This window comes from Ailuropoda melanoleuca, chromosome 13 (assembly GCF_002007445.2).
Source record: "Ailuropoda melanoleuca isolate Jingjing chromosome 13, ASM200744v2, whole genome shotgun sequence".
In the NCBI taxonomy this organism is placed as follows: domain Eukaryota; kingdom Metazoa; phylum Chordata; class Mammalia; order Carnivora; family Ursidae; genus Ailuropoda; species Ailuropoda melanoleuca.
Genome location: NC_048230.1, coordinates 56,101,560 through 56,379,324, shown reverse-complemented (window position 1 = coordinate 56,379,324; position 277,765 = coordinate 56,101,560). Strand labels below are relative to the sequence as shown.

Sequence of the window (277,765 nt, the reverse complement as noted above, 5' to 3'; positions counted from 1 at the left end):
CACTGGGGCACTTGGCAGCGCGGGGAGCTCGTCGGTAATTTTAATATTTTATTATATATATATATCTATATTTTTGTCCAAACCAACCGCACATGCAGATGGGGCGCCCGCCCGTGGTGTTATTTAAAGAAGAAATGTCTATGTGTACAGATGAATGATAAACTCTCTGCCTCTCCCTCTGCCTTCTCTCCAGGCGCCGGCGGGCGGGCCAGTTTCGAAGTTGATGCAATCGGTTTAAACATGGCTGAACGCGTGTGTACACGGGACTGACGCAACCCACGTGTAACTGTCAGCCGGGCCCTGAGTAATCGCTTAAAGATGTTCCTACGGGCTTGTTGCTGTTGATGTTGTGTTGTTGTTGTTGTTTTTTGGTCTTTTTTTTGTATTATAAAAAATAATCTATTTCTATGAGAAAAGAGGCGTCTGTATATTTGGGAATCTTTTCCGTTTCAAGCATTAAGAACACTTTTAATAAACTTTTTTTTTTTTTGAGAATGGTTAAAAGCCTTTTGGGGGCAGTAGTTGGCTTTTGATTTTTTTTAATTTTTGGTTTATATGATTTTATATTTGCTTTCCTGATGTGGGGGGGTTGTTGTGTGTTGGGGAGGTTCTATTATTTTTGGCTTTTTTGGTGGTTGGGTGGGGGTGTTATAGCTGTTTCTTTTCTTTTTTCTCGCTCTCTCTCTTTTTTTTTTTTTTCCTCCTCTGCTACTCCCTCCAGGATCTGTGCTTGGAGATGGGGGCGCCAGGCTTGTGGGGGGGAGGCAGAGGAGTGCTGGGTCAGGCTCTCAGAGTGACTCAGCGCCCCTGGGTGCTGGGGAGGAGTGACTGGGAGCCCTGCTTGGGGAGAGGTCTAGGGCCGCTGACTGGTCCTGACTGCCAGGCTTGGATTTAGAGGGGCCTGCACGTTTTTGACCTCTGTACAGTGTTTCGGGATGGGGCCAGCAGGCCAGATTATGTAGGAGGAGAGGGTACAGGTCTTGGTCCTGTGGAGCCCAAGTTGGGGCAGATTCTTTTTGGTAAGTGTAGTTGGGCGGGCTGTTTAAAAAGTACTTTGTGTGTGTATATATTTATTTTAAGAGGAGCCTGGGTGTGTGGGCGAGCTTGTGTTTGTGTGTCCCTGGCTTGCCAGAGGGGAGAAGCTGGGCCAGGTGGAGGGAGGTGGGGGAAGGGTTCCTACATTTCCATTCCCTTTCCTTGGGGTGGGAAGTTTACCACTTGCCTTCTTTGCCCAGGTGTGGACACCAAGGTCCAGCCTCACCTGTTTGCTCATGGTGGCCGAGCCCGGTTTGGTCCTGGGACCGCTGTCTCTGATTCCCTGGGACAGAAGGGACCCCTGGCAAGGCTTCTGCTTCCCTGCCCCTGATACCTCCCCGCCCCTCTGCTCTGCACCCCCATAGCCATTCCAGCCCTGGACAGCATTCCTGAGAGCTGAGGATGGACATGGAGGGGTTAGTGTGGATACACATTCGGCGTCCCGCGGTGCCTGGCACACAGGAGGTATTATATAAGCGTTTGCTCTTGTTATTATTTTTTGCTGGGAGGTTCCTGGCATTTGGCAACTGGTCTTCAGTGCAGCAAGAGTGTCGCGAGTGCCTGCCAGGGGTCGGGTGTCCAGTAAGTCCTGGACCTAACCCATCTCATGTAAGCCTCCCAAAAACCTTCGCACAGGTGGGTACTGTTATGGTGCCTGTTTTTAGAGCCGTGGGGGCATGTCCCGAAGAGTACGAAGGTGGTTTGGGGTCCCCGTGTCCTAGGAATTCAGGGGTGGAGTTGAATGGGAGCTTCATAGATTGGTTTGCCAAGGGCCTGGGGCAGCCTGAGATCTTGGGAGCAGCTGCTGGTATGGTGGTTTTAGAAGAGGAAATGCTTTTTCCCCTGCTTTTCCCTCTGGAGGCCTGGGTGTGCTTTCTCTGTGGGAGCCCAGGGTATGGGGGGCAGAGACAAGCAGCTCCCACCATCATGGAGCTGAGGGTCAAGGCAAACTCCATCCCTCAACCCTAGTGTCTTTTGTTTGTGGCACTGGGTCTATATGGGATGCTGGGCACAGAAAATCTCACTTTGGTCCTGGGCCTCCATTGTCCCTCCCACCCTCCAGCACGTCTCCTCCCTGTCCTGGGTGGGTGGGTGACTGGTTGGATCCCTGGAGTTGCCAAGTCAGTCACGTACCAGTGACAGCACTTTGGTTCAACTGACTTTAGGATTCACCTGCTAAAGGGCAAAGGCTGGGAGCCTGGCTCCAGGGAAGGAGGGGCTTAGTCTGTCTGGGGGTGGGGAGGTCACAATTTAGGACTGAATCTTCCCAATCCCCCGTCTCCTCTTTGTCACTGAGGGTTGGCTGGTGGCTGCCGCTATACCCAGAGGAGGCGAGAGGGGAGCAGCCTAGCCACACGGTGACCCCTAAACTTCCTTTTCCTGAGTACTATCTTGGAGCTGGCCTTGAGTACAGCCATTTACACACACACATCTGGATTTCATCTACAGAAGCACTCCAGGGAAGATGTTACACCCATTTCATAAAAGTAAACTGTGGCCCACAAAAGTGGGGTTAGTGCTCAAGGAATGGGGTGAAGACAGTTCCAAAGTTAGGTCTGACCCCCAGGTCTCTGGGGAAAGCTTGGGGTCAAGAGCCTGTTTTGTGATCCTAGGCCCTACCTGGATGACTCCTTGCTTGGCCCCAAGTTCGAGTACCCCAAATGCCAGAGTTAAGTGACTTGCATACAGTTTCACAATTTGGAAGCAAAAGAAAGGGGATTTGACCCTGAGCCCATCTGAAGAAGGTTGGGAAAAAATTAACAGGTTGAGGGCTCTCCTGGTGGTCTGGGTGGCCTGGTGTGGGAGTGCTGTGGACAGCGCTGTGCCTAAAGGACTCTGGGAGATGTCATAGGTGGGGGGACAGCCACCGCATGGATCACAAGGCTAGGAGGGCTGAAGGCTTGCAGGGAGGAGGGAGGAAGCCATTCACAAGTCAGGAAACAAGAGAGTAGGCTGGAGGAAGGAGCACTGATGGGGTGGGGGGGGGTGCCCAGGAGGCCAGAGCCGAGCCTCGAGGAATAGTAACAACAGTGTGTGTGAGTTCAGTGCTTAGGATGGGCAAAGTGCCACTCCAAGGCCTTGGCTCAGATGGGCGCGCTGGATCCTTCTGTCTGCCCAAGAAGACTAGTCATGTTAACCACAGACCCATTTAGTGGGGTTGACCACTGAGGCTAGCTGGGAACCCCAACCAGTATTTGCTTAGGACAGGAGAGTTGACAAAACACATTCATACCTCCTAATCTTAGGCAGTTGTCCCATGGCCTGGTGATTTCACCAAGGAGAAAAGTGGGTGTCCATAGTGAAAGCTGGAGACACTGCCGGGTGCTTGCCGGTTGAATCAGCCCAGCCGCCTCTTGGAGGCTGTGGCTTTGGTTATGGGCATTTTCCTGCCAAGCAGACAGGCTCAGAGAGGGGAAGGGACCTGTCCAAGGTTGCACAACTGAGAAGGGGGGAGTTGGGGTAGGAAAGAGAAGGGAGACTCCCCTGTGGAAACACTTAAAGGTGTCCTCCTCCCCCAGAGTCCCTGGAACCATTTTGTCCTTGTTTCTGAGACATTTATTTGTCCAGTTAGTTTTTCCATTTATTTGGCAAGCATTTGCTGAGCACCTGCTGGGTGCCAGACCTGATGCTTGGTGCTGGGGACGTGGTGACCAAGACAGAAGTGACAATTTATGGGGGGAGGCAGACACTAAGTGTCCAGTAACTAGAATGAGTTAATGACAGGTGGGGACAAGGGCTCCAAAGGAAGGAAAGTGGGGCAGGGAGGGGCTGGTTGGTCGAGGAAGGCCTCTCCTAGGAGGCGGAATTCAAGCAGACACCTGAGCCAGGTGAGGTGTGAGGGGGATGGGCCTTGGTTTATTGGGCACGCGCACGCTGTGCTGGGTGTTATCGTGTTTTATGTCGCATTTATTCTTTCAGTAACCCAATGACTTGAGTGCTGCTTATCATTCCACTTCCCCAGTTGGGGAAACCGAGGCACAGAGCGATGAAGTCACTGGCCCAACAGCTGATGAGTAACTTGGTGTGAGATATGAATTCATGTCTTACCTTTGAAACCTGAAAAGCCTTCTCTTCCTGTCTGTGCCCATGGCCCCAAATTTCTCATTTGCTCTGTTTTCCTGTCCTGCTCCCTTCCCCCATCCTTTCCTGGCCTGGCTGACCTGCTGGGTGACCCCTGAGGGAGTCAAGCTGTCCATTTGGCTGCCCCTCCTTGGGGGTTTTCAACCTTGTATTGGCTGTGGCCATGTGCAGGGGAGTTAGGGAGGCTGGGGGGTGCTGGGGAGATTGGAGTTTCTGGGGCCCCCACCTGTCAAGAATTTGAGCCCCTTCTGGGTGTCCATTGAGGCCAAGTATGAAGAGTCCCATTTTACAGAGTGGGGATCTGAGGCTCTGAGAGGGGACACGACTTGCCCAGAAAACAGAATAGATATTAGAATCCATGCCTGTGTGAGCCCCAAGCTTAGCTATCTTCTCTGCTTGTCATGCACTCTGGGGGCCCAGATGGACAAACCTCGATTTTATAGCCTTTGGAGGGTAAGATGCTCAGGCCAAAAGAAAAAAATAAAATGCTCTGAGCTTTGTCCCTTATTTGCTGGATGACTTTGGGCAAGATGCTTGACCTCTTTGGGCCTGGGTGTATAGTCATGTATTTAGTCACTGTTAAGCAAGCACCTTCTGTGGGCCGGGCTGGTCTCTGGGCTCCCAGAGATGACATTCTGGCGTGGGAGAAAGAAGAAAATGAAGGGGAGGGAGTGGTAGAGCGTGACAAAGGGAGGGTGTTCAGAGAGCATTCCAGGCAGAAGGAGCAGCGGGTGCGCAGACCCTGAGACAGGACAGAGCTCTGTGTCTTAGGGAAAGAGCAAGGAGCTGGTGTGGCTAAAGTCAAGGCAGCGATTGGTGACATGGACAGAGGAGAACAGGGGGATGGCAGGTCCTTTCATCCAGAGCTGGGGAGGCCAGCATGAGGCTGATGGAGGTTGTTTTGAGGAGGAATGAGTGGATGTCCCTGGCAGGGGCTGGCACCTGGGAAGCCCTTGACAAGTTTGTTGATGGGACCGAACAGGCCCCTCGGCCTCAGGAAGAGGCAAAGTGCAGTGGGTGAAGGGCACAGGGAGGCCGCCTGCCCGGGCCCAGGAGATCTCGTGGGTGAGCAGCCTCTGACCCAGGGCCTGGAGCCACAGCGAGCTGTTCACCAGGCAGGAATGAGGGGAAGGGCATGCCAGGAAGGGTACCGGAGGAGCAAAGGCAGGGAGCCAAGAGGGGGAGAGTTCCTTGGGAAGCTGTGACTGCAGAGGAGAGGGCACCAGGGGGAGGATGGCCAGGGGGGAGAGCAAAGTGGGGCCTGGCCTCCCTGAGGCTTCCGGGGTGGGAGTGTTGGGGGGTAAGCAGGAGGCTGCACCCCAGGAGAGGTGTTTTCTTTTTATTTGACTTCCCAAGCAGTGCACGATCCTGGTGGGAGGGTTGGAGAATGCAGAGCATCAAAAAAAGGAGGAGACAGGAAGCACCTATAGTTCTACTACCTGGAAATAAACCCCATTAGCACTTGCTGTGTGGCCTTGGACAAGTCACTTTACTTCTCTGTGCCTCATTTTCTGTGTTCGTAAAATGGAATGATAGTACCTGTCTCATAAGGTTGTTGTGAGGATTACATGCGTGAATCCATGCAGCATATTTAGATCAGTGCCAGCAACAGTGAGTATTGGCCATCATCATTATTATTAACAATGTCATTACCATTTTGATGAGCTCCTGCGCTGGAATTTAGCTGCCTGCATTCTAGTTCTGAATTGCAGAGCTGAATTTACATTCTAGTTCGGAATCCCTCATTTCCTGGCTGTGTGATTTGGGGCAAGTGGCATCTTGGTGTTCCTCAGTTCCCCCCTCTATGCTAAGAAGATAAAAAAAATTCCTCATGGTGTTTTGTGAAGATTTGATAGGTAAATTCATGCAGGGCAATGGTAGAGTGAGTTCTGTATGCCATTCTTTCTTTCCAGAATTTTCACTTCATGTGTATTTTTTCTTCATTGTAGCTAACATTGCCTATTTGATAGTCTCTCCCCTCCTTCTTCTTTAGCAATGGGACACTCTATTGTTGGGGGCAAGTGCCCTACTAAGAGACTACATTTCCCAGATTCTCTTGCAGCTAGGGATGACTAATGACTATAAATAGAAGTTGTAGGTGAGGTTTCCAGGAAAGCTCTTTGTGTGTGGGGGGGTGCGATTCAGCTATGAAGTACGTTTCCTTTTGCCTCCTTCCTCTGCACCGTCTCCACCGGCCCCCCCAACTCCTTCCTACTTTCTGCCTGGAACTCAGATACAATGGCTGGAGCTTCAGTGGTTGTCTTAAACCATGTGGCAAACATTGAAGCATGGAAGCCACCTACTGAGGGTGATGAAACTGGAAGATAAAAGGCACTTGGGTTCTCGATGGTAGTGCAACAGCCATACCAGTCTTTGCCTGCCTTGGTCTGGACTTATTTATATGATATAAAAAATAAAAATAAAAAAATCTTACGGTGGTCTCTGTCATCTTGGCTCCCTGTTACTGGCAGCCGAAGCTACTTCTGACTGATACACTTGCCCACATGGAATCAACCTATATGGAATGGACAGAATCTCTTCTGCTAACCCCAGCAAGGTCAAATCGTGGCCCTGCATGCTCCATAGGCAAACCACCAAGGAGGTCCTTGGTTTGGAAATGGAGAGGGTCAGTCTCTGCCGCAGAGCTCACAGAGCCATGTGGCAGCTGTGCTGGGACCCGACACCCCACACCACCCTGAATAACCCCTCTGCTACCACCTGCTCCATGGAGCCCTTAGCCTGCCAGGCCTGGGAGGCACCTTTGCTAGCCCGCCTGGGGCCAGCGCAGCTGGGATCTCTATGGGGTGAGTCTGTAGGCCAGGGAGCCAGGCTGGGGGATCTTTTATTTTTATAGCTGTCACCAGATCCCTGCCTCACAGGCCCTAGCCCTGGAGCTCTGGCGAGGACGGAGGAGGTCAGGGAGGAGGAAGGCTCCTCAGGGAAACTGGTGGGTGGGGATCAGTAGGCCCTGGAAGAGAGAACACTGGGGCAGGAGTCGGGACTGCCTGATTCAAGCCAGGCCTCAGTCCTCATGCTAAACAGGGCTGGTCATCGAGCACGCCTTGCTCACTCCTGGGGGCTGGCGAGGGAAATACAGATAATGGGACTCTTTCCTACCTTTAGTCTTGAAACTCAAGTGCAGGGCATTAGCTAATCCTGCCTTTCAGTTCTGAAGATGCTACCAGTCCTTGCAAAGCCTGCATTGCATTTTTGTTTTATTTCCCCTCTTCATCTCAGCTCCCCGTGTCCGTTCCACCCACTTCTCATAGCCCCTACCCCACTGTGGTTGATATCTGTCCTTATATATGTACATCTTACTGTTTTATATCTTTTCACTGAAATATGCACACACAGGAAAGTGCATACTACATAGGCAGATGGGTCAGTGGTTTTTCCCTGCCCAGACCCATGGTGGAACCAACACCCAGATCAAGAAAAAGACCATCCCAGCACCCCAGAAACCCCTTGTGCCCCTTCTAGTTACAGACACCCCCATCACCACCTAAGTGGAGAAAGAAGAAATCATTATCTTGATTTCTAACAGCAAACATTCTTTTTGCCTGTTTCTTTTTTATAGAGGGAGAGAGAGGGGCAGAGGAAGGGGCAGAGAGAGAATCCCAAGCAGGCTCCACACCCAGCACAGAGCCGGATGCAAGGCTCAATCCCACAACCTTGAGATCATGACCTGAGCCGAAATCCAAAGTCAGAAACTTAACTGACTGAGCCACCCAGGCTCCCCTGCAGTTGCCTGTTTCTACACTTTATAGAGATGGAATCACAGGATATGCACTCATTTGTGTCTGATTTCTTTTCCTCGGTATTGTAACTAACATTCATCCAAATTGCACGTATTAAGATTTGCTCCTCTTTGCTACTGACTAGAATCCTACTGCATGGATATCCCACAATATGTTTACCCATTTTATTACTGAGAGACACTTAGGTTGTTTCTAACTTTTGGCTCTTGAGAATTGGGCTGTGATGAACATTCTAGAATACATGTCTTTTGGTGAACATAGGTACACATTTCAGTTGGGCATATACCTAGGAGTGTGTGCTGAGTCATAGGAAATGCTGTGAGAATGTGTTTTAATTCCAGTTAATGGTATTTAACCCTTATTCTATTTCTTACTTTTTTTTTCAATTTAAAAGTTTTTTCTTAGTCAGCTTGGCTGCTGTAACAGAGTGCATAAGCTGGGTGGCTGATAAACAACAGAATTTTATCTCTCACAGTTCTGAGTGCTGAGAAGTCCAAGATCAATTGGTGGCAGATTTGGTGTTGGTGAGGACCTGCTTTCTGATTCACAGATGCTGCATCCTCACATGGTGGAAGGGGTGAGGGAGCTCTCTGGGGTCCCTTTTATAAGGGCACTAATGCATGCATGAAATAACCCTCACATTGGGTTATTTCAACATACGAATTTGGAGAATACATTCAGTCTCTAGCACTTTTTGTTTTGAAAAAGATGGCACCTATATAGAAATATTACAAAAACAGAACTAAGAACACCCTTTCCCCTGAATTATTTAAGAATAGGGGCGCCTGGGTGGCTCAGTCGGATAAGCATACGACTCTTGATTTCAGCTCAGATCATGATTTGGGCTCAGGTCATAATCTCAGTGTTGCGAGATCATGCCCTGCTTTGGCCTCCGTGCTCAGCTGGGAGTCTGCTTGGGATTCTCTCTCTCCCTCTGCCTCTGCCCCTCCCCCCACCTCTCCCTCTCTAAAATAGAATAAAATAAAATAAAATAAATAAATCGCTGACCTGTTGCCTTATCACCCCCTAATACTTTGATATGTGTTTCCTACAAACAGGGCCATTTGCTATATAACCACAATATAAACATCAAAATCAGGAAATTAACATGGCACATTACTGCCGTTTCCTTGGACCCATTTAGATTTCACCAGCTGCCCAACCATGTTCGGTAAAAGGGTCCAGTTCAGAATCACCTATTACATTTAGTTCCCACGTCTCTCTAGTCTCCTTTGATCTAGAACAGCTCCTCAGTCTCTCCTTGATGTTTATGACCTTGACATTTTTGAGAATGACAGGCCCGCTATCTTGTGGCATGTCTCTCAATTTGGGTTTGTCTGTTGTTTCCTCGTGATTAGACTCAGGTTATGCATCCTTGGCAGGTAAATCACAGACTTGATGCCGTGTTCTTCTCTTTGTCCCATCATCAATGGTGTTCACTCCTGCCACCAGTTTTATCGAAATAAATTGACATATAACATCATATACGTTCAAGGCGTACAACATCATGACTTGATGGATATATATATCATGAAATGATCACCGTAATCGTGAGTTAACATCCGTCACCTCTCGTGGGTACAGTTTCTCCCCTTGCGATGACAGTGATGGTGTTCACCTTGATTACTTGACTGAAGAGAAATCTGCCAGTCTTCCCATCTGTAAAGTTCCTTCCCCTCTTTGGAATAATAAGCGTTTGAGGGGAGGTTGGGAGCCACTTCTAGCTGGCTTCTGTGCCCTTCTGACATGTCAACCTCATTCTCTGTGTGCTCCCTTACTTTCTGGCATGAGGTGCTCTAGGCGCCCCAGCTCCTCCTGTCCCTTTCCTGCCCCAGCCCTGGGATCAGCCATTTCTCCAAGGAGCCCTGGTCCCTTCCAGGGAGGGAATGGTCTCAGACAAAATGTGCTCATTGCTGCTGCAGTGTCCCTGCTCCCAGACCCTAAGACTGTGTGTCTGTATGTACATGGACATATATTTATACCTGTATCATTTCTGTAACTGATTATCTGTCTTCTACCTTCTATGTAGTATCTATTTAGAAAACTATGCATTGACATGGATAATTCTGCTTCTAATCCAGCACCACAGAATTTATTCTAATTTTCTTTTTCCATGTTTGGAACTATCTTTCCCAACAGTCAGAAGAATATTACCTTTCATTATTCTTAATTTTAATTTATTAGCTTACTTATTTATGAGAGAAAGGGAGAGAGAGCACGTGCAAGCACAAGTAGGGGGGGAGGGGGCAGAGGGAGAAGCAGACTACCGGCTGAGTGGGGAGGCTGATGTGGGACTTGATCCCAGGACTCTGGGATCATAACCTGAGATGAAGGCAGATGCTTAACCGACTGAGCCACCCAGACACCTCCGCTTTCATTGTTCTTAATGTATATCCTTATCTCATCAATCTCCTGTATGTAACCAATTTCCTGTTTCTACACTGTGCCATGTTTCTTGTGGGTGATCTCAGTTCCACTACCCCACGGAATTTACACATTTTTATTTTAATTTTTTATGTTGAATATATACTACCTACTCATTGTCCAAAACTCAAAAGGTATGAAAGGGTTCACAGTGAGAAGCCGATCTTCCTCCTCTGTGGTCCTCACATTCCCTTACTCTTCCCAAGGGTTTTTCCTGTTTCAGGTGGTCTGTGCTAGTATGCTGTTGGGGGCCCACACAGGATAGTCACACACATCACACGTTGTAGCACTGTCCGTGCTGGTCTTGACTTTGCTTTTTTCATTCAACAATGTATCTCAGAGGTTGCTCATGTTGGTACTGTAGAGCTGCCTCATTCTTTTTTGTTTTTATTTTATTTTTAATTTTTTTTGCCTCATTTTTATTTTGTTCAAAGATCTATTTATTTCAGAGGGGGGGGATAAGGGGCAGAGGGAGAGAAAAACTCAAGCAGACTCCCCTCTGAGCTCAGAGCCTGACATGGGGCTCAGTGTCACAGCCCTGAGATCATGACCTGAGCTGAAAGCAAGAGTCAGACCCTTAACGGAATGCACCACCCAGGCACCCCTCAACTCATTCTTTTTAATGATCACACAATATTCCATTGCATGGAGGTACCATAATGATTTACCAGTCTCCTTTTGATGAGCATTGAGGTTGTTTCCAGCCCTTTTCCAGATCACACAATGCTACCTCAGTCTTAGGTTTAGGGACATAGTTGCACTAAGTGAGAGGGAGGGAGCTGACCCGGAGAGGACCAGGGGGTCAGGGGCTTGGGCTAGGGTTCTTAGGTCCCAAGAAAAGTTGTAACCAGGCTTTTGATTCAGTAATATTTGAAGGAAAAATGCTAATGTAGATGGGAACTGGTATTCATTCCTTCATCATTCATTCATTCATTCATTCATTCATGTTCTTCACAGCTCATGACTTTAGGCCAGTAACTTCACTTTTCTGTGCCTGTGCTCCCTCTTCTGCAACATGCTGATGGTGACAACAGAACCTGTCTCCCAGGGGTGGTGAGATTAAATGAGATGATGCATACACAGTGCTTGAATACTGCCTGGCACATAGTAAGTGCTCAATAATATCAATTACCCTCACAATTCATTTATTCCCCCAACAAATCATCTACTGGGAATCTGCTACATCCTAGGCTTTGTTGTCTCTCTCTCTACCTGGACCTGGAAGCATGTGGAACCTCAGATTCTATAAAACTAGAACCCAGAGAACATGACAGGACCTCAGGGTGTAACCACTCCCACCCCCTACGGGGGGTGGTTTAAGATCCCCACTCCCTGCATTTTCAGGCCAGGGGTCCTGACACCCCTGTAAGTCCTGCCCCTCAGCAACCCCGAGGATGGACAGCCTCAGACCTTCTCCAGCAGTGCTGATTGGAACCCTCGTGACTCAGAACAAAAAGAGACTCACGTAGCAAAACCCTTTTGTACAAGAAGGACTGTCCTTCTTAAGGTCTAGATGCTGCTGAAGGTCCAAACAGACTTTTCTTTGCAGCCAGTTGGGCTCCGGGAGAAAGTTGGCATTGGGACACCTGGGTGGCTTTGTCGGTGAAGCGTCTGCCTTTGGCTCAGGTCATGGTCTAGGGGTCCTGGGATCAAGTCTTTCAGGCTCCTTGCTCATCGGGGAGCCTGCTTCTCCTTCTGCCTCTGCATCACCCCCCCTGCTCATGCTCTCTCTAGCTGTGTCTCCAATAAATAAATAAATAAAATCTATAAAAGTTGGCAATGTAAGTTGGCCAGGGGCTCACCACATTAGTTTAGTGGGAACCAGGGCTTCTCAACCTCGGCACCATTGGCATTTAGGATAGGATCATTCTTTTTTTTTTTTTTTAAGGATATATTTATTCTGGTGGGGGGCAGGGAGAGGCAGAAGAAGAAGAAGGAGAGATAATCTCAAGCAGACTCTGCACTCAGCAGGGATCCATCTCATGACCCCAAGATCATGACCTGAGCTGAAATCAAGAGTCGGATGCCTGACTGACTGCACCACCCTGGCACCGCAGGACAGGATCCGTCTTTGTTGGGGGGACACTGTCTTGTGCATTTGCAGGTTCCCTGCCTTTATGCACCAGATGTCAGCAGCAGCCACCCCCCCACAACCCAACCTCTAGTTGTGACAATGAAATATGTCTCCAGACATTGTCAAGTGTCCCCTGGGGGTGCAAAATCACCCTCAGTTGAAAATCCCTGGTGTGCAGGATCGAACAGCTGGGCAGAGCTGAGTGGCTTGTCCTGGGACATTGGGGAAGCCCTCTGCACTCTCAGGGCCTCAGGTCCCCATCACTTAATTAGGGGATTAGGCTGAGCCAGCATCAGTCGGCCTCCAGCCCAGTCTGCCTAGATTTCTAGCTCCTATGCATCCCTGTCTCCCTTTGCATCCTGGTTGCAAGTTCTAGGAGGCAGGGCGAGGATTGGGGCCCCGGAGTCGGGTCTGGATGGGGCCAGCCCCGTGTTCGTTCTTTACTCCGTGCCTGGCTCTCCTTCCAAATGCAGGAGAGGTAATAAGTACAAATCCATGCCTTGGGCTCTGTCTCATCTAATCTTTGTAACAGCTCTGTTGAGGTGGGAGCTTTTATTTTCTCCATTTTCCAGCAGTGGGACAGATCACAACTGCATGCCACCTGACTCGGCACTCCAGAATACAGCATCACTTCTATGAGGTCTGTGCAAAAATGCACGACCTGAAGCTAGCGGTGAGGGAAACGTCAGGCAAGTCCAAAGTGAAGGGCAAACTACAAAGAGGCTGGCCTGTTATCCTCAAAAGTGCCAAGGACAAGAAATTCCACGAAAGTCTGAGGAGCTGTTGAAAGAGCCTAATGCAACCAAAGAAAGTGAGGTGTGGTCCTGGACCGGAAAGAAATCGTAAAGACCTTTTTGGGAACCATTATGGAATGTTGAACGTGGCATGTGGGTTTGGCGGTGACGTATCGAAGATAAGTGTCATGAGCTTGTGTACTGTGTGTGCGTCGTGGGGGAGGGGGGCCGGGAGATCCATTGCCGGAGGGTTCGGGGATCAAAGGACATCACGTCTACAACGGACTCTCCATCATTCAGGACAAGAGAGAAACATAAATAGAGTGGGAAATGATGAAGTGGGACAGAATGTAAATAATCTGGGCGAAGGATATCCCGGAGTTCCTTATAACTCCTGTAATTTTTCTGTAAGTTCAGAAGTTGTGCGACATCAGAAGTTGAAAAGTGAATCAAAACATCTGACCTCCAATAAACCCAAGAGAAACAAAAATATATGTCCACAAAAAAGACCTACAAGCATGTTCACGGCAGTTTTATTTATAATAGCTCCAAGCTGGAAACAGCCCCAATGTCTTTCAGCACGTGAGAAGATCAAGAAATTGTAGGGCATCTATAAATGGAGTACTCTTCAGCAGTGCTCGGAGTCCCGCACACGACGGGCGAATCGAGAGCCTTATGCCGAGGGACAGAAGCCAGACACAAAAGACCACGTCCTGTGTGATTGCTCTGATAGGAAGTTCCAGGCCAGGTCAGATGAATCTAGAAGTCACAACAGTGGTTCCTTCTGTGGGTGGAGGAGTTTCACTGCTCGGGAAGGGGTGTGCGGGAGCCTTCTGGGCAAGGGTTCTATCTCGACCTAGGTGGTGGTGAGACGGATTTATACACATGTAACTAAATACTCCTTGAGATAAAAACTCACTGAGACAGATCCCCTTTCTGCACTTTACATACCTTTAACTCCAAATCAGAGTAAAAAAAGAAAAAAAAATGGAAGATACATATTAAACACAGGGGAATGAGGTGGACAGGGAGAGGGAGTGGAGTTGAAGGGAATAAATGAAACCAGGGAGGGGGCTTGCAGGGCAATGCGGACAGCATGGCAGGAATTGAGCAGTTGGAGGGGCACCTACGTGGCTCAGTCAGTTAAGCATCTGCCTTTGGCTCAGGTCATGGTCCTGGGGTCCCGAGATGGAGCCCCGCCTTGTGCTCCCTGCTCAGCGGGGAGTCTCCTTCTCCCTCTCTGTCTGCACCCCTCTCTTTCTTTCTCTCTCTCTCTCTCTCCACTCTCTCAAATAAATAAGTAAAATCTTAAAAAAAGAAAAAGGAATTGAGGAGTTGGATAACTTGGCCCTTCATACCTGAGGTTCAAAAGGAAAAACGGGAGGGGCGCCTGGGTAGCGCAGTCGTTAAGTGTCTGCCTTCGGCTCAAGGCATGATCCCGGCGTTCTGGGATGGAGCCCTGCATCAGGCTCCTCTGCTGGGAGCCTGCTTCTTGTCTCCCACTCCCCCTCCTTGTGTTCCTTCTCTCGCTGGCTGTCTCTCTCTCTGTCAAATAAATAAATAAAATCTTAAAAATAAATAAATAAATAAATAAATAAATAAATAAATAAAAAAGGAAAAAACGGGAAAGGACAACAGGGCTCAGAGAATGGGATTGCCCTGCCTGAGGTCACACAGCTGGTAGGTTGCAGAGGCAGGATTTGAACTTGGGGCTGGGTGACCCTGGGGTGTGCTCCTTACCCAGTGCTCTGACCTGGACTCACTGGACTGGACAGCCCTGTTTGGCTCCCAGAGGCTTCCCCGGGGCCTGGTGGGGATGGCGAAACCACTGCCTGGCGAAGGCCATTCCAGCCCAGAGCTCGAGACTCCAAGTGGGGCGAGCAGGCAGTGGGACAGAGGTCGGCCTGGGCAGCAGCTCTCATCCCCTGAGCCTCGCTCCCCGGTCCAGGGCAGCCCTGCCAACCTTGCCCACCTCCTATTGTCCTTTGCCTTCCTTCCTGGGTCAGTGTGGGCTCTGGAGCTCTACACCCTTGGGTGTGAAACTCAGCTCTCCCTCTATCCGGCTATGTTACCTGGGGTGAATGGCTCCTCACTATGTGCCTCAGTTTCCACTTCCAGAGCTGCCCACAAGAGCTTGTACCTAATAGCACTGGTGGACTGTGTGCTCAAAACTTGACATGACGCCCTCACATACTAAGTACTCAAAAAGGGTGCCTGCTGTTGTTGTTTATTATCGCTGCATGTGGGAAGGGGGGGGCCTCTGTTGCCCTCAGGCCTCGCAAACACCTACATGTTAAGACAGCTGGGATGGGATGGAAAGTTCTGGAGAAAGGAGCTTTCAGACTGCCTGGAGGTTACTTAGAAAACACTCTTAATTTCCATTCTGGGTTTTGAAAAAGTTCTTGGTGAGCTAAGGCAGGGCTGGGGTGAGCTTCCTGGATGGTCACACACACAGCGCTCCGTGCTCAGAAGGGGCCTGCACGGGGTTTAATGCTCTGCGGCTGCGTCTTGAAATTCTTCATGATTTCAGAACGAGGGCCTTGGCATTTCATGTGGCTAGTCCTGGGCAGGACTGTAGCATCTGGCAAGGTCACTTAGCATGTGCACCTCGGTTGTGTCCTTGGACGTTCAGGAACATTCTTTAACTTTGCGGACCTCAGTTCTTTCATCTGGGAAGTGGGAAAAAGTGCTTTGTGCCAGGCCATAGGGAGATGAGAAGAACCCGGGCATCCTGGTACCCAGCTACCATTGGTGACTGAGCAAAGATGAAACTTGGGGAAATAGGGACTTGGCAGGCCTTAGCGTGTGCCGCTGGAACACATAGTAGGTGCTTAGTAGGTACAAGTTGCTCTTTGATCCCCAGGCTGGCCTGTCTTTTTGCCTTTCCATGGTTAAATTTTGATTTAAAACAATGCTACTGGGGCACCTGGGTGGCTCAGTTGGTTAAGTGTCTTCCTTCGGATCAGGTCATGATCCCAGGGTCCTGGGATCAAGCCCCATGTTGGGCTCCCTGCTCAGTAGAGAGGCTGGTTCTCCCTCTTCCTCTCTCCCCCCCCTGCCCCCCCCCCCCGCTTGTGCTCTCTCTATCTCAAATAAGTAAATAAAATCTTAAAAAAACCCAAAAACAACGCTAGTAATACACACATCCATTTTCTTAAAACATGAAAACATTTCCGATCAGGCTGGGGTCAGTCTTGGACCACCCACCCTGGGGCCAGCCCCTTCCTCATGGTTTTATGATTTGAAAGGGCAAACTTGGAGTAGTCGCCTATGCCTTAATGCTGTCCTTCCTTTTTTTTTCTATTATACTTTTTATTTTTTGTTATTTTATCATTTTTAAAGATTACATTTTATTTTTAAAGTCTCTATGCCCGACATGGGGCTCGAACTCACAACCATGAGATCAGGCGCCCTCTGTTATACTTTTTAAAATGTAAGCTTTCCATGGAAGCATAACCTGGGTCCAGAGGAGCTGCTACATTTTCAGCAACCCAGCCCACCCCGTGCCCACTCATGGAGCATATCTTCTTGTGGCCTCACACTGCTCCCTGTTTTCTGGCCCATCTCTGGCTCCTCGTTTCTGAGTCTCTGCACATCAGGTCCATCTGCAAGCAGGCGTCCATGATAGCCCAGGCGGGCCACATGCTTGGTGCCCAGGAAGGAAATGGTTGATAAATAAACTGATGGAAATAAGAGGAAAACATGGCAAACGACAACAACCGCATAATTGAGGGGTCTGTCAAGGTGGGTTTGGGTTGATGGGAGTTTCTTGTGAAACTTATAAAAGGATGGACTATTTGGTATTGCCAGGAACTGAGCCCCACGTTTTCCGGAAAAGAACAGTGACACTGTGGATGTCCCAGGGTCCTTGAGAGGGGCTGGTGGGATGGCACTGGGGGAGTGCCCACTGAGAGAAGGTGATCCTGAAGCACAGAACTGAAAGAGGGAAGGGAGAGAGCCATGGGCATATCTGGGGAAAGAGCCACTGGCAAGTCTAAGGCCTTGAGGTGGGACCACGGGTCTCTGTTCAGGGAGCGGCAGGGAGGCCCGTGTAAATGAGGGCGAGGGCAGAGGAGGGGGCTGGAGGGCGGTGTGTGGATGTGGGTAGTGGGCAGGTGGGGCTCTGAGCACAGGAGTGCTATGATTTGACTTCCTTTCAGGTTTAGGAGGTGGTGGCAGATGGGGAGAGGAGGGAGCACAGGGCTAGAATTGGTGGAAAGTGCTGAGCCCAGGGTCTGGTGCACAGTAGATACTCAGTAAACATCCTGTTACTGTGGAGAGTGTGTGGAGGCTGTGAATGGAGTGACCTGCTAAGCTTTAGTGGGTGATGCTTGAGGGGTCCCATCTACCACCCCCTCCCACCATGGAGGGCTGGATGCCCTTGGATGGGCTGGGGGCGGGGAAGGAGGACCCCCCCCCCAACCCGGCAGTGGGACAGGATCAGCAGGTGAGTGGGAGGAGGAGGCCAGGCCAGGGCTGGCAGGGAGCTGGAAGCTGGCAGGGAGCCAGGGAGACAGTGTTCAGACTGGGAGGACAGGCTGGGGCTGGTCCTCCTGGAGAGAGAGGCAGGAGGCGGGACCCGGCCCTGAGTGGAGCTTCCTTGCTTCCCAGACCCTCTCCAGGATGGACTTCCCCTGGACTTCCCGGAAACCCAGTTCCTGCCTTGGTGGTTTCTGCTCTGGGGTTTCTGTCCTGGCCTCTCTGAGCCGCTCACTCTCTCACTACCCCCACAGCTGGGGCTGCTCTCGGACATCTTCACCATGTTCGGTGTGCCCCTGCTCACACCTACAACCCAGCCGCTTCTTACCTCCCACTTGTACCTTTTCTCGGTCTCCCCCATCTCTCCAACTTGCCAGTGCTCCTTCTGCTCTATTCTTTCCCTTCTTACCGGGTTCAGGCCTTCCCATTACTTAATTCTCAGAGGAGAGGGTCCTCAGGGAGACCTTCGTCTCCCCTCCATTCCTGTGTACCGCCAGGACCCCCGTTTGGGATCTATAAGTGTGTGATTATCTGTCTCTGGTCAGTCTCTCCCAGGGGCACCGGGCTTCTGGGACAGGAATAGGTCTGTTGTGTTGCTGCTGTGTTCTCAGCACTGGGAACAGCACCTGCACATAGTAGGATGGAGGATGGAGGCTAGGTGGTTGGTGAGAGATGGATGGACAGAGAGATGGATGGACAAGTTGGGGGATGGACTTGACAGGGAGGTGTGGGCTGGGTGATGGTGTGAGCAGGGAATGGGTGGAGGAGGGACAAGTGGGTGGGTGCATGGGTAAGCAATGGCCAGGTGACAGGAGACTGGACCAAGGTGGGTGGAATGCAACAGAAAACTCCTGGCCTGAGAGTCAAGAGACCTGGGTTCAAGTTCAGCCTTGCTGCCTATTAACACCAAGGCCTGTGGAGTCGTGGGCGTGGCTTGTTGCCTCTCTTTGCCTCTGTTTCCTTATCTTTCGGTTTTTCTGCTTCATTGTTGCTTTTATTTCACTGCATAGAACCCTTTCTGCCCCCCACCCCAATTTTTCTATAGCCGTACCCCATGAACAGAACATCAGGGAGGGGAGGGCATCCTCCCAGGAGCCCAGTGAGCCAGGAACAGAGCATGAAAACCCAGCCAGACAGTCGACAGTCCATGACTCTGTGAGTCCCTCTGCTCCGGGGGTGTTTGCTAAAAATGCAGATTCCAGGGTCCCTGCACCTAAGCTTCCACTTCCAGTGCTTTGGAGCAGGCCCAAAACTCTGCAGGTTTAAAAGCTCTTCTCTAGGATTTTGAGCTCATTTCTAGGTAAGACTCACTGCCACCTTCCGGGATGACTAGATCCTACAGGTCAGCAGCCCGGTGTGTACATGCGCGTGCCTGTGTGTGTGCTGTGGGGGATGGGCGTTGCTGTGACATTTTCTTTAAAAAAACAGCCTGGAAACTGAGATGTCCATTGGTGGAGCTGGTTAAGTACGTTGCTGCTGGTCCACTCCCTGGAGGACCCAGCAGGCATTAGAAATAAGGAAGAAGGTCCTGATAAGGCAAGATCTCCAAGATACGGTTCAGTGAAAAAGCAGGTGCAGAACTGTGCTTGTTGTTTCAGCACTTGTGTTAAAACATTCATACAAGAAGAGAAATATGGATATGCTTGGACAGTTCTGGAAGGACACGTGAGAAATAGGCCAGGGTAGCCTCTGGGGAAGGACTTGGGGGACCAAAAGCAGGAAGAATACCCTTGGTTATGTCTGAATCCCTTCCTAAGTCCAGGGTTGAAATTCAAACCCTAACTAGCTGTTTGACCCGAAGCCCCTCTCTGAGCCTCAGTTTCCCCTTGTATAAATGGGCGGTAAATCTTCTAGCCTGGGCCTAGCCAGCATGGAGGGCCCAGGCAACTTGATCCTGCTTCAGCTTCCATTTCCTGGGACACTCCTGGTTGGGCCTCACCTTCTAGCAGCCCCACTGGGCCCAGGGAGGGTGAGTCCCCGGGGAGGGGGGCGGCCCAGTCCAGGGTGGGGCTGAGCTGGAAAAACCGGCAGGGTTGGAGCAGTTTGTGCAGGCACCATCTTCACTCCTCTGCCTGGAGGCTGCCCAGGGACACTCACCCCCTGCGGGGCTGGGACCATAAGAGCAGCCCCCCCACCCCCTCCACCAAGCTTCAGGCTGGAGACCAGGGGAAAGGGGAGAATGACTGGCATTGGGCCAGGGTTGGGGGACAAGGAGACAGAGAAACTGGGAGACACACAGAGAGGGAGGGAGATAGAGAGAGAGACAGCTAGGAAGTGAAAAAGACAGAGAGACAGGAAAGAGAGAAAGAAACGAAGGAAAGACAGGGAGACAGGGAGAGAGAGAAAGAGGGCAGGAGAGAGACAATGAAAGAGAAAGACGTGCGCGTGCACACACACACACACACACACACACACGCGCGGAGCCAAATTCAGGCTGAGAGAAGCAAAGAAATCAGTGGGGAGGAAGGAGATGGTCGAGCCCTCCGGGTCTGGATCTGGGTGGGAGTGGGGGCTGGGCGCGCTGGCCAGGTGCCTGGGGCTGGCCAAGGTGCGGAGTGCCAGGGAGGGAGGGTGTAGGACAGGGGCCCAGGGTGCTGAAGCCACATCCCCAGCAGGGCATTTTCCACACCTCTGGGTTGTAGCTGCAGGCCTGACTAGTCCTAGGAAGCAGCTCAGGGCCCCTTACTTCTTGGCCCTCCAGTCCTCCTCTGGGACCTTGTACCTGGAGGCTGCCTCCCCAGGGGGCCCTCTCAGAGCAGCCCTGGGAAGGCCTGAGGTGAAACTGGGCTAATTAGTGCTCAGAACTGAGATAATCGCTGTCTGGAATGTTCCCTAGGAGGTCCAGGTGGGGGCAGAGGGCCAGGGGCCACAGGGTGCTTGGGATTGGTCAGCCGGGCCTCTGCCTGCTGGCTGTTAGAGCCCTGTATATTGGAAGTGGGGAGACGCAGGAGGCCTGGATCCTCAGGTGCTATCCTGCTATGCTGTACAGCAAATCCACTGGACTCCAGTCTGATCACGTCTGCCACAACTCCTGCCTAAAGCCTTCTATGGCTCCCATGGCCTAAGCTATAATCCGAGCTCCTCACCTTGGCCTCACCTTCTCACCACCCACCTGCCCATCTGTTCATGCTCCTGCCTAATCACCGTGGCCCTCCCTTCCTGCCCTCTTACCCTCAACATTCCATACTTGGCCCACCTCAGGACCTTTACATATGCTGTATCCCCTTGTAGCCTCCTCTTCCTCCACCTCTTCTCAGAGCTCTCCCTACACATCCTTCAGGCCTTAGCTCAAAGTCACTTCACTGGGGAGGCCTCCCTGGTACATTCCTGAGCAGTCCCCCACATCTCTCCTTCCAACGCTCAGCACTACCCATTCTCGTAATGGTATTCCTTATTTGATGCCTGCTTCCTCCATGCAAGTGAGACTCCCTGAGGATAGGTGCCAGGTCTGCTTGGTCACCACTGTGTCCCACAGGCCCTGACACACAACAGGTATTCCACAAGCAAGCCACTGACCGCCAAGAAGCAGCCTGGACTTTTTTTTTTTCCGTGTGGATTCCTCCTAGAAAGGGAGCCTGCTGACCCCTAGGTCTCCCTTCCCCATCCCCATCCCTCCTCTAGCCACAGTCCCAGCTTCAGCCCCAGGAAATCCTGCCTCTGAGTCTTGAGACTCCATGGCGCGGCCCTGGCCATGGTGTTGTAATGAATCACTGGCCAGAATCTGGTCTTGATTATCTCTAGGCTGCGCATGGCCTGCCTGTCCTCATGGGGGCTGGGACCACAAGCCACTGTATCAGGGGCCCCAGGTATCCCTGGGCCTCTTGCCTCTGGCCACAGATAACAGCACAGGGCCTGGTGGCCTCACCTCAGCTGCAGGCAGCTCTCCCAGGGACATGCTGAGTGGCTCAGGGAAGTCCCTGCCTCTCTCTGGGTTGCGGGGTCACACAGGGTGGTGTCTTGCCCTGTAGGAAAGAGTGAGGAACTCTGTAGAAATGGGGTCCGTGGCTGGGAGTCCATGGATGTAATAATTACACTGACTTCTCAAGGAGGCTGAAATGAGAAGGTGATTGGTGACATATGGCTGGATTCCCATGGGTTCCCAACTGGGGGTTGTGTGTATATGGGGGGAGTTCTGCCCAAGGTCCCCTGGATGCCTGAGATTTACAAGTGTCCTGGGCCCATCGAGGTGGGACAGAAAGTACTGGCACATGAGGTGTGAGCCATTTCTAGGGCATTGATCATGCTTCAGTTTCCTCATTGTGAAGCAGGGGCAATGAGTTTCTACCTCACAGGGATGTGCTTAAGTGAGAGCCTCTCTGCGAAGTGCTTGGAACCGTGCCTGACTCGTAGGAAGTGATCAATAACTATCATTACTATCACCTCCTAGAGTCTTGCCTCACCCTGTCCCCACCTCTCTGTGCTTTCTACCCCCACCACCATTCAAGCTTGGGTGATTCACCTGAGTGATTACAATAGCGTCCAAATGATCTCTGCTCCCAGTCTCAGCCCTAGGTCTATTCTTCGCGTGCTGCCAAACGGAGCCTTGAAAAACGTAAGCTGGATCACCATCGTCCCTTGCTCAACAGTCTCCCATGACTCCTGCCGCCCTCAGAATAAGGATTAGCCTGCTAATCACCACCTGCAGTTGCTGCATGTTGGCTGACCCGTGTCTCCTAATCTCCTGTTACTCTCACTCTCATTCATTCTGCGAGAGAGCTACCTCGGTTTCCTTTTAGCAAATCTGGCTCCTGCCTGCCTCAGGGCCTTTGCAAATGCTGCATCCACTACTGAAATGCTTTCCTCACTGCTCCTTGTCTAGGTAAGGCCCAGATCTCAGATCAGGGGGACCTCCTGAAGTGGGCACTGTGATGACCCACCCAGATACCCTTACACTGGACCCTGCAATCATCTCTCAGCTGCATGCAATGTTGGCGGCTTTGGGCACCTAGCTAGAGCTGCTTTCTGGAGCTCTTCCCGAACAGGAGCTGCCCCACCTATGTGGTCCTCTCACTTCCAGACAAAGAGGTGGACGGACACAACCAGTGACTGATTAAGTCAGAGAAACAAAGCTCAGCTGCCTTAGTTCAAGGTGGGATCCTCTCAGTAGCACTGTTCATGCTCCAGAACTCCAGATTAGGCTAAAGCTAGACTGCAGTTGAGACCATATCCTAGCTTTGCTCTACCCACATGTCCTGTTTCACTATCTCCTTTTCTCCCCAAAGCATTCTTAGTGAATCACATACATTCCAGTCTCTGTTTCAGGCTTTGCTTCTGGGCAGCCTGACCTAAGACACCTCCTCAGGGAAGCCTTCCTTGATCCCCCTTTCTGGTCTCATCTCCATGGATCTCTCTAGGCAGCCCTCATTATGGCCATACCTTTACACTTTCTCAGATGTTTATTTGATTGAGGTCTGTCCCCTCTCCCAGAAAGCAAGGCAGAAAACATGTTAACTCTGTTCTCTGCTGCATCCCCAGTGCCTTTTACAGGGCTTGCCACACAGTAGGTGCTCAATAAATATTTGCTGACTGACGGAATGAGTAATGGCTGGGTGAGCTGGAGGTTAGGGGGGCTGGGCGTCATCGAGGCCCCAGGTTCTTCCCATCTCCTCCCAGCCCAGTTCCTTACAGCTCCATGATGGAGCCAAAGCTCCTGCCATCTCTTTGTCACACAGCCATGGCCCGGGCAGGAAAAGGCCCTCACGTGTCCTCTTAAGAATGAAGAAACTATTCCCAGAAGTCCCTTGGCAGACTTCCCCATCTCACTGGCCACAGATGCATTCCAGATCTTGCCTCAGCCAATCACTGCAAGGGGGAGAGAGAGGGCCATGTTCGACTTAAGCCAATCAGCATTCAGCCCCAGGGTGGTTTGCCCTTCCCCGGGGAAGCGGGACTCCATCTGGGGCCAGGTTCCGCCATGAGCTGTGGACCCCTGAGCTGGGGGTCTTTTTCATGTGGATCCCCCACCTGCCCTCCCTTGCCGGGGAGCCCTTGGGTGGTGGTGTGAGAAGGGAGGTGGGGTTGGGTGAGTGTTTCAAGCAAATTAGGTGACCAGACACCTTCCCTCAGTAAATGTTTGTGGGCAGTAATGGAGAGACGGTGGGCAGGCCCAGAGGGTGAGTGTGTAAGGGAGAGACAGAGAGACATGATGGAGAGATGGAGAGACACTGAGGGAGAGACAGAGACACAGCGGAGAGACAAAGGGGGCCACACTTTGAGGGTTGGTCAGAGAGACACAGGAAGAAGAGAGACAGGAAGGTAAAGAGGGGAGAAACAGAGAGAGAGAGAACTTTGCCAGGAAGGCTTTTGCCATCAGCACCTTGAGTGGTTGGAGGGCCTGTCATGGTGGAAGCAACATCCCTGTTCCCTACTCTTTGGCTTGATGTCCGGGGCGAGTCGTGTGTCCAGCCTGAAACTTGGCGTGCTCCTTTGCTGGACGGGATAAATGGCCCTCTTTCACAGGACTGTCCTGAGGTGCCCAACACACTGGGATTACCATTGGCCAGTGGCCTTCTTTGGCCTGTAAATGGCCTGGAGTGGTGGGAATTGTCACCCCAGTGATGGCCCCACGGTCACAGCAGGAAGGCAGGAGGGATTCGGGCCGTGGGTGTGATTCTTAAACCCCTGTCCTGTCTGTGCTCCACAGAGCCAGGTTGGGCAGTGAGGGGAGGGAGGGGCTATCCTAGCTGCCAGGCACCCCTAGGGGTAGTGCTAGACAGTAACAACAATTTTGGGAATAACGATAATAATCGTAATAGCTGCCGTGTTCTAAGGGCTTCCCAGGTGGCAGACAACAACCCCATGAGGGAAGCAGTGCTTAATTCCATTTAGTTTGTAATTCCCATTTTACAGGTGAGGAAACAGCCTCAGAGAGCCGTAATGACTTCCTAACAACAGAACTGGGCTTTGAAGTCAGGCACGCCAGGGTCCGAGTCCCTGCTCCACACCTGACAGGCCGGATGATGTGGGGAAGTCACTCCCCCTCTCTGAGTCTCACTTTTCACATTGTAAAATAGGAAAAATAACAGTTTAAAGGTTGATAAAAGAATTTTTTAAAGAGATTTATTCGTTTATTATCTCATTTATTTGAGAGGGAAAGGGAGAGAGAGAGCACAAGCAGGAGGAGGGACAGAGGGAGAGGGAGAGAAAATCCTTCAGGCAGACTCCCCATGGAGCACAGAACCCAACATGGGGCTCGATCTCACAACCCCGAAATCATTACCTGAGCCAAAACCAAGAGTTGGATGCTCAACTGACTGAGCCACCCAGGCGCCCCAGTTGATATAAGCATTAAATGAGGTGATGTACGGAAAGTGCGTAGAACAGGGCCAGGTACAGAGTAAGTGCTCAGTATGTTGGATAATAGTATTAGAGTGATTTAAAAGGAATTCCTTTAATTGCTCCCCTTTTTTCAGAGGAAGAGCTGAGGTTCAGAGAAGGAAGTGACTTGCCCAACGTCACTAGCCGAGTGGAGGGGCTAGATTTTAACCCGTGGGTCTGAGGCCAGTGCTCACTCCCAGCCCTCCGCGCCACAATGATGGCTCAGGCCTGGATGGCCTGTTTGGGACTCAATCCTTGTGGGTCAAGAAGAAGATGCCTGTGGCCTGGCCTGATATCCCTCTGGTCTGGCACCAGCCATGATCACCCACTGGGGTGATTACAAAACCCCACTCCCTTCACTAGCCGATAAAGGGTGCCCATTGCAAAACTCAGCGGAGAAATTATTAAGTGTTGTGTCATCCTGCGGCCAGGCCCTGGGTGCCCCTTTCCTGCCCAGGGGCCTGGGTGGGGCCGACTCCTCACTCTCTCCCTTCACAACTCTGACCCCGGGAGAGGCTGGGGTGGGGGTCAGCATGGGGCTTTCAGGGAGTGGGCAGAGGACAGACCCAGCCACTGGGTCCACCCATAGCCCCCCACTCTCAGGAAATGGCAGCTCCATCCTTTCAGATGCTCAGGCCCAAGCCTTGGGGTAACTTGTTCATGTCTTGCCCCACATCCAATAAGTGGTCAGGAAATCTTGTCAGCTCTACCTTTAAAATACATCCAGAATCCAACCAGGTTCCCCCCCTTCCACTTGAACATGGGATTCAAAGCACTTCCCCTCTGGTCTCGCTGCTCCTACCTTAACTCCGTCCACTCTCCACATGTAGCCAAAGGGATTCTGTTGGAGCCACGTGGATCCTAAGTCAGATTTTGTCTCTGCTTAGAACTCTTCATGGCTCCCATCTCTGAGCACATGCTGAAGTCCTTACAAGGGCCACACGACCCTGCTTCATCTGGCCCCATTGCCTTTCCGACCTCATCACCACCATTCTCTCTCCCTTGCTCACTTTACTCCAGCTACAGTGGCCTCCTTGCTATTCTTCTAACACACCAGGGATGATCTCACCCCAGGGCCTTTGTACTTGCTGCTTCCTTTGCCTGGAATGCTCTTCCCCATTTCTTTCACACAGCTGGATCTCTTACTTTATTCAGATCTCATCTCAATGTCACCACCTAGGGGAGGCCTTCCATGGCTACCCTGTTAAAGTGTCACTCTCCACGGTCACCTTCATCCCCGTAATCCTTCTTCCTGACTTGCCATCATTCTACATTTGTTTATTTGTTTAATGTCTGTCTTCTTCCTTCAATTGTCCTCTTCCTCAGGGCAGGGACGGTTGTCTGTTTTGGTCACCATGCTCCCTTGGCACTCAGCCTGGGCCTGGCTCCTAGTAGGTCCACAGAGAGTGGCTGAATCCATGAATGGATAGGCAGGAGGGGCCACAGCAGCCCAGACCATGCCTCAGCAAACCTCACCAGCCCCCTTCCTCTGGCCGGTGGCTTGAGGGTGGTACCCAGGCCTGCAGGTTGAGTGCTGTTTGCTTCCATAATTATCAGCCTTCCCTTGCCCAGACTCTGAGCTCTCTGAGGACAGGACCTGTCTGCCTCAGTGGCACTGCTTTCCCCCAGGCCCAGCACTGGGCCTGGCACCCTGTGGGATGGGTCAGTGGATGGCTGATCCGGGCTCGCCTCATATGTCCCATTTATAGGGCCAGTCACGGCCAGGAGGGAGTTAAGAGGAGCCTCAGTGCCTGGACCTGCAAAGTCAGGGAGAGAAGGGGGCCCACTCAGGCCTTAATTATAACACATCCCATAATGACACGGTGTTATAATAGGCACACAAAGTGTACTAATCTGATATTATATCTGGGCTTTTTACAATAGATACAATCAACCGGCCGCAGTTTGCTAACTCATTCTCGACCTATCTCCACGCTCCACCTAGATGATTATCAGCTTCCTTAATTAAGTGGAAGGCAAAACTCTGCAGGCGATGCCCACAGCCCCAGCACCAACGAGTCCGGCCTGGCCCTCCCATAAGCCAGGATAATAGCTACTCCCACATGGGGTGAGGCTTGTGCTGCCTTCTCCATCCCAACCCCCTGTCCCAGGCTGGGGTGTGACAGGCCTGTTCAAGGCCTAGTGAGCCACAAACACAAACCACCAAGGACTCAAACTGGGGGTCCGTGGGCTGGGTCAGCCTTGAGGTACGTTGGGTTTGGCCTGTGGAGTGCTTTTGCTGAAAGTCAAATGAGTGGCCAACACTGAAAAATTAGGACACTGTATAAAAACATCCAGATTTCTGGCTTCTCTTGAGAGAAGGGAAGATCCAGGAACTCTGGGCTCACAAGAACTGTGCACTGGAGAGGAGAGGCTGTCTCCACAGGTGGGAGATGGCCACAGTTGCACCCAATCTGCTTCACGTTTATGTCCCTGCTTGGCTCCTGTAGGCAGCTGAGTTTGCAACCCCTGTTCTAGGTAGGGTTAGAGGTCAGTTACCTATTTGCAAGATGGGAAACTGAGGCTTGGAAAAGGCAAGTGACTTAACCGATATTGCACAGCGAGGCTGGAACTCAGGTCGCCACTTGTTAAAAGACCTTTAACAAGTCTTTACTGAGCACCCACTGCATACCAGGCAGAGGGGACAGAGGGACCACAATTGGCAAAGTCCTGCCCTCTGGGGGTGACAGTCTTCCATGTCACAGCCATATTGTCACCTTTATTGCTGGGCAACAGTGTCTGTTGGAGGCGGGTCCTTTCTTAGCCCCTTGGGGTAGCTGCTGGCCCCCATCCCTGGAGAGGGACTGGAGGCAGCCATCTTGGAAGGAAGCCCTTGGCAAGGGCTCCCACAACAGGCTGCCACTACTCCCCATGCAGGAGGGGTGGGCAGGGATAGGGGGAGGGAGTGAGGAGGGTGGGAGTAGGAAGGCTGGGAGTGGAGATGGGGGCGGGAGTGAGCAGAGAAAGCACAGTATCAGCTAGACAAAGCATGAGCACTTTTCTGTCCTGCTTGAACCAAAGGTGAATCAACTGGGTTTCTCCCACTGCCCTCGTAAAGGCAAGAAGTAGAGGGACAAGTCGCTGGAATACCCAAGTTCCCCACTTGCTAGTCCAGAGAAAAGGCATTTGCTCAGCCAGTGTAGGACAGTTTGCTCCCCACCCCCACAGCACCACCTCTGGTCAGGAGGAGAAACTGCAGCCTGGAACCTCTATCTCCAGTCCCTGGGCATTGGACCCAGGTAGGGTCCCACTGACCCCAGGGCTACAAGGGCTGTTACAGACCTGCTGGCCTCCCAGGATCCACATCTGAAGAGCATTAAGCAGCCAGCGTGCTCTGTGGCCAGCTCCTCACTGACATGGGGGGCGGGTGGGGATGAATAAGAGTCCCAGCCATCATGTGCGTTTGCTAAAAATAAACTTGACATACTTTTGCGTTGGGAAACAATGTAGATTCCAAACATTCTCAAAGGGCAGAGAGGGGAAAAAAAGGAAGAATGGAAATCAGGTTTTCAAGCTTAGTAATTAATTAGCCTGTAAACAAATGACTCACACTCCTTGGCTATTTTTCTTTCCGTTTTGCGTGGATTTTCGCAGGAGGCAGGGGAAGGAGGCCAAGTGAGCCAAGCTGATAGGCAAGACAGGGCCCCCATGTGCCTACCTGGGGTGGAGGGTGTTGAGGAGTTGGCCAGTTGGAGAGTGAGGGGAAGAGCTTCAGGTGAAGGGAACGGCATGTGCAGTGGCCCTGAGAACCAATAGAGCTTGTCATGTTGGAGCAACAGTGAGGAGACCTGTGTGGCTCAAGTGGAGTGGACAGAGGGCTGAGGCCAGAGAGGTCTGCAGAGGCCAGACCACATAGAGCCCGGTAGGCTGTTTTAGGGCATCTAGACTTGATCCCGAAGACGGTGGGAGCTGTGGAGGGTTTTGAGCTAAGAAGGAACATTATCTGATTTATACAATGATGTCATTTTCAAAATGGATGAACAGAAAAATAAACTCTAAACTCTAAATTTTCTCTGTTGTTTGGATGCTTCTGGTATTTAGATTTTCCAAGTATTTAGCGGTTATATTTCTTAGGGGTTTATATGTTTAATGTCTGTCTCCTCTCTGTAGAGCATCAGCCCCATGATATCAGAGACTTGTTGGTTTTATTTACTTCTGCGTCCCCAGTGCTGGGACCACTGCTTGGCACACAGTGGGAGCACAATAACTGTCAAGTGACTGTACCCTCTATGCAAGGTCAGTGGCCTCATTCCATTTTATAGAGGAGGAGTGGAGGGCAGGGAGTTCTCCATGGCCACCTTGGGATAGTCCCAGGAAAAGGCAGGTTTTATTTAGTTCAAAATACGGAGAAGTTTTATGGCTGAAAAATCTGTTTTGTGAGAGACTGAGCTCCCCAGCAATGGGGGCATTCAACTAGAGACCACACTAGCAGCCTTACAGTACCCTCTCTGATTTGAGACAAACTCTGTGCTGGCTCATAGATGCCACCTGACAATTCATGAGGTTGTTGGCATGTTGTTATATCCATCGTGCATGTGGAGAAACAGAGGCCCAGAGAGGAGTTGTAACATGCCCAAGGGCACATGGTTACAAGTGGGGAAACCCAGATTGGAATCCAGTTCTGACTATAAAGACTGTACTTTTAACTCCTTTTCTGAGCCATAGACTTTGATTTAAATCCCTGTTCCACCACTTAGATGCTGTGTGACCCTGGGCAAGTCACTTTACTTTTCTGATCTTCAGTGTTTTGCTACACTGAATGGGGATGTGGATACCTACACTAAATGGGTCTGAGTGGATAACGGTTGGCACATGTGTGCTCAAAACATGTGCACCTCAGGGCATCTGGGTGGCTCAGTCGTTAAGTGTCTGCCTTCGGGTCAGGGCGTGATCCCAGAGTCCTGGGATCGAGCCCCACATTGGACTCCTCCACTGGGAACCTGCTTCTCCCTCTCCCACTCCTCCTGCTTGTGTTCCCTCTCTCGCTGGCTGTCTCTCTCTGTCAAATAAATAAATAAAATCTTAACAACAAAACAAAACAAAAACATGTGCACGCCCTCCTCTCTGAGGTCCTTCTGCCTTTGGTCCCCCTCCTGGGCCATTGACCTCCTTTAGGCCAGCAACTCTGTGGAGCCCACTCTCCAGCCTCTACCCGCCCACTGGGTGTTGATTCACCCATGAGCTCCTTGCCCTCTGCCTGTGTTTTCTTCCTCCTTTTCTTGGTAAACCCACTGCCTTCTGTGATTGCCAAAGCTTCTCTCAGGGAGCAGGCAGGCGGTGGGGGACCCCATCATCCCACAGACTGTCTCTGCTGCTTCCGCATCTCTCCCACCCTCACCACACCCAGCTGAGGTCACCAGGCACGAGGCCTGGACCAGGGACACAGGTCACAGTTGGGGGCTTCATTAATCATCATGGGGCAGGTGGGGCTCTGGCTGGTCCAGGGTCCCCCGTGGGAAGGCTGTGTTCGTGGGGAGATGGGGGAGGGGGTGTCACAGCCCATGGTGGACAAATATGTAGAAGAACCCACCTGAGTGCCAAGGGGGCATGCACGTATGGGGGCAGGGGTGGCAGAGGTGGGCAGGGGTCTTGCAGAAGGCCTCATGGAGGAAGTGTGTCTGGAGCCAGGTATGTGGAGGGGAGATGGAGGGCATGGGCTCTGGGGCCAGCTCCCCCAGGCTTGAATCTCAGCTTTGCCCCTTTGCGGTTATGTGAATTGGTCAATTTCACCTCTCTCTCTGCGTCTTGGTTTCCTCGTTTGAAAAATGAGCTAGTCATAGCCCCCCTCCCCCCAAAGTGTGCTTAGGACTGAGTGAGGTGATGCAGATCAAATGTCCAGAGCAGGGCCAGGAAAACAGCTAATGCTCGATACATGACAGATAGTATTTTTATTCTTCCTATCAGCATGGTGGAAAGTACTAGAATTTCAGCCTCAGATGGGCCTGGGTGCAAATCTCACTTTTCCACATCTCCATATTTTGGAGGAGGCCTCCTCGCCACAGCCTTGGTGTCCTCACACAGAGATGGAGATGTTTTGACTCCACGGGGTTCATCATGAGGACGAAGCATGTGAATCCACACAAGTGCTTAGCACAGTGGCTGGCACAGAGTAGGTGCTCAGAAAACAGTGATCAGCCTTCCCTGGCCTCATGAACTCGGGGTTAAACGCAGGGTTGGAGTGTTGGCTGGGTCCGAGTCCTGGCTCTGCTGCCTGGCTTGCTGTGGGGATCAGGACCATAGGTATCACGTACCCATTGTAGGTGTGGTTCTGCCACCTTCACAGTAAGGACACTGAGGCTCAGAGAGGTGAAGTCACTGGCCCATGGTGGGACCAAGTCTGCTTGGCTCTAGAGCCTGTCTTTTTTTAAGGGTGGCAGAGGGAGTTCTTTCGGCGTGTGCATTGCTGGGGAGATGTCCCCTGCGGGACCCTTAGGTCCACCATGGACGGTGAGGTAACAGCTTTTTAATGACTAAAGCAAGCAGTGAAGGCAGTGACTCTAGGTACGAGCTCCCAGGATCCAGCAGTGTGTTCCCAGGGCCCCTGTCCTAGCTGGGGACTAGGTAGCTTTGCTCTTGGGGCAGGGGGCAGTCTCTACCTTCCTTCCTTCCTTCCTTCCTTCCTTCCTTCCTCCCTCCCTCCCTCCCTCCCTTCCCCCTTTCTCCCTTCCTTCCTCCCTCCCTCCTTTCTTTCTTTCTTGCATTACTATTGGGTATTTCGGACCGTTCCTTTCTGTCCCAAATCTGAATTTCCTTCAGAAGCTTGGAGAATTCCGTGCTCTATTAGCAGGTTCCACCTTCCACAAAGGATGCTGAGACGAGGTGTCTCGTTGTCCCACCTCTCTTGACACGTGACTCGGCTCAGCCAATCAGAGGCGCTGTCCTGTGGGGCGTCCACTCGGGTTCCATCCAGAGGCTTTGGTTCCGATCCCGTCTTGTTGCTTCCTGCTGAGAATCCTCCGTGTCTCCCCATTGCCCTTACGATAAAACCCAAACTCCCCCTTATGCCCCATAAGGACCTCACCTCCTTCTGTCCGTCTCCTCCTCACTCCTCCAGCCACATGGGCCTCCCTCAGCTAAACTCAACATGCTGAGCTCATACCTGCTGCAGGGCCTATGTGTTTGCTGTTCCTTCTGTTGTTCTATCTCCGTTGCACAGATGAGGAAATGGGGCTGAAGGGAATTGTGCAGGGTGCAAGGGGAATTGGAACTCAGGCTGGCCTGGCCTCTGCCTCAGCCTCAGCCTCGCAGCTGCCTCCGGCCCAGGTAGAGACCCCTTCCTCCAGGAAGACCCCTTGGAAGAGGCGTAGCTCTGCTCGCCTCAGCTCAGCCTAACCGATGTGTCCTCAGGGGCACTGGAGTGGGGGTGGGGGGCCATATTGCCCCCAAGAGGGTGGAAATTGATTCTTGTGGAGGGAAAAACACTTGTTTATGTATAAAGCACACGCACACACAAGCCATAAACAGATACGCAGTGTATCTGTGTCATTAAAATTTCTTAGGGGGGCAGTTAGGAAACAAGTGTCTAAGAATTCTCCTTAGGGGCGGCAATAGCAGCAGCAACAGCAAGTTGAGAAACATTAGTTTAACTCAACTCAGCTTAAACCCACCTGAACTTGATTTGACTCAGCTCCTCAAGTCAACTCAACTCAACCAAACTCAACTCACTCAGTTTGGCGTACCTCAGCTCGGTGTAGCTCACTCAGTTACAACAGCTCCGTGCCCCTCAATTCAGTATAGCGCAATCCAGTAAAGAATGCAAACGGGTTGAACTCAAGTCAACCTAACTCAACTTAACTCACCTTATCTCAACTAGTTGTTCACCTCAATTCAGCTCAGCTTAATTCACCTCAGTTCACCTCAATTCCACCCACGTCAATTCAGCTCAAGTCAGTCCCACTCAGTTTCATGCTCAACCTGGCCTAGCTCACCTCCTGTCCTCAACCCACCCCACCTAAACTTGATTTAACTCCACTCAGCTCGACTTGACTCCACTTTGCCACCTCAGCCCACCTTAAACATTCATTCTGTTTGTCACCTCCCCTCCGCAGACATCCCCAGGTCTTGCAGGAGAGGGATGCCTCAGACCTTGTTCCTGCCCCCAACGTGCTCCCAGTCTAGCTGGGACTCTGACACATCCATCTCTTCAACAAACACAGTCATAGGGGAAGCACAGAGCGCTAAGTGAGCAGCATGTGGCAATGCTAGGGAGCCCCAGATGACTTCCCACGGGAGGAGGATCTAGCTCAGGCAGAAGAGTTGGAGGAGGAACATTCTGGGCAGAAGAACAGCATGTGCAAAGGTCCTGAGGCAAGATGGACAGAACATGCAGAGGATTGGAAGTGGCTCCAGCTAGAGGGCAGAGTGGGAGGATGAAGGTGGCACAAGAGGTGGCTTGGGACAGGTGCAGTCCCCTCGTGGGGATGCTGGCCTGGGGACCATGGGCAGCCACCGCAGCATTGAGCAGAGGAGAAACATTGGCCGAAAGGATCCCTCTCGTTGCTGGGAAGAAACAGAGCCAAGAGGTGGGACTGGATGTATTGGGAGGCCCGAGCTGAGAAATCCAGCGTTGGGTCTTTGTGGGGGACAAGCAGGTGGGGAGCTTAAAGAAAGAACTTAGGAAATGAAGCATAAAAAAATGACCAAGAATCAAGCTTACTCTGGAGCAGGCCTTGTCTACTTGCCTTTAATATCTGGCTAATGTGGTGCCTGGGTGGCTCAGTCAGTTAAGCATCTGCCTTCGGCTCAGGTCATGATCTCAGGGTCCTGGGATCGAGCCCTGAATGNGGGGGGGGGGGGGGGGGGAGGAAGGGTTTCCATGCTCAGCAGGGAGTCTGCTTCTCCCTCCGCCCCTACCCCCACTCAGGCTTTCTCTCTCTCAAGTAAATAAATAAAATCTTTTAAAAAATATATGAACTAATTTAATCCTCACAATAATTCATGAGGTAGGTTGTTACTAATCACCCTATTTTATAGATGAGGAAACAGGCTCAAAGAGGCCAAGACATTCGCCCACACATTGTAGCTCTGAAGGGGCAGAGCTGGGATCTGAACTAAGGCATTAATGCTCTAGAGCCCTCAGGAGCAGCTGTGTGTTCCCTTCAAAATTCCCATAGCAGGTGCTGCCTGCAGGTCTCTGCTCCATATAACAGGTGCTCAGGAAACCCTTGTTCCAGGAGTTTATGGGGCTTATATCATTGCTGTCATTTGGTTTGGGAATGCCCCACCCCCTTTCAAAGGAAGACTCTGTGGTCTTTGTCATTTCACAGAAGAGGAAATTGAGGCCCAAGTCGTAGAAGCAGGAAGTGGTGAGGCCGGGATTTGAACCTCAAGTAGGAAAAGTGTTCTACAAACAGGCAGGGTGGTCCTCATTAGGATCCTTAGCCATTTTAATTTTAATTCAACCTTCATGTATGCACTGCGCGGGCCCTGCCTAGTGCACGGGGCGGGGGCAGGGATCGTACCCTTGTCCCCTCCCTGCTCAGAATTCCCCCAAGGCTGTCCATAGTCCTGAGGATGCAGTCCACGCTCCTTGCTCCCCCAGAGCCGTGCCTGATCTGCTCCCCACCCTGGCCGCCTCTTTGACCTCCCCTCTTGCTCTCTTCTCCGGTCTCCTCCAACACATGTTTCCCACCCTGGGGCCTTTGCACATGCAGCTACCCTGCCTGGAACTCTCTTTCCATGCAACTCCATCTTCCCCTTCGGTTTTCAACTCTAATGTCACCTCCTTAGAGAAGCCTTTCTTGATTATTTGAGCCCCAGTCCTCCTCCCACGCCCACAGTGTTACCCATCACATCACCTTTTTTCTTTTCTTTTCTTTTTTCTTTTCTCTCTTTTCTTTTCTTTTCTTTTCTTTTCTTTTCTTTTCTTTTCTTTTCTTTTCTTTTCTTTTCTTTTCCTATCTTGCTCCCTCGCTGGAATTTTATTTATCGTCTACCTCCTCTAGTGGGCTGAATGCTTGTGGGCAGGGACCATGTTTGTTTTGTTCACTGTTGTACTGCCTGGCATATAGTATGTGCTCCATAAACATGTGTGGAATGAATGAATGAGTGAAGGATGGATGGAAACAGTTGAACAATCTGGGTGCTGAGAGGAGGAGTAAAAGGCTCAGGGCCCAAGCTGGGGTCTGAGACCTCTTTTCCCTGGGTCTCCCTGCCCTGGAGAGGGACCCCTGCCAGGGTGGGAAGGTGGGTGTGGGGGCAGCGGGCAGGGCCAGGCGAGGCCTCCTCACTCCTTACTGTTTTCATCCTCTCGGTAATTATGGGCTCAGACACTCCTCGATGCCTTCTCGGAATAATAGCCGGGCCTGTTATCAGCAGCATCTCCTGGACCTTTTCACAAACAGTCATTAATCAAGTCTCGCTGCCACCCTACCCTCCCTCCTGGTGGAACCCGAGGCACAGAGAGGTGAGGCCACTTTCCCAGCAACACACAGCCAATATGAGGAGGATAGGCTGTTTTGCCCACAACCTCTGGTGTGGGATAGGGTCTCCTTCCCCATTCCACTTGGGGGGAGCCTCTGAGCCTGCCATGGCTGGGGGGCCCTGCCCCCATTTCCCGGCCCCCAGCCTTCCTTGAAGCCCCCGGGGCCTTCCAAGGTGGCCTCTTAATCACTGCCGGTTAATTAAGGAGGTTAAACAACTCTGTGGGGCCCATGTGGGCCTGCCCAGGGAGAAGGTGGCAGGGCTGTCTTGCAGCGAGGCCCCCACTCCCCAGGCCTGGCAGGGCACTGTGCCGCCTCTGCCCTCCCTGGGGCCTGGGGGTCTCTGGGGAAGGTTCCATAGGACTCCATTGTTGGCGTGTGCCCCCTCCCCTTCTTTGGGTGGTGTGTGGGAGGCGCTGGCATCACTTAATGAGGCCTCCACGGCTGCCAAGGAGAGCTGGAGGAGTTGAAACAGGTTCTGGGTGAGGTGAGTTTCGTGGGCTGGGCAGAATCTGTGGCTCTTTGCCATGTGGGCGCTCCCTGGGGCAGTGGGGGGCAGGCGTGGGACCCCTTCCTCCTCCTTGCCCTCCCTCTGCCCCTATGGAGTGGGAGCAGAGAAAGCTTGGGAGGGGACAGTGAAGATGACAGAGGACAGCGGTCGGGACTCCCCCGCTCCCCACCACAAGCCTGTGGGAACCACACCAAATAGGACCACAGCAACAGGGGTGGGGGGTTCTGAGACATTGCTAATCTACACCCTGATACAGACTTGGGCCCCGGTCTTCCTGTCTGAGAAATGGCGGGGGGGGGTTGGATGTGACAATCTCAGGCTCAAAGATTTAGTTTAGGAATGATCCTTCCCAGACAGAGCTGTCTAAACTGCTGTGTGATTTTGGGCAAGTTGCTTTCCCCCTCTGGGTCCCTGTAGCTCTGACTGTACCGGTGGTGATGGGGTGGACAGAGTGATGACAAATGGTTATTCCTGTTGACCCTCTGTCTCTGGTGAGCTGAGAACACCTCCTGAGGGACACCCAGACCCGCTTTCTCAAGGCCACACAAAGAGGTTATTCAGTATGTCTCTGTTGGCCCTGGGGAACCCGAGACCCTGGACTCAGGCCGAGGAGGTTTGGGAGGAAGCTCCCATGTGGTGTCTGGACACTCCCCGAGGCTGGTCTTGGGGGTCCCAGGACCTGGAGAGCCAGCCCCTCTGCATTGCTAACCCCCCCCCACCCCCGCCCCACCACAGGTTCCATCCTGGGACAGGCTCAGGCAAGGCTGGCTCAAGGCAGGACCCACTGTGCTCCCAGAACCCATGGGGGTATGTGGCCCTATGGGCTCCTTGTCTCCCACAACTATTATTATTATTTTTTTGAAACACCTTTTTGGAAGTATAATTTACATACAGTAAAATTCACCCTTTTTTGGTGCACAGTTTTGTGAAGTTTTACAAACTTAGACAGTTACATAACCACTACCACGAACAAGATAGAGAGTACTTCCCTCACTCCAGAAAGTTCCGTGTGCCCATTTGTAGTCAATCCCTTACCCCACCACCAGCTGCTGACAGCCACTGATCTCCCCCAACTTTTTATTTTAGAGATTTTTGAACTTACAGAAAAGTGCAAAAACCTCACCATGAACTTTGGTAATCCTTTCACCCACATTCTCCAACTGTCAGCACTTGGCCCCATGTGCATTCTCGGCCTCTCTCTCTGTCTACATGATTTCTGCTGAACTGTTTGTAAGTTGCAGACGTCCTGATGCTTTACCCTAAACACTTCAGGGAGCATCTCTGAAGAACAGGGCATTCTCCGGCACAGCCCCAATGCCATTATCATACCTGAGAGATTTAGCTTTGACCCATTCCTATCACCCAATATCCAGCCCGTGTCCAAATTCTGAGGTTGCTCCAAAGTGTCCCTAAATGGTTGAGGTTTTTTGGTTTTTGTTTTTTTTCCTGGTCCAGATTCCAATCAAGGATCAGGCTCTGCATTTGGTGGCAAGTCTCTTTGGTATCCTCTTATTTGGAACATTCTCCCTGTCCTTGCTTGATATGTAACGCATGCTTTCTTAAAGCTGCCCTCATGATTCTACATACCTAGAGCACAAGGGCAAGTACCACGGGGACAGAGTGCTAGTGAAGAGGGCTGCTGACTTGGGGACGTGAGGTATCTAAACTTTGTTTAGAAGGAGGAGGTAGGAGGGAGGGAGAGAGAAGGAGACAGAGATGGACAGACATGGGTTCATTGTTTCAACTTACAACGATGCTGAAGAATTTAAAGAAAAAGTATAAATCGCCCCATTTGAATTGAGAGGGCTCTGTAGTCCCATGGTTGTGGCTCACATCCCTAGCCTCTGCCCAGCTCTCCTCCCTGGACTGTGAGAACTTGGGCAGAAGACTTCCCCTCTTGGGTCTCAGTTTCCCTGTCTGTGAAATGAGGATAGTACCAGTCTGTCCACTTGCCTCCCACTGTCGTGAGAATTCAATGAATGAACTCATGTAGCATATAAATAACAGCAACTCTGGTTGTTAACAATTTGGTGACAGTCTTCCCAGACATTTCTCTCTATACCTATCTACCTGCATGGAAATACAGGAGTATTAAAATTGGGTTACCTCCTTTTTCCCTCAATAGTTCATCATAAGCATTTTCCCACATTCAAAAATGTAGTGCTCTTCCATCATTTAACAAGTTTTAACTTTTGTTCATTTTTGTCCACAGATAATACCTTCCTAGGGCACCAAATACACACATACCAGAAGGCTACAGTTAAAAGTCTCTTCCTCCTGCCCCCATCCCCTCGGTTCCTCCTGGGACGTTTTGTTTGGCTTTCCAGAAGGGTTCTATGCATATATAAACAAAAACATAGATTTTCTTTCTTTTTCTATTCCTACAGATATTAGACAACAGTACAGTGTTTCTGGGCCTTGTTTTTTCACTTAACAGTAGATCTGGGAGGTGGTCCACATCAGTGCATAAGGAATGCCCTTCCTTTTTTTAAAGAGTAGTCCCTTGTGGAAACAGACCAGAATTTAATGACCCAGTTCTTACTGACGGCCACTGAGGTGCTTACAGGCTTTCGCCACTAGAAATTGCAACAGATAGCCTTGTGCAAACGTCTTTGTGTCCATGTGCAAGTCTGTAGCATATATTCCTAGAAGTGGAACTGCTGGGTAAGGTGTCATGTGTATTTTGAGCTTTGCTCTGCCATCCTCGGTAATGGCTACATGGATCCCGGTGTACGTAGTTGTCCCCTCTTGGTGCACATTTAGGTGGTTCCAAGTTGTCTTTCCTATAAACAACACCACAGTGAACATCTTTGTGCAGCTGTCTTTGTGTAGGGAGCAGCCGGCTTACGGGGAATTCCCGGGAATCTGAGGACAGGTCAAGAGGCAGTGCTGAGAAGAGACAATTAAACCAAAGGGACCTGTGGGTATGGCTGCTGCTTGGAGGGGCTGCCAGTGGGATCCTCGTAGTAACAGACTCCTCTAAACCCTGTTAGTGAAGTGTGGGCTAGGACCCTCCTCAGGGGGCCAGTCTGGGAGGCGGTTAGAAATGCAGAGTCTCCAGCCCCACCGGAACCCTGTGGAGTCAGGACCTCCATCTGGCTGGCACAGACCATTTGGAGAATTGTCCTAAAACAAACCCAGAGACCCCAAGACCTGTTCCTGGAGGAAATGGTTTAGCCTTGGCTCTGGGGCAGATCTGAGGCCAAACGTGTCTTCCCCACCCACTGGCTGTGTGACTGGGGCTGAGCTGGGTGACCTCTCTGCCTCAATTTCCTCATCTTTAAATAGGAATAAAAGTAGCTCTCACCTCCTGGGGTGCCTGTGAGAATCCTAGGGGCTCGCTCACAGAGAAGTGTTTAGCATAGTATGTGCTCACTAAACGCTCTCATTGTTCAGGAGGTGCACAGTAGGTAAGATGTGGGAGTCGGATCTCGCCATCACCGCCATCACTACTCCCTATCTCTCTCTGTCCCCATCTGTCTCTCCTTCTGTTCTGGACTCTGTCTCCCTGTCTCTTGCTGTCTCTGACTCTCTATTTCTCTCTCTCTCTCTCTCTCTCTCTCATGCAGCCGTATGAGCTTTATAAGCATCTGTGAAAATGCTAAAAGCCTGGAAAAATGAAGCTAGGCTACAAAGAGGAAAATGCAAGCTAAAAAGGAATAGTACCATGAGGGCAAAACCATACCATTACACAAGCTCAGAAATATTAATGGCAAAAAATGCACTTTTCCAGCGGGATGTGGGGCCCTTTCAGCCTGTGCGGTGGGCTGTGGTGGGGGCCTGCCAGGACGGACAGCCTGGCCTGTGGTTGCCTCTATTTCCTGTTTCTTTGGACCCAGTGCAGCCTTGGACCTGGGGAGAGCTGAATGATGAAGAGCAAAGATTCTGGCCCCAGATGGCCACGGAGTGCCTTCTTCCCTGTCATATCCTTGCTGTGGGACCCTGGCTAGGCAGAGTCCTGCTCATTTACAGAGCACCTGCTACGTCAGGCCCTGGGATGCCACAGTGTACAAGACAGACAAAAACCCTGCTTCGTGGCACTGAGATCACAGGGGTATGCATATGGCAGATAACATAGACGTGAATGAACAAATATGCAGGACAATTTTAGAGAGTGCTAAGTTACCTGACTAAAATAAAATATGGTTATATAGTAGAGAAAGATAGGGGTGGAGTTACTTTGCTCTGGGGGTAAGGGTCTGGGGAGGCTGCTCTGACCTTAAGTCAGGGACCAGAATGATGAGAAGGATCTGGGCATAGAAAGTTCTGGGAGAAGGGCATTCCAGAAGAGGGAACAGCAAGGGCAAAGGCCCTGAGGCAGGAACAAGCGTGGGGGCCAGTCACGATTGGAAGCTTTCAGAGGAGGAAAGATGACAGGAGCAAGACAGTCTTTGCTGAGTGTTTCAAAGAAGTCACAAGTCACTTGCCCTCTCTGAGCCTCTCTTCCCCCTACGTAAAATGATTAATTCCAGTAGTGGGCCAGAATCTCTCTATATCAGGGAATGATTGGGGTTTGGGAGGATTTGTCTTAAAACTGGGCACAGCAAGACCACTCTTTGTACTTAGATTAATTAGGGTGTCTTTTGGGGGTGACGGTGGAGATTATTTGGAGCTGAAAGCAATGCCCCAGTCTCTCCATGGCTCAGTCCCTGATGTCAGGAGTTAACAGCCTGAAGCACTCGGCATAATGCCTGGCACAGAGCAAGTAGACAGGAATGGGGAGGGCATTCCAGGTGGGAGGAGAGGCGTGGAGATGGGAATGTTTAAGGCGTGTTAGGGAAGAGTGAGGAGACCAGCTTGGCTGGTGGGGAGGGGTGAGAGAGGAGGCTGGAAAGACAGGTTGAGGCCCAGGATGAGACCTTGAATGGCATGCAGAAGGAGGGTGGGCCTTAGCTTGTAGGCAGTGGGGAAACATTGTATGTTCTAGAGCAGAAGAAGCCATGGAAATCATTTTTTTTTTTTTAAGATTTTATTATTTATTCGACAGAGATAGAGACAGCCAGCAAGAGAGGGAACACAAGCAGGGGGAGAGGGAGAGGAAGAAGCAGGCTCACAGAAGAGGAGCCTGACGTGGGGCTCGATCCCATAACTCCGGGATCACGCCCCGAGCCGAAGGCAGATGCTCAACCTCTGTGCCACCCAGGTGCCCCTCGTTTTTGTTTTTGGTTTGGTTTTCAATGAAATATTTCAGACATTCAAAAAAGTTCGAAGGATAATAAAAAATAAGGTTCTGCGCAGCCATCATTCAGCTTAAGAAGAAAACACCCCAGTATTGTTGACAACCCCAGAAGCCCCTGCCCAGTTGTCTCTCCTAAAAGTTGCTGCAACCCCAGATTTGGTGTTCAGGATCCCATGCATGTCTGTGTCCTGTTGTTCATTCGCTGGAGTTATAAAGTACACACAGTCAAATGCAAAAAATCTTACTTCTGCAATTTGACAGCTCATGGGATCACCACCTGCATCCAGTTATAGACAAATGCTAGCATTTGGTTTTGCTTTTCTTAAACTTCAGTTGCATGGAATCATTCCATATGTACTGTTTGGTATCTGGCACTTTCACTGGATATTATGCCCATGAGCTCTGTTTTGCGTCCATGGTTCATTTCCTTTTCCCTGCTATGTCGTAGTCCACTGTTTAAACAGACCACAGTTCGCTTCATCACCCTATCTGTGGAGATGGACGTTCCTTCCAGTTTCCAGTATTTTGAGTACTACTGCCATGAACATTCTCGTGTATGTCTTTTGGTAGGCATAAGAACACACTTCTTTTAGTCCCTGCTCAAGAAGGGAATTGCAAGATGTAGGGGTATGTGCGTATTTAGTTTTTATAGCTGTGGCCAGTTTCCCAGAGTGGTTGTGCCACATCTTTATACTTTTACACACACATGCGTGCATGTGCACACACACACACGCACACGCACGCACGCACACACATCCCTGAGGGCTCGGGGGCCCTGCTTTGGCTGTGGGTGTGATGGTACAGACGATGGCTCTTGTACATTCGCTTCTACAACTTGCTTTTTCCCACTCCAAGCTCTCTTCCAGAGCTCCGTGCCTGGTGGTGTAGCTGCTCAGATATGTCTGCTTGTCCTCAGCGTAGGATCTGTCATGTCCACAAAGTGCAGTGGTCTCCTCCCAGCTCCTGTGCGTGCCCGTGTAGCTTATTCCCCTGGGGTTCTCTCTCGGGATTTTCATGACCATCTCTTGTGTGTTGGGTCAGGCCAGTGAAGATGGGCCTGGGGAAGCTGTCACATCCATCCTGGTGGGAGACGAGGTCGAGGGGCTGCCGGTACAGATGGATTTGGGAGATACTTAGGGAACCTGCTTGTGAGGGGAGGAGGAAGGATACAAGACCCAAGACCGGGACACTGGGGCCCAGAAGTCGGGTGGAATCCGTCGTCCCACTTTCTGGCTGGGTGTCCTTGGGCACATGACTTTGTTGTCACAGTCTCGGTTTTCTTTTTTTTTCTTTTTTTTTTTTTTAAAGATTTTATTATTTATTCGACAGAGATAGAGACAGCCAGCGAGAGAGAGAACACAAGCAGGGGGAGTGGGAGAGGAAGAAGCAGGCTCACAGCAGAGGAGCCTGACGTGGGGGCTCGATCCCATAATGCCGGGATCACGCCCTGAGCCGAAGGCAGACGCTTAACCGCTGTGCCACCCAGGCACCCCACAGTCTCGGTTTTCTGATCTGTACTTTGGGATCATTCACCTGACCTGGCAGGGTGGTTGTGAGGGTTGAGCAAGTAGGGACATTCAGTGGACTTGGCAGGGTTTAAATCCGTTTATTAGTGGGCTACCTTTAGGCAAGTTGCCTCCTCTAAGCCTCATCTGTAAAATGGGGATAACCATACTCCCTGCCTCCTGGGGAATTTGTGACAATGAAGTGAGATCCTGTACATACAGCATGTATTACACACTCAATAACAGCGAGCTATGCGTTATCATTGCTGCTGTCACTGCCTTCTCTTTCCTTCCCTCAGAAGATGGGTGCCGGGAGGGCACAGCCTGGCCTTTAGCCTCCCTCTTCCTCCCCGGGGGTCATCAGAAATCTCTGGAGTCTCACTACACACCACAGCTGCGTCCCAGGTCGGTGACCTGTGTGAGCCCAGCCCCTGCCAGAGCCTCGGTCTTCTCCTGCATTATGGGGCTTGTGGCAGGGCTGGCCGGCCTCACCAGGAGGTTCCAGCTGGGCCCATGATCTAGAAAAGGGAAAGAGCTCTAGAGTGGGTAGATGGGGTCTTGTGAGGGAGCGACATTTTCCTAGCAATGCTGTAGATGCAATCTTGGGGGACCTCCTAGAGATGGGGCTGGTGGGGGAGCTTCTGACTGAACCCCTTTGGAAAGGTGACCTGGGGGTGGTGATAAGAGACAGGAAGGGCACCGTGGCTCTGCTGACCCTCCAAGGGAAGGTTTTAGCAGCAGGGATGGCCAAGCCCCTGCTGCAGGGTGGGGACACTCAGGCCACAGTGAGAGGACCTGTCTCTGATGTCCATGTGCAGTGTGGCCCTGGGTGCTTGGTGTACTTTCTCCGTGCCTCAGTTTCCTTTGCCGTGAGTGTCCCAGGTAGGCCTCACTCCCTCATCTGCTGGATTTCCCAGCCCCCGCGGACCCCCTGGCCCGGCCCCCTTGCCCGCATGGAGGCTGAGGCCAGGGCTCAGGGCCAGGGCCGCGCACCTTGACAACCCGCCCACGTCAGGCACAAAGGCCCATTGTTTGGGCCCACGTTGGCGGGGAAGCGGGCGGGGAGCAGCCGCCTTTCACCCAACCCGCTTGTGGTCGGCGGGGACTGAGGAGCGATTCACAGAGGCCCCCGCCCCCTGACCGGGCACCCGGCCAGGCCGCCTCCTGGGCAGGCACCCTTGCCAAGCTGGCAGCTCCTACTCTGAGCTGGGCCTCAGTTTCCCCAGCTGAGAAGAGGGCCGCAGAATGGCTCTGGAGGGGTGGGCAGAGCTTGCTCTTTGACCTTGCTGCCCTGAGATCCGTCTTCATGAGGCTGTGGCTTCCCCTGGCACAGAGAGGCTGCTCCAGCTGCACCTGAGGAGGCCAGAGGCACTAGAACTTCAGGGCCTGACAGACCTGGGTTCAAATTCTGGGTGATTTTGGGTGAGTTTGTTCACCTCCATGAACCTTAGTTTCTTCATCTATAAAAGGAGACTTGGGGTCCATGACCCTCAGGGTAAAATGAGAAAAAGGTGCCACAGGTGACATTATTTGGTCGTTTGTTCAAAAATACATCCTGGGTGTCAACCATGTACAGGATTTTTGATAGAATTTGGGTGCAAAATGAAATACAGAGCCTCTTGTTCAAAATAAGAGCTCCAAGATGGCAGCAGCATTAAACCAAACATGGCAGCTTCTAAGCGTGGGACTCTGTGTGATGGTGCAGATCACACACCCATGGAGCCCACCCTGACTGTGCTGAGCACTCTCCCGGGCCTGGGGACGCAGCTCATAAGCTGAGGAAAGCTTATGTCCTCATGAAGCTGACAGTCTGTCAGGGGATCCAGGGCTTCCTTTGGGACTGCCTGTTAGATCTTTTTTGAAGCCAGGTGTCCCTGGAGGCCTGCTCCTCCAGGGCCTGCTGGCCAGGTGATGCAGGGTGAGCTGGGGCACCCAAGCTTCCCATCGGGGCTTTGTGTGAATGACCGCACATCAAGCTGGGCCCCCCAAATGAGTAATGGCTGACATTGACTGAGTGGAGACTCCATGCTAGGGCTGATCCAGACGCTTCTCCCAGTTAACGCAGGTCATCTTTGTAATGGCCCTGTGAGGAGGCAGGGCAGCATGGTTCCCCCTCTATACAGATGGGGAAACTGAGGCTCAAGTCAGTGAGCAGAAGAGACAGGATTTAAACCCAGGCTGTCTGGTGCCAGAGCCTTAATCTCCTCATCCTACTGTCTGCCAAGGGGGCAGTGATGAGCCAGGTGGTGTGTGCCTGGGACAGAGGCCCTGCTGGGGTTCGAGGCTGGGAAGGGCGCGGGTGTGCTGGTGGCCCGCCAGCTGCCACCTGGGTTGGCCCTGCTGTGGCCCTGAGTCACAGCCCTGTGTCCTGGGAAGCTGGCTGTGCCTCGGGCACCCATGGGGCCTGAGTCACAGCAGAGCACACCCTGCCACCCTGCCTACCTCCCGCCTGGGCCTGGGGACAGGTAGGCCCTAGAAGCAGATCTCTAAGCAGGAGCTCACATTTGTGCCCACTGTCAGGGGCAAGAGAGAGGTACCTGCTTGCAGCCCCAGAAGCACATTTCTGCCTTGTCTCATGGAGCCCAAACTCACCCTTCCAAGTTATCCCAAGATGGGTTAGCAGGCTGGTGAGTTACTGAGCTCCCCGTCCCTGGGAGCATTCAAGGAAGGATAGCCTGTCAGGATGCTGAAGAGGGTTGCTGTATCAGATTGGGCCTGGCATTGGAGTATGTGACTTCCAAAACCCTATCTTTGTTCATGTACTTATTTTTGAGTAGCTACTGTGAGAAAATGGCCTAAAATCCAAAAAGTACAAAAGGATAGGGAGTGAAAAGTAAGTGTCCACCCTCCCTGACTCCCAGCCTCCAACTTTTCCTCCCCAGAAGCAGCCACCATTAACTGATGTTTTCCCCCAGAGCTAGTTTATGTACCTACAAACAAATATATACATTGTCCTTTCCTCCCTCCTTCCTTCACACACAAATGATAGCCTACTGGCTTATATTCCATTCTGCCCCTCATTTAATTTCTGTTTTACTTGACAACTTATCTTGAAGGCTGTTCCAGATAGCACACATAGTGTGCTGCCTCACAGTTCTTACCCAGCCACATGGCATTCCTCCTCCCCACCCCCTGCCTTCCACATAATCTATATAGCACATTTAATGAAAGGCCTTTCAATCCTGAATTCTGCATTTTGGGGTTGGTGCCATCCTTCACTCTGATGGCCTGAGGAAATTTTCAAAGTTTGACTGGAAACTGTAAGCTCTTTCCACATATGCAGGGATGTTTGGGGGCAGGGGGGCGGCGGGCGTCTGTTTTTGGTTGAAGTTATACAAGACATAAAAGAGCAAGAGCGAGAGAGAACCTTTCACCCACACACCTCCGTGCCAGGCACTGATGATCTAATGGTGAACCCCACAGACACCAGCTCATCTACCTGTAGTGTGGCCAGGCTGTGGGACGAGGTGCCCATGTGTGGTGCCTGGGAGCCCTGTGTGTGTGTGTGTGTGTGTGTACGCACGTGTACACACATATGTGTGAGGGGTCAGCAATGAGACGAGTTAGGTGGGGCTTTAAGGGATGCATAGGAGTTCATATGAGAAGCATGGAGATGGGCCTACCAGGCAGAGGGGACAGCACGAAGAGTGAAACTACTTGGTGGATGCAGAACTGACTACCAGCTTCAATTTATTGAGTACCTACTATGTGCCAGGTACTGTGCTCAGTGCTTTAACGTCATTGCTGTATTTAAACTCCCCAGAATTCTAGGCTATTATCATCCCCATTTTACAGACAAAAACCAAGGTACAAAAAAGCATAGTTACTTGCTCGTGGCCACACGGCTGCAGGTATTGGAGCCTAGATTTGAACCAGGCAGATTGAGCTCCTGGCCGTTCTAGTATTTCACAAAGGCAAAGGGATAGCTGGTAAGGCTCTGAATGTTAGACTTCAATGTCTAACCTTCCCAGCTCAGGTCCTGTGCCTGCTCAGAGGCCTTCAGTGTTTCCCCATGGCCCCAGGATCCCCTGGTCTGAGCTACCCTCTGCTCCCACAGCCAGCACGGGTGCCTCGGGCAGCACGAGACCTTTCTGGTGAGCTGGGTGCTACAGGCACTCCCTAACTGCCAGGGAGTACTCCGGGCATACAGACCCTGGCCTGTCCCCACTGGTAGGTTTCAGATGTGGCTGGAGATTGGACTGGATTCCAAGGTCTTGGTGCTTTGAGGCCTCTGAGCTGTCTCAGGTACAGCTCTGGTTAGCACTCAGTCTGTTTCCCATGTGCTTTGGTGGGTATTGGGCCCGAAGCTTTTGAAATCCCACTGACCCTGCAGTGTGGGAATTCATCACCCGGTTTTGCAGATGAGAAAATGGAGGTTCAGAGAGGTGAAGTGACTTCTCTCAGGCCACACATTGAGCAAAGAGCAGAGCCAGGACATGAATCCAGACCCCAAGTTTGACTCTTAACCACCCCACACTCCTGCCTCCATTCAGGAGGGTTTCCTAGTCTGCCCCTGGGCAGGGGCTTCATCTCTCCCTCTCACCTGGGTTCTAGAAAGGAGCAATGAGCCTATTGTCCTGGGGAGCTTGACTGTTATGCCTAGGAACTCAGGATCAAGGGGGGGGCCTGGAGATGGCCCATGCTGCTCCCCCCACCCCTCTGCCAGCATTAAGATGCAGGCCTCCTTGCTTCTCCCAGCAGTGAGAGAATAATAGTTGGTTCAAATGTCAGGCCTGCTCTGCTGCCTGTGGGGAGACTGGTTGAGCAGGTCTGGGGGAGGGACGGAGGGAGGAAATTATTAATAATTGCAAAGCAGCCAGCCTTGCTGCAGGCCTTGAGATGAGGTGTGGGTTTGGGGGTGCTAATCCTAGGGACTCTGCCCTGGAGTGAGAGGCAGCCTGCAGCTTCCCGGGAGCCTGTGTGTGTGGAGGAGGTGATTGGGGGCACAGAGTCAGCCTTTCTGATTTGAGACACGTTGGCCTCCCTGCCTCTCATCAACCCCTATCATGAGGGCTCTGCCAGTGTCAAGAGGAGGCAGGAAAGAGCCTACTGTGTGCCCTCGGAAAGTGTCTCACTATAGCCAGATGAGGCTGGCATTGTTACTGTCTTCAATTGACAGTTGGGGAAACTGAGGCACAGGGGGGTTCAGTTGGGACTTGAATTAAGGATGTTTGATTGCAGCTAGGCTGCCCTTGCTCGTGTCTCAACACTCTACTTAGGGTGGAGGGGAAGACCCCCCCCACAGCATCAGCATAATCGCCAGTGTCATACCCCAGAGGATGGGAGTTTGTCCCAGGCTTTTCTGAACCTCAGTCTCTTCATCTGTACAATGGGGAGCCAGAGCTCCTTCCTCTAGGTCAGGGGTGGCTGACAACGGGAGGAAGTACGGAGATAAAGGGCAGGTTTACCACCTGCCTACCATCTCCTCCCCTCCAGCGCCAGTCCCTGACGACCATCACCCTACGAACGTCCTTTCTTTCCTCCTTTCTCCAGCACACTCGGCAAGCTCTGCCCGTTAGCCACGACCACAGGCAGCTCTCCACTGGGTCTTCCTTGGCCCTTCGGGGACCTACAGAGAGGGCTCCCTAGCCAGGCTTGGAAAAACTCACCCTGAAATGTCTTGTGAGTTATCAGTGCACACTCTAGCAGCAAAATGGCTTGAATGGTGCAAGTTGAGGCCATTCAGGGAAGAATGGTGGGGATTCTGGGAGCTGAAAGCCAACCCCTGGGCTTGTGGCTAGCTGCCACCGATGGCAGAGACATGCCCAGATCGCGTGCCACCGAGCTCCAGGACCGCTGCATCTGTGGGGGACCTCCGGGCGTCCCCCTCCTTGGCCTGCCCCGATGGACCGATAAGGCCCAGCTCGGAGGAGGCGGCGGCCATAATTACAGGCCTCAGTGGTGGCGGGAGGCGAGTCATGAGGTGGGGGTGACTCAGAGGATTGCTCCACGAGTTGAGCGGGGGTGGGGCCGCCCTCCTGTCTGCTCCTCACCCCACTGGCCTGAGGAGGACCTGGGCACCCAAAAGGCCCTTCGGGGCCCCTGGGCGCGGCCAGGCCAGGGGCTCACCCCGAGCCTATGACTAGGGGCCTGTGCCTCTTGGCATCCTTGGGGCTTGGCTTTGTGTCGGGATCTGGGCGGCTGGGTTTTCCCCTTGCTCCCTCTCGGGCATCATTTCTGGGAAGTGGGAATCAGGGCTCCGAGGCGCCAGACAGTGAGGTCCAACTGAGAGTAGCAGGCTGGTGGCCGTGCAGATTTACCGGACCACGGGGGCGGGGCGCCGGGAATCCCAGATTAGGGACACGTGTGGGCTCCCAAGAACTGGCAGGTGCTGCTTTCTAGAACCAATATTTCCAGGTTCAAGGATTCATGGATTAGCAGATTTGTAGAATTATAAGTTTATAAAATCAGGGAATCAGTTACAATTGGTTCCAGAGAATTTATACATCCATTGAGGGAGAGATTTAAAAAAAAAAATCACAACAGCTGAAGAATTTAGGAATAAATTATCTTGGTGTCTTCAGCTTGCTCCCACACTGGTCACCAAGAAGAAAAAAGAAAAGGGAATAAAAGTATAAATATCCATCCTGTTCTACCTAGCGAGAGGAAAAGTGCATGAAGCTAAAAGTCCGCAACTGGTGAAGTGAGGCGTTCGTTGTGCTGGGTTTTTCTTTTGAACTTTCTCTGGTTTTGAAATTTGCCAAAAGGAAAAATTGGGGAAGAGTAAAATAGGAAATGAAATGTAAACATGAGGTGTAGTGTAATGGATGATACGTCCGGGTGATCTGTAACAGGGTGACTTCGTGATTTCTGTGTCTGTGACTCTCTTGATTTGTTCATTATGGTTTCTAGCTATATGATGTTTGGGTTACGTACTGTAGGTCAGGAGCTATTCTAGAGGCTCTGCAAATATTAACTTATTTAATTCTTAACAACAACCCTATGAGGTGGGTGTTATTGTGGTGCTCGTTTCACAGATGGAGAAACTGAGGCATGGGGGGGTTAACTTATTCAAATCTTGCTCAGTGCCTTGTTGGGTGCCTGCTACCTGCCAGATACTGTGCTAGATGCTGGAATAGAGCAGAGTTCAGGACAGACACTGTCCCTGCCCTTGGGGAATTTGGCAGGGAAGACAAATAATAAACAAATGAGTAAGATTATTGGAAGTTTAAGGCGGAAAATGAGGCTGCTGCTTTGAGGGTGCAGGGGCTCCCTCAGATCAAGTGAGCAGGAGGGCCCATCTGAGGAGGTGGTTTTGAGTGGGGGCCAAGGGAGTGAAGGAGGCTCACTGGGCAGAATGCCCTCCCTTTGCCCCAGCTGTGCCTTCTGCCAGGAGCGCCCTTCCCTCTGCATCTCTGTGCCAAACTCCCACTCACTGTTCCAGACCCTGCTGGGCAGGCACTTCCTCCGGTGGTGGGAGGTGGACTGGGGGGCTTCCCCAGCCGGAGGGGGAAACTGTCCTCCCCTGTCTTCTCTCTCCTCTCTGTTCCTGGGACAGGCCCTGAATGTGGGGGGCCTCCCTCAAATCAGCAGCAACACCCACCTGCCAGGACTGCCAGCCACTATGCTGGGGTCTCTCCCGGAGTGGGAGACAGGATTATCTCCTAGGAAGGAGATGAAGGTCCAGATAGGTGAAGAGACTTGCCTAAGGACACCCAGCTAATTAGCAAGTATTTAATGAGGGGAAGGGTCTGCACTCAAGACTGACAGGCTGCCTTTTGGTTATTGTTTACCTGCCACCTCCCTGCCCCCTGGCTGGGGGCCTCTTGAGGGCAGGTGCTGGGAGCCTGACTTAGCTTGGTGCCCGGCATCCCCTAGCTCTGGGCCTGGGCTGCTTGGAGAAGGCGTGTGGAATGATCTGACCTTTGCCAGGCTGAGAGCGTGAAATTGAGCAACATCTAGCTAGGCCAGAACCCTGGGGGTGGCCCTTCCTCCAGGGGAAGGCAGGTGGGGATCCAAGCCCCCGGGCATCCAGAGGGACCCGGTGCCTGCTGGCCCCCTCTATGCCCCAGTGAGCATTGAGAACCTACTTGGGACAAGTGGCCCACGTCACCCCCACAACGGATTGGTTCAGACCCTTTGCTCTCCAAGCCTGTTCCTGGAACCCCCTGGCGCACATGGGCAGACTACCCGCACGCCCATTTCCCATCCCAGCCCCAGGGGCTCCACCAGCTGGTGGGGACACAGAGGTGCTCAGAAGGTTCTGTCTGAGATGAGGGGTGCAGGTGTGTGGGAGAGGGGCTCCCTCCCTGCATCTCTGTCACTGAGGAACCTGGCAGGGTGGAAGGAGCCCAGACATGGAGTTCTCACACTGGGTTCAAAGCTGCTCTGTCCTTTGAGGCTCTAAAGTCTGAAAACTTGGTCTTATCTGCAAAATGGAGACCGTCAAACTACCCGCCCTGGGGGATGAAACAGTAGCACCCGGCCGGCACATAGTAGGTACTCGATAAACACCAGCTGTGGTAGCTACAGATTAGGACCACTGCTGAGGATTTCTGAGTCTTCGTTCACTCATTCATTGCCCCAGTATTTCCTGAGACCCTACTGTGTGTCAGGCCCTGAGTAGAGTGTTAGGGGCCCATCACAGAACAAAACAGACAAAATCTTGCCTTTGGACAGAGGGACAGTGAACGAGGGAACAAGGAAGCAAACAGCATCATTTCCGACCGCAGTAAATGCTTTGAAGGAAATGAAGCAGGGAGGCATAATAGAGAGTGACTGGGGACCCCTTCGGGAGAGGGCCTCCCTGAGAAGCAGCTGTGGCCTAAAAGAAGGGTGTTGAAGGTGCAGGGAACAGCAGAAGCAAAGGCCCTGAGGTCAGAACTAGTGAGGTGGGTTCATGGAACACTAGGGCCGTCACTGTGGGGGGCGCAGAGCGAGGGAGAGGATTGGAAAGAGAGGGAGGCAGGGGTGAGGACTTGGAATTTCATTCCAACAGTGATGATTATAAACAAAGACCAAAGTTGTGAATGACTACAATATACAAAGCGCAAACTCATAGTGATTCACTTCCAGCCCAGAGCTTGGGCACTTTGGGTCAGGCTCCTCAAAGAAAAGCACCTGCTCACCCCTCCCCTGCCAACTTTCTTGTGTAAAGAAATACTAAGGGAACAGGTCACTGCCATCTGTGAGGTGCAAACACAGTGTGTAAGATGCAAATGTGTGTGTTAGTTGCGAATGTAGCCACAACATCTGGCCTTGGTGCTTGTGGGGAGGGGGAAGGGGCCGGGGAGGGGGCCGCGTAACATCACCAGCCCTGATTTCAACAGCACCGTCTCAACTGGGGAAAGCTTGGGAGATCAGCTGGTCTAACCCCCTGACTCCCAGATGAGGAACCTGAGGTCCAGACAAAGGGAAGTAAGTGGCCAAAGGTGACACTATGAGTCAGAGGCAGATGTAGGACTTGAACCCAGGCCCCCAACTTCCAACCCAGACTTTCTGAGAAATGGGTGTCTTGCCATGTGCTTCCCCTTTGTTCTTTCCTCCCAGACAGAGTCAGCTGCCCTCAGGGCCAGGGAGGAGGCCTGGGACAGGGGTCTGGAGATTTGGGGCCCACCCCCTCACTCTCCTGAAGAATTTCTTGGTGGCACCACTGGCGTTTTGACCCAGATAATCTACCCTCTGCTTTGGAGGCTGTCCTGGTGGAGTATCTCTCAGATGGACCCCTGCCTAGAAGCGGGGGCAAAGGAATGCCTCTGGAGATTGTAAAGTTGCAGGGAAGGAGGCATTTCACTTAGAGGTAGTAATGATCCCCGAGGGTTAACCCCCCAATGGCATTGCTGGATATTGACGTAAACGACAGGCAATTACAGGATGAATAACTCAGGAGCTACTCCCATGTTAGGAGAATAGATCCTTTGGCTCAAGACACAATTTGCACGCAGAACGATTTTCACAGAGCGCCACTTCCCTTCAGCCCGCAGATGAGCACGCCGTGACCTGGAAACCTGAGGCCGGGAACTCACAGAATGGACGGCCACATGATGAAGGTGCTGCTGTCGAAGGGCCAGGTGTGGAGAAAGCCATTCCAGCGACTCTAAGAGTATGGGGGGGAAGAACGCAGACTGGAAAAAGAAATGAGTTTTGAAGAGTAGACTTTATTTTTTAGAACGGTTTTAGACTTGCAGAAAAATGAAAACGGTAGCACCCTACACCGTTTCTCCCATGGTTAATGCCGTAGCATTAGCGTGATCCACTTGTTAAAATTAATGCACCAGTGTTAAGGCATGATTGTGAACAAAGTGCCTAGTTTATTCAGATCCTTTTTTCATAGTTTACTTGCATCCTTTTTCTGGTACAGGATCCCACTCAAGATTCCACATCACGTTTAGTTATCACGTTCCTTTAGGCTCCTCTTGGCTGTGCCAGTTTCTCAGACTTGCTTTGTCTTCTGTGACCTTGACAAGTTTCAAGGACTGCCGGTCAGGTTTTTGGTAGGCTCCTCCTCTGTTGGAATACTTTGACTGATGTTTTGCTTATGATCAGAGGAGGAAGTTCTCAGGAGGAAAGCGCCATTTTTATCATATATCAAGGGCACATCCTATCAACATGATTTATCACTGTGGGTATTGACCTTGATCACCTGGCTCAGGTAGTGTTTGTCGGTTTCCTCCACCGGAAAGTTACTCCGTTTTTCCCTTTTCAAAGTATCCTCTTTGGAAGGAAGTCACTCTGTGGTTCAGTTCTGCTTGTATCAGTAGGGACTCAAGGATATTTATTTTATTTATATGTTGGGTTATAATTCAAGACCACTGGGAGCTCTTTCACCCATCAACGTTGGTGCTTTTGTTTAGTGTTTTGTTTGGCTTTTGTTTTGAGCATTTTCTTATCTCTGACACCACATCTCGTATGTTTCCTGCACCAGTCTTAAAATCAGCCATTTCTCCATGTGGAGCCATGGCTCCTTCTATGGGAGAATGGTGTTAGAAACCAAGCTCTGGGGCTGAGTGTGCCCATGGCTCGTAGGGTGGCATTTCTTCTAGGCCTTCTCAGCTGACAGAGAGAAGAAACATATGTGTGTATATTAACCCACATGTATGTACACATCTGTAAATGTTTTTATATGTATCCATCTATATCTATATTTAGCCAAACGTGAGTTCGTCCTGATGTCTCCAGGATCCGTTATGTTTTATAATGTGATTTGAAATAGTAGTCTGTCACCATATTGATAAGTATAATTATAGCTAGCACTTACTGACTGCTCATGATGGTTGAGTTCTAAGTGTTTAATGGGCATCATCTTTATGCTTCATGACAACCCCAGGTCCTGGTTACTCCCCTCAACCCCATTTTACTGATGAGGACATAAAGGCACAGAGAAGGTAAGCATATTGCCCAAAGTCTCCCAGCTAGTAAGTGATGAAATAGGTTTCAAACCCAGCCTCAATCATATCAAATATTAAATTGCAGCTACATCCTCCATTAATAGAACTTAGACACAACTGAAAAAAGAAGAAAGAAAGAAAAAAAGCCCCAAATGTTACCTTGTAGCTGACTGGTTGACACAGTATTACATTTCAAAGATACCTAACTTAAATGTCCTGATTTCTTTGGAAGCCAGTACATTTTGTGATTTGGATCTCAGACATTTTCTCCTGGAGGTTCTGTTGTCTCCAGTGACCAACAGATGAAAGAGCTTGGGCATTTGCCCTTACCCGTTTTCCCGGCCACCGTGCCGGGCCATTCTCAGTACCTCCCTCCAGCTGGCCCCATGGGAAATTCGCAGGGACAGAGTCTTCTGGGAAACATGCCCTAGGCAGCTCAGATCCCAGAGGGGCAAAGGAGGGTGGAAAGGAAACATGGGTGCAGGGAGGGGGCAGGCAGCCTTGGTGCTCTGACTCCTGGGTGTTCCTGGTGTCAGTCTGGTTTTATCTGCTGGGCCTCTTCAGGGAGTCCTGGACAGGAGCCTGCCCTGACCCCCAGTGTGGCCAGAGGCAACCCAACGCTGGCCCCTCCTCTCAGGCCGGCCCCACTCTCCTCAGGCCCAAAGCAGCCTGGTTCCACTTCCTCCAGGAAGCTTTCTTTGCCTGCCCCACTCTCAATGATGTCCATGTTCCCTGAAACCCCAAGCCTCGACCAAGGGTCTCAAACTAGGAGCCCTCAGATGTGCTTTCTTTAGTTTGCACAGTGTCTTCTAGAATTTTGATTTGGTTCTAGCATTGAAGAGCAAGAGGTTTCCTATAAACATGTGGACACTCAGCCTATTTTACCAGGGTTGAAAGCCTGGCAGCCCCGAGCTCACATTCCCACCGGCTGGTTCAGCCCCAGGCCTGGCTCGCAGTAGGTGCTCAGATGCTGTGGACAGCGTGAATGCGGCAGGTGCCCTCAGCTTGGAGGCCAGCCTTTGGAGGCAGACAGGACTGATTTTCAGTGCCAGCCCTGCCCCTTCCTGGCTGTGGGACCTGGGAAAAACATTTCTGTCCACTCAGCCTCCGTGTCCTCCTTTGGAAAATGGGCTTAAATCCTACCTCAAGGTGTTGTTATGAGAATGAAGTGAGCTCATGTATGGTGTGGGCTGAGGACAGGAGAGGCACTCAGAGCTCCTGGATAGAGTTCCCCCTCTTTCTTCCTTGGCTTCGGTACCCCTCGGTTCCTGATGCCCCCGCTCTCCCTCCGTTCATCTGCGCATACCTGCTCTGTGTTGGACACATGGAAGACCTCAGCTGAGGCCTCCCTGGTCTCGCCGAGGAGACATTTTATTCACGCTGGTGCTTATTCACTTATTCATTCGCTATTGAATACCTACTGTGTGCCAGGAGCTGTTCGGAACACTAAGGATACAGCGGTGAACAAAGCAGACAAAAGTTCCTGCTGTCATGGAGCTGACAGTCTAGTGGTGCCTGATGGACAGTAAACCAATATAGTGTCGGGGAGCGCGAAGTTCTGTGAAGAACAATCACAGGCATGACAGAGGGGCTGCTGTTTGGTCAGGGAGGGAGGGAGGGAGCCGTGTGGCTGACTCTCTGAGGTAAGAGCATTCTGGGCAGAAGGAACAGCAAGTGCAAAGGCCCTGAGGCAGGCGTGGGCGTGGAGTGTTCCAGGAGCAAAGAGAAGGCCAGCATGACTGAAAAAGTCTGAGTTACATGTTTCTGTAATGTTAGAATTCCTCTCCTTCCCTTTTCCACATCCTTCTCCCCTCCTCTCTCACTTTCTCTCTCTCTCTCTTTTTTTTTTTTTTTACAGCAAGTCTCTTAATTTTGTAATCCAAATACACAATGACAATTTATAAAAATAGAAATAATATCTGGGAAGCCTTTGGCATGTTGCTGGTATGCAGGAGCAGTGACTGATACTATCATTTCTGGTCAGAATGAATCACTTACTCCTAATGTTTCCTAAAGAGGCAATGGATCCTGGGGCCCTTGTCCACTGTGGAGTGGCTTTCTTTGTCTTTTCCAGCTTTCCTGAGATATGATGGACACAGAACATTGTGATATTTAAGGTGTACAGCCTGTTGAGTTGATACCTTCTCTACTGCAAAGTGATCACCACCCTCGTGTTCGCAAACACCTCCTGTGGAATGTCTTTCTTTTACGCATCATGCTGTGGTTTTGGGAAGGTGAGTGTGGGGTGGGCACCTCGTCTGTGGCTAGGGGAAGGCGCCTCTTCCTCCCCCCCTTCTTTTCCCTCTCCTCCCCTCCCTTCCTCTCTTCTTTTCCCCCTGCAGACTCTTCAGGACAAGGAAGCATCTAAATTTGGGAAGTCTCGTTTCAGGGTCATTGAGAAGGTGTGCGGCCTTGGAGTCTGTGCTACAGAGTGACCGGGGGCACAGCTCATCGTGTTAGAAAGATGGGGGCGGGGTTCGTGGAGTGCTTGAGAATGAAGGTCTTAAAAGCTGGGGCTGGTCCCACCTGAAGGCCCCTCACTGTCTCCAGAGCAGAGCTTCCGGGCTCCTTCCCATCTCCCACCTCCTTTGGGCCAGCCCCATTGTCTCCTGCCCTGACCACTGGGTCACCTCCTCCTTGGGGTCCCTGTTCCCGCCCAGGGCCCCTCTGCTGGTTCTCCACACACAGCCAGAGGAGCCCTTAGAATGAAGTCAGACTATGCCCCCTTACTCAGAGGCCCTACAAGGCCTGGAAGGCCTGGCATGACAGACCCCGTCACCTCTCTGAGCTCACCTGCCTTGGTTCCAGGGCACTGGCCTCCTTGCTGCCCCAGGAAGAGCTCCTGCTCTTTGACTGCTGGGCCTCTCCCTATCCAGGCAGTTTCTCCCCTCCTCTCATGTGGTCATTCCGGCCCCCAGCAATCTGCCTGCCCACCCTGCAAGAGTAGGGCCTCCTGCCACACCTGCTTGCAGCTCCCTGTCTCCAGCCGCCAAGCCCTCTATCGCCATTTGAAGAAACACGTTCATGGGTCTGCTCACTGGGCAACTGCCCCTGTCCGCTCAGGGTGTCAGCCCCAGGAGGGCCAGCTGGGTCCGGGGGCTGTGCCCCAGGGCCTGGAACAGTGTTGGCGTCCGCCGTGCAGTAGGTGCTTAATGCGTGCTTGGTGAATGAGTGAGCCCTAGTGCTTTAAAGTCAGACATTGGAGTCTGCACAGTTCTTAAAATTCCAGCCATGGGTAACTCAAGACTCAGGGGCTCTGGGAGCTGCCTGCCTCAGCCAGGCCCTGCTGTGTGTCCCTACCGCTGTGTCCTTCTGTCTCTCTCTCTCTCCCTCTCATCTCTCTCTTTGTCTCTCTCTCCTCTGTTTCTGTCACTTTTTCTTCTTTGTCCCTCTCTGTATCTCCATCCCTGTCTGTCTTTCTGTCTTTCCTCTGTCTGTCTGTCCTCCTCTCTGTCATCCCCTGCCCTCACCTCCACGGGCCCTGGGCCGGCTCCTGCTGCAGGACACTTTTCTGCCCCTGTGGCTGCCATCTGCCCCATGAGGGCCCCACCAAATGCGACAAAGTTGGTCCCATGAAGAGCTGGAAGCAAGCCAGGGAGGCTGTAAGCTCTCAACAACCTTCTCGAGGCGTGACTCCTTAACGTTGTAACCTCTCTGCTCTCTGTGCCCCGATTTCCTTGTCTCTACGATGAGTGTTAACAATTTCTGGGACTTCCTTTATTTCTCTTCCAAATATGCTTATTATTTTATTGGCTTGTGGTGAAGTTCAGAGAAGTTTCTGGGTGGGGGACTTCACCGCTGCCACCTCCCTGGCAGCAGAAACGCTTCTTGCCAGGAGCTGACCATGTGTGGGCCTGGAGTGGGTGTGTTCCTGGCTTAGGCCACTGTCTGCCCTGGGCTTGGCACACAGGCCCCTTCTGCCTGGCCAGCCTTTCTTTGAGAGACTCGAACTCACTAGGCTGCCTCTAGTCTCAGGGCTTTGGCAGGTGCTATTCCATCTGTTGGAGATGTTCTTCCTTCTGTCCTTGGTCTCGTTAAATTCCTATTTCTGATTCTGATTCTGGCTCAAACACCACCTCTTTCAGGAAGCCTTCCCTGATGACACCCCACAAGTCAGGTCACTCTGTTAACCAAGTTTTTATCATTTATCACCATTGTATTACTTTATTTATTAGCTCTCAGCCCCCATGAGGCTCCCTACCCCATTATCTGAGCTTAGGTTTCCCCTGGAGGGAAGTTGGGAGGCCCAGGCCCGTGAATCAGCAAAGTTCTCCTTCCCCTCTTGGTACTTTGTCTGTGGAGGTTGAGAGTTGGCTTCCTCCAAGGGGTACTAAATTCAGGGGTGCATAGTGGAGGGGAGGTGGAGAGGGCCTCTCTCCATCCCCCAGACCAGCCATCCACCATCAGATAGCATCTCTCCATCTCCATGACAACGGCTCCCTGCCTTAGCCACCACTGACTACTTTTCTCTTCCCCCACCCTTCCTGGAAAGCCAGAGGGAGCTTTTCCCCAAAACCTAAGTCTAGTCCCCAGTCTGATGCTCCAAACCCTTCCCTGGGCCCGTGTTACTCAGAGGTGGCTGGGCTACAAGCTCTTTGTGGTCTGATCTTGCCTTTTTCCCTTCCTGCCCCAGCAACACGCAGCTCTTTGTTGCTCCCTACCTCTGGGTCTTTGACTTTGCTCTTCCCTCTGCCCTGAACACTGTTCCCCCAAATGGATGAAAACCACAGGACTCCCTTCCTCACCTCCTTTGGGTCTTTGCCCAAATGTCCATCTCTGACTGCCCTATTAAAAAATCTAATCTCCCTGCTGCCCTTCACCCCCTTCTCTCCTTTATTTCTCGCTATAATTTTGACACCCCGGAATAGGCCATGTAGGTTCCTGATTCATCTTATTTCCTGTCCATGTCTCCCACTAAAATGTCATCTTCCCCAGGGCAGGTGCCTGGGTCACCGTGGCTCCCTGCTGTGTCCCCAGCAAGGAGTGGGCCCAGGACTATGTGGTTCTGGGGTCAGACAGGCTTGGCTTGGAGGTCTGGCTCGGTCACTTACTGGCCTTTTCCTCTCCGGCCTCGGTTTTCCCATCTGAAAAATGGGAGAAAATATGGGATTGGAGTTAGGGCAAAATAAAACCCCGTTTATAAAGTGCCTGGTGCCTACATGTGTAAAGAGACTCCCCCCTCCCCGCCCAAGAAAAAAAAAAGCCAAAATGAAAACTCATCATGCATCATTTTAGGGAAACCGGTGACACCATTCTGGTCTGTCCACACCATGGACTATGATGCAGCTATTAAAAAGAATGGCTCACACTTTTCCCAGGTGACTCGTGTGGCTTAGCTTGTTCGTTTGTTTTTAATCATTCTTTATTACACAGGCGTCTTTTTCTCTAGGATTTATTTTTAGTTGAGAGTGTTCAAAGTAGAATACAGTCTGTGTAGCCTTCTACCTTTGTTTTAAAAAGGAGGAGGATATATACATTTATATTTCTCACCGTTTTAAAAATTGAAGTGAAATTCACCTAATGAAAAAGTAACCATTTCAGTTAGTCATGAAGTAGTTAATTAACCATTTTAAAGTGTGCAATTTGGCAACATGAGTACATTTGCAGTGTAACTACCACCTCTATTCAGTTCTGAAACATTTTCGTCAACCTCTAAACAGACTCTGTACCCACTAAACACGCCACTCCTCACGTGGCTGCCCCTGGCCCCCTGCGACCACTGGTCTGCTTTCCGTTGTCTATAGGGTTTATCTATTTTGCATATTTCCTATAAATGGAATCATACAATATATAACTTTTCCGGTCTGGCCTCTCTCAATTAGCATGTACCAGTCAGTACTTCATTCCTTTTTATGGCCAAATAATGTTCTATTGTGTGGATAGACCACATTATGTTTATCCATTCATCTGTTGATGGGCATTTAGGTTGTTTTCACCTTTTGGCAATTGTGAATACTACTGCTGTGAACAATCGAGGAGAATTCTTGTTTGTGCGGAGATTCTTAAATGAGAAAAGCAAGATGCTGGAAAGGGTATACAGTGTGATCCTGATTTGTAAAAGAAATGAGAGATAAAGAGATCCCTTGTCCAGCCGTAGTCTGTATGGGATTTTCATGCTTACAGAAAAATATGTAAAAACCCATCCTCAACTGTCAACACGGGGAGAGAGAAGGCTTTTGCAGAAAGGAAAAGAGAAAAAAGAAGGCCAGATGCCAAGTGAAAACAGTGCACACAAAATGATTCCATTTAGGCATGTGTGACAAGTTACAGATTGAATAATTGTGTATGTAGATGTAAAAAAAAACCCCATGAAACCCAAAAAACAACAACAGAACCCTCCACCCCCAAACTCTTCTCTGCAAGAAGGGCTGGGCTGGAGCCTGATCAGATGGGGAAAATGAGGTTGGAATAGAAGGGAACTCAGGGGAGTGGGTGTTCTCCAGAGTGTCCCCACCCTCCCAGCCCCCGCCAACCGTGAGGTCCTATTGGAGCCAGATTTCCTCAGTGTTGCCCATTCTCTGGCTGGGACCTGAGTAGGAGCCAGAACCTTCCTTGTGGCGGTGCAGTGGTCCTGCTTGGGGGCCTCTCTGCAATGATCCCCTGCATGTGGTTCCCATTTCCTGTAGGGACATGCTGAGCCAAGGGGAAAGGTAGGGAGGGACCCAGGAGGAGGGAGAAGTGGGCCAGTGTGGCCAGACTGGGGGATGGACCCCTTGACCGCCACTGACCTCAGGGCCCTCTCCCGGGATCCTGGTTGAGCCTCCTGGCTGCCAAACCTGCTTTGTCTCCTCTGCTCATTCTTCCTTTAGGAAGTTCTGCAACCACCTGGAATGTCACAGCAGATGGTTATAAGGAGCCTTAGGTCCCCATTACCTGCTTCGTCAGATCCTAACATTTTACCCTATTGATTTCGTATCTGTAGTCATCAGGGTGTGGCAGGAAACTGACCTCTCAAACCGGATACCTCAGGGAAAATTGAATAAAGTGACTCTCTTCAAAGGTGTGGGCAGGTTAAGGGAACCAACAAAGGAAAGGTGCAGAGTGGGGCTGGCATCAGTGGGGAGCAGATATTTGCAGGGATGGGGTGCAGGGAGGAGCCCCCCTGGCAGGAGCTGAGAACTTTGGGAAGGACAGCTTCTCCTGGGAGATGGGGACACATCCCCCCGCACGGAGCGGGCTGTCAGGCTCCTCCAGCCCTCCATCTCCTCCACTCAGGGAACCCCACAGGAAGCCCAGAGCAGGATTGGTGGCATCCCTCCAGGTCAACCTCCAAGGCACAGATTAGGCTGGGGAATGTGGTGATCTGGAGAGAGCAAAAGAAGTAGTGTCACCAGTTCCCCCCCTCCCCCGGAGTGGTGGGTGGGCATCCCTCGTAGCCCCTGGTGCTGCTCAGTCTTTAGCTCTGGCCCCAGATGTGGGTGACACAGGGTGGGGTGGGGGGCTCTCCTGCTGTCTGGGTTCTCCTTTCCCAGATGCTGGGTGTCTGCCAGTAACCTTTGCCATTTTCAAGCTCTGGTGTTTAAGCTCCTGTTAATGGAGCGCTTAGCACCTGCTAAGTGTTTCACCCAGCTTATGGCCTGAATCCCCTCCCCACTAGTTTTATAGCTTCGGAAAGCGGGGCTCAGAGAGGAGCAAGGCTTTGTGCAAGGCAGGGCCCTGAGCTGAACTTGAACCCAGGGCAGCTGCTGTGGAAATCTGAGCCTGTAGCCGTGATGCCTTCTGCCTCATGATTCAGCTTTCTTCCATCTCTACACTGTGAAGTTCCCAGGAAGACCTCCTGTTGCAGGGACGTAACTGCCCCAGAAATCCCCTGATGTGTGGTTCCAGCTACAGGTTCGGGGTACCCAGGCTCACTCCTGGAAAAGCATCAGGGTTCAGCCTCACCTGGGCTCTGCCAATTCTACCTTTATCAACCAGGGTGGGCATCTGACTTCCCGGGCCTCAGCCTCTCCCTCTGGAAAATGGGCACACAGTGAGCCCCTCCCTGCAATGGAGTGGTAAAGATTTGATGAGGTGACAGGCAGGGAGCCTGGGACTCCGCGCACGGGAGGCTGCCCGCCCTAGCTGGCCCTGCTGGGTTTCTGATTTCCCGAGACGCCTCCTGGGGGCCGGATCCCCAGCTGGAGGAAGGATGAGGCCTGGCCCCCCGGGGGCCCTGGGAGGGCCTGGTCCCAGGACAATGCCGAGCATTGAGTTCATGCCAGCCCTGGTTTGGGGTTGGAAAAATAGAGTAATCTGGGCAGGACCGAGACAAAGACCTGGGGGCCGGGTTGGCCGAGGGGCGTCAGGTTACCCCCCACAGGCTGCAGCCACACCAGTGGCTTCTCCCGCAGCTCGAGGGGGGTGTTCTCCTTTCCCCAAAGATTATAATTAAGTGAGCGATCAGGGCCCCTCACTGAGGTCTCGCAGGCAGGAGGGTTTCATTACAGGAAGAGCTGCAGGTACGGGGGTTCACAAGCCTGCCGGGGCGTGGCACTACCAGAGCAATCATAGTGGTTGTAAGAGCAGCCAGCCAGGCCCCGGGGGAACAGGTCCGTTTGCACCTCGCTCCTCCCCGAAGTCCCGAGAGGCAGGTCCTGGGTCATCCCCATTTCACAAAGGGGCAAACTGAGGCTCCGAGTCCCTTTGGTGGCTGCTCCCTTCATTTCTTCAGCAGGGTCTGGGACCCCACGGGGCTCTGAGCCTCCTTGCCTCGAGCTTCTCCTCTGGGAAATGAGGATTGCCCCAGTAATGACCTCACTGGGAATTATGAGAATCAAGGGAGTGGGGGTGCAGGGAGGCCTCAGAAAATGTCCGTCCCCTCCTTCCATTTACCAGGATGACAAGGCCCAAGCTCTGCCTCTGAGAAGTTTGTGCTGGCAACACCTGTCATCTACTCCCACCCCTTCCTCTCTGTGTCAAGGGCTCCGGGCTTCAGGGCCCCTGAAGGGTGGGAGGGGGAGGCTTCAGGGATTTCTGCCAGGGAGGATAGGCAGGGGTACAACCAGGTCAGAGGCCTGGAGACTGGAGAGCACTGTCTGGGCAGCAGTGCAGGGATTCAGTTAGACTATGGGGTTTGAATTTCAGTTGCATCCTATCTTTGCTGTGTGACCTCAGGCAGGCTATTTGACCTCTCTGGTCTCAGACTCTTACCCACAGAATGAGTATGTGAGAAGAAAACCTCCTGCAAAGGGCTGTTGTGAAGAGAACAGTGCCTGGAACATAATAATACTCAATACATGTTTTTATTCATAACCACTTCCTACAGGAAGCCCACCCGGACCTCCTCTGGCTCTTGAAGCTGCCTGGGGCATCTTCCATCACGGGCTGTTGCCTCTTCCACATGCCAGTCTCCCATCCTCACCCAGACGCTCTGATGGGGACCCCCATGAAGGCTCCCCCTCCAGAGCCCAGCAAAAACCCAGTGTGGAGCAGCCATGGGAGGCCTGGTGTTGGGTGGATGGTATCGCCGAGCACCTATGTAACGTGTCAAGCACTTCACACGCAAGTCCTAAGTTTAACATCTTTCTTCTCCCAGAATGTTGGCTTCACCAAGACTGGCCCATAGTAGGTGCCCAGGAAATACATGATGGAATTATTGAGATGAATGAGTACTCAGAAAAAAGACGGCTTTCTAAGACGGGGGGTGGGGGGCACTCAACAGGTAGAGCTCATGTGACGTGAAGAAGAAAAACAACAGTAATAACTGTTATTATTTGCCATGCTCCACGCTCCATGCTTAGTCATTTTGGTTCATCTGCCCGGCAGGCTAGTACTGTTAGTGTTTCCATCACCCAGTTGGGGAAACTGAGGCATAGAGAGGTTAAAGTGGCTTACCCCAAGTCACACAACAAGTGAGTGGCAGAGCCAGTATCAGACCCAAGACTGTCTGACAGAGGAGCCTGCCCTGAGACTGTAACAACATACTTGCTCCTATCTAGAGGAAAAGTACTGTTACTGTACCCATTTTGCAGATGGGGAAACAGAGGCAAGATGGCCTACCCATGTCTGCACATAGAAACTGTGGCTGAGCAGGAGATGCCTGAGGGAGGGCCCTGGACGCTCAGGCTAGCACCCTGACGGAGGGGTAGGAGACCCCCAGCCAAGCTGCCCCCTGCCTGTCTCTAGCTGATACCCTGGCTTCTGTTTACCTAGCCCAACACCCAGAATGCTGCCGCTTCCGCTTGCCCAGGAATCTCAGGTGCCTTCACAATAGGATTCTCTGTCCCTGCAGCTGGTTTTCATTCAAGCCCTTTGTGCTGAAAAGAAAAAAATGAAAAGAAAACTTGGCTCCAAGCCCCCTGCCCCTTCCTCCACTTCCTACAGAGAGAGGAAGATCCCAGCCTCTTCTTTCCCTCATTCTGGGGCTCAGAGATGTCTGCAGCCAGCCAGAGGTCACACAGCAGGGTCGGAGCCAGGACCCTGGCCTTGGACTCCTCATCCAGTGTTCTCTGCTCATGGCACCCCAGCTTCAAGGCCAGTCGCACCCTCCCCACCCCTACATTTGCTCTTCCTGACTCTGTCCTCTAGGCCTGGGGGAGCAGAGGCAGTGGGACTAATGTTCCCTGAGGCTTCCTACGTGCCAGGCACTCTGCCATCCCCAAACTCATAGAATCCTCAGTCAGCTTTATGAGGTCCTGTCGCCCCATTTCACAAATGAGGAAACAGAGGCACAAGGAGGTGAAGTGCCTAAGGTCACACAGGTGGGATGTGGCAGAGCAGGGATTTGAACTTGTGTTCCCATAGCTCGGTTGCTGCCACACCTGGCACCCTCTTGCAGGGAGGCCTGAGCCCTGGGGTTGGTGGGGGGGGGGGTACGAGAAGGAAGTGGGAGCCTGGGCAGGGCTAGGACCCTGGAGTGGAGCCAGACAGGAACAATGGGTCCTCAGAGACGGTGGTGGCCCCGGGTGGGGTATGAGTCGGAGCCAGGGGCTGCAGGGCTAGGCTGTGGGCTGGGAGACTCAGCACTCCTTCCCTCTCCTCCAGCTCCTGGGTTGGGACCTAGGGATACTCCTGACACCTCAGCTCCCAAACCTGACAGACCCAGGGCTCCGGCGGGAGACGGGAGGCAGGAGGCAGGAGGCAGGAGGCAGGGGGCAGGGTCAGCCTTGGGCAACAATAATGGCTAATCACCAGACTTCGTGCTGCTCCAGGACTGTAGGCCACACGCTGCAGCAAGGGCCTCCCCGGACCCTCACCGCCAGCCTGGGAGGCGGGACTGTTGTGAATGCCCTTTTACACACATGGAAAGGGAGGCCTGGAGAGGCCCTCGGCACTTGCCTAGGGCCACACAGGGACAAAGAATTTTGTCAGGGGAGGGCCCTCCACTCTCTGAGGAATAGTCACAAGAGGCATGCAAGCAAAGGTGGAGGGAACTCAGTGGGGTCGCAGCGGGGAGTTAGTGTTCCCTAATGGTGGCTCACTGAACATGGGGCCTGGGGAGCCAGGAGCTGCAGAGTGGATGAGGCCTCTTGGGGATTACAGGAGTCAATGTTATGCCCAGGATTGGCTATGTGCCTGCCATAGGATAGGCACACCCTTCGTGTCGCGTCCACTGTTTGCAAACACAGGAACTCACACCTGTGGAGCCTGCCATGCACCCAGGCCCTGGGCCTCGATGGTTCCGAGTGCTCACCACTTCTCAGCCAGTTTGTCTAGAGCCTTAGTGATGCTTGGGACTCACGACACCTCGGACGGCCACAGGCTGCTCACATCCCTATTGGCAGATGAGCAAGCCAAGGCTCAGAGAGGCCCAAGGACCTGCACAGGAGGTAATCAGCACGGCTAGATGCACGAGCCACACTGCCGTGTGGCCTTGGCCCACTACTGACTTCCCCGGGCCTCAGTTTCCCCATCCATACATTAGGTGTGACTATCCACGGCATCCTAGACTTCTAGGTGAAGATTTGAGAGTCTGTAAGGCTACACAGTTCTCCCCCCAGGAGTTTGCTGCCCCAGATGAAATCCTTTCTAAAAGACTCCTTTTCAGCCTCCTCATTCCTACCCCTCTGTACTTTCTCCCCTGTCTCAGGGTTCATTCCCAGTTTCCTCTTGTCCCAATTAGTCTATCTTCCATGCCTGAAACAGTGAAGACATTGAATTAAATCTTAGAACAAGAAGTCTGGCTATGGAGCTGTTCTGGGACCCATTATCTGGGTTCCAGGTTGTATCTCTTCACTTCTCTTTTCTTCATGGGCCCCTATGGCTGCTGTGGCACCAGACATCACATCCCATATAACCACATCTTAATTAGAAAGGGAAGGGGGGTGGGCAGAAAAGGGACTTTTCTCATCCAAAATCTCACTCTTCTATCAAGCAGGAAAATATTTCCGAAATGTCCCAGTAGACTTCCCCTGTGACAGTGTGACAATGCAGTCACACGTCCACCTTTAAACCAAAAAGGAGTTCCCATGGCTGACTTAGGTCAATCAGGACTCAGTCTCTCTGGTTGCCCCCAAAGAAATATGGCTCTGAGGGTGACAGGGCCACAGCCAGGCCAGCCACCAGTTCCAGCCTCATTGACATTCCTTTCCCCTTGAGACTGCACTGGTGGGCCTGGGTGTGCCGGACCTTCTCTGGCTTGTTCTCTTGGTGGTGAGCACCATCTTCCCAGGCCTCCAGATGTCAGCTCTCTGGTTCTCCTCTTCCTCCCTGCCTGGTCCTCCTTGGGCCTCACAAATTGCCCTTGAGGTGAGGTGGAGCCCTCTCCTGTCTTCACCTGCCCATGCTTGGTGAGCTCAGCCGCATGGGGTCCCTTGTCTCTGGACTGCCTGAGCCCAGCCTCTTCCTCCCACATCTCTGTCTCTGTCTTGCTCAGTTTTCTAATCAGAGACGTGGGGATCACTCAACTGGCCATGTCCCCTTCCACTCCCTGCTCAGAGAATGGCGCTGCCGCCCACCCAGCGATCGGGTCTCAGACCCTGGAGTTATTTTCCACTCCACTCTCTCCAACCCCATCGGCCTTACCTTCCAACTGTTTCCAGAATCTGACCTGCCTCCCCTCCTCTGCTGCCAACCTCACCCCTCTGTGCATCCTCACCACCTCCTGAGGGGTCCTGCTGGACATTCACACCTCTGCCCTGCTCAGAGCCCTCCCGTGGCTCCCACCTGCCTCCAGGAAAGCCAAGTCCTACCCATCTCAAGGGACCCTGCAGGATGGGCCGCTCTCCTCCCCGCCCTTCCACCCTGCCTTCTGGCCATGCTGACTTTCACTGTGTCTTAACACCCCAAGCTTTCCCCCTGCATTTTTCCCACCTTTGCCCTTGTTGTTCTCTCTGCTTGGAACACTGTTCTTCTGGATATTTCCGTGATCTGCTCCCTCTCCTCACTTGGGCCTGTGCTCCTCAGAGAGGCCTCCCAGACCAGCCCCTGGTACAGCCCTTCCCTCATTCTCCATCCTGGCCCTCATTCATTGTCCTGCTGTTCAGTGGTCATCTTCTATTTATGTGTTCACTTGTTCAGTGTCATGGGCCCACCCTGAAGGTGAGCTCTAGCAAGTGGGAGCTGTGTCTTGTTCAGCACGGGGCCTGGCACACAGATGGTGCACAAAACACTGTGCTTGGCGGCAGTCTTGGCAAGATAACTGCCCAGAGATGGCTGTGGAGACTATGTCTGGGTCTGGAGGTAACTCCTGGCTGAGGGTTGATGCCCTCCCCCCGCCGCCCACTCCTGGGGTGCTGCCTGGACCTTGGGGCAGGGGAGAGTCCCAGGCAGTGGGGAAAGGATCTCTGAGCCTCCACCTCGTCCAGAGCAGAGGGCAACAGAGCCAGGGCCTTTACGGGATCACAGAGCCCTCAGGAGCCCAGAGGTGTTACTGGGCGGGAATGGACTGTAGGAATTTTCAGCCCACCTTCAGTGCTCCCTGTGGAGACATCTTGTCCGATGGTTTAATTTTTTTTTTTTTTTTCTGAGTGATGGTACCCATTGTTCAACAGAAGATCGCAGTGCAGTGGCCCACATCTCCCAAGTGCAGGCTCTAAGGCTGGCTTGTAAGGTGGAAATCAACCACAGCCAAGTTCCCCTTGGGGATTCCACAGGAAGGACACAGCCCTCCCCAACCGAGGCGGATGTACGGTTTCCATAAATTCAGCCCGCCATTCCCCCCTGCATTGGGTCCCGCCCAGAGGAGGCCTGGCTTGTGTTCTGGGGGCCATGGTGTGGAAACAGGGTTGCATCTGAGTGCCCGGACTGTGGGGGAAATGTTAACCCATACCTCCCCCTCCTGGCATATCCACCATCAATCAGCTCTTTTCTCTTGGAGATTGTCTTTATTTTTATTTATTTATTTATTTTTTGCTGAGCATGTGTAATCGAATTCCTGTCAATGTCCCTAATTTGTGACTGCCCTTAACATAGTTAAGTGGGGGGGGGTGTGCTAGTCTGGTTGATATTGGGGATGGGGCTTCCTGGCCTTGACCTCTTCTCCAAGGTGACCCCAAGGCCCATCCTTAGAATACCAGGCTCAGGGGAGCCCAGTCCATGATTGAGGTCCATGTCTCTAATTTCCATCCGGGAAAATAAGGCTGTGAGAGGTGAGGGAGGTCATGCTTTGAGGACAAGGGGCAGGATGGCTAAAGCAGCCATCCTGCAGGAGGGTGTCTGGGCAGGCAGGGGTGACAGAGGGCCCAAGGCCAGAGCAGGACGTGAGGCAGCATCTGGAGAAATGACTTGTCCATTGTTCTATTCATGCTGTGTTTATCATTCATTCATTCAGCAAATATTAGTGAAGCACCTACTCCGTGCCAGGTGCTGGAAAGGCGATGATCCCTGCCCACAAGGAGCTCATAGTCCACTGTGGGAGATGGACATTAGCCAAATCAGGCTCAGAAATATCAATTTGTGACTGAGAGGTACAAAGTGATGAGGGCCAAAATGGGCAGGAGGGTTGATGTGATTGGGGAGGTCAGAAAGACTTCCTAGAAGCTGCCAAACTGAGAACTGAAGGGTGATAGATAGAGGCCAAGTAGATGAGAAAGGGAGGAACAAATGTTCCCGTAAGTGGGCACAGCAAGTGCAAAGGCCCTGTGGTGGGACAGAACAGAGGAGTAGGTGAATCTAAAAGACCCTGTAGCTGGAGGTGTGAGGTGAGGGGTGAGTGGGGAGTAGGGAAGGCTGAGGGCTGGGCTGGACAGGCTCCAGAGGGAGAGAGCAGCATGGTCTTATGCTGAGAGCAACGGAGAGCCTTGGGAAAGTCTGAGCAGGGAGATGGGGTCACAAGGCACCTCTGCCTGCCTCTGCCTCCTCACCTGACTACGTGGCAGGCCCTGGCTCTGCATCTTTCATGAGTGCGCTCTTTGAATCACCACCACTTCTGAAGACCGTCTTCTAAAGTTGCCAGGGGTTGAGCCCACTTGTCAGATGAGGAAACTGAGTCTCTGGATCTTCCCATGGCCCCACCCATTTCCTCCTGCCCAGAGAAAAGAGGAACGGGGAACCGATGCCCCATAGTCAGCTGGGAAGAGTCTGGGTTGGGAATGGGTAGGGTGAGGCCCTCAGAGGCCCGCGCCTGGGATGGGCAGGGGCCCTGCTTCCGTTGAACCACAGCCCTGTGGCATGCCCCAAAAGGGAAGCAGAGGCTGCCTGGCCTCATCCCCTGTACCCCAGGGAGGGGGCTAGGGATGCCCTGGAGGAGGCATGACAGACTGGGATCTTGAAGAACTTTCTGGTCAGCTGAACCCAGCTGGGTGACCTTGTGATCGAGCCTCCTTCGCTGGGCTTCCTCCTCCTCTTCCTTCCAACCAGAGGATCAGATCCTCTCCCTTGCCTGTTCTCAGGATTAGCACACGGTGGGCCTCACTGAATGGCTGACCGATGGTGGTTGGTTGAATGAGCTAAAGGTGTTTTTCTTCCTGAAAGGAGTAGCCAAGTAGATAAAGAACCCATGTATTTAGCATTCGACAAATATTCATCGAGCTCCCACTGGGCTCAACACGGTGGTGTTGTGGGGATAGCAGTGAACAAACCAGACACGCACGCCCGCAGACACCCCACCACTCTGCCTGCCCTGGGGCAGACATCACGAATCGAGCATCCTTCCCCCTGAAATGAGAATTCGCGCCAGCAGTGTGCGCCAGCTGGGCCTGGCACCCGAGGGGACTGACCTGTCATTCCCGGGGAGGAGCTGCGAGTATGGACTCAGAAGATTCCAGTGAGAACCCCCTACACGATTGAAGCTGTTTCCTCTCAGTCTCTTTCAACAAACATCTACTGAGCACCTTCTATGTGCCAGGTGCTAGGGACACAGCAGTAACCAGGGTGGATATGATGCTTGCCCATGTGGAGCTGGCATTCCGGTGAGAGAGAGAGAGACAAACGTACAAATAAGGAGGTCCTTCCAGACACAGATACATGCTACAGAGACATAAGCAGAGGGGTGCCATGGGGTGGGGGGACAGGCGAAACCCCCTAGCAGGGGCAGAGGAGGGGCTCTGAGAGGAGGTGGCATTTATTGAGACCTGACTAATTGAGACGCAGCCACCGAGGGGAAATGCGGGGAACAACAGGTGGAGGGAACAGCAAGAACAAAAGTCTGGAGGTGGGAATCAGGGTTGACTCATTTTAGGAACAGGATAACATTTGTATTTCTGGGGAGTTGAGTGACAGGAAAAGAAGGAGGTAGTGTTGGTGGGGGCAGGGGCCAGATATCCAGGGCTAGAGGCGAGGGACAGTCATGTGGAGTTTATCCTAAATGTGATGGGCGGTCATTGGGGGGTTGAATCAGGGGAGTGATTTGGTCACGGTTACACTTTCGATCCCTCCGGCTGCCACGGGGGTAGGCTGTGTAGGGGACAAGGGTGAAGCAGGGAGAGTGGGCTGGAAACAATGGCGGGTTTCCAGGTGAGCGGTGATGGTGGCTTGGACCAGGGTGGGGGCAGGGAACCAGAGCTGGATGGCCGGGGCTGCCGGGAGGCCCAGAGCTCTGCATTCGGTTTCATTTTTCCTTTCATATGATTCCCCCCCGCCGCCCCTATGGGGCTCCAGGTCACTGGATTTTCCCTGGCACTGATGGCAGAGCCCCCAGCATGCTAGCGATCTGGACTTTCCCCCTCCCCGCACCTCCCTGTCCCAGGCTGGATCCAGCCTCTTGTCAGTTACTTAGCTTCTCTGTCATTGTGGTCCCTCCAGTATGCCGCTCCAGCCCTATAGGCTGTTTATAAACCACTGGGCAACCCTGCTGGGGAGATGCTTATTCTGGAGATCACCTTCTTCAGATCAGGTTTGTCCCCAAGGTGGGGGCCCTGATAGTCTGGGCTGGTGGGAGTAGATTTGTTTCGGGGTCCCTGATTCTAGAGAATTATCTGAAGGTAGCTTGCCAGAAGGCAGCCTGTATCTTGGGAGTGTTCCTCTGATCCAGCCTGGTGCTGGGATGGAGGAGGCAGGCATACTCTCCTTCCTTACTCTGGTCTCAGGTGCTTGATTTGACCATGGCCGGAGAGCTATCTTGAGCAGGGTTCAGGGCTCCTCGGAGGGAGAATCATAATTGATTAGCAATGCCTGCTGTGGGCCCAGGATGGACGACAGGGGATCACATGGGCTTCATCATTGTGTCTCCAGCAGGCACTGGGTCCTCAGGGCTGTCCTCCTCCCATCGTGCCCCTAAATCTTCAAGTATAATAGATGTTGCTTGAAAACAGCCTATGACTTTGGGTTCTTCATCAGTCAAATGGGCATGGTGATGACATACCCCCAAGGGGCTGGGAGGCTTAGAGGAAAGGCTCCCTTGTTCTCCAGCAGCGCCTGGACACAGAGGCCCTGAGCTACGTTGCCCAAAGTCATGCAGCTGGGAGATGGCAGAGGTGGGATTTGAACTCCCGGGTCCCTGAATCCGGGACAGCAGGCGGAACAGTGGGGCCGGAGCAGAAGGCGCTGCCTGGATCTCCCTGTGACCCTGGACTCCACTTCTCCTTTCTGCCCAGTGCACTCAGCACACAGGAAGCCTGGCTGGGGCCTCCCTTGCCCATCCTGTCTGCAGCGGGTGGACATGGGGTCCTGGCGTCACCCGCCACCACCCCGGGCCTCCCTCTTCCTGTCTTGTGCAAGACAAGGCGTCCCCTGCGTGGAATGGGCAGGCGGCTCTGGCGGATGGGTGGACGGGTGAATAGGGGCCTCTCAGGCAGGGTCACTGCCCGCAGTTACCGCTAACAGGCCTGGCCTAGGCCCCGGCCCCTTCCTCCTCCTCCTGTGTTTCTCCGAAGTCCAGGCAGCCTTAAGCAAGAGGCTGGGACCCAGGAAACTGGGGAGGTCACTCAGCCAGCATCTTGTCCTGATGGGGGACAGCCTGGGCTCAGGCCGTTATGGAGAGGTCCCTAAGCAACAATGACAACTGTAATGATAATGGCTCCCATTTGTTGCGTGGCTTCTGTGTGCCTGGCATGACCTCCTTTAAACACAAATATTTATGTAAGCACCTACGATTTGCCATGTGCTGTTCTAAGCCTTTTAGATCCAGTGTCCCACTGAATCCCTACAAAAATCTTGGGAGGTAGTTTTTTGTTGTTTTATTTGAGTGATCCCTTTCTTCAGATGAGGACACTGAGGCTCTGAGAAGTGGAGGGGCTGGCCCGTAGTCACACAGCTGCATCCTGCGGGTCATCATTTGTGACCCAAGGCCAGTACTGTTCCAGAAGTCAGAAGGTCCAGAAAGGAGGTGCATTCAGCCACTCTCCCACCGAGCAACCTGTGGCATGTGGGTGGCCCCTCTGGTCCTCAGTTTTCCCGTCTGTACCAGCTCTGGTTTCTCAGGCTCCTGTTTTTGGGTCAGAAGCAGTGTGGGAAGAGAGAGGGATGGAAGACACCTCTGGGGTGGCCACAGTACCAGGTCCTCTCCGTGTCCACCTGGGAGGGCACACTTGTGGCTGCAGTCCTGAGTCACTCTGCCTGCAGAGCTCGGGGCAGACATGAGAGGCATTTGCTGGTGGAGGTGGGAATGGGCACCTAGATCCGCGGGCTTCCTCACCCTGGGTTGTGACAATGCAAACGCATGTTCTATTCCTTCTCCCAGAGGTTCCTGGATGCTGAGCCCACAGAGGCGACCTATTCACCTCCCTTCCTGTCTCACTTCCTCATTCCCTACTAGTGTTTCTGGGATCACCTCCCAAATAAAATGCTTGCGCCCCAAGCCTTGTCTTCGCCCACCTAAGCTAGCCGCTGTACTGTGTGGGTGTTAAGAGCTTTAGAATTAGACAGACCTGAGTTTAAATCCTGGTGCTGCCACTGCCTTGTCTCTGACCTTGGGAACCTGCCCCCTCTCTTAGAACCTCAGTTCCTCCATCTATGAAATGGGAACTTAGAATCGGAGAACCAAGTGATGATGACATGGACGGCGAGTTTGGCGTCACTGGAGCCGAGTTCCCAGCTGTGGGTCCCATGAGGGATGCTGGGTGCCATCTCTGAAGGCTTTGGGGGTGGGGGGTGAGCAGCAGGAGTCCAGTGGTAGGGTAGACAGGGGAAGAGGGCAAGAGGGAACAGGCTGGATGAAGATGTGGAGGAAGAATTGGCCATGAGTCCTCTTCAGCCCTGTTTGGCTGGCAGGGGAGGCAGGTGAGTGGGAAGGACATACAACCTTGTTCTGTTCCCAATCCCCCACCCCTAGGATTCTAGGGAGCCTGGCGGGATGCTCAGGGCAGAGCAAAGAACAGTGAGTTTGCTCACTCTGGGGTGAGGTTGGGCTGCTCAAGGGAGCTATGTCTGCAGGGCTCTCACAGGTAGATAGCACCTCATTTCTGGGGTCACAGATTCTGGGGCCATCTGACCATGGGACCCCCTTCACTGAAACTGTGCTTGAGGCGGGAGTGTGGGGTACTAGGTGCCCTTCTTTTACCCCTAGTGGGGCTTCATGCCCAGGAGGGCCCCCCTGCCCCCACCACAAACCTGGGATCTTCCCCACTACAGTGATGGCAGCCCCAGCCACTTGGCTGCCCAGGCGCCAAACCTGGTTTCCCTCTGCTGCCCGATGGCCGGTCTGTCAGTGAGCTCATCCAAGTGTTCAAGCCTCCACCTCCACTGCCCCACCCTGGGCCAGCACTGCCTTCTCCCACTGGACCTTTGCAATCCTCACTTTATTTCCCTGCCTCCATTCTTGCCCTCTTAAACCAGAAGGATTCCCTTAGAATCCAAGACAGATCCTGTCCCTCCCCTGCTCAGAACCTCCCATGGTTTCCACTGCACTCAGAGTGGAAGCCAGAGTCCTTACAGCAGCCCACAAAGCTCTGGGGGATCGCCTCCCCTGTCCTGAAGCCCTTTCTAACTTTACTCCTTCTTCCGACCCCAGCCCACCCGTTCTCTCCCCTTTTCTGCTCAGCTGCAGCCACACTGGCCTCCTTCCTATGGCTGAACATGCCAATTATGCTGCTGCCTCAGGGACTTTGCACTTGCTTTCCCCTCTGGACTGGAGAATACTCTCCCCTCAGCTCTCCCCATGAGGTGAGTCGGGCCTCGGCTCCAAAGTCACCTCTCAGAGAGGCCCTCCCTGGCTAGCCCTCCCTTCCATCAGCTCATGCTGTTTCATTTTCTTCCTGGGACTTCTAGCTTACTCTCGAAAATTACTCTGCTTATTTATCTGACTTCTTGATTGTTTTCTTCTACTGGAATGTCACCATCACTCGGGTGGGGAATTTTGTCTGTGTTGCTCATTGCTGTGTACCCAGCTCCCAGCACCATGCCTGTACAGAGCAGGTCCCAGTAAACACTTGTGAATGAATGAATGAATGAATGAATGAATGAATGAATGACAGATGAAGGGGCCAAGGGCCAGAGAAGGCCCCAGGGCACTCACATTCCAGAGCTTTCTTCTGCCTCACCCTGGTCCCTGGAGCAGTTTGATGGCAGTACAGCCACAAAGAAGGCATGCCCGGTTTGGGGTCCTGGGTACTAATCTCGACTCCTCAATGCCTTGGCTTGTACTGTGGGACTGTCAGCAAGTCCGCTTCCTCATCTGCAAGGTGGGTCACGTGGAGGTCCCAGTGGCACAGGGTTGGGGTGCCAAGGGGATGGGATGGTGTGTGGTGAGGGCTCAGCACAAAATAGGTGCTCAGTAAATGGGAGTGGCTGTGGGGGAGGCTCTGGCTTGCAGTCCCCTCCCCCTCTGCTCCAGGGCCTGTAATTACCACTTACCCTGGTCAGTGGGCCCGAGAGATTCCATGTGTGGGCAGGGCTGTGGCTCGGGTGCTCGCCTGGCCACTGGCGGGTCCCACGGGCACTGTCCGACCCTGGGCCTCATGGCTGACATTCCAGGCACGTTTCCCAGCCCCGGGGCTGCCACAAGCCCACACAGGATGGGGGTGGGGGTCGTAGGCTTCAGGCTGGACAAACCAGTCAGCCTTCCAGGCTGGGCTGCCTGACCACCAACTTCCTGCTGGGCCTCCTGAGGCCCAAGGGGCCTCCAAAGTCTTTCCTTCTGCTTCCACTGCCACCATCACCACCTGTCCACCGTGGCACAAAAGCTTGCATTAAGACCCCCCCAGATATCCCCTCCTCACACTTAGCCAGAGGGGTCCTTTAAAACTATGGCTCAGCCCGTGTTATTCTCCCGCTGAGTTGTACCCCCAGTGCTTTGAGAATCAGTCCTCGAGATATTCCCTTGACTCACAAGGCCCCCCATCAGCTGACCTCCTCTTCTTCTTCCTCCTCCTCGCTCACCCTTCCAGCTATACTGACCTCCTCTGTGTCTCTGAAACAGTCCAAGCTCATGCTGCCTCATGGCCTTTGCTCTGGCTGTTCCTCTGTCTGGAACACTCTTCACCCAAGTGTCTGCAGGGCCCCCTCCACCCCTTTCTTCAGGTTTCTGCTCAAGGGTCATCTTCATATGAAGCCTCCTCTGACCCCCCACTTCCATGCCCCACCCAGTATTCCACCTCCCCTTTCCTGCTTTATGTTCCCCTGGGGTGCTCATCACCATCTGACAATCTGGCAGATTTTATCCACAAGGACACGAGACTTTTGTCTGGTTTGGGCGCCTGGGTGGCTCAGTTGGTTAAGCGTCCGACTCTTGATCTCGGCTCAGGTCATGATCTTGTGGTGGTTGAGATGGAGCCGTGGTCAGGCTCCGTGCTCAGCAGGAGGCTACTGGAGATCCTCTCTCTCCCTCTGCTTCTGCCCCTCCCCCTGCTCACGCCTTCTCTCTCTCTCTCTCTCTCTCTCAAATAAAGAAACAAATCTTGAAAGTAAAAAAGAAGAAGAGTGTTGTCTGCTCTGTTCCCTGTTGTAGCTCCAGCACCCAGCACAGTACCCAGAACATAATCTGTGCTCAACAAACATTGGCTGAATGACCGAACAAACAACTCTATGAGTTCTTGGCAGATAAGGACACTGAGGTCCCTCGGGGTAGGTGACCAGCCCAAGGCCACACAGCTAGTCTGAGATTGAGCCAGGAGAGGCGATGAGCTTAAGTTCATGAGATCCTGGAGCCCGCCTCTCGGAAGCTGTTTCAGGAGCATAGCAGAAGGGACCGAGGCCCTAGCAGCAGATCCTAATGATTCTGTCACCCTGCCAGCCCAAGGGCCGGGCAGTACGCGGGCTGATCCAGGAGGCCCGGTCTGCCTGCCCAGGCATTCCAGGCTCTGACCCAGGTTCCGAGCTTTCTATTTTGAGCCTCCCAGTCCTGAGGACTGTGTGTTCCCAGCAGGCGGCGCGGGCCAGAGGCTGAGCCTGGGCGTGGCTGTCACCCTAACTGGGGCCTTGTGGGTGGGTGCTGGAGCTGGGGCCCTGCCAGGGAGCCCAAGGACCCAGATCCCCTGGTCCTTAGCCTGTTGTCTGCTGAGGCCTCTGGCACAAGCCTTGTTGTCTGCCTGAGGGTCCGGCATTCAAGCCCCCGCCCTGGTATCTCACAGGAGCGCTACTGACTCATCCCACCTTGGATTATACACTTCTGTTTGTCCCCAGGACTTTGGGGCCCATTCAGATTCTGGCTCTGCCCCTTCAAGAAGTGACCTTGGGCAAGTCACTTCACCTCTCTGAGTCTATTTCCTCCCCTGGGAAATGGGGACAAGAAGAGGACCTATCTCCTGGATTGCTGGGGACATTCTGTGCGATAAATCTGGTGAAAGTGCCCTGTACTCAGCAAGTACGTGATAACGAGTCCCCTTCTGGGGGGCATTTCTTCCTCCTGTGCCCTGATTTCTTTCCACCACTGCCCTTCTCAGCCCCTGGTGCATGTGCATTCACTGTCGCTTGCTTGTCTATCTCCCCCTCTAGAATGTCAGCTCCACCAGGGGAGGGATTTCTGTTTGCCTTTTTCACTGCTGTGTCCCCTGTGCCCATCACAGCACCTGGCACACAGTAGGTGCTTAATAAATATTTGGTGAAAGAACAAAGACACGAATATTGACCCCTTGGGGAACACAGGCCCTGACCTCAGAAAGTGTGTCCTCACTCCCCTCCTCAGCCCAGGGCGGGGGGCACCTAGCTTTCTTGGGTGCTTGTTGCTACCAGATACCAGCCTCCCACTCCATCTCATCTGGCTGCCAAGGGCTCTGTGCGAGTAGCAGCCGCCTTGCTTCACAGATGGGGAGAGGGAATCACCTGTCTGATGTCACCCAGTGGGCAGCTCCTGAGCCAGGATTTCAGCCTAGGACTGTCTGCAGGATGGCTCAGTCTTTCCCGGGAGAGAGTTGGTGGTGATGGAGAGGATGGTGGGGCCAGTGATGAGGTCCTGGGGAAGGAGGGATGGAAAATGAGTCAGCCCCTCCTAAGTTCCAACTCTCTTTGTGTCTCCCTGGATCTCTTTGTCCCTGTCTTTGTCCCATCTCTCCTTGACTCTGTGTCTCTCTCCCTGTCTTGTGTATTTGACCCAGTGCGTCAGCCCCCTGGCTTAGGGGTTGAGATGTTGGTGACTCAGGAACCTCTGACCTCCCCTAGCCCCAGGCCCAGCATGAGGATCAAGGGCTGCTAAGCAGGGAGGGGGCTTTCCCCTAACAGCCCTGCCCATTGCCTGCTGTACCTCTTTGAGGGCAGCCTTCCCAAATTAATTAATTCAATAGTTTATTTCCTCAGTGCTGGTGACAACTTGGGTGAAGTGCTTCACTCTCAGCTCTGTAAACGGGGCTTCGGGGATATCTACTTCTTTAGGGTGTTGCAAGAAATAAATGAGTCCGTGAAAGGAAGAGCTTGGCTTGGCCCCAAGCATGGCGGGCACTCAATACATGTGCTCGTGGATTCATTCAAGGGTCCCCCTAGATGCTCCCTGAGGCCTCCCCAAGGCCAGCCTGGTGCTGGGGTGAGGGAAGGTGGGGGGGCACAGGTGCCAAAGACATAGTCCTTGTCCTCACCTAAATGCTTCAGACTTTCTAATGCATCTCTCCAACCTGGATATCTCCCCTGACTCTGGACCTGAGTCTCACCCACCTCTCCCCATTGCTTTTGGGGTGATTAATAGCCAAAAATTCAGCACAGCCATCACCCAATGCCTGATCCTCTCCCGAAACTATCCCTGTCTCAGTTACTGGCTCCTCCATCTTCCAGGTGCACCCCCAAACCTGGGAGTCATCCTTGACCCTTTGTTCTCACTTGCCCCCACATCTGATTGCTCACCACATGCTATTGGCCCCTCATCTCTACTGCCCTGCACTGGCCCAGGCCTCCAGCATCACCCACCTGGGGGCCTCATGCCTACAGTTTGTTCTTCACACACAGCCAGAGGGATCCCCTTAGACCTAAGTCAGATCCTGTCCCTCCCCTGCTCAGAGACCTCCCAGGGCTCCCACCTTGCTCAGGGTAAAAGCCAAAGTCGTCCCCATGGCCCTCGAGGCCCTGTGTAATGCCCTCCCCCAACAAACCCTATACCTCTCTGATGACTCTATTTCTTCCCACCCTCCCCCTTGCTACTCCTTCCCAACTCAATGACCTCCTTGCTGTTCCTCTAATAAGCCTCAAACCCTTCTTCCTCGGGGCCTTTGCATATGCTGTTCCCTTTGCTTGGAAACCTCACCCACATGTATTCACATGACTCACCCCCTCACCCTCTTCAGGTCTCCGCTTGGATGCTACCCCTCAGAGCAGCCTTCTCTGAGCCCCCTTCACTTGCCAGCATCAATATCTTCCACCTCCTTTATGCTGTCTCTCTCTGTACCCTGATCCTGCTCTATTTGTCCTTTTTAAGTGGAGGAGATTGCCCAGGGGAAAGGTACTCCCAAGAAGGGGATAGCATGCGCAAAGGCCTGGGACTGTGAACAGTGAGGGGGTTCAGGGTGGTGGCAGAGGAGAGGTTGGTGAAGACAGTAGGGCAGGCTGAGCTCCAGGATAAAGCATTGTCCAGCAGTCAATAGGCTGGGGTCACCCTGTTCTGTTACTCCCTGGCTGTGTGACTTCAGGAAGCCCTGTCCCTCTGTGCACCCAAGAATCTTTAACTCCTCGTGGAGGCCACCTAAGTGGACCCATTATTTGACAGATGGGGAAACCAAGGCTGCAAAACTACTTCTATGACCTGGTTAAAGGTCAACCCAGGTATAGGGATAAACCAGGGATTGTTAGCAGTCACTCACAACTTAGCATGAATGAGTTCCCTGGGTTCTTGGCTACCCAGTGCCCTCTAGACCTCAGAGGGCCTGGGAGGCAGGGTAAGCACAGGGCTGAGACTCCCAGGGCTGGACAGAGAAAGCAGGAGAGCCAGGCTGATGAGGATAGGATGTAAATTTGCTGGGATACACAATCACCACATCTGTGGTTATGACACGGGCAGGTGACACATGCTGTCTGGGAGTCACTCCTGGGCCACGCAGTGTTGTCACATAAACTTCCCCCTCCACACATAGTCTGACTTGTACTCTGCTCCCTGAACTGCCATTTCCTGACTGTGTGACTCTGGGCAAGTCACTTCCCCTCTCTGAGCCTCAATTTCCTCTTCTGTAAGGGGAGATAATGGAAGTACCCACCCCGCTGGCTGTTGGGAGGATTCACCCCATCCCTGCCACACTGACCCATTTGCTATCCCTCAAAGGTGCTTGGCATGCTCCTACCCCAGGGCCTTTGTGCTTCCTGTTCTCAGTGCCTGCTATACCTTTCCCAAAGGTGGCTTGCTCTCACTCCTCCTTCAGGTCTCTGCTCAAATGTCACAGCTCAGTGAGGCTTCTTTCAACCCCAGACACTCCCTTCCTCTCTTAGTTTGTCTCTTAGCTCTTACCACTATGTGATGCATCATGGTTTTGCTTATTTGTCTGTCTACCTCCCCAAGGACAGCAGCTCCAGTTTCGTCCCTCATGATCGTTGTTATGTTCCTATCCCCCAGCATGGCACCTGGCCGAAGAAGGTGCTCACCAAAGACTTGCAGAGTGGCTGAATGAATGAACGAACAAATGTCAAGCGCTCAGCACCACACCTGGCCCATGCTAAGCATTCCAGCCCCAATGTGGTGAATGGTGTTACTCTCGGCAGTGGCTTCCCAGTGCCCCTTCACTCCCAGCTGCCTTAAATCCTGCTCTCACCAGCCCTGCACTCCTGCTCTGTGCACCCGGCCCAGCTCCCTGCTGCCGGCAGTCTTGTCCCTGGGTCAGGGCGACCTCTGGGGAGTCATAGGGCTGTGGGGCGGGCTCCCCCAGGCTCTGCCTCTGGCTCCTCTTACATCCCTGGGGGGCAGAGGCTTCTGGGAAATGGGCAGAGCAATGCTTTGAAGCTCCCCTGGGTCAGACCCACCGAGCTCCTGGGCCTTCCTTCGACGTTGCCTGACGTGACCCTGCTATTGCACAAATGGGACAGTGAGACTAGAGAGGGGCAGCCGTGCTGGGTGGCTTGCCTTCGGGGCTCCCGAAGCGTTCAGGGTAGCTTTCAGAACAGGCCGCCTGTTTTCCAGATGGCAAGACTGACTCTCGTAGAGGCTTTTAGACCAGGTTTGAATCTCATCCTCCCATTTCCTGGCCGTGTGATCTGAGGCTTGTCCCTTGGTCCCTCTGAGTGACAGTTTCCTTGTGTGTAGAATGGCGTGCTAATGGTTTCCAGCTCACCGAGGGCGGAGGGGTTTGGGAGGACAAGACCAGCCATCTGGCCCACATCTCGGGTCTTTGGCCCCTCCCCTGGGCCTCAGGTGTCCCGGCCCCGGAGCCCCTTGGGCCCTGGCCACTCTGGGGCCTGGCGCTGTGCCTCGTGGTTGGGGTGATCCACAGTCCCAGGAGGCAGCTGCCGCCGCTGCTTGCTGCTTTCGTTTTTCCCTCCCCGATTTCTCCCCTCCTCATCCTGGCCTCCCTTCTCCAGAGCCAGCTTGTTTTTGTTTTCTGTTTTTACGGCTCCATAAATGAGTCACGAGCCTGATTTGATTTAATTTCGTTGTAACTGTTATCTTTTCAAGCTTGTTTTTTTCCACTCAGTTACTCACGAGACCACAAAACCTAAACAGGACGGGGCCTTCCCCAGCTTGCTGCCCAGCACCCACGGCATGGCCTCCTGGGCCTCTGGGGCTCAGGGCCAGGGTCAGCAGCTCCTGGAGGACTGAAGTGGGGTCCGGGGGGCTGCTCGGGGGAGGGGCTCCATGTGCTGTGCAGGGCTGCTGGTCTTGAGTCCCGGGGCAGTAGCCCTGATCCGCATGCTGTGTGACCCTGAAGTGTTGTTTAAGCTCTCTGGGCCCAAGTCCTCCTTGGCTAGCTTTAGAACAGGGAGTCAGAAACTCTGACATCTCAGGGTTGGGAGGTGACATGATAAGGGAGGTGGGCTGGGTGGCGACTGCCATGAACTGGAGAGAATAGGCCCTTCTCAGGGGACAGCTGCCTCTTGGCCGGCACTCAGCCCAGATCTTTCAATTTATCAAGTGAAGCCAGAAATCTGAGGTCGTATGTGAAAAGTCCTGATTTTTAAATGTTGGCCAATGAATCAAATTAAAAACAACAAACAACCCAACTCTGTGGACACGTCTGGTTTAGAAGGTTCTAGAAGAGTCAGCCCTGCCCACACTCCAGCTGTGGCTGGAGTTCATTCTCCCTCCACACCTTTGCCAAGCAGCTCCCTCTGCCTGGAACACTCTCCCCTCTTCCTCACCTCATCGTTCTGGATGGTGAGTGTGTCCCTGCTCTCCCGCAGCCCCCTGGGTGCCCCTGGTCACCAGGGGGTAGGGGATCACCCTTCCAGTCATTTCTCCCACTGTCAATGAGCTCAGGAGGATGACATTAGGAGACAGCAAGGGGCTAAGGAATGGGGGCTCAGGGGGAAGGGAGGACCCTGGCCAGGGGGAAGGAGGGGTTGAGGGCTGCTCCTCCAAGCTTGAGTAAGGCCATATGACCCGTGTGCACAAATCAGGCGCATCCATGCCACTTTTATGAATCAGAAGTTGGAAATGTTGGGGGTAGGGTGCAGGAGTCCATTCTGGGGTGGGTGGGGCCACAGCTTCCTCTACTTTTCCACTGGCCTCAGTGGGCGGGCCAGTTCTAGGGGCAGCGACCAGGGCTCAGTGGTAGCCACAGTGCAGACTGAATAATTTTGCAGAAATGCCTCTCTCCATGTTATTTAGGTTTGGTCAAATGCAATGAAAAGGACATTGCACTCTGCCGTCATGCAATTTTGTTTAAATATATTTAAATATCACTCGATTGACTTTGTCCATCGAAGAATTTGCATAATTAATTGTGAAGAGAAGAGAAAAACAATATATTTTCACTTTTTTTTTAAACATTGAAAAATAGGGTCCCCGTCAAATTTCTTTAAGGTGGATCTTTATTTTGAAATTTTGGCCCTGATTCTCAATTAATTCACATTATGTGGCTTTTTCCTGGGCCAAATTGTTTACCTTTGATTTCTGAGCTTCTGTGTGAGTTCTTCAGATATTCCCTCCCCTACACCACCAGGCGCAGCTCATGTTCTGTGAGGGGTACCAGGATCTCCAATGCTGGGAAGCCCTGGGTTGTGTCCCAAGCTGGGCCCCATCATCCATCACACCCACCAGTGGCCTCAGCCTTCCAACCTTCTGGCCCAGCCCCTGCCTCCCCTTCTGTCTTGCCCCCTGGCCTTTCTCTCTCTAAGCCAGGACCTGGGTGACCTTCAGCAGTCCTCCAGCCTGGAATAGAACCTCAGAGGATGCTCAAGGTCATGGAGTCCTGGAAACAGAGAATTCTTCCCTCCAGGACAAAGGAATCCTGGCTTTCAGTCAACTAAGCCCCTGCAATTCTAACATTCTAATGCTTGGGAGGCCTGTTAGACCCAGATCCCTCAGTAGATATTTATTGAGCATCTATTATGTGTCAGGCACATCAGTGAACAGAACTAGCAAACTCCCAGCCTTTGTGGCACTTACATTTTAACAGGGGAGACAACCAAGAAACAAATGAGTAAAAGAGCGTATCAGATGGTAAAATCAGCGGTGAAGGGGGATGAGGAGTACAGGGGCTACAGTGTCACATGGCCCGTCACAGAAGGAACAGGAGGCTGGAGAAAAGTGAGGGGACCAGCCCTGCAGACATCTGGGGCAGAGTGTTCCAGATGGTGGAATAGCAGATGCAAATGCCCTGAGGTGGGAAAAATTTTGCATTGTTGGGAAATGATAAGGAGAGCAATCTGGCCGAGTGAGCAGGGGGGGAGGCCAGCGGGTCCCAGATCATTCAGGGCTGTTGGGGCCCCGGGGAGGAGTTTAGATTTTATTGCAAGTGAAGTGGGAGCCCCTGGAGGATTGTGACACAGGAAGGGCAGGGTCTGACTTAGGTTCCGACACAGGCTTTTCCACCCTGGGCGCTCTGGGCATTCGGCCAGCTTGTTCTCTGTTGTGGGGGTCTGTCCTGTACTCTGCGGGAGGCCGAAGCAGCATCCCTGGCCTCTCCCTACTGGAGGCCAGTAGTGCTTCTCCCCGCACCCACTTGTGACAACTAAAAATAGCTCCAGATATTGTCAAATGTGCCCTGGGGTGCAAAATTGCCCCCAGTTGGAAACTACTGGTCTAACAGGATCCCTCTGGCTTAGAATGAGGAGAGCAGGCTGTAGGCATTCCAGGAAGGGCAAGGGAGTGGAGGGAGGGGAGAGGGGAGAAGCCCTTGGATTCTGAGCCTATTTTCAAGGTGAGGTGAGCAGGATTTGTTGGCTTGCACCTGGAGAGCAAGAGGGAGAGGAGTCTACCTAGGGTGTTTCAAGAAAGGATTCTGAGACTGAAGGAAGCCTTGGGATCCCCGCTCCAGTACAAGGATTGCAAACCCCAGGGCCAGGCAAGCCGCGCAGTGGTGATGTGGCTGGCCAGAGGGGCTGGCCTGTCTCAAGGGTGGGCACTGCTCAGTTGCAGCCCAACGGCACCGTGCGGGAAGGCCAGGATTTCCAGTTTTCCATGAGAAACTGTAAATCTGGATTGACGTTTCTGGAGTTTTCAATGTTGGGGAAATCTACAAATATACAGGCCAGATTTGTCCTGAGGGCCATGCATTTGACACTCCTGGCCCCCTCCAGCCCTCTCATTTTGTAGCTGGGGGGTGCCCCAGAGGAGAATCAGAGGGGTCGCTGCTGCCAGAAGGCGGCTTCCCCTGGGTGGTGAGGCTGGGAGCCATCAGGGAGGGAGGTGGGGCTTGCACTCCACTCTGAAGAAGGGTAAGCTGCTGGCTCAAAAAGAGGAGAGGGCATTCCAGGAGGTGGGGGAGTGTGCGCAAGGGTGTGGAAGGTGGGAATATGGAATACTGGTTTCTAGGAGGAGGGAGATAAGAAGAGATGGAACCAGGAGGGAAGAGAAGGAGATAATGCGGGGTGGGGGTGGGGGCTGTTACCGGGAAATAAACGAGGAGGCCAGACCAAAAGTGGGACTGGAAAAATCACAAAAGGACTTTAATAATATTAATAATTTCACTTCCGAATTTGTTTGGCAACAAGCAGCTCATTTATTTTACCACTGACTTTGGTTTCTTGGCAATCCCCATGTACACCAGGGAGTGTTTGCCCAACAAGAAACATTCTCGTTTTCAGATTGTTTTCAAATGGCACGAAAATTTTCGTAAATACTAAATTAGGAATTTAATACTGAATTGTGAAGTTTGAGTGGATTAATGAAAGATTTGTTAATTTCGATTTAGCGGGTTTCTTTAAGTATTTTAGAGACAAAAACATTTCTTTTCCAAATCTCCCTTGCAAATTTTCCACCTCACAGCAGCCAAAATTTGAGGTGACATGTGCAAAAATAGCTGATGTGTAATGATAGAAAGGGGTAAGTGAGGTTTAGAGAGAATCTGAGAGAATGTGCTTTCAGAGGGGAGGATCAGGGCAGGCTCCCTGGAGGAGGTGGTTTTGAACCCAACTGGCAAAGGATGAGTGAAATATGGACCAGGCTGATGGGTTAGGGTAAGTGAGGGCATGCCAGGTGGAGGGCCCTGTGTGTGCAGGGGTGAAGGTGGGAATCGTGGGGTGAGGGTCTGGACCAAGGGAGCCGGGGCTGGAGCTAGCAATGGCAAGAGGCAGTACAAGAACCAAAGGGCGAAGCTGAGGCCTGTCAGGAGCACAGCCAGGCCCAAGAGCGAGAGTGTGAAGAAGAATGAGGAGCTGACCTCCTCTGTTTAAATTACTTGTGGTCCAGGAGGGTGGCAGAGAGCGTGGGTGCCTTGGCCTTCTGTCCGAGGCCTGGGGCCTCTTCCCCTCACCCCAGCGGAGTCATCTTAGGTGAAACATAAGAACAAGTCACCTGTGTCGAGTGCCTGTNGAGTGTGAAGAAGAATGAGGAGCTGACCTCCTCTGTTTAAATTACTTGTGGTCCAGGAGGGTGGCAGAGAGCCGTGGGTGCCTTGGCCTTCTGTCCGAGGCCTGGGGCCTCTTCCCCTCACCCCAGCAGAGTCATCTTAGGTGAAACATAAGAACAAGTCACCTGTGTCGAGTGCCTGCGGAATGCCCAGCTCTTCCTCCCATCAGCAGCATGAGAGAGGTGTTATGATGCCCGTTTCACAGAAGACATGGAGGCCCAGAGAGGTTATGCTGCTTACCTGAGGTCACACAGTAAGATTGGAACACAGACCTGCCGGAGCCCCAAGTCCGTGTTCTAACCTCTGCTCTGTAATGGCCCTCATGTGCTCCCACCAGGTCTAGCTCCCTGTGATCTGAGTGCCAGAGTCATCTCTATTTATCAAAGGGGTAAACCGAGGCTCTGAGTGGTGGAGTCACTTTTGCGACATCACACAAGTGGAATGGGTGGAGCCAGGGTCTGCATCCCCAGGACCAGTTGAATCTGGAGCCCACTCTTGCCACCAGATGACGTAGCTGCTTGCCTTCCCAGGCCTTTGTGTCCTTGCCTGATAAATGGGGGTGAGGATGATGTGTACCTGATGGGGTCCATGCGAAGATCAGTGGTGCATAGCAATCACTCAGCTCAGTGTGTGGCACTTAGTAGGTGCTTTAAAAACGATGGCTGGGATTATTTGTGTGAAGGTGGCTGGATATTAAAGGAGTGACTTAATGTCAGACACTTAGAGCAGTGCTCTCAGTGGCACTGACATGCCTGAGGACACATAGTAGGTGCTCAAGAGATGGCAGGCGTTCTTACTCTAGGGCCTCCCCCAGGGACAGCCTGTCATCCTTCCAAACCTGCTTCCTTTCCAAATGGCCTTCCCTGTGTTTCTGCCTTCATCCAACAAACTGGCCTCAGGGTCTAGGTTAGGATTTGGGGTTAGGAGGCTCCAGGGCCTGCTGCCCTTCAGTCAGAAGATGCCGAGAACACTGGATGACGAGTCCAGAAATCTGGGTTTGAACCCTGGACTCACTGTGTGGCCTCTGGCAAGGGCCTTGCCCTCTCTGAGCCTCAGTTTCCCCTTTCATCTACAGAGCCTGGGCCAGGCTGCCCTGGGAGGTGCCCGCCCTGTATAGGGATGGGGACAGTTCCTGTGTCCCCTGTGGCTACCAGTCCCCACCTCCTGCCTCCGGAGCTGCAGGCCCGCCCGGCTCAGCTGTGACGACCAACCAGCCAATCTGTTTACTGAACTGACTGACCCCTTCCGGGAACTCGGCCCAAGCTTCCCAGAACTCGGGTATTAATGACCCGGAGCCACATGACAGAGCATGACACAGCACTTTTGGGCGCGGGGCAGGGCCCAGAGGGGCGCGTGGGGGGCCGCGGCCCAGCCCCCAAACCCGGCTGGCCGATGAGTCAACCCGGCCTCCTGCAGCTTCCTGATCCCAGCCACCCTGCCGCCCTCTGCCACCCCCAGGACCTCCTCTCCGGGGCAGGGCCACCCCAAGACCCCCGGACTTCTGCCCCAGTGACCTAGAAGAGGTCGTGGGTGATCAGGGCTGCCCTCTGGGGTTGCAGATAGGGAAAGCAAGGCCCAGAGAACTGGAGTAAATAGCTGTAAGCACTTATTAAGCACTTATGGCGTTTGAGGCGCTGGGCAAATATCTCATCCTAGTCTTACGACAACCCTATGAAACGATGAATGCCAGATGGGGAAATGGAGGCTTAGAGGGGAGCAAGGGCACGCAGCCATGCAGGGCCACACTGAATCCCAGCAGCTCTTTTTGACCTCAGGTGATCTCCTTTCAACCCCCCAACAACTCGACGGGGAGGGGCCGCGGGGTCTGTTCCACAGCTGGGGAACCTGAGGCCCAGAGGGGCTGAGTACCCTGCCTGTGGTCTCAATACTAGCTGGCGTCAGTACTAGGACCAGTGCTCAGTACTAGGACCAGTGCTCAGAACCAGTGCCTGGCACATAGCGCTCACACGGTATCTGTGGGCTGACAAGGGTGGGTGAGCGCACATGCGAAGCTGGGTTCGAATCCTGACTGTGCCTTTCTCTGGCTGCTTGGCTGCGAGCATGCTGCCGCACCCCGCTCTGCCTCCGTTTCTTCACTGGCAAAGGGTCACTGTGGTGACCCTGACCTTGTAGCATGGCCGCGAGCGCTGCGAGTGGTGTTCAAACAGCTCCTGGGCCCGCAGAAAGTGCTATGAACACTGACGGTCACGGTCTGCATCTTCTCCGGGCCCAGGTCTCTGAAGCCATGTTGGGGTCAGTCTCTGGGCCCCATGCTTGCCTCCTGTGCCCTTTGCTGCCCAAGGGCAAAGTGAGAGTGGTGGTTTTTATGGGGCTGGGAACCAGACAGGCTCTGGGGCTCAGAGGGAGCCACCTGGTTCCCAGTCCCTGAACTTTGGGCTGTGGGTGGGGGTAGACAGGGAAAGGGCAGCACTTTGATGATCTTCTCTTCATGTTACAACCATTGCTTGAGCACCTACTGTATACCATACTCCAGGGAACAAAGCAGCGAACAAGGTCCCTGCCTGTGTTCTGGTAGAGGAAGCAGAATATCAGTAAGCAAACCCTTGAGCAGATAAGACGGTTTCAGGCAAGGAGAAGGCCATGACGAGTGAAGTAGGGTGTTTCGGAGCTGTGTGAATCAGAGGGGGCTTCTCTGANGAATATCAGTAAGCAAACCCTTGAGCAGATAAGACGGTTTCAGGCAAGGAGAAGGCCATGACGAGTGAAGTAAGGGTGTTTCGGAGCTGTGTGAATCAGAGGGGGCTTCTCCGAGGGGGTATGTGGAAAGACAGCTAAAGGAGGAGAAGGAATGGATCCCCGTGGAAGGGAGTTTCAACAGGGGGAACAGCAAGGGCAAAGGCCCTGGGGTGGGTTAGGGCTTGGAATATTCCAGGAGATGTAGGAGGCCAGGTGGGTGGACGGAACTGAGGGGGAGCAAGTGATAGGAGATGATGCTGGAGAGGTCAGCAGGGCTAAGATCATGTAGGGATTTGTGGGCCGAGTGCCACTGGCAGGGTCTGAGTAGGGAGGGCATTGATGTGACCCAATTTGATGGACAGCAAGCCTTCACTTACTCTGACATTCAAATTTTCTACCCATTTGACAGATGAACTAATTATGGCCCAGGCCAAGTTCACCCAGAAGGTCAGCGGCAGGGTGGGGATGAAACCTAGGGTGTTTGGACAGCCAGTGCAGGGCAACCGCCCTGAAGGAGAGGGAAGTAAGACCACGGGCTGAGGAGTAGAGGGCCCATGGGTCAGCAGAATGGGGCCCTCAGCCTGAAGTGCTGTAAGCTTCCTGGCAGAGGAGTGCCCTCTAAGCCAAGGGGGGGGCCGAGGTGCTGGGAGAGTGGTCTGAGTAGAGGGAACAGCATGTAGAGGGGAGAGGTGATGGGGGATGTGGTGAGGATCCCAATCCTGCAAGGTCTCGGAGCCAAGCGGGAGGAGCTGGAACTTCATTCCGAAGGCCTACTGTGTGCCAGGCCTGGGCTGGACCCTACAGACACCAAGACGGGCACCTATTCACCCTCCAGAGGTTGGGGCAGCCTAGAGAGGGGTGAGGGCTGTGAGGGGGCAGGAGGGCAGAGGGGAGTGAGCTCCCTCCCGAGCTCCAAATGTCAGTTCTGTGACATCTTCACTGTGACCCGGGCCAAGTCACTGTACCTCTCTGAGCCTTGGTTTCCTCCTCTATAAATACCACCTGGAAAGATATTGTCAGAACTCAGTGAGATCATTCATTCATTCACTATTTTTTGAGCACATACCACGTGCCAGGCCCTAGACTCAGTGCTGGGGACACAACAGTGCGGAGAACACTTGCTCCAAGGGAAGAGGTGGTGTGNAACACTTGCTCCAAGGGAAGAAGTGGTGGTAAGTAGCAAGCAGTTAAGAACACGACTCCAGAGCCAGATGGCCTAGGGTAGCTCCTGGCGCACCACGTACCGACTGTGTGACCTTGTGAGTTACTTTACCTTTCTGAGCCTTATCTGTAAAATGGAATAATTATAGTACCCACCTCGTAGGGCTGCTGTAAGGACATATGAGCTGATACCTGCGATGTGTTTAGCAGAGTCTGGAGCACAGTAGGTACTCAAGAAGTGTTCTGCATGCTTGGGCTCAAATGGGGGAGAGAGACAATAAGCAGTCAGATGGCAGGTGAGTGGACAAGATGGTGTCTGATGTGGGAAGTGACAATACCAGCTCTTAGCACCAAGCAGGTGTATCATAGGTACTGAAGGGTTTCTCCTTCCTTGTCTCCTCCTGAGCCCAGCTTGGCCTATGATAGGGATCTGAGGCTTGGGAGGCTGTATGGAAACTGGGAAGCTCTGTACTGATCCAGAAATGCAGGGCCGAGCTTTGGGGCCAGGGAGGGCAGAGACATCCCCACCACCCCTTTGCCCCCCACACTCCCTGCACCCCGTCCCCAGCAATGATCGCAGCCTGGGTGGCTGGGGCGAGCCAGGGCCTGCCTGGCGGGTCCCCAGTAATGACACTCATTACACAGGTGTCTGGCAGCACAGGGGGAGGCGAGGGCCCCAGGGGCTGCATTCACATGGCACCCAGCCAGCCCACCGCAGGCCCTTCCTCATCCTTTATGAGTCTGGTGCCCGGGGCGGGCAGGCAGGTCAGGGGAGAGGAGGTGGCATAGGGCCAGCTGGCGCCTGGTGAAAGGAGGGAAAGTTGAGAAGTTTGGGTGCCAAGGGCTGATGTGGAGGACGGGGTAAAGGGTGCTGGGTGGTGGTGGTGGCGGTGTGTGTGCGTGTGTGTGTGCATGTGTGTATGTGTGCGCATGCTCCCAAGTGTGGGTGTGTACAGGAGCACAGTGAATCAGTCTAGGCGTCCCTCTGGCCTGTCCATGTGGAGGTGAGAGGGTCCACGTAGATGAAGCACTGACGGCCCCTAGAGTGGGTCGAAATCTCCAACACCCATTTCACTTGTTCATTTAACTGACACCAACAGGTGGGCGCCAAGCTCACCTGGGTGCTGGGTGACGTCAGACTCAGTGCTGGGCCAGTCCTAGGCTATGCCATCTAGGGCTCCAAATCCATGGAGAGACAGATGCCAAACCAGGGGGACAAGAAATCCCAATGAAGCCTTTTGTGGAGGGAATAAGGCAGGATGAGGACAGAGAGAGCAATAGGATGGGGGCAGGAAGGGCCCCTCCGAGAAGATAACCTTAGAACTGAGACCTAAAGGATGAGCAGCCATGGCAAGATCTGGAGGAAGAGAGTTCTGAGTGGGAGGAACAGCAAGTGCAAAGGCCCTGAGGCAGCATCAGCCTGGCAAGTTTGCAGAGCATTAGGGGAGCCCTAGGTAGAGGAGTGACTGAAGACAGGGGGTAGGAGGCAGGGTCAAGTATGGACAGAGCCAGAACTCATGGACCAGGGTCAGGAGTGTGAATCTTATTCTGAATATGAGAAGTTTGGCACATGGCAGACATACAGATGGGGCACCCCTGGGGTGAATGGGTTGAAGAGAGTAGGGGCCAGGCCCGCTGGGTGTGGGAACTATCAGCTTTTAGACCCACAGACAGGAACGTGGGCTGCTCAATTTGTGTTTGAACCTCTTCTCCTGGGTTCAAACCCCCTGGCTCCTACAGCCTGTTATTAAGCTGGCTGCACCCTGGGGCGCCTGCCTTTATCCCCAGACAGAGCCTGGCCCGCCTGCCCTGAGGTCGACCCTGGCCCCCAGATGGGAGTGGATGGGCAGGACTGCTGAATCCCTGTGCCTGCCCTGGCCCCCACCAGGCACCTTGGCAGGGCCAGATCTACTTCTGAGAGCTGTAAGGCGACTGTGGAGCAGGAAAATCTCCAGGCTCCACATAGGGAAATTGAAGCACAGGGAAGGAGAGGGTATGTCCCAGAGCCTTGTGGTGGGGAGCTGGTGGCAGCCCCCAGGACGTCTCTGTCATTGCTCGTACCTTTCTCCACTTCCTCCCCTGTCCACTGGATTCCTCTCAGTGTGACTCTGGCCAGGGGAGCAGTTGGTGTCTGGGCAGGACCAGAGGGAAGAGCTGGGGCCAATTTGAGAGGCCTCTTAATTGGGCCCTACAGATAGAACTGCCCAACAGTTGAGATAGTGAGTTTCCCATCACTGGAGGCATGCAAGCAGCCCAGATAGCAGTCCTTCATCTGCTTACAGGGTTACAGAGAGGTTTAGATGAAAGAGAGACCACTTCCCTTCAAGCTCCGTGATTTCGCAGGATCTTGGCCTAATCCTCTGTTGGAGCCTCCGTTTCCCCACTATAAATTTACTTAATTAATTAATCAATCAATTAATGTGACCTTGATAGAAAAACAGCTTTGATGACGAAACCCCCCTGCTTTCAGTTCTTTCTTGACATCCCAGGCCTCTGGAGACAGCTCCAGCCCTCACCATGGCCCAGACATCCTACAGCCCTGGCCCCTGAAGCCTTTCCCTCCCTCTCTGATAAAGCCACTCTGACTCCCTCACTGTTGTTCAGATCACTGCCTCTTCTCACAGTGTTGATGCTGTGACCATTGGATACCAGGCCAAGTGCTTTCCATAATTTAAATCCCCCATCAGCCCTATGGATAAATACTATTGTGGGGTCCGTGGGGTCCATTTTACAGCTGAGGAAGCTGAGTGTCAGAGAGGTACAGTTTCTTGCCCAGAGCTGCACAGCCTGCAAGCAGAAGAGTCAGGATTTGAACTCAGGCCATCAGGAACTTAACACCACTCTCTTTTCTTCTTTCCTTCTGTAACTCATTTTCATCTTCAGAATTTTGCTCAATAATCTCCTTCTCCAGGAAGCCTTCCCTGATTGCCTTCCCAGTCCTTCTCCCATACCCTTCCTGAGTTTCCCCATTGCTGCACACTGATCACACCACCTCATAATTATCTTTCTTTTTTCTTAACAGCTTTATTGAGGTATAACAGAGACAGACATACAATAACTGGCACATATCTTAGTGTGCACTTTGATGTGTTTTGACACACGTATGTACTCATGAAGCCACCAGCACAGCCAAGGTGGTGAACAGATCCGTCACCTCCACAGGCTTCCTTGTGTCCTTTTGTCATTCATTCCTCCTGCCCCCCACCTCCCTACTCCCATCGCCAGGCAACCGCAGTAGGCTTTCAGTTACCACAGATCAGTCTGTGTTCTCTAGAACTTTCTGTAAGTGGAATCTTATAGCATATTTAACCTTTGTTGTGCTTCTTTCCCTCAGCATAATGATTATGAGGTTCACCTGTGTTGTTGCAATTTTTTTGTTTGTTTGTTTGTTATCTGCCCCCCTCCCCATCAGACTGTGAGATCCATAGAGCAAGAGACTTGCTTTTCTCTACATCCCTAGCTCCCAGCCCAGGGCTGGGCACAGAGGAAATGCTAATAAATGTTGACTGGCTAGCTGGCAGGAAGATGGGGATGTGTCCAAGTGGGGAAAGGGCAGTCACAGTTGCATGGCAGCAAGGAGCCCAAGGACTGACTAACAAATCAGTCCCTGGAATGATCTGGAAGCTTCATGGCCCCATCAGATAAGCACATCCGCTCATCCCTGTGGCTGTCTCTGTGGAACAAAGATGTGGATTGCACAAGGGTTGGGCTTGGGCTGAGGAGGCACTTACTGGCCCCTTTATCTGGCGTAGGCATCCGACTCGGTGTTCTAGAACTGCACAGCCCACACCTCCCAGCAGGCCACACGTCCTGGGCTCCGGCAGCAGCAGTGGGCGGGCAGGTAGGTGGCGGGAAGGGGAAGTGGCCAGCCAGTCCTCCCCAAACCAGTCGGACTCCTTCGCAGAGGTTTCTGGAGGTGCTCTGGGAGCTGAGTAAGGGAGAGCAGGAGGCCGAGGTAAAAGAAGGAGGAGGAGGGAGGAATCATTTAATTAGTGAATATTATAGGGAATTTCCAGTTCATGCCCCATCAGGCTGGGCAGGGACGCTGTGGGATTACTCAGGCGGTTTCCAGGTACCAGCCTCCGCCACAAAGGCTCAGCGAGGCCAAGGGGCCTCTAGGTCTCATCTCCACCGTTGGCTGGAAACTGAGCTAGCCGGGGTGAGAAAGTGGCAGGCTGGACAGAGCTACACCATGGGGCAGAGGCTGCAGCAGACGCCAAGGGTGTGCATGCGTTTCCTTCATCGGTCCTGCCCAAGATGATCTCATTGCCCATTCCGAGACTGAAAAGCTGAGGCTGGGGGCTGTGGAGTTGGCTGAGGTCACACAGGGGTCACTGGGGAACAGGGAAAGCTTAAGAACTAGAGGTCATTTTGGAATGACTCCTTCAACAACATTCTTTTGACGAATGCTTACTGAACACCTACTGTGTGCCAGGAACTGTGCTCAGCTCTGGGAATTAAAAAAAGAGGCCTGGGCACATATACTGTGTGTTGCATCTTACCTCCAGATGGGACAATTTTTGAGGGCAGAGACTGTTTTGAGGAATTTTGTTTTCTTGTTTGTGAAAACAAGGAGTTTTGACCAGGCTAGTATTTCTCAAATGGGGTTCTGAAGGACACAGATTCTCTGAGACATTAATAGGAGTGATGTGGGGACAGGATTCCATGGTCCAGTGAGTCTGGGAATTACTGAGTATAACAATGTTAATGTTAGCTGCAGGACTTATCAGAGTCTTTAATGTCTTAAGCTCAGTGAACATCTAGGTAGATAGGTGTTCTGAGTCACCCTTTGAGATATCTAAGAGAACTTGTTCTCTGTGTTTCTGCCTTTTCTGTCCACTGTTTTCCTGTCTCTATGAATCCTGGTTTGGATGCCACCTCCCCCAAGGAGACTTCTGAATCCCAAATGCACCTTAGTCGGTTCCTGTGGGGGCACCTGCCTAGAGCTCCCTTTGACCTCTTAAGATTTTCTACCTTGAGTTGTAACTATCTGTTCCCATGGCTAGACTGTGAACTTCTCTTGGGAAGGACCAGCTGTGATTCATCTCTTGGTTCTGGTATAGGAAACAGAATGAGTGGATGAGGGATTTAATGGGTGGAAGGATGGGTGATGATTTGATGGATGGGTAGATGGTCAAATGGACGATTTGATGGCTGGGTCAATGGTGGATAGATGAGGGAAATGTTTATGGGTGGACAAAATGGACAAAGAGACAGATAAATGGAAGGTAGATGAATCCATGAATGATATGATAAACAATTGAAGTAATGGATGGGTAGATGGATGGAGGGATGGAGGGAGAGATGGATGAATGAAGAAATCAGTGGATAAATGGATAGATGGATGATGGATGGATGGATGGTTGAATAAATAAATGGATGATGGATGATGAGTTATGACATGGCTGGTGTGGATGATTTCATGGTTGAATACTGTGAATTATTGATGTGATTATTAGATTGTATGGCTGCATGTGTAGATGAGTGAGTGGGTGGGTGGATGGATGTGTGGATGGATGAGTGAGTGGATGGAAGAAGGGATGAATGGATGAATGGGAGAGTGGATGCATGCATGAGTGAATGCGTGCAATGTCATAAGGTCTGAACTGAGGTCAGAATGGCAGAAAGATCCTGTATCTCTCCCTGATGCTGCAGTTTATCAAGGTTTTGGAGTTTGAAAGTTTAATGAAAGCAATAAACTCTATATCCAGAAAATTGTACATAGACCCAAAATGTTGTCAGAAATTTGAAGAGGACAGTGGTCATCAAGCCTTGTAGCCACCTCTAGACCTTAGGTGAGGAGTCTCAGTGCAGTCCAATTTGTTTCTTTCTATTCCATGAACCCCGTCCTGGGGGAGGAACCCGGACCCAGAGGGATGAAGACAGCTGGGATGGGGACAACAGGTGTCCCAGCGGAGGGGCCACTTGTGCATTCATTTGCTCATTGCACAGCACTTCTGGGACTTTCCTGGGAAAAGTTCTGCAAGTCTGCCTTTCATAGTGGCAAGTGCTTGGAACTTGAAGTCAGACAGATTCCGTTTGTAATTTCATCTCGAAGAGTTACTGACTTCACATCTCTGGGCCTCCTCTTCATGTATAAAACAGGGACAGCAATAATCCCCACCCTATTGGGTTGTAAAATGTGAGTAAGTATATAAAGCACACAGCTCAGTGTTCAGCGCGTAGGAACTGTTCACAAAGTGCCGGTGAGCCCGCGGTATCTGAGGCACCATCCTGTCCCTTCAAGTGCTGGCAGTCTGGTAGGAAAGGCAGACACGTGAACAGGGCATACGCTCCACACAGTGCCTGGGCTTCAGGGGGGAGTCCTGAGACATCACGTTGAGGGTCCATTGGCTCTCAGCATCCATTTGTGTGGGCATGGCCTTCTGGCTGGAGGCTGCAGAGGCTGGAAAGCTGTGGGCCTCATTTTGCAGCCTCCTTTGCAGCTTGATTCTGTGTGCTCCTTGGATCCCACCCGCCAGATGCTCTCCCGTGAGATTCAGGAATCTGGTGAAATTCAGGCCATCTTGGTTTCACCTTGGCTCTCTCTCTGCTGGCGAACGTGGTCATGGGCAGCATTTTCTTGCAGCAACATACCCTGCTGGTTACCAGTTTGGGGGAGTCTAGAAGTGTTGTTGGTGGCTTCCTGGTCTCTGGATCGCTGTTCAGTGGTGTATTCTCAAACCAGCAGTTCGCATGGCTGCCTCCTGATTCCCCGCCATCCTGATGGTCTGAGGTGACGGCTCCCTGCAGGGCCAGCTCTGCTGTATCATTCTGGAGCCCCTCCAGCCCTTCTGGTGGCTTTGTGAGCACCCAACTCCCTGGGTGCCATCCTTTTTTTTTAAGAATTAGTTACCTATTTTATATCAAGAGAGAACTAGTGTGAGTAGGGGGAGGGGCAGAGGAAGAGAGAATCTTAAGCTGACTCCCTGCTGAGCACAGAGCCTGATGCAGTATTCGATCTCCCACCCGAGATTGTGACCTGAGCTGAAACCAAGAGTTGAATGCTTAACCAACTGAGCCACGTAGGCGTCCCTGGATTCCATACCTAGAGGAGTTTCTGGTTCCTGCAGCTGGAGTCTGGTTCATACACGGGGAGGAGGGGATTGTCAGACCCCAGGGGAAACCTAAACCAGACTAAGGAGATCAGGGAAAGTTTATGAAGCCCATGACACCTAAGCCAAATCCTGAAGTGCATTTGTGGAATGGGCAGACAAGAGATGGGGGGTAGGGGAGGGAGAACACTCCAGGCAGAAGGACAGCCCGTGCAAAGTCTGAAAGAGTATACAGCATGTTGGAGATAGTTCAGGCTGGTTGGAATGGTAGCACACAGGAGAGGTTGCTAGACAAGCTGGAATTTGAAGGCTGTCCACGGTGTTTGGGCCTCCTTCTTTTTTGGGGGGGAGCTTCCTTCTGAAGGTGATGGGAGCTACATCTGATAGCTGCAGGAAACAGTAAATATGCCACTGTGGGAAGCTGAGTTGGGGAATGAGAGAGTGACAACATAGAGTGACCAGAGAGGAGGCAGGTGTCGTCTCCCGGGAGGAGGTGAGAGGCAGACAGATTTGAAGGATGTTGAGGCTGAGACTCCCTGGTCTTGGGGACCATTTGGGTTGAGAGAGTGTGGTGGGGGAGGCATTTTGGATGATGCTTGGGCTTCTGGCTTTGGCCATTGGGCAGATGAGGGGGCCTCCTATGAGAAGGTTGACAGAAGCAGGAGAGCAGTTGGGGGATGCTGCTGAGTTCACGTTGGGTGCATTGATTGGGAAGTGTCCTGGGGGCCTTCCAGGAACAGGCGTCTGGGAAGCATGTGGACCTGTGGTCAGAGAAGTGAGATGCCAAGCCTGAGACAAACAGATTGGATGTGGACAGGGGCTCGTGACTTTCGGGAAAACGAGATTCCCAGGGAATGAATGAAATATTCATTCAACAAACACTGGGGGATCCTGAGACAAACCCTTTTTGTTCATTCCTGAATATCCAGCACCTGGCCTGGGGACTGGATCCTGGTCAGATAAACCAGGAGGAAGCACGAGGGCCGAGCCATGAGCACGGGCTGAGTTCTAGCAGGAAGAGATGGGGTGAGGCTCCTATGGTCAAATGTGCAAGGCCTGGGTTTGAGTGCAACTCCTCTGCATGCTTGTTGGAGGGCCCTGGGCCAGACATTTTTCCCTCCCTGAGCCTCAGTTTCCTTGTCTGGAAATTGGTCACTGAGGGATGTGGTGAAGATTGCGGGATGTGGTAAAGATTCAGGAATGACTGTGGAAGCATGTAGCTTGGAGCCCAAGGGGTGGAGCAGGGCCATGAGCAGGCTGCTGAAGGCAGGGCTTTGGGGGCTGATCCAGAGCACAGAAGGAGTCACCTCCTTCCTGGTGTTGCAGGGACATGGGGGACGGGAGAGAGGAATTAGGATCCGCTTGGCAAGCACATCCACAGCTGTGTCCCATGTGGGAAAGGAGACCTCAGTCCCGCCCAGCTCCCCTCCCCCCCACAGCCAGCTGGAGTGGGAGGGCGGGAGAGGGAGGCTCATCCCCGTGGCGTGGAGGAGGGGGCCAGATGACAGGAACCTTCTCCGAAGTCCCCCTGAGCAGCTGGCGCCAGGTCCTGGCCGCAGTCCGACCCTCAGACCCTGACTCAGGATTAGGCTGTGATCGGGTGCTTCTCTGGCCACTCTCTGAGGCTGGGCCCAGGGGACTGAACCTGGCCCTCGGGTGGGCTTCGTCTGGCCCACCCAGAATTTTTTAATGAATGGAGCCAACATTAAAAACTCTGTAGATGTTTTGTAAGAACCTGTTTCTAGGTCCGCTTGGAAAATCAGAGGATCTGAAGATCTAATTGCATGGGGTACTCATTACTGGGGGGCCAAACTCAGCGTAAGCAGGGCATGTGCCCCAGTCCCCACCACTCCCTCTTGTCTCTCCAACACTAAGGTCAAGGAATAGTAATTATTTATTGTCGGACCCTGGCCTGCTTTATTTATTTAAAATCCCTGCCTGGCCCCCAGTGGCATTATGTTTTCAACCCCAGAGCCAGTCTCTTGTTCCTCCACACCACCAGGGCCTTGGCCCTTGTTCCAGCCCTGAGTCCCCTAATCTGTGCCTCACGTGATGCCTCGGGGCCACTGTTCTCTTCTCCCCTTTGCCCCACAAGGCCCAGCACCACACCCTGGGGGTGGGGGATGGGCTGAGACTTGGCTGGGGCCAGCTGGACCCGTGGGAGGCAGACCCACATCTGCTCTGAGATGTGTCAGCTGGGCCTGGTCACACTCTCTGTAGCTCATCCCTGAGGCATGTGGGACCAGGCGCTGTGCTTTCGACCCAGCCAGGGTGGTGGCGGGGCCAAGCCTGGGGATGTGGTGTATGTCAAGGCTGTACACAGCAGGCCTCATACTTCAGCTGCAAATGCATTGGCCGAAAAGAGGAAAGGAGGAGGAGAGAGAGACAGAGCTGCTTTAGCAGAAAGTACCCAAAACACAGAGGTGGAAAGACCTGATTTCACACCTTTAGCTGCTGTGTGACTTTGGGCAAGTTACTTTACCTCTCTGAGCCTCCAGATTAAGTGAGAGCCAAGGAGAGGCCCAGTAGTGATAATGTGGCTGACGGGGGGCCTAAATGCCAAAGAGGCAGCCTAAAATGGAGGGGAAAAAATCATAGACTTTGGGACCATATTGACCTGCCACTTGTGAATTGGTTGACCTTGGGCAAGTCACTTTTCCATCTGGATCCTGAAGCAAACATCATAAGCTCGGATCCAGCTAAACCCTCACCAATCTATTCTGAGGGAAAAAAGAACTCATTCATTCAACCAATGTTTCTTGAGCACTTCCTAATGTCAGGCACTGGGACATAGCAAGACATGAGACAGTCAAAGGTCTCTGTCCCCATGGAGTTCTCACTTCTTTGGGGTTAGCAAACAATAAACAAGATAAATAAGTTGTATATTATAGTTGAAATAATCAGTGCTACAAAAAAAATAAAAAAATAAAATAAAGCCAGGAAAGGAGATGGGGCATGCTGGGGATTTAAATAAGTGGGTCAGGGACAGCCTCACTAAGCAGGTGACATCTGGGCAACAATCCGTAGGAGGTGAGGGAGGGTGCCATCAGGGGAAGAGTTTTCCAGGCAGTGGGAAATGCCAGTGCAAAGGCCCTGAGTTGCGGTATAGCAGGGAGGAGGCAGGTATGTTTGGGGCACAGGGAGGGAGGGAGAGTGGGAGCAGGTGAGGGCAGGGAAGGGATGGGGGGCAGAACACTTGGGCCTTGTGGGTCGTTGGAAGGACTTTGGATTATTCTCCGCATGAGGTGGGAGCCGTGGAGGGTTCTGAGCAGAGGAGGGACATGCTTGACTTGGTTTTCACAGGCTCCTCCTGGCTGCCAGTGGAGAATGGACGGTAGAGGCCACGGCAGAAGCAGGAAAAGTAGAGGGAAGTGACTGTAGTAGTCAGCCCTCTGTTTAGTGATCATATTCCTTCCCTGCTCTAAAGCCTTCATGGTTCCCCATTGCCCCTGCACAAAGCCCAAGCTCCTTAGCTTGACATTCAAGGCCCCTATCACTTGACCCTGGCCTCATTGCTCCCTACCCCCAGTCCCTCAATCTTTCCACCCCAGCCTAACTGTATATTCTGCCTCCACTGCTCCAGGAGCGAGCTCTCCTTTCCCATGATGTTCGCACTGCCAGGAATGCCCTTCTTGTTCCTAGGTCATGTACAGCTCAGTCTCATTAGGAAAATGGGAGGGAGAGAGGAAGTTCTATTCCCAAGGACGGGAAGGGAGGGCCAGGTCTCACCTCCCTCCTCCTCAAACACACTCCAGGCCCTCCGCCAGCTAAGGGCAGGTGCAGGAGGTGAGAACAGGGCTGTAGCCCACACATCTGCTGTGTGACTTTGAGCAAGTCTCTGGGCCTTGGTGTTTCTGCCCTGTAAAATGGGGAGGGTAATGAGCCTTCTCACAGGTGGTTCAAACGATGGTGTCTATGTGTTCGGGGGCTGTTGTGACGGGAGTCATGGCATACTGGAGAAGATGTGACCTCACATCTTTAACCAGCCACGCAGGCTCACACAGGATGTCCCTGAGCTGATGCCAGGGTTATCTTGGGGGAGGGATGCCCTTGGCAGCCCCAGGGAATCTCCAGCCTGGTTGCTCATGAGTTACTTACACACTCACTGTATGTCCAGCTCTGTGCCTGGGTGGGGACAGAGGCTGGAAGGCTTGGGTTCAAATCCCCACTCTACCCCTTAGTAGCTGTGCTATCTGGGCAAGTCGACCCCTCGGTTTGCTCTTCCGCAAAAAGGGGAGAATAAAGTATTTACCTCCTAAGGTGATAAGAGAAGTCAGGGAGGTGACATAAACAGCACACGGAGTTAGCGCACCATCAGTGCCAGCCGGAACTATTACAGTTATTATTACTGCTTTTTACCAGCTGTGTGGCCTCAGGCCTGTCGCTTACCTCAGTGTGCCTCAGTTTCCCCCTCTGTGAGGTGGAGTAATAACAGCGCTGCCCTTGTGGTGTTTTCTTGGGGATTGAGTCTCATATGTGTCAACGGGGCAGGGAATGCCCTCGGTGACTTTTTAAAAAATTTCAAATGTAGAATTTATTTAATTCAACACCCTAAGTCACCACGGCTCTGTGAATAGTCCCTCTGAAATCCTTCTGTTGTCCCTCTAGTTAAACAAATGCCCATTTGATTTCATCAAACTTAACAAAATAAACGAAATGAGCAAGAAAGTTCCAGCCCCCAGACATTCACTACAACCCAGCAGGGTGAGGAGGGGTGCACGTGCTTTCAATGAAAAGCTGAGAGAGTGACTGTGACCCTGTGGGGTGAACGTGGGTAAGCCCCCTGTCCCTTGCGAGCCCTCCACCTCTTCTCTGCGATGGCTATGACACCTTCCTGCCTGCTCTGTCCAGCTCATAGGATTAGGGTTGGGCTCAAACCCATCCCACCCATGTTCATTAAGTGCCTCCCTATGCAAAGTAATGTTTGACACCTCCCTCTCCCTGTCTGGCCCTCCCTCCCAGGAGGGAAAGTTGGGTGCTGTCCATTTTTTCCAGAGAGGACAGTGAGGCTGGGGTGGGGGAGGCTGGGGATGTGGGCTGAGGGAGGGAAGGAAGTGGGGGGGCTGGGGCAGGCTGTGCTGACGCAGCTGTGATGTCAGGGACTGGCCGCAGGAGGTGGCCAGCCCAGTGCTAATGGCATGCTCTCTGCCGTCCTGGCCCCGTGCCTCCCCGGGGAAGGACCCGCCGCCCCCCTTAACCCCTTCCCGGCCTCTTTTTCCCAGACAGCCGTCCCCCGGGCCTGGCCTTGCCCACAAGATTCCCAGATTTCACAACTGGGGCTGGCGCTGAATCATGTACAGTAAGTCCACACAGAGAAACTCCTGGCTGCCTGGCGTCCCTGGGACAGGACAACCGCCAAGGCTGCCCTCCCTCCCTGCGGGCAGGGTGAGCGGCTGCCAGGGAGCCGGGGTTATCTCTCCAGGCCCCTGCCCAGCTGGGGGGCGTCGGACAGGACACACTACCTCTCTGGGCTATGCCAGGAATCGTGGGGTGGGGAGGGCTAAGGGGGTGTGGTGGTCGTGGTGGCCCAGAGGGAGTCCCTCTACCTTTCGAAGCTACATTCTGGAGAATGGGGGTGGTCCTAAGACTGGCCTCGTGGGGTCACCGCAAGGGCTGGGTGAAGTCTGTGTACGGTGCTTGCACAGTTAACGCCTGATCAATATCAGGACCATTGTGATGGTGCCCCTGGTGACACTCTAAGACCCCGGAGGCATCAGTCAGCCCTTCGGGTGACATCTCGCCCGGAACTTCCACCACTCCTCTCATGATACGAATTATTCTTATCCTTTATTTTTATTTCTTACTTTTTAAAAAAATGATTGTATTTATTTATTGGAGAGAGAGATAATGAGAGAGTGCAGGATCAGGGAGAAGTGGGAGAAGCAGGCTCCCCACTGAGCAGGGAGCCGGACGCAGGGCTCCATCCCAGGACCCTTGGATCATAACCTGAGCTGAAGACAGACGCTGACTGGACTGAGCCACCCAAGCACCCCATTCTTATCTTTTAAAAACTTCTTCATAACCTCAACAAACGTTTATTGAACACCCCTGTGCTCCAGGTACTCGACCAGGTCCTGGAGATCCAGCAGTGAACAAAACAGAGAAAAACCCCTCTGTTCTCCCAGAGTCTGTATTTGTAGTTGAGGGAATCAGGGGAGTCTTTCAGAATGGTCAGGGCTCTGGAGGAAATAAAGCAGAGAGTGTGAAGGACAGAGGCTGGGAAGGCCCCTCTGAGGAGGTGACGTTTGACCAGAGACCTGAACAAAGAGAAGAAGCTGGGGTGCAAATGTCTAGAGGGACTGTAATCCAGATGCAAAGGCTAGGTGATGGGAATCAGGACGTGTTTGGGGATCGGCTAGGCCAGTGTGGTTGGAGGATGGGGAGTGGGGGGGGAAGGGTACAAGGGGAGCCTGGTAGGGTGGGCACAGGCCCTTAGCCCTGGACTAGCTCTCTGAACCCGAGGCTCTTCGTAAACGTGATGCTTCTGGGGGCCTGACTTGTCCTTGCAGGGGCAGCTGCCGTGCCAGCTTCTAGCAAGGACCTGGCCTCTTCCCATCTGGGGGCCCCAGGCCCAGGATCACCATGGAGGGGCAGGCCCCTATGCTGAGGCCACAGCTGGGACTCTGATTCCTTCCCTTATGTGGGGGTGAAGCCCAGAGGGCCTTGGGTCAGGTGGCCACAGGGAAGCCATGAACTTGGGTCAGTCCTGAGTGTGAGCCTCCCTGCCTCTTGTTAGCTCAGGGCTTTGGCGTCTGCATCTCAGGGCCTCAGGGTTCCCACCTGTGACATGGGCATGATGCTGCCTCTTGGAGGGATTAAAAAAAGGGAGAGGGGGCTCCAGCCTCAATATCTGTCCTCACTCCTCCTCCCCAGCCCAGGGCTGACCCCTGTAAGAGAAGAAACATCCAGGGGTCACGGTGGAATAGGCTCTGTGTTTACAGCTGGACCGAGAGCTAGGACGCGCATGCATGTGTGCGTGTTTGCATGCGTGCATGCGTATATGTGTATGTGGTGGGGAGATAGATCAAGACCCAGGAGCCACCAAAGAGGGAAGAGAGAAGGGTGGGCTTCCCGGGCTGGGGGCACTTAGACCCTGATTCGGGGACCCAAGTGTGGGGAGGGCAACATGAGGCCTAATCAGTATCTCCAAGGGTGTTTAAAAAAATCATTTATTTATTTCTAGAAAAGTTCCTCACCATTTCCCACCAGTTCATGGGGTCCAGGATGGCTGACAGCATGGGTGGCTGTGGCCTGACAAGTCACTTTTTCTCTCCAAACGAGGCAGCCAGGGGACATGAAATGGGAGGATTGCACAGCATCTGTGCACGTGTGAGAGCTAACACAGTCCCCGTGGGATAGGCCAGGTTCTTACCCCCATTGTACAGATGAAGAAGCTGAGGCCCCGAGAGGGGGTAGCATTGTCCCCGTCTCCCCTCCAGGGGATCGGGGATTGGCAGAGATGTGATTGAACCCCAGCCTGTGTGGCTTGTGGCCTCTCACAGCCCCAACCCCCACCCCCTGCCCGGCCCCGCTGGTGCAGGAGGGGGTCAAAGGCAGATGCCTGTGGCATGTCGGGCCCCTACACATCTGGAAGGGAGCCTGGGGTTGAATCAGAACCAGGTGCGACCCCTCTCGTCCTCCCCCAGGCTGGCAGTAATTACCTGCCCAGGTTAATAGCGCCCACTTCCCCTCACCTTTCATCAAGGCTCCGGAATTGCCAGGCAGTAATTAACCCTCAGAGCACCTCTCTGAAGTTGGCACTGGAGGCAGACATGTTATTAAACCCATTTTTTTTTACAGGTGGGTAAACTGAGGCAGAGCTCATTGAGGCCTGGGAGCCTGTTGTACCCTCATTACTCAGCAGCCCAAATCAGTCTCCACTTTCTTCCCACAGTTAAGCAGAGGGCCTGCCCCCAGGTCCCCCTCCTCCTGAGGGCTGAGCTGCAGCTGAGAAGCCTGTAGGTCCTGCACACTCCTTATTCCTGCCCTCTCACCTCTCAGAAGCACAGGAGCACAGGCACGGGGCCAGATGGAAGGAGCTGGGACCTGGCTCTGTTGTGTGACCCTGGGCAAGACGCTGCCTTTCTCTGGGCCCGTGTCCTCCTCAGTAAAAAGGGAGTGATCCTACCCACTCTGTGGTTTTTCCTGAAGCAAAAATATGGAGTCTCCCTCTGATCCACCTCCTCTTCCTCCCCTTGCTCTGGCCATACTGGCCTCACTGTTCCTTGAACATTCAAGCCATTTCCAACCGCAGGGCCTTTGCATGTGCAATGCCACCTGCCTGGAACATCCTTCCTTCAGTCTCCCCACAGCTGGCTCCTGCTCATCTTCCTCAGCTCAAATGTCACCTCCTCCACCTGTTCATAAACAGGTGCCCTCCCCCCAACCCTAACCCCTCACCCTGTTTTATTTTGTTTTTTAATACTGAATGATTATTTATTTTTGGATTTTTAAAAAAATTTTAATTTTTTTAAACTCTGTTCTATTTTCTTAAAGCATCTATGAAGACAACTCATTATTTACAATTTTTTGTTTGCTCTTCAGCTCTACCAGGGCAGGGACTTTTGTCTGCTTCATTCACCATGTATTCCCAGGGCTCAGCTTACTGTCAGGCACACAGTAGGTGCTTAAGAAGTGAACGCTTTCTCCTTGCTAACTCCAAGGTCAGCCCTAACTGGCTGTGTGACCCTGTGAGCTTCATTCCCCCACTCCCCCTTGTTTTGTTTTTTGTTTTAGTTTTTTTTTTATTAAAAAAAACTTTTTAAAATATTTTATTTTTAAGTCATCACTACATCCAACGTGGGGCTCGAACTCATAACGCTGAGATCAAGAGTCACATGCTCTACCGACTGAGCCAGCCAGGTACCCCCTCCCCACTCCCCACCCCTCCGTTAACTAAGGATGGACCTGGCATCATTCTGTAGAAGGACTCAGGTAGTTTTGACACTCCCAGGACCTCAGCTTCATGTCTCCCCAGGTCACAGGGCTTAAGAGCAAGAAGAAGGGAGAGGGAGAGCAAGGCCTCTCTGCTGCCACTCTGCCCCCTCCCCTGTTTCCTTGGGTTGCTGGGCTCTCTCTGGGCAGATCCCCACGACCAGCCACCCCCCCTTGGCATGTCTGTCAGCACCCTTGGGGGAAAGAATTTGAAAAGGGGAGGAAGAGAGAGGAAAGAAACCAGGGTGCAAGGGATGGTTCCCACACCTGTGTAAATAATTTGTCATCTTAAAACTCATCAAATATGCTCACCTTTCTGCCTGGTTCTTGGGCTTGTTTTCCTTGGCAAGGCCGCCACAGGAGTGGAATTTCGGCCGAAGCGAGTCCAATTGTCATCCTCTAAGCATGTTCCCAGGCCAGGGGGCCGGGATTGTTCAGGCTGACACTCCACTTCCGTCCCCAGAAGTACCGGAAGTTTCCTGGGATTTTGGGAACAGCCGCCAGTTCTGGAAGCTGTCCCAGAATTCTGGAATGTTGGAATTTATACGGCCTCCTGCCCATTTTCTGGAGGAGGAACATGAGGCCCAGAGAGGGGACGGGGTTGGCCAGAGGTCACACAGCAAGCTGGGATGAGCTAGGGTTTGCCGGGAGAAGGTGGGAAGTTTATGAACAGGTCATTTTCAGGTAATAACATCCCAGTGTCCTGCTTCCAGCAGTCCCTGAGGTTTGAGTGGGGTGCCCCAGGACCCTGTTTCCAGGAGAGGGCCCATGACCAGGTCTGGCTCCAGCAATTAGCCCAGAGGTGGAGTTGTACCTGAGCTTGCCCTGTGAAACTGGATCCTGGGACTTGGGTTGCTGGGAACCCTTTGCGAAGGAGACTAGTTTTCCCATTGGATTGAGAGTGAGGGGAGTGAAAGCCTGGGGCATCAGAGCACATTACAGGGAAGAGGCTGCCAGAGAGAAATCAACACAGAGCCAGCTAGGGTTTGAACCCCCGGAGCCAGCCATACCTGAAATTGGACACCCTTGGGCTTTTTAGTTTTATGAGCCACTGCATTTCCATTTTCCCCTGAAAACAGTTGGGTTGGTTTTCTGTCACTTGCACACAAAAGGTTCTGACTGACCCAGAGGACGGATGGGGGTGGTGTGGGGGAGGGAGAAGGGAAGTGATTCCAGGCAGAAAAAATATAGCATGCATGGTGATCGCAGAGCGGGGGTCCATCAGGAGACAGGGAGGAGACGGAGGAGACACCCCTGAGGTGAGTGTAGGAGTTAGTCAGTGGTCAAGGTGGGGGAAGGGGCTATCCCCCGCAGAGGGAACAACTGGTGCGGAGGCCCACAGGGGTGACTCGGCAGTGAGGGCTAACCGTATGCCAGCTCTGTGCTGGGTGCCAAGGGACACAGAGACAAAAGAGACAAAAGTGAATCCAGCTACTCCCTCCCTGGCCCCGCTAAATGTGGGCCTGTGCTTTTGGAGCTGAGCCTTCACTCGTCCCTGCTTTCGTGTCTGCAGTGCTCTGCTGACACGCTGCCTCCGACACTCAGGCGTTCTCCTCACTGGCCAGGGCACGTCAGTCCCCTTGTCACTGTTGTAGAGGGCGCCTGGATAGAGCGACGGACCCATTCCCGCCAGCAGTGTAGGAAAAGTTCAGTTGCTTCCTATCTTCACCAGCACTTGGTATTGTCAGGGTTTTTTTTTATTTTAATTTTAGCCATTTCAGTAAGTGTATACTAGTATGTCATTGTAGTAGTAACTTGAATTTCCCTAATCATGAATGAGGTTGAGTATCTTTTTTTTTTTTTTCTAAGATTTTATCTGACAGAGAGAGAGAGCGATCAAGAGAGCACAAGCAGCGGGGAGGGCAGAGGGCGAGGGAGAAGCAGGCTCCCTGCTGAGACTCCCTGGGACTAAATTCAGGACCCCGGGATCATGACCTGAGCTGAAGGTGGACGCTTAACCGACTGAGCCACCCAGGCGCCCTGACGTTGAGCATCTTTCATGTGCTTATTATTTGTCATCTGTTTATTTTCTTTGGTGTCATGTCTGTTCAAACTTTTTGTCTATTTAAAAAATCGGATGGTTTTCTTATTCATGGATTTGGAGAGTTCTTTATAAAGTCTAGATGCAAGTATGTCACAGATGTGATTTGCAAATATTTCCTCTCAGTCTGTGGGCTTGTCTTTTTGTTCTCTTAACAGATAGGGAATAACATTGTCTTGTTTTCATTGTGATTATTTTTTTGGTTATCTTAGATTTGTGGCAAGTGTTCTTTTTGTTTTCAGATCTAAGGATAATAGAAAGTGTTTCCCTTTAAAATAAAAGTAAGTCAGTGTGAAGAAAAGTATTAAGTAATGGAAGAATTGGAAGGCAGACTGCACAAAAATCATGACGGCAGGGGCACCTGGGTGGCGCAGTTGGTCGAGCTTCAACTCTTGGTTTTGGCTTAGGTCATGATCACAGGGTCGTGAGATCAAGCCCTGTGTCTGGCTCCACGATCAGCATGGAGTCTGCTTGAGATCCTATTTCCCTCTCCCTCTGCCCCTCCCACTTGTGCTCACTCTCTCTCTCCCTAAAATAGATAAATGAATCTTTTAAAAAAAAATCATGAGGGCAGTTACTTGAATAAGCAAAGTGTGAGCGGCTCTAATTCATTCCACCAGCAAATACTGACTGAGCACCCAATGCGTGCCAGGCCGTGTCTTACTTAGATGCTGGGATACAGTGACAGACAAGACGAATCTTCGCTGCCCTTCGGTGAGGATTTCTGTCCAGTGGGTTCCTCTTTATCCTTCAAAAGCCAACCTGAATAACCCTTCCTTTATCTGGCCCTTGCCTTACCATGTTGCATTGAAATTTTCTATTTTTTGTGGGCGTCTTCCTGGCAAGGAATGTATCTGGTAGCTTCTCACTGGGTTGCACAGACCCTGGTGCATAGATCCTTGATAAATAGTGCCTCGTCAAGTAGACCTTAGTATGAGATGCCAAAGGTGAGTTTGCTGATTGGATTGGTTGAAGTCAGCCAGGTCTGCACTGGTGAAGTAGCCCAAAGCCTCTCCCTGCTGCATTCTGCGCTGGCCCCATGCACTCCAAGCAGAGTTGAGCCCATCAGCTCATGTGTCAGGCTAATAGCCCTCTGGGCTCTTTCACAGTGGGACCACAGGTCCTTCCTCTGGCCCCCATCTGGCCCCTGTGCACAGCCCAGTGCTGGGTGCTGCCCACTGGGTTCCCCAGGCTTCTGTTCTGCCAGCTGCCCAGCCTGGGGGGCTGGTCCACCATCCTCGGAGCTGGCCTGTTGTTCCCAGGACCTCCTGAGCTGTGGACCATGGAAGGGCCTGGAGATAGCAATGTGGGGTGCAGGGACCCTGCATGGAATCCCATCATCTTAGCATGAGGGTCATTTCAGCTCCCTTTCTGTCCTCCTGGTTCTGCCATGGGAAGGAAAGGGTCCACATGTGGCCTGTGTGTCTTTCCCACCTTTCTTCCACCTGTTCTTTCTTTTTAAGAAACAGCAGAACCATCGCCAAGCCTCAGTAGCAATGGTGGCTGCCTTTGTGTCACTTCTTTGTATAATCAGCTAAATGTCTTTGATTTCCAAGCAAGTGCCTTGGGTTGGGTTCCCCTAGAAGCAGATCCCCAAGAGAATACATTGAAGGCAAATAGTTTATTTGGGAAGTGACCCCTGGAAACACCGGTGGGGAAGTAGGGGTGTGAGGGAGGAGGGCGGCCAGTGCCGAGTGTAATCAAGCAAGCAACCACCATGGGCACCCGGGGCTTACTCCGCTATGGACCTCTGGTGGAGACCGTGCACCTCTGAGCTATCCCACCTGGGGGTGGGGGAAAGGGTGGTGATGGAGCCAGGGAATGTAGACATCCTCTCCTGCCAGTCCATGGTTGAGGGCGCCTCCCTGGAGTGCTCATTCCCAGCACCTCCAGCCTGTCGCAGGTGGGCAGAGCCTGCAGGTGAAGGGCAGGGGCTGGCTGCTGGAATTCGGTCTGTGGGCGGGGAGATGGGCGGAGTCCCGGCAGCAAATACCTCACCCTTAAGACCGGTTGAGAGGCAAAAATGTTTCCTTTAAAACTAGGTTTAAATAAAAATTGTAAAAGCAAATTGACTTAAAGAAAAGAAGTCTGTAAGTGGTGTACAGGGGAAACGCTGAATTTGACAGACACTGTTTTTGAGGGCATTTAAAAAGCGGACCCGTCTCTTCTCCTTTGGGACACCAACATGGGTGTGTCCGGGGTGGTGAAGAGACCCCGGCAACTCCTCCCAGCTTGCCTGCCTCGCACCCACCCTGACGTTGCCCTGTGCCCCCTGGGAGTGTTGGAAATGGGCCAGGAAGCGCAAAGCCCTTTGTGGGTCAGGGTCTGTCATCTGTAGGCCTGTTTGTTCAAAGGGTATGTTCTAAAGTCCCAGGAAGGAGTAAATTTGCTAAAATGGGCAAGAGAGTTCTGGAAAAGAAAACCGAAGAGGAGGACTTGTTGGTGCAGACGTTAGACTATACGACAAAGGCATACGATGTCATGGGCATAGCCATGAGTAAATACATCGAGAGTCCAAAAATCGACCCAGGTGTCACCTGTGATGCCTAATGGATGGGAAAGGCTTTGGAAAGAGGAAGACATTAATTAGCATGGATCTTTGGATTACGTCTGGGCTGGAGCATTGGCTTTCCAATAGGGTGCCGATCATTGGCCCTCCCCTCTGATCCACCTGCAGGGGCACTGGGGAGACTCACTGTCGGGACCCCACACACCCCGTGTCTACCCTGGAAATGTCAGAAGCCCCAATTCAAGATGAGTTAGGTAACAGGTGGATGTCCTTCCCTTTGCAGTTCTCTTTGATTCTTCTGAGTAGCTGCGGAGAGAGCCTCATGTGGGTGCTGGTGGGCCTTCACATCTCCTCAGAGCTTGCTCCCCTGCCTTTGCAAAGCAGAGCAGACCTCAACTCAGAGCCTTCAGCAGGCCACAGGATCCAGCTAGAATTTAATCATGCTGTTTTGTGATCATTGTTTTTAAGGTTACTTTCTGTCTGTAGAAATGAATACTTGTTTTCCCTTTCTGGTTGTAATACAGATCATTTAAAAATCATTTTACTGGGGCGCCTGGGTGGCTGAGTTGGTTAAGCGTCTGCCTTTGGCTCAGGTCATGATCCTGGAGTCCCAGGATCGGCCCTGCATCGGGCTCCCTGCTCAGCAGGGAGTCTGCTTCTCCCTCTGCCCCTCACCTGCTCTTGCTCTCTCTCTCAAATAAATAAATAAAGTCTGTAAAAAAATAAATAAATACAAATAAAAATCATTTTACTGACACACGCTATAAGGAGGTTGAAGCAGTCAGAGTAGATGAATCCATGGAGACAGAAAGCAGACTGGGGTGGGGGGGCAGAGAGCTGGGCAGCTGCATCATGGGTGCGGGGTCTCCTTTTGGGGTGACGAAAATGTTTTGCAACTAGTTAGAGGTGGTGGTTGCACCACATCGTGAACGTACCAAATGCCTCTGAATTGTTCACTTTGAAATGGTTGATTTGATGTTACGTGGATTTTACCTCAGTAAATTGTTTTTAAAAAGCCAACCAAGCCAAAAAAAAAAAAAAATCAAGTTTACTTAATAAAAAGTACTCATGTCTTTAAAGATGCCTTTTCAGTGAGGTGTGGGAGTCCCGNTGCCTTTTCAATGAGGTGTGGGAGTCCCCGGCTAAGAGGATCGGTCTCACCTCCTGGCCTGGGTTTGTGCCATGCCCAGGCCTGGAATGCCCTCTCTGCTCACTGACAGAATCCTGCCCATCCCTGGGAACTCAGGCCAAACCTCACCTTTGCAGGAAGCCGTCCTGATTCCATAGGCCCAGCGGGTGACCAGAGCAGTCAGGTGGGCCCAGCCCTGCAGCCCTTCGGACCCAGGTGCGATACCCAAACCAGCTGCTTCCTGGCAGGGCAGAGTCTCCTAACTTTGGGCACATTGTGTAACTTCTCCAAGAGGGTCTCAGCTTCCTTGTCTTTAAAATGGGTGTTCATGACTGTTTTTATTTCATGAGATTGAGTAACTACATAGAAAGTCCGTGGACAGGGCCTGGTGCCGAGTCGGTCAAGCGCTGATTACCATAATTGTATTTATTCGCCTCCTGTTTCCTGAACCTTAAGCAAGGGCTCAACCTTCAGGATCTCTTAATCCATAGTTCACACATGGGGCTCACAAACAGTAGGTTCCCCAGAATGGCTTGTTAACTGATGCCCAAAGGAATCACTAAAATCCCACCTGTTCTCTCCACCTGCACTGCCCTTCCCCTGGTCCAGCCCCCTTCACTGCTTGGCTGGACTACTGCAGTCACTCCTCCCTGGTCTCCTGGCTTCTGTCCTGTACCCCCCACCCCCACTCCATTCTCCATACACAGCCAGATGGATCTCATTAGAACCTAAGTCAGATCCTGTCCTTCCCCAGCTCAGAGCATTGCCAGGGCCCCTGCCTCATTCAGAGTAAAAACCAAAGTTCTCCCCATGGCCCAGAAGGCCCTGCTTTGTCTGCCCATTCCCTGTAACTCCCCCACCCCTCATCAATCCCTAGTCTCCCTCGTCTTGGCTCCAACCATGATAGTCTCCTTGCTGTTGCTCTAAAACTCCAGGCCTCCACCTCCAGGCCTTTGTACCTGCTCTTCCCTTTGCTGAGGACACTATTCCCCAAATGTCACCTGCTGCTCACTTCCTCACCTCCTTCAGGCCTTGGTTCAAATGCCCCCTGTTCAGGGAGTCTTTCCCTGGCTGCCCAGATCTTGCTGGACTCCAGAGCTCTCTTCCTCCCTGAGGAAAAGACCACAGCTGGGTTTCTGGACCCCACCCCCAGTCTCAGGCAGAGGAGAGGCTCCCAGGCCTCTTTCTGGACTTGGGGCCTGGGGTCAGCTGTGGAGGCAGGCAGCAGCCAGGTTATATCTTGTGCCGAGGCCTCTGCTTACTTGCCATGGAAGGTGGCCCCGACCTGCTCACATGGGCTTCCAGGGTGCCGATGGGAAAGCCCCACGTCCTCCTCCACTTACCTGACTTGGGCTGACTCAGACCCTCACCCCTGGCCAGAGGGAGCCGCAGCCGCCCCGCCCGGCCCCTTGATGGGAAACAGCGCTGCTAGGGCCTGGCTGGGCCAAACACTGACTCACCTCACCCCGCCCAGCCTCTGCCTCTGGAAGTCACACCTCCCTCTGGCCAGAGACACTCCAGCCCTTGGCTCCCAGGGAGCTTTCCCACTCTGCACCTTTGCCCAAGCTGTGCCTTGGCCAGCAGTGGCCTTCTGCTGGGAGCCCTTCTGTTCCTTTCCAGCCCAGCCTGAGGGCTGTCTCCTGCCGGGAAACGTTAGAGATTGCTCTGGCCAGAAGGGTAAAGGGGGTAGTGGGAGAGCTAATACTAATATACTAATAATACTGTTACCCTACTAATAATAGCTATTATGCACCAATAATAGTAGAGTCGCTATGTGTACTGTAGGCCAGGCACTGTTCTACACACTTTGTCGTATTAACTCATTCAACCATCACAGTCATCTTACAAGGTAGAGACTTTCATTTCCCCAAGGCATGGAGTGGTTAGTAACTAGCCCAAGGTTTCCAGGTGGTAAGCCGAAGAAGTATTTGGATCTAGGCAGTCTGGATGGCAAACTCGCCACCAGATCTGGAGAACAGAGTGGGGACCCCGAGGCTGGAATCCGGGGAACAGGGGAGGGAGGCGATGCCAGCCCTGGGCTCTGGGTCAGTGCCCCTTCCTGCCACCAGCGCAGGCTGGTCTTCAGTTCTTCCATCCAGGTGAATCCTCAGAACACAGGTTCTGGGCCATCCACCAACAGCCTGTGAAAGGGGATTGACACATATGAATCAGGGACCACGGCCTGGGTACTTAAGCCATTAACTGTGGAGCATCCCCATGAAGCAACAATTACCAACATCCATTTTGCAGAGGAGGAGACTATGGCCCAGAGAGTAGCAGGATTTGCTCAGGTTCACAGAGCCAGGATGTGGCAGAGGCGGAATTCAAACCCAGGATTATTCTGACACCACAAGGCCAGAGTCCCTTCTACTGGGTGGTGACATAGCATCTCAGTGAAGAACAGTGCAGGACCCAGAGGTCAGAAAGAGCCTAGAACTTCAGTTCTCATCACCCTCTCTCTCCAACATCCCACTAACTGCCACCCACCCATCCATCCATCCATCCATCCATCCATCCATCTACCTACTCATCCATCCATCCATCCATCCATCCACTCACCCACCCACCCATACATTCACCCACACATCCATCCATCACTCCACACATCATTCATCTATACATCCCACAAATGTTTATTTAACTGATGGCTGCTATGCCCAAGCCTTCAGATCACTGTCTCTTGAGCCAGGAGAAACATGCCTAATTAGGTTTCTGTTTATTTGTTATTCCAGGAAGGCTAATTGTGGGGTTTGTAAACAGCTCTTTGATGGCCAGGGAGTTACTTAAGAGGACAGTTAAATAAACAACCGTTGGGTGGAACAGTCAGTATTGGTACACAGCGGGTCCAGAGTCATGACCTGCCTTTGACAGTGGGAGGAGGGCTGAGTTCCAGACAGTGCAGAGGCTTTGGGGTCAGAAAGGAAGTCAGAATAATGGGGACAGTGGCAATAATAGCAAACATACATTGAATGCCTACTGTGTGCCAGATGCTATGCTAAGCACAGCCCTTATAGCAATTCCAGGTGATGGGAACCATTAGGATCCCATTCATGAATGGGGAGACTGAGGCCCAGGGAAAGGAAGCCATGTGCTCTTGGTCACACACCTGGGAGTTACCACTGTCACAATACCGATCTAGACTTGTCTGTGTGCAGCAATGAGGATAATAATAGCAAATAATTATATAGCACTCACTACATGACAGGCACTGTTGTAAGAATCTTCTTTACTCACTTAATACTCATACAACTTTGTGAGGGCAGTACTGTCATCGCCCCCATTTTACAGATGAGAAAATTGAGGTTGATAGGCATAAGGTAAATTGCTAAGATTACTGAGCTAGGCAGTAACATTTAACTCAGGAAGACTCAGCCATACATGGTTGGTCAAATATTATTTTAATCGTTTTTTGAATCTCTCTATGTATCTAAAAATACTATAAAATTTTAACTTGATTATGGCTTTTTTGTTACTTAGTTCAGGGGTTGGTAAATTTTTTCTGTAAAGGTCCAGATAATACATGTTTTAGGCTTTGTGGGCCATGTGGTCTCTGTTGCAACGGCTCAGCTTGGCTGTGGTAGCTGGAAAGCAGCCACAGATAATATGAAACTAATGGTGTGGCGGTATGCCAATAAAACTTTATATACAAAAACAGGTGGAGGGCAAGATTTGGCCCAAGGGCTATAGTTTGTCGACCCCTGACTTCATGCATTATACATGTATTTCTATTCACCAAACCATGTTCCCTTGCCCTTTTATGAGAAACATAAAGGATTTTCAAGGACAATTTCAATCATCACCAAGATTCACCTCCAGGCCATTTGCTCACCACAGGCCCTAGACACCATTTACCCATTTGTCCACTATTGACAGCTTCTGAAGCAGTTTGCAAATTCCTGAGATTAATCTGATTCCTTTATTCATAAGGTCAATAAATGAATGACACCTGTGAGTGATGCTCAGCCTGGCTGCCTCCCCACCAGGGACACTGAGAATGCTAAGGGCCCTGGGAATGACTCTTCTCGACACCAAGTTCTATAAACTCCTTGCTAGGGAAAAAAATCATAAAGTGACAGTTAGGAAGTCCTATGGCTAGGGCTCTAATACTATTTCCTATTGGTGACAAGAACAAGGAAATGAAAGGATGACTGGTGGAGATATTACAAAATGTACTCAGGGCTAGTGGGAACAAAATGGGGTAAGGGCAGAAAGATCCCCTTTCCTCTTTATCCCCACCTCCTTCCCCTTAACGTCTATTTCCCAGACTCAGAAAAGTTGTCAGCCTTGGGGAGCAGCATGTGGTCATTCCAAAGTTAAAAGACAAATGACAACCTGGGTAAAAATATTTGCAACATAAATGTAGACAAATGATTTATTTCCATAATATATAAAGAGTCTCTGCAGAACAATAAGGAAAAAACCCCAATCCACTAGAATAATGAGGTGGTGGAGGGGAACAGGCAATTTACAGAAAATGAAATATACATGGCAAATAAACATGCAAGACGTTCAGCCTTGATGGTAATTAGGCAAATGCAAATTTAAAAAATTATTAGATAACATTTTCAGTTCCTCAGCCTAACAAAAATAAAAGATTTGATCATGTAAAGTGTTCAGGGGACTGTGGGGGAAATGGCCACATTCATATACTGCTGATGGGAGGAGTACAAAGTGTCTCTCAAGAAGGCAATTTTACAACGTCCAGTAAAACCATAAAGTCATATATTCTAGAACTCAGCAATTCCATCATTTGGCATCTCCCTTAGAGAAACATCAGGCACAAGGAGTATGTGCCAAGATGGTTGTTGGAAACAACCTAAATATCCATTGATTAGAGAAGGGTGAAACACCTTGCATTGGTCTGAAGACTCCCCGTCTTTTGAGGCAGAGCCCACCCACTTCTACCGCTGATGCTAAACCTGCTAGATACTCATTCTTCCCAGCCTCCCTTGTATCTAGGGAATGGTCTCATGACCCAGGTTCCCCTAATCAGGCATGCCCACCCAGACTTGGAAGCAGGGACAGTCCAGTAGGACCAGAGATGTCTTCTTCTAGTCATGACTTCCCCGAGGGTAAGCAAGGGTGGTGGGTCTACTTCTAGGACTTAACGTAAGTGGAATCAAAGCAGTATGGGTTTGTGTCTGGCCCCTAGCTCTTCATATTAATGTCTTTGAGATCCATTTATGTTGTTGCATACAGTTGCAGATCATTCAGTCTCATTGCTGGGCAATATTCTGTTGTCTGGATGTGACTCAGTTCATCCATTCACTCTCCTACTGAGGGGTATGTAATTATTTTCTAGTTAGGGGCTATTTATGAATAGGGCTGCTATAAACATTCTTGTGCATGTCTTTTGGTGAACATCTGTCTGCATTACTATTGAGTATAGGCCTGTTGCTGGGTTGCAGGGTAAATGCATGTCTCACTTTATTGCAAACTGCCTGTTCTCTGAAGTGTCTGTACCATTTTGCATTCCTCCCGGTCATGCATAAGTGTTCCTTCTGGATGCTCCAAGTCATCATCAGCTCTTGGTATTTTTCCATCTTTTTCATTTTAACCATCCTAGTGAGTGTATAGTGGTATCCCACTGTGGCTTTAATTGGCATTTCTTTGATGGTTAGTGATGTTAACACCTTTGCCTCTTTATTGGTCATTTGTTAAGTCTTTTTGTGAAATGTTCAAGTCTTTGCCCTTTTGGTCTGTTGTATTGATTGTCCTTTCCCCCCAAAACTCCTTTTCATAGATTATTTCTCTGTGTAAATGACTCTATCAGCCAGGATTCTCCAGGGAAACAAAATCAAAGAAGGAATTAAGTAACTGGCTCATGCGGTTGTGGAATCTGGCAAGTCTGAAATTTGTAGGGCGGGCCAGCAGGCTGCAAACGCAGGCAGGATTTCTAGGTTAGATTCTAGAGACAGAATTCCTTCTCCAGGAAACCTCAGTTTTTGCTCTCGAGGCTGTCAAATGTTTGAATGAGGCTCACCCACATTACTGTTGGTAATTTCCTTTATTTAAAGTCAGTTGAGTATAAACGTTAATTACCTCTACAGAACACCTTACCAGCAACATTTAGACTAGTGTTTTGACTGAACACTAGCCTAAACTATGACCGAGCAACCAGAGCCTAACTAGGTTGACACATAAAACTGAACCATCCCGGGGCGCCTGGGTGGCACAGCGGTTAAACGTCTGNAGCGGTTAAGCGTCTGCCTTCAGCTCAGGGCGTGATCCCGGCGTTATGGGATCGAGCCCCACATCAGGCTCTTCCGCTATGAGCCTGCTTCTTCCTCTCCCACTCCCCCTGCTTGTGTTCCCTCTCTCGCTGGCTGTCTCTATCTCTGTTGAATAAATAAATTTTAAAAAAATCTTAAAAAAAAAAAAAACCTGAACCATCCCAATTACTCAGAGTTGTTTATTTTGACTCCTACTCTGAGGCCGGTCTGATCCATCATTTATCCACGTGTATGCACACACACATATGCATGCACACACATGCATACCTACACACAGACACCCCCAATGTCAATAACAGTGTTAGGCATTTCTAGGTGTGTAAATGCACAGAAATAAGTCTGCAAGGATACAAACCAAGCCTGTTAAATGGCCACCCTGGGGAGTATCCCAGATGGAGGTCAAAGGGAATTTTAACCGTAAGTTATAATAGTAAAGAAAATTTTAGAGAGTGTAATTAACGTGTTAATCGTGTAATTTTTTTTAAATTAATTTTTAAGTGGGAAAACTTTTTTTTTAAAGATTTTATTTATTTGCTTGACACAGAGGGAGAGCACAAGCAGGGGGAATAGCAGACAGAGGGTGAGGGAGAAGCAGGCTCCCTGCTGAGCAGGGAGCCCAACGCAGGACTCAATCCCAGGACCCCGAGATCATGACCCGAGCCAAAGGCAGACGCCTAACCGACTGAGCCACCTAGGCATCCCTAAGTGGGAAAACTTTTAAAGAAAAACAAAGGAATCATCAAATCCCCATTATTCATTCACCAAATATTTCCTGGGCACCTGCTGAGTGCTAGTTGCTGGAGATACAGTGGATAAAATGGGCAGTCTCTATCCTTGTGGAGCTGACACTATAGTGGGAGGAGTCAGGCAAAAAAGAAGTAAACAAAGAAATGAGCAGATAATTTCAGAGAGTTTTAAGGAGTATTCTGAAGATAGGTAAACCAGGTATAGAGACAAAGAATGAATGTGGACATGGGTTATGTTGGATTGGGTGGTCAGAGAAACCCTCTCTGAGGTGACATTTGAGCTGAGTCCTGAAGGAGGAGAAGGAGCTGGATTTGGAAAGAGGTGGCCACCTCAGCAAGTGCAAAGGCCCTGAGGTTGAAACAGATCAAATGGGATAGTGATGCTACTGACTTGGAAACTGAGGCCTAGAGAGGGAAAAGGACAGCCCAAGGCCATAGCATAGACATGCTATATAGCATAGCCAGATGGGAACCTCTGCTGCCCGCCCCAAGTAGGGCTTTGTGCTGGTGCTAAGCTGCTTGTGCAGGATGGAGGCCTCTGAGCTGCATGTAGGGCTTTATCCACACTCCTCTCCAGCAATGTCCCTTTGATTTGAACTTAGCAGTGGAGACCCAGCCCCTAGGCTTGTGCAGCCTTGCCCTGCAAGCCAAGGCCAGCAGCACTGCAGAGGGCCATCTGAGGGCCTCACACTCTTTGTCTCTGAGTTGGAGGGTCAGCAAAATTCACCACCACTATCTTACCAAATTATAACAGCATCTAGGGAAAATGCCCAGAATAGACACTTTCCCTGGACCATCCCATCAGCTTCTGGTAAGAGCCTATGAGAAGCTATTATTCCCATTTTATGACTGGGAGCACTGAGTCTCAAAGAGATTCAACACCTGACTCTAGAGCCTGGGTTCTTTACCCTTGGTGAAGAGTCTAGATCCTGCTTCTCTAGCTTGCAAGGCAAGAAGAAGGATATCTTTTTAAAATGACAGATGAGAAAAGTTGATCCTACCTAGACCTTCATTATATAGATGGGAACTCCGAAGTCTGGAGAGGGAAAGGAGCCATTCCCTGACTACACAGAGCTGGAGCTGGAGCTAGGTCTCCCTGTTCCCAGTACCCATCCAGATTTATCCCTCTATTCCCCTCCACCCACATCCCTCCCTTCGTAAAGGCTTGACTGGGCTCTAGGCTGTTGCTCCAACATGCCAATCCCAATTCCTGCCCAGGGCCTTTGCACTTGCTGTTTCCCCACCAGATGTGGTCCATCACCTCTCTCTTGCTTTTCTTGACAACTCCATTGACAGTAGCTCTGCATTAACTTTTCCTATCTTGATTTATTCTCTGCCTAGTGCTTCTCGCCTTCTCTGTCATTATAGTATGTGTATAATGTTTATTGTCCATCTCCCTGCCCAGAATATGAGTCCCTTGACAGCAGGGACTTTATTTGCAGCTCTTTCTCCAGTGCCCAACCCAGGGCCTGGCCTCTCATAATGCTCAATATGTGCTTGTGGAATGGATGGATGGATAGATGGATGGATGGGTGATGGGTGGATGGATTGGTGATGGTTGGATGAATGGATGGATAGATGGCTAATGGATGATGGGTGTTGGATGGATAAATAGATGGATAGATAGATAATAGATGGATGGATGAATGGATGGGTGGATGGGTGGACATTTCTTCCAGCATTACTTCTCACCCCTGGGTCTCCCACTTGGCTGTTCTGACTTGCCTCCACTGGCTCTAATCCTGAGCAGGCAGCTCTGGGGGCTTCCACAGGATTGGGCAGGAGTCGCTCTTTCTTGCCTTCCTCTGAGGCTGGATAAACAAAAGTCTTTGTTCTCCCTCCCCTGCCTAGTTCCTCTACAGCCCAGGGCAGGAAGTTGCTGGCAAGTCAGCTGGCAAGTGAGTTGCTGCAACCTAATTTTGAGGCTTAACCTGTCAAGTTGGGCCCTGGGGCTCTCGGGGTCCACAGTGGAGCTGGGCATGATGGGGGGTGTGGTGGGGCCACTGTGGCCAAGACACAGAGATGATTCCTACCTGGGCAAACCCCAGAGTCTTCTGGAAAGACTGCGGTTTTGGAGGTGGTGGGTAGCTATAATATGAAGTTGGCTCTGGGTTCTCTGCAGACCACCTGGGACAGTGTTTCTTCTTGTCCCCCAGATTGTCCCCACAGGGCAGGGGACGAGAGAAGGGGCCCTCGCTTGGTGTTGCAGCAGTCCTGTGAGGGTGCTGCTGTCACAATCTCCCTTGCACAGTGGAGGAAACTAAGACTAGTTAGCACTCCTCGTTGGAAACCAAACTGGATGGGCAGCTATTACCCAGCCTGCCTGTCTCTGCCAATCAAAGACAGTGGCCTTTTGTCAGTTTCCCTGTTGCCTTTGTCCGGGGCAGAATTGGATCTTAGTCAAATAAAATCAAAAGCTAGTGGCTCACTGCAGCAATGATTGGAGAATTTGGTACCCTCAAGCCTGCCAACCTCACCAGGACATCCTTGAGGAACCTCCGCCATCAGCGTGTGGCCCTGCCTGCCCTGGAGCCCAGTTCCCGCAGCCCGAGCAGAGAATATGGAAGAAGTGTGGGACCTGGGTGTGGTGGCTGAAGCCCACGCGGCTGCTTCCTGCCTATGTCTCTGGCTTCTTCAGCCTCTTCTCCTAATTTCACCCCATGCCCTGAGTTATTAGTAATTTTCTGCCCATATCATGTGGTTTCCTGCCTCTGTCTGCCTTTGCATAAGCTGTCTTTTCCACCAAGGAGGATGTCTTGGTCTGAGTTCTCCCCCAAATAGACCCTGAGACAGGATTCAAGAGCAAGGAGTGTATTTGGGAAGTAATCCCAGGAAGCACCCATAATAGCAAGGTGGGTTAGGGAGATAGGGAAGACACAGATAAAACATGTGTTTTCCAACCAGTCATGCCTGTGGGCAACTGGACCCCAAACCCACTGGGGGGCTCTAGGAGCCAGTGTAGAACAAACACCCCCAGAGTTATTCCGAACAGGAGGTGAGGAAAGTGGCTATGTGTCTTCCGGCTCCCCATTAATCATCAACTAAAGGCTAGGTCCAGGGGTATCAACTTTCTGGGACATAGCCACAGCCAGACCAGAGCTCTCAAGCAGAGTCATAGCTATTTGCAGCAAGTAGGAGTGAGCATCTAGGGAATGCGGGTGGGCACCAACAGCCTCTGCTACAGGTGTTTACTAGTCCCTGATCTTTTTCTAGCAGACTCCTATTGATCCTTCAAAACCCATCTTTCACCCTGCCTCTCCCCCCAAAACAGCCAACCACTTCACTCCATTGCTCCCATGCATTTTAATATTTGCCTTTATCATAGTGGATTGTAATTACTGTCTTATACCCCTGCCTGCCCCACTGAGGAGGGAGCAACTTGAAGGCAGGGGGTACATTTCGGGGGCTGAGCACATGCAGGTTGGTGTCACAAAGTCCTGAGTTCTACTCTCTTGGCCTCTCTGAAACTAGCTCTGGTCATCACATCTGTGTCTCCAAGGGCCAGGCTGTTATCAGAAGTGTACAGTCAGAGGGATTCAAGTGACGTTTTCAGCTCCCTGGCACTTCTTCTTTCCCTTGAAGCTTCTTGCTATCTCCGCCACAGAGATTTTGGTTAAGCCAGTCAGTCTCAATCCTTATGACATCTCCTCAAAATCACTTGGAGAGCGTTTGACAACCTTCGGAGGCTGGGGCACACCCCTGAGATTCAGAGTCAGTTGTTGGAGCCGGGTTAAACCTTACTGATAGTATGAAGTCTCAGGGAAACTCCCTCGGGTCGGGGCGTTCAAGGAGAGGGTTTGTCGTGAGGGCCTACGTGGGAGGTGGGGGAGGGGGCAAGCCAGGGTCTGCGCTGGGGGAGGGCTGAGGGAACAGTGGAGGAGGCAAAAATTAGCAACTGGAAGCAATGAACTAAGACATCTCACACCCCCAAGGTTAGAGCTTAAAAACAAACCACACTGAGTGAAAAATGGAAAAAAGCAGACCAATGTTTTGTCACCTTATGATGTAAATGCACTGAGCCCCACCGCAAGACGCAAGACGGTACTGTGCCTGAGGAGGGGGTTCTCACACCGGCCAGAAAGTGTCACCCGGTGAGCCCTCACCGGTGCCCACCCCCATCCCCAGGCCGCTGCAGCCCGGTTGCTGGGGTGGGTCCTAGGAACCAGTATGTTTACAAATATGAAGCCGGGCCTGCGGACCCCAGAACGCAGGGTATGAATGTCTCAATTCTTTATCTCCAAAACGTAATTTCTCCAGTAATGATATTACAAGGACAAGCCTATGTTGAGAGCCTACTGTGTACCAGGCCCTGTGCGAAAAGCTTTACTTACATTACCTCACTTTAGTTTCAAATAGCCCCTAGATGGTAGGTACTTTTATAATCCCCATTTCATAGATGGGGAAACCGAGGCACAGAGTGGCAAAGTCCACTGCTGAGGACTCACAGCTGTTCAACAGAACAGGTTTGTACTGGGGTCTGCGAGTCTGTCACCAGAGCCCCATCCTGCCTCCTCCACAGTTACTCTCTCTGATGCCTTTTGACCCAGTTAGTACAACAACTGCAAATAACTGACCCATTCAGTTCCACAAGGAATTCTTGTTGCTGATGTTGTTTCTCCCCATAAATCCCTCGTGGTCTTTTTTCTTCCTATAACCTCAGCACACAGACAAACCACACATCATAAAGGCTGAGCGGCTTCTGGATGTGAGAGCTTCACTCCAGGGATCATAGCTGCATAAGCCATGTTTATTAGGCTTATTTTAAATTGTTCCCCGACCCCCTCTGAAAAGCAGGAAGCCTTAAAATTACTTCTGCCCAAAAACAGTGCTTGGAGGCGCCACCCTGCCCCGGAAGCTCTCTGACCTGCCTCACAAGGAATTATTAATTATGATTTGTTTTTATAACCGTCCACTTGGAGTCTGGGTTGACACATGCTCAGACTTGTCTGTCCTTTAAAAGAAGGAATCAAAGTTTCATGGAAATCAGTTATACTTAACTAGTGGAATTATTTGGGCTCAGTCCTGCATTTGCTATGTGACCTTGGGTACATCCCTTCCCTGCCTGGGCCTCTGTTTTTCCAGTTGTACAAGGACTATGAACTAACATCTAGCACAGGGTTTAGAATATTTATTTTCCTTGGAGCGCCTGGTTGGCTCAGTTGGTTGAGTGTCCCACTCTTGATTTTGACTCAGGTCATGATCTCAGGGTCATGAGATTGAGCCCAGCACGGGGCTTTGCACTCAGCAGACAGTCTGCTTGAGATTCTCTCTCTCCCTCTGCCCCCTCTTTACCCCCACCATGCTTGTGTGCACATTCTCTAAGAATAAGTATATAAATCTTTAATAATATATATATGTTTCCCAAACTGTGTATGCACCAGGGGTGTATGAAATGGTTTTAAGTTGTACATGGATGGACATTTTATAAGTTGTGTAGTTTACTTTAACTTTAAAATTTAGGAGTGTGATGACATTTCATTCATAAATGCAGAGATTTTTGGTCATCAGGATGGCCACAGGAAGGAGGAGCTCTGTTTCACCTAGTTACTCAGGTATCCTGACTGATGGGGGCTGATCTGGTAGCTCCTAAGTTTACCCTGGGGCTTAACATCCAGTCAGAGAGAGGAGACAGGATGGAGAAGGCACCCATCAGCTCAGAGTGACACACATGCGTAACATTTCCCCTCACATTCCATTGGCCAGAACTAGTCACGTGGTTCCACCCAGGTGCAAAGCCAACTGGGAAATGTAGTTCCCTGGCTGGGCAGCTACTTTCCTACACCTCTGCACTTTAGAGGTAGAACATGAATCCTGGGTGGACCTTTGGCCCTCTCTGCTTCAGTATTCTCTTTTTAAATGAATAAGTTGCAGAACAGAGCTTTGCCACAGCACTTATCAATAAATTAAAATAGGATTTACACTTTTCTACAAAGTGGGAGGACCCATTCTACCCAATGTTAAGACTTACTGCACACCTATGGCAATCAAGACAGTGTGGTATTGGCAGAGGGATAAACATGCAGTCAGTGGGATAGGATAGAGAGAGGGCACAGAAAGAGACCCACACAAATGTGTGCAAAAACAATTCATTGGAAAAAGGATAACCTTTTCCTTAAACAGCACTGGAGCAACTGAACATCCGTCATCAAGGAAACAAAGGCCCCTCATGCCTTATACAAAAATTAACTCAAAGTGGATCATGGATTTAAATGTAAAACACAGAACTATAAAAAAAACCCCATAAAACTATAAAACACTTATTTTTTTTAAAAGTAGGAGAAAATCAATCTCGGGATCTAAGTCTAGGCAAGGAATTATTAGATTTGAATGCCAAACGCACGATTCATAAAAGGAAAAATTGGTAAATGGTACCTCATCAAAATCAAACCTTTGCTCTGTGAAAGACCCTGTTAAAGATGAAAAGACAGACTGCAGACTGGGGGAAAATATTTTCGAACCACCTGACTGAGGACTGGTATCTAGAAGGTATCTAGAACTCTCAAAACTCAGCAAGTAAAAAAATCCAGTTAGAACACGAGCAAAAGGCAGGCCAGACATTTCATTGCACAGGGTACACAGGTGCGCACGAGTGCGTGCAAAAGGCTGAGTTCAGCGTCAGTAGCCATTAGGGAAATGCCGCTGAAGACCGCAGTGAGATATTGCTACACACCTATTCCGATGACAACACCAAAAAATGAGAATGGAAGTGTTGGCGAGGGTTGGAGAAACTGGGTCACTCCTGCGTTCCTGGTGGGAGTGTAAAATGCTACCGCATTCTAAAAAACAGGCAATTTCTTAAAATCTCCCGTGTGACTCAGCAATTGCACTCCTGGACATAGAAATGAAAACATATGTACACAAGTGTTTATGGCAGTTTGATCTCTAATAAGCAAAAACTGGAAGCCACCCAGGTACCCTTCGTAGTGAATAACGATGGAAACAGTGGTGCGTCCGTACGGTAGAATGCTACCCAGCAACAAAAAGGAGCAAAAGGTTGATCACACAACAATGTGGATCAATTTCTAGGGAATTATGCTGAGCACAGTCGATCCCAAAGGGATCCCTACCCCATGATGCCATTCACATGTCATGCTTGAGTTCACACCATTCTAGAGATGGAGAATAGATAAGTGGTTGCCAGCTGTTGAGGCAGAGGTGGGGGGGTGAGACCTGGATTTGGCTATGAAAGTGCCGCATGAGGGATTCTTGTGTGATGGAAATGATCTGCATCTTGGCTGTATCAGTGTTCACATCCTAGTGCTATGGTTGTATAATTTGGGAAGAATGTTAACATTGGTGGAAACCAGGAGAGGGTACATGGGATCCCTCTGCTTATTTCTTACAACTGCCTGTGAATCTACAATAATCTCAAAATAAGAAATTTAATAAAGAACACAAATACCATGTTTTATACCCACATGCTTTGTTTTCTTTTTTTAAAAAGAGGTTTAGTTATTTATTTTAGGTGTGGAGGGGCAGAGGGAGAGGAAGAGGAAGAGGAAAAGAATCTCAAGCAGACGCCCCGCCGAGTGCGGAACCCTATGCAGGGCTCGATCTCAAGACTCTGAGATCACAATCCTGAGATCATGACCCTGAGATCCTGACCTGAGCTAAAAATCAAGAGTCTGCTTAACAGACTGAGCCACCCATGTGCCCCTACACCCATGCACTTCTGAATATAAGTGTGTCTGTGGTAACACGGAGGCACCATAAGAATCTCAGACATTGGACGTGGTGCGGTGGTTAAGCGTGTGGCTTCACAGTGGGCCAGCCTGGGTTCAAATCTCAGCCTACCAGACCTCTCACCTACCTGAGCCTCGGGTTCCGCACCTGCAAGAGGCTGAGCACTGAGAGGCCCTCCCTTGCAGGGTTGCTGCAGAGGCTCGGGGACGGGACATATGCGGAGCGCAGTGCTCACCCACAGACGCTGCTCAGCGGATGTGATTGCTACCTTTCAGGGCTGTGACAGGTAGAGGAACAGAGCTGAAGGCAGCTTCTGATAGCTCTAGGGTGGGATGGTGACCCACCATCCCGCGGAGTAGGTACTGGACAGGCTGCATCGAGGTTGGCCTGGTTGGTTCTCATCTGCCCTCTTTACTTGAGTGCTTACTGTCACGGGCTTTTCTCAACAAAGGAAGAAGGCAGCTGGTTGCTCAGGGAGAGCATCGGCCCAGGGGCTAGCCTCTCCAAGGCAATCAAGAGAAGGCATGGGGCTGATGCTGCCTGTTGATTTCTAGTCTTGCTCAGTAGGGATACTTTATACAGGAGGAAACTGAGACTCAGAGGGGCGAATGGACTTGTCCAAGATCATGCATGTCGTGGAGGGTGGAGCTGAGATCTGAAGTCCTGGTCTGTGTAATTTGAACCCAGAGTCATTTACACTATTAATAATAACCTAACCATTTATTAAGCATCTACTATGGTCAATTACTATGTGTGACTCTGTACATTGGGGTTTAGAGAAGAGGAAACAGGTATTAAGAGAGGTGCATTGTCAACATGGACAATAGATCTCAAAAAAAAAAAAAACCAGAAAAACCCCAAAACCCAAAACCAAAAACCAAAACCCGGTCAACTGATGGCCCTTGCTTGGGCCCCTGACCCCACCCTCCATTTGGGCTTAGCCCCACGGAGACCACGCGAGCCTGGAAACTGAAATGCTGAGTCAGAAAACAGTGGGCACCCTGAGATCGGATGCCTAGGCAGGCTGTGGGTATTTGAACTTTAGCTGCAGCCGCCAGAGTCAGCGGAAGACAGCCAGAACTTCCCCTGGGGGCTGGATGGGGTCCCTGGGAGCCCCTGAGAGACCCCTCACGCCAACAGACAGTGTGGCCGTTGGAAGAGGCTTGAGGTGGCGGTGGTGGTGACAACTTCCTTTTGAGTAATAACATTTACTGAAAAGCAATTCTGCTTTTAGCACCAGAAGTTCATCACCCTCACAGGCAGGCGCCTAAGAATACCTTCCTCCAACCACAGTTCAGAGATTCGCACAGTTTCGCATTTGGTGTTGAAGGGAAACCAAATACCGCAATTATTGGAGGAGGCGGGAGGGGTGCAGAGAGCAGGGTGAAGCGGTGGGGGGGGGGCAGGTGGCATCGACCACAGCCCCCAAGGCCTCTGCAGGCAGCCTCCAGGCAGTGTGGCCCAGCCCCTCGTACTTCAGTTACTGGAAAGACATCGGCAAAGCTCAGAGTGAAACCCAAGAGCTGACAATTTCTCTTCCTTTTACAAGAAAAAGAAAGTGATTGTCCTTCAAGCAAGGGTGACTTTGGGGGCCAGGGACTTGCCCTGGCCACTCTGCAAATTAGAGGCAGAGCCACAGCTGCTCCACAGGCTCCAGGCCCTTGCCTGCCACCACTGCATTCATGCTGGGATCCTTTGAATGGCTCTTTTGTCCATCCCTGAAAATCCAATGTGCACATAGGAGGGGATGGGCTTAAATGTCAGGAGCTCACCCAGGCCCCGGACAGCTATGGGATGGCTGAGGACGAGGGAGAAGGCACAAGCAGGGGGAGAGAAGGGTGGATCAGGCAGAGGCAGGAGGCTGTGAAAAGCGGCCCTAAAAGGGCCTTTCCCTCCTCACCTGATCCGGCCCCCTGACTCGTGCCAGAACCAGAGCCAGTCAAGGAAATGGAAAGACTCTGGGTGCCACACAGATAAGGGTTGAAATTCCACCTTTGTCATTCCCTGGCTGTGTGATCTTGGGCAAGTGACTTCACCTCTCTGAGCCTCAGTTTCCTCATCTCTAGGATGGGGATCATAGTAGCAAGGCAGCTCATGGCCCTCCTCTACTCAGGATCCTCAGGTGGCTCTCACCTCACTTGGCAGAAAACCCAATCTTCCCTGTGGCCTAATCAGGCCCCACATGATATGCTCTCCCATCCCCCTTCCAACCTCCTCTCCTTCTATTCTCTCTCGTTCCCTCCCCTCCCCTCCGGCTACACTGAGCTACCAAACTTGCTAACTACACCCCTGCCTCAGGGCCTTTGCCCTTGCTGTTCTGTCTTTCTGCATCTCCCTTCTCCCAGATACCCCTCCTTTACCCTCTTCAGGTGTCTGTTTAAATGCCCCCAGGAGGCCTGCTCTGACCTCTTTGAAAATGCTCCCCATTACTCTTTATCCTTTTTACCCTGCACTGATCCCCCCCCCCCACTATTTAACATTGTAATTTTGGAAGCTTGTTGCTCCCCACCTGCCAGACTCTGAGCTCCAAGGGGGCAAAGTTCAGTTCTATGTTATTCTCCATGCACTCTTTGGAGCCTGGCACATAGTAGATGCTCCCCAAATGTTTGTTGACTGAACAAGGGCAGGGTATACGGGGAGGATGAAGAGAGATGTACACAGATGGTACAGAGTACTTGCTCATTAAACATTACTTCCTTTTCTCCCTTCCTGGCACCAACCCTGTGCCACGTGCTCATTGACTTCCTGCCATAGAAGGATACCTTTTACGGACACAGAACCAAGGCCAGAGAGCCCAACTGACCTGCCTCAGCTCACACAGTAGGGTGAGGCTTTGAAGTCTTGTCTGTGGGGCTCTTGGCCTCCTGAATGATGGTTGCGGTGTCTGACACGACCTGGGCCTGGCCGGTTAGAGTCTGGGAGGAAAATGGCTGATGGTGCCCTTGAGACCCTTGAAAGGGCTGTGGGCAGCAGGGAGTTGGCTCCAGTGTCGAGGGTCTCCAGGCAACATTGATCCTTGGGACCAGGTTCATGTCCCTGCCCTGCAGTCTCACAGTTCCCATCAAGGGGGCCCAGGGTTCCCAGAGAGGGGCTTTTTCAATTTTCTGTTTCTGGAAAGTTCTGTCCCAGGAAGAGCAGATACTCAAGGAGCTGCTGGAGCCTCAGAGACCAGGGGACTTGGGTGTCCTCTCTCCCCGGCGCCCAGCCAGTTCCTGGAGAAGAGGGACTTTCCAGAGAAGTCTGTCTCCTGTCTCCCTCGGAGCCTGCCCAACAGACTCTCAGCCAAGGTCCCCATGAAGCCCAGCCCTGTCTTGGTTTCCCTGCTTTTACTTCTGAGAGAGGCTAAGTAGTCTGGGGAGGAACAGGCCTGACACGTGTGTGGTCTTCCCTAGGCCTGGCATATAGGAATTTGGGAGCCACAAATTCTGGTCTAGGGCTGGGCCTTTGCCTGTGGGTCTCACCTAGAGCTGGAGGTTTCACCTCTCTGCCCATGAGAGTTGCCTCAGCAGCCTGAGGGCCCCTCCCACAACTGCTACAGCAAAGGGGATGCGAGTGAGACTCTCAGGAGAACAGTCTGCTAATGCTTTATCGTACTCGAAGATGACCATACCCATTATGCCGCCTAGAGCAGACCTTGCTGACAGGCTGCCCACAGGCCAAATCCAGTCCAGGGGTATGTTTGGTTTGGCCTTTGAAATATTTTTTAAAATGTGCATCAGTTGCCAACATTTGAAAGACGAGGAGATTTCACATAAAATCCACTTTGTCTGGCTTCTCTTGAAAAATGGGAAGAGCCAGCAGGAGCGGGTCAAGGGTGCCCCTTTCAGAGTGGCACATAGTAGGTCCTCTCCTCTTCACCCCAGTCCCTGCTCAGCCCACTTTCCTCATATATGCTGCCTACTAGGATCTCAACGCACAAATAGGAGTTCACCAGGCAGAGGAGTGGAAAAGCATTCCAGGAAACAGGAGCAGCACACGTCCATGGAATTCATCTGTTCAAGATTCACCTGACAAGTGTGTGTTGAATGCTTACTGTCTGCGCTGGAGCATACAGCAGGAAACCAGAGGGCTCAAAATCCCTGCCCTCCTGGAGCTCTTTATCACAGCCAGCCCTTCTCAGCTGGGTGCTGTTTCCTTCCCCAGGGACATTGGCACTGCTGGGGGGCATCGGGGGAGGGCATCTCTTTGGTCAAGACGGGGGCGGGGTGCTAGACGATTCCTGAAGAGCACAAGACAGCACTTCCCGACAAGGAATGATCTGGCCCCAACGTCTGAGATCAAGAAAAACCCTGGCTTAGGGGGAGATAATAAACTGGGCGTGCCAATAAATGCACAGTCTTAAGTCAGTGCTGAGAGTGTCCTGATGGAACTGATCTGAGAGTAGCAATAGGGATTAGCAGGTGAGACAGCTGCCTGCAGGAGGCTCCATGGGAGCAGAGACCTAAGGGTGAGAAGGTACGGGGACCTGGCAGGTGGCCCTGGCATTATCGTAGCTCATGGAGTGGCATTTTCCCTTTTTCCACCTGGATTTGACCTCCGCACAGCCTTGTGTGTGGAGCAGGGCTCAGTGGTCCTGTTCCCGTTTTTATGGACAAAGAGCTCTGGTCCAATGTCACAAGCCCCTGTGAGGCTGACCCAGCCCACCTGACCTGACCCAGGACACTTGGGATTCCTGGAGGTGCTGATGGTGACTGGATTGCCTTCTCTCATTCAGTCGGTCAACAAACATCTGTGGGGACCCACTGTAGCCTAGAGGAACAGAGCAACTTCCAGGTGACTTAGCACCAGTCACAGCACCTAGGAGGTACACAGAAAATATTGGTCACGTGAAAGAAAGGAAGGGATAAATGAATAAACAAGTTAAGCCAGTGTAAGATAATGATCATGGCCAGCACTGTTTGAGTGCCTACTGTGTGCCAGACCTGTCGTGGGCCACCTATGTGAGGGTTTCACAGAACTGGTGTCCTTGGAGGGAGGGATAATGGTCATCCCCCCTTCCACGATGAGAAGACCACAGTGCAGAAAGGGGATGACCTGTGCTTGAGGCCTCGTGGTAAGGAAGTGGCAGGGCTGGCCCCGGAGTCCAGGCCTCCCAGGTCTCGGGATGCACCTGCTGCCTCAGCATTTTGTGCTCTGCCATTTATCATCCCACCCACCCTGTGAAGTTGCGGGTAGCATTATCTCATTTTACAGTGGAGAAAACCGAGGCTCGGAGAGGCAAAGTCACGTGCCCAATGTCACACAACGTGTGGATTTGCGTCTACGTTCCACACTTTTGACCACCAAGCCTTGCCTCTTATAATCCTGCCCCTTGAAGAGAGTTCATCCACCTCAAGGGGAAGGAAGGTGGGCCAGCGGGCTAAGCCCCTGGAGGTCTGCAGGACCAGGCAGGAGGAGGCAGGGTCCCCGGATGGGTAGGTGGGAGCAGTTGGGCCTGGGGAGCCTGCCTTCTGCCCCCACATGCAGGGACAGCTGTCAGGACAGTCCTACGGAGAGTCTGCTGGGCGGTGTGCGCCAGGCTGACAATGGCTCCTTGTGTCTGTGCGGCGGGTGGGGGGAGGGGGCCATTGTTCTCCAGGACACCTTCCCTCCATGGCTGGCTGCAGGCGGTCCCTGTCCCAGGACACTTGGCATGGGGCTGTTCCGGGCGCCCGAGGGAGGCGTGTGTGTGCCTGTGTGTGTGTGAGATGCTGGAGCGTGTGTGTGTGAGTGTGTGCATGTGTGTGTGTGTGTGTGCGCGCGCAGAGGGGTGTGTATTTCTCACACGATCTCCGAATGGGCCCACACATGTCTTGCACACTGTGGGGATGTGTCTGAGCAGGCTTGTGGCTTTTGGTGTCTATTGTGTCTGCTGCGGTATGTGTCCCCGGCTGTAGCTGGCTCTTTGCGTATCTGCCTCTGTGTTATCGCCGTCTCCGGAGAGCTTGGGTCGCGTGCTCCCAGTGTGTTGAGCAGGCCTGTCTGGGTCTGTCTCTGGAGGGTCTTGACACCAATGGAACCCCAGAGCTCTGGCTGTGGGTGAGGGCCCAGTGAGGAAAGGGTTTTCGGATGGAGGAGCTGGCCTGCGCAAAAGCCAGGAGACAGGAGCAGGCCAGGGATGAGCAGGAGCTGCTGGGACCAGAGCTGCTGCGGCTGAGTGAGCGAGGGGAGGGCGCCTTGGGGCCGCTGGGTCCTTCGGAGTACGATGGAGTTGGAGGGCTTGCATGGGGAGGGACAAGGTCTGGCGGAGTTTTATGGAGATGCTTCTGGTTGTGGTTGGAGAGTGGATTGGGGGGCAAGCGTGAACGCTGTTGCGGGGGGGGCTACCATGGTGCATTTCACAAAGCAGTTCCATGGCCATGACCTCAGGGTGCCCCCACTCCAGCAGGAATTTCCCAGCTCCCCATTTTGCAGAGGTGGAAACTGAGACCCAGGAAGTAGAAATGCCTTCCAAACCTGGAAGTTTGGGAGCCAGTCCAATACCAGAGCCAGCTGTCATTCTCCTCACCTTGCCTTCCTGCCCCTCCCCAAGTCCCTTCCTGTCCCAAAGCTGTGGGGGTGTCTGCAGTAAAGACAGGACCTGGCATCCTCCTCTTCTCAGGAACCAGGACTCTGGAGCCAGAGGGCTTGGCTCCAAATCCTGCCTCTGCCACTTAAAAGCTGTGTGACTTTGAGCAAGTCTGTGCTCCACTCTCCTCATCGGCAAAATGGGGCCAGCGCTCATACTGACCTCTAAAGTGTGCCACTGATAACCTACCCATACCTGCTTTCTCTTTCTCCAACACACTCGCCCCCCGTGAACACACCCCATGTTATAGTTATTGGCTGTGGCACTAGAGTGTCACTTCCATGAAAGCAGGAAGTTTGGGTTTGCTCAGTACTAAGGTCTAGACCAGTGTCCTGCACGTGGCTGGTGCTCAGTGCATTTTTACTGAATGAATGAAACAAGGTAATACATGTAAAATGCTGGACCAGAACCTGACACATTAAGTGGAACCTGAGTATAATTATTGTTCCCTGGGGAATGGTCCAGAAGTGGGGAATTTGGAAGCATGAAAGCCCTGTCCCCATTGCGGGGGACCATTGGGGTCCCCATTCCATTTTCTGCACCTTGTTCTTCCCTTCTGGATCTGCTTAGCCCTCCCTGGGCCGGATGTCTCCTGGCTTTAGTCTCCATGTTTTGAACACAGGTTGGCTCTGGCTGGTGGTTTCATGCCCCTGAGAGGGATCCATGACTCAGTTTCCCCAACTGGCCATGGCTTATCCAGAGGCTTCAGTGGTCTCTGCTCTCTCGGGACATCCCCCAGTATTGGGGCCTGGCCACCCCCATTGCTCAGGATTCCCACCCCTCTGTCAACAACAGCAGCTAGAACTCTCTGGGCAGGGGGCAAAGCCAGCCGATATCCCTAGCTGCAATGTGCTGCCGATGGCACAAGGAATCACTGGGGTTAGATATTTGGAAGTCCAGCATGTTTGTCGAGGAGGCAGCTTTCTGATCTTCCCCCATCTTTCAAGAAAGAATGAAAGTAGAGGCTTGGAAACTGATTGGGTGGTGTGGTGGTCCCCCAAGCTGTAGCATCCTACTTCCTGCCACCTGGTCATTGGTTCTGGGCTCCCCTCTGCACCCTGTGTCCCTGACTTCCTGGGGAGAGCCAGGAGCTGGAGAAGGGGATCAGGGCCTAGGCAAAGAACAAGCTTCCTCTGTCCTTTCACTTCCTTCCTCCTTCGGTTCTGACTCCCTGCCCTGGCTGGGGAGGTGCAGCAGGCACCGGGGCAGCTCTGTAAATGTGGGCGGTGGGGCAGGGGCAGGGAATAGCTGCACTCCCTTCCTCAGGGACCAGAGGGGCTCCATGGGCTTGTTCGGCATAACTGGGTAAGCTTGGCATCTGCCCACAGACCCCCCACTCTGTCCTCATGCAACCGCCAGTGTTAAGGCCTCTGTCTCTCCAGTCCTCTATTCTCCCCACATTTATTGAGCACCTACTGTGTGCCCTGCCCTGAGAGACAACGAAAAGGCCTCTGAGAAGGGAATGGCTTGTCCTGTGTGCAGAGGGTAAGGAGGACAATGTGGCTGGAGCTCAGTGAGCAGGGGAGGGGAAGCGTTAGATCCATGGGGTCAAGGGTCCAGATCGCGCAGGGCCTCCAGGGCAGGGAGTCTTGGAGTTCCTTTAAATGTGATGAAGACCCACTGGAGGGCTCTGAGCAGGACAGTGCGGGAACTGGCTTTTCAATTCATGTCACAAAAGAAGCATTGTCCTTTTAGAGGATCCCTCTGGCTGCTCTGGGGAGAATACACTGGTTGGCGGGGGGTGGGCAGTGAGGATGGGGATGGGGACCAGGGAGGAGCGACTGGGCCCAGAGTGGTGGCAGGGAATTGGTGAGAAATGGCATCCAGGGCGTATTTTGAAAATTGGAGTCAGTGTTGCCTGCTGGGGGCACTGTCCGGGGCGGGGGTGGGGGGTGTGAGGAGGAGAGAGGAGTCTGGGACTACTCCGGGGTTTCTGGCCGCATAACCAGGAGGCTAGTGGGACCATTTTCTGTAATGGGAATGTGGGGAAAGGCGCATCCATGGGGAGCAGAGGCCGTGCTCAGTGCACAGGGTGCTGAATTGGGGTGTTTTGGCGGCGGGAAAGGAAAACCACTGCCTGCACGTCCCCACTGCCTTTGTCCTGGTCCAGATGTCAGGCACCTGCCCCAGGAAAACTTCAGCAGCTGCTCAGTTGTCCCCCAGCCTGTCCCTGTCCCAGCCCTTCCTCTTCTACATCCGTCAAGTTCATTCTCCGAAGGTACAGCTCTAGCTCCTGTCTCTGTTCTGCTCTAGAACCATTGATGGCTCCTTGCTGCCACCTGGATAAAGTCCAAACACCTGGGCTGGGTTAGCCTGGCCCTGCACCATCTCCCCCGACCTCGGCAGCCTCATCCCCCTCCTGGCCAATGAAACAGACCACCCTTGATTCCTCTAACCCGCCCTGTCCTTTCCCACCTCCTCAGCCCTACTCAAGCCATTCCTGCCAGCTGGTGCCCTTTCCCATCCCACCTCAGGGATGAGTTTAAAGGCCCTGCCTCCAATGTCTATAGCCTTTTGTTTGTTTCTTTCTCCCAGGACATATCACACAGCGCTTTGAATTACACTTATTTATATCTTGCCCTCCTCCCAGAGGGCAGAAAGGTGCCAGATTCATTTCTGGGCTTGACGCCAGGCTCAGAGCAGATCCTTGTTAGACTCGGTGAGCGAACTGTTAGATGCTGCATTTGCAGTGTGCTGGGCCCACCCAGCACCCATGTGCCTTCTGCTGGAGAATAGGCTCCGATTTTCCCTGGGGTATCACTACCCTCTTTGTCTGCATGCAGAAGGTGAGCTGACCCCATCCCCGGGGGTAGACTCGTGATCCAGTCCTGGCCAGTCAGAACTTCCCAGGCTCCTGGCCACAGTGATTCGTTCAGGGATGGACACATGATTCAATCAAAGCCAACAGAACTCAGTTCTCTAGAATGAAGAGAAGACGTTGTTGCCTTGAGGTGGCTGAGCTAATGTGGTATCAGCCTGAAGTGGCAGTGGCTCCTGTGGCACCATGATAGCAAAGAGTGTCTGAAAATACAGCCAACGGAAGGCAAAGCAGAGCTGAGAGACGGAGACAGCTCAAGTACCAAAAATATCATTGGTGCTCCTGGATCCAGCTATATCTGAAGCAGACATCACCCTGAACCTCTTAGTTATATAAGCCAAGATATTTTTCTCTCTCATTCTTTCTTTTAAAACCCTCTTTGGGTTGGGTTTCCGTTGCTCGATTTGCAAGAATTCCTGACAAATACATGAGCTTTCTCCAGAATCTATCTCTTGCCGTCTTATGGCCTATCCCTCTGTGCACGTCCCTGTGTGAAATTTCCTCTCGAGGAACTGTTCTGACTATCTCTCCATGGAGCTGATATGCTTGTTTCTTTCCTCACTCTTGGATGATACAAGTAATGATCACTGGTTCTAACCTCCTTGAGCAACTTCTGAAACAAGGCGGGGGAGGGGGGTGCAAATAGAGTAACCTAAGGAAGTAAATGGGCTCCAGCTCCTGAGGGCTAAGGCCGGGCCATCAGACCCATGGCTGCTCAGCATGGACTTGGCACACAGAGGATGCTTCTCTTGACCATTCTTTGCTTGATAATGTCAGGCAAGGTTTTTTAACCTGGACATAAAGGGCATTCTGGAGCAGAACTTCTCTGTAAAGTACCCCAATCAGAAGCCCTTCCTCCAGAATTGGTTAGGAGAAGGGTTCTCAGTCTCCGCACTACTGGCATTTGGGGGCGGATCATTCTTTGCTGCGGGGCCACCCTGTGCCCTGCAGGATAGTTGAGCAGAACCCTCGTTTCTTTACCCACTAGATGCAAGTAATGCCCTGTGCCCGGAGCCGTGACAAGCACAGATGTCTTCAGACATTGACACACATCCCCTGGGGGGTACACTCACTTCTGGTTGAGATGTCTGGTGTAAGGAAAGCTTTGCACCAGGCCTGGAACGTGGCAAGCACTCCATGTATACCGGCAAGGCAATCGTAAGGTGGTGATAACGTGCTGAGAATGATCAGGGAGGATAAGATCTGGTCAACTTAACTGGGAGGGGAATTTGTTGGAGGAACAGGGGAGCTTACAGGATTCATGAGGGAGAGGGAGAATCAGGTGGAAAAAAGCGCAGAAACAAAGGCTGTGTAGAGGGTCCAGATAGCACGAGGTAGGTGTGCCAATGCTCTAATGAGCTACCCCTTGTCTCCATCATTCCTCCCAAATCCTCTTTCCTAATGGATGCATTTTGCTTAGGCCCTCCCCACCTACCATCTCATAGACTCAGGGAAGGTGGGCTTCTGCCGTGTTTGGGGGAAGAGGGGAGAGGTCCCAGCTGTTTTAAGCCCATCACATTGGCCCCTTTGCCCTTGCCGGTGATTGGCTTAGGCTGCATGTGGAATGAAATTCTGGCTAGTGATACCTGCTGGGAAATCCACTGGGGGCTCCTAAGAAAGGGTTCCTTGCTCTTCAGAAGAGATAGGGGCTTATTTCTTTAACCATCATGCAGGATTTCCTTCCTTTTTGGTTTGAAAGATACTCCATTGTATGTAAAGACCACATTTTCTTTATCCATTCATCTGCCAATGGACACTTAGGTTGTTTCTACATCTTGGCTGCAGTGAACAGGGGAGGGTAGATATCTCTTCAAGATCCTGATTTCAATTCTTTTGGATAAATACCCAGAAGTGGGATTGTTGGATCATTATGTTAAGTGAAATAAGCCAGTCACAGAAGGACAATTATTGCACAATTCCACTTTATGAAGTATCTCAAATAGTGAAACTCACAGAAGCAGAGAGTAGAATGGTGGTTCACAGGGGCTGAGGGGAGGGGGAAACGGGAGTTGCTATTCAATAGGTATAAAGTTTTGCTCATGAATTAAGTTCTGGAGATCTCTTGTACATCTTGTCTATAGTTAACAATATTGTATTGCACACTTAAAAATCTGCAAAAAAGATCTCATGTTAAATGCTCTCACTACAATAAAAAAGAGCATTTATAAAAACAATATTTGTGGAGTTTCCAGTGATATCAACATTAAAAAAAAATTTTAAGGGTGCCCGGGTGGCTCAATCTGCTAAGCATCTGACTTTTCATTTTGGCTCAGGTCATGATCTTGGGGTTGTGAGATCGAGCCCAGTGTGGGGCTAGCACTCATCACGGAGTATGCTTGTCCCTCTCCATCTGTCCTCCCCTTGCTTGCGCATACTCTCTCTGTCTCTAAATAAATAAATAAATAAGAAGGTTCTTATAAAGGGAAAAAGAGAAACTGGCTCTTCTTTCTCTAGCATTAGGGGTGGAGAAGAGGTCATGAAGTTTGGAGCAATGGCAGCCATCTTGAGTGAATGGAGAAAACCAGTTGGAGGGCAAAGCCCAAGTCCCAGGACCTGGGTCTTTGCTGATGTCCCTAAGCTGCTGAATTAAACAGTCCCTGATTCCCCATCACTTCCAACGGTCTATGAGATAATAAGTTTCCTTATTCTTCAAGCCTTTTTAGGTTGGGTTTTTATTCCTTACAACCGAAAGCATTGCACCAATGTGCCAAATCCTGTAGATAAGCTGTTGCTTCCAAATTGCTCTCGACATTTCCCACCTGCCTCCCGAGTAATGTAGAGAGAATTGCTTTCACTGCCAGGAGGTCGGACCCACATACCCTCATCTGGCTGTCAGACATATTCTGTGGCCTGGCAATGTACACAGGGCTCAGGCAGGAGGACTCCCAGGAGACCACCTACCAGCTCCTCCGTAACACTCAAATTCTGCCTCTATGGGCCTCAGTTTCCCATCTGTGAACTTGGCATGGTCATGGGACCACCTATTTCACAGGGTGTTATGAAGATTAAATGAATTATTTCTATTACAGTAACAGGAGCATAATGATACTCAACAAATGTGAGCTATTACTATTACTGCTGTTGTTGTTATTCCTTGGGGAAAGGGACAGAGGACTTCTGCTGACCCAGTGTGGGTGGCAGGTGCAGAACGAGACTGGCAGCCTCCAGAGGGGAGACTAAGGTGGAAAGAAAGGATTCAACCAAAGCAGGTAATGAAGCTGCAAGAACCATGAGCCGCCTCTGCTCCTGAGGTGGGGGAGACTCCGGGGTCCCCATCTTGAGAGGAAAGTGACTTTCCCCTTGAAGGTGGAAGGAGAGGAGTTCCAGGAAGGCGGGAGGCTGAGGAACACCCTGGCATGAAGTCATGAGCAATGGAGGCAGCATTCATTCCTTTGTCCAAAGACCCCACGGTGTCACCGCAGCTTAGGGACCTACCCCTGGAGGCTTTGGGGGTCTTCCCACACTCTCCCGAGCCTCTAGTGTTCAGACCTGGGCCTCCTTCCTCACCTAGCTAGACTCCCCAGCACCTCCACACTGTGCCCTGAGCACCTTCTGGCCCCAGGTCCCACACCCGACTTCCCCAGGGTGGCAGGGGGCCTTTTGGTCACCAGATGGATTGAGCAACTCAGGTGAGTGTGCATTTCCCAGCTCACGCTAACCGCCATTCATTCACTTCCCCTCATGCCCATGGAACACTTGGTTCTCGGTCATTTCACCATGACCCTTCCTGTGAACCCTCCATGATGCAGCCTGGAACCTGAGTCACTCTGAGATCGCACCTCCCTTGACCTTGGTCCTGTAAGCCCCTAGCCTGGTTCACAGATGAAAACAGAAATAATGATGATGATGGTGATGGGGGTTACCAAATCTAATGGCATCCTGAGCACCTAAGTGTATTAACGTTGAGATAGGTACGGTGCTGCTCCCCACTTTCTGGATGAAGAAAATGAGAGCCAGAGAGGCGAGCTAGCTAATAAGCGAAGGAGTCATGATTTGAACCCAAGCTGTCTGGTATAGAAATTCATCCATGTTTAGTTAGATCTTCAATAAAACACATTTGTAGAAAAATAGGAAGCAAAAAACGGGGAATTCCTTTTTAAAAGTTATCATCGGTTCGCTCGTTCATATCAAACAGGTATTTCCGTAGCTGATACTGTGTGTCAGCTGGCACTCTGTACTGGGCACGTGGAAGTCAGTGCACAGGGAAGGGCCCTGCCACCCGGAGCCCGCGGTCCCGTGAGGATAGTCAGTCAGTCAAGGGCATGACACGTGAAACCGAGACCATTTGTACCTGTGAGATAAAACTGGTGAGACTCTGAGCTGGGAACACTGTGGCCTTTCTAGGCTTTTTAATGTAATTCTTTCAAGAAGGAGGCCTTCACCCAAGGCCTCCCCTGCAAAGGTAAAGGTAGGGTGTTGGGTGTGAGGAGAAGGGCCAGAGGACTTCAAGGGAGCTTGTGATGTCACAGGAGACAAAGGGCTATGGGTCAGACCTCTGGCCCCAGATCCCAGCCTTGGTCCCCATCAGCATGTGACCCAGGCCAGTCATGTCCCCTCTCCTCTGGCAGCCTGTCTCCGCATCTGGAAATAGGGACAATGAATCCTTCCAGAGCCATTGCGAGGATACAGCCCGTCTGGGTGGAATACCATGACCCGCACTCACAGTTAACCTCCTGGTTGGCTTGAGGGAAGATGATTCCAGAAAGGCCAAATGATGACAGTTCATCATCTTTGCAAACCTCAGCTGGGCTCACAAAGTGTTACAGACCTCACTGGCAGAGACGCCCACGGTCCTCTCAACAAGGCAGGCAGCTGGGTGAGGACTACGATGACCTGGGGGTGGCTGTGACCCAGCTCCCTCTGCGAACGGGCCTCACTCACACCAGGAGTCGTTGCCCTCAAGAGAAGCCAGAAATCCAGATCTTTATATCAGCTCTACCAATTTTTTTTGAAGATTTATTTATTTATTTATTTGAGAGAAGAGAGAGAGTGCGAGTGGGAGGAGGGGCACAGCGAAGGGAGAGAAGCAGACTCGCCACGGAGTACAGAGCCCCATGTGGGGCTCGATCTCATGACCCTGAGACCACAGCCTGAGCTGAAACCAGGAGTCGGTCGCTTAACTGACTGCGCCACCCAGGCGCCCTCAGCTATCCCAGTTTTTAAACGTTTCTGGCTAATTGAGAAACAGCATTGGCCTATCCCCCCACACCTTCTGGAATGGCTAGAAAGGCGCACAGGCCGCTGGTGAGAGGCTACAGCGGAGCTGTCGCTTTGGAAAAACCGTCTGGCTGGTTCCCGGAAGGTTAAACACAGTTACCACGTGACCCAGAATTCCACTTGCAGGTGTGTACCCAGAATTAAACACCTACGTCCGCACAAACACGTACATGTGGATGTCCTCGGCAGCGCTAGTCACAATAGCCCGTCGGCGACAACAACCCAAATGTCTGTCGTCCGATGAAGGGTGAAACGTGTGTCGCCCTACGACGGAATAGTGTTCGGTAACCAAACGGAGTCGAAGTGTGGCTGAGCCTTGGAAGCATTCTGTTACGAGAAAGCAGGCAGGAGAGCCGGATAACGTATGCTTGCTTCCATGTAGAGAAAATGTTAGAAGAGGCAACTCTATAGAAACAGAAAGTGGATCAGAAGTCCCCCGGGGCAGAAGTGAGGGGAAGGGGGAAGTGACTGTAAATGGACCCAGGGTATTTTGGGGAGGGAAATGGATTGTGGTAATGGTTGCACCACTCTGTGAAGATACTAAAAACCATTGACTTGTACACTTTAAAGGGGTGAATTGTGTGCTATGTGAATTATAGCTCAATAAAGCTGTTAAAATAAGAAAGTGTTGGGGGCGCCTGGCTGGCTCAGTCGGTAGAGCATCTGATTCTTGATCTCGGGGTCGTGGGTTTGAGCCCCACATTGGGTGCAGAGATTACTTAAAAAAATTTTTTTTTAAAGCTTAAAAAGCAACAACAAAAAGAAAGTGTTGGCCTTATGGAGCTCCTCAGCCATCAGAGTCAATGACAAGCCGTACTTTTCAGCTCCTGGGTAAAGGAGGTCATCCTCCGTTATCCGGACATTCAGCTATCCGGAACACCGGGTTCCGGAAGAACATGAGGGACTGCCCCAGAGGGCAGAAGTTCCCCCCCGGGGGCTCAGCATTGATAAATGCCCTGGAATGGGGGAGTTGCTCCTGCCACTTCCCTTTTGCTCCTTTAAACATAAACCATTAAATGCAAACAGAGAAAGCTTCTGTTTGTTAAACAGCAAGGAAATGGAGTAGGGTAGGTTCAGGTTAACCCCAAAGACCAGGCCCAGCATCGTCCATTGCGTCCATCCGCAAGGGTTCTGGACTCTAGCGGCTAGGCCTGGCCGGGGGCGCTTTCCTGCCCCTTGCCTTCTCCCTGTCTCACCTGTGTGGGTAGAGTGGAGACTTTTGTGAGCATTAGCAAGGTGGCGGTGACCCCAAAAGAGGAGGTCAGGTCGGGAGGCCTGTGGAGCCGTCGCTCTCTGACCCTATGGATCTGAAGGAATGAAACGCTCCACAGTTAGGCCAGGACTGTAGGGTTAGGAGAGAACTGAGAGCCCCCGTGACAGAATCTGAGCCTTTTTGGGAGCAAGACAGGAGGCCTCTAGCTCAGGGAAGGACTGAGGAGAGAAGACGATGGTAGGGAGAGGCCTGGGGGCCTTGAAATCCTATGTGTGTGGCCAGCAAGGAGATTTGACAAGGCAAAGGCTGACCTGAGTCCTGGCTGGGTTTGTGGCCCATGGGCCACTGGCTGAGGACGTCCCGTGTGCTGGGCCCCAGGACTTCCTGCGCCAGGTGGTGGGGGCAGACAAGGTCTCTGCACTCATGGAGGTGAGCTCCTAGTGGAGGCCCTGGCAGTGGGCCAATAAGCAATACCCCTAGCACAGAATGCTGCATGGCGACGATCTTGAGCACCTCCAAGCAGGATGAGAAGCTGGAGCAAACGGGCAATCAGGGAAGGCCTCTCTGGGGTGGTGACACTTAGCTGACACTTGCGTGAAGTCATATCCAAGGCAGAGGAAGTGTAAGTGCAAAGGTCCTGAGGCTGGGCGCAAAGAGGGAGATCACAGGGGCCAGACCAGGCAGGGCCTTACGCGCCATTGTGAGGACTTCGGCTTTACTCTGACTGACATGGGAGCCATGAGGGTTCCAGGCCCAGGAGGCCCGGATCCGATCTAGGTTCTAATAGGATCCCTCTGGCCCAAGACAGAGAATGGACTACGGGGTCGGGGAAGGGGCAGAAGCAGGGAAGCCAGGCGGAGGCAGCTGTGGTAGCCCCGAGGGGAGGGTACAGTGGCTGGTCCAGGGCAGTAACGACAGAGGTGGGGAGACGCGGCCACTCTTTTCTCTGATCGCCCAAACTACCGCCTGCTGCCCAGAGACACAGTACGGGCAGAACCAAGGAGATTCTGTACACATATGACACACACACACACACACACACACACGCTCCCACTCAACACACATATAGATGCTACACATACAGACATGTACGTTCCACAGTCGCTTAGTTTTACATGTATACTATACACACACATGGCGTCTACACATACATTACACACGTCTAGACTCCACACCTACACGGTACCTATGTGTGTGTTCTGCATTCGTGAGATGCAACATTTGTGTGATACACCCGGTTGACCTCGAGCTCTAACTGCAGGGGTAAGCCGACCTCATGTCCTGGATGGCACCCAGCCCTGGCATTCGAGAGTGAAGACTGCTGCTCAGGAGCTGTGTGACTCAGGCCTGGCTTCTCGGAGCCTCATCTTCCTCATCTTTAAAATGGGGATGACAAGGCTTGCCTCAGAGGGTTGTCGGGAGGGCTGGGTGAGATCACCGTGTATGCAAAGCAGCCGGCCTGGCGCGGGAGCCGGGACTCTTTATTAATAGTCATCACACTAATAATGAGGTCTGTTTTGGGGCCAAGCAAACCCCATAGAGCACCTTCCTGGAACAAGGGTGTGCATACACACCTGCACACCCACTCTCCGGCTTGGGGCGCGTGGGAAAGGGGTTAGACCCGCAGCCTCTGTATGGGCAGGATGGACCAAGTCCTAGAGTGGAAACCTGTGAGTCAGCTGCGGGCATAAAACAGTTAATGGGCGTGCCACCCTGGCTTCAGTAATGATGGAGAGACAGAAGCTTAGATAATGTCCGGAAGGCAGGTGGATTAGTCAGGGCTCTCTCGGTTCTAAGGGGCAGAAACCTAACTCAAACCGGTTTAAGCAAAAGAGAATTTATTGGGTCATGTAAAAAAAAAAAAATTCAGGGGTGTTCTTGCTTCAGGCATAGCTGGATCCAGGTGTTTGAATGATATCATCAGTTTTCTGTCTGTCTGGAAGATTGAGTTAATTAACATATGTAAAGTTCTAAATAGCACCTAAAACACCTAACGCTCTATAATATTACCTATTATTTTATTACTACTATTGCTATTACTGCTACTACCCAGAAAAAGTGAGTGCTCTTTTTCAATTATTCCTATGAAAGTCCCAGGATTGGATCTCATTAGCTTGTGTTGGGTTATGTGGCCATTTCTGAACAAACCTTGTGGCCCATGGCCAGGTTCTGTGACCATCAGGTTCTATGACAAGGTTCATGTGACTATCCTTGAGGCTGGAAGTGGGGTCAGCCCCACTCAAGCCACATGGACTGGGAATGGTGGAGGGGGTTCCTTACAGGAAATGGGAGCTGGCCAGGCAGCACTGGTCTTCCATCACCTGGGAGGTCTGAGGCTAGCTTCTGGCTAGCGTTACCTTCTTTGCACAAGGACAGCCTTTAGAGTTGGACAAACATGGCTAGATACCCAGTTGCATTACCTAATTAGCTTCACCTCCCCGTGTCTCAGTTTCCCCGCCTGTGAAATGAGACAATTATCACACCTCCTTAATTCAACAAATATTTTATGGGACACTATATCTGACATTTATTGGATACCACTAGCCTCAACACTTTTTATGTATTAACTCATTTGACCCTTGCAACAATAACCCTGGGAGTTAAGTATAACCATCCCATTTTTACAGATGAGGAAACTGAGGTCCAGAGAGGAACCGTCACTGGTCTAATATCACCCAGCCAGGGAGTGGCAGAGTTGAGATTTGACCCGGTCGACCTGGCTTTAGAGCCCCTGAACCATGGATTATGAGATGAGGCTCAATGGCAGTCATGCCGTAGCTTTCTATGTGGAGGCTGTCCCTGGCGAGGTGTGTCCCTTTCCACCTGCCTCAGTTTTTCTCATCTGTAAAATGGCCCCACAGTTGTGGAACAGAGAGTGAAACAGAAGGAGACAAAGTGACATGGGGGCCTTTGTTTATTTAACAAATACTTAGTGAGCACCTATTACATGCCAGGCACTGAACTAGGTATCGTGGACACAGCAGTGAATGCAACAAGATCCCTGTCCTCTTGGAGCTGACATTCCAGTGCTGGGACAGGCAACAGATGAGTCAACAGAGGTGAACAAGCTAATCTTGGATGGTGAGTGCTCTGGAGAAAACAGAACAGAGTGACAGGCGAGTGACAGGGCAGTTGAGAGGCCTCTAGGAAGAAGGCACCTGAACTGTGTCCAGAAGGAGGAGAAGGGGTCTCCCTGGGAAGACCCAGGTGTGGGAAGCAGCTTCCCAGCAGGGAGAATGGCAAGTGCAAAGGGCCTGAAGTGGGAACTGGGGAGACAGAACCGGGGCAGACCCTGCTCTTGCCATTGGCTGGGAAGCCAAGGCGCAGAGAGAAGAGGGGTCAGACCCAAGGCCCCACCGCTGGCAGAGGTGGTGCTGGGGATGTGTGGGGAAGGCACACGGGCTGGGACCTCCGTAGGCACAGCCCACGCAGAATCTTCCAGGCTGCTGGAGGGGCAGCCTCCACTTCCTGAGCAATCCCAGCTGTTGCGGGGGCTGGCGATGTCCTGGTTCCCTTGTTTAATGACAAACGTTTTTCACCCTCACTTAATTATGCAACAGACGCCTGTGAAGCTGCCACCATCTGGCCCCACTCCCTGGGTGGGATGACAGGTCCCCGTGACTGTCTTTGAGAGCTGAGAGGGGTACCTCGACGGGGAGGGTGCCCCGCTTGGTATGGCCTCGGTGCTGGGGCCGCAGCTGGCCCAGCCTCCACATCCACGTCTGCAGCAAGAAGAAGAATTAAGGGGCAGTGCGAGCATCAATGAGACCATAGCGGGAAGCGCCGGACACCGAGTAGCCCCCGGTTCTCAAAGGGGCCAGGATGCTGATCCCGCAGGCAGGCTTGTCACTTCCTGTGTCTGGAGAGCAGAGCAGAGAGGGTACAATTCCACCTCCCAGCAACCTCGGCAGGGCGTTTGAGTTCCCACTTGACGGATGGGGAGACGGAGGCTCTGAGAAGCTCCGGAGCTTGTCTGAGGTCCCACAGCATCTGCGTGAGGGAGGGATTCGGTGCTGGGCTCCTGCAGCTCCAAACTTCCGCTTTCCACACTAGCACCTCGCAAACCACAATTTTTTGCCGGCTGTTGATTGTGATGGCAACGTCCCCATGGTTTGTCCTCCTGGGAGCTTTGCGCTGGGCTCTATTTGTGGGCCCAAGTCAGTTCTAATGTCTCTGGTGATTTGAAGCTCAAAGCAGCCCTTCCAGCTGGGGAGGGGAGCTTTTAAAGTGGATGATTTTCTGTGCCCAGATAATAGTATTGTGCTAATAGTGTTCACCGACAATTATTGAACACTGTAGCTATGTGCCAGGGACTTTCCACACACTATCTTATTTTGGAATTCACACCAGCCTTCTGAGGGAGGGTCTGTTGTGCCCTCTTGACAGATGAGGAGCCTGAGGCAATGAGCCATGAAGGACCTGCCCAAGGCCACACAGCTGGGTGATGGTAGAAGCAGGATTCGAACCCGGGCCTGCCAGACAGCAGAAACCTGTTCTTCTGAGAGCTGGCTTTGGAATACGGGTCTTTTCCTCTTCTGACTTCCTCTTCTTTTATTGAAAAAGCCAGTGTGAGGGGCCGGATTCCTCTCTTAGAGGCAGTACATCCTAGGGCTGGAGCTATGGGAAAATCCCAAAGGCAAGTGCCCTGGGCTGGCTCCTGGCAGGTGCTTGAGTTATGGACACCCATGGAAAGGGTGGAACAGCCCAGGAAGGGGTGGGAGGTGTGGCCCTCAGGAGCCATGGCATGAAAAGAAACACCCATGGGGATCCATATCCAGGCCCTTTAACATGCTAGAAGCTTCTGAGCCGCTCCCAATACTCTGCTTCTCATCTGCCATCAAACCTGATGCCACACCTAAATAACTTGTTCTGTCTCCCTGCCTCCATTGGGCACAGCCCCCACCACTGCTCACCTGCACCACTGCAGTGGTCCCCCCTTGGTCTCCCTGCTTCCGCCATCATCCCTATGATCCGTTCTCCACGCAGAGGGACTGTTAGAACCCAAGGCAGAGTATGTCTCGCTTCTGGTGAAAAAGCCCCGCAAGTGTTCCCCTTGGCTCTTAGAATAACCCCCCAAGTCCTTGTCACAGCCCCCAAGGCTCCACATAGCATTTCCCGTTAATCTCTCCACTTCAACCACCCTGGCCTCCCCTCTGTTTCCAGAATCCACCCAGCTGGTCGCCACCTCAGGGCCTTTGCACTTGCTATGCAAGGTGCCTAGGTTTCTCAGCCCCTAGACAGCCCCTACCTCATTCATGGTTCAAATGTCGCCCTCTCAGGGAGGCGCTCCCTGACTCCCCAGCACTAAAGAAAACCTGTTTTTCCCACATTCCGCCTTGGCATCCCTAAGGTCCAGTCCATGCTGTGGCCAGAGGGAGCTTTCTGAACCCTAAATCTCAGCAAGGTCCTCCCCCGCCTAAAGCCCCTCTGCCTGGAATCCCAACACCCCAACACCCCCCCCCACATACCCCCCCACAACCCTCCAGTCCCCTTATGCAAAGCCCCGGATGAGGCCGCTGTTGCCTGACCCTCCCTCCTCCCCCTCTCTGAGCTCTCCTTGTACCCTCACTCCAGCCAGAATCACCTAGTTCCCCAGAGGACAGCAGGTAGGCCAGGGTGGCTTGACCTGGGGTGGGATTCTTCTCTGTGGTGGGGATCTGCCCTGTGTTCTGGAGGATGTCGAGCCTCCCCTGGCCTCCAGCCCCATCAGCTGTGATAACCAGTAATATCTCCTGACTCTGCTGAACTCGCCACAGGGAGCAAAATCAGCCTGGTTTGGAGCCACTGGACTCGTCTCCTGTCCGTGTTGTTGTCTCTTTCAGGAATATTCCCTACCGACCCTCCACCCTCATCCTGGTCACTCCTCTCTGTACCTCAGGTCCCTTTAGACGCCACCTGCAAGGAGCCTTCCCAGCCCCAGGCCAGTTCAGGAGTCCTGTAGGTGTTCCCTGATCTGCCATCAGAGACCCGGTGATGCTATCTTGAAGTTGTCAGGTCTCTGCTTGTGTTCCCCCGGGGGCTGGGGCGGGGGCGTGGGGGAGCCCCCTCCACAAGGACAGGCACAGTGTCTGTTCTGCCCCTCACCATGTCTCTGGCCCCACAGGGCCTGGCATAGGGCCTCAGTCCACATTTCACACTCCCTCACCCCTTCTCCACTGCTCTGTTCCCTTTCGTCTTGGCAGCTGGCTAGTCCAAGGCCACACCATGTGCAGGTGCCAGAGACACTGAAAAGAATCAGATATGGTTCCGGTGTCCAGCCAGCTCACACTCTGGGGGGAGACACAGGTACATCGAGGCAAATACAACCTTTTCAGGTCAGAGCTGCAGTGGGGAAACACGAGGCATCAAAGCCAAAATATGGGAAGGTAGAGTCCAGAGGGGCTTCCTGGGGGAGGGAACGTCTGGAAGGTAACATCTAGACAACTAAAAGGATGAAGTGTCAGAGTGATGATTGCACAGTATTGTGCAAGTACTGTCACTGTCCCTTGAAAATGCTTCATTTCATGTTATGTGAATTTCACTTCGATTTAAAAAGAGAATAAAAACAACGCAAGCAGGGTTCCAGTTTGTGGAAACACAATGTGCAAAAGTCTGGAGGCCAGACAGAGCAAAGGGTGTTGAGAATTGCTGGTTGTTAACGTGGCTGCAGCCACAGGCCAGAGGGAGCTGTTGGTGGTGGTGGTGGCCCGTGGCTCTGAGATGTGAAGCTGGGCAGGGGCCTGTGGCCACCGTAAAGAGTTCGTATTTTTCCCTGAGTGAATTGAGAGCTGTGGAAGGTTGTAGGGGGAGGAAGCACTGGATGTGACTTGGGTGAGATCAGGATCCTTCTGGCTGCATGAGGAGGAGGGACCGTCACTGGGTGAGGGTTGCATCAGGGAGGAGGTGATTGCCACAGTCCAGGTGGCAGTCCAAGTGGGAGAGGACGGTGGGAGGGCCCCTGGAGGTGAGGAGACGTGTTCCAGTCTGAGAGATATTTAGGGCACAAAACTGACAGTTACAACGGCTTGGGTATGGGTGGTGAGAGAGGGAGCATCAAGGACAATGGCCAAGTAGCCTAGGTCAGAAACCCACCAGGAACCTGGCCCCTGCATCCTGCTGGGGACCCAGCTCTGCCCCCCCAGGACCTCTGCTTCCCCGCCAGGCTCCCTCAGGCACAGCCTTGGCTCTCCCACAACATTCCATGCGACCCCTTGGCCAATCCTTGGCCTCTCCGGGCCCATTTCTGGGGCATCTTTGTGTCTTCCTCTCCAGGAAGAATGTGAGGGTGCAGGAAACCACCAGCTCAGGCAGAGAACCTGGAAGAACCTGTCCCGCTGGCCTCACCCACCCCTCCCCGTGCTCAGGAGGCAGAGGGGGCACCCCGGGGCAAGGTCTGGGCACGAGGGCCTGGCCCCACCCCTGCATGCCCCATGCTGACAAGCAGCCCTCTGCCCCACCTGAGGGCCCCGTGGAGTCCAAACCAGCCATCCCAGGGGTCACAACCCCAGGCCCAGCCTCAGACCCTGAGCCGCACTCTCTGGCACAGGCTGCCCAGGCCTGGGGGATGGACAGCCTCCCTCAGCAGCATAGCTCGGGGGTCAAGGGCCTGGGGCCCCTTCCTGCTGTGCAGCTTGAGCAAGTGATGCAACCTCTCTGATGCCCAAAGAGAAAGAGGGCTGGCCAACATGTCACACTTCACACAAATGGGGTTTTCACACGTGAGGTATTAGGAGTCCCGGTTCACAAACTGAAGCTGTATGGGTTTTGTTGTTCTTTGCAAATTGAACTTAATTTTCATTTTGTGCCATCATTCTGTCAGGCTTGTGGGAACTTCACTGGGGGGTCAATTCTTTCCTCTTCCCCTTCCCGCCACCCCTTCCCTACTTCTCCTGGGTTCCTGTCCTTTATGAGGCAGAGGTGTTGGGGACAGCAGTAGAGTAGGGACAAGGGTCTGGGATGGGCTAGTTCTCAACTATGAGGCCCCATGTGGTGCTGTGGCTGTCCCTTCCCCATGGCCTGTGTCCTGAGGTCCTTTGGCTGTTTCCTGGTCACTCCTAGGCTGGCTGGAGGCTGCCTTTCCAGAATCCCAAAGAAGCCATACTACTGAGGTTCTGGCCTCCTTGAACTCAATCCCAGGCCTTGGCCATACCTGCCACTCTCCTCTCTACGCCACCCCCGGAATCTGCCTCTGGTTCTGAATGGAGGAGCCTTGCTCTCTACAAGATGCTTTTTTCACAAATATGAGTTCTTCCTGCTTCTCTTGGCTTTTGAAACTCTAGAGCCAGGAAGCCTCCTGGGATTCCTGCTCTTAGTGTCCCACCCCTTCCCAGGAGGCACTGAGCCCAAACTGGCTCTGCTGCCTTATGTGGGGGAGGGGCCGGGGCTGGGGGGCGGGGAGCACAGAAGAGAGGGAGGAAATATCAGTTAATGCAGCTTTCCCTAACATTTTGGTCTCAGGATCCCTTTATATTGTAAACAATGAGTGAAGACCCAAGGAGCTTTGGTTTGAGTGGATTATATCAGTTGATCTCCACACTGGAAATTCAAACTAAGACATTTATAAAATATTTTATTCACTTCAAAAAGTAATAAATCCAGTCCATGTTAATATAATTAACATATTTTTATAGTAAATAGCTTTGTATTTCAAAATTAAAAAAACATAGGAGAAAAGTGGCATTAGTGGCCCCATTCACATTTTGCAACTTGCTCGAAGGGTTGGCCTAATAGGAGACACCTGGATCGTCACAGCTGCTTCTGCATTCAGTCTGTGTGATATTTTGTTTTATTTGAAGTTTCTGAAGAAAACTCGGCTCCACAGAGGCACACAGTTGGAAAGGGCGAACGCTGTGATATCGTGATAATCTTCTTTGATGCTACACCAAAACTCACTGTGGCAGGTTCTGAAAGTTCACTTCAATGTGGAATCTGAATACCTATCAGTGAACTTTTTAAACTCTTCACCCTCACATGAGATGAGGGTGAAAAAGGCAAATCATCATGTGAACTCCCTGAAAGGGTCTTGGGAACCCCCAGGGATCCTTCACCGCACTTTGAAAACGGCTGAGTTCCCAAAGAACAAAAACATTCCTTCAGACAGAAAGCTGTTGGTTGACTGTGTGTCCTTGGGTGGGTCACTTTGCTTCTCTATACCTCAGTTTCTTCATCTGTTAAATGGGAATAACAAGGCCTACCAGATAGCATGATAACATACATGATTGCTGCCAGGACCCATGAAAAGCACAAGGTAAATGCAAAGGGCTTATCTGAATGTCAGCCCTTCATCCTCCCATACTCCGTCCTGCCACAGGGCCTTTGCACTAGCCATCCCTTCTGCCTAAAACCCTGTCTTCCCTGGCTGCGCCAAGAGAACTCCTTCTCATCCTTCAGCTCTCAGCTCAAGTGCTACTTCTTCCAGAAAGCCTTCCCTGACCTTCCTGGAATGTCAGACACCCCTATCAGATACCCCAGAACACGGTTGAAGTTTACATTTTTTAGAGTCATTAGGTGATTATCTGTCTTCTGCCAGGCCATGAGTCCAGGTTAATTTTTGCCTCCTGCCTTAGTAGTGCTTGTGTAGACTGAATGCTGTTGAAAGAATACTAGGCATGAAGTGTCATCTTTAGTGATTCCTTGGTCTTTCCATCCTTGGAATATGGAAAAGCTGGGTTTTCTGAAGTGCTGCCTCCCCAAGCCCTTACCTTCTCCACTAAAACCTGGTTTGCACCAGGAATAGGGGAGGCCAGGGTCCATGCTCCTAAGCTGCAGGGTTCTTCTACCTTGGTCCTCTTTGTACCAGATCCCCTGCAGTCTTTGGGGGTCATGTCCCCTCCCCCCAGCAGCTCTTTTCTTCCTTCAGGTGGTTCCCTGCCCTGAGCCCCAACAGTCTCTCAAATGTCCAGCCTGGTAAATCTGCTGCTCCTTCTGTCCAAACATCCTGCTCCCTCTCCCTGCTCTCCCTGCTCTCCCTGCTCTCCCTTTAAGACTGGCTCAGCCAGGATTTCCTCTCCCCACCCCAGGCCTGGACCGTGTCCCTGTGTCCCTGTCATCACAGCACAAGCTGCCTTGCCTATTTGTTCTCTTCTGTCTGTCCCTGCCCCCCAGCCAGGCAGCATGTTCAGCAAGGATGGGATTGTATCATCTTTGCTCCTCCAGGATCGGGCGTTGGGCCTGGCCTCCTGTAAGTGTCCAAAACATTTGCTGAAATGACATGAAAGTAGAAGTTTGGGGGGTATCAAAGAGGGCCGTAACAGATAGTTTGGGGCTGCAAGTAATAGAAACTCAGCTCTATTAAGACCAACTTAACTATAAAGGAAATATATTGGCTCCCATAAACAAGAGCCTAGCAAAATATGAGCTTCAGGCTTGGCTTGATCAGGGCTCTTTTCCTCTGTGTTTCACCCAGCTCTGTGATCCTGTGTGTTGATTTTTTCCCTCTAATTGGTTTTCTTGGTGGTGTTAAAATGGGTACAGCAATTCCAGGCCTCATTCTGTTAACGTGAAGAAGATCTCTTCGAGTGGCTTTTAAGAGTACTTGGAATGCCTCTTTTCCAGAAGCCCATAACACTGAGTGTCCTCTAGATGCAATGGACCAAACTGGCTCCATGTCCATCCCTGAGCCAGTAGCCATAGTTGGAGGGTGAGGTTTAGAAAATTTGCTATGTTCAGAGCCAGGAAGAGTCAGCTCCCCTCAAAAGGAGGGCTACATGGGAGGTGTGGCTACTCTCTCAAATTAGAGTAGTCACCAAGAGAAGGGGGCAAGAGAGTCAAAACACTCACTCCAGGAGCTTAATTATATTAAAATCTGGAGAATTTGTTCCTTGAGTGAAGACCAATCCAGGGAAAACTTTTGCCAAATGTCTAGATATTTCAGCAGAATCTTGTATCAAAGGCAAGAAGATAACAGATTTTTCTGCTCTCTGATTGAATTCCATTGACTGAACCCACAGCCAATTCACAAAGCCACAAATGACTTTACCGAATATTTAAAAAATATGTTTGTTTTTCTGATTATGATAACAATACGTGCTTGCTGTTAAAATATTTAAATAATGTAGAAAAGTATTTAAAACAGTGGTTTTCAACGGAGAGCGGTTTTGTTCCTCAGGAGACACATGGTAATGTCTGGACGCAGTTTGGGTTGTTATTTGTGGGGGGAAGGGGGGGCTGCTGGCATCTGGTGGGGAGAGGCCAGAGATATTGCTAAACGTCCTACAATGCCTAGGACAGTCCCTTGAAACAAAAAATTATCTGGCCCCAAATGTCAATAGTGCCAAGGCTGAAAAACTCTGACTTAAACGACAAATTACTGAAAATCCTACCACCCAGAAATACACGGTGCTGACATTTCAGCAAACCTCCTGTAAAACACTCTTCTTTGATAACATGTGCCAAAGGATACACAACTTAGTACAAATTAGAACATGCATGTGAACATTTTTTTCTCTACAGTATGTTGTGGCATTTTTCTTGATTGCCATTTTTATTAGTACTTTGTGACAATGTAACACAATTTTCATACTTATTTAATGCAATTTAATTTTTAATATAGTATTTAATTAAGTTTACCATTGTTTTCTTAGTGAGTCCTCTGTAGTTTCGCATTTTGGGTTTCTTCCCCCAATTTTTCAGTACTATAAACATTGCTGTAAGGAACACCCTTGCCCATAGAGAATGTTTGGCCTGTCATACCCTTAGGGTAAATGCCCCAAAGCTAAACTTCTGGGTTGCTTTAAAATTTCTGCCCATTGAATGTCATGGTGCTCACTGCCATTCTATGCCAATTTGATAGGGGGAAAATGACATATCATTGCAGCTTTTATTTCCCTTTTCTTGATTACCAACAGGGTGGATCTTGTCTTCATAGGATTGCTTGCCTTTTGTATTTCTTTGTGAATAGTCCATTTTATAATAAGGTGCATGCCTTTTCTTATTGTTTTGCAAGAACTCTTTGTATATTAAAGATATTAACCCTTTCTAAGAATTTCATAATTGTTAACATTAGAAGCCTCCTTTTCTTNTTTTTTTTTTTTTTTTTTTTTTTTTTTTTTTTTTTTTTTTTTTTTTTTTTTTTTTTTTTTTTTTTTTTTGTTGCCTTGTGCTTTCGAAGGATGTGCCTAATGTTCTGGCAAGCTTTTCATGAATTACATTAGGAAATAACTTTTGTAACAAACCCATTTAACAACCATTCTTTGTTCCTGCCTCCTGATAATGCTCAGAGCCACAGCGGGAGCCTTTGCCCAACTCTGTGTCATTAACCCTTGATCTTTTCCTGCTGAATAGCAGATTGCTTTCCGGAGCTGGGAGCACAGTTTCATTTTCACCTTCCCGCCGATGGAACTGCCGCTGACTCTGTGCCAGACGGCTGTTTACATAAGAAATGATTTGATTATATTGTACAACCAATGGCAACCTTTCTCAGAATGAAGAAGCCAGAAATATATAATCAAAGCCATTAACTATGTACAGAGAAACGCAGCCCACTCTAAATTTCCCACCAACCATAATCACAGTTTTCCAGGGAACAGTAAGAACAGGGCTATGGTTTCCTACTCAAACTTTTAAAAGGATATTGTAGCATAAGCCCAGTTGCACTCTCCAATCGGACCAGCCTGGACTCAAATCCCAGCTCTGTGACTTGTGAACTTGGGAACCCCACTCACCTGCCCTGAGCCTCTGTTTCTTCCATTTGTAAAATGGACCATAATAATAGTATCCATCTCAGAGGGTCATTGAGAGGGTTACACGAGAGAATGCATAATGAAACACTTTATCAACCAGAATGGGTTGAGCCACAAGGAATAGAACACTTGACTAAAGGTGGCAAAAAGGAAATGTTAAGAGAAAAGATATTTCTAAGGTGCTAAACAAACCTTTGGAGGTGCATTACCAGCATGACTAAGTCAGCCACTGCTATCAGTCACCTTCAGACAAGCAAAAAGTAAAAGAAAAAAAAGGGGGAAGGGAGGTTCATAATTTTATCTAATAAGGTTGTGTAATTGGAAGGTATAAACAAAAACTCACATTCTTTCCATTTACTGCCTTGCAGTTTATGGGTGTGTGTCCTTATGGTTTCAAGGTGGCTGCTGCAGCTCCAGGCATCACATACAGACCTAATAATACTGAGTAAAGAAGAGGAGGGGCATCTCCTTCTCCTGCCATGGGTCTCCTTTTATGAGGGAGAAAATTGTTCTCAGGAGCCCCCTTGCAGACTTCTCATTGGCCAAGATTGCATTGCGTGCCCAATTCCAAACCAATCACTGGCAAGGGAAGTGAGAATTCCCACAATTGGCTCAGACCCATTCTAACTCACTCTGAGGCTGGGGAGGGGAATGGCTACTGCCCCGGAGCACCTGGATAGATGCACATCCAGCAAAACTGGACCCTGCCAGCAAAGAGGATGTGAGTGGGCAATCACTGTGCTATCAGAAGAATAGTTCCTGTCATATATTAGGTGCCCCAAAGGCCAGCATCTGGCAAGCTCTGGCCTGGGAATCCACACCTGGGAGGGCAGCACAACTGGCCAGGGAGCCCTTCTGCGTGCCAGACCCCTGTATCCAACCCCTCGCTCACCATCTCCACCTTGTTCCATAAGAACGTCAAGTCCAACATGCCATATTTGAATTCAGGGTCTTCTCTTCAAATCACCTCCCAGCCTCAGCCTCTGTTGTTGGCCACCTTGCTCAAACCTGAAGCTGGCTGGCCCTCGAGACTCCCTGCTTTCTCTCACCATCTACTCTTGACTGTCTCTGTCTTTACCATCATCGTTCGCCAGCCCCTCCTTGTTCCCCATGCTGCCCTCCGCGCTCTGCCCTCTGCCTGGGATTTTTCCCACTGCTGGTCCCCATCACCTTTCTCAGGGAGCTCCTCTGACTCCTCCAGGCCCCCCCCACTTTGTGCTCCCTCACAGCCTCACACACCTCCCTGCCTTGCCCATACCACACTTCATATTTATGTGTGCGATTATGTGACTCATGCCTCACCCCCCAGCCTGCAAACTCCACAGGGTAGGAACCAAGTCTGTTTTGTTCACTGATAACCCTCAGCGCCTGGCACGTCGCAGAGCTTTAGCTTTTTCAAATAAACGAAAAAAACTCCATTCCTTACCCCATCACCAGAGAGATCTTTCTAGGAAGCAAATCAAACCACCTCCCCCTCCTGCGTTGAGCCTCCTATGGCTCCCCTGTATCCTCAGGGCAAAATCCAAAGGCTTTACCAAGGCTTTTCCAGGCCCTTGGAGGTGGAGCCTGACTGCTCCCGCCCCATCTTCTTCTGCCATCAGGCTTTCTCTCTACACCCCAGCCACCCTCAGCTTCTTTAGGTGCCTCGAAAGCCCCATGTTCTCCCTCACCTCTAGATTTGCCCGGATGCTACGTCTCTGCCTGGAAATTTTGTCTAGAAAAATCCTCCTCCTCATTGTCAAGACTTTACTTAAAAGTTGCCTCCTCTAGGAAGTCCTCCACACCTATCCCCACAAGGCCAGGTTAAACACCTCTGAGGCCCTCCCTACAGCATGTGTTTGCTCCTCTGTATCAGGCAGGCTACCCTCTGAGCCGCTGTAACAGAGACCCGCAGTGGCTCGATGGGACAGAACTTTCTTTCCAGCATGGAGGTGGAACGTTCAAGGTTGGTGAGTTGCTTTAGCTCTGCAACTTCATTCTAGAAGCCCTGGTTCCTTCGATCTAGTTCTCTGCCCTCCACACCCTCCAAGTGAGGTCCAGAATGGCTCTCAAGCTCCTCCATCACACATCTGCGTTCTGCTCCGCGGGAGAGAGAAAGGGTCATTCCTTTTAAGGGCAGGACCCAGAAGTGGGTTCACATCACTTCTACTTACATTCCATGGGCCAGAACTTAGTCATAGGACTCCACCTAACTGCAAAGGAGGCTGAGAAGTATAATCACTCCCTAGGCAGCATGTGCCCTGCTAACCCTCCAGAATCCTCTCTGTGTGAGGAGGAAGATGATGGAGGACGGTGGATGCTGCTGGGCCCTGCCACAGTCACCCTTAGCACTGAGCACAGTGGTACCTGCTTGTGCAAGCACCCAACTCCCTGAGGGCAGGGACCATGCACGGCAGTCACCGTTTCACCCCCAGCCATGAGTAGCATCCCCGGCACACAGCAAATGAGAAGAAATGGCAGAGGCTGGAAGTGCAAACTGGAGAAACTGAGGCAGGCCCCAGTTCATTTCCACACACATATTCTGGGCACCTGTTGCACCTGAGATCCTGGGACTCACAGCTTGGTCCATGTGACAGGGTACCAGGGAGGCTTGCTTGGCCCAGCAAAATCCCAAAAGACGCTGGATCTGGGACTGCAGGACCCCACCTGATAGGGGAGCCAAGGAATCCCAGGCACTGACTCAGAAACAGGGCAGAGTCCATAGCCAGAAGGAGGAAGCTCGATGGGTGCCCCACAGGTGGGGTAGGTCCCAAATCCTAATCCCACCTGGCTCCGGGCCCACCGCACTTCCTGCCCTGCCCCGGCTTTATCTGGTTTGGGGCCCAGCCCCAAGTACTTGCCCTTCCCTGCTCTCCTGAGGGGGTGTGTAGGGCTCTCCTTCCCCGTGGGCAGCCCGGGAGCCCTGCCTGATATGGGCAGTGTGGACTCAAGTCCCAGATCTGTGGGGCATCTCAGGAAGGGGGAGAATATGCTTCCCTCACGTTCTACCCTACAGGCTGCGACCTGGGATTAAGGAGAAGCAGGTTTAGCTGCAAGAGCCTTGGGTTCAAGGCCCATCTTGGTGCCTCCCCTCTGTGTGGCTTCGCCTCAGCTTTCCTATCTGTCAAATGGGCTCCTGCAGCCCCAAGTGGCTTCTCAGGGTTGGTGTAAGACATGGATGGGAAACGGGGCTTTGAGGCTTGAGTCCTCTAGAGAAAAGCTGGTTATTTGTGTCCTTAATAGAGTACTATTGAGGAGATCCAGGCAGAGGCCTAGAGAACTGGCACACCGTGATCCCATGTGTCTTCTCCAGGGTAAGGGGCAGAGCGAGCGCTCAACTTTCGGTGAATGAAGGAATTGCGTCTCTCCCCAGCTAACAGCTGGGTGGCGGCTTCTCACTGCATGTTAGAATAAACTAGAACTCCTATCCATGGTGGCCAAGGCCCTGCATGTTCTGCCCTCACCTCTTTACCTCTCTGCTCTTGAGTCTTATCTCTGTTCCTCCCCCTGATCTCTCTGTCCCGGCCACCCTTGCTGCTTGCTCTTCTCAGATGTGTCTGGCTGGCTCCAGCTTCACTGCCTTCTTGCTGCTGTTCCCTCTGCCTGGATCTCCTTTCCTTCTGCTCTCCACTTAGAGGTCACCTTCTCGCTCTCCCCAAAAAGCCACGACTCACCCAGGAGTTTATTGCACTGTATCAACTGACTGACGGCTCAACACCAATCAGCAGCATCGTAAGACCATTTTACAAACATCGCTCTCAGGCATCCTTTGCTCATTTGCTGTCTCTCTTCCCCAGTGGAGCACAGGGACCCTGGCTATCTTGGTCTCCACTGTATCCAGAGCCTGGCAAAGGGCCTGGGACATAGCAGGTGCTCGGTAAGTATGCACTGACTAAATGAATCCATACTTGGTGCGGAAGGTCAGGGGAACTAGCATTTCTGAGCACCTCCTACACGTTAGCTACATCACTGTGTCCTTCAGCTATCACAAATCACTGCCTGGCCAGAATTATCATCCCCATTTCACAGCTGGGGAAACTGAGGTTCAGAGTCATGAAGCAGCTCTACTGGGGTCAATCCAATAGGAAGGGGCAGGTCTTGGATTTGAAGCCAAGCCTCAGGCTGGGGAAAATATTTGCAGCCTAATTAAGAAGATCCTGAAGGGAGTAGTAGGTTCTNAGGGAGTAGTAGGTGGGGGCACACATCTCTCAGAGCTCAACAGCTGTGCACTTGAAATTAGAGGTTCCAACCAGGGATGACTTTGCCCCTCAGGAGAGATTCGCCGGTGTCCTGAAACATTTGTGGTTGTCATGACGGGCAAGGGAAGTGCTACTGGCATCTAGGGGTAGAAGCCAGAGATGCTGACAGCATCCCGTGATACACAGTAGGCCCCCAGACAAAGGAGTTTCGAACCCAAAATGTTCATCGTACCAAGACTGAGAAACCCTGCCTTAAATGGATGCAGTTTATTGTACATAAACTATACCTGAATAACATGGATTTTTAAAAATTTTTAAAAAGATTTTATTTATTTATTTGACAGAGAGAGAGAGACAGCGAGAGAGGAAACACAAGCAGGGGAAGTGGGAGAGGGAGAAGCACGCTTCCTGCTGAGCAGGGAGCCCGAACCGGGACTCAATCCCAGGACCCTGGGATCATGACCTGAGCTGAAGGGAGATGCTTAACCACTGAGCCACTCAGGTGCCCCTAATGTTGATTTTTTTAAAAAAAGGATTTATATAGCTAGAATAAAAAAGGTCGCATGCCTATCAGGAAGGAAAAAAACGGTGGAAAATGGCCAGATGATTTAAAAAGACAAATTAACAGAAAGGGCATCTGGGCAGCTTAGTTGGTTAAGCATCAACTTTTGAGTTCAGCTCAGGTCGTGATCTCAGGGGTTGTGAGATCGAGCCCCCCTGTAGGACTCTGTGCTCACTGTGGAGTCTGCTTGAGAGTCTCTCTCTCCCTCTGCCCCTCCCCCTGCTCTCAATCTCTCTCTCTCTGTCAAAAAAAAAAGGCAAATTAATACATCAGAAAATACAGATAGCCAATACATAAATGATAATAGGATAAATACATAATATGATAATAGGATAGTACCTCCATACTAATCATGGAATGATTTCCGCCCCCCATCTCAATGGGAAAAAAAGAATTTTAGTGACAATATCCTGGCTGGTGAGTGTGCAGGAAGAAGCTCCTCTCAGTATACAGTCAAAGGGAGTATAAACTGGCAAAACCCTAGTGTTGATTTGGGAACACTTCCAGGATTTTAAATGGACACGCTTGTCTACCTGAATTTTCTAGTTTTGTTGCAACGCATCTGGGCATCAAGAGTGCTGTGTGAGGACATTCCCTGAGGCATTGCTTTGAACAGTGAACATTTTGGGGGGAAAGCTAAATTTCCATGAACACGGTATTAGATAAATCAACTGTGGGACATCCATCCCATGGAATACTACACAGCAGATCAAAGTTATAAGGGAAATCTCTAAACACCTATTGCTAGGTGAAAAAAAAGCAAGGTACAAAACCACATCTACGGTCTGTTCCCACGCCGATAACACAGAACAAATCCGAGGCAGATCCCACTGACGCTTGCCCACCATCCATCACCCCATTTTCTCACTAATAGGACCCTGATTTTGAAGGGGATGGCAATGGGTCCAAGCAAAAGAATCACCTCCCCAAGCCCTCTTGCAGGCACCCGAGTACAGTGGGGTGGCCACGTGACCCAATTCTGGCCAATGAGAAGTGACTGGAAATTTACCATGTGAATCTTTGGGAAAGCTACCATGTCTTGATCAAAGGTGGGACTCGGTTGGCACAACCCTTTGCCCCTTCCCTGCCCTCTTGCCTGGGCTGAGCGTGCAATGCCAGACAGGGAAGCAGCCCACTTGAGCTGTGGGCTTGAAAGTCATGTATCAGAGTGGGAGACTGGGAAGCTGCTCATTGGTCTTGTCCCTGAATGAGCCCACCTCTGGAATTCCTTTCAGACAAGAAACATGGAATCCCCTGCTGCCAAAGCCACTGTTACTTGTTACTTGAGGCCAAAGGCAATCCTAGGGAGGCAGGAAACCTACAGTAGGAAGTGTGTGCCTTGCATTTTTTTCAACAGAACTGTATTTAAGTATTATTTGTATGGTTAGGATTTTTAAAAACTAAAATATATATCAAATATAGCCTATCTGGCTAGAGTCTGGGGCCCCTTGAAATTCCTTTTCAGAAAGTGTTTGCCGACTGGCTCAAGTCCTTATGACCCATGCAAAAATGCTGGGGGTAAATGGAAGGGCACCAAGAAGCTTTCCCCCTGGCTGCACGGCATAGAGGCTGGGGTGCTGACTCCACAGGGGAAATTTCGCTCCATTTTCCCGGTAAGAGGACTCCACATCTCTGACCTTGGAAGGGAGGCTCAGGGCTCCATCTGGCCAATCCAACCTGGGCTGTCCCCACTTCATAACCGGACCCTGTGACCCTCCCGCTGAGACATGCAACCCCCTAGGCAGTGGCCTGGCCACCTCTCCTACCTGTTTGTCCTCCTCTTCCCAGAAGCAGGGCTCCCTTTATCTCAGGCCAAAGTCCCCTGGGGAAAAGGATGGAATGTCACCTGTCATCATGGGGGTTGATGAGTCACCTCCTACTGGCTGGAGGCCACAGTCAGCGTGACCTCTCCCTTTTGCACCCTAGTCTTCCCTTGTGGGTGGGGAAGGGTGGTCACATCGCCCTAAAAATCATGACACTGACAGCTACCGTCTCTGGGGTGCTAACTTGGAACCAGGCCTTGGGAGATTAAGGGCACAGCTTGGGACATGGACCCCTGGTTTCAATCTTGGCTCTAACATGTCCTAACCCGATGGCCTGGGAAGTCAGTTAACCCCTCCTGATCCCCCTTCATGCATTCGACAAATATTTATTGGGCAGGCACTCTGCACGAGACACAGAGGTATTGAAGATACTGCAGTGAACATTCCAGAGACAATCCCACCCTTGTGCAGCACAGCGGGTGGAGACATTCAAAATTGGTCATGATGGTGATAGTAACAAAACCTAAAACTCCACATGTCAGTTGGTAGTGGATGCCCTGGAGAGAAGAGGGGCAAGAGTGCTGGTGAAGGGGGCTTATTCATTGAAATAGGATTGTCAGGGAAGCCCCTGGATACACTCACATCTGAGCAAAGACTTGAAGAAGGTGAGAGAGGAGCCATGTAGTTATCTCTGGGAAGAGAGTCCCAGGCAAAAGGAACAGCAAGTACAAAGGCCCTGGGGCCACAACCTGCCTGGTAAGTTCCAGGGGCAGGGAGCAGGCCAGTGTGGCTAGAGGGGAGTGGTCAGAGAGTCAAGGTGGGGGCCGACCACACAGGACCTATGGACCACTGTCAGGACCTTGTCTTGTACTCTGGGGAATACTCTGGGAACCCCAGGAGGGTGTTGAGCAGAGAAAAGACATGTTTGACTTCCTTTGGTTAGGGAGAAATGGCAGAATGGGGGAGAGAGTTTGGACGGCACAGCCATAATCCACGTAAGCCCTGGGTGACTCACACCCGGGTGGGGCTGCCTCCTGAAGGCTGATGGATGGGATGAAGGGGGGTTGGGGATTAGAGGCACAGAAGAGTCGGTGAGGACACTCAAGTGTTTGGCCCAAGCCCTCGGAAAGATAGAAGTGGCATTTTCCAGAGCCAAGAAGGCTGCAGGAAGGGCGCGGTCGTGCAGGAGGGTAAGAAGTTCTATTTCTTACCTGGCGATCTGAGTTGTTAACTAGGCATGTTGAGTGGCAGCTGGATATTCAAGCCTGAGTTCAGGTGAGACATCCTGGCAGATGTATGCGTGGAGATTTTTGACATGGAGATATTTAGAGACTCAGTGCCTTCATCTGTAAAATGGAGATTAAACACCATGTGCTTTGCAAGGCTACTGTGAGGCTTGTTAAACATTGAGAAGCCCCACGCAGGGAGGAAAATGCAGGTAAATATCAGCTCTAATAATTCCATACTCCACTCACTGCATTCTCCTGAGGTCATTATCATCACCATCACATCTGATTTTACAGATAAGGAAATGGAGCCTCAGAGAGGTTAAGTGACTGATGAAAGTTCACACAGCCAGCAAATGGCACATCCCAATTCAGAGACTGTATTTAGAGTCTTGCTCTTGGGGTACCTGGCTGGCTCAGTCAGTGGAACATGTGACTCTTGATCTCAGAGTCGTAGGTTCAAGCCCACGTTAAGTGTAGAGATTACTAAAATAAATAAATAAATAAACTTTAGAGACCTGCTCTTGACCTTCAGCCCTGCTGCTTGCACTCTCAGCACGAGGCCCTTGGACCCTGAACTGCCCAGTCCAGGGGAGCTCCCAAACAAGAGGGGAGGTAATCGTGAGTGGAAGTGCCTCCAGGGCAGCACGGGACCTAAGCCAGCCCCATTAGGGGCGCTCACCAAACAGGAGGGCTACTGTGACCACGTAGCCTCCTGGTTAAAAGACTTGATTGCTTGAGTGCTTCAGCTCTGCTCCTACTAGCTTTGTGAACCTGGAGCTATGACTCAACCACCTTGTGCCTTAGTTTCTCCAGTGGTGATACAGGGTAATAGAGGTTGTTGGGAGGACTGAACGGGTGAATCCATGCCCAGGAACATAGTGGATGCCTAATAAATGCAGTGTGCTGATATCACTGTGGTTGCACCAGCTCACTTTCCACTAAATGTGTGTTCCCAGGGCCGGGGGTGCCTGCCTGTCACCTTCGGCCTCTTGCTTGGTATTCCTATACCGTCCTGGCCATGGTGAACTGTGTGTCTTTGGGTTTCTCACCCTGAGCCTGCGTTTCCTCCTGCCCCCCAGTGGGGACAGTGGCATCTACCTGGCATGGAGATTAACAGACACGGTGCCTGCAAAGGGCATTGGATCAGTACTGCGATTGGCCCAAAGTAGGTGCTAGTGTGCACGGACGTTCCCAACAGTCAGAAACTCAGACGCCCTCCCTGGCAGGCTGGATAAGCAAGCCAGGGAAGCCTCTCCCTGGGGAACGCCACTCAGCCATAAAGGGAACCAACTGTGAATCCTTGCGGGGGGTGGGGGGCTTGCAGGTGTCGTGTTGCGTGGAAGACACCAGATACAAAGAGCACACACTGCATGGTTCGCTCTGTTTGAAACTCTGGACAAGACAGAACCCCCCCAGGGCTGGGGCGCACAGGTCAGTGGTGACCTTGGGCTGTGGGTGACAAGTGTCGCCTGGGAAGGAGCCTGGAGAGGCCTGGTTGTGGCGGTGCTTGTATCTTGTTTTAGGGGGTTGATTCTCAAGTGTATCTGTCAGAACTCATCAAACGGAGCCTGAAAATGTCTGTGTATTTTAGGGCAGGTTCGTTATTTCCCACTATTTTAAAAAGTAACAAAAGTGGTGTCATCCTAAACGTATTATTATTTCTCTGACGTTCTATGGCCACCGAGAACCCCACTAGCCCCCATTTCCCTCCCCTGTCCTGGCAGAGGGACAACCTGATATCACAGAGAAAGCCCTCAGACCCAGGTACAAACCCAGCTCTGCCCCTTCCTTACTGTCCACCCCAGGAGGGTCACTTAAGCCTCAGTTTCCTCTTCTGTTAAATGGGGCTAATACTGGTGCCCAGCTCGTGAGTTTGTTGCCAAGATTCAGACAGATGCACGGTGCAAGGCCATGGATATTGGAGGCTCACAAAAACAAATGAGAAAAGCAAAGAAGTAACACACGCAAGCTGGGGCGGGGGATAGGGGTGATTGAGAGTGGGGATCTGGAGCCAGAAGCCCCGGGATCAGATCCTGCTCCATGGCCAGTCCCTTCCCCTCTCTGTGCCTCATTTCTTTATATGTAAGCTAGGATGCTGCCAGCACCTCGCGCATAGTAGGGCTGCGGTAGGGATTTAATGAGATAAGCCACGGCCAGTCGGAGCAGCGGTTGGCACACAGTAAGCGCTCCATGAGTATCAGTTCCTGTTGTCTTTGTTCTTAGGGACAGCAGGGAACGTGCTCGCTCTTCGGGGGGCTAATTCAGAGAGTGCAGCCCTCCGAACTGTGGCCCCTGCAGGTGAAGGGGTGGCAGCCCGACCACAGCGGGGCCCTGAACGCCTCGCAAGCACACCCCGGGCACCTCCAGTTGGCCCCCGCGGCTGGGAAAGATTGCTTCCTTCCTCTGTTTTGGATGCCAGGCAGGCCCAGAAACCGCCTGATGTCAGCAGCGCCGGCCTGCCCTCTGATGGGGAGGAAGTGGGCGGGTGCCCTGGGCACAGATGAGCCGGGCAGACGTGCCCCGAGGCGGCACAGTCAGGGCTGATGTGGGCCTCACACACCCGCTGCTTACGGAGCTGGCCCTGACCCGGTTTGCCCACGCTGGGCGGCTTCCTGGCAGTGCGGGGTCAGAGTGGAGAGACCTGGGGTGGACTGGGGTCAGGACAGGCGGTCTGTCCCCACTTCTCAAAATACAGCTAAGGATTGGCTCCCCAGGGCTCCGCCTTCAGGAAGGGCCTGTGCTGTGTGTGTCCCAGGGGACATGACTGGGGATGCCTGGGAGGGGGGGTCCCAGACTGTGTGCATGCGGAGGGGGGTGGCTGCGTGTCTAAGCACGTGTGAGAGTGTGAATGTACAGCCTTAAGAGGGCAAGTGAGCCTGTATGTGTTCACATGCATGTGGGCGTGAGTAGGTATCTGTGTGCTGTGCGTACAAACATGTTTGAGCATGTGAGTGTGTGTGCGTGTGTGAATAACAAAATGAGTGTGTATAATTGCATGCATATGTGACGTGTGTCCCAGGGTCTGGACCTCCAGGTCGGGTGTGTCTGAGAGTGTGGGAGAGCACTGAGTGAGTGTGCGTGTGCACTATCACGACACACTCTGCATGGAACCCCTTCTGCGTACAGAGATTTGCTCCATCGCATGAGAGTGTTCAGAGATGCACAGGGTCAGCGGATCCATGCATTCAGAATCTTATCTGAAGTGGCCAAAGAGCTCCCGGGGAGGAGGCAGGAGATAAAATCTTCAAATGGAGCTCTGACCGCTCAGAACAAATGTCAGCTGGAAATACCTGGGCCAGCAAAACCAGCCCTGATTGTTGCAACTTCTCATCCCCCCAGCAGCGTCCAGGAAGGGCTTGACCTGGGGGCCATTTTAAGGCAGCCTCCAAACCAAACCAGCACATGGTCAGCCTTTTTAATCAGCCAGTAATCATAGCAAATATTCATTCATTCATTCATTCATTCATTCATTCATTCACCAGTATTTCCTGAGCACCTACAGTGTTCCAGGCACAGTTCCTGGCACTGGGGATGCAGCAGAGAACAAGACAGACAAAAATCCCTTTGCTCGTGGTGCTAATATACTGGGGACCAAACAGACCATAAAATAAGTGAACAGCAGATGGAGAGGGTTGATTGGTAGTATGTGCTATAGATAAAAATAAAACAGGAGAGGTAGAGAACACCAGATGGGTTTGCTGTTTTTAAAAGTTTGGTCAGCTAAGACGTCAATGGGAAGATGACATTTGTGCAAAGACATGAAGGAGTTGAGAGGTGAGCCATGTGGATGTTTAGGGGGAAGAGTATTCTAAGCAGAGGGCATAGCAAGTGCAAAGGCCCTGGGGTGGACACATACCTGATTTGTTCAAGGAGGAAAAAAGGTGCCTGGGTAGATTTCCTGGGGTGTGTGGGTGTGTGTGTGTGTGTGTGTGTGTGTGTGTGTGTAACTGGTTATAAAAGCAAAGAGTGCTCATGGAAATATCAAAAAATAGAGAATGTATAAAGGAGAAATGAAAATCCATAGTAACTGGAGGAGGGAGATGGAATAAGGATCAGGGGTGTCTGTTGTACAGTTTATTCAATAATCAAAGCGATTTTCCGTTTTGACAAGGTAACATCAAAATGGTGCAGCTGTGTCCAAATCTCTCGGCCACAGCAAAATTCCAACTTCGCGGCTCTCACCCCAGCCAGGAGCCCATCTGCGCACATAGTAGGTGATTGTTCAAGGGAGTCTGCCTTCCATGTCCTCCCAGTTCCCTGAGGCTTGAAGGGGAGAGGGTAGATGGGTGCGAACCCCCCGTTGTAGACCTGAACCCCCAGTCCCTGCGGACCGCCAGCCTGGCCCCCAGTGGCCCCAGAATGCCAGCGTTCCTTCTTCCTCCTCCTGCTTTTATGAGCTGTGAAGGAGGCTTGTCCCGCATTGCACAATTGCTCCTTAATTGTCATTTCCTCTCAGTTATGAATTATGTCATGGATATGGCCACTCACGTTATTAAACTTCCACCGAGGCCTTATCGTCTGGACCCTGGCCAGCAACCCGGCCTGACCTACTTTCCCACCGGATTTCAAAACCGCCTCCCTCATCCTCTTGTTGGACTTTTCCTAAGGAGAGTTTGCCGTGCCCAAAAATTTGCCGCTAAAAATAAAAACTAGAACGGGGCAGGGCAGGGCAGGGCGGGGGTGGGGGAATGGGGGGACACAGCTGGCCCCATGAAGGAAGGCCTGAGGCTGAGAGCAGCCCCCTCAACGGCGGCCAAGCTCCTCCCTGACAGAAGTTTCCTCAGGCAGCCTGTCCTTGGGACACACAGGACAGGCTGTGACACAGGCCAGTCAAGTGTCCCCTGGCCGATTGGATCTAAACTCCTTGTTTCTCAGTCACGGACGGGAGGACTGACTTTAGAGTGAGGCCAACCTGGGTTCAAATCCCAGTTCTGCTGCTGATCAGCTCATTCATTCATTCATCCCACACATATATTGAGTATCTCCTGAATGCTGGCACTGTGTCAGGCACTGGGGAGATATCTGAGAACCAGGCAGACACAGTCCCTACCCTCACAGGGCTTCTAACCCAGTGGACGGAGATGGGGACGAAACTCTTATTACAAGAGCCATGGAGGAAACAAGACGATGCCATGGGCCAGATGGTGGTGGGGACAGCATCCACTAAGATGGTCAGGGAGGTCTGTCTGAGGAGGGGAGGTCACTTAAGCCAAGACCCCATGGATGAAAAGAACCATGTCTGGGAAGCAGTGCTGGATGAGGGTGAGGCCAGGGAGCAACCCAGTCAGCAGAATGTAAGGGGACACTTGCTCTCAGTCTCGTTCAAGGGCAGGTTGGCACTTACAAGTGAGGGCCTCCTTAAAATTTTCACCCTGGGCATCTCACTTGTCTCAACCTGGGCCTGGACCTGCCACTAAGGAAAAGAGTCCAAGGAGGGGAACACAGCAGGTGCAAAGACCCTGTGGTTGGGAATGCGGCTGGTATGATGGGGCAGAGAGAGCCAGGGATGAGAATGGCATTGGAAAGCTGGTAGGGGCAGATCATGGAGGGCCTTGAAGGCCATGGTGAGGATTTGGTGAGAGAGAGGGCTATGTTTTGAGGATATGGCACTTCAGGGTGAGTTGGTATTTTCAGGGGATGTGGAGAGGAATCAGGACCGACCCCTAGGCTGGAAGGAGGGTGATTCCCTGACTGACCTAGGGGAAACTTCCAAGTGCTCCATTCCCCCTGAGTCTTTTTTTCTTCATCTGAGAAGTAGGGATAATAACACCAATGTCCCCAGACACCATGTCAACCTTAGCTCAGAGCCTGGCGTGCAGTACACGCCCTTCCGACGGCCCGGCCAGGCTTAGTGATTTGCCTGGAGTCACCTGGCAAGTTGATGGCACTGTCAGATCTTGAACCCAGACCCTGCACTGCAGGACCAGCCATGGCAGGCAGGGCCGGGCCTTGGCACATGACTGTCAAGAAATGCAACCTCCCAGCCAAACAGGCCTCGGTGGCAGAGGCCCATTTTTGTTCTTTCTGAATTGTGCTTATGCGTGGGGCTGTTTATCTAACTTGGCTGAAGTTGGAGGCCTGGGCCTGTAAACATATCTTTTTAATTATTATACAAGTGGGACATGTTCATGGAATAAAAACTTGAAAATGCTAATAAGCAAAAAAAGGCGGGGGGCAAAAAGCAGAGAGCGAGAGAGAAGCCAAGCGTCTAAAATAACACAGATGCACCGAGATGTATGTATAGAGCTTCGTTGCGGGGTCTTTGACATGATAAAACCCTGGAAGCAACCTGAAAACCCAAGAATAGGGGCCTTTTAGCCAAATGAATGAAATAGTATTCCAATATCATGCAACCATTGAAGTGAATGAAGCAGATCTCTGAGCACAGATTTGGTAAAACCACCAAGATGTAATGTTAATGGAGAAACACAAAGCGCACAGTGATTATAGAATACTACAGTGTGCTCACGTGTGCGTGTTTTAAGGAGGGGGGGCAATATGTGTCCATATTTGCTGCTAGAGCACAGACCATCTCTGGGGGAGGCACGAGGCCCTGGTAGTGGTGGGTGTGCAGGGATGACCAGCGAGTCAGAGATGGGAGGGAGGTGACTTTCCGTTCCTTGTCCTTCTGCACCACTGGAAAGTTTTTGGTTTTCTGTTGCCGAGTGCACGCCTGTCTTCTGCAAGATGTTTGAGCGATGTTTGCAAGATCAGAGACTCCCCTCTTTGATTCAGGGTTTTCCAAAGGCCTTGGGATAACCTTGGTTGGTGCTTCCTAAAAGCCCTCCGGGCGAGCCCAGGATTGCAGTGAGGTGCCTGTGGGCCCTGGGGCCCGGGGAGGAGGCTGCAGGCTTCCTGACCCGTCTCCCTCTGAGCAGTTTCTCTTTTATCTTTTTTTATGGGTTGGACAACAAGTCAAGGTTCAGCTATAAAAGGGTTTTACCTACTTTGAAATGAAATATTTGCAAAGCTTTGATCTTGAGCAATCCCATTCCACTGATGAGAAGACAGGAGCCCAGGAAGGAGAAAGAGAAGACAGTCCCACAGTCAGGCAGACCTTGTTCTGGCCAACAGCCTCAGTAGGGGTAAATCTGCCTCGTAGAACCTTAGTGTCCATCTTCAAAACCAAAAATCCAACGACCTTCATTAGTCAGAGCTCTTCACGGATATCTAAAGTGGGAGGAGACCCTGAGTCCTTAGTCCTTTTGGTCCTAGCAGGAAGATCCCAGGAAATCATACTGCCTCTCTCTCTAGCCATCTGATTTCCCAGGGAGAACAAGAGTGACCCCCCTGCCCCCCATTTCACCCAAGTCCAAGATCAGGCATATTTCAGTTTATCAGAAGTCAACTCACTGCAAAACTCAGGTATTCATTAAGATGCATTCAAATGCAATACAGGAAAACCCAAAGCAAACTGGCTTAATCATTAGGAAAATGCATCTTCTCCTATGGTCAGAAACCAGAGACAGCGTGGTGGGTCCATCAGGTGTGCATTCAGCTGCAAGTAACACAAAACCTGACCATTAGTCGGTCTCCTGTTACTAGAGATCCAGGGGTGGGCCCCCAGGGCTGAGATGATGACTCAGTGATGCCACTGGGGGCCCAGGTTCTTTCCCACTTTCTGCCCGGCCCTCTTGAACATGTGACTTTTGTCCTCATGGTTGGTCATGGTTGCAAGATGGCCACTCCACATCCAGCTGATATCTGCATTATAGGCAGGAAGAAGGGGCAATGGGCGAGCAGCATGCCCACCATGTTGGTCTCTCATTCAAAAGCTTTCCCAGGAAGCCCTCTTGGCAAATTTGGCTTAATTATCATTGGTCATACCAGGATCACATGGCTACTCCCAGCTGCGAGGGAGTCTAGAAGAGTGGGTGCTTTCAGCTGACCCATTACCACCCCAAATACAACCAGGGTTCCGTAAACAAAGACACAAGGGAAAGTGGGTTTTGGACAAGCACCAAACCATGTCCGCCACAAGTCACGTGAGGCTTTTTAGCACAAAGACTCAAAGACATTATCAGGGACGTGCGTTTTTTCTCTTTTTCTACACTACCACGGCAGTGTGTGGGCTTCTTTCCTGACACTTGATTTATCTCATCGGGCTGGGGAGGGGGACCTTGAAGATGAATATTCTCTTGAATATGGAGGGAGAGAAGGGAAAGAAAAGAAAAACCCATTCTTGGCCCTTCCCGGTATCCACGCCTCTTGACATGAGACCTGTGGCCCCTCCCACAGAGGGGCGGAGCATATTTCCTCCCCCCCCCCCCTGAGTTAGCCATGTGACGTGCTTTCACCAATCCAATGAGAAAGTGACAGTGGGACTGTTGGAAACCAGGCTTTAAAAGAACTTGCCTGCTCCCATGCCTCTGCCACCCTGTCACCTGACATACCCAGGATGGCCCACGGGTCCCAGAAGAAGATGAGAGACATGTGAAGCAGAGCAGAGCCACACCAGCCAGGCCAGCTCGGGTCTGCTGACCTCCCGCTGAACAGCGGATCTGCGAACTGGTCCAGCAGAGACCAGCAGCGCAACCCGGCCAAGCCTACACCGGGTCAGCTGACCTGCAGCGATTCCGTATTCAAGAGAATAAACTGTTGGGGGTGGTTTGTTACGCAGCGTGATCGTAGCTGGGGGTGACGGATATGTATAGCGAGACCAGAGATAAGATTGCGGGAGTTGAGGAGAGAAGAGGCCAGGACAGAAGAGTTCTGGTTCACAGAGGTGTGGCCAGTGTTGCGGAGTCCTCAAGCCCTGTCAGCTCTTCTCCTGGCAGAGAGGACCGTCCTTTATTTGAGACACCATCAGCCCGTATGCTGGAGGAGGCGTGCTCCCTTTCTAGCCTGAGATCAGTGCAGTCTCACTCAAGAGGGAAGCCCTGAGCAGAGGAGTGATGTTGGGAGTCCCTCAGGGTTCCCTCCCCACCTCTGCTCCTTCTCCACACACAGTCTCTGACTCAGGGTCATTCTCCAGCCTTCAGTCCCCACCTTTGCACCAAGAATCTCCAAATCGGTACCTCCACACCAGGCTTCTCTGCTGAGTCCCCCTGCCAACTGGATGCTTTCCCTTAGACCCCTCATAGAACCCCCAACCCTTTCTCCTGCTCTGACCCTGGTACCCGTGACCTCAAGCACACCCCCAGACTTCCTCCTCCTCTGTTCCCAATCTCATGCATTCCCCTCGTAGCCATTGCTCAGTCCAGGAACCTGGATGTCAGCTAATCCTCTTGTCTCCACGCTCCCCCGCACGTTACAGCTGGTACTTCTAGTGACCATTTGCTTGCACTTACCACGTGCCAAGCGTGGGGCTAAGCCTCACACACAAAGCATCTGGTTTAATCCCTGAGACACCCCTACCAGGGAGGCACTGATATTAAGTTGTCTGTATGCCACACAACCTATCTTGTGGCCCACCCACGGTGCACGCCTCACACTCAGGGCATGTGGCCTTTCTCAGAAGCTGTAGTGATTGTTCCCACACCAAGTGATCACGTAAGTCCCTGGTTTAAAAGTCCTTTATGATTCTCATTGTCTCCTGGTGATCTACGCTAACCCCTTTGGTGTGAAATGGTTGGCCCCAAGATTCTTGCATTTATTCACACAAAAAAAGAAATTATGGAGCTTACTTAATGTGCCAGGCAGCTTCCAGGCATCAGAGAAACACAAAAGTCCTCGAGAACTTAGGTCCAATGATAATAAATAAAAGAATAAATATCTAAGATGTTGGACAGTAACAAAAAGCTATGAAGAAAAATTAGGTGGGATAAGAAAGCAGGTTATTTTGAGAGAGACACTTGTGGTGCAGGTTAGGGATGGCCTCTCTGATAAGAGGTATTGCAGTGAAGGAAGCAAGAAGGCAGCAAGTGCAAAGGCCCTGAGGCAAAGGGATTTGGTGGAGGCCAGTGCAACGTGCGGGAGAGATGAAGGAGGAGAAGGCAGAGGAAGGGAGGGAAGACCAGGAAGACAGAGGCCTGGTAGGCCACAAGAAGGACTTGGCTTTGACCCTGAGCCAAAAGGGAGCCATGGGAGGGTTCCAAGCCAAGGAGGGACATGACCTGACTTAGGTTTTTACAGGATCCCTCTGGCTGCGTGTGCGTGGATAACAGTCTGCCCCGGGGGCTGGGGCGGAAGCAGGAAGCAGGGCTTTGCAGGCCTGATGACACTTAGGTCAGAGAGGGGATTCAGGTGTGTGAATGTCATTCTCAAAAAGCACAGGAAAACCAAACAGGATTTTCGGGTTAACTCAGAATCTACCAGAAGATGGACACCAGCAGCATGCCCAAGCCCCAGGCACCCCAGGCCATCAGCCTTTTCTGCAGCATCCTTAGGAGATGCTGATGCTGGGTGTTGGTGCTTCCACTGGGCTTCCCCTGCGCCCTCCAAGCCAGCGCTGGGCAAGGCGTGTGTGCTCAGCACATGCAGTGTGGCCCGGGTGACCGGTGATCAAGCTCCCACCAAAGATGCTGACGACTTTGAACGAGAGAACAAACCCTGCCACTCCTAATTCTGCAGAAACAAGCCCTGTGTGTTATCCCCCAGCACCAAGCTCCCTTATCTCGCCGCACAATCCTTCAAAGAATAACACGGCGTATTTGTGTCTGCGGTTTGGGTTCCCAAAACCTGCGCCATCAGATAAGTGTGATGTTCATAAAATTGAACAACATCACGGAGAGAAAAAAAAAACAACCACCAAAAAGAAGCCCCTGGTTTCAGTCTCGACTTCCTTTCTGGGGAGGAAGGGGCAATGTCTGGTTGAGGTTTCGCTCCGAGGCTGGGGGCTGGGGTGGGGGTGGGGGAGTGAAGTGCCGCCCGCTTCCGAGCGGGGTCACATCTCAGCCTTCCACGTTTGGGGCCTCCGAGCCTTAAACTCTCCCCTTCGAGACAGAAGCGATAATCTCCAACCTCTCAGAGCGGCCACTGAAAAGTGATTTTTATAAATACCAATAAATGGCTAATCTTTGGATCAGTCATGTGTGTTGTAGAGGCCACTTTCTCGGGGTAATCTTCACCCTCATGAGGGGTAGGTGGCAAGATCTTCTCTGGTTTTTAGACAGGGAAACTGAGGCTCCAAGTGGGAAAAGAAGGTGGTTCTAGAACATGACGCGGCCCCTTTTGTTTTTCTAGAAAATGTAAACATGTAAAATAGAAATTAAGTACATTTAAAAAATCATAGAGGTATAAAAATATAGTTAGGTGAAAAACTTGGCAGAATCGATGCCCAAATGTCACAGACGCCCAGAGGTTTTCCTGGGTGTCACAGCTGCCTCCCTTCCATCATTCAGGTCTAAGCAAAATGTCACCTCTGCTGAGAGATGTCTGCAAGCCCCTGTCTACGGTGGTCCTCTGGTCTCTCTTGATTCCATAACCTTCCTTCGTCTCTTCACGCATCAGTCATCATTGTGATGTGCCTTAGCTTTTCATGGTTCTGGGTTTCTCATTTATGTTCCCTGCTAGACCGTAAGACCCACGACATAGGAGCTGGTCCCACATGCCCCATCCACAGCTCCTTGAGCAGTGCCTGGCCCCAGTTGGCCTCAAGAGAGATCCCCCGGTCAATTGACTGTATTTTCTAATATTTTTTAAAATTTGCTTTTTAGGGACGCCTGGGTGGCTCAGTTGGTTAAACCTCTGCCTTTGGCTCAGGTCATGATCCCAGGGTCCTGGGATCGAGCCCCACGTAGGGCTCCCTGCTCGGCGGGGTGTCTGCTTCTCCCTCTGCCTCCCCACCCCCATGCTCCTACTCTCTCTCTCTCAAATAAATCTTTTAAAAAATAAATTTACTTTTTATTTATTTTTTTTTTTTAAAAGATTTTCTTTATTTATTTGACAGAGATAGAGACAGCCAGTGAGAGAGGGAACACAAGCAGGGGGAGTGGGAGAGGAAGAAGCAGGCTCATAGCAGAGGAGCCTGATGTGGGGCTCGATCCCATAACGCCGGGATCACGCCCTGAGCCGAAGGCAGGCGCTTAACCGCTGTGCCACCCAGGCGCCCCATAAATTTACTTTTTAAAAAGCAAACCATCTGGGTTAGGTTCAATTTATTATTTTAAGTGTTGGTCAAAAATGAGCCGGCAGGAGCCTCCACAGACTTATCTGGCTGTGAGTGAAGGAAGTGGGTGCCCTGCCTTTCCACAGAGTGCATCAAGCGGCGAACATCCCAGACTTTCTCGGCCCAGACTGCCCAGAGTTGCCCGGCCCTGGAGATCTCTCCGCCTGGGACAGGGTTATCTCTGAATGACAGCGTGCTGAGTCTCCCACATGGGGCTAGGCCGCCCTGAATCTCAGGGGGGCAACAGGGAGCCCCCCAGGCCAAACGCAGCCCACGGGAGGTGTTCCTTGGCCTGCGCAGTTCCAACAGCTTGGAATTTTGCCATCATTTGAAAATCAACTTTGGAAGAAAACTAAAGCATCTTCCCAAGGGGCACAGAATAAGATGAGACTAAGACAGGAAGACTCCACATCCTTCACAATGACAAATGGGCCAACACATATAAACTTAATGCAATTTCAAGTAGCGGCCCACGGGGTCTTTTCATTGGATAGACTAATGTTGGGCTTACAAAGGAAAGTATGAAATAGAAGAATGGTGAGAAGGACTATGGCAGAGGTGGTGTTTCAACTTGCTGGGAAAATAGATTTAATCCAGGGTGCTAGCGTAGTATAGTATTGATTTATTTATTACTAAAATCAAATAGAATCCTTACACCATATTTAAAAAATCCAGAGATTTCACATGAAACATCTGGAGTTCTGACTTGCCTGGAAACCCTGGCAACAATGGGCCCTTGTTTTCCCAAGACAGCCGTGGGCTGGGGCTCAGTCAAAACTCTGGGGGCTTTCTGATTTACCTGAGTCCCCACCACTCTCTATTGTCTCCCACCTGGTTGCCTTCAATCATCTGTGTGTTTCGCCCGGGCACTGAGGTCACTGGTGTTTGTAGCCCCTGAACGTGGGTCTGAGCATAACGGAGAGGTTCAGGGAACATTTGGAGCTGGATTTCTGCTGTTAGCTACCTTTGCACTCACTTTTCGAGGCAGAAATACAAATCTGGGGGAGGAATGTGGTGCGAGGAGTGGTTAAGAGTGTGGAACTGGGAGTCAGAGAGGCTTGAGCCGCCTGTGAAGAGTGGCCTCAGTGCCTCTGTTTCGTCCTCTGCCAGTGGGGAGAGTAAGAGCTGTCACTCAGTGTTTGCAGGATCTGTGCCATTGTTCCCGAGAAACGCTCGGTCCAGAGCTCAGTGCAAAGCCTCGCTGGGGAAACCTTCTCAACTTTGGGGTTCTTGGTTCTTAGTCTTGTGAGAGAGAGAAGGAAAGAGGAGGAAAAGGAGGGAGGAGGTGGGCAGAGCACAGGATTTGCTTTGATCTCCTTGTGCCAAAAAGGAGGGGAAAAATAAACAAACAGCCCTGGGTTCCTTTGATTCCACCGCCTGCTAGAAGAACTCTGGAGCTGATAAGAACGAGCCAAATTTGAATTGGGCAACTTCCCACCCACTGCCTGCCAGCCTTTCCCTGGGTGCTTAGTATCGGGGACCCCGAAACATGCCCTTGGTGTCCCCATCAATTCCCTTCTCACCTTCCCCCACAAGGGAGACTCCACCCCACCACGGAACCCCACTTATGAGACAAGAGAAGGGGCTTGGAAAGGGACCCCCTGACCACGTTAGCAACCCGGCCCCCCAGTCCCAGGAAGCAGCCCTCAAACTGGGGACTAATGAAATCTGCAACTCTCCGGCATTCGCCCTGGCGGTGAAATGGGCAGAAGGAGGGTGAAGTTCTTGGTGAAGAGCAGAAACCTCTCCCCACCCAGTGGCTGGCGGAGAGGAGCCACATGGCACCGGGGTTCCCAGTGTGGCTTTGAACCTGTCCTATTTATGCTTGTGTGTCTTTGGGCGAGTGACTTCATCCCATCCAGCCTCAGTTCCCTCCTCTGCCCTAGCCCCCACCCCACAGAATTGTTACGGGTTAAATGAGCCCGTGTCTGTCAAGTGCTTGGTGCACATTGGGTCTGGTCATTGGGCACTATTATTTTAAAATGCCTTAGGGAGAGGGGCCTGCGTGGCTCAGTTGGTAAAGCATCTGCCTTTGGCTCAGGTCATGATCTCCAGGTCCCAGGATCGAGTCCTGCATTGGGTTCCCTGCTCAGCGGGAGCCTGCTTCTCCCTCTGCCTCTACCCCTCTGCTTGTTCTCTCTCTCTCAAAAGAATAAATAAAATCTTTTTTTTTTTTTTAAAAAAGAATGGTTTAGGGAGTCCCAGCACAGCTTTAGGTGGAGAGACTGAAAACTGCCCAGGTCTCAAGTCCAGAAGGCTGAAAGGGGATCAGTTGTTTGAAATACCTAAAGGCTCCAAGGGCCTTTGGTCAACAAGGTTGGGACTTGGTGCCTGTTTGAAGTTGGAAAGAGGCAAATTCAGAACAAAGTTTAGCGGACAGAGGACACTTCCTTCATGTTATCTGCAAGGTTGCCCGGGCCGGTGACCCTAAGAGCTTCCCCAGGACGGATAAATAGCTGAGGGCTAAGGCATGGGGGCCAAGAGAATCGTTTCTGGGGCAGAGGCTCTTTTCCCAGTCTGTCCCTCCCTAGCAAATGTGACCTGCATGTCCCGGCCACAGCGTCTCCAGCCTGTAAAACGGCCTCAGAGTTTTGAGGAGAAAGTATATGACCTTCAGTCGGTGCTCAGTGAATCGGTGAAGTCTTTCGTTAGCCTCATACTGAGGGGAAGGCAGGGAAAGCAGGGGTCGGTGGAGGAACTGGCTGGCTCTGAGTTCCTCCATAGAAAGCCCCAGGCTCATTCCACATCAGTGGCCCATCCACGGCCACGGGAGGCAGGTGCTCCCTCGGCTTGTGCAGTGTTNAGGCCGCCCTGAATCTCAGGGGGGCAACAGGGAGCCCCCCAGGCCAAACGCAGCCCACGGGAGGTGTTCCTTGGCCTGCGCAGTTCCAACAGCTTGGAATTTTGCCATCATTTGAAAATCAACTTTGGAAGAAAACTAAAGCATCTTCCCAAGGGGCACAGAATAAGATGAGACTAAGACAGGAAGACTCCACATCCTTCACAATGACAAATGGGCCAACACATATAAACTTAATGCAATTTCAAGTAGCGGCCCACGGGGTCTTTTCATTGGATAGACTAATGTTGGGCTTACAAAGGAAAGTATGAAATAGAAGAATGGTGAGAAGGACTATGGCAGAGGTGGTATTTCAACTTGCTGGGAAAATAGATTTAATCCAGGGTGCTAGCGTAGTATAGTATTGATTTATTTATTACTAAAATCAAATAGAATCCTTACACCATATTTAAAAAATCCAGAGATTTCACATGAAACATCTGGAGTTCTGACTTGCCTGGAAACCCTGGCAACAATGGGCCCTTGTTTTCCCAAGACAGCCGTGGGCTGGGGCTCAGTCAAAACTCTGGGGGCTTTCTGATTTACCTGAGTCCCCACCACTCTCTATTGTCTCCCACCTGGTTGCCTTCAATCATCTGTGTGTTTCGCCCGGGCACTGAGGTCACTGGTGTTTGTAGCCCCTGAATGTGGGTCTGAGCATAACAGAGAGGTTCAGGGAACATTTGGAGCTGGATTTCTGCTGTTAGCTACCTTTGCACTCACTTTTCGAGGCAGAAATACAAATCTGGGGGAGGAATGTGGTGCGAGGAGTGGTTAAGAGTGTGGAACTGGGAGTCAGAGAGGCTTGAGCCGCCTGTGAAGAGTGGCCTCAGTGCCTCTGTTTCGTCCTCTGCCAGTGGGGAGAGTAAGAGCTGTCACTCAGTGTTTGCAGGATCTGTGCCATTGTTCCCGAGAAACGCTCGGTCCAGAGCTCAGTGCAAAGCCTCGCTGGGGAAACCTTCTCAACTTTGGGGTTCTTGGTTCTTAGTCTTGTGAGAGAGAGAAGGAAAGAGGAGGAAAAGGAGGGAGGAGGTGGGCAGAGCACAGGATTTGCTTTGATCTCCTTGTGCCAAAAAGGAGGGGAAAAATAAACAAACAGCCCTGGGTTCCTTTGATTCCACCGCCTGCTAGAAGAACTCTGGAGCTGATAAGAACGAGCCAAATTTGAATTGGGCAACTTCCCACCCACTGCCTGCCAGCCTTTCCCTGGGTGCTTAGTATCGGGGACCCCGAAACATGCCCTTGGTGTCCCCATCAATTCCCTTCTCACCTTCCCCCACAAGGGAGACTCCACCCCACCACGGAACCCCACTTATGAGACAAGAGAAGGGGCTTGGAAAGGGACCCCCTGACCACGTTAGCAACCCGGCCCCCCAGTCCCAGGAAGCAGCCCTCAAACTGGGGACTAATGAAATCTGCAACTCTCCGGCATTCGCCCTGGCGGTGAAATGGGCAGAAGGAGGGTGAAGTTCTTGGTGAAGAGCAGAAACCTCTCCCCACCCAGTGGCTGGCGGAGAGGAGCCACATGGCACCGGGGTTCCCAGTGTGGCTTTGAACCTGTCCTATTTATGCTTGTGTGTCTTTGGGCGAGTGACTTCATCCCATCCAGCCTCAGTTCCCTCCTCTGCCCTAGCCCCCACCCCACAGAATTGTTACGGGTTAAATGAGCCCGTGTCTGTCAAGTGCTTGGTGCACATTGGGTCTGGTCATTGGGCACTATTATTTTAAAATGCCTTAGGGAGAGGGGCCTGCGTGGCTCACTTGGTAAAGCATCTGCCTTTGGCTCAGGTCATGATCTCCAGGTCCCAGGATCGAGTCCTGCATTGGGTTCCCTGCTCAGCGGGAGCCTGCTTCTCCCTCTGCCTCTACCCCTCTGCTTGTTCTCTCTCTCTCAAAAGAATAAATAAAATCTTTTTTTTTTTTTTAAAAAAGAATGGTTTAGGGAGTCCCAGCACAGCTTTAGGTGGAGAGACTGAAAACTGCCCAGGTCTCAAGTCCAGAAGGCTGAAAGGGGATCAGTTGTTTGAAATACCTAAAGGCTCCAAGGGCCTTTGGTCAACAAGGTTGGGACTTGGTGCCTGTTTGAAGTTGGAAAGAGGCAAATTCAGAACAAAGTTTAGCGGACAGAGGACACTTCCTTCATGTTATCTGCAAGGTTGCCCGGGCCGGTGACCCTAAGAGCTTCCCCAGGACGGATAAATAGCTGAGGGCTAAGGCATGGGGGCCAAGAGAATCGTTTCTGGGGCAGAGGCTCTTTTCCCAGTCTGTCCCTCCCTAGCAAATGTGACCTGCATGTCCCGGCCACAGCGTCTCCAGCCTGTAAAACGGCCTCAGAGTTTTGAGGAGAAAGTATATGACCTTCAGTCGGTGCTCAGTGAATCGGTGAAGTCTTTCGTTAGCCTCATACTGAGGGGAAGGCAGGGAAAGCAGGGGTCGGTGGAGGAACTGGCTGGCTCTGAGTTCCTCCATAGAAAGCCCCAGGCTCATTCCACATCAGTGGCCCATCCACGGCCACGGGAGGCAGGTGCTCCCTCGGCTTGTGCAGTGTTGAGTCCCCGGGGCCACAGTGACATGTGGCATAGTCCAGAATGTATGAATCTGGACACCCCAGGGGAGTGCACCGAAAGGCCAGGTAAACTGTCTCGGGCCACACAGCCCGCCTGACTGCCTGTTGTCACAGCCGGAAGCGGAGCTCAACTCCTCTGGCGTCAGTCTGCCCCTGCTCTTCACTGAAGCCCGCTGTCCTTTTCTTGCCCACCCTCTGTCCAGGCTTCCCCCACCTGGCAGAGCTGGTCAGGGAGCTCGTTCGGGCTCCTCCAGGACTTTCCGGCCTCTGCTCCCCTCAGCGAGGACCTGCCTTCCCGCTCCCCAGCAGGGCTGAGGGCAAGAATTCACAGCCTATGGGCCTCGTCTGGCCTCAGACGTGTCCTGTGTGACCTCCCGCACAGTGTGTGTATATACATGTGAGTAGGGGGCTTTCCCCCTCATAATTTTGTATCACTTTCTAACAGTTAAAAATTGGAGATGTTGCATAAAAACCAGGATTTCCTGATTCTTTTGGAAAGTCAGCAGCTCTGGCCACCTGAACCTACTTGTCCCTTGGCGCCAGTCAGCGGGAGTAGTGTTCTGTACCCCCTCCCCGCCTCGGTCCCCATGTCCCGCGCTGGCCCACTTCATCATCCCTGGGCCTGCCCTCTCTCGCCGAGGAATCTTCTCCCATAAAGGCCCCAGGCTTACTTCAGAGAGAGCCAGGCTACCCACTCTTCCAACCGCCACGCTACCTCTCCTCTGCCCATTCTTGGCCCTGCAGCCTGGAATGCTGTCAGGCAAAGCCCAAAAGGCTCAGTTCGGGGTTCACGGTAGGTGGAATGAGGGCCCCACAAAGATGTGCACGTCCTAATCCCCAGGACCCGAGAACATGTGATCTTACACAGCAAAGGAGGCTTCACAGATGGGATAAAGTTAAGGGTCTTAGGATGGGGAGTAACCTGGGTGATCCCATAGGGCCAACGTCATCACAGGGTCCTTATAAAAAAGAAGCAGGAGGGTCTGAGTCAGAGGAGTTGATGTGTCAACAGAACAGAGGTCAGAGCCAAGGACTGTGGCCTCTGGAAGCTGGAGAAGGCAAGGAGCAGAGCCTCCAGAAGGAGCACAGCCCTGCTGACACCTGGGTTTTAGCCACATGAGACCCATTTGGGACTTCTGGCCATCTGTGTTGTTTTAAGCCACTGAGTTTCACGTAGTGTGTTGTAGTTGCAATGGTACACATAAGCGGGTTTGAATCCTGGTACAGCCGCATAACTAGCTGTGTGCACCTGGGCGGGTGAGCTGGGGTCTCCCTGTCTGAAAATGGGTGACAAGGGACCCCCTCTGGGGTGTGTGTGGGCGCTAAGTCGGTGATGCGGGTGAAGCACGGAGCACACCCTGACAGCTCGTGAGGCCGGCATCCACGCTCTGAACATCCCGGGGAAGCCGTCTTCTAAGAGAAGAGGCCCAGGCCCCTCCAGACATCTCCCTCACCAGCAGTGCTTTCTGGAAGCCCCACGGTGCCGAGGTCGGGAGGTTTGGTGCCCAGCTTATTCCCATGAGTCCTCAGGCAGGATGAGCTCTGCCCTCCCTTCCAACAGCCTCCAATGGGGAAGGCCAAGTACACGGTCACTCTCTGGCCAGAGCCAGTGGGAACAGGACGTCCTGGTCCTCTTGTCCTGGCTGGGCCCAGCGAGCTATTTTTGTGCACGTTTATTGATGGGTCGCGGGTGCCCGGCTGGACTTCTGATTCAAGCTGGCCTAGGTCTCTGCTTCTCCAGTCCTTTGCTGCCCTGGGGCAGCCATTATTCGTGTCCTGTCTATACCCTAGGACAAGTGTGTAGTCTGAGCTGGCTGGCTCTGGGAAAGGAGGGGTGCCCACTGGTGTGCGTGGATGCTGAGGGTCACACGGACTACTCTTTCCCCAAATTCTGGAGCCTGATTCGATTCACAGGAGGCAGAACCCAGAATGAACACAAGAATAAGTTTTGAGGTCAGATGTAAGTTCAAATCCCAGCTGTGTCCCCCACTAGCAGTTTTACCTTGGGCAAGGCTCGTCCACTCACCGAGGCTCTGTTTCTCTGTGTGTAACATGGAATTGATAATAATCCTCACTCCCAGGGAGAGAATGAGGCTTAAATGCGGTAGTGCATGCAGCTCAGAGCCTGGCGTGAGTACGCGCTCGAGAATTCATAATAGCATTGCAAATAATGATTAACAGCTGACATTTATCGGGAGAGTAGCATGAGCTAGGCACTGGGCTCAATTATCGATCTGTGTTATCTCAACTTCAACCTAGTAATTGCTGGGGGGCAGGTGAGTGAGACGGTTACAGGTGCCATTATTAGCCCTTTGTACGGATAAGGAAATTGAGGCTTAGAAAGACCAATGACTTGCCCAAGATCACACAGCAAGTACATGGCAGAAAAGCCTGCCTTGAACTCAGACCTGAATTGGGGACAGGGTGGGCCCCAAGTCCCAGGGCCAGATCCCTTGTCCCCACGCCTCTTCCCAGAGGATGGTCACAAAGGTCCTGTAAACACCCGAGCTCCCTGCCATGCCTTGGTCACCTCGGTCATCCCTCAATCCCAGGAAGTGACCTGGTCCTTCTGCATGATGGGAATCCAAAAACCAAAGGTTCCAGAATATTTTTTTAACCTCCTCCCTCCCCTCAGCGTTGTTTTGTCTTCCTGGTCCGTTGGCATAAGCTCTCCAAGACACTGGCTGGGTTGGCCAAGGCTCCGGCTGATTTGGAGGGGGTTTTGCTATGTATGCTGGGAGGGGGGTGTAGGGGGCTCTGAATCCCATGCGACGGAAGTAAAGGCAGAAGGGAATGCAGTGTTTCCTTCCTACGGTGCTCTCTGTGGCCGGCCCCTGCTCACAAGTCACCCCAGCACCCCGTGGGCGCCCTCCAGCCTCCTTCTATTAAAGAAACAGCGCTTTGCCAGATCTGCTCTTCCACTTCTCTCACCTCTCCTCCCACCCTGGGCTCCCTCCCACACCTTCTACAAAAAGGTTATACTTTTCCCTGCTTCCAGGCTTTTGCCCCTGCTGTTCCCTCCCTCAGAATACTGTTCCTCTATTCTCTACCTGCCAGATGCCTTTCCTTAAACTTTACAACTTCTTCCGTGTAAGGCCTTCTCAGAACCCTCCTCAACCCCCAACAGAATTTCTGCTGGCTTGGGGTTGCCATAGCAACAGAAAGACATTGCTTCCAAAACTACCCTGTGCTCCAGACTCCAGTGCCCAACTGGCCATGGGTAACACACCCCTCAAACATCACAAAACAGAGCCCCCCGATTCCTCTCCTAGGTCCTGGTCCCACCTTCTAGTCTCATCTCAGAAGATGGTGCCCCCCCGACACACACACAGGTGCTCAGGCCAAAACTGACTGCCAAACACATTCTGAATCCATATTCTTGTTGTTGCCCTTAATAGCCACCATCCTCACCTGCCTAAAATGTGACAGTGGCCTCCTCCCTAGTCTCCCAGCTTCCAGCTTTGTTCCACTCCACCCACCACGGTCAGGGGAAACTGTTGAAAAGATAAATTGAGTCATGTCATTCCCCTGCTCAAAACCCTCTAGGACTCCTATCTCCCTTAAAGTAAAAAGTATCCTCCTCACTTTGGCTTATAAGACCTTGTATGATCTGACCTTTGCCTACCTCCCCAGCTTCATCCCTACCCTCCCTCTCTCACTCTACTCCTGCCACACTTGCCTCCTCCCTGTCCCAAACTAGCAAGCTTATACCTGTCCCCAGGCAGAAACTTGCTGTTCCTTTTGCCTGAACCTCCTTCTTCCAGATATCTGTCTGACTCATTCTCTCACTTTATTCAGGTCTCTGCTCCAGTATCATCTCCTCCTGGCCTGCCCATGTAAAATACTCCCTCTATCACCACCAAACCCTCTACCTACTTTATTTTCCTTCATTGTAGGCATTACTATCTGACATATTACCTATGATCAGTGTATTTGTCTTAATCTGGTCTGCTGCTAAATGTTTAACCGCTGGTTCTGGGCAAGGTGGAGGGCGCTCTGATTTTACCTTTGCCAATTTTTGTGGTATAAATACACCCACCATGACCAATTTCAACATGAATCCACTGAACTTGGAGTTGAGAAGAGATGTGCAGTGGCCTGCCATTATATACTATTTCCATCCTAGAACAGCATGATACCATATAATATAATACGATGCAATAGATGTGAATAAGCTTGAGAATATAGACAAGAGAGAAACAATTAGAGAGTGATACGTTTGAGTAGTTGTTACCTTTGTTTTTGATTGTAATTGTTTTAATTGTAAGTTCGTCTAATTTAATTTCTAATGATGGCAGTGTTTAACAACCGGCCAGTACAAGCCGGCTCCGGCACAGCCCTGGGACAGGGATATTGTCCATCCTGTTCCCACTGTTTCCCGGGGCCTGGAAGAGTAGAAGGAGCTCAGAGCAGGTGCTCAGCCTGAATTTGTTGAGCTTTTTCTGATGCATCTGTTTGCATCAGAAAGCACAAACTGTTTGCCTCTATCCACTTGACTCTGTAGGCTGAGTCGAGCCCACAAACGGGTTTCATTTGGCTCTCAGAATGTTTTTAACATTTAAAAAAAAATTGTTGCCAACATTTAAAAGTCAAGAAATGTTTGCAGGAAATTCCACATAAACCTAGATTTGTAGCTTCTTCTGGAAAGTCAGAAGGTCTGGGCCTTCTGGTCCTGATTCTCTCGTGATGAAGCTCCCCTTTCAGATGGGTCCACGACAGTTCCCACCCCTCTCTGTCACCTCATGCTGGCCCCCTTCCTTCATTGACATAACCCGCTGGGCCCTGTAGACATCTGAGTTGTCACTGCTGTCTTAGCCTTCCTACTGGCGCCAGTCACGGTGTCCTCGCCAGACTAGGACCACCTTGAGAACAGGCTCTGTGAGTTAGGTCTCCTGGGGCCTCCATTCCTGCTACAAGGCCCGGCACACAGTAGGACCACAGGTCCTGGAATTTTATTAAATGTTTGTTGTCAACGAATCCTGGCCCCCCCACCCCCGGACTACCCTAAACTGGGACATGCACTAAATCCAAGCCCCGACTGGAATGTGACAAAGAGGTTGGCCGAGGCCAGCGTTTAAAAATACCCCAGGGCTGGTCAGCTGCAAAATGCTCAGAGGTGTTGAAACAAGCAGGCGAAGCCTGGCCACAAGCCAGCCACCCCAACTTTGCTCTGTGAATGAGGGCTGATGGGAGGGGCCTCCCCCAGCTCGTGATGGGGGGAGGGGCGGGGAGACTGGGCTGCAGCCCCCTTCCCCAGCACCCTGCTTGGGAAAGGTCAGTGCTGTTTATAAACACCACTGGGTCACATGACATAATTCTGCGTAAAGGGTTACCAGGCAGAGCATGGACCCAGGGTGGCCTCCCCTGATGTTTCCATGCCACGGCCTCCTGGCATCGAGGGAACCGGGATGTTGCTCACCCTGTGGTCTTCCCGCGGCCTTCAGAGCCACTGCCCAGCTTGCTGGAGCCACAGTTAAAAATAATGCTCACAGCACAGTCCCCTGGGGGACAGCCAGCGTGGGGGCTGGAAGGGGGACAAATGAGCTCTGGTCAAGTGCCCACCGGGTGCCAGGCGTTGCAGAGGCATTAGATCATTGAGTCTCACCATAGCCTTGGGAGGGAGGGATTGTCATCCCATTGACAGATGGGAAAACCGAGGCCGGGGAGTGACGGCATGCACTCGTTCAAGGCTTCCTGGTAAGTTTGTGGCAGCTCTGGCATTCAAATTCACGAGAAAGTGCCAAGAAGTCAGGGGCTCGGTGTTTCACTCTGCTGGATCCCGAGCTCCTGGAGCAGTGGCCAGGCCTCAGCAAAGCCCTAAGAGTCAGCTCTCAGCTGACCTGTCCCCGATCAAAACCTGCTCCTTCCACCAGTTCCCCCTCCCACTCAGTGGCAGCACCATCCTTCAGACCTTCAGGCCAGACAGCAGGGCTCCGTCCTCCTCTCTTCTCTAGTCCCCATCCAGTCGTCTCTGCTCCATCTGGGAGGAACTATTCCTCCCCACCCCAGTGGGCCTGCAGCCTCTCCATCCCAGCCGGCTGCCAGAGCCTGCAGTGGTCCTGGCCTCCCCTTGCCTCCGGCTGTCTGTTCTCCGGCAGTGGCCAAGATGACACATTCACCCATATTCATTGGTTGCCTGTGTGTGTTGACACACGACAATGAACAAGGCATGGAGACCAACCCCTGCCCTTGTGCAGCTGACATTCGGGAGGTAGAGGTGAAGAGCGGGATCCACGTTAATGTGTAAATTGACTATATTGTGTTGCAGGAGTGATAAGTGCTAAGGAGAAGAGTAAAACAGGGAAGGGGGATGGAGAGTCTCGGAGGGACGCAGATCCTGAAGCAGGGGCAGGGACTGGAGAGCAAGTATTTGAGGACAGACTTGAAAGGAAGCGGGATGGAGCAGGGAGGCTATCTGGAGGAAGAGCGTCCCCTGCAGAGAAAGGAGCAGGTGCAAAGTCCCTAAAGATGATGCCTGGTGAGTGTGAGGAGGAGAAGAGGGCCAGTGTGGCTGGGGTGGCCTGAGTGAGGGCTTTGGTGGGAAGCAGCGAGGGCAGAGGGTCGAGAGGCCGGCTTGCCCAGAGCCTTGCACATCACTGGAGGGACTCAGGCTTTTCTCTAGGGCAGATGGGAACTGTGGAGGGTCCTGTGCAGAGGAGGGTGTGGTCTGGGTTCTAGGTTCTGAAAGAACCGCTCTGGCTGTGTGTGGAGCATTCGACTGTCAGGACAAGGAGGGAAGGGGAGCAATCATTAAGGAGGTGTCTGCAAAGTCCAGGCTGTAGGAGATGATGACCGGGCCCAGGGTGTGGCCGTGGAGGTGGGGAGCGGGGAAGTCCAGAGTCTCACATTCTAGATTTGTTCAGAAAGTAGATCTGACAGGACACGCTGCTCCACCCGATGTGACAGAAATCAAGAAATCGGGGATGAGTTCAGGGTTCCAGGCTGAGCAACTGGAAGGATGACCCTTCCACCTTATGGAGAAGCACAAACACTGTGCTGGGCTCCCATGGAAGGACAGATGTGCGGCAGCCCTTCTCTGGGGCCACGAGGGACCTGCACAAAGCCTTTTGCCAATATGACGGCTCTTGCTTTGCAAAATCCCACCTGGCTCAGATGGGAATCTTCCCCCAGCTCCACCACTCCTTCCCTGGCCCTGAGGCCTTTGTAAATTGTGCAGAAGACCAGGTCCCTTCTGCCCTTGATGTCTGAAGAGCAGCAAATGCTTCTCTAGCTCTCACTGTGTGCCTGGCAGGATCCCAGCCTGTACATCTGTGAACCCATTTGATTGTCACAACAACTCAGAGAGACAGGGCCTATTATTACATCTATTCATGGATGAGGAAACTAAGGCCCATAGAGGTTAAGTCACTTAGTGGGGATCACACAGCTAGCAGGTTGCAGAGGCAGAATTTGACTCCAGGCAGTCAAGACCAAGGCTCGTGCTCTTAACCATTCTGCTGTCTCATGAGGAGCTCACCACTGACCATAGAAGCCAAACTGGGCTTGAGGGATTGAGGCTGGGGAGAGGGCTTCAGCCACCCTTCCCACATAGTAAGGACGGTTGTCCAAGTACCTGCCCCCTTCCTAGTGCTGTGCCCATGTTCTCTCTATCCTGCACATCAACTGAAGGGGTGGCTATTATGATGATTGTGCCCATTCTACAGACAAGGAAAGTGAGGCTCAGAGAGAGGAAGTGCCATGTCCAAAGTCACACAACCAGGCATGAGAACCTGGGACTCTGGAGTTCCAGACCCCAAGACCCCAGTCTGTCCCTTCCTGCACCTGGCACCTGCTTCTTGCCCTGGTAGTGAGAGATGCTCTGGGCCTTCGTGGCTCTGTGGTTTTCCTCCAGCTGGCTGGCATAGGATAAGGAAGCAGGCCAGGGATGGGGAAGGTTAATTCGGGGGCAGCACAAGCCCTTTGGGCTTGCAGATTCTGTCTGGTGCAACCAACATTTCTGAGGCGCACTCTGGGCCATCCTGAGACCCCAAGGCAGCAGGATGCAGCCAAGTGTGTGAGGGGGGATGAGGTCCTAATTGCCTCTGACAACAGAGGAAGTGGTGGGTGGGGTTGTCACAGAAGTTCAGGTCAAGAGCAGTTCCGAGTAGCCAGTGCTCATGAACCTTTGGTCTTGGCTGCCTGCTTACCTCTCCAGACCTCAGTTTCCACCTCTGTGAAATGGATTGATAATGCCTGCATGGGAAGGCTGTTGTCAGGTCTCGAGTTGGGCACCCAGGGGGCTCACTCCCTCTCCAGCTGTCCACTGCTGTCTTCCCAAACAGGAAGNGTGTTTCACTCTGCTGGATCCCGAGCTCCTGGAGCAGTGGCCAGGCCTCAGCAAAGCCCTAAGAGTCAGCTCTCAGCTGACCTGTCCCCGATCAAAACCTGCTCCTTCCACCAGTTCCCCCTCCCACTCAGTGGCAGCACCATCCTTCAGACCTTCAGGCCAGACAGCAGGGCTCCGTCCTCCTCTCTTCTCTAGTCCCCATCCAGTCGTCTCTGCTCCATCTGGGAGGAACTATTCCTCCCCACCCCAGTGGGCCTGCAGCCTCTCCATCCCAGCCGGCTGCCAGAGCCTGCAGTGGTCCTGGCCTCCCCTTGCCTCCGGCTGTCTGTTCTCCGGCAGTGGCCAAGATGACACATTCACCCATATTCATTGGTTGCCTGTGTGTGTTGACACACGACAATGAACAAGGCATGGAGACCAACCCCTGCCCTTGTGCAGCTGACATTCGGGAGGTAGAGGTGAAGAGCGGGATCCACGTTAATGTGTAAATTGACTATATTGTGTTGCAGGAGTGATAAGTGCTAAGGAGAAGAGTAAAACAGGGAAGGGGGATGGAGAGTCTCGGAGGGACGCAGATCCTGAAGCAGGGGCAGGGACTGGAGAGCAAGTATTTGAGGACAGACTTGAAAGGAAGCGGGATGGAGCAGGGAGGCTATCTGGAGGAAGAGCGTCCCCTGCAGAGAAAGGAGCAGGTGCAAAGTCCCTAAAGATGATGCCTGGTGAGTGTGAGGAGGAGAAGAGGGCCAGTGTGGCTGGGGCGGCCTGAGTGAGGGCTTTGGTGGGAAGCAGCGAGGGCAGAGGGTCGAGAGGCCGGCTTGCCCAGAGCCTTGCACATCACTGGAGGGACTCAGGCTTTTCTCTAGGGCAGATGGGAACTGTGGAGGGTCCTGTGCAGAGGAGGGTGTGGTCTGGGTTCTAGGTTCTGAAAGAACCGCTCTGGCTGTGTGTGGAGCATTCGACTGTCAGGACAAGGAGGGAAGGGGAGCAATCATTAAGGAGGTGTCTGCAAAGTCCAGGCTGTAGGAGATGATGACCGGGCCCAGGGTGTGGCCGTGGAGGTGGGGAGCGGGGAAGTCCAGAGTCTCACATTCTAGATTTGTTCAGAAAGTAGATCTGACAGGACACGCTGCTCCACCCGATGTGACAGAAATCAAGAAATCGGGGATGAGTTCAGGGTTCCAGGCTGAGCAACTGGAAGGATGACCCTTCCACCTTATGGAGAAGCACAAACACTGTGCTGGGCTCCCATGGAAGGACAGATGTGCGGCAGCCCTTCTCTGGGGCCACGAGGGACCTGCACAAAGCCTTTTGCCAATATGACGGCTCTTGCTTTGCAAAATCCCACCTGGCTCAGATGGGAATCTTCCCCCAGCTCCCCCACTCCTTCCCTGGCCCTGAGGCCTTTGTAAATTGTGCAGAAGACCAGGTCCCTTCTGCCCTTGATGTCTGAAGAGCAGCAAATGCTTCTCTAGCTCTCACTGTGTGCCTGGCAGGATCCCAGCCTGTACATCTGTGAACCCATTTGATTGTCACAACAACTCAGAGAGACAGGGCCTATTATTACATCTATTCATGGATGAGGAAACTAAGGCCCATAGAGGTTAAGTCACTTAGTGGGGATCACACAGCTAGCAGGTTGCAGAGGCAGAATTTGACTCCAGGCAGTCAAGACCAAGGCTCGTGCTCTTAACCATTCTGCTGTCTCATGAGGAGCTCACCACTGACCATAGAAGCCAAACTGGGCTTGAGGGATTGAGGCTGGGGAGAGGGCTTCAGCCACCCTTCCCACATAGTAAGGACGGTTGTCCAAGTACCTGCCCCCTTCCTAGTGCTGTGCCCATGTTCTCTCTATCCTGCACATCAACTGAAGGGGTGGCTATTATGATGATTGTGCCCATTCTACAGACAAGGAAAGTGAGGCTCAGAGAGAGGAAGTGCCATGTCCAAAGTCACACAACCAGGCATGAGAACCTGGGACTCTGGAGTTCCAGACCCCAAGACCCCAGTCTGTCCCTTCCTGCACCTGGCACCTGCTTCTTGCCCTGGTAGTGAGAGATGCTCTGGGCCTTCGTGGCTCTGTGGTTTTCCTCCAGCTGGCTGGCATAGGATAAGGAAGCAGGCCAGGGATGGGGAAGGTTAATTCGGGGGCAGCACAAGCCCTTCGGGCTTGCAGATTCTGTCTGGTGCAACCAACATTTCTGAGGCGCACTCTGGGCCATCCGGAGACCCCAAGGCAGCAGGATGCAGCCAAGTGTGTGAGAGGGGATGAGGTCCTAATTGCCTCTGACAACAGAGGAAGTGGTGGGTGGGGTTGTCACAGAAGTTCAGGTCAAGAGCAGTTCCGAGTAGCCAGTGCTCATGAACCTTTGGTCTTGGCTGCCTGCTTACCTCTCCAGACCTCAGTTTCCACCTCTGTGAAATGGATTGATAATGCCTGCATGGGAAGGCTGTTGTCAGGTCTCGAGTTGGGCACCCAGGGGGCTCACTCCCTCTCCAGCTGTCCACTGCTGTCTTCCCAAACAGGAAGAACATAGGACCCAGTACCTCGTAGATGCTCTGAGGCCCCGGAGCCTGCTGGACATATGGAGGAAAAGAATGAACTTCTTCGGGACTTATCGTCGCCTGTGAAGTGAGTGCTTTCCATCTACTTGCCACATACATAGAACCTCTCAACCACCACTGAGGCGAAGACTATACCCATCCTCACTTAGCAGGTAAGAAAAGAGACAGCCAGAGAGCTTATGAGCCCTAACCAAGGTCACAGAGCTAGGAAGTGGTGGAGCGGGGTTTGAATGTGACTCCCTCTGCCTCCGTAGCATTAGCTCTTCAATCGTAAGGCTGACATAAAAATACTTGAGTTTTGTTAAGCACTTACTTTGTTACATGTATTAGCTAATACTAAACTTGACCTCCCATGTATGAGACAGGTGCTGTTTTCTTCCAATTTCACACGTGAAGAAAGAGGCTCAGTGACTTATGCAGGGTCACAGAGCCTAGGCATCTGCAAAACTGGCGTGCAGACTCAGGTAGCCTGGGCTCCAGAGTCCACAGTCTCAAATCCAAATGCTCTGCTTAGGAGGGTTAGTTAGCGAGGACGTGGTGCCTGGCGCGCACAGAAGCACTTCCGAAGTTGTTAAACCTTTGAAAAGCGTGTAGAGACAAGCAGGCCACGCCGAGGTCTCACTGGGGCATTCGCTCTTCCCTTATTTCCATCCCTTCCTGTTGGTACCACTTGCAGAGGAAAAGCTGCCCGTGGGCTATTTTCCCCCTTCATCCCCTCCCTCTGGGAAAATTCTGTGCAGCATCCACAGGTCACGGGGCTGCTGGCCAGAGGGCTGGCTGGAGCAGAGTTAGGCCAGGTTATCGGATTTCGTGGTCAGCCACCTTCGCCCCTGACCAGAGCTGTCTTTCCAAAACAGAACATTCAGTCACCGCCTGTCCCTGTGCTCAGCTGTCCTTGTGCCCCTGACCTCGCTTCCTGCCCACCCGCCCCGGGTTTTTCCCAGTATCCTTGTCTTTTACTGACATCTCGTGAAGATGACCAGAGTGTAGAAAAAGGAGAAAGAAACAGGGGCCAAAAGACACAGAGAGAATCCGAGGACCTGTTAGTATCTGACAGTGTAAGCCAGAGACCAAGGTAATGAGAGAAACAGAAAAAGGAGACAGAGACAGAGATGGGGAGACAGGGGGCACCCCAGAGATACCCTTTGCCTCCCTTGTCCACAGCCTTGGTCCTTGTTCCCCAGAGTCTTGACCTTCCTTCAAAGCTATGGCATCTTCTGCCGCCTCCGCCTGCCCCGAGTCCAGCAGGTCACAGGAGAGACACGCCCTCACCTCCATACACAGTCCCTCACCTAGCTAACTCCTGTTCATCCCCTTTCCTCCAGGAAGCCCTCCCTGCTTCCACAGCCCCTATTAGGACCCAACTGCATTTATGTCACTGTGCTGTTGTTTGTTTATGGGTGTGCCTCCCCCACTGGAACATCAGCTCCTGAGGGAGGAGGCTGGGTCTGCCTTGCTCACCCAGCACAGTGCCTGACACATTGGCTGAATGAAGGATTAAACCAGCTGCTTATGTGTCCCCTGGGAGAAGCCTTCCCTGATAGCACTTGTCACTGTCTGTATTTCACTGTGTGGTTATTTGATTTAGGGTCTGTGTCCCCACTGGTTCCAAGAAGGCAAGGTCTGTGGCTGTTATGTTCACCCTTGATTCCCCAGTGCCTGGAGCAATGCTTGGAACTGAGTAGGTACTCAAATATTAGTTGAATGAATGAATGAGCAAATGAACTAATCACGGGCCATCTGGAGGTTTTTGAATCTTATGTTTTAACCCAGTGGAGTCCAGCTCAAATCCTCTCCATTACCATTCACAGCAAACCCTGAGCCCTTCCTAAGGTCTATGAGGTTCTGCATCATCTGGCTCCTGTTGCCACGTCCAGCCTGACCTCTGCCCCTCGCCTCCCCCTGGCACCAATGTCTCTGTTCCCCAGGGCACCATGCATGGTAGACACTCTCAGCCACCCCCTTCGCACCCCACCATAAGTCATGTCAGCAGAGTTGGTTTTTTCTGTAAACAAGACTGCATAGGAAAATGGAGCACATTTGCACAAACAATCTCAATGTCACCAATGGACCTTGGTCACTGTGGGACAGTCTCCAAGGTTCGGTCAGCTAGCTCTCCAGGGCCTTGCCCTGAGACAGAGTTTGAGTCCTAGCCTCAAAAGTTCTGCTTGGGTGGTAAGGAGGGGCTGTCTGGGGGCCCCTGAGTCTGACTTTCGCCTTCTGCAGAAGGGAGGAAAGAAGGCTGCAGGGAGTCCAGGGAGCAGGGCTAAATAGCAGACCCCAGCGGGTCCTTGAGGCTCAGACCGGGCCCCACCTCCCCCAGGAAGCTCCCCAGGCCACCTTCCCTGCTTCTGTGCGCCCCTGCTCACACCCCGATGGCAGCTTATACCATGTTGTGAAGAAACTCTCTGCTGGACTGTGCTCCTAGTGGATAAGGGTAAATCTTTCATATCTTGGTGTCCCCAAAGTCCAGATCCGGCATGTGGGGGACATCAGCAAACGTGTGGATGAACAAAATTATTATTGAACATGCACTTCCTGCCTGGGTTCATATTTACTGTCTCTTTCACTAGGATGGGATTCCAAGGACCTTGTCTCCTTTATCTTTGCTCTCCAGGGTCTAACACTGCTCAACCCATAGGAGGCAGCATGGCAGAATAAATGAATGAACAAGCCCTTTCTACCATTCATCATAGCAGTCTCTCCCACTGTACTGGGAGCTCTGTGAGGTCAAGGACAAGTCTTATTTGTTTGTAGTACCTCTGAGTCCAGCATAGGGCTTGGCACAAAGGAGATGCTTGGTGTCTGTTTGTGGATGGAGAGAGGGAGAGACGGATGGATAGTTGGGGGATGGAAGGATGGATGGATAGATGGGGGATGGAAGGATGGATGGATAGATGGGGGATGGAAGGATGGTTGGGTGGATGGATTGGTGGATGAAGGGATGGACAGTGAAATTATGATTGAATTTATCAATCAATGGAAGAATGAATGGAAGGTTCCATAGAGTGAGTGAATAGGATGGGTACATGAAGTGTGTAGATAGATTGATGGCAGGTAGATAAATGGAGAAATGGAAGCCTTGGTAGATACATACTACAGTCCGGGCTGAGAATGTGGAAATACTGCTTTCTACACCCTGTCCCCCTCCCCCCCACACAAGGCCATCATTTTAGAAGAACTAAAATGAATCCAAAGAATGACTCAGCTAGGGTTTTTAAGTGAAAAATATTTAGGAGAAAAAAAATAAGAAGGAAGAGTTTCTGAGTCTCTAAAAATTTCAAGCAAAACTCTGTAAATTGGTCATGCTTTCTTGCAGTGTTTATGGTATTTATTGTGGGCCTACCATATGGAGTGCCCTGGCTTTGGTCTGGAAATGGAAAAAAGTTTCAGATGTGGACCCTGACCCCAGGTTGCTCAGGGTGTGGTCAGAGAGTCAGACATATGCCCACACATCTTCAGTAGGTCTTCTTGTTGGAAGTAGGGTGTACTGACTCCTTTTCTGTGTGACGTCAAGCAATTTGCTTGACTTTTCCAAATCCTGATTTGCCCATCCTGCTTTGTAGGGTTGTTGTGAGCCCATGCTTATGAAGGACAGAGCCAGGTCTGGATTATAGCAGGTGGCTGGTAAACGGCTGAACTGGGCCTCAGGGTGTGACGCCGGCTGACCTCAACTTTTCTTTCTCAACTTTTCCTTCCCTTCCTGTCATTGTAACCGCCTACAGAGAGGGCCATGAACCAGTGAGGGGCTCACATTGAGAGAGCCTGTACACCTGGGTTCAAAGCTGGCCTCCATCCCTCCCCAGCTGCCTGGTTCCATATGAACCCCTCGCCCTGTCTGAACCTCAGTTCCCACGTCTACCTCTCGGGCCTCCTTGCTGTTTCTCAAACACAGCTGTCATGGCTGCACCCAGGCTGCAGGAGAGGCTAAGAACGTGAGTTTCTGGCATCTACCTTGGGGAGGCATGGGCTCCTAAGGTTGCTGCTGTCTACCCATATTTGGTCTGAGACACAGAGCAGGGTGAAGGGGGGTCTGGAAGCCAAACAGAGGATATCTGCTTCTCACCCCATCTGGAAGAGAGGCTCACCCCATGCTATTCCACTATCCCACCTGTTTATGTGTCCAGTAGTTTATACCACATGACTTTACTAACTTATTTATTCACTATTTTCTAGTCTATTCTCCCAAAACTGATTTTGTCAACATCATGAGGGGCAGGTCTTTTTCTTGATCACGTCTACATCCTCAGAGCCTAAAGCCCAGCCAGGCACATAGTCTGTGTTAAATAAAAGGTTGAATAAATAAATGGATAGATGATTGGATGGATGGATGGATGGATGGTGGATGGATAGATGGATGGATTGATGGATGATTCAGTGGATAGATGGATGTGCATGGATGGATGAGTGGATAGACAGATGGATGATTCAGTGGATGGATGGATGGATGGATGGATGGATGGATGGATGGATGATGGATGGGTGGGTGGATGGATGAATGATTGGGTGGGTGGGTGGATGGTTGGATGGATGGATGGATAGATGACTAGCTGGGCACATCAGAATCAATTAAAGAGCTTAGACAGAACACACACACAGGTGCCCAAGTCCTGCTCCAAAAATAAAAATAAAAGCCAACACTTAATGAGTACTTACTGTATAACAGGCCCCGTGTTCAGCCTATGAGGTAGGGCATTTCACTGAACTTCATGGCCACTCTCTGAGCTAGTAACCAATACTAATCTTTTTTTTTTTAAGATTTTATTTATTTATTTGAGAGAGGGAGAGTGAGCACGAGCAGGGGGAGCAGCAGAGGGAGAGAAGCAGACTCCCCACTGAGCAGGGAGTCTCTGGACCCTGAGATCATGACCTGAACTGAAGGCAGACACTTACCTGACTGAGCCACCAAGGTGTCCCACTAATCTTTTTTTTTTTAGAGGACAAACCTGAGGCTCAGAGAGCTAGTCGCTGACCCCAGGTACAGAGCCAGAAGATAGAGGAGCCAAGATTCAAGTCAAGATCTGTTTGATTCGGGAACCAAGCTTGGCCTCACTGGGTCCGTGGGGATGCCCGGGAGTCTGGGTTCCTCAGCGCTCCACGGGTGGTTCTGATGTGCAGCCAGGGGCGAACCCCTGAGCAGGGCAGTGAGTTCGGGGAAGGGTGCTGGCTTTGGGACCAGCTGACTCCTGCACTGTCCTGCAGCCTGCCTCCACTTCTTGGACACAGAGCAGGTGGTAGTGCCTGCCCTCCAGGGTTTCAGGGGGGCACTGAGCAGTGTGCCCGCTGGATGGTAAGCCCCAAGGACACACCTGCAGGTCCTGCTGGTACCAGCAGTGGCCTCACTGTTAGTCCCTGGACTGGGGGGACTGCTCCTTCTCCCAGCTCCCTGGTACAGACATGTTCCCAGCTTCCTGGTGGAGAGCTTGAGACACACGGCGGAAGACTCCGCGGGGGCACTCAGGAGGCTCCAGCATGTGATGCAGAGCAGGGCTGCTGTCGCGACTCCTGCCCGAAAACACATCCTGCGCGGATCCTCCCACACCCAGGCGTCGGACCCAGCCGAGCGCTACCGTGTGTGCAGTGTCTGACGGCAAAAGCCAGGAAACTGGCCCGAGAATAGTCGCAGCTGATGTGTGTTTAGGGCAGGCTTTTGCCACTCAGAATTACGGACATTCAGGGCTGGATCAGTCCCTGTAGTGGGAGTATGACCTGTGCCGTGCAGAATGTGAGCAGCATCCCTGGTGTCAGTAACATTCCCTCCATCCCAGTTGTGACAACCAGGAATGTCTTCAGTCATTGCCACATGTCCCCTGGGAGACAAAATCCTCCCCCCTGGTGGAGAATCTGTGATCTAGAGCTTGCCTTGTGCAAGGCACAGGTGCACACACTTTGCAGAAACCACCTCCTTCTAGAGTCCCTGACACCTGGAGACGGATGCTTTTCGTCCTTCTCCTGTACAGAGGCAGAAACAGCCAGGTGAGTGGTTTGCCCAAGGTCGTGGAGCTGACATTTCAGCAATGCTGTGATTTGAAACTCTGAGAAATCCCAGGTCCCTCTTTTTCTAGTCAGTTTTTGTGGGTTCCTTGGACTTTTCCCCATTCACAATCATGTTGTCTGTGACTAGATGTAATCTCATTTCTGCTTTTCCCATCTGGCTGCCTTGGTGCGTTTGAGAACAGACTTGCAGGGTATGAATTATAGCCCAAGCAGATTCCGTAATATGCACAGAATTCTTTTTTTCAAGAAGTTAAATTTGCTAATTATTGACAATTTGGAAAATACAGAATAAAAAGAAAAAATAAAATTTCTTATTGGACTTCCCACAAAGCTGCACTTTCTCGCAGTCTTGTCCTCTGAGAAGCTCTCTCTGCTTTGAAATTTTGTCACACAGTTGCAATCACACTATATATACAAATTCCCCAAACTACAAAACTGTTTTTTTTCATGTTATTACAAAATCCTCTTGGACATTATTTGTAATTGTTGCCTATTGTGGCCGAGACCCCAGTGTCTCCTCCATTCTCTGACCTCTCCCTCTTCTTTCATAATAGAAATCTCAAGTTTTAGTTGGGCATGTGGCCACCCAGGAAAAAACTACATTTCCCAGATGTGTCCATGTCACTAAGTTCTGGCCAATGAGACATAAGTAACTTCCAAGTAGTGTCCTCGAGAGGGGCTGCCTGCTCTTCTTCCTTTCCTCCTTGCTGGCTGGAATACAGGCGTGATGGCCAGAATTGGAGTGGCAGTTTTGGGCCATGGTGGACCAGTGAGAGAAAAGGCACCTGTGTCCTGGATGAATTTATAAGAACACCCTACCAGTCCTGTTATTTATAAAAACACCCTACCAGCCATCTCCACATTTCTTTTAGATAAGAGAGAAACAAACTTCTGTTTAAGTTAAGCCCCTGGCATTTGGGGGCTTTTAGCCACTCAAAGATGAACTTAATCCTGAGTTATTGCACTAATATTTTGCTGGAGGAATTGTCTTTAACATTCTTTTAGGAATTACCACCTAATTAGCTCAACTGTTCCCTGGTGATCGGGCAGTTAGGTAGTTTTGGACTCCCCACTACTCTAATAATTCTGTGGTGAACATCTCTGTGCATTTTCACTATTTGTGGTTATTTCCTCAGTACACAATTCCAGAATAGGGATTTGGGTGGGTGGGGGGGCAAAGAACATGAATTTTCTTAAATGCCTGTTAATAGCCATCATCCCAGGTGGGCCTCGAGTCAGGATCTACATAGCCAGGAGCGAGGCTCAGGCTCGAAGCCCTCTCGTGTTTCATGGAAGAGCTGCCCCAGGGAACCTGCTTTGTGGCTGAGGACCCCTCCCACTGCATCTGCTAGAGCTCGTGCATTCTCCTCCACACCCCTGCTTCCTCTCCTTCTCTTCTAATCACATGTCTCTGGGAGGCATGTCTCCCTGGTGAAGCCCAAAACCCATGCCTGCACCAAGCTGCAAGGAAGGGCGGGAAAGTGAGTTTTTTGGCATTTCCCTCCAGGAGAGTGGCTATTAAGGAAGGAGCTTCCCTGAAGAAACAGGTATGCAAGGTGTGGGGCAGCCAGAAAGTAGGGCGAAGCTTCGCTCCCCAAGCAAAGACCCTCTGGGCTGGGGAGGAATGTAGAAAGGCTTCCTGCATCACTTTTTAATACGTCCTGCACTTGTCCTGAAAGAACAGCAGGTAGAAGTAAAGAAGATGAGGATGTCACTCCCACTGGTATCACCGTGGCAGTTTACCCTGCTCTGCAAGGGCTAAGTTAGAGCTGGGGGCCCACACCTGGCAGAGCGCCAGTCCCATTCTCACCCTGCCACCTGCGACCAGCAAGTCAACCTGCATGTCATTATCTGATGTGGGTGTGTCTCCCAGACCACATCCTTCAAGAGGACTACCTGTCCGTCTTACCCGCTATAGTACTCCCGGCACCCAGACGGGCCCTGGCACGTGCTAGGTGCTCAATGCATAAATCTTGAATGAATGATGGAAGTCAGTTCTTAGCCTTGGAAGGAAGCTTGGAATCCTGAAATGAGCATTTATCGATGCAGCCAGTATTTCCTGAGCACTTACCATGCTCCAGGCCCTGTTTTAGGTACTGGGGACACTGCAGGAAAGAAGACAAACTAACTTCCTGCCCTCACAGTGGGGGAGATGAACAGTAAATAAGAAAACCCCAACGTATCAATATAACATAATATAATATGATATAACATGATACCAGGTACTGGTATATATGTTTTATGAAGAAGTGCAGAAGTGGGTAAGTGACTGCGAGATGTTAATTTAGAAAAATGGTTGCAGACTTCTGCTCTCTGAGAAGGTGTCATTTGATGAGAGACCTGAAGTAGGCTAGTTGAGTAAATATCCATGGGAAGCAGGTGGGAACAGGCAGTGCAAAGGCCCTGGGGTAGGACTGAGCTTGGTGTGTGCTCTTTGCAAAGAGGCAGCCAGAGAGGCAAGGGTTACACTGGGTTTCCCAACTTCAGCAAATCCACAGAACCCTTAACTGTCGGAAACAGTGGGGTGGGGGTGGGATGAGTTCTTTACTCTTCAGCTTCTCTGGAAAAACATGATGTCAGGGACAGACAGTAAATCTTGACTTGTCCCAGAAAACAATGGGCCCACAAAAACCAGTAAAGTGTCAGGCTGAAAGTAAACGCCAAAGGGCTGGGGCACGGGTAGATCATATGGCATCTGTTAACAAATCTGCATTTGAAAAAGAATTTCCCAGTTAGAGGCAGAAGCTTCTGGCCAGCATCAAAAAGATGTTTCTTGTGGTGCCTCCGTGTAGACATGAAAAATGAAGATTTGCCGTCTAGTTGGAGATGTGGAAAGATGTACCCGGTATGTTAAGCAAAAATAATAATAATAATAATAATAAATATATATATGTGTGTGTGTGTGTGTGTGTGTGTGTGTGTCACAGGGTAGTGTAATATAGCATACAATCCCTTTCGTAAATTCACTCCCTCCTTTGCTTATTTGGAAAATATCCATTACAGGCCTACGGTGTGCCGGCAGTCAGCTGTGGGGGTGGTGCGGGGGGACAGAGGCATGGCCGTCCCTGTCCGGAGCAGGGAAGGCAGATAACAATCAGATCAGTACACAAATACATCATCACAAACTCGGGTCAGCACTAAGAAGAAAACCCACTGGAGCTACAAGAATGTGCCCTGACATCAAGGAATGGAGGAAGCCAGTGAGGGTGTGCTCCAGAATGCTGAAGGGGTCGGAAGATTTCGGGTGACTTGCTTTCCTTATGTTCCCCTCCTTTTGAGTGTCTGTATGTTCTCATTTTTTTGGTAATGTCATGCTTTATAATGGAGTGAATTAAAAAGCACAACCAAAGCCCAGATGAATAGAGGGGTTAGAAATCATGCGTCTGAAGATGATTTACCACCAGGAAAGGAAGGAAGGACACACAAGAAATTGCCAGCAGTGTTTGCTTCCAGGAAGCGGAGCCAGGGGCTGGGGTGGGGAAGAGACTTGCTCCTCACTAGACCCACTTTGAACCTTTTGAATGTGCATGTGCTCGCAAAATGATGATAAAATAAGCCAAAATCTTTTGAAAAGAAACTTCAAGTCAGGTTTCGGTTTCGTGAAAAATGACAAAGCCAGCAACAGTAGGATCTCAATAGAAAAACGTCAATGGAGTTGAATTGCCATGAAAATCTTCGAGCGGTTCTCTCTGGGTGACCTTGTTTTTTGGTTTTTTTTTTTTTCTCGGTACTTTTCTGCATTCCTCGATTTAACACGAGAAGAATGGAAGAGACAAGAGAAAGACAACTGTGCTCTAGAAATGTGGTTTTGCTTCATCCCCACCACAACTGTCCAAGGCGTGTATGTCTCTTATCCCCATCGGACAGTTGAGGACACGGTTGAAGACACTGGCGCGAGGTCCCCCAGCTGGGTCTGAGCTAGGTCTGTCCAAACCCCAAAGTCTGTTTTTAAACCGGGATGCTCAGGTGCCCTTCAGAATGTCCTTCAAGGAAATTGCATTGCTTTGAAAATCTGAGGGGGAAAACCAAACAAACCAAACAAGAAATATTACATTTTTTTAACCACTTACTCGAGCTCTGATGGGGCCTAAGACGAACTCAGCAAGGGGCACTGTTTGTACTTCAGGTGGGGCGTTCCTTCATCATGCCTGGCCGTACCCCGATGGCAAGTCCCTGCCCCTAAAACCCCAGCTGAGCCATCCCGTCATCTGTCACCCAGAACCACCCCCCTCACACTCTCCAAACCTCCCCCACTCCCAGTTGCAGAATGCTGGTTGGGATTGAGCAGGGCCAGGAGCCGTCTTGTGTGGCTGTGGGGTCTGGGTGGAGGAGAGAGACACGAGAGGCCGGCAGCCCCAGACTCACAGGCCAGGTGGCCACCAAGGGCCATCCACTCTTGGGCCAGCTGAGGCCAGGCCGGGAGGGCCGGAGCCCGGTGCTGTGAGCTGGGCAGGCGGCCACTACAGTGGGGACCGGGAAGGCGTGCGCTCCCTCCGCCTGCCCGGCAGCAGCCCGTGGCTGCCCGCCAGGCCCTGCCTGACGTCAGGGTCTGACCAGGGACATAATGTGCTGGCGTCGGGACAAGGGCTGGCTGCAGGGAGACAGGGCCGCGAGGCGGGGCGGTCAGAGAGAGACAGGCTAGGCGGGGAGAGAAGAGGAGAAAGAGCAACACAGTGAGAGAGAGAGAGACAGAGAGACAGAGACAGAGACAGAGACGTGAAGATGAGAAATAGAGAAACAGAGAGAAAGAAACACACAGAGATACAGAGAGACAGAGAGACACAAAGAAAGGGAAGCAAGAGGGAACAACAGGGGAAGGGGTGGTGAGGCAGTGGGCCGGGCTGTGGGGTTAGCTTGGGAGACTCTGGCCCTGGGCTGGGATATGGCTCTGCCCTCCGAGGCCCTGGGAGCCTCCGATGGCTTACTTGGGCCGTGGGAGCCTCACTCACTTGTGGCGGGGCTGGAGTACCCCTTCATTGTGGGGGTGGGGGAGTCAATCTATATAAAGTGTTTTGGCAGAGCCCTGCGTATAGTAAGTGCACAATAAATTGGAGGGGACAATAGAGGCTGTTGGGCAGGGAAGGGGAAAGAAACAGTGGGGGCGGGGAGTGACCCTATGAGCAACAGCCCTGGTTCCACAGTGACCCCCTCCCTGCGGCCGCCACCGGACGCCTCCCTTCCCACCCCTTCCATGACTCGGGCAGGAGGCCACCGGCACAGACCTTGGCCTGGCCTTGCCTGTCTCGGGGCCCAACCCCCTGTTTATGGGCTCAAGAAGGCCATGATCCCAGGGCCATCACGTCACCGAAGCCAAACAAGGCCAGGCCCTGGTCACTGCAGGCCTTCCAGCCCCATCACCCCTTTCCAGCTTAATTATTAAATCAGCCCAGCAGGGCTGAGGGGCTGAACCACTGGCCTCCTGGGTGTGGGCAGCTATGCCTCTGGGTCCCCCATTAATGCAGGGGCACACATTCTAGAGACCCCAGGGAGAGCTTGCAAAGTGCCCTTTCTCTTGTTCCCATTTTTCCGGGATACTTCTTTTCCTCATCCCTCACCCTCTTCATTAGGGTTCCCATTTATTGAGCACTTACTATGTGCTGGGTATGGTCTCTAATTCTCCTGATGGCCCCAAGACAATGAACACTATTGTTATCCCATTTTTCAGACTGGGCTCGGCAGGGTACAGTCCCTTGCCCAAGGCCAGCTGCTGACGAGTGGCGGAGGCAGGGTTCCAGCCTGGTCACCCACTTAACCAGACAGCGGCTCCCCTGTTCCCTGAGCAGCTGCTGAGCGCCAGGCTCGGGGCCAGATGCTATGCCCACATCACCTCTCAACCCCCCAGGATGGCCCTGTGAGGCAGGCAAGGGCAGTCTTGGCCCACCCCCATCCCAGGGGACATGGGGCTATATCTGGGGACATCTGGGGTTGTCACAACAGGGGGGACTGCTACTGACTGTCCCCAGGGTAGAGGCCAGGGATGCTGCTCAATTTCCCCAACACAGAATTATCTGGTCCCAAATGTCGATAGCACCGAGGTCCCTACTACAGGGTAAGCCCTGTTATGCTGCCTGTTTTACAGCTGCGGAAACTGAGGCACAGAGAGAAATCACCTCTTGCCCAGGTGGCCATGTGCCACACTCCTGCTCTTCACCAGAAGAACCCCCTGCCTCTCCTGTTGGCTTCTGTCCTCAGGAGACCCCTGGCTCTAGGCCAGGCCTTTCTGAGTCCTTGCTTGCCTAGTATACATGATGCCTCACTGACTTTTTACATCTGAAGGCAGTGTTTTAATCGTCGGCTGAGAAAATAAATCAAGCCAAAAAGTCCCTGGGAAGGTCAGACTGCCTTTAAATGAATTTGTATCTTATTCGCAGCAGCATTGAGGGACATTTGAAACTGGCCACACATGGATTCATGGAGCAAGTATTTTCTGAGCACCTACCATGTGCCAGGCCTGGTCCTAGGTGCAAAAGAGATACAGCCAAGAACCAGACAGACCCAGCCCCTCCTGGGTGTTAGGAGCTAACACTCTAGTGGGGGAAGGGGACAATAAATAAGAAAGAAGGGTAATTTCTGACTGTGTTAAATGTGACTATGAGGAGAGGGAAGGGCTGTTCTAGAGAAGGGGGTGTCCAAGAGGGCTTTCTGGGGAGGGGAGTCCTGAAGGATGACAAGGAACCCACCTTGGGAAGAAGTAGGGTGAAAGGTTCGAGGCAGAGGGTACAGTGTCTGCAAAGGCCCTGAGGCAGGAGCTTACATGGACTGTTGAGGCACAGAAGGGAGGCCTGTGCCTGGAGCCAGGACAGGGAGGAGGAGAGGAAGAGGAAAAGAGGAGGTGGGAGATGGGTCAGGTCTGAGGGGGGGTGGGAGCCAAGGGAGGATTTTGAGCAGAAGGGGCACAGGATCTGACTTAGGTTCTAACAGGATCCCTTTAGATGCTGTGGTCAGCTGAATAATGTTCCCCCAAAGACGTCCACCACTTCATCCCCCAAACCTCTGAATGTACTTTCTACAGCAAAAGGAACTTTGCAGCTGTGACTTAGTTAAGGAGCTAGAGGTGAAAGATGGTTCTGGATTATCTGAGTGCTCAGTGAAATCACAGGAGCCTTCTAAGAGGGAGGCCAAGGGAGGGAGGTTTGGTTATAGAAGACAAGGAGGCCGAGAGAAGAGACAGAGTGACAGAAACAGAGGCTGGAGGGACACGCTTAGCAGACGAAAGAAGGGGCCACAAGCCAAAGGAGCGCAGGTGACCACCGGAAACGAAGCAAGACAAGGGAGCAGTGTCCCCGTGGAACACTCCAGCAGGAGCCAGCCCTGCCAGCACCATGACTCCAACCCAGCGAGATTGATCTCAGACTTCCGAGCTCCGGAACCGTAAGCAAATACGTCTGTGTTGTTTTCAGCCACGAAGCTTGTCATGCTGTGTTCCAGGAGCCAGAGGCAGCCAGTGCAGATGCTGTGGGGTGGACAGACCGCGGGAGGTCGAGGCGGGCGCAGGGGGACCGGACAGGACGTGAGCAGGGACCCCAGGAAGTGGATGGATTTGTGAGGACCTCAGGAGCCAGAACAGGCGGGCTTGCTGCCGGACGGGACGTTTAGGGGGAGGAAAGGAGAGAGTCAGGGTCCCCAGCTTTACTCAGTCATCCCTGGGATGCTGCCCAGGACACAGAGCTGGCCACTGTGTGGCTCCCGCTCTAAGGCAGGACTCAGCCGGACAAGGCCCAGGAAGAGTTACGGGGCGATGGGGGGAACCAGGCTCAGCCGTTCCAGGACTGCTCATCGCCCACCATTCAGGCCTCTGCCCTGATGTTCCGTCCTCAGGGACGCCTCCCTGACCACCCAGCGTCAGACAGCCCCTCCTGCTCTGTCGCCCCCCTCCCTGCTTTAGTTTGCTTTGTGTGTCTTCTTGTCATCCGGTGCGCTCCGTGTTTGTTTCTGCGCTCTTGGGCTCCCTGCACGCAGTCGTCAGCCCTGTGAGAAGGCCGTCACCCAATTCCTTCACCGAGTCTCCAGCACCTAGACGTGGTCTGGCATGAAGGGTGCTCAGCACAAATGTGTGGGATGAAGGAACAAATCCCCATTTTTCCAATGAGGACGCTAAAGAAAGCTACCACAAGGGAAGTGACTCTCAGGGTCACACAGCTGCTAGGTGCGGGGTCAGGATTGGAACCCAGAACTGATCGCAAAGTTTGCGCCAAGTAGTCTACCTCCTAATACTAGTGACACTGCCTGCAATCCAGGAATTTCCACTTTGGGGGGTGTCTAGTGCTCTATCCTCCTTAAGGTAGCAAACATTTTCAGGACAGTGCCTTAGGGAACCCACAGGGCACCTGCCCTGGCGCAGGCGGCTACTAGATAGGGAAACTGAGGCTCAGAGGGGCTGAGGTCTTCCCCGAGGTACACAGCTTGCCAGTGGCAGAACTGGGATGCAGCCCCCACCAATCCCTCAATTGGGATCTTCTCTCCCATTCCCAGTATGCTCTGGGCCCCCGAGAAATAAGGGAGAGTAAGTGTAGCCCACACAGCCCGTCATCCCGGCCATGCCCGGAGGAAGCTGAGAGCTTCTGAACAATGAGGGTTAGGGGTTAAGAGTTGGGGCCCTGCAGTCGAACCCAGCTCTGCCCCTCCTCTGCTGTGTGACCTCAGGAGAGTGGCTTCCCCTCTCAGGCTTAGGGTTCCTCCTAACTCCAGCTAAAATTCTGGACAAGGTAGATAAACACATATCAAGCACATTTTAAAATAAAAAGACACAGCGTGTGTTCTAACTGACATTTTGCATTAGAGTGTACTGCTAGGACATACAAATGTAGTCATAATAAAATATAATAAACTTAATTTGAAAAAATCAACAATAAACAAAAGAGTTTATTTTTCTCTCGTGTGAATGAAGTCCAGATGTAGGCAGTTCAGGGCTGCTTTGGAGGCTCCACAAAGCTCTCAGTGTCCCAGGCTCCTTCCTGTTCATGACTCTGCCAACCCTAGGGTGTGGCTCTCCTTCTCATGATCCAAGGTGGAGGCCACAGCGCCAGCCTTCTCGTCTGCCTTCCAGGTGGCAGGATGGAGAGGGAAAGATGATGGGTAAATGGTAGGCCACAGCTAAACCTCTAGGAAAGACTCCAGAAACTGCCAAACACACTCCCCATTACAAACCATTGGCTGGAACCCAGTTACGTGGCCACATCTAGCTTCTAGGGAAGCTGGGGAAAGCCATTTTTATTCTGCGTGTCCATGAACTCAGCTAAAGGTTGATCAAACATTTGTAAATAAATGAGATAATTTCAGATAGTGATACCTGCTGTGAAGGAACTGAGGCTCCTTTACAGGGCAAGGGAGGGAAAGAGAAGCGGGGAAAGGCCTTCCTGAGGTGGGGTGGCTGAGACCTGAAGGACAGGAGGGCCTGGGGGTGAGCATTCTAGGCACAAGGAACAGAAAGTGCCTGCCCTGAGGCAGGAACAAGCCTGGTGTGGTGAGGAAACAAAAGGAAGCCAGTGTGGCTGTGGGAGCTGGGATGGGGATGGGAATAGACCTGGAGCCTGGAGTAGCCGAGGTCAGAGAGCTCAGCGGGGGCTGGATCCTGGGGGGCAGCTGTGAGGCCCAGGATGGAGGCTGGGATTTTTTTCTAAGTACAATGGAAAGATACTGGAGGGTTGAGGCTGATGAAAGAGATCTGATGTGAAATCTCTTTGAAAGGATGCTGAGCTCCCCAGGCCTATGAAATTTACCTGGAACCCTCCTGAGAGCTTCATTCATTCATTCATTCATTCATTCATTCATTCATTCATTCGGTGAATGGACTGGAGTAGCTGAAATGGCCCTCCCAGTCCCCACCCTCAGGAGAAGGGCAGACAGATCAAACAGACAAGCACTTCAACACAGCTCACAGATGGTGGTGAGTGCTTTGAGGAGAAGATGAACAAGACCATAGGAGGGCCTGCGCTTGCCGGCAGAACAAAGAAGGAGGTGATCTTTGAGCTGAAATTGGAACTATAAGGAAGCATTATCTTGGTGAAGCCTGGAGAAAGGGAGAGACCATTCCAGGTAGCGGGAACAGTGGGTGCAAAGTCCTGAAGAGGCAGGAAGAGAATTGTGTATTGGAGAACCTCACCAGTCTTGGGTCTGGCAAGAGGGAGGTGGGTGGGACAGGTCATCAGAGGTCAGATCTCAGAAAGCCAGGAGGATGGCTCCAGGCTTCCATGTTCTGGGCAGGATGATTTATTAAGAGCTCTCATCCCAAATCCCTGGGATGGGCCTGTGGTCAGATCCAAGACAAGCAGGGACCTTGGTCTCCTTGGAGGGTGTTTACGGGCTCCCTGATGACACAGGCCTTCCTGCCTTCCTGTGGCTTGCAAGTCACCGGGCACTATATGCTGGTCTGTTCCCTTTCTCCCAGCACTGACGGTGTCTCTGACTCAGCCTCCTGCCATGGCCACCCCCCATGACCACCAAGGCCGCAGTCCCACCCCTCACTCCTCCCTGCTAAGGCGCCGCAGAACAGCAGGACCCTGACACCTGGGAAGAGCCTCTCCATCTCCAATCAAACCTGCCCATTTCACAGAGGGAGAAACTGAGGCCCCACAAGGAAGTGACCCTTCCCCTAACGTCTCGCTCCAAGATTGGAATAGAGCCAGGGCCTGGTCCCAGATCTCCCAACATGTGGCCCTAAATCTTCACTCTGTTTGATTTAAAAAGAAGAAAAAGGAGGAGGAGCAGGAGAAGGGGTGGAAGTAGAAGGGAAGGAGGAAGGGGGAGAAGGAAGGGAGGGAGTGAGAAAGAACTGGAACAAGTCATCTTTAAATTGAACTTCGTGTGAGCACTTCCCAGGGAAGGGAAAGGAATTAGCATACACTCCCTCAGTGCCAGGCACTTTACCTCTGCCAACTTGTTCAGTAGAAGCCTCACAGCTACTCAGTGAGATGGATGCATATGATCACATCCTCTAAATGGTTTAGAAAACAGAGAGGCTGTGCAACCCACCCACCATCACACAGCAGTTATCTGGAAGGGAAGAGATTCAAACCTAGGCCTGGCTGCAGTTCCTAGCCCCAAGCACTCTCCAGTTGCCAACGCCGTCTCTCCTCCACCCCCCTCCTCACAGGGTTGCAGTCTCCTCTTTCAAAGCTAAACAGCAGAGATTTTTTCCTGGCCGTCCACAAGCCTGAAGATATGTTTCCTTTGGCACATGTGGCATTTTAATAAAATTTGAGCCAATGTTCACAAATCAAGGGATTTTTACATAAAAACCTAGATTTCTACCTCCCTAAAACACTGGAAGATTTGACTGTGCTGGGCCCACATTCAACAGGGGGTGGGAGGGTTTGAAAGGGATGCTCTGGTTCTCCACACTCCTCACCTCTCCCTACTGCCTCCCTCATCCCCTCAGGCCAAATTCCAGTTACCATTTATCGCAATGCCTACACAGTTGTTTACCTGAGAGTAGGGAAATTTTCTCTATACCTATATTTCTCTCAAAAGGAGGAAAACAATAATCCAAGAGGGGTCAGGTATCTTGAAAAACAGGAGAACACATATTTCTTTGTGGAACTGAGGAATATTCCTTGGGGTTCATTATACAAGCAAAACGTGGCTGAGCCCCCTCCCCCCCCCCGTTAGATTTCTTTCCTGGTTACTCTAGTAGAATTGTCAAATTTAGCAAATAATAAAAATATAGGATGCTCAGTTAAGTTTGAATTTCAGATCAACAATTAAAAAAAACTTTAGTATAAGTATGCCCCATGTAACACTTAGAACATACTTAACACTAAAATAGTTTCTTCCTTTATCTGAAATTCTAATTTAACCGAGCATTCTGTATTTTATCTGGTACCCCTACCTACTGGGGTTGACAGTGGATGTCTAAGGGGCTTGCATTTGAATCCAAGTTCCTCCTGCCCTGTTTACGTTTGGCGTAAGGCATTTAAGTTGTTTGGGTTTTCTAATTGTTCATCATCAATAACACCATGAAAACCCGAGATAATATATGCACAGTGCTGAAGACAGAGCCTGGCTTTCTGTACATGCTCGGTAAATGTCAGTCTCTCTCGGACATCATTGGTGTCTACCCAACAGCCATCCCCCTCCTTCTTGGCTAGCTGAACCCTGATTTGTGCCAACCGCTCTGTGCCCTGCCCCAGGCAATGAATGTGATTGGTCTAGCCAATCATGACACGCTCATTCCGGTCAGCCAGGGATTGGTCCAAGATGAGCATGTGACCTAGTTCTGACCAATAGGACACACCAGGGGAGTCCACTGCATGGGTGCTCCAGGGAGATGGTCTCCGCTAAGCAGGATTGCCAGTGCTGCCCCTGCCCCAGCCTTCCTGCCTTAGACACAGCAGTGGGAGAAGGGTTTTTTGGCCCCAGCTGCCATCTTGTGCCAGTGACATGGCACAAGGCTGGTGTGCTGAGGGTGGCAAAGGGCAGGGACAGAGGACTCCAGAGCTGACCATACCAAACTTCTTTTAAAATAAATGATAGCTCTTCATATGGCTGAAGCCAGTGCTGACTGGCGCTATAGAGTGACAGCTAAGAACATGAACTTCGCAGTCAGGTAGCTGGGAGTGCGTCCCCGGTCTGTCACTTACCACCTCTGTGCCTCAATTTCCCTATCTGAAGAATGGAGGAAAGATAAGTATCTCCTTAATAGGGTTGTTGTAAAGATTAAATGAGTTAATGTAAGTGCAGTGCTTATTAAAGCACCCAGCCAGCTATACTGAACATATAACGGTTAGTCATCATGATTCTCTTATCTGCGCCCAAGCATTCCAGTTCCTACAGACATGTTTATGAAGTCAGAAATTCTCCAAATGCCGTACGACTGAGTTGATAATTCCTCAGAGAATCCAAGCTTCAAAATATAAGCAAGTGTTGTACCCTTTTAAGTTGAGTAAGTGTTGAGTACAAGGAGGAGTACTATGTGGGTTTCTTTACGGTCACCCGTCCTGCAAGGATCCAAGTAGATCCATTGGGGTGCTCTCCATCAGCTTCCAAGGGAGCAAGGGGGGCAGGGTGGTAGCTGCTCAGGGAAATCAGGGACAGTCCTGCCATCTGCGATTTGGGGAGAAACTCCAGGGCCGAAATATGGTGCTCTGAGCATAAGTGTACCAGTTAAGAATGTCTTCAGCTGAAAATTTCAGAATATTTCACTAACAGTGGTTTAAATAGTAAAGGCATTTAATTCTTTCAGAGAACAAAAAGTCTGGAAGGAGATAGTTTCAGGGTCAAGGCAGCATCTATATCAGTCATCTCTCTGTGTCATCCAGTATCCGGCCACTAGCAGCCCTTCTGCTTGGCCATCCTGTGTTTTGGCTTTGTCTTTAGTCTCATTGCCTCATGGTCACAAGATAGTTGCCACAGTCACAAGTATCACATTCTTAATAAAGTTCGAGACAGGAAGAAAAGTGTTAGGGAAGGGTGGAATGTCCTCTCTCCTTGAGCTCTTTCAATCTGGAAAGGAAATCTTTCCCACAATCTTCTTGGAGGGATTCCCTTCACATCTAATTGACCAGAACTGGTCACGTGTCTGCTCCACACTGCAAGGGAGACTGGGAAGTGCCTTTTAGCAAAGGGGAGATATTATAGCAAAGGTAATATGGCTGTTTTAGCCCAATCTTTTCTTTTTTAATATTTTATTTATTCATTTGAGAGAGAGAGAGAGAGCACACATGCCTGCAAGACTGGGAGTGAGGGGCAGAGGGAGAGGGAGAAGAAGACTCCTTGCAGAGCAGGGAGCCCAACATGGGACTCGACCCCAGGACCCTGAGATCAGGACCTGAGCCAAAGGCAGATGCTTAACTGACTGAGCCACCCAGGCCTCCCAGTTTTAGCCCAGTCTTAATCTCTCCCCTGCAGCAAAACTATCACCTTTCATTCCTAAACAAAATCAAGGTTCTGCTTTGGAAGGTAAGAGAGTCTGAATGTAAACCTCAGCTTCTTCCAGAAATCTCACTAACACAGCAGTAAAGAGATTAAAACGGAAAAGGACATAAACAGGGGCGCCTTGGTGGCTCCCGAGGTTGAGCGGCTGACTCCTGGTTCCTCGTGGGGCTCTGTGCTCAACAGGGAGTTTGCTTGAGATTCTCTCTCTCTCCCTTGCCCCCCACCCCCGGCTTGCACACACTCTCAAATAAATAAATAAAACCTTAAGAAAACAAAAACGAAACAGAAACGGATGTAAACACACCAGGATAGAGAATAGGCAATGAGAAGGTGAAGAGGAATGATGTGGCCCGGGTTTTAGAAGCTGGAGGACAGGATTTCTCCGGGGCTCCTCATCTGGGGTCTTAATCCTGTCTCTGCCAGGAACAAGCTGTGCAGCCTTGGGAAAGACCCTTCCACTTTCTGAGCTTCAGTTTCTGTGAAGTTCAGGGGAATCTTTCTGGCTGGGAACTTGCCTCGACACATCTCCTACTAGGGCATGGAGGAAAACAAGGGCCATGGGTCCTTTGTTCTGCTTGAGAAATGATCCTAAAAACCTCTGGGTTATTTCGAGGTCATACCTGGCTGACCTAAAGGGTATGGGGAAATTTCTAGCATCCTCCTCTGAAGGAGACCCTCAAAACCGATAAATTGCAATGGATGGTACTACAAGGATGTATGGGAAGAGGGTTAAGGAGTAAGGCTGGCTTTGGGCACCTATGCTTTATATACATTTTCTTACTTTATTTCCTTATTCTCTGTGTGACCTTGTAGAAGCCACTTAACCACTCTCTGCCTTGGTTTCCCCATCTGTGAAATGGGATGTGGTTGAGACTGCTAGTTGTCCCTTAGTATCCATCCTCCCCTAGTCGTCTAGCAGGGAACTTGTAGCTGATCCTGGTGCTGCCTCCAGAAAGACTACATTTCCCAGCTTCCCTTGCAGTTAGACATGACCTATGGGATGTGATCCTAAGCTCTGGGGATAACTTCCAGGTTGTATTTTAAAGGGGAGGGAAGTGCCTTTCCCCCTTTTCTTTTCCCACTGGCTGGAATGTGGAATGTGAGGTCCAGGCATCTTGCACCACGAGACCAGGGCAACACCCCAAGGGACTGTGACCTCATCACGTTTCCACAGCTTATCCCTGCCGTCCCCTACCCCTCCCAAGGCGGTGAGGGGCATGTTCAAACCCCTGCCTTCCTCCCCACCTGCCTGTTGCCAGCCAGGCCAGTTTCTGGATCGTGGGCAGGGGGCCATGGCACTATCCAAGTGCAGTCCAGTGTTCCCAAGCAGGGAAAGGAGAGCGGGGCTTTGCTCCTGGAATGGAGGGCCCATCACCAGCAGGGCTGCCCACCCGAATAAGAGAGGGCCGGATGCTGATAAAGCCTTGTGGACTGTTGAGGAAACTGCTTCCTAGAGAAAAATCCAGATTTCCTCTCCCCAGTTTCCCAGGATGTGGTGAGCACAGCCTCCTGGGATGGCAGGGCAGGCTTCCAGAAACTTCTATCCCAACCACACAAAAAGCAAGAGACTGGAGCAAAAACCAACCCCCCCGAGGAACTCTGAGGAATTGCTGAAAACTCAAGAGGAAGTGATGCCCACGCTAATGTGCTCAGAGGCACTTTTCTCTCGGCTCTTCTACCGGTAAGCAGTCATTTATTTACTTAAATATAGACTGCACCCCTCTGCTCCCGACCCAGTGGCTTCCAGTCACCAGCGCCTGTGTCTCTTTGCCGAGGGAGCTCTCTGGCCACCAGAACCCATTAAGCTGGGACGAGCCGGAAGTGCCCAAGGGCTCATGCCCCTGACAGCAGCCAATGATTGATGGGAGGTGGTGGCTAGAAACCCCCATTTCCTCCCCTCTTGGTGGGAATACCGTGGAGGCGTGTTCACACTGGTCCCAGGGTTCCCCAGTGGGATAGAGGGTCCCAACCTGTTCAGTAGGTACCCTGTACTGGCTGCCTTCCCTTCCCTGTCCCCACTCCCTTACTTCCTGGGATCACTTCCCAAATAACTTGAATCCTTGTCTCGGTGTCTCTTTCCGGGGGCACCCACCCTGAGACCTACATGTGCTGTGAGTCAGACACACAGGTATATTTGGGGATCAGAAGGGACGTGGCTATCCCCTCTGGGAACTCAGAAGGAGAGCCAGATTCCCCCATAGTCACGCAGAAGTAGAATTACAAATGATGGTGAAGGTCGGAATTGTGAAGAAGCACAAGACCTTATTGTGAAAACCCTCAATGGCTGCCCCCTGCTCCAGGTCAAAATCCAGAGCTCTCCTTGAGGCCTCAAAGTCCTGCACAACCTGCTACCACCTTACCTCTGTGGGCTCACCTCTTCCCGCTGTGGTCCAGCCACAGTGACCTCCTAGGTATTTCTCAATGTGCTGGGCACAGTCCTGCCTCAGGGCCTTTGTACTCGCTGTTCTCTCACTGGTATGCTTTCTCCAGATCTTCCCATGGCCAGGTCCTGCTTCTTGATTCAAATCTTGATCCAAATATCACCTCCTTAGAGAGGCCTCCACCCCCTCCCACCAGTCATTCTCACAGCATCACCCTAATTTGTTTCCTTCATAGTACATTTCTTTCTGCTTGTTTATTGAATAATCCCTAAGCGTGAGGTCCACGAGGGCAAAGGTTGTGTCCCCAGTGCCTTGAACAATTCCTAGAGCAGAGTAGGTGCTATTTATTGGATAAGTGGTTGAATGGTTAAGTGATGGAAAGAAACAATGAATGAATGATGTAAGAACACTTGACAAAGGGACTGAATCTTGTCTGGAAAACCGGGGAAGGTTCTCCTGAGGAGGTGACACTGGAGCAGAGATATGAACCGGGATGGGGTATTAACTGGGCCAAAGAGGCTGGGAAGGCTACCCAGACAGAGGATGCAGTGTGTGCAAATGCCTGGAGGCAGATCTCAGAGGTGACATCAGAACCATGCAGGGTAGCAAACCAACTGTAACCCAAACTTTTCTTTTTTTTCTTTTTTTACGAAGGTACAACTACATAACGATTTGATATTAGTATATACTGCAAAATGATCACCATATAAGTCTGGTTTCACATCCATCACCATGCATAGTCGTGGAATTTTTTTTTCTTGCTGTGAGAACTTTTAAGATCTACTCTCAGCAACTTTACAATATGCAACACAATATTATTAGCTACAGTCACCATGCCATACCTTACAGTGCCATGACTTACTTATTTTAAAACTGGAAATTTGTACCTTCTGACTCCCTTCACCCCTTCACCCCCTTCCCCTGCTGCTGGCAATCACCAGTCTGTTCTCTGTATCTATGAGCTCTTTTTTTTTTTTTTTTAGATTCCATATGTAAATGAGATTATATGGCATTTACCGTTCTGTATCTGACTTATTTCACTTAGCATTATGTCCTCAAGGTCCATCCATGTTGTCATGGCAAGATTTCCTTTTTATGGCTGAGTAGTATTCCGATATATATATTACATCACATCTTCTTTATCCATTGATCTGTTGGTGGACCCTCAGGTTGCTTCCGTGTCTTGGCTATTGTAAATAATGCTGTGATGCACATGGGAGTGCCGGTGTCTTTTCGATTTAGTGTTTTTATTTTCTTTGAATAAATACCCAGATGTGGGATTGCTGGATTGTATGTTAGTTCCACTTTTAATTTCTTGAGGAACCTCCATACTGTTTGCCACAGCGACTGCACTAATTTACATCCCCCTCCCAACAGTGCAGGAGGGCTCCCTTTTCTCCACATCCTCGCCAACACTTGTTGTTTCTAATCTTAGGATAATTGCCATTCCGACAGGTGTGAGGCAATATCTCATTGAGGTTTTGATTTGCTGATGGTTTGTGGTGTTGGGCATCTTTCATGAACCTGTTGGCATCTGTACAGATTTTGTGGGAAAATGTCTATTTAGATCTTCTGCCCAATTTTAATTGGATTGTTTGGTTTTTTTTGTTATTGAGTTATGTAAGTTCTTTATTTTGGATATTAGCTCCTTTTCAAATATATGATTTGCAAATATTTTCTCCCATTCAGTAGGTTGCCTTTTCATTTTACTGTTGGTTTCCTTTGCTGTGCAGAAGCTTTTCAGTTAGATGGAGTCCCACTTGTTTGTTTTTACTTTTGATGCCTTTGCTTTCGGTGTCAAATCTAAAGCATCATTGCCTAGACTGATGTCAAGAAGCTTTCTGCCTGCGTTTCTTTCTAGGAGTTTTATGGTTTCAGGTCTTACATTCAAGTCTTTGATCTGTTGGAGTCAATGTTTGTGTATGGTGTACCAAGACTTTTAATATTTTCGCACCTATGCACCTGAGGACATGGGGAGCAAAGTAGGCCTGTTGCTCTTCCCCTGGGGGTACCAATGTGGTGGGGAGGACAGACAGCAACCAAAGAGCTAGGAAGATGTCTACTCCCAAAGATCAAGTTGCCCTGCAGAGTTATATCTCATGTAGACTCTTGTTTTCTAAAAGACCCAACTAGATGCGTTATAGAAGCTCATGTAACACACACACAAGCACAAACACACATAAACTTGCGTGCATGAGCACGCACACACACACGCAACAAATTAAGAACTCCCTGAACTCCCCCATCCAAAGGAAGCAAAAAGGACATTCAGGATAGTTCCTTTCTGGTTTTGATCATTTATTTAATCACCCTCTGACCAATGTGACCAGCATGAGCACAGGACTGCAATTTCCTGAATTCAAGAAAAAAATGAAACAGTGCTACCCCATTTATATTACACCAGACATGCCCAGAGAGATTCTCCCTGACTCTGCCCTCCAGCTTGGCGAGGCCAGGCCCAGTCACCTATGGGTTCTAGAAGGAGAGCTGGGAAGGTGCCAGGTTCTATCTCCTGGCTTCCCACCTCGGAGCTCCTGTCTTGCCCCTCCCGGCAGTCAGGGGCACACTCAAGCCTCCCCTTCCCGTGCAGCCACCGCAGTACTGATCTCACTCCGTCGCCCCATTTCATATGAGTGTCCAGGATCAGCAACGCCAGAAGGGTCATGTCCTCCTGCCTCACCAGGGCCTCCTGTGGAGTCCTCCAGCTGGAGGTGGTGGAGATCAAACACTCCATCTCTTCCCTAGGGAGCTCAGCAACTGGCAGTGACCAGAGGCCTCTGAGACCATTGAGCCTGACATTCTTTTTTCTCCCAGAGAGGAGGGCTCACTTGCCTCCACACACTCAGGTCCTTCAGCAGAAGGAATTTGCTATGAGGACTGGTTACACGGGTCGGAGACATAACAGGAGGGCGAGGGAGTCCAGAGCAGGAAGCTGCTGCTAGCTCTGGGGCTGTAGAGACAGAAGGCGGGACTGAATCCCACAACCCAGCTGGCCCGTGAGGGCTAGGCCAGAGAGGGTTTGCAGCCACCCAGGAGCCCATCTAATGCCTGAGGCATAGGGAGGGGGAGAAATACCCTGGCTTCCCCTCCCCTCGCCCCCTCCGGTGCAACCTCCCGCTGAGGAAGCCAGAGGGCAGGGCCTGCCGTAGGTCTCTAACTCAGGTCTCTAACTGTGACCTTCTTACCTGCAGACCCTGGGGATCAAAATCTCAAAAGCCTTTAGGAGCCTGCCAAGAGTGAAGGGGGCCAGGTGTAAGGAAAGCAACTGACTCTTGGCTCCAGGTTGAGCAGACAGCAGGGAGGAGTAGGGACTGGGGCACACTGGGGAGTGTAAGTCCCATCTGCAGCGGCAGCCCCTCCTCAGGTGCATTGGATTCCTGCCAATGAGGATTGCAGGCCCAAGGCTGCCGGATCATTCCCCCTCATTCCAGAGAAGATAGAAATTCAGATTTTTATATGAAGTCTCCCGATTTCTAAAGGTTGGCAATCAGTCTAATTTCTGTGTGTGTTAGTCTTTAACACTGTGAAGAACAACCAAAATACACATCCATAGTTGGGGCTGGCGGTTTGTGACATCTGTGTCACAGCCTGGGGAAGGATGGCACCCCACCATGGCCTACCAGACAGCAGTATGCCGTGGGCCCCTTGAAAATCTCCAGAATGGGACCATCAATCCAACTATCCCTGTCTCTATTCCAATGCAACTTTACTTTTCCCAATCATCCCCTCAACCCTGTGCCTTTACATTTCCGTAACTACTTATATGAACCAGTCATTGAACTTGTTAAATACCTACTATGGGCCAGGCCCTGGGAAAGATTTCTGAAGCAAAGTTGAATTAGCTGAGTCCCTGCCACCATGTTGCTCAGAGTGAGGGATGATTCCCATCAATGGATGATGAGACCCAGGGGCTGTGGCTGGTATGTATACTACATGTCCTCTAGGCCTAGAACAGGTCCCAGCACATAGCAGGTGCACAAAGCATTCTGTACAATTGAATGAATACAGGACAGTAAGAGTTATGTTAGCATGTATTATCAACAGGGGCAAAAGATTTTTGGATATTACAATGGTGTGTGGCCTCCCAAAGGGCCACAGTACATAAACAGATATACCATTTATTTGTATATTAAAATTTCACTGGTAGAGAGGAGTTGGCAGTTAGGGGAAAAAATATATTAAAAGGCTCCTAGAATGGGGATAGGTTGAGAAACACTATTTTAGAAGGAAGCATAGGGCTATGGGAGTACATAGTAGGGGCTCTTAATCCAGCCTGAGAAATCACAGAATGCTTCCTGGAGGAAGAAGCATTTCAACTCATTTAAAAAGAAAAGATTATCTATTTGAGAGAGAGAGCATGAGCAGGAGAGGCAGAGTGAGAGGGAGAGAGAATCTCATGCAGACCCCATGCGGGGCTCGATCTCACAACCCTAAGATCATGACCTGAGCCAAAATCAAGAGGTGGTGCTTGACCCACAGAGCCACCCAAGTGCCCCTCAACCCATTCTTAAAGGATATGGGAAAATTAGCCAAATCAGGAGTCAACAAAACTTGTCTGTAAAGGGCCAGAGAGTAAATATCCAGGCCCCACAGGTCTCTGTTGCAATGACTCAATTCTGTTATAGCTCAAAAGCAGCCATAGGTAATACTTGGACAAACAGATGTGGCTGTGTTCCAGTGACACTTTATTGACAAAAAACGGGCGACGGGCCACATTGGGCCCCTGGGCTGTAGTTTATCAACCCCTGATCTAAATAATGGGGAAAGGAAGGCCACCAGAGGGAACAGCCTGAGCAAAGGCGTGGAGATATGAAGGAGGGTGGAGAATTAGGAAAGAGTGAATGTGGTTTTCCTTTTCCTTCAGGCACAGAAAAAGATGTCTATATTTACACAGAGATGTGCTCTCACACAGGCTGAGCACAGGATCCCGAATTTATTCAACCCACAAATATTTATCCAGCACCTACTAGATGCAGACATGGTTCTGGGCACTGGAGATGCAGCTGTGAACAAGATCACTCTGTGTCCTCAGGGCCCAAAGTCCAGCCAGGTATACAGGTTTTGTTCAATGAATGGATTGAGTAAGTGGAGAGATAGAGGGTTGGATGGATAGATGGCTGGGTGAGTGGAGGAGACAAACAGTAAACACTCAGACAAATGAAGAAACAAATAAGCAATTAAACAGAGCTTCCTCACTAGCAGTGTGACCTTGGAGAGGTTTGTTAACCTCTCTGTGCCCCCAGGAGGCTGATACAAGCAAAGTGCAGGAGCAGCCCAGGGAGGCTGTTCTATGAACGTGGCTGCTGCTATCATTTCAAGTCAATCTGCTATTAAATAACTACATAATTTTTAAGAACCTGACAAGTGGTACACAGAAACAGAGCAGGTGTGAGAGGGGGACAGAGACAGAGGGAGAGGAGGGAACTACCTCGAATCAGGTAGTCTGGGAGGGCCTCTGAGTAGGTGGCGGTCAAGGCCGTCCTGGCCACATCCTGTGAGTAGATCCTAGAATTAGTAGTGTTTGTAGCCCCATGCCCTGCAGCCTTGCAGAGCCAGTTAATTATAAGTACCCGCCTCTCCGGAGTGCAGGAAGGTGTCTTCTCTAATTAGGGTGTGAGCGTAAAGTGCTTTGAAATCTGAGGATAAAAGGGAAGAAGGGGTGAAGCTCTGGTCACAAGGCCAGGGCGCCCGCTGGGAACGAGCCTTGACTACACTGTGAGAACGGGACTCACGCTGTCTCCAGCCTGCCCGGGGCTGACCCTCTCTCAGGTTCTCCATGGAGTTCAGGGGCAGTAGGAAATACACCGTCTTAGGGCAGAGGCCCCGGGGGAGCAGTGCACGGGTGTTGGAGGCAGGCTGGAGATAACACACTTGAAGCGGTGGGCCCAGCATGCGACAGGGTGACAGCTCGGGCACTCGGTCAGTGTTAGATGTTCGCCACCTTTCCACCTTCTTGCTTTCATTGTCGTTGTTACTACTTGCTAGCTGGGTGACACTGGGCAAGTCCCTGCCCTCTCTGAGCCTCCATTTTCTCTTCTTTAAAATGGGGTGATCACAGCACAGCCAAGCTAGATGCAGCCAGAGCAGGTCACACAGAGCACAGATAATAAGACTTCTCTTGGCAGACACTTGGGAAGCTACTGCCTTGCACCAGGCCCCGCTTCAAGCATGTTGTATGTGTTAACTCACTTAATCCTTGCACCTATCATCTGCGTTTTCCAGACAAGGACCTCAGGCTCGCCGGGGACAGCCGCCCACTGCCCAGCTTGGGGGGCACCAATCACACAGACCATGGTGATTGACAAGAACAGCACCCCTGAAGCACTGATGCACAGAGAGGTTGAGTTACTTGCTCAGGGTCACACAGCTAATATATAGCACAACCAGCATTCCAGAACCTGGCTCCTGACCCTGAATCAACAACATGAGCCCTCGTCCAGAGGGTTGTTGTCATGTTGGGTTTCTGGGATGCAGAGAAACTGGTTTTCCCTTTGTCCAAGGGGCAGGTGTCTAGTCTTATTGTGTCTCTTTTCTCTCACCCCCAAAGTCTGCATATTTCTGGGGATTTTTGATATTTTTATTGTTGTTTAATTTTACAAGAGCAATACAGCTATGTTTTGGTTTGCTGTGCATATTGTAATCTGAGGGAACTTGTGGAAATGCCAGGACATCCAACCTCAGACACTGGCACTGGGTGGGTCCCCCTCCATAATCCCATGCTCGAGGCCTTTACCTGACAGATGGGTTTAGAGAGACAAGGGGCCTAGCCCAAGGTCACACAGCTAGGACGTGGCAGAGCTGGAACAGATCTACCAGACTCCAACCTCTCTCTTCTTTTTTTTTTTTTTAATATTTTATTTATTTATTTGACAGAGAGAGAGACAGCCAGCGAGAGAGGGAACACAAGCAGGGGGAGTGGGAGAGGAAGAAGCAGGCTCATAGCAGAGGAGCCTGATGTGGGGCTCGAACCCATAACGCCGGGATCACGCCCTGAGCCGAAGGCAGACGCCTAACCGCTGTGCCACCCAGGCGCCCCTAACCTCTCTCTTCTTAATCCCCACATTGCCATCTCAAACTGGTGGCCCATGAACTAAACGCAGACTATTTGATTTGCCTGCATGGAACCGGACTCGCCTGGGCATCAGCCATTCAGAGCAGATGCTGACAGGCCAGTTGTAGCCATGGATGTTGCAAGGAAAAGAGTAAAAAAAAAAAATGAAAAGGTCTAAAAAAGGCAGAACTATGGAAACAATAAAAAAAAATCACTGGTTGCTAGGGGGTTAAGAGGAGAGGGGGATGAACAGGCAGAGCACAGAGATTTTAGGGCAGTGAAGCTACCCTGTAGGGTACTACATGATAGACACATGTCATTGTACATTTGTCCAAACCCACGGGACGTAGAACAGTGAAAGTGAGCCCCTGACGTGAACGAGGGGCTCTGGGTGATAATGCTGGGTCCACCGATTGTAACAAAGGTACCCTCTGATGGGGGATGTTGATAGTTGGGGGGGTGGAAGGGGGTACATGGGAACTCTGTGCTTTGCACTCAATTTCTCTGTGAATGTAAAACCCTCTAAAAAATGAAGTATATTTAAAACAATCAGGAGGTCTGGCTACCCTACTCCCACATTTTCACGGGGGCACAGTGGGGAGCAGCCGAGCCCCAGGTGCTCGCCTTAGACTGAGCGTGTGTGCTCCTGCCCGCCGGGCCCCTGGGCCCGCCTCCCTCCAGGCGCCACCTGCCCAGTCCCTGCGCATGACTCAGGCATGAAGAGGATTCTTCAGAGGTCCTTGATGTGGAAGAGAACTGGGCGGAAGTGCGAGGAGGAAAACGAGGAGGAAAGAGACCCGGTGACGGCTGCCTCTCTCAGACCCTGCTCATCATCTCCCTGGGCTAGAGCCTCCTGTGCGCTTTCCATGGGGCCGAGTGAGCCACTCCTGATTCACCGCCATCTGTCCGGGCCTGCGGCAGGGTGGGACCCACTGTGGGACCTGGCCGTGAAGCCGCCATGCTCTGCACCCAGGCAGGCCAAGTCAAGGCTTGGCGGTTTGGAAGGATGCCAGCCTGTGCGTTTAGAATAAAATTGGGCAGGACATGGGAAATCAGTAGGTGCCTTGCTCCTCCTAGGAACTTATCCCTAAGAGCATGCCCTTCCTGATAAATCAGATGGACTTTTTTTTTTTTAAGTGTACTTGTACAATCACTCATTCATTTAACAAACAGTAAGCACCAAGCATGCCTGGGAATAGAGGTAATAGCACAATTGAGGGGGGTATTCAACGGCCAAATGTTGTTTGTACCTGACCACTGTCCATCTTCCCCCACCCCCGCCTTCTGGTAGCAGCACCTTGGTTTTCCTTTGGAGAACCACTCTCCCCCACCATCACTCCACCTGGCTCAAGAGGAAGGAGGTTATCTTCCCAACAAGAGCTGTAAATGGATCAGGCCTGGGCAACAGGCATATTTCATTCCCTGGCCTCAGAGGTTGGTTCTGGGATGGGCATGTGACCCAAGTCAGGCCAACCAGAGCCAACCCCCAGACATGTGCTGGGGCTACACAGAAAAGTCTGCTTCTATCCACTTGGCTGGCTGACCTGGCAGAATGGAAACCTAGGGAATGCTGGGGACTGTCTTCACCACCCTATGGGATGACCCTAACTGACACAAAAGAAAACAGAGCTGAGATCTGGAGAGAGCATGATTCCTAAACAAGAGGTACACATCTGGATCCAGCCATTCCTGAAGCTGAACCCATCTCAAAACTTTTCCTGTATGTAAACCAATGCATTCATATACACACTTTTTTTTAAGCCACTTTGAGTTGGGCTTGTTTCTGTCACTTTCAACAGAAAGACCCAGACTATACGAGTGGGTAAAGAGCTATTTCCAGACCAGAAGGCAAATAGCTACAACGAAAACAGACCATGGGAAATCCATGTAAAGTTCTCTGGGAGTTAAGAGGAGAGAAAACTAGAACTGGCTTCAGGGAAGAAACAGCCTTTTGTTTTCTTCCCAAAGTTTATAATCCATTCAGAGTTTTGATATTCTAATAGCAATGACCATTTCCCCAGCCTGCTCATCTGCACATAGCACCACGAAGTAAATACTATTGTCCTTATTTTGCATGCAACTGAGGCTCAGAGAGGTGAAGTAACTTGCTCAAAGCCACACAGCAAAATGACCAAGCACTGACTCCAAAACCCAAGCTTTTCATCCCTCTCCTGCACTGCCTCATTTTCTTCTCGCCAACATTCTAAAGTTTGTCCCACAATGTGTTACCAAGAGGTAGTAAACAGGTATTTGAAGGCAAAAATAAAGCAAGCATGGAGATGCGCCACCCACAGCCCTTCCCAGGAAGGACCTGCTGCTCAGCCATGGAGACAGGGGTTCGCAGACAGCTCCCAGCTCCTTCGCAGACTGCCTCCGCGGCGGAGAGCCACCTCACCCCCAGTCCTGCCCTTCGGAGGGGAGTGAGCCGGGAGCATTTGGGAGGAGAAGAGTGTCTAATGGGAACGGAGTGAGGAGGAGGAAGGGGATGTCAGGAAATGAGGCCAGAGAGGAGCAAGGAGGCGGCTGGGGCAAGGCTTGACAAACCATGCAGAACCCGCTGCACGATAAGCAGGACCCAGCGGAAGATGAAAACGCAGGACCCCTTGCTCTGAAATTAAGACTTTCAAGATGGCGACAGCAGAGCGTTACCCCAAGGGCAGAGCCCCGGGAGCGTGGGGTGCAGTGCGGTGTGACTACACAGGCTGCTCACCCCTGAAGTCAGTCCCAGAGCCACGGTAAGGAGTTGGGTTTTATTTTCTGTACAAGTGAGACATGAAGTCTCAGAGACACAAAGTGACTCTCCCTCCGTCCCACAGAGAGCCCGTGTCAGAGACAGGATTCAACCTCCGGTCTTGTTCTCACATCTTACACCGTAACCGTGAGGCCCACAGGTGGAGAATGGTGCCTCCAGAAGGGAGGGGGTGCAGAATTTAAGGTTTCCTGCCCTAAAACCCCAAAGTAGCAACCCCAACAGCTACTACATCGTCCCTCTCTCCTTTCCTGATGGGGCCCACATCCTCCCTTTCCCAACATCCCTTGCAGCTGAGGCAGGCATGTGATTGGTCATGTGACCAGCTCTGCCCAATGAGATGTGACGGGAGCTCTTCTGAGAGTTCTGGGAAAACTTTTACTTTGGGATTAAGAGAGCAGGTGTGGCTGGTGTTGCCTTTCTGCCTTCATCCTACGTGGAGAAGGACTGAAGCCTCTGTCCTGAAGCCCTGAAGAGAAGCCATAGAAATTGCAGAGATGCTACCAAGAGGCCTCATTTTCTTGAGCCACTAAATCAAGACCAACAACCACCTCCCTCTGAACTTTTTATTATGTGGGGGAAAATTGAACCCTTGATTGTTTGAGCCACAGTCGGTTGGATTTCCAGTTACTTGCAGCCAAATGCATTTCCTTCTGTCACAGTCCAGGGACTGTGGGTCAGCCTGGATCCTTGCAACGGACATGGAGATACTTTGGTCTGCATTGGCAACAAAATTTTCCTGGGTCACACGATGGAGTCACAAGTCTACTGACTCACCATCTAGTGCTCCTTCTGTTCATTCCACACCTCCTGTTCTGTTTCCTTCCATTCGGACTGCTGTAGACATGACCAAGAGCTGCTTTGTAAAGTAAACATAAGGCAGAGATGACCTTGCTCTTGAATCCTTACAGTCTCTTACATAAATAGCCCCCAGGCCACTGTCTCCATGCCTTTGGACCCAGGACAGCTTCCCACTTCCTTTAAAAAGACGAGATGACCAAATGTAGAGTCTATGCTCCTGGAAAGGTGTGAGTCATGAATCATGGATCAGAAGGTTCACAGCTAAGGAGTCTGCCAATCACACTGGTAGTCCAGTCCCCCAGGCTTACACTGAGTTTGTTCTCTGAAGCACTGACTCATCTGCAGCTTGTGGTCAGCTCTGACGCTCAGATCATTTTCTGCTCTTCTTGTGCCCAGCTGGTGGCCTTTAATTAGGTGCTGTCAACTTTCTGTCTTTGCTCATGTTGCCTTTCCCCTGTTTTTAGAGGATTATATGAATAATAAAGAAATTAATATAATAATAATAATAGCAATTACTATACTGAAGTATTTTCAATGAATTACATTTTTCTCCTCAAAAATCACTGTCTAGGATAAGTAATGTTACATATATTTTTTTTACTGGATAAGGAAACAAAGGCTATGAAAAGTTAAGTCACTTGCCCAGGGTAATAGAGCTAGGAGTATCTGGTGGAACTGGAGTACGACCATGAGTGTGTTTGACCCTGGAGTTTAGCTCTAAAGGACAAAGCCAATTGGATCCATTTGGACAGTTTCAGACACTTCACTACAGCAGTTCAGACTATAATAACATTGTTTATCTAAAAGACATCTGGAGATTAGAGACTCTAGGGTGTCCTTGCCATCTTAAAGTTGTCATAAAGGACTAAAGATCTTTGCACCCTCCTTCTACCCCATTTAACAGCAAGTCAGCCACTTGTCCTCAGGCTGGTCACCTAATGTCACAGAACGACTGCCACAGCTCACTCATCACTTCTTCACACACCAGCATTCAAAGCAGGAAGGAAAGGAAAGGAAGATCTTTCTTCATGTGCCTCTTTCATATCAGAGAGGAAATTCTTTCCCAGAAGTCCCCAGCAGAGTTTCCCTTTGTCCAGAACTGGGTCATATGACACCCCTCCCCCCCCGACCAATCTCAGGTCTAGGAGAATAGGTTGGACATGGTTGGCTTAAACCAAATGTGGCTTACTTCCCAGGACTGGGCAGAACCTTTCTCAGGGCTCTGTCAGCAGGAAGGAAGGGGGAAATGGCAGTTGGTAAGGCAACCCCCTGTGTCTGATACCCTGGCATTTAAAATATTTAGCACAGTCACCACTGTTGGTCTGCAAGATTATTGTAGGTGGTACATGGGTAAAGTTGTGTGTGGGTTTAGTTTTAGTATTTATTAAGTATTTATGAGCATTTGAAAAACTACATCTATGGCTAACTCATCAGAATCATGAATTCATGGATATTATTTTTCCAGATGAAACAACTGTATTTAACTGTATTTTAAATACATATATGAGCTAAAGAAAAATGTTAAGTAAATAAGTTCATTTACTTCAAGATTTGGCAATTGTAAGGGTAGGAAACACTGTTCTATGTTATCCTGCTTGGCATTTTTTCCAACTTCTCAGAGGCCTTCTGCCTTCAACCTCCCTCTTGAGGAAAATAAACACCCACAAAGATTTTTGCATCATCTGCAAATATGATTCAAATAAGCCTCCAGCTCAAATATAATCCAGGCTTCCTCCGCCGGGAAGGGCAGTCTTCTTGACTCCAATCCCTTCCTGGTATTTCACCTCTGCCTTAGTGTGTTTACGGCTTTACTGGGTCTGCCTCTTCTGTGGTAAGCTGCCGCAAATCCTATTTCTGAAAGAACAAGATATAAATAATGAACAGATTGACCACCTGAGATTTCTGGTCTTTGTCAGGAATTGTCATGCTTTCCTACAACGTGAACTCTGTTCGTGCAAACGAGGATTCTGGGGTCCGTGGTAAGAACGGGATAAAGAAACTGAGCCCAGCAAGACAGTGAGATATGCAGGAGCCTTTGTTAAAAGGAATGAGGTCTATCAATAGGCACTGATATCAAAAGAGCTCCAGGACCTGTGGTTATGTGAAAAAAAAAGCAGAATGGTATGTGCAGCATAGACCAGGACTCAGAAACTTTTTCCGGAAAGGGCCAAATGGTACATACTTTGGGCTTTGTAAGCCATAGGGTCCCTATGGCCACTACTCAAGTGTGCCATCGCAGCCCAGAAGCAGCCGCAGACAGCGTGTAAGCGCGTGGGCGGGAGTGTGTGCCAATAAAACTTTATTTGTGGACACTGAGATTTTAATTTCATGTAATTGTCCTGTGTCGTAAAGTACTATTCTTCTGTTGATTTGTTGCAACCATTTAAAAATGGAGGAAAATGTAAAAACTGTTCTTAGCTTGTAGGCTGTAGAGAAGACGGTGGGACAGATCTGGCCTGAGGACTGTCATCTGCTGGTCCCTCGTATAAATCTTTTTGGTGCAAAAAGAAATGACAGAGAAACAGAGAAAAGGTAGAGTGCTGTGTTGTATGACATACACACGTATGTGTGATATACATGTTTGGAGGAAGAGAGAGAAGGAGAGATTTGTTCATAATACCTGAGGCCACCCAAGAAACTGGAAACAGTTAAGAGCTTCTCAAGAAGGGATCTTGGAAAGGCCAGATGAAGGCAGAAAGGACACATTTTTCACCTCAACCCTTTTCTACTATTTGAATTTTTCTCCATGTGCTTGGTTATTTGTAAAAGCAGAAAGAATTGGCCAAAGCAAAAGGGATTCCTGTGCCACGGCCAATGAAAATGGGATCCAGATAGACACATACATAGGCCGCCACGGCACAACTCCAGGGGGCGCCACTCAGGAGGGGCCCTCCTAGAACGAAGCCATGAGGCTTCTGCAGAGTCCACCCTGTGTAGCAGCCCTGTTGGGAACAAAATTAACTCCAAGAACTTGTACCAAGTAAAATTAATAGGCAAATATTGTGGGAGTCGGGTTGGGGTGGAAGTTGGAGGAGGAGCAATAAAACCTCTCTATTTCCGTTTCATGCCGTTCCTTATCTGAGCCACAGTAAAACTAATGTTCTACCAATATTTACTTCTGATCTTTGCTCCGGAGTGGAGGAAAGATGCCCAAGCCCAGCATAAATATGAGGGTGGAACTGCGAGATTTAAGAAGAGAAGGGAGCTCACCCTGAAATAAGATCGTCTCAAGAACCTAAATATGAAAATGCCATTTGTTTGACACACACAAAACACTTCAAGGCCAAGTCTACTCGTTCAGCACCCTGTCTTGGAACTGCAGTCAGCTTTCCCAGAAATCTGGGGTTCTCTGAAACCCATGTGCAAGCATTTCGACCTAGGTGAGACCACAAAGGGCAGCCTCCCACCTGGGTAAGCAACAGATGTGGATTTTTGATCAGCAATGGTTTCAAAGTCAAGACATTTCACATAAATATAGAAGCTTCTGGCTTCCTTTGAAACGGAGCTCAGCCAACTGGGCCCACATTCCTGCCACATGGAAACTTTGGGTTTTAGCCAAGTGGTCATTGTACCTTCCAGATGGGACAAGGGCTCCCAGTTCGCCTCAGTCCCCACCGGTCCCCGTCGCCCTCCCTCAGAGTTGCTTCACTCACTCCTTTTTTATCGATACTTCATTCAATGAACCTGTATTTACGGAGTACTTACTATGTGTCGGGCACTGGGGTTATAGATATGAACAGAACAGACAAAAATTCCCCCATTTCATGGAACCTCCATTCCAGTTGAAGAACAGACAGAAAGGGAAGACAGACAATGAATTAAAAAAGAAGAAAATAGGACATCTGGATGGCTCAGTCAGTTGAGTGTCCAACTCTTGGACTCTTGATTTTGGCTCAGGTTGTGTCTCAGGGTTGTGGGATCGAGCCCCCCGTCGTGGTCTGCGCTCAGCTTGGAGTCTGCTTGTCCCTCTCCCTCCCCACACCCCACTTACACACACACACTCTCTCTCTCAAATAAATAAATAAAATCTTGAAGAAGAAGGAGAAGAAACAATAGATATAACGCCAGATAGTGATAAATTCTGTGGAGAAAAATAATGCAGCAAAGGTGGAGACAAGGCCTTACTGGAAGTCCTTACTGGAAAGGTGACATCTGAGCGAAGACCTGCAGCAGATGAGGAAGCAAGCCTTGAGGATATCTGTGGGAAGAATGCCCCTGCCACAGAAAATAGCAAGTGCAAAGGCCCTGAGGCAGGACTGTTCCTGTGTTTCTGAGGAGGAGTAAGGAGGCCTAGGCAGGAGGGGCAGAGGAGGCAAATGAGAAGTGAAGTCAGGGAGATGACGGGTATGATTCTTGACAGGACTCATAGGATCTTCAACTTTTACTCTGAGTGAGGTGGGAGCCATGGAGAGTTCTGAGCAGAAGGACATGGTTGAACTTAGGTTTTGACAGACTTCCTCTGGCTACATGAGGTGAATGGACTGTGTGTGTGTGTGTGTGTGTGTGTGTGTGTGTGTGTGTGTGTGTGTGTAGAGGGTAGGGTGGGGGACAAGAGCAAAGCAGGGAGACAAGTGAGGACCTAATGCAATTTTCCAGGCACAAGATGGTGGAGGCGGGGAGAAAAGGTTGGGTTCTGGACATACTGTGTTCCCCACCTGGCTCCTTTTGGCATTTGTCAGAAACTTCCCTCACTGACTCTGCTCCAGCCACATTGTCCTTGCACGATGCAGCCTTTAATCCCCTAAAGACCCTATGAGTTCATTTGCTTATTAAATAGTCCCATTTTACAGATGAGGAAACTGAGGCAGAAGAAGATTGCTTTTGTACACACAATGTATTTTCTAAAGAGACTCACACAAGTATCTCCCATCCCTCATATTTGCCTTCTTTTTTTTTTAATAGCTTTACTGCAATATAATTCATATACCACAAAATTCATCCTTGTAAACTATACGATCTGGTGGGTTTGGCATATTCACAGAGTTGTGCAGCTATCACCACGATCTAATTTTAGAACACTGTCATCACCCCAAAAAGAAACCCTGTGCCCCTTAGCAGTCACTTCCTATGTCCCCCCTCTCCAGACTCCAGCAACCACTAATTGACTTTCTGTCTCTATGGATTTGCATCTTGTAGACATTTCGTATGATGTGTGGTTTTTCTGTGACTGGCTTCTTCCCCTTAGCATGTCTTCGAGGTTCATCCATGTTGTGGTGTGTATCAGTACTGTTCCTTTTTATGGCCGAATAATACTCTGCTATATGGACATGCCACATTTCGGTCTTCCATTCATTTGTTTCTGTGTGACTGTGTGTGTGTGTGTGTGTGTGTGTGTTCCTAGGAATGGACATGCCAGGTCATATGGTAATTTCATGTTTAACCTTTGAGGAACTGCCAGACTGTTTTCCAAAGTGGCTGCACCATTTATAAACCCCAGTGGCAGTGTGTGAAGTTCCAAGTTCACCACCACATCCTCCAGCTGTTCTTACAATGTGACCTTGACACTCATCCCACTGAGTGGTGAGGTCACTCCCTCCCTACCTGTCCTCACCCCTTGAATCTTGGGCAGCCTTTATGACTGCATCCACCGACAGAGGGCCATGGAAACGATCCTACATGACTTCCGAGACCAGACCACAAATATTCCCTGCATTTCCCTCTTGCTTTTTTGGAACACTTGCCCTGGGAACCTAGCCGCCATGTTGTGAGGAAGCCCACACTAGCCTGCGTGAAGGGGTCACGTGGAGAAGCCACAGAGAGGGTGTCTGTCTTGGCACAGGCAAGGAACCAGCTGCCAGTCATACAAGTAAAGCCTTCTGATGATGCCCGCTCCCGGCCACCAAGTCCCCCCCAGCCTTCAAGTCTTCCCACCGAGACTCCAGACCTCATAGGTGTGCATTGTCTGAATTCCCAACCCACAGAATCTGAGGGATATGACTTCATGAGACTAGAATAACTCTTTTATGCCACTAAGTCTTGGGGGGGTTGTTATGCAGTAACCAAAACACACAGCTGGTAAGGGGCAAGATCAGAATTCCATCCCCGGTCTATCTGGCCTCGGGGCCACAACTTTAACCACCATAAGGGCTGGGGATCCCATAAGTGCTGCCCCACATTGCAGGCCATGAGGAAGGTATCAATGCTCTCTTCCCTGTACCCAGTGTGTCTGGTGACAGACATCCCCTTCCCTGGGCTGACCAGAAACGTCTTCGTTTTGTTTGTCGGCTTGTTGCTGCTGCCATGGTTATTATTCAACACACAAGAATTTTCATTCTTTGTAGAAAATGTAGAATAAACAAATAAGGAAAAATGAAGTCCACCTGTCATCCTCACCATACGGGGAGTATCTCCATGAAACAGTCGACTCCATGGTAGAATCATAACACACAGGCATTTAATTTACACGATGTCACCATGTGCATTGGGCTAAGAAGGGAGTGGGGTGGGAGGAGAAGGAGGCAGAAGAAATAGTCCAGTGAGTCTAGCTGGCAAGGCCAGCTCAGCGTGTTTCCAAACTCAAGACACCCCCTCCAGCCCAATTTTGATTTGCTCAGAGTTCATAGTACACTGTGGACGAGAGAAAATTTCACGCTTTTCCAGGACCACTTTGACTCGATACAAAAAGAGACTCTCCCCCTGCCCCCACCGAGAAATGCGATTACTTCACACATATTATTTTGTACCTGCCTTTTCCCTGTAATGATGTACTTTGAACTGCTCCCTACATTAGCTACTTTCTCGTGGCCTTTGTAAGGAGGGAAGATTTCGTGGTTCACACGCTGACTTGGTCTGTCCTGGAACACAGTAAAATTCTACTGGGATACCATGAATCTCCCCCATCGTAATGCTGAGTGAAAGAAACCAGACAGGAAAGAGCACATATTGTGTGATTCCCTCTATATAAAGTTCAAAAGCAATAAAATTAATATATGGGGTTAGAATTCAGTACAGTGGTTAACTGTGGGGGAGATGTACAGGGAGGGGACACGAAGGGGGTTTCTGGAATGTTCTGTTTTTTCATCTTGGTGCTGATTACATGAGTTTGTCCGCCTGGTGAAAATTCACTGTATGATGTGTGTACTTTTCTGTGCAATTAGAAAAAAAAAACCCACACACGGTGTTCTCAGAATATGGGCTATGCTATACGGAAATACATGCTTCATGTTTTTGCCACGTAAAAGCATATGTGAATGGTTAGAGGACTGGTTATGGAGTTGGGGAAACTCAGTCTGAATTCGGATTCAGCCACTGTTACATGTGTCAGCTTGGGCCAATTATGTACCACTCTGAGCCTCGGTTCCTTCATCCAGATGCTTTGTCGTGCCTACAGGGTCTGCCTCTGCCCAACGCAGCTGGATCCCGCAACCGTCTCTGGCTCTCTCTCCAAGCTCCTGCCACACTGGCCATCATTCTGTTCCTTCCACAAGCAAAGCTTAGGGTAACCTCAGGACCTTTGCACTGGAACTACCCTCTCCCTGATTTTCTTGTGAATGGTTCCTTTTTCTCCTTTCTGTCTCAGTTCAAGTGTCACCTCCTCAGAGAGACCCTCACTGACCATTCCTCACACCGGCCATCCTCAACTACGTTCCCTGGGCTCGTTTGCTTCTCAGTGCTTCTAACTCTCCGAAATGATCATATTTGTTTTTTGTGTAGCTGTTTTACCTACTTAGTATTTGTTCAGTACTCCCTCTAAACCCATTGACTCCATGAGATCAGGCATCTCGATTATCTTAGTCTTTGCTATGTCCTCATCACCTAAAACAATAAATATTGGTTGAATTAATTAATCAGTCTACACAGCGATCTGATTCTACTTTTATAGAACCCTCGAGAGGTTCAATGAGACGATGTTTTGAAAGCAGCTGGATTTATAAAACACAAGAGAGCTTTGAAAGCTTTGTCTGAATGTGGTTACCACCACTGAGAGAATCTAAATAGGCTCAGGCTTCCCCTTGAGCTAGACCTTCAATAAGCTGATCTGTGCTACAAGTCTCTATACCTCCTGCAAACATTTCCCCCTCCATCTTTTGTGCTATTGGCCACTCGCCTAGAACAAAATCACTAATACTCTTACTCGGTTTATTTATTTATATGATATTACATTGACATGCTATAAAGTCATTCAAAAGGCAAAAAGAGTGTATAATGCGAAGTCTGTCTCCCTCTGACTCCTGCCCCGGAGGCGGCGAACACTTCCAGATACCCAGTTAAGCGCTTCTAGAACTTTTCTCCACATAAACAGGCCCTCAGAGATCTATATGCCCACCTTTTGTGTTTACACAAAAAGGACCTGATTATACACACTGCTTTATAGCTTTGCTTTTTCTTTTTTCCACTTTACAATCTATTTCCACATCACTGCGAATGAAGTGGTTTGTTCTCTTTAAAGGCTGTACGCACTTCATTATTTATTGATCTGCTCTAGGGGCGGCCGCGGGGGGCAGACAGGCTCTCCTGAGTGTCCTGGCGGGAAAGTCACGGCGCCCCTCGGAGCCCTGTTGAAGGAGGAAGGAGCCCTTCCTCAACCTCGTCTCCACCTCCCTGCAAACTCCCTCCCCGGTGTTTGTGTTTGGCCTTTTAAAGACTTTTTCAGAATTGACTTTGGCTTCTTGGCCTGAACTCTGAAGTGTTTGAGCTGATAAGATAGCGCGCCCGGCCGAGGGGGCCGGGAGTAAATACTCACCTTGGAGGCCCTCAGCCCGAGCGCAGGAAGGGGCCGCGGCCCCCCAAATCTCTCCCCTCCTCCAGCAGTGGCTGGTGTGGACGGGAGGAGGGCAGATCCGTGCCGGGTGCCAAGCAGGCTGGGGAAGGGGAAGGAGAAGGGGTGGGAAGGTGACCGCCCGCAAGCCTGTTCTGCACCCCTTCTTTGCGACCTTCAAGAACAGCGTTGAGGGGGCCCAGCAAGGGTTGGCTTATTCTCCCGGGCATCTCCTAAACCAAACAAGACACGGTGGGCAAGTTGGAGCAAAGTCTTGGCTCACCTCAAGACCCAGGCACATCCTAAAGAGGCCTTGCTTCCTGAGGGGCCTGAGGGGCCACAGAAGGGGCCCCGTCTCCACAGCTGTGGCAGGCGGCGTTGGCAGAGTCTTGACACAGCACCACTATGAGCTGTGCACCATCATCTCATTCTGAGCGTTTTACCTGCCCAGCGTTGATGTTGGTCCACAGAGTGAATAAATGAGTCCAGGTTCCCACTTTCCAGAACTTTCTTCAGTCTAGAATAGTAGACAGGCAACGAACAGGCAAGAAGTGCCCAGGGTGCTGGGTGCTACCATGGGGAACAGAGCAGGTGGGGGAAGGCCTCCCCAGTCATGCCATATCCCAGCTTCACACCCCTCTGGGGCTCCCCGGGATTCCCAGGGCCTATAGTTCCTGCACAATCTGGCCCTGCCCACCTCTCCAACTAGGTTCAGTGCCATCAGCTTGGAACACTCCATGACCACTTCTACCTGAGATCCTCATCAAACAGCTCCCTCTGCCTGTAAGCACCCTCACCTCCTCCTTCCTCAGCCAGAATGTCATCTCCTCCAGGAAGGCTTCCCTGATGCGCCTGCATGGATCTAGAGCCTCCTTTGGGCTGTCACATGTTCCTGTACATTCCCTGTTCCAGCTCTGATCACTCTGGAGTGGGGTCACCTGTGCCCGGCCCACCTGGATTCAGATGCTGGCTGCCCCTCTTAGCTGTGCCATGTTGGGTCACAGTTTTCTCATGTGGAAAAACGGGCATGATGGTGAGACATACCTCGTAGGGTTGTTGTGAGGAAGAAGGGGTCTAGTGCAAGTGGTGGGAATGGCATCCAGTACAGAGTTTGCACTCAGTAAAGGTCGGCTCTATTATCACACTGTCTCTCTCTCCACAGACCATCGTAGGTGCTCACTTAACGTTTCCTGCATAAATGAATGCAGCCCTTCGAATATGTTTGTGAAGATGAGCGATGGGGGAAAATACTTATGATACAATGGAAAAGCTTAAAAAAACACAACACTAAATAGTTGAGCAGTATGATTTATAACTATGCAAACACACACACACACACACACGCACACACACATACCCATACCCTGGCTTAAGAGAAAGAAAAAAACCAGAATGTTCAGTGTGGTTGAATTAGAAGGATAGGACAAAGAATAATTTTTTCTTCTTTCTCGTTTGATGTGTTTTTTTTCTAATCTTCTTTAATAAGCATGTTTTCAATTTAAATGAGAAAAAATAACAACAAATCTGGAGAAGAGGGAGCCCGCAAGCCCTTTCTGTTCCATACAGTTTTCCCACAAACTGGGGCGGGGTGGGGCGGGGCGGGGCGGTCCGAGAAAGAGCTGCCCTTTAGAAGTGAAGCAAGAGTGGGAAAACCAGCGCCTTCAGGGTGGCAAGGGTGTCAGCCGACCAGGAGGAAGTTGTGCGGAATAATGACAAAGCAACCCCTCTCCCCACACAGGACATGGTGGAACATTCTGGACACCTCCCTAGAGGGGGCAACCATCCTGCGCACCACCACAGCCCCCCCCTCCCTGCAGCTTCACATGTCCACACCACTGTGTCTGTAAAGGGCCTGCCATGTGCCCCATTCCACGTACATTGCCTGACCTAACCTAGTCCTGACAGCCAGCCTGAGGGCAAGTGATAGGTACTGCTGTTAGCCCCATTCCACAGAGGGAGAAACTGAGGGTCAAAAGACTTAATTGCCCAAGGTTGCCCTGCTGGTAAATGGCAGAGTCTGAACTTAACACCATTTGGTTCCATCCTTATCTATGATTGGCTTCCTTCTCATTTCTACTAAGAGATGATGAGTTTCTGAAGGAAAAAATTGGGTCATAGTTATCACTATGTCCCTAAGGCCTGGCCTAGGGTCTAGCACACAATGAAAGCCTAATAATAATGATTGAGTAAATGAACTAACAAATCGGTAGGTTATAGATGGATGGATGGATGATGGATGGATAGATGATGGATGGATGATGGATGGATGGACGGACGGACGGATGGATGGATGGGATGGGTGGAAATGCATGCATGGAATGAATGTATAGCTGAGTATGAAAAATAATTAACTACATAAATGATGATGAAAGGCAGAGGGCTCTAAGAGAATGAAAGTGTTTGTTCCCGTACTTTGAATATGCCCTTCAGAAAGGTTGCAATTGGCAGCTCTCAGGCCAAATCGGCTTCAGACATATTTCGTCTGGTTGTTACAGGCTTTTAAATATTTAAAATTAATTGCCATTATATAAAAATTAGAAAAGTTCATGTTAGAAATCTAGATTTCCAGCTTCTCTTGAAAAATCACACCAGTGCATATACTAGGAAACCAAGTGCCAGGACTGCTCGGGCCACGCACTCTGGGGCCCCTCAGCCCCCACCCCCCTTCACTGCATCCCTGTTGCTGAGGTTGGGTGACCGCTGCCAGGCTGCTGTTTTTCTCATCGAACCATCATAGGGAGGATGAAAAATCTCTTGTACATGACTCTCCCTCAGAAGTGGGAAAATGAAAACAGGTAAAGAAGAAACCAGGAGAAGAGGTCTTGCTTTGTGGACGTCGAGGCTATTCCTGCAAATCTGACCCATGAGCAATGTATACTTTCCTGAGGCCGGTAGAGTACAGAGCTTAAGGGCACAGATGCCAGAGACTGACAATGGGAGTTCGAGCCCTGGTTCCACTGCATACTGGTTGCGTGGCCTAGGGCAAGTCACTGAATCTCTCTGGGCCTCAGTTTCCTCCCCTGTAAAGCAGAGATGGTATCAGTCCCCACCTCCCAGGACGTTAATTAATAAGTTCCTTCATGTAAGCTCTCTGCATGCGAACTGTTCTTACCAGCTTCGGTCATTGGTGTGACCTGTCTGGACCCCATGGGTCCACAGCAGGAGTTTATAAGCAAGCATCATGTGGTAATGTCTGGGTTTGGCAATATCTAGAGATATTTTTGCCTGTCACCTTGAGGGGAGGTGCCACCATTAGGTGGCATCTAGTAGGTAGACGCTGGGATGCTGTTAAAGGTCCTACAACACACAGGACACACCCCACAGCAAAGGATTATGTAGGATTTCTGGTCTGCAGAATCCAAGCTCCCAGAGGGGCTGAGGTGAGGCCAGACGTGTGGGTGGGAGGCCCTGGGGCTGCGGGTGGTGGTTCCCTCAAGGGAGATCAAGGCTGAGGACACTGCCTTGGGGGTGGCAGGAGACACGACCGCTGGCCCTGAGCTACCCCAGCCTTCAGGACTGTCCCATTCCAGGATGCCTGGACCCAGCCTGGCCACACACGAGGCAAATGATGTGTCCCTGGCGCCTCCCCGTGGCTTCATCCCTAAACTGCATGATACTCCCCAGCCTGGGACTGTGGGAGGGAGGATGGGACCTTGTCCCACCGCCACCTTCCTCCCGGCTAGTTGGGAATGTGGGGATTTAAGGTAATGGAAGGCGGCAGCCAAGGCCTGGGAGACAAACTGACATGGGTTTGAACCCCCAGCTCTTCCACAGACCAGCAGGGAGAACTTAGACAAATCCCACGACCCCTCTGGACCTCAGGTCCTCATTTGTAAGTTGGGAATGATGTTACTTCACCATGGAAGATTAGATTAAGTAACAGACATAGACGGCACATATTGGATGCTTCGTCATCCTCCCCTCTGACACTTGTGTTCACATAAATCCATAGTCTTTTACATTTGGTGAACTTCCAACGTCCCGGGGGTGAAATTTAAGTAAGTATCAAATAAATAATTTTGTTGCCATGGCATATTTACTGATATGCAGAGGGATCCACAATCTATTGTCAGATAACCACAGGCCTCAAAAACATTGTGCACCCTGGGACCCCATTTTTGTTTGATAAATCCATATTTTAAAATATGTACATTTGTAACATATACGAGAAACAAAGACCTCATTTTCTTAGTGTATAAAGAGCTCTTGCAGATGAACAAAAAAGATGATTATCCAACAGAAAGACAGGCAAAGGACATGAACGCTTTGCTACCAGAAAATAAATATGAATGGCCTTTAGATATATTTTTAAACTCGAATCTAACATAAAAGGAAAGACCGTGCAGATTAGAATTTAGTGAATACCTTTATCCCCATCTGCAAGGCAAAGATCGAGAAGTCTGATAATGGTTGGCCTTGGCTAGAGTGTGGGGAAACCACTGCTCACGTAGGTTGTTGGTCTGAATGTCAATTGGTAGGTATGACCTTAGTAAGCATTTAGACAATAAGTGTCAAAATTTTAAAATGCACTTGCCCTATGACTGGGTAGCTCAGTTACTAAGAATTTATCTTACAGAAATAGATCCACATACATGGAAAGACTCCTGTGAAAGGGATACTAATTGCAGCATTGTTTGCCACAGCAAGAGACTAGAATCGCCTGACATGACTATCACCAGGGGCTGGTTAGATAAATGATTATATTCAGACAATGGGATATGTGAAGAATGCTCTCCTGCTGATCTGGAAAGATCTCCAAGGTATATTGTTAAGTTAAAAAAAAAAAAAAAGAAAGAAAGAAAACTAATGCAGAACAGGGTGTGGCGTATGCTTCTATTTAAAGAAACTACTAGAGGAATCCATGTACATATTTGCTTATCTATATTCTGTATATCTCTGTAACGATCCCCAAGAAACAAAACCAGGATGGCTTCTGGGAAGGGAGCTTGGAGTTCTGGAGCTGGGGGGCAGGGGGTTGAGGATTAGAAGGAGATTATCCACTATAAATCTTCTGGTACGCTTTCAATTATTTTTCATGTGAATATTTTTCTTTAAAATGTCTTTTTAAAAATGTTGAATGCATCGATAGATGAGAGAAAGAGAGAAATGCCTGGAAGGATGTGCTCCAAAGTGTCAGCAGTGCTTAACTCTGGGTGGCTGATGTGAGCTAGGAGTCGCCTTTATTTTCTTCTTTTTACTTAGATGGCTTTCTAATTTTTAAAAGTAATTATCAAAGAATATTTGGTAGATTAAAAATTCTTGAAAAGGAGATCCTCAGTGGGTTTTTTTTTGGGGGGGGGTAGTCAGGACATCTCACTTCTACATCAAACAACAACACCCCCCAAAACATGCAAGCCCCTAAATAGATTATTTTCATTGCCAAAAACATTATGGAGTTTGAGGTCTGCTGGTTGGAAATAAAGTCCATGAAAAAGTGAGAATTAATACAGCCCTCCTACCATGCAGTTGCTAGGCATCAAAACCCAAAGCTTCTAACCCAGATCTGGGTTCAAATCAAGTTCCAAAGGGCCCCTTTTTAGCTGGGCACGAGTTCCAAATCGCTCAGCCTGCGTTTCCACAGCTCAGCGATGGGAAGACCACAAGGGTGCCAGGAGGCTTGTGCGAGCCAATGTCCGTCAAGCACTTAACTTGGGGTGGACACAGATCGGGACCCAGTTCTTATTCCACGCAAGATGGGCACACACGGAACAGGAAGGAATTCTGCACACGCAAGGGCTACAGGGCGGAGGACAGGTTGGGGGGCCCTCTGCATCCCTGGAGATCAGTTTGCCACTGGCTGTGTCGCGAGTCCCCAATACATGGCCCAACGCCGCCGCTGGGCAGTCTCCCCACAGTTTGGAGAGAGTGACACCAAGTGGCCAAACCTGAAACTACGCCTTCGGGCCGCGGGTATTCCGGGAGCCTGGGAACAGCTCCTTGTCCGCTCCAGCTGTGGTCTTGAGCTAGGGCTGACCCTCTGTGAACCTCAGTTTTCTCAGCTGGAAAATGGAGATAATGCTGCCTACCTGGCAGAGCGGAGGTGAAGATTAAATGAGGAAGCCCACGGAAATAGTCTCCAGGACAGTTAAGTTGCACAACTTGAGGCCCGACAGGGTTGGGGGGTTGGAGGGCATAAGTGACATTGTGCGACACAGCAGGCACCTCCAATTGCGTAGCCTTCATTATCATCATTCCCCCAAACTCTTTGTTTCCTTCCACCCTCCCCCAGAGTGGCTTTAAAGCGCAGTCTCCCAAAGTGCGGACCGAGTCCCCACGTGCTTCACGGGAAGATTGTAATGGGTACATTTCCTTTCGATCTTTCTGATTCTATCTTGGCAACCGTGTCAGATTGATACTGCTGTCTTTAAAGCCTTCCCAAGGGTTACCCACCTCCCTTTTGAACAAAAGGAGAGCAGGCCTCAGAGCTTTCGGATGGCAAGGTTATTTGGCCACTATTTAATAAAGTAAATGTTTTCGTAGTATTTATTTTTTTGTGGCCACGTTCTACTGAGGGCAAGTGTTGTTGGTTTTCCATTTATAATAGATGTGGTAGATTGTATTACTGTCAATGTTTATTAGTCCTTCCTACGGGCTGTTCCCTGGTGACTCTGACTTCAGGTTTGGCTGTGTGACACCCTTTGACCAACAGAATGTGAGTTAAACTTCCAAGCAGAAGTTCTGAGAGCCAGCATGCCCTCCTGCCATTTGCTCTTTTCTCTCTGTCAGAGAGATGCGCAGAGAATGGGCCAGGGATGGGCTGCGGCTGCCGCCTGAATCCCGGAGTAAAGACGACCCAGCTGCAGCCAACTTGCAGCCAACATGAAATATGTATGAGAAATAAACCTTGGCTGTTAACAGCCCAGGGAGACTGTGGGGTGGTTTGTTACTGCAGCAGAACCCAACCTGAGTTGACTGATACAGTAGAGATAAAATGTTTCCATTGAAAATAAAAACACTTACATTAAATTAATGTGCTCATTTAAAGAAAAACATGAAGTAGATAAGGTGTAGGCAGCAGGGGACATACATGATGAAGGTAGTGGTTGGATGACTGGAGTTTAGAAAACATTGGTGCCCAATTTTAAATGTGAAAATTGTTACTCCAGGTTACAGGTGGCTCATGTCAGAGCCTCCCCCTAACACTTCCCACTCACATTTCAAACTCCCATCTGCCTCCCACCAGGTAGCCAGAGTGAGTTTTCTAAAGTGCACATCTCATCAGTTTCCTCTCCTGCTCTAAGTTCTTCGATGGCTCCCTTGTGCCCTCAGATAAGTCTTCAATCTTCATTATGGCCTACCAGGCTGGTCATATAGTCTATCCATTCATCTCTTTCTTCTCTCCCTCTTGCGCTCTCTGCTCTAGCCATACTGATTTCTTTGTTATTCTTTAAACACAACAAGTACGCTCCTGCCTGAGGCATTTCCCATTTGCCATTCTCTCCACTTGTGATGCCCTTCCTGGAGATAGGAACATGGCAGTTCCCACAGTCCCTAAGGTATCTGCTTAAATATTACTTACTCAAAGAATTCTTCCCAGACCATCCTATATAAAATAGCAATTCCTCATTCTCCTGCCCCCTTATCCTGGATTTTTTCTCCGTATCACCTATTACCCTCTGACCACATTACATATTTCTTTATTGTCTGTACCCCCATTAGAATGTTAGCTCCTTGAAGGCAGGCATTTGTCTGGTGTTTTTGTTTGTTTGTTTTGTTTTTTGTTTTGCTTTGTTTTGTTTTGTTTTTACTGCTGTAGCCCCAGCACCTAGAACACCACTGGGCAGATAGTAGGTGCTTAGTAAGCACTTGCTAAATGAAGGAATGAATAAAAGATGGCAAAGGTGGACACCAGCAGCTTTACGCCCGCATTGCACTAGCTTCAAATCCAGCTGCTAAAGAACCCCTCTTGCCAATGGTTCAGAGTTGAGTCTCATTGGCTGCCACAGATCACATGTCTCTCCCTGAACCAATCACTGTGGCCCGGGAGAATGGAATACACTGATTGGCCAGGTGTAGGTCCAATGTCCATACATAAGCCCAGAAATAGGCGGAGCGCCATCTAAGCTGTGTGGACTGAAGGCGAAGCAGGAGCGTTCTGTAAGAAAACTGTGATGCTGTTATCAGAGAAAGAGGAAAAGGACGCTAGGTGGGCAAAAACAAAAAGGTAAATTATTCACCTAGCTGAGTCCCTGGGACTTAGTGAGGTTTCTGTGAATGAGGAGCCTTATTTGGGATAAAGTTGTATTCAGGTGTGAGGGGGGTGGATAGGGGTGGAGGAACACTGTTAATACCAGAGATAGAGCTAGAAAAAGGAGCAGGTGATGGGACAGTCCCTAGAAGCCAGTATATCCGTGGCATTAATACATTGTTGAAAGAGATTAAAAGTTTGGAACCAAAAGTAATCTTAATTTTCTGCATGCAACTTCTTACATAATCAGCAAATACTAATCTCTCTTCTGACACTGAGGACGACACCCTTGAGAAGAAATGTAAAAATAAACATTGTTGGCTCTGATCTGTTACTGTTGATTAGTTTGAGAACCCACATGTGCTTATTGCATGATAGGACCATAAGGCATACCACAAACCCCACAACCAGCCAAGCGGGGCCTCCTGAAATTGGCAGTCATGGTCAGCTGAAATTCTGAAACCATATGGCATAGTCCTGTTATTGGGAATGAGTAATCTATTTTGTTCCAGATTCAAAATTCTGAACTCTTTAATAATGCCTGCAATGGTAGAGTCTGAGAGTTGTCCCCCAATATCAGCTTTCTACTTTCATAACGATAGAAGCACATGGCTGCACAGAATGAAGACTACATTTCCCAGCCTCCATTGCAGCAAGGAGTGGCCATGGGACTGAGGTATGGCAATAGGATGTGAGCAGAACCTTTGTGAAAGCAAACATGGTGGACAGCTGTTTGGCTTTTGGGGTGGGGACAACATGGTACTGCTGATGGAGCAACAAGTTAGGGACCCGAGCCTCTGACAACATAATGACGTAGAGCCACCACCTTAACTCAGGCTTCTGTGGGAAAGTGAACCTTGTATTGCATTTCTGTCTCATGTCTCTGGACCCCACAGATGAAACTATATTCAAATTAATGCATACCTCTAAAGAAGTTGGTCTGTCTTGGAAAAGCCGATAAAATATACACATGAAATAAATCCTTTAAAGAGCAGAATGAAGTACACAGCTTTGATTCACTTATATCAGTTTATTCCTTTTCAATACATACATCCTTGGAGTGGCTAGGTGGCTCAGTCGTTAAGCGTCTGCCTTCAGCTCAGGGCGTGATCCCAGAGTTCTGGGATCGAGCCCCACATCAGGCTCCTCTGCTGGGAGCCTGCTTCTTCCTCTCCCACTCCCCCTGCCTGTGTTCCCTCTCTTGCTGGCTGTCTCTCTGTCAAATAAATAAATAAAATCTTTGAAAAAAATACATACATCCTTAATACATACTTTCAATATATACTTAAAACCATCTAAAGGAAGATACTGTACCCTGGATGCCCCTGTAACATGACTACACACAACCATTCTTTGGCACCTTTTTTTTTTTTTAAGTAGGCTCCACACCCAACATGGAGCCCAACGCAGGGCTTGAACTCTCAACCCTGAGATCAAGACCCAAGCCAAGATCAAGAGTTGGACACCCAACCGACTGAGCCACCAGGCACCCTTCTTTGGCACCTTTAACTTAAGTCCTCCAGGCTCCTGGTTCCCAAGGCTGGCTGACTATCATTGCATATGGATAGCCTTTTAGAAATGCAGATTCCTGGGCCTTGGCCAGTTCATTTGAAGAAGTAGAATATAAGGAATTCGTAACTTTAAAAACATTCCCCATCTCACTAGCTGTGTGGCCTTGGGCAAGTTATGTAGCTTCCCCGTGCTGCTGTTCCCTTATCAGTTAGGTGGGGGCAGTAATAGCACCTGCCACCCTAGGGCGTAGGGCGGCAGTGAGGGCGAGTTTATGTCACAGGTACAGAACACCTAGCATAGGACCCAGAACAGAGTGGGAGCTACACGTTGTATTTGTCTTTACACCCATTGGCAGGACTGTAACCTGAGGCAAACTTTCTGGAGGACAGTTGCACTATCTACCAAGATGTGAAATGTGTACTTTAAGACCCAACAACATGGTTGAAAACTTAGCCTACAATTATTCTCATCAGTCCCGCTCTGTGCACAAGCATACTCATTGCCACACACACTTACTCAACAAGTATGTATTGAGTGCCCACCATTTAGTCAGGATGAAATAGGGTAGGCTGCAGCGGCCCCCCCCCCCCCCGCCGCCAATCACAGTGACTCAATACAGTGAAGGTTTATTTCTTGCTTTCACATCATGATGCAGACTGAGTCCCCTTCACCTTGTTGCCATGTCATCTGGAACAGGTGATCTTGGAGATGGACATAGCAGGCGAAGAGAGAGCTAGAAGGTCTAATGGCACTTTTTAAAGGCTAGGCTGGGAGTGGCTTACATCACTTCTGTACAGCCGTTAGGCAGAAATGAGCCACAGAGTTCGAACCTAATTGCAAGGGAGGGAAAGGCAGAGAGCATAGGGTGGTTGAGTGAGTGTTGTCTCTGTGATATCTGCTATTTTCAACTGTTATTGGAGCTGGGGACCCAGTGGTGAGCAAGACCAATAGGGTCCCCGCCCTCACAGGGCTTCCCTTATAAAAACCTCTATTCTAAACATGATCCCAGCATATGTCATTTTGTACTTGAGCAAAATTATCTGAAGGATACGTTTTCAGAAGATAATACGCATTTATCACTTTGATAGATATGGTCCAATTGCCCTCCCTCGGATTGTGCCAATTTCCACTTCCACCAACAGATACAGGAGTGCAGCTTGTCCTGCAGCCTTGCCAATACAGGGTGTTATCTGACTTCTGGATTTTTGCCAATCTGATAGGTGAGAAACAATCTCTCTGTGTACTTTTAATTTGAATTTTTCTTATTATAAAGGAGGTTGAACATCCTTTCATATGTTTATGAGTAATTTGTATTACCTTCTCTGTGAATTGTGTGTTCATAGCCCTTCTCCATTTTTCTACTGACGTTATTAAATGAAAAAAATGAAGGGGCAGAACAGAATGCATGTTGGAATCACTTTTGTAAATTAAAAGCAAAGCGATATTTTGGTATATACATATAAATATTATTATATATGCATACAAGTTTTCTACAAGCAGCCACGGGAAACTGTTAATAAGGGAATAGACTTGGTGCTTTTTTTTTTTTTTTTTACATCTGTGAGCTTAAAAAAATGTTAATTATTGGGGCGCCTGGGTGGCACAGCGGTTAAGCGTCTGCCTTCGGCTCAGGGTATGATCCCGGCATTATGGGATCAAGCCCCACATCAGGCTCCTCCGCTATGAGCCTGTTTCTTCCTCTCCCACTCCCCCTGCTTGTGTTCCCTCTCTTGCTGGCTGTCTCTATCTCTGTCAAATAAATAAATAAAATTTAAAAAAATGTTAATTATTTTAATTCCCTGAATTTGAGGGTGATTGTTTACACCTGAGTGCTATTTTTTGAGCCTTTCCGAATGACATCAGGTTTCTAACCATGTGCAAGTATTGCTCATATTATTTTTTTAAATGTCAATAAGGGTAATTGGACCTTTTTTTTTTTGCCTTTATATTTTTTTTCCATTTTAAAAGTTCTAATATATATTATGTTCAAAAAATTTTTAGAAGAACGCTGTATGGATAAAAAATCACTGTCAGGAATTGAGGCCAGCCCCAGAATTCAGCTCAAGTCTTGAAGTGCTCAAAAAATTTGTTGGATTGAAAGAAATGAAAGCTTCTCTTTAACTGAACCACCAAAGACCCCCAGATGCGGAATTACAATATTCTTTTGTTTTTAAGATCAACAAAAGAGAGGCCAAAGTTGCCTTGCCTAGGATTTTTTTTTTCCCCCAGGTGAGGAGGCTTGTGCCTTTGTCCCATAAAGTTAAAGGCAGCGTGAAACACTGGAAGGGATATTCTGGGGACGATGCCTCCCTCTCAGTATTGCCTGTCAGTCCTGGGAGTTTATCTCATTGGTTGAGTTGGGATCACGTGCCCGTGTCAGCCAATCACAGTTGCCAGGGAGAGGACCACTGCTTGTTCACGCCCCACTCCCTGAAGCCGGAGGTGGAAACTCCACTGCCCAAACCAGGTGGACGGGAATCAGTGGGGTTGCGGTTTTGCCCAAAGGAGAATGGGGTGGCAATGCCAGAAGAAGGGCCAACAGGTGCTGAAGGGCAAAAACAACATCACAACCACCGCAAACACCTACTATGCAACCTGCTGGGGATGTGCTGATGAACAAGAAGACCTTGTCCCACCCCTCAAGGGGCTGACATCTTTGTGGGAGAGACCCAAAAAAGCAAGCAAACAAATGTTTTTAAACTTACAAATTACAGTAAATTCTGTTAAAGCCACAGACAGGCTGAGGTGGAAAAGACTTTGACTAGGATGGTCAGAGAGGAAATGACATTTAAACCAGGAAGGAGGATTAGGAAGGAACAATGAGATGGTCATAGGGGACAAAACAAAAACAAAAACAAAAACAAAACAAAACAAAAAAACTGCAGGTGGATCCCCACTCCACACCTAAACCAGGACAAACTGCCAGCAGATCAGAGACTTGAACATATAAAGTGAAACCACAAATGTAGTAAAATAAAACTGGTGTAATTAATGACTTCAGACTGTAAGAGAACTTTTTAATAATGAAGCAAAGCCTGACTGTCCTAAAATGAAAGATAGATAAGTTTCACAGCATAAAAATGTTAAAAACAATCTTTATGGCTAAAAGTAATCTTGCTACATTAAATGCCAAAAGGCAAGTGGGGCTAATTGGGGCTAATCACAAAGGGCTAATTTACTTAATATACAAAGTGTTCCAATAAATTAATAAGAAAGAAATGAACAACTCAGTAGGAAAATGGGCAAAAAAGATTGTTCACAGAGAAGGAAAAACAAATGGCTGTAAGCATATGAAAAGATGTTCAATTTCACACATAATAAGAAAAATGTGATATTCCCCACCCCGTTAGATTAACAAAAATCCCAGTTTGACAATCCACTGTATTGGTATATCAGACAATGAGCAACTCCACATGAAAATAAAACAAAACAAACACTAAAAAAAAAACCCAAAACCCAAAAATGCCTTTAGCAATATTCATTAAATTTAAAATGCTCATACCTGTTACCCTAGCAATTCTGCTTTTAAGAATTTAAATTGCAGGCTTATTCGTACATATGCTAAGTGGCATACATATAGTTATTCACTGTGTGTTGTTTTTAATAGCAAAAAAAGATGGGGGGGCAATGCCTATCGATAAAGGGTAGAAAAAAACGGCAGTCCATCTGCAGCATATAGCGTTCCCTGGTATAAAAGAAAGAGGTGACTGTGTGTGAACTAGTAAGTAAAGCTCATGCCAGGGTTTCTAAGAAAACAAAACTGTGCAGAACCATGTGTATAGCATGTACTCATTTGTAACATTTTAAGAGGGTGGAGGGGAAAAGAATCTATATTCACATTTGCTCATACATGCGAAAAATATATTAGAAGGATATGCAAGGGTCCAGTAACCAGGTGCTGGAGGAATCAGCATATACAAAAGGCCCCAAGGTAAAAAAAAAAAAAAAAAAAAAAAAGGAGAGAGAGAAGAAAAGAAAAGAAAAAAGGTTGGGGGGGGGAGTAAATTCCAAGGACTAAGAGTGTGCCTGGGAAAGATGACATGTGACAGGTGGTAGCCAGATGCTACAGAGCCTTGTAGACCACCATTTAGGATTCTAGTCTTGAGTCCAAATGCAGTGGGAAGACATTCAAAAGGAGAACATGATCCAATTCACATTTTAAGAACATCTTGCTACCATTTGGAGAAATTGTTGGAGGAAAGCAAGATGGAAACAGGGAGGCCAGTTAGGAGGCTGGACATCTAGCCACAGGAGAGAGAAGGTGGGCTGGACCTGGAGGTGGTGGTGGAGATGGTAAGGATTGGACAGGATTAAAAGACAGCTCCAAGTTGGAATCCATGGGTTGGATGTGGCACTGGAAGGGGCAGTGAAGCCAAGGGGAGACTGGAGCCTGATCTCTGGCTCACATGTAGGTGGTGACCGTGGTGACTGAGCTGGGAAGACTACGGAGGGGGCTAGGGTTGCTTGGGATGGAGATGCATTCCAGGGGAGGGCATGTTAAAGTCAAGGGGTTGGTAAAACATCTAACTGGCAATGTCAAGTAGGCAGTTGGGCGCTTGAGCCTGCAATGGGAGAAACCAGGAAGAACCGACATGACTTACACAGAATAACAAGGGCAGGTCCCGCATGGATTCCAAGTCGGGGCCCCATGCCTACCCAAAGTCATGTTCAGGAATGTTCAGGGCAGCTTTATTCGTAATGGCCCTAAGCTGGAAATGGCTTAAGTGTTCTTCAACAGCAGCTGGATAAATAAATTATAATAGATAGACAACAGATAGATAGGGATGACAGGAGATATAGGCTCAAATAATGAAAAAGAAAACTGCCGATCCACACAACAGCATGAATGAATCTCACAGACATAACTGAGCAAAAGAAGCCAGGCATCAAGGAATACGTCCAGTATAATGCCATGCATACAGGGTTCAAGAATCAGCCAAACTAATCTCTGGTGATAAAAGTCACAATAGGGGTCATCTCAGGTGGGAGAGAGGGAATAGCCTGGGAAGGAAAGGGAAATTTGCAGTGGTCGATTGGTTTAGAAATCTTCTAGGAATGGGTGGTAATTACCCAGGTATGAACATATGTAAGAAGCATTTTAGCCGCTTTACTGTATGCTTCTTATCCCTCAATTTAAAACTATTGTTGAAAAAGAAGTGGATTAATGTCATCTTAGCAAAAACCAACACAGTCATTTAAAAACAGAAATAAATAATTAAAAAATTAAGGCTTCAATTATCTTATTATCTATCTAATCATTCTTCCTTAACTTTAGGGGAAAAAATGAAAGAAACAAATACATGTAGGGATAGATTTTTTATTTGAATTTTGAAAATTCCTTCATTACCATTTCTTTTTCTCCTATTAAATGAATGTCGAATTACATTTCAACATTTTATTCAGTAAATCATGTCTTCCATTTAAAAAAATGTCTTGGTGGCACCAAATGCCTCTGAAGGTAGGGACCAGGGCTGGACTGAGTATAGGGGCCTCGGCAGAAGTTGGGGTAAGAAGGCCCTCAATCCCCTCTACCAGCCTGTGCAGCCAGGTGACTGCCCGTCTCTCTTGACAGAGGTCTGGGGACTAGTTTCTGGAGACACTGGGATAGAGAGGAGGTGGGCATTAGGGATGTCAGTCATTGCAGAAGGTAGGGATGAGGCCAGGAGCTAAAAACAAAATGGTCCAACCCAGGTCCCTTCCCTAGTTCAGCTTCCAGAACACAGGCAGCCTGGCTCCATCAGGAACCCTCTATGGAGAGGTGGAAGTGGACCTCCTCAGCAAAAAGACTGATTGATAATGACATTTGGGTCCCAGAATGAAAAAGCTGGCTCACAGCCCAGCCACATTATAGCGAAACACATGGAGCTTCCAAACGGTTTTTAGTGCCTCCCTCTCAAATATGAAGAGGTCCAAAGAGTCCCTGACATCTGAGAAGCACTTCCAGCATGAAAGACAGGGACCAGCATCAACACACAGTAAAATGGGTCTGGGAGAAAACCGAAATATTGCAGGGAGCAGATGAAAAGGCATCCAGATAGGAGCCCAAAGACCAGGAGTTTGCATCCCAGCTCTGTGACTAACAGGGCTGCCACATACAGTTGTGCAAGTCACAGACTGCCCAACTCTAGGGGAAATGATATGGTTTTATATTATGGTTTATGTAGATGGTGCCATATGGGGTGATACAGTGCATCACTATATATGGGACCCTGGCCCACTCCCTGTCCCTGGAAAGTAATAATAATAGAACGTCCCACTGAGGGACTCCTGGAGGGCAGATGACCATCTCGGTTTCTTTCATAACACCCAAACCTAATGTAAGTTTATTGAGTTGGCTCCCTGTAAATGTTTGTTGACTAAATCAGTGAATTAATACGTGGAAGAGTAGGTGAGGGAGAGAGTGAATATGTGTCCCCTGATTTACAGCATGCACAGTGCTCCCACAGCCATCACAAGATCTCAGTAAAGCAGGCAGTTTAATGTCGCAGCCACGAGTCCAGGCTCTGGAGGCAGAAAGCCTACTTCAAATCCCTTTGAGCCTCTGTCTCCTCATCTATAAAATAAAAGTGATAAGAATGATGCCTGCCTAGGGTCACCTGGGTGGCGCAGTCGTTAAGTGTCTGCCTTCGGCTCAGGGCGTGATCCCGGCATTCTGGGATCAAGCCCCACATCAGGCTCTTCCACTGGGAGCCTGCTTCTTCCTCTCCCACTCCCCCTGCTTGTATTCCCTCTCTCGCTGGCTGCCTCTGTCAAATAAATCAATAAATTCTTTAAAAAAAAAATGATGCCTGCCTAAAAATGTCATTGTGATGATTAACTGAATGCATAATAAGCATTCAACAGGGGCCTGACCAAGTCTTATCAGTTAGAATTAGATGTGGCCATATAAAACAGAAAACCCACATAAGTGACTTAAACAAGATAGAGCTCCCTCTCTCCCTCCCTACCCCTGTGCATGTACTTAAGAAATTAAAAGGTGTGGTATCCACGGTTGGAATGATGAACAGTCAGCGGAGTCCTAGACTTCTAGCTTTTTGCTCCACCAGCGGCAAGATTTCCTCATGGACCAAAATAGCTGCCAGAGTGCCAGCCATCAGGTCCACATTCCAGGCAGAATGAAGAAGGAAACAAGGTGTATACGTGCCATCAGCTCCACCCAACAACTTCTGCTTGCTTCTTCCCTAGCTATATGGGAGACACATCACTGCCTAGAACAAAATCAGGGTCTGTTAATAAGGAATGGATTGGGACAGCAGCCAGCCATTTCTGCCACATGAAGTCTCAGTGAATAAATATTCACTATTATGATTGTTGTTGTTAGCCCAGTTTTAGAGAGGAGAAAACTGCAGCTCAGAGAAATTAGGTAATTTGCCCAAGGTCTTAATTCAAGTCATTCAACAAGTGTTAACTATATGCCTACTATCTGCTGGTCCCTTAGGATACAAATGCCAAATAAGACATGGGCTCTGCTCTCAAGGACATGAAATCAAGTCATTTCAAAGAGGATGGGAAGAGCACTCACCCCAATGGCCCAAAGGACAGAGCATCCAACCTGGAATAAGGGCATGGGACTGGAGTCAGGGAGTGCTTCCGGGAAGAGGTGGAGCTCCTCATCACAGGGATAACAACTGTACATATCTCACGGGGCTGTGGGTAAGATTAAATGAGACTTGCCAGGGCAAGCTCAGCACCATGCTGGAGACACAGGGCTGCTATCATCATCATCCTCATTATGATCTCACTCTCTTTGCAGAATAAAAATGGCCACTTCTTTACAATATTTTACAGCTGAAATTACCTTCAAAGAGAGTTAGCCTCTGCTACTCATTTAAGACGGCAGAACAACAGGAAACAAAAATGCCTCATTTTCTGTTGACTCTGGGCCAGAAACCGAACTTTGGGAATGACCAGTTCGTGGCCTCTCAGGAAGAACTGGATTTCGAAAGCTGGCCTCTGAAGTTTTTATCTTAAGCACTTAGCTACCACTTTCTCTACTCAATAATAGGAAAGAAACAGCAAAGTGTTAAAAAAAAAATTGGGGGGGGTGCGCCTGGGTGGCGCAGGCGTTAAGCATCTGCCTTTGGCTCAGGGTGTGATCCCAGCGTTCTGGGACCGAGCCCCACATCAGGCTGTTCCGCTGGGAGCCTGCTTCTTCCTCTCCCACTCCCCTGCTGTGTTCCCTCTCTCGCTGGCTGTTTCTCTCTGTCAAATAAATAAATAAAATCTTTAAAAAAAAATTTTTTTTTTAACATCAAAATAGGGTTTGGTTCTCCAGAAAAGGCCAGGAGGACTGAAGCTAATTCACATTTTACTCAAGCAACCCCAAGAGAAACCAAGTTTCCTGGAAGAACAAAAGGCAAAAGGAAGGAGCTGTTTGAAAGCAAGCTCAGAGTGAAACCAGATTACGAGGGGGCCACACCACGGCCTTTAAGCTGAGCCTCAAAAATAGCATCTGTCCCCTGGGTATTTTGGGAGTGTCCTGGGCAGAGCACGGCAGCGGCCAGGGGCCTCTTTGCATATCTCCAAGGACATACCTAGAGAATGCATCGCCCGGCCTCCCCTTGACCCCAGGCTCTACCCAGGCCCCAGAGCTGTGTCAGCAGCAGCATAAATGGTACAGAGATAAAGGGAGATATTTAAACACCCAGAAATCATCTTCTAATTTAGGAACCAAGCTGCAAAATATCTGTCTCCCTTAATGGCTTGAGTTGGGAATTTGGATTTTGAACCTCTTCTGCCAGGCGGCCAAAACATCTTCATGTATTAATAGACAGCGAGCGTGAGGCTGCAGGGACAGGAGGGCTGTGGGTCTAAGATGGTCTGGAATCAGAAGATTAAGTCCCACAGAGCCCTTTCCGGGCCTCTCTGTTTACGCCGCCGTGCTTCCGCCTGGGCCCATAATCACCTCATCATTGCTGCTATTGTCGCCATGATTATTAAGTACTTTAAGACTTGCCCAAGGAGGGTGCAATCCTTTAATTATGTCCCTCCCTGCATCATTGTCGGAGGCCAGTTGGAATCGTTCTCCGTGTTTTGCACAAAAGAAAATGAAGGCCTGGGTGAGTGTGCAAGTTCAGGGTCAAACATTTGTCAGCATGAGGGAGATGGCAGGATGTGGGTGGGAATCAGGCAGGCCCTGACTCCAGCCCAGTTTCAAACGCTTGCGGGTCTAAATTCAAGATGTGTGCTTTATTCCCCAAGAAGCGGTAGAGGGGTGTGTGTGTGTGTGTGTGTGCGCGCGTGTGGTGCTTTGTGAGTTGGTCCGTGCGTATTTCTCTGTTTGTGCTGTTTGTCTACGTGCTTCTGCGTGTGTTTCTATATATGTCTGTGTGTCTGTCTGTGTAAAAGGAGGGGCAGAGAGAGAAGAAGAAGGATGATTGGAGACAAGGAGGAGAATTAGTTAATAACGCTTAGAATGGCAAAGCTAGAAGGCCCTTAAAAATCATCTGGTCCACACTGAGATCTCATTGTTAACTTTGGTAGGTGGGATAATAGCATGGTGATTTCATTTAAAAAATGTGATCATCAAATATTTACTGGTTAAATGACAAGAGCTCTGCCATTTGCTTCAAAATACTTGAGCAAAGAAAGAACACGTTGAGGAGAGAGAATAAAAATGAGGAGTGCCTGGCTGGATCAGTTGGAAGAGAGTGTGACTCTTGATCGTGACGATCTCAGGGTCGTGAGTTCGAGCCCCAGGTTGGGTGTAGAGATTACTTAAAAATAAAATTTAAAAGAAAATGAGATTGGCAAAATGTGGATAATTGTTGAGGTGGATACCGAGATGTTAGTTACATGATTCTATTTTTGTGTATGTTTGTTTGATATTTTCCATAGTATGTTTTAAAGTCGTATATATACCAGTCACTGCAAACTATTATCCGGGTAAATACCACTCATAAAAATCTTTATAAAAATTGAACTGGCTGCCAATACCTACAAATGGGTGCTTGCATCTAAAAATCTGGATGTCTAGCTTTTCTTGAAAAAACTCAGAAGCCCTAGTGACTCTGGTCCCATACTCCCTTTCAGCAACAAAGGTGCAAAATGGCCTCTTTAGTTGGGGCCTGTGTTCTCAGTTTGCCACCGTCCCCACCCTTCTCTATCACCCCTGATACCAAAGCGGATCATCACTCTTAGGTCACCATTTCTCTTTTAGTAGAAATAAGAGGAAAGTGAACATGTTCTCTTGGAGCAAAGACAGTTATTTGCCAACCTAATAACTAATCTCCACTTCTTTCTTACTAATGGAAACTCCTACACTATTGGGGGTGGCGAGATCTTCAAAAATCACATTTCCCAGCTTCTCTGGAATCTGTGACTGCCCTCATGCTTCTCAATTAGGGACGAGATTTTCGGGTGTCAACCACTGGGGAGGGGGAGTGCTACTGACACCTAGTGGGTAGAGGTAGGGATGCCGCTACACATCCTATAAGACGGGGCAGTCTCCCATAAGGGGGAGTTACTCAGTCCAGAATGCCCAACCTTAGTGCTGCACCTTAGTGGTCCCGTGTGTTGTAAATTGAAGATGATGGTGGGACTTCCAAGAAAGGCCTTTGGTGTCTTGCCATTCTCCTTCATTTTCCCTATAATTACAAACATGGCTGGAGCCCAAGTAGCCATTTTGTGGCCTCAAGGAGGGAATCTCCGTGCTGAAGTTGGAAGGAAATGGAATCCCTGACAACATCATGGAGCTACCCTCCCCGCCCCCTTAGAATGTGGACCTCCAGACTGGTTCTGTGTAAGAGAAATGCATTTCTAATTTGTTTAAGCCACTGGAGTCAAGTCTCTGTTACTGTCAGCCAAGTGCAGTATCTAAATGAGTTATCTCTGTGCCTGGTTTTCTATGCTAGAGGGGAAAGGAAAGATAGACAGGAGGGCCAAATGTTGAAAGTAAAAAAGGAGAAGGCATATCTCTCTGTGGCAATGACCCAGCCCACTTCCCTGCTGATGTCACTTTTTGACCCATGCAGGCATCTGGGTTTGCAGCTCCTGGACCGGTTGAAGCCCTTCACCAAATATATGAGGAACAGAAACCCTTAGCAGGTTCATGATGACCTGAGGGCTAATTCACAACGCAGTCCTTCTCACATTTCCAAGAAGCCAAGTCTCAGGAAGTGGTAAAGAACGTGGTTTCTAGAGCCAGGCTGTCTTGGCTCAAGCACAGGTGCCGCCATTGACTGGCTCTGTGACTTAGTTCCCTTAACCTCTGTCTCTCAGTGTCTCGGCTGTAACATCGGGATGATGATAAAGGCTTCTATTGCTTGGGATTGTGAAGAGAACTCACATCAGCCAAGGTCCCAGCAGGAGTAGACGTTTAGGAACAAACTGTTTGTAAAGGTGCGGCTGGGGTATAGGGAACCTGCGGGGATGCCACGACACCCCAAGGCTAGTGACAGAGGGCGTGTTACTGCCACGTAGTAACTGGGGGCACTCCAGCCCCTAGATCGAAACGGTGGAGGTGTTCTCACCTAGGCCTGAAGGGGCAAAGAAGGAAATGGTTGGCAGATCTGGAGAGAAGAAATCCTATAGAGAGGCACTTGGAAGGACCTGTGACCTTCAGTTGAGGGACACAGTAGCCCCTGGTGACCAATGGAACAGCCAGGGAATAAATACCCAGACCTACTCTGCTTCCTTCTTCCCGTCTTCTGCCAATGTCTCTCATTGGTCAAACCCAATCAGAAGCCAGCAGGCAGGAGAGCCCTTTGATGCTGTCCACACAGGTCATGGAACTGAGTGGACAGACTGGAGGAGGAGACTGAAGACCAGGGCTTGCATTCCCTACTCCGTGACTGCAAGCTTCTGGGTTGTGCCGTTGGAAGGCACAGAAGTGCCCTCTCCCTCTCCTTTTCTCACTCGTAAGAAGGAATATGGATATGATGGCAGGAGCTCCAGCAGCCCTTTTAGACTACAGAGTGAAAGTCACATGTTGAGGGTGGTAAGCAACAAGATAGCAAGAGTCTGAATCCCAGACAAGGTAGAACCACCACGGCCTACCAGGCACTAAGCCTTGGACTGTTCCATGAGAGAGGATTAAACTTTTATTTTGTTCAAGCCAGTTATTTTGGCTTTTATTACAGCAGCTGAACTGTTATCCTGAGCAGTACAAGATTTAAATCAGAGATTTGCTCAGATTTTGGAACTATTTTAGGCTGAGCTTTTTAAAATAAGCACAAGGGATGGGAAAGTTACAAACTCTGCTCAAAAATACCACGAAGGAGTCTGGGTGGCTCAGCTGGTTGAGCACCAGGCTCTTGGTCTCCGCTCAGGTCACCATCTCAGGGTCGTGGGTTCAGGCCCCACTCTGGGTGTGGAGCCTACTTAAAAATAAATTAAATAAATAATAAAATAAAATAAAATAAAATAAAATACTATTAAGGAATCTGCTCTCCTGGGAGATGCAACATAACACAGTAGGGGGCAGTGTTTCGTGAAGAAAAAAAATATAGCCTCTCTGGAATTGAGATGTTCAGCAAGTCAAGCTCACTTGTCAGTGTCCCATCCACTCCAAGCTCACAGAGGGAGCAAGAGACAGCTGCCTCCTGGTAGCCACCGAACAAATCCTGGGATGAGCTCTGCTGGCTCAGATGCACTGCAAGCCCCTCCCCGAACCAATCGTGATGGCCATTGTGATTGGCTGGTGCGAAATCACACGTGCTGTGGGGTGGGGCGTGGCAGCAACCTGCTGGAGGGAGGAACTTAGGGTTCAGGTGGTTGCACCCTGGGAAGTGGGTTCTTGGCACAGAAGGGAATGCAGTAGATGCAGGGGAGCCCCAGCCCGCAAACGTCCTTCATACTCGCCGGTAGGAAAGAAGGAAAATTTGGAAAATAACATAAAATGTCATGGTCGGGAGTAGTTGCTGCGGAATTTCCCATCAGCCACTCTGCAAGATTGATTGATTGATTGATTGATTGGCAAATGAAAGTATCGAGCCAAACTGGCTCTTCCCTTCCAACATTGAAATGTGTGTGACTACCTGCAGAAAGGAACTAAATAGTTGCAAGAGATGCCGGCCCCCCACCCCCAGCTAAAGACCCAAGGGGCATTTCCAAAGCTACCAACAGAGCGTGCTCTGTGTTTCAGTAACTTTGTGAAATGCAAAAAAGGAGTTCAGGCGAAATACAGGGGACAGTTATGTCCCCAAGGGTAGGGCGTGAGGCTTGTTAATGCCACAGGAAAGATGAGGTCCCTCCGACCAGGAAATAAGAGTCACCAGCTTGGGCTCCAAGTGCAGTTACTAGGGGAGCGCTGTTTGCTTGAAGAGCACCTCGCTCCACCCTGTTCTTTGGGGGAGATTGAACGCAAGACTACGATGGGATCTCATCGATATCTGAGTTTGGAAACCCCCAACAGCAGGGCCTGTATCTTAGTTGGGGGTTCCCCAGAGGCTGACCCTGAGACAAAGATTCCAGGACAAAGAATTTATTTGGAAGGCAAAAGACACACCACCGATAGGGAAGAGGAAAGTGAGCCAGGGAAGGGAGGGCCACTGAAATCAACCAAGTTATCAAGACAGTTACTAGTGCGCAACTGGACCTTAATCCCGTCAGTGCAGAGCACATGCCTCAGAGTTATCCTACCTGGGTGACCAGGGAACTGGGGTATCCATGCAGCACCTCTTCCCAAGCATTGGGTGATAGCTGCTGGGGGGAAAGGAAGGAAGCTCGAATTCTCCAGCACTGCTAGCCTGCTTGACTCCAACAACCAGAGGGAAAACAAGCTCAAACTCACGCAGAACAATGCAGATGCTAGCAACTGGAGGCTGGGCAGACAGAAGGTGGGCACATGGTAAAACCCAAGGACTATGGACAGCAGCGGCTACCCCCCAGGTGCAAGTGGCGGACTTGGGAGACAATCTCAGAAAGAACAAAGAGGGGGTCGGGAAGCAAGATGGGGATGGGAGGACCCCCACCAAAAGGCGTGTCAGTGAGCTGGCTCCCTTTATGGGCACCTGGGGCCAGGCCCAGTGGCGACCTCTGGGAGCTGATGTGGAGTACCCTTCAGAATTGTGAAGTGCAGGAGCAAGGGAGCCGGGACACGTAAGAACAACGCCCATCTCTCAATGGTGGAAGGTTGTGGCTGGCATCATCAACTCTCAAGCACTACCCCTGTGCCCTGCTGTGTGCACGCCCAGCACAGACCCTAGGCAGGTGCCAGAGGTGGGAAGCTAAAGGCATATAGAGAACGATCCACCAAACTGCAGGCAGTCCTCCATGGTGGGCTGGAGAGGACAACGATGGGCCCTGATGCTGGCTAGGACACTTGAGACAAGGAAGGAAAAGGGGGAAAGGTACAAAACCGACATTTACAAAGCACCAGGCACTTGTCATCCATTAGCACACTCAATCGTGTTTTTTATAATTCCCATTTCACAGATGAGAAAATGGCATCAGACAGGGAACAGGACTCGCTCTTGGTAGCATGGCAGGTAGGTGGCAGAGTGCTAGAATTCCAGCTCGGGTTTACATCTGGCACACCCGGACCCCACGTGAATTTTGTCTTTTTAAATGAGACGCTTCGGTGCCAATAGCAACAAAGACTAATGAGTCAGTGACCCTTGTAATTTCAAAACTGGTGTTTTCATCTTATGGCTGGTGGGGACTTCCACAGCAGTCACAGTGTTAACCCTGGAACAAACAACTAAAAAAAAGATGGCAACGTGGCAGAGGCATAGACCCATGTCTGTATGTTTACATAAGTCCACATAAATCCTATACTAGCAGTATTTGTAAGCATAACCATAAATGGCAGGGCCAACATAGGTCCCTGGCTCTGCCATTTAATAGCTGTGGGGCCTGAGGAAGTCCCTTCATCCCTCTGAGGACCAGCTTCCTCAATTCGAAAATGGAGATGGTAATAGGACCTGCCTCATAGTCGGGAGAATTCCGTAAGACGCCGCGTGTAGGATGCTCCGTTTGGTGACGGAGCTGCTGTAACAGATTAGTAGAGCTTTAGCGGCTTAAAGAAACACGGAATTCTTATCTTCGAGTTCTGGGTGTCGGAAGTCCAAAAAATGGGTCTTATGAAGCTAAAATCCAGGTGTTGGCAGAACAGCACCCTTCTAGAGGCTCTCGGGGAGAATCTATTCCCTTGTCTTTCCAGCTCCTACAGACCAGCTGAATTCCTTGGCTCATAACACATCCTCCATCTTCAACGCCAACAGCATGGCGTCTTCTGATCTAATATTAGTGAATGTTAAAATAGAAAAATCTTAATGATGTATGTATTTATTTTATATTTATTTGTATTTATAGATTGTTTTCCCTATCTACTGATGCATGACAAAGCACCTCACTACTCAGTGGCTTAAAAACAACAATTTAGGGGCGCCTGGGTGGCGCAGTCGTTAAGCGTCTGCCTTCGGCTCAGGGCGTGATCCCAGCGTTCTGGGAGCGAGCCCCACATCGGGCTCCTCTGCTAGGAGCCTGCTTCTTCCTCTCCCACTCCCCCTGCTTGTGTTCCCTCTCTCGCTGGCTGTCTCTCTCTCTCTTTTTCAAATAAATAAATAAATAAAATCTTTAAAAAAACCCAATTTATTATTATCGCTTATACTTCTGTGGGTTGATGGGGCTCAGCTGAGTGGTTCCCACTTGGGTTCTCTCGTACCGTCATAAGCTGATGGCAGCTGGGGTTGACGCCATCTTGACTTGGGCTGGACATCCAAGATGGTGTCTCACTGCTCTGTCCCTGGCGTAGCCTGGACTTTTTCTACAGTGGCTCAGGGCTGTATGAGACAGGAGGCCCAGAAATGGCCCAGCATCTATTCTACCATGTTTTATTGGTCAAAACAGACACAGGTCAAGGCCAGTCCAGATTCTTCTGTTCCTGTTGCCCAGATTCAAAGGGCTGGAAGAGTAGACCCCATATCTCAAGAGAACTTAATGGTAGCCGTCTTTGAAGTCAAGTTAATGTATATTTTAATCTTCCTCTACCCACCCCTACCCTGTATCATCCCAGGATGTTACATGCTTTCCCCCTCCCATACCATTCTGGGATGTCTCCCTCTTCTCCTTCTTCGAGGGGAGTACCACTGAGGAGATGCATTACAGTTTTGTGGGCTCCAGATAAGACGTGAAACTTGTCCCCTCCAGGAGCATCAAGAACTAAAGATTCTTTGAGAAATTGAGGTGGGCTTTTTGCTTTCTTTTGCTTGTTTAACATCCCTTCCCACTTCCTGTCCTAGGATCCCAATCTTCCTGTGGGGGAACTAGTGGTCAACCAGGGGTGCCTTGCACTCTGTGAGTCTGTGAATGGTCAGTGACCCAGGCCATAACAAACAAACCCTCTCTGAAATTTTAATCTCAAACAGAGTGACAAAAAATTCTGAAATAAAAGTTTGCAATGGACACCGTAGGTGCCTCCCCACCAGTGATTATACCCCAGGCACAGGACAGGCGTGATTAGTCTAACCCAGGGTTTCCCAACCTCTCTCTACACATTGACATTTGGAAGAGATCATTTTCTGTAGTTTGTGAAGAGGGGGCGGGGCTGTCCTAGGCATTGTAAGATGTTTATCTGCAACCCAGACTTCCACCCAGGAGATGCCACTTACACTCCCCTAGTTGTGATACCTGAAATTGTCCTGCCAACATTGCCAAAAGTCCTCCGGGGGCTAAGACTCAACCCCTGTGCCTCTTCCTGATGATTGGTTCAGGCGTGAACAGGTCTAAGCCAGTTGGGCCATGGAGACACCTGAACAGATTTCTGGGAGGTGTCTGGCAGCAATGCCTCCTTACTCTGAAGAGAGAACCAGGAGAGGGGGGCCTGGTGGCTCAGTTGGTTAAGCCTCCGACTCTTGATTTTGGCTCAGGTCATGATCTCAGGGTGGTGGGATCGAGCCCTACGTTGGGCTCCTCACTCTGCTTGAGTCTGCTTGAGATTCTCTCACCCTCTCCCTCTGCACCTCCCTCCCCTCTCCCCTGCTCGCACACTCTCTCTCAAATAAATAAATCTTTAGAAAAAGAGAGAGAGAAAGAGAGAGAGCCAAGGGAAGCCTCTTTCTCTTTTTCTTCCCTTACTGGGCGTTAACAATGTTCTAGCCCGATTACTACTGGCAGCCCCTTTGCAGCCATAGAGGGAACGGGCTTTCAAATGAAGCTAATAATACGTGGATGGTAGGGGAAGAAAGAAAGAGAACCTGGGTCTCAAGTACATTCTTGAATCTCTGAGTCAACCAACCCTGGAATTGCCCTACCAACCAACTCCCTTACTGTTTAAGCCAACTCGAACTGAGTTTTCTGTTACTTGCAGCCAAAACACCCTAAGTGACACATCATCAGAGCTGAAGAGAACACTAGCCAGTTGATGAGGCCAAGACCCCCCAGGGCATCCTGTTTCCAATCCTTTTCAAACTTGCTTCTAGAGCTTTCTCTCTAGAAAGATCTTTCGCGCTATTTCTATAAAGTGCCTTGCGTCCTTCTAACAAGTTCCTCTTCTGTTCCTGTTGGCTAGAACCAATTTTGTGATTTGTAGTGGGAGAATTCTATTACCTCAGTTGACTAATTTCAGCCAAAACCCCCCCACATTCCCAGCCACCCTACCACCACCGTGGAGCTACCTTAAGCCGTGTTTGCTGACTGACTCACCTGGTAATTTACAAATTTCTTGAAACCTACGAGAACGATTGAGTCTCATGTGGTCAGGTGGATGGGAAAATCAACAAAGTAAACAGTCTGGTAAATTCTAAAGAAAACACTGAATCGGGGGGCTGGGGTCATGCCAAAGGCAGCCCAGCAAAGTCACCCCAGCCCATCCTGAAGACTGCTAGATCCAGCTAGGGTCCAGAATTAGGTTAAGGGACAAAGAGAAGAACAGGATTCCGTGGTCAGAGAGACCCTGGCTCCACCATGCGCCCAGGGTGTGACCCCGAGGGAGTTCCCTCTCCCTCCGAGGCTCCGCTGTCTCATCTGTCAAATGAGCATTACCATATTAGCTTCTCCAGGTTGATGTGCAGTTTAACTGAGATGACACACGTCTAACCGGTTTAGTGATATGTCTCAACTCGTTGAGATGTAGCTATGAAATCGTTTTTGTTTTTATAATAACTACAACCGAATATCCTCTGTTGAAACCTCCCTTTCCCTCTGGGTAATAATAAAAATCATAGAGTGGTGGTGGTGGTAGTGGTAGTAGTCGAGACAGTAGGAGGGGCAGTAGCAAGTCCTCATGGAGAGCTCCCTGTGCACAGGCACAGCCCTAAACACCTTGGATATGTTAGCTCACAAAATCCTCAAAATGACCTTAGGTGTAGGAACCCGTATTATCCCCATTTTATAAGAACAGAGAAACAAGAAGTTAAGTCATTTGCCCCAAATCATGCAGCTCTTTAGGGGTGGGTTTCCTCAACCTACCTTTCTGCCATTCCGTAACTTGTCAGGCTCTTTTGGTTACCAAAGCTGTCTCATTTCAGCTTTCAAAACTTAAAACTCCTCAAGTTAAAACGTTCATCTCAACAAGTGAGCCACAACTCCCCCCAACACGGATGAATCTCATGGTCAAGATGCTGAGTTAAAGAAGGCAGATACGAAAGTGCATACACTGCGTGATTCCATTTATGTAAAATTTGAAAACAGGCAAAAGTAATGCAGGGTGATAGATGTTAGGGTAATGGTAGGTCTTGAGCTGGGGAAGTAATAAGAAGGGCTACAAGGTGGCTTTCTAGGGGGCTGGTGGAGTTCTGTATCTTTTTTTTTTTTTTTTAGATTTTATTTATTTATTCGACAGAGACAGAGACAGCCAGCAAGAGAGGGAACACAAGCAGGGGGAGTGGCAGAGGAAGAAGCAGGCTCATAGCGGAAGAGCCTGATGTGGGGCTCGATCCCATAACGCCGGGATCACGCCCTGAGCCGAAGGCAGACGCTTAACCGCTGTGCCACCCAGGCGCCCCGAGTTCTGTATCTTGATCTGGATGCTGGATACACGAGTATGTTCAGTTTGTGGAAATTCTTGTAGCTCTGTACTTATAACACATTAACTTTTCTGTATATGTGTTATATTTCAATGAAAATGTACTTGAAATAATTTCAATCCCAGATTCGATTCAGAGTTCTTTTATACCCTCCCTCCCATCACTCAGTTCAAGCTAGACTCATGGCTCTAGGAACTTGGAGCTGGGTGGGGCAGTGCAAGATAGGAGTGGAATGGGGTGCCATTTCATTGAAATAGCTTCACAGTGAGTCCTGAAGAAAGGTGGCTGTCCCCAACTGCTGGATGACCTCCAAACTTAGCTGAGTGATTCAGAGGCCCAGAGGGCTCCTAACAATACTTTATTGGGTTTGCAAAGTACCTGGTACAAAGCAGGTATAATAGAGGCCCCCGGGGTGGAAACCCAATATTTTTGACGTCTTGAGGATTAGAAGGTGGGATGCAGTGCTATTTTAAAGTCACAGTGGTCAGAGAAATCACTTCTATTTGAAGCCTCTGAGTTAGATAAAAGGAAAAGCCAAAAGTGTGCTGTCTTAGGCCGAGTTCCTCCAGAAGCCAACTCTGAGACAAGGATTTGAAGGCAAGTAACTTATTCAAGAGGCGATCTCAGGAGTGGGGAAATGAGACTGGGAAGTGAAGGGGCATTCATGAGCAGATCACCGCTGCAGGCAAGTGGGGTTCCTTCTCATTGGGGACCAATGGGAGAGTTTGCAAAACACGCCTCTGAGTTGCCCTCCCTGAGGGACAAGGAGCTGGGGTACTTATTCACCAACTTGCATTTGTTACTGATTGAGGGCTGCTTCTGAGGACACACGCTCCCCAGCACTCTTGGCCAGGCCCTAAGGTGAGCTGAGCCCACTCCCATGGCCAGAGAAAGTTTTCAGCCCCGAGAGCTGCAGGTGTGAACACCATATGCTGAGAAAATGCGGGCAGGTCATCATCATGACGAGAGAACACCTCTCCCCAGACTTCTTCTGCGGAGAAAATAAACTCTGACCTGCTCAAGCTGCCATTAGTCAGATCGAATGTTCCTTGTAGCCGAAAGCATTCCGCACTGATCTGTGAAGAGCAAGGGGGAGCTAGAGAGGAGACTGAAGCAACAATTTACAGCAAGGAGAGGCAGTGACAGAGTTCAGGGACACTGTATTCGGATTTCTAGAAAGCACTATGGAGGGAAGGTGATTTGATTTCCAGCTGCCTTATAAGATGGGAATTAGACCATGCATATGGGTTCTTAAAGGGAGGAATGACCCCCTCTGAAGGGTGAAGAACTTGGAAATAGTTAAGTTTGAGAGACAGAGGAGGAGAAAAAGAGCCAGAGACCTGGAGAGAGACAGACAGAGTGGAAGACAGGAGAGGGGCTGAGGTAGGGGGAGATGGAGGTAGAAAGGAAGAGGCGGAGAACTCAAGAAACGTGAAAACACACGCTCCAAAATGTTAGCAGTGGGCATGATAAGCAGTGAGACAAAGAAGTAAGTGTTCTCTCTTTCACATGGACGTTCCAAGATCTCTTCATTAAATGTGTATTTGTTTTGTGATAGGAAAAGAACTGAGAAAAATAAAAATGTCCCGCCCCCAATGCTAGCACTTAGAACTCCGAGCGGAGGGAACACCCGCTCCGGATTTCTTCTATCTTTACAATTCTTCCATGTTTCTCAAAGTGTCTTAAATAGAGTTTTCCATCCTCTCCCTCCTCCCTTTTTCCCTTTTTTGAGAAGACCTGGGTCAAAGCTGGCTCCGTGCTGAGCCATAACTGAGGCTGACACCGGTGGGTTAAAGGAATTTTAAGGGGAGGATTAGAAGCTGCTTTGCAAGGAGAATTGGATTAACTTTTGCTTCCTGGCTCTATTTCTGCAAGAACTGGCTTGCCCTAGAGTAGCGTAGGAGGACAGTGGGGAGGAAAATCGGCTCTGTTTAGGGAGGTGATAACATTGGGTTGAGATGATTCATTCTTTCATGTATTCATTCGACAAGCATTCAGGGAGCACCTCCTCTTGCCCAGGTCTTGAGCTTCCCTGGACATGTGCCAGGATGAATACTACACAGTTCCTGCCTGTGAGGGGCTCCTAGTTGGCTGAGAGAGACACACAGGTGGCCTGATGGGACCAATACTAGAGGATCGATCTGTGCCGAAATTGAGGTTTGCACAAAGGCTGAAGCTCTGCTCTCACCCCACCCAGATACAGATCTCACTCCTGAAATGAAGAAGTAAGAAGTGACAGGGAGGTCCTTATTTAGGACAGTGGTGACAAATTGACACAGGTGGTTTCCAAGAGATCTTGACCTCCAAAGCAACCGGTGCTCTGAAGAAGGCGTATGGGTCAACTTGAGACCCACAGGGCTGGAGGAAGTAGAGAAAGAAGATAAAGGCCGTGGATCAGTCAGCATGTTTTGGGCTGTGAGTAACAAAAAAGCCAACCCGAAGTGGCTTTCACAACAAAACCATTTATGGTCTTTACAAAGAAGTCTAGAGCTAGGTGGTTCCAGGGACAGTATAACAGCCCAATGAGGTTGCCAAGGACCCAGGTGCTGTCTATCTCTCTGTTCCTCCGGCCTTAGCCTGGCAAAGAAAAGGCACACTTCCTCTCTTGTGTCTCTCTTATGAGAGGGAAAAGCCTTTCCCAGAATCGCCTGGGCAGACTTTGCCTCCCATCCCGTTGGCTTGGGAGAGAGTCATATGTCTGTGCTCTGTGAAGGTGGCTTCTAAAAGGAACATCTCATTTTTTCAGCCTCTATTATAATGGGTGGGTTCTGTCAACCAAGAAGAAAGGGAAAGGGAATGATGGGTAGATAGACATCCAGAAGTATCCATCTCAGAAGGGAATTAACATCGGCTGGGCACTGTTTATAACTCCAGCTATCCCCCAAATTTCTGGGAGGACCCCATGGCTATAAGAAGACCAAATTTTTGTCAGGTTTTTTCTGCAGGATATTACTCAGAATCTCTGGCAGGATGTTTACATGCCCCATGGACCGTCCTTGGGGCTGCTTGGCAACCACAGTGAGCCATCTCTCTCAGGACTTCCACGGCCCTCCGCTGCCAGTTTTTAACTGCCTGCACCAGGATGCTGCTCCTGTCCCCAGCACCATCTGACCTGGCAGCAGTAGCCAGCCCTCTTCCTTAACAGCCCCCAAGATCATGGCTGGGTTCCTCGGAACATAGTTTCAATTATCATAACCAAGACTACCACTAACGTCGGCTTAAACAAAGCAGTTCATTTCTAACAAGCAGGATGACCAGATCCATGGATATCACCTGAATAGCAGCCCTTTTTAATGTTTCTCTCATGTAACAATCTGTGTGTGATCAGTTTGGGGAAGATGGGGCAGTTCCTCAGTCAGGGTCCCAGGCTCCCTCTATCTTATTCTCTTGTTTCCCTCGCTTTGTCGCCCTTGAATGCACAGTTCAAGTTGGAGCCCACTATGTCCACATTGTAGGCAGCAGGATGGGGAAAATGTGAAAGAAAGAACTTGCCCTGCCCCCCAACACCCAGCACCCCCTGACTCTTTGAGGGTGTGATTCAGAAGTGGATCACGGCACTTCCATCCACGTCTTATTGGCCAGCATGTAGTCACATGGCATATCTAGCTGCAAGAGAAGCTGGGAAATGTAGTCTTTTGCTGGGCAACCATTTGCCTGGCTGCAATCCCATTTCTATGAAAAAAAGAGGAGATTTGATGTTGGTGGCAATTAATATCTGACCCCAAAGTTAAGATGAGTCCATAGCAGGGAATGAAATTTTACTCAAGCCTTGGCGATAACAGGTGGAGTTACAATGCAGAAAAGGAACATGCAAAATGAAATTGTAAACAAACAGCTCCTTGAACCCATGTATCTGGATCATTCTTTCTCTCGTGCTGGTCTTGACCCTCCTTTCTCTCCAGCCTGCCACCGTGTTGTGGGAGCCAGCCTACCTCTCATGGAGGGAGGCTTCCTGACCCTTTCTTTCTAGAATTTAGAACCCTCCTCTTTCTTACCTACCCCAGATATGGGCAGCGGGGGAGCTTCCTACACTGTGCGGTTCCCACAGCCCAAGCGAGGCCAGCATCAGAGTTGAAGCACATTCCTCTTAGTCTGGTTCCGTCTGCTTTCGGTCACTCCAAGTGTGGGTCCTCTCCACATGTCTGTCTCCAGCACAAGAAGAAGAAAATTTGGGGCCAGGGGCTCCTTCTCTGCACAGTGGGGTCTCATATGAAAGGCTATTTTCATCTTCAAATACAAAAACTACTGGAGCAGATACTCGATCAAAAAGACACACATCTCTCCCAAGGATTCGCAGAACATTTCTATCTAAATGGAAGCTTAGAATGTAATTCCTTTTCTCTAAACGCCTGCTATCTTTAGACCCACTCAACTCATTATGCCAACGCTGCTGTGTGACAGTGGGAAAATTACAAAACCACTCTGTTTCCTCATCTCGAAATGAGGTTCATGACAGCCCCATTCACAGGTTTGTTGGGGAGATCTAGAGAGATGATGGAGGTAAAATGCCAACTTAGCACAGAGACTGGCCCACAATTAACACCCAGGACATGTAGCTATTCTAATTTCTGTTACTAACAATAGTGTACGATCCAATATGGGGAGTCTATCTGGACAATGTCATTGTTTTAGGACTTCCCCCAAGAGCAGTGCTTCCTCCCAGAATAAAGGGGAGAGACCATTTCCATTTTCAAAGACAGAAATGGCTTCTAGCCCACTGCAACAATTTGAAAATCGAGATCTCACCTCTAGGACTTGCTATATAATTTGTGAGGCCCAGTTCAAATGAATACACAGTTCCCTTGTTCAGAAATTACCAAGAAGTTCAAAATCTTCATAAGGATATGCACGGATTGCACACACGCCCGCAAAGCTGACCCTGCTCACCTCCAGCAGCAGGACAAAAATTAGAGATGGTAGACAGCAGGTTACAACATATACTATGGAAACATCTGGAAGCCCGTGGCAGCCTGCTTTTTCCACTCAGCAACCTACACAGGCAGAATGACAACAGCCATGTATATTAATTCCTTGCCGTGACCTGAAGACCGGGCTGGACACCCTTTCATCTGACAATCACATTCCTGCCTTGATGGAAGAAGATTGAAAGCCGAGAATCACAGAGGGTGGGGGACTTGTCCAAGGGCACACAAGCCCAAGACAGCTGGATTCCAGACCCTGTGCCCAGAATCACGAAGTGTGCAATGAAAGTGTCCCCCCACCTCCAACCCTCTAAACTAGAGGGTAGGGGAAGTTGCAATGGCCTCTGGAAACCTCCCTGGACTCCTCCTTCGCTGAGAGCATGGGGCCTGGTCTAGTTTCCATCCTCGAGTCTAACTTCCCTTCTGGAACCTTCCCCCATGCCTCTGACCCTCCTTTCTCAGAACACACGTGATTCCCCTAGTTCCCCCTGAGCGCCTTTTCCTCCCTCCTGCTGGGCCGTCGCCCATTAGGACAGGCAGCTCCAGATTAGATTCACATATTTATTTTTGTTTTTATTTTTAATGGCTTGGAGTAGTCTAAAATATTTTCTGGGGGTGGAGAGGTGCGGGAGTCCAGTAAGGATGTGAGTGAGGAGCTTCTGGACTGCAGACTTTGCTCAGAATTCTGAGACAGTGCAGGACTTATATCTGTGGACAGGATGTCAGAATTGGGAGCAGCACCTGGAGCTAAACTGGGTTCAGATCCTGGCTCCATCCTTTCTTAGTGGTGTGACCATCGGCAAGTTGCTTAACCTTTCTGTGCCTCAGTTCAAACAGGGGAGAATAAAACAGGCTCCTCTGTGTTATTGTAAGTGACAATTATGATCACTGTTATGATCTCTTTGGGGTGATTATTTGTTTGATGCTCATGGGAGTTCATGGAGAGACTGTATAGCATTGTGGCCGAGAGCACAGGAGCTGAAACCAGACTGTCCATATTTAAATCCCACTTGGCTACTTATAGCTGTGTGACCTTGGTTAAGAAGTTGACCTCTCTGGGCCTCAGTTTCTTCATTTACCAATATTTCCCTTGGACAGAGAGATTGGTGTTGAGATGTGAGACTGAGTTGACTGATGGGATGCAAAACCATGACTTATGCTGAGACCACCAGGGAAAAGAAGCAATCTTTCCGTTGGGGTTGCTAGGCTGGCAGGATGTGAGTCTGTAGCCACTGGGGCCATCCTGGTGACCTCAGGGGGAGAGTCTATAGGAGTCTGAAGCTAACACAGGAGGCAGCATTTAAGGGAGCTGGAGAGAGTCATGATGATATTGTTTGAGCTCCTGGATACAGCTGTACCTGAAGCAAGCAAGTTTTGGACTTCCCAGTTTCATGAGCCAGTAAATTCCCCTTTTTGTGAAAGTCACTTTCAGTTGAGTTTTTCTCACTGGAAAGCATCCAGGCTGACACCAGAGGCTTAAGCAACTTGCCCGAGGCCTGAAAGCAAGTAAGTAGCAGATGCAAGATTTAAAATCTTCCTATCCACTGTACCCAAGCCAGTGTTCTGTATTGGGTATTCACTAATTTTACCTCTTTGTGCTCTCTGAACAGCCATTTCCTCATCTGCAAAATGGGATAATGCGAGGCTTGCAGGGCTGTTGGGAAGTATAAAATGCAAGACCACGGTACAGTCTGTGGCTAGAGACTGAAATGCTATGCATCCAGTCTCCAGAGCTGTGGGCCTTGGCTTTGCCCCAGTTAGTTATTCCATCTCAGGGAGGTCTTTGGCTGACCCTAAACCAGCCATCCATCCAGTCAAGGTGCCAAACTATGTTAGGAGAGCATGTGTGATTCTCAGATGGCAGGGCCATTTCCTTTCCTGGCCACGTGTCCTCATTGGTGGACAAAGGGAGCTGGATGACCCTGAGCTCTGAGTCTGTGAAGCAGAAAGAAGCCCTGTCGTCATTTTGGATTCTGGAACCTTCCCGGGACTCCTGTGCTCATGTGGGAATGACCTGTCACTCAAGGAAGACAGCATTGAACCAAATCAACTTAGTCTCTTTTCTTTTGTGATGTTTATATTTAGTGGTGGAGATGGAGGATAGACACAAAAAAACAAATATAGAACATAACATCACATGTTAACAGACAGGAGAAAATAAGTCCTTAAAAGCCTGGTAAGTGCTAAGAAGGAAAAGGGATAGGGTGATGGGATACTGTTTATGAGAAGGCATCAGAGAGGGTCTTTCTGAGGAAGGGACATTTCATCAGAGACCACTGTGGTCTCACTCTGGAGCCCAAGCTCCTAACCTGGGCTATCTCCCAGAAAAACGACTAGGGAAACTTGCTGACACGGCTAAGTTAGGAGCGGATGATCTGTTGGAGGCTTGGTAAACAGCCAACCTTCTCCACTGACAGCTTTTTAGGACTTTTAAAAAAGTTTAATGGGTCATTGATTTCCTTCATTAGCTAAATCCATGAAGGAAAGGCCCAATAAACTGCATGAGCCCACTCCTCAGGCATGCCTGCTGGGAAAAGGTTTTAGCTATCACGACACATGGTCATTTGTTTATTTTCTAAACAGTCGTCACTCAAAGAGTCCCAGTCATCACCAGCAAATCTCTGAGGGATCCCAGGGCTTGGCTGGTTCTCGGCCAGGCCATGGCAGGAACTGACAGAGCTTCACAGATGAAAAGGAAGCCTCAGAGAGCTGCAGAAGACCTTGGGACCCTCCGGACCCAGTATCAGATGCTTGGGACACAGACAGGAAATCAAGGCCCCTGCCCCCATAGAACATTATAGTGGGGGGCAGGAGAGGGAAGCAAGCCCACAAAGAAATAAACAGGAGAATTTTAGACAGAGGTGAATGCCATGGTGCACAGAACAAGCTCTGGTCTGTGTTAGAAGGTGGTCAGAAAAGACCTGTCCGCAGAGGTGTCATTTGACCTGAGACCTGAAGATCTGCAAGAAGTGTGAGAAGATCTGCAAGAAGTGTGGTCCAGGCAGAAGTTACAGCTGGTGCAAAGGTCCTGAGGTAGAAACTAGTTCGATGTATTAAGGACTGGTTTGGAGTGGAGTATGAGAAGAGGGGAGAGGCTGGGGAGGTGGGCAGGAGCCAGGTTGCCTGGGTCTTATGGGCCAGGGTTAGGATTTATTTGAGTTTCATTCCAAGAAGGATGGGAAACTATTGGAGGGTTTTACATATTAAGAGTTTCATGATCCAAATATTAAAAGCTCTGCTGTTATGTGAAGAATGGATATAACAGGATTAGCAGATACCTGAAATTAGGGATTTCATTGAGGATCAATGTTTGTGACCAGTTTCACCCTCTGCCGCAGTAATAGGTTGAGTTGGGCCTCCCAAAAAAATACATCCATGTCCTAACCCCCAGAATCTAGAATATGATCTTTTTCAGAAAAAAGGGGCTTTGCAGAGGTAATTAATTTAAGAATCTCAAAATGAGATCGTCTTGGATGACCTGGGAATGCCAAATCATCCTGGATTAGGGTAGTTCCTGAATCCAGTGACAGGTATCCTTATAAGAGTGAGGCAGAGGGAGATTAGGCAGAAGAGGAGAAGATACAGAGGAGAAAACCAGGTAATGATGAACGCAGAGACTGGAGTGATACCCCATAAGCCTCGGAATGATTGCAGCCACCAGGAGCTGCAAGAGGCAAGGAAGGTTCTCCCCTAGAGCCTTCGGAAGGAGCAAGGCCCTGCTGCACCTTGAATTCAGAATTCTGGCCTCCATGACTGTTTGAACATACATTTCTGTTGTTTTAAGACACCATATTGGTGATCATTTGTTACGGCAGTTCTAGGAAATTAATACAGCCACGAAACAGCCCAAACTTGGGCCCTGCATTAGTCGCCTCCGGCAGCCCCCAAGAACATGTGCATAGCTTTGGAGCCACTCTGAGGCCATTCCAGTCACTGGGTGGCACTCCCTGCAGGCATGTGGACCACCTGGGCTCCAGATAGATATTTTATTTATTCAGGAGGACAGGAATGAACCAGCCCTGTTCTCTGCTCCTCCAAGGAGCTCTCAGTTCTGTGAGGTCCAGACAAACTAGCACTCAAAGAAATGAGGGCAGGAAGAATGCAGGAGACAGGAGAGTCACCTAAATGGCTAAGACTTAAATTAGGCAGCTTCTAGGTGTAGGGGTTTCCAAATTTTTCACCAGAATGGGCATCTTCTGTTAATTTTCCCCGATGGAATACTCAGCTTCTAAAGACATTGGCTAGAACGCCTGGGTGGCTCAGTTGTTAAGCGTCTGCCTTTGGCTGAAGTCATGATCCCAGGGGCCTGGGATGGAATCCTGCATGGGGCTCCCTGCTCAGCGGGGAGCCTGTTTCCCCCTCTGCCTGCCACTCCCCCTGCTCTCTGATGAATAAATAAAATCTTAAAAAAAAAAAGACATTGGCTATCAAACCAATTGCGTTTATTCAATAATTACTCATTTACCTCCCTATTTGCTATCATTGGGAAGTATATAATCATGCAGGTTAATATATTTGATCCACTCACTATACTGAGTGCCAGATCTATAGCAATGTATGTATAATCATTCAGTCTTCACACCACCTCTATGAGGTGGGCACTTTTATTGTCCTCATTTTACAAGGGAGGGCACAAAAGCAGAGAGAGGTTGGATCATTCGCTCAAAGTTGAAGAGCTAGCATTTACTAGAGCTGGAATTTGGATCTAGGCAGCCTGGCTCCAAGCAAGCACTCCCCTGGAGACTTGGTGAGAATCTTGGCTTCCATGCCAATGTGCAATGCTACTAAAGACAAGTGATTTTGCATCTGTGCACCTCAGTTTCCTCATCTATAAAATGGGAATATTAATAGTGCCTATATTATAGGGTTGTTGTAGAAATTAAGGGAGAACATGTACTTGGAATGGCAACCACAAGCACTCAAGGAATGAGCTAGAATTCAACCAGTGAAATCAGGCAGTTTCTCTGGGCAAGCTTGAGATGGGAACAATGAAAAAGAGGTGATTCGGATCTCTAGGTCCTCTGACCCCATGGAGTTCATTCACAATGTCCATATAATGTGCCAGGCCCAGGAATGGATGGCTTAAGGTAGAACCCACAGGAAGGCAACCTGAGCAATCTTTCTCATATGTGCTTTAAGGACCACAGGTATAGTAGAACTGGAGTTGCTCGTGAAAAATACAGATTCCTGGTATCCGAATCCTTTTAAGGGGATTCTAGAAATCTACATTATTCAATACATAAATGTACCACGTAATTTGTGCTCCACTGAGTCCAATCTGAGCAGGATTTCCTTACTACTTTGAGAAATATTGCAAATCATGCCAAGACCCCAATCCATTCATTCCTGCAGTGCCCAGGATAGGAGATCTCAAACAGAAATCTTGCGTTTCATACAAGGACAGTACCCTCGAAAAAGGGGCGGACATTTGGCCCTAGGGGACGGCATGCAGCCCTCGGCCCATACTCCAGCTTGCAGCACTGAGGCCAGGGGCCTGGCGCTGCAGGACAGATGCACGGTTACTTCAGGGTCATTCTGTGACTCAACCGGCCCCGTCGAGGCTTGAACCCAAGGTCCACGGGGGCCTTGCAAACCCACGCTCCGTGGGCGGGACTCCCAGGGTCGCCTAGGCAACCGGCGTGGGCCCCGCCCAAGCCCCCGAGCCCCGAGGCGGGAGGAGGGAGCGCACGCCGCCTGACGTCTCGCGGGGCTGAGGCCACTTCCCCCAGCCCCTCCCCTCGGCTCCGCCCCGCGGAAGTGCTGGCCGACATTTTCGAATGCTGACTGGTTCTCTCGCGCGGGGGGCGGGGCCTGCGGCAGCGCGGTGCGTACTTCCGGCTGCCGGGTTGACATGAAGAAGCAGCGGCGGTTAGGGCGGCAGTAGCGGCGGGAGTCGAGGCTTGTAGCGGGTCTCAGAGCTGAGAGCGCGGCGCGGCCTAGAGCGGCAGGCGGTGCAGTGGGCACAGGAGGAGGCGCAGTAGCCGCCCTGGCCCGTCATGGAGATGGAAAAGGAGTTCGAGCAGATCGACAAGGCTGGGAGCTGGGCGGCCATTTACCAGGTGGGGTAGCTCCCCGGAGCGCGCCGTGCCCCTCGCTTAGGCCGCGTGAACCTTCCCCTCAGACCCCCGGTCCCGGTCCTCCCTTGGGTTCTCGCCCTCCGCCTCGGTCCGGCTGCGTGAGGATTCGATCCGACGGCGGCAGAGGCCGGCCTCCTCTCTCTTTGTCCCCCGGGTGGGCCTCGTCTGTCCCGGGCCTCTCAAACCCCTGTGATACCCCACCCACCTCGTATCCTCCAGCCGGGGTGAGCTCTCAAACCTGGAGGCAGCCGGTCGGTGCTCTCAGCGCGAATCCCTCGCACCCTGACCCCGCCCCCCTGCTTATCCACTCTTTGTCCCCTGGGGTTGATGGAACACTCCCACTACTTCCTTTTCTAGACTGGACCACCACAGACTCTCTTCCTTTGTCTCCCTGGGGGAAAGCGTTACTCCCCCCTCCCTCCTTCACATTTCCTTTCCCCTCGTCTCAGTGTGTGTCAAGTCCCAAGGATGACAGTCCTCTTCTCCCTTCCTGTTCATTCATTTAGTGAACATGAATTGGCGTGCCTATTCCATGCTGGGCATGGCGCTGGACGTAGTGTTTGCAGGACAGACAAGACTCTATTTCTTGCGGAGCTTAGAGTCTAATAGGGCAAACACATGAGCAAATCATTTCAGATTGTGACAAATGCTGTGAAGAAAACGAAACACCATAACGGGGTAGAGTCACTGCCTGGAAGGTGGGCCACCTCAAGGGGGATCAGGGAGGATCTGTCAGAGGAAGAGACTTTTGCTCTGTGTGCTGAGTGAGGAGCTGCAGCAAGCCCTGAGGTCAGGCAAATGAGCTTTTCAGCCAGAAGGCCTGCGGTACCCACTCCTCTGGGGCCAAAGTATTACCCTTTCAGGCTGGAAGCAAGGAAGGTTAACGTTTTTTTGCTGTCTCTAAAATAGCTTCTTTCCCCAGTGAGCATCTTACCCTTTTTGTTCTGGCTGAGAAATAATCGAGTCCTCCCAGTCTTCATCTCCTTGTGGGTTACGTGGTTCATAAATAAAAAAGTTAGGAAGGTAGGGTTTCTCACCTATCTGCAGCATCAGATTAACACCACGAAAAGGACTGCTTTCATAATCAGCTAAATCCTCTAAAGAAAATACGAGCTCCTGATTAAATGTCATTGCGGGGGTTGTGAGGATTAACCAAAACCACACTCGGTATTTTAAATAGGCAATGGACAGAATAGGGAGATTTTTGTTACTTGTGTAAAGGGAGAATGCATTTTATTCTGTTTTCAGCTTATGGGCTCAAAAGGCAAATTGTGAGATCCATCAGCTGGTCATATTAAAATCTATTTTGAGCTCCACTTAAAAAGGAAAAGAGCTTTAAGGAGTTCCTTGGTATGCTTGACTAACAAAAGCCTTTTTTTGGCAGGCCTGGCTTCATGTGGCTTTGCATCAAGCTTATCTGACAGGATTCCTCTTACTAGGACTGTAATGGATATTAACTTCTGATAGACTAATACTTGTAACCAGTGTAATCTGTATAAGTATGCTGAATCAATATATGAAATTTGTATTCTGTCTCATCTCTGAGTTAATTGAATGAATTCCACTAGTGACTTTGAGAATGTGTAGACACATTTTCTGCATCAAATCTAATGCAATAGAGTCTCAAGGGGCCTTAAATGAAAAAATTGTTGGTTCGAAGTACTGATTAGAATATACCCCATCACAGTAGAGATGGCCTCTAGGAAGCACTGGGGAAAATCTTTGTACTGAAACTAAGTTGGCAACAACAAAATCATATTACAAAAAGTTCTTGGGGGGAAAAAAACTAGTTCTTGGTTGAATTTTATTTCTTACTGTTTTTTTTATATTAAAGATTTTATTAATTTATTTGACACATAGAGAGACAGCCAGCAAGAGAGGGAACACAGGCAGGGAGAGTGGGAGAGGAAGAAGCAGGCTCCCAGTGGAGGAGCCTGATGTGGGGCTCGATCCCAGAACTCCAGGATCACGCCCTGAGCCAAAGGCAGACGCTTAACGACTGAGCCACCCAGGCGCTCCTATTTCTTACTGTTTTGGGGCAGAATGGGAAACCCATCCCCCAAGCATTGTTAAAACTGTGTTATGCACGCCACCAGCATGGAGCATGTTGGTCTTCAGTTAATTTCCCTCACGATCTCATGTGTGTCTCCCACATTTGATTGCCAGGAGTTAGTGGTACTGCAATGTGTTGAGGTTTCTCCCGCTTCTTAGTGGATTGCACGTTCCTGGAGGTGGTTTCTTTTTATTTTAGAGAATTGTCCACTATAGGCTTTCTTCACCTAAAGCATACAGATATTTTTCTTTTCTAAAATTGAAATCAGAATCTCCTCTCCTTTTTGAGTTTAAAAGTGTTTTAGGAGTGTGTAAAATACTCTTTTGGGGCGACTGTGGCATTTTTAAAAATGTAGAGTTGAAGCGACCTTGAGTCTAAGGTGGCAAATTTCCCAAAGTGTGTGTCAGTTTTCCAAAACCATTATTTTTCAAGAATTCAAAGAAATGTGTTCATCGTTGGTAGAAAATAGAAGTAAAAAAATTAATATTTTATAGCATGTCACAGTGAGGGCAGCCTTCTACGAAGTCATTTTGAGCTTGTGTAGTCTATTGTGATTAGAAAACTATTATGTAGGGGCGTCTGGGTGGCACAGCGGTTAAGCGTCTGCCTTAGGCTCAGGGCGTGATCCCGGCGATCTGGGATCGAGCCCCACATCAGGCTCCTCCGCTACGAGCCTGCTTCTTCCTCTCCCACTCCCCCTGCTTGTGCTCCCTTTCTCGCTGGCTGTCTCTTTTGAATAAATAAATAAAATCTTAAAAAAAAAAAGAAAACTAATATGTAATTTTGCTTAAAATTTTGTAAATGAGGCAGTGCAGTTATTTCTCACTATACTTCTGTCCTAACTAAAACAAAAAGATGCAGAAACTTGGAAACAATTGGGAGAAGAACAAAGGGTGAAGTAGACTTGAATGCCGAGGAATGTGGTGGCATAGGAAACAAATGTTTCTCTGGCGAAGATTCTGTGCTAGCCGAGCTTGATAAAGTGAGCATGACTTGTGTTTTTAATTGTTAGTCGCTTAGATACTAATCAGCGTTTAGATATATAAAAAGTCAGCTTTGATAGCATACGTAGATGGTTTTAAAAATTGCTTTCTGTCATTTAGGCGATTGTGTGCCTGTTTTGAAAAGTGGAAGTAATATTTAGTGAGCCTGGAGTTTGAGTTCGTCTGGCCGTCCAGAAGAGGAGAGGGCTCGCGGACACGGGGAGGGTTGGTTTTCAGGGCCGGAATGAGAGAGAAGAGGGCTGGAATGAATGAAAATAGCTAATGAGCTGCCCTCCGTTTGTAGTTTAAGGTTTGAGTCAGGTGTTTTGCTGTTTGTCTCATCTCCAGTTCTTTGATTCTCTGACACTGTTCACTATTTTTCACTGTGAATGATGTGATTGTTTCAGATAGAGGAGATTGCAACAATAGCTAGTGACTTGAGTCAAGATTTATTTCATGTTAGAGGCAGGCTTTGTAAAGTGGGCCACTCTTCCAATTGACATTTGTTTTTATAGCTGCTTTCATTATGAAAGATGATCGAATGCCTGACTAGGTTAAAACCATGTTATGACAGTAGTTCGCTCAAATTCCTTACTGCTGTATACAGCTTATATCATTACAGTCCAAGAAAATGAATATTAAAATTTCCTAATAATTTTTTTATCAATACCATTCTCTTCAGAGAAAAACTGTATTTTGTGCAGAGGAGAAAGATCTATACACTATGACTCACTTCACTTAAAAAAACAAAAAGACAAACGGAAATGACACGGAGAGACTGGGAAGTCGTAGTCATCTGAGTGACCCATTAGGTCTCAGTGCTCTTGTGTAGCCCTGGTCTGAGTGAACTAAATTTAGGTGTCTGATCATCACTTTGGAAATGGTGGGAAGACCTCTGTAATTGTCTGGACTCAAATTAACTGGAAGCACAAGTAGAAATAGTGGAGGAGAGGACTTTTTGCTATTATTATTTCTTTGGCATTCCTGGCATATTTGTAGGTATACTTTGGTAGTTTTGGAAGTATGTAAACTGTATTATTTGACTCTCAAAAGTCAGCCAGGGGATCATGGTGATGCTGACGATTTTCAGTTATCAGTGATCTACCAATGGGCTCCATAGCCTCCTCACTGCGTTTGTGTTTTAGCATGAATGGCTCCCCCAAACCTATAAAAATACCTGGTATTGAATAATGTAATTGAATATATACTGAATTTCATAATAGAAATATATTTTTTTAAAATGCCGTGTAAGGGTTTTCCAGACTATAAACTGCTGAAATATTTGTGCCTTTTCATTTTCTCCCCCACCCCCCTTTTTGAGTTGTCTATTTTTTTTTTAAAGATTTTATTTACTTATTTGACAGAGAGAGACAACCAGCGAGAGAGGGAACACAAGCAGGGGGAGTGGGAGAGGAAGAAGCAGCCTCCCAGCAGAGAAGCCTGATGTGGGGCTCAATCCCAGGACCCTGGGATCATGCCCTGAGCTGAAGGCAGACGCTTAACGACTGAGCCACCCAGGCGCCTGTATTTTCTGATCTTTAGATTGCAGAATTCTTTTGGCAATTTTTGTCCTATGCCGTGGTTTTATTAAGCAGGTGCTTTTTTGTAGACCTGCCTGCGAGTCTTGCATATTTTGGGTGAGCTGGTATTCCTCCCTAGTGTTGATGTTAATTCGTTCGTTTTTGTTACTTTGTCAGTTTGTTAATTTGTCACCCGGCAATACTGACAAATAGGCTGGGTGTGTTTCTTCCTATTGCCCATGTTCTGGGGGCAAAACGGAAAGTCTAGCTGGGTCATTGTTTCCAAGGCAGTGTAGTTTGGTACCAGTCAATTGATGTGCATGTTTTGAATATGCATGAATGCTGGTGATAGTCCTTGATTCCCTCTACCACATTTCATTGATTGGCCGCCATGGCATCCTTTCTACTAGCCCAGGGGTCTAGGTCCTCAAATTTTGCCTATGAGACACTTGTCATTTTTCACTTCACACCACAGAAACGAGGGAAACTGGTAATGAATTAATAATGGTCCCTTCACAGCCTCTTCACGTCTTTCCCCCACCCACCCTGTATATGCTTGACATTATCCTTAGAATAATTGTTAAAAACAGACCTGAGCCTCTCACTAGGTCGAGCTACTTCTCGTGCTTTTGTAATACCCATAAGGTCTAAACTCCTTAGCATGGCAGCCAGATTCCAGCCATCCCCTCCCATGTGCATTCTATTCTAGCCACACTAGAAGGTGCAGTGTCCCCTGCCTCATCCTTTCACTCTTCTGTGTTTTGGCTTAACACTTTGTCCAGGCTGCCTTTCCCACAATCTGGCTTGCATCTCCCAGCTCAAATGTGGGCCTCCTCGCTTTGGATTTTGCTCTCTCCCGTGTGTGTGTGTGTGTGTGTGTGTGTGTGTCTGTCTGTCTGTCTGTCTGTCTGTCTGTGTGTGTTTCCACACAGCTTCATACCTATCTCATCTAAAGCCCTGCTCTTAAAGGCATTGTTTCTTTCTGTCAGGGCTCTGGAGTCCCAGCTATTGAGGTCAGCTCTTCCTTCTCTCATTCATCTTGGTGTCCCCTGCACCTGGCACAAAGTGCCTAAGAAATGTGGGGATTAAATTGGTTGGCAGCACTCTGCCAGGCCCTGGCAGTATAAAGACTAACAAGACCTGTTTCCCAACTCCCGTTCTAGGTGGGGAAAGAATGGTAGAAACAATGAGATTAGCCTGCATTAGTACTGATGGCAGAGGTCACTTTTGGAGAAAGTCACCACATTTTAAGGTATGGCCTACTGAGGCAGTTTAGTCCTGCCTGCCGTGGTGGCTTGGAAGAAAGGCTAGAATTCTTACCTAGTAGAAGCTGATGCCACCAGTTTGTTTTATAGAAACTTGACATTTAATACCAAATTTGTACTTGGACTGAGGCAAACTTAATAGGAAAATTAGAGGTGCTCTAAGAATTACTGAATTACTCTGTCCTGATCCCTTTTGACTTGTTCTCACGTGCCTTCTAGAAGGGCTTTGCATGTGGTTGGTTTGTAAAATATTTTTGATTATGGGATATAAAATATGGTTCTCCATAAAGTAACAACCCTTACAAAGTCTGTGATTTTTTTCCCCCCCAAAGTATAAATGGTAAAGGCAAATGTTTTTTGGTCTTTGATCAGACCACCCTTCTGCCCAGGAGAGTAGTTGAATCTTTTCGCTTTTTTTGGTCCCAGCTCTGTCACTAACCGTGCTAATTGGGCCCCTTCCTTTCTTCTCCAGTCCCTTCCTTTGTAAAAATGATATTGGCCTAACTGATCACTGAGTTCACGTCAAGTAATAAAAGTCTTTAATGTACTCACAAAGAGAATTTAACGTTCCTGAAGTCATCCTTGTAAACACTGCAGTGGTTACTCAGTTTTGTAAGGTGTGTGGGTGTCGGTGAGTACAGTTAGGCTCAAAAATTTATAGGAGTTTTGTGAGTATAGTT

The 277,765-nt window shown here is 50.5% G+C and overlaps 1 protein-coding gene, 3 long non-coding RNA genes and 1 other non-coding gene across 6 annotated transcripts in view; all 5 read left to right on the top strand.

Moving 5' to 3' along the window:
• On the top strand, nucleotides 1-498 carry LOC100465556. Its single transcript, XR_004619736.1, has 2 exons — nucleotides 1-34; nucleotides 194-498. It is a non-coding gene; the product is annotated as a CCAAT enhancer binding protein beta (transcript).
• Nucleotides 499-42,393: 41,895 nt separating this feature from the next.
• Nucleotides 42,394-200,768, top strand: LOC117795651. The gene is made up of 4 exons (XR_004619737.1): nucleotides 42,394-53,842; nucleotides 55,920-56,079; nucleotides 190,070-190,260; nucleotides 199,868-200,768. It is a non-coding gene; the product is annotated as an uncharacterized LOC117795651 (long non-coding RNA).
• On the top strand, nucleotides 72,619-85,334 carry LOC117795653. Of its 2 annotated transcripts, none has more exons than XR_004619740.1 (3): nucleotides 72,619-73,363; nucleotides 76,703-76,883; nucleotides 80,043-85,334. It is a non-coding gene; the product is annotated as an uncharacterized LOC117795653 (long non-coding RNA). The 2 variants fall into 2 exon arrangements; XR_004619739.1 differs by lacking the exon at nucleotides 76,703-76,883 and adding an exon at nucleotides 74,094-74,245.
• Nucleotides 200,769-250,131: 49,363 nt separating the features above from the next.
• On the top strand, nucleotides 250,132-256,751 carry LOC117795652. The gene is made up of 3 exons (XR_004619738.1): nucleotides 250,132-250,416; nucleotides 255,734-255,786; nucleotides 256,613-256,751. It is a non-coding gene; the product is annotated as an uncharacterized LOC117795652 (long non-coding RNA).
• Nucleotides 256,752-271,019: 14,268 nt separating this feature from the next.
• The window catches only part of PTPN1 (protein tyrosine phosphatase non-receptor type 1), a 66,490-nt gene continuing 59,744 nt past the window's right edge, over nucleotides 271,020-277,765 (top strand). The window contains exon 1 of the mRNA XM_002912980.4: nucleotides 271,020-271,246. Within this exon, the coding sequence (XP_002913026.1) occupies nucleotides 271,184-271,246 (63 nt within the window). The 5' untranslated portion in view covers nucleotides 271,020-271,183. The remainder of the gene's footprint in view (nucleotides 271,247-277,765) is intronic.